The sequence below is a fragment of the Aotus nancymaae genome, unplaced genomic scaffold (genome assembly GCF_030222135.1).
Source record: "Aotus nancymaae isolate 86718 unplaced genomic scaffold, 86718_ANA_hifiasm-v0.15.2.pri h1tg000067l, whole genome shotgun sequence".
NCBI classification, from domain to species: domain Eukaryota; kingdom Metazoa; phylum Chordata; class Mammalia; order Primates; family Aotidae; genus Aotus; species Aotus nancymaae.
This window is the reverse complement of record NW_026988482.1, coordinates 16473555-16717347: the sequence shown is the minus strand read 5'-3', so window position 1 is coordinate 16717347 and position 243793 is coordinate 16473555. Positions and strand designations below refer to the sequence as shown.

The 243793-nt window shown below is 45.7% G+C and overlaps 3 protein-coding genes, 1 long non-coding RNA gene, 1 other non-coding gene and 1 pseudogene across 11 annotated transcripts; 3 read left to right on the top strand and 3 right to left on the bottom strand.

The window, feature by feature from the left end:
* Window positions 1-461: 461 nt before the first annotated feature.
* Window positions 462-65553, bottom strand: BDH1 (3-hydroxybutyrate dehydrogenase 1). Of its 4 annotated transcripts, XM_012435058.2 has the most exons (8): window positions 65464-65553; window positions 65230-65366; window positions 30965-31090; window positions 25312-25384; window positions 24242-24352; window positions 11874-12015; window positions 5007-5159; window positions 462-3029 (listed from the first exon to the last, which is right to left on the bottom strand). In XM_012435058.2, exons 3-8 carry the CDS (start codon window positions 31045-31047, stop codon window positions 2560-2562), a joined length of 1032 nt encoding a protein of 343 aa, XP_012290481.1. In that variant the 5' UTR covers window positions 31048-31090; window positions 65230-65366; window positions 65464-65553; the 3' UTR covers window positions 462-2559. The 4 variants fall into 4 exon arrangements, with proteins under 4 accessions (XP_012290481.1, XP_012290484.1, XP_012290486.1 ...); XM_012435061.3 differs by lacking the exons at window positions 65230-65366; window positions 65464-65553 and adding an exon at window positions 56085-56470; XM_012435063.3 differs by lacking the exons at window positions 65230-65366; window positions 65464-65553 and adding an exon at window positions 38112-38209.
* LOC110569354 (potassium/sodium hyperpolarization-activated cyclic nucleotide-gated channel 4-like) lies at window positions 37562-229560 on the top strand (annotated as a pseudogene).
* Window positions 65464-137888, bottom strand: LOC135270807 (uncharacterized). The gene is made up of 9 exons (XM_064366951.1): window positions 137779-137888; window positions 123078-123290; window positions 122405-122549; window positions 110031-110108; window positions 93709-93818; window positions 79045-79257; window positions 78372-78516; window positions 74347-74630; window positions 65464-68329 (listed from the first exon to the last, which is right to left on the bottom strand). Exons 2-8 carry the CDS (start codon window positions 123178-123180, stop codon window positions 74582-74584), a joined length of 843 nt encoding a protein of 280 aa, XP_064223021.1. The 5' UTR covers window positions 123181-123290; window positions 137779-137888; the 3' UTR covers window positions 65464-68329; window positions 74347-74581.
* Window positions 116540-116639, top strand: LOC135270868 (small nucleolar RNA U13). The gene has a single exon (XR_010339028.1). It is a non-coding gene; the product is annotated as a small nucleolar RNA U13 (small nucleolar RNA).
* LOC105729787 (single-pass membrane and coiled-coil domain-containing protein 1) lies at window positions 178117-185046 on the top strand. Its single transcript, XM_064366950.1, has 3 exons — window positions 178117-178293; window positions 183410-183559; window positions 184412-185046. The coding sequence occupies exons 1-3, from the start codon at window positions 178244-178246 to the stop codon at window positions 184854-184856; spliced, it is 645 nt and encodes a 214-aa protein (XP_064223020.1). The 5' UTR covers window positions 178117-178243; the 3' UTR covers window positions 184857-185046.
* On the bottom strand, window positions 180566-203520 carry LOC135270809 (uncharacterized). 4 transcript variants are annotated; one of them, XR_010338957.1, is made up of 5 exons: window positions 203333-203520; window positions 188792-188906; window positions 186356-186455; window positions 184478-184601; window positions 180566-182464 (listed from the first exon to the last, which is right to left on the bottom strand). It is a non-coding gene; the product is annotated as an uncharacterized LOC135270809 (long non-coding RNA). The 4 variants fall into 4 exon arrangements; XR_010338955.1 differs by having other exon boundaries at window positions 184478-186455; XR_010338956.1 differs by lacking the exon at window positions 203333-203520 and adding an exon at window positions 189793-190107 and having other exon boundaries at window positions 184478-186455.
* Window positions 229561-243793: the final 14233 nt, after the last annotated feature.

The following is a 243793-nucleotide window of genomic DNA, read 5'->3' as shown; positions in this document are numbered from 1 at the left end:
CCACCATGCCTGGCTAATTTTTGTATTTTTAGTACAGACGGAGTTTCATCATGTTGGCCAGGCTGGTCTTGAACCCCTGACCTCTGGTGATCCACCCGCCTCGGCCTCCCGAAGTGTTGGGATTACAGGTGTGAGCCAATGTGCCACACCACCCACTCTGGTAAGGATGAAAACTAGGTCCTACACCCACCTCTAAGCTTCCAGAAAGTGAATGGTAAACATAAGGTTTAAGTTAGCACTGTGTTTATTTGGAGAGAGAGGACCCTGGGCTTCTAAATCACTGGAAATGATTAAAACCAGGACAGCCTATAGGCCCACCCAGCAGCTCTGACTTACTCAGAAGATTCCAATAGATGAATATGCAGCTTCTCTGACCTTCGGTTCTGTTGATCGAGACCCAGAGTATGTGGCCCCACTTCCTCTAGTTCCCAGGCAGGGACGCACACGTGCAACTCCAAGGCTCCATCTTTTTTTCTTTAATAAACTTCAACATGAAAACAAATTCGCCCAACGTGTAAAAATGCAATTCCGAAAGGGTCCTGCTAGAACAAAGTCCAGGGCAAGAAAGCATCCTATTGTTATGTGAATGCAATGGCCATCAAGCATCCCTCTCGGCGCTCTGGAGAGTTTCAGCCCTGCCTGCCTCCCCTTCCTCCTCCCCCAGGACAGGGCATCCCTGTTTGAAAACAGCGGGGACAGAGGCCCAAGAGGCAAGCTGAATTTGCTCATTGTGAGACTCTTTTTCCTTGGCACTGCCTGAACCCCATAGCCTACTCCAGCTGCCCGGGTTCTTCTGCCTTCTCCTGGCACCAGACTCCAGGTTCGGGCTACGCAGCTGCTAGAAGAGCGGGAACACTGTTTCTAAAGGGGCGTTTCTTGCTTCTTTGTTCTCAGTTTCCGAGGTGAGAATCTTGAACGCCGTGAGAAACCTCGGGCTCCGGTGGCAGCTCAGAGTCTGGTGCAATGGATGCCGGCGCCGGCTGCGGAGGAGGCGAGCGCCCTCTAGCGGCAGGCCCACCCCCGCCCGCCCGGGGAGAGGCAGAAATGTTACTCAGTCTGATTTGTAAGGCTGGCACTTGGGACCCTGCCCTAGGCCTAAAGCCACGTGGAAGACTGGTGTCTGATTTTGGTCCAGACATACAGGCCCTGGGCAGTTGCAGGGATGGCAGCTTCCAAACTCAAATCCAAGAAGTGATCATGCAGACTCCGACTAAAGTGGCACCACTTCTTAATTGAAAATAAGGCCAAGGCAGGAATGAAGGCTACGCTGAAGCCTTGCAGAACAGGTGTGTGTGTGTGTGTGTCTGTGTGTGTGCGTGTGTAAGCACCATGTGAGGCAAGCAGGGACCCCAAATCCACTGCTAGGGGAGAAGATGCCACAGTGCCCCACCATGGCACTGCCCCACTGACACTGGCCCCACCCAAGGCAAAACCGAGCAGACTCAAACCAGTAACAATCTGTCTTCTTAGCCAGAGAGCACCTCCACACAAGTCTACCCTGAGTCCTAAAAGAGGATGGAAAAATCTCAAGTAAAAATCTCCAGGGCCAGGCGCAGCGGCTCACTCCAGCAATCTGGAAGGCTGAGACAGGTAGATTACTTGAGATCAGGAGTTCGAGACCAGCCTGGCCAACACGGTGAAACCCTGTCTCTACTAAAAATACAAAAATTAGCTGGGCGTGGTGATTCATGCCCGTAGTCTCCGCTACTTGGGAGGCTGAGGCAGGAGAATCACCTGAACCCGGGAGGCGGAGTTTGCAGTGAGCTGAGATGGCGCCACTACACTCCAGCCTGGGGGACTGAGCGAGACTCTGTCTCAAAAAAAAAAAAAAATCTCCAGAAGGATTCCCACCCCCTCCATACAGCCAGCTCTGAGTCACTGGCTGCTGGCTGGCCAGTCACACAGCACCACGGACATGCAGAGGCACCAGTGGGCACTTGGTACGTGTGGCTCAGATGAAGACACAGAGTTAGTCAGAAGATTCCTGGGTAGATGGATCCAAAGCAGCCCTGCAATGCAAAATGTGAAGTGTTTCCACAGCAGTGGCAGGAACACATGACTGGCACTATTTATAAGCAATAAAAGGGTTATTTCATTCATCCTCTCTAAGCTGCAAATTCTTCACGTACAAAAGAAAAAAACCTGTCCTTTTTATTCAGGAGACTGGCTTGAGGATGAAATGAGATAATTTCTTAAAACTGACAATGTAGCTTAAAGATGTAAAGGAATTTCAATTCTATTCCATAATAAATCTCTTTTTAATATAAAGATGTTTTCCCACAATCTCTGTATGAAAATCATCTCCAGAGAGACAGATGCACCATGTTTGCCCTAAGATTTAGAGGCCCCTGCCTGCCACCCCACACCCCATTTCTGAAGTCACTCACTATGCAAACAAGTCAGGCTGGGTTATTCCCTCTGGGTAATGCTAAAACCAGTTATGGGTCTTCGTGGGACGGTGGATAATCTACACGTGGATGATCAAGAGTTGACTATATGGGTTCCTCCCTCCCCTCCCCTTCCACCAGGGATCCCCAACGGAGGCCACAGTGAGACTCTTCAGCGGATGTAGATCATGTCGGAGATGGCTCCAGGCAAGTGGGTCATGATCTGCATTCGCAGCCACCAGTAGTAGTCCATGGGGTGGTAGCGGGTGTAGGGGGTGGTGGCGGTCAGGGCATGTGTGACGGCCTCGATGACAGGGGACGTGTCTGTGGAGCCAGTGCTGCAGTAGGTCTCCATCCTGGCGATCTTTTCATCAAAGTATTTCTTGCCGTAGTCCTTGCGCACGACCTCAGGCAGCTCGTCCCACATCTTCTTGGCGATGGCCTGAATGCTCTCAGGGCTGTAAAGGCTGGTGGCAACGATGAAGTTGCCAGGTTCCACCACACTGACCTTCACGCCCAGGGGGTACATCTCATAGCGCAGGCAGTCCGAGAAAGCCTCCACCCCAAACTTGGTGATGCAGTATGGGGAACGGGCCGGGTTGGCCATGCGGCCCAGCATGCTGCTGATATTGACGACGCGGCCTACAGAGGGAGACAGAGATACCTGCTCAGGTGGCACTGCCCTATGACACAGAGGGCAGAAGTCTGGCATGTCTCCAGAGGCTTGGCTGGAACCCCTTCTGAGCCACCCAGGAGCCTTCTCATTCAGTAGGCAAGGCCAGCTCAGGCCCACACCTCAGCATCAGCACCCCTGATCTTCCCTGGGAACCTGGCTGTGCCAGGCGGGACAGGGGACGACAAGTGAGTGAGAAGCAGGAGGGTACAGTGTGATGGGCAACACACGACTGACTCAAAAACCAGATCGAGCCCGATCCGGTGATAATAATTTGGGGTGAAAACACAAGGGGAGAACGGGGAGGCGAGACGGCTGTGTCTGTGTGGATCTGAGCAAGGTCTGGTGCGGGTTAGGGAGAGATATAGCCTAAAACCTTCCCCTTCCCCTTCTGGAGCTTAAAATTCAGCTCCAATAGTAAGATGTGCGGATAAGTCACACACTAAGGCCAAGTGTCTACCCACTGATATCAACACTGGCAATGGGGGTTGGAGGGCGGAGGAGGAAGTGCCTGGGCCTGCAGCTGGGAGGGAGCCCCGAGACAGCCCTGAAAGAGGACAGGGCCTGTGCTGCTAGGCTCACTTCTCCAGCTCCATTCCACCTGGGTGGAGCCCAGGACAGTCTGGCAAACAGAGCAGCAGGCAGGGGCAGGGGCAGGGGCAGGGTTTCTGAACCTGACTTCAGGGCTAGGACATGAGGCGAGAATCCTGCGCATTGGGAGTGTATCCTGACCCCTCTCCCTCCACCCTCTCCAAGGCCCTCAGCCACAGGCCCAGTCTGGGGGCATCAGGGCCCTCCCACTGCTCCTCCTGGGCCTGGGAATGGGGAGGGGGCAGCGGTTGGAAGTGGATTGCATTTGGCCCGGCCTGGGAAGCCCAGGCAGATATGGAACAAGTTTTCCCTAGGTGTGTACCCAGCAAGGAACTCACAGCCCATCCTGGGCACTGTTGGGAGGCACCTTTCAGAAACCTCTAAGTTACTGAAGGGTTAGGGTTTTCTTCTAAAATCCTACAGCTGCACTCCGTGTTCATGCCTATTGTTGCTAGAACTTCACAACAGATGTTTGGATCTTACCCTTTTTTGCCACAATTGCTTGCCGTACTAGGGAAAAAATCCAAGTCAATGACTTCTAGAGTGGTTTGCTCACGTTTGGCCACCCGCATGGTTTGATGGTTTGGGCGTTTTGTTCTCTTTCCTTTTTTTTTTTGAGACAGTCTTGCTCTGTCACCAGGCTGGAGTACCGTGGCTCGGTCTCAGCTCACTGCAGCCTCTGCCTCCCAGTTCAAGCGATTCTCCTGCCTTAGCCTCCCGAGCAGCTGGGACTGCAGGTGCACACCACCACGCCCAGCCAATTTTTTGTATTTTAGTAGAGACAGGGTTTCACCATGTTGGCCAGGATGGTCTTGATCTCCTGACCTCATAATCCACCCGCCTTGGCCTCCCAAAGCACTGGATTACAGGTGTGAGCTACTGCGCCCGGCCGGTTTTCCAAATTTCTAATCTTGATTATTACTATTGCTGCTTAATACCACAATTACCTCACTTTTTAAACTACAGTATAAATAACCCATAGAATGAATATGCCAAATTTTACTTAACCACACCCCACTGATGCAATGATGTGTACACGCAGCTTTGTGCAAAGGGTGATTCTCTAGATTAGGTTCCCAGAGTGGATGGCGTCTAAAATCTTTAAGCTGTCGCTACACAGACCACTGACCTCTTACCTGCTCTACTTGCTGAAAGCCACACACCTCTTTCCCCCTACCTGGCCACAGCCCCGCTGACCAGCATCACCCCGGGCGGAGCAGAGCCCCTGGGATTTACGAGCCCAGCCTTGCTAAGTTGTGGATGTTGGAGCTGCTGGGACAGGTATTTCCATTCTGAGCAAAGATGAACACGTAGGGCAGGCCCGGGGGCAGGAAGGCGCTACCTTTCCCACTCACCTTTGGCCCTTCGGATGAGAGGGAGAAAGGACTTCGTCATGCGCACTGTGCCCCAAAGGTTCACTTCTGCCACCTCCTTGTAGGTCTCCATGCTGGTGAACTCCACCTCCCCGAATGTCGAGATGCCGGCGTTGTTAACGAGGCCCCACATCCCTGGACAGGAAGGGATAGATGTGCAGTTACCACGCGGGCTTGGCCCCAGACACTGCAGCCTCTCCACTTCTGTCCCTTTCCCTGGGACTTCCCAGCCTCTTGCCCAATGCTCTCAGGAAACTTTCTAGAGTCACTCAGAAATGACAGGCAATAAAGAGGCCTAGAGTGCTGACTGCAGCCCTCCCTGATGTCTAGAATGTCCAGTCCTCACGTCACATCTGCTTGGCTCGATCTCTGGGCCCAGGATGGATGTCCCGGCCTGCCGCATCCCCCAGCCTGAGTCTCACTCACCTCAAATTCACACTTCCACTATACTCCATCCCATCCCACTCCCATCCCTCCCCACACCCCGAGTTTCATGCCCCGTTTCTGTTTCCTCATCTCTACCTTGAAGCTTTCACTCACATCTTCTCTTCTCTTGCTAGAAACCAGGGAAATCACAGGGGTCTTCCAGGCCAAGCCCCTTCTGCAGGACCAGAGAGGGGACCAAGCTTGTAGGTCACACATCAAGTCAGAGGCTCAGCCAAGCCATGATCATGGGTCTGGCCCCATCCTGCTCCCCTCGGAGACCTTCCTAACAATTACTCCCCTCCCTCCTGGAAGCACGGCATTCACTGTTTGCTGGTTGTCACATGTGAGTTTCCACAGAACTGAGTATAGATCGGAGGAAATGTACACCGTCACAGTATACTTGGGTTCACGGTTTCCTGCAACACTAGCTGAGTAAGGGATGCTTGGCTTTTGTAGACTCGGAGGATCTCGGTGCTGGAATGTTTCCTGGAGTTTATGTAGTTTATTAACTCATCTTACAGCTAGGGAAACTGAGGCCCTGAGGGGGAAGGACCAGGCTTAAGTTTACCCAGTAAGTCAGAGACAGGCCTGAAAGCGGCAATGAGGAGGCAGCTGTGTTTTGCAGAGACCCCTCGGAGTTCAGTTTTTTGGGGTGCAAAGGCTGGATGGGTCAGAGCCTCATGACAGAGCTGGGCCCTGCCTCTTTGTTGTGGAAACCCTCAGGGCTCAGTCTCCTGTGGCAAAAGCCCCGTGCTCCTTCCCGAGGCACCACCTCAGAGCCCAGCTCCCCTCCCCGGGCCATTCCTGCCTGTGGGAACTCAGCACTGCTTCATTTTCCAAGTTAATCATGGAAATGAGTTTGTGTAAATGACAGAGTAATTGGTCTCTAGCTGCTTTCCTTCCGTGTTACCCAAATTAAGGCTTTGTTCACTGCCCTCTGGTGCCTTCTCCTTCAATTACAGAGAATTAAGGGCATTTATTAGGGAAAGGAATTGCTGGCTAACAAAGTGCCCATGAACAGCTGCCTCCCACTCTCCACCAAAGCCTTGCTGGTATCTCCCGGCTCTAGGTCTCACCAATGACCTCCCTCAGATGCTAATGACAGGGTCAGCATCATCTACAACAACCCCACAGCTCCCGGGGTCTCCCTGCAGATGTGCCCTGAGTCTTCACCCTCTTCTCTTCCCAGGAGGAGCGGCAGGCCGCTCCCCACGTGTCATGGCTGACACTTCCCACATCATCTTCGAGACCACAGCCACTGATCCTTCTCTCTCTTTCACGCAACTTTAGCTTTCCCATTGCCCATGACTCCGGCCCTTCAGTGCTGTACACATTAGGTGCTCATCAAATGTGTGTTAGATGAATGAATGTCTACAAATGCCACACTTCCATATCCCGAAGATCCTTCTGTAACTGCGCTGCTCGCTCTCCTTCCTTGCCTCCCAGGCTTCCAAAAACACACTCTATCCACTAATACAAAAATTTGCCAGGTGTGGTGGCGGGCGCCTGTAATCCCAGCTATCCAGGAGGCTGAGGCAGGAGAATCGCCTGAACCTGGGAGATGAGGTTGCAGTGAGCCAGGATCAGGCCACTGCACTCCAGCCTGGGCAACAAGAGTGGGACTCCAACTCAAACACACACACACACACACACACACACACACACACACACTCTCTCTCTCTCTCTCTCTCTCTCTCTCCCCCCACCCCCCATCTCTCCATCTCCCTTCCATACCACACTGGGTCCCAGCCCTCCAGCTGTCTTGAACCTGTACTCTCCAGGGTATCCAGGGTGGTATGCCAAGAACATCACCCCCAGTGATTCCTAGGCGTCTCCTGCATCCGCCCTGACACATTTCTTTCACCTGCCCCCAGACACAAGGGTCCCCCAACGTCCCAGCCGAATCCTGCTCCTCTCAAATTACACTCAACTCTTAGGTCTCCTCATCTTCTTCATGTGTGTGAATTTTCCAGCTGTTTTGTGTTTGATTCATAAGGGATAATATCCCATGACCTAAAATGCATAAAGGCCTTTTTCTACCTCAAAATAAAACAATTACATTTGACACTACTATCCAAAAAAGTTTAATGAAACATGACCTGTGAAAGCATACAGCCCCTGGATTATAGCTTTGCTGACTTGGTGAGTGTTGAGAGTTTGTGGACCTAGCTGCCATCTGGCGTCCTCAGCCAATGTTCTGAATAAACTCACGGAGGCACTCCCGCTGGCTTGGGCAACAGCAATTGGGTTCCTGCAACAACCCCAAGATTGCCTCCACATCAATGGCTCCCCAGTTCTCCTCGGGAGTCACGGCTCTCCTCATCGCCCTCTCCTCCTGCTTCGCTTCCACCTGAATGTCCCATAGGTCTCCAGCTCACCCTAAACACAACCAACGCATCAAGTTGCCAAGTTGCCCCAGCCTGCTCCTCCTCTTTGTTAATGATTTCACTTTCGTCTGTGACTCCTCCAGCTCCTCCACCCCTCCCCATCTAATGAGTCACCAAGTACTGTTAATATTCCAGATCAAGATCAACATGACAGCTGGCAGGCCCCTAATTAAGCCCTTTGCATTCATTAACTTCCCTGATCCTCATAACCACCCTGTAAAATAGATCCTAAACTGTCTCATATCCGGTTGAGGCAACCGAAGCTCAGAGAGCTGAAGCACCTCGGTCAATGTTACCCAGCTAACAGGCGGGGAGGGTGGGATTTGGACCCAGATGAGTCTGAGGACAAAGTCCTCACACTCAGCCCCACACCCCAGGCTGCTGCTGGCTGCTTCTGCTGGGTGGGTTCTTCCTTCCCATTTCCTCTGGCATTCATTTGGGTCCTTGCTGCCTCTCTCCTGGGCTACTGGAGAAGCCTCCTCCTGGGTCTCTTTGTCTCACTCACTCCTCCGTCTTCCCCCACCCGTCAGGTAGAACCTCTGCCCATCAGTCACTTCCTGCTCTATGGTCTCCATCCCACAGCATGGTAGGCAAGGCGTTTCCCAGGCTTCTCCCCCACTTCCCTGCATGTGTTCTGCCCGCCCATCAGCCTGAAAGCAACTTGTGTTGAAATCCTCCCCATGCTCTTGTAGTGGTCCCATCCAGGTGTGAGCATTGGACGGCTCTCAGAGCACTCCCCCCACCTCACAGATGGGCAAGCTGAGGCCCACACAGGGTGCAAGCCCACCAGGTGCAAGCCAAGGTCACATTTCTAATAAGAAGTGGAGCCCAGGTCAGGTGTGGTGGCTCACACCTCTAATCCCATAATCCCAGTACTTTGGGAGGCTGAAGCAGGTGGATCACCTGAGGTCAGGAGTTTGAGACCAGCCTGGCCAACATGGTGAAATCTCTTCTCTACTTCAAAAAAAAAAAAAAAAAATTAGCTGGGCATGGTGGCAGGTGCCCATAATCCCAGGTACTTGGAAGGCGGAGGCAGGAGAATCACTTGAACCTGGGAAGTGGAGGTTGCAGTGAGCCGATATTGCACCATACTGCACTCCAGCCTGGGCGACAGAGCAAGTCTCCATCTCAAAAACATATATATATAAATAAATAAAATAAATATTGACTGGTAAGTGATGTGCCAAGATCAGGCCATGCCCACAGCCTGCTCTTGGGCTCCCAGGCTCGGTGTCCCCTGAGGTGGGGGCAGGGAGGGCTGGTCCCAGCCTGCAGATGTCCTCCCTGAGGGAGGGGACCCGTGCAGAGGGCTCCGGCTCACATCAGATAGTCTCCTTCATCTCACCCCCGCGTGGCTGGCTCCCCAGGTTTTGGCAGTAACTGTTCCACAGAGCCGGGGGCAGGGCACCAAACTCGCCCACCAAATGTGCCCCCATGGTAGGAGAAGAGGAAGAGAACCCCGATGAAAGGTCCTGCGTGGGGTATGGGCCGGTAGCGGCCACTGCGGGTCAGAACGCTCTGGGAGGGCGCCACCTGGAGTTCACAGCCGGCATTGCCTGAGGGGGAATTTCAGAGGCTAGGCCAGGAAAGGGGACAGTCCAGAGGGTAACCGGGGAGACGGGGAGACGGAGGAGAGGGGAGAGGGAGACGCGCAACAGAGAGAGCGCGCTAGATGGGGGACACAAAACTGCTTATCTGATGGATGTACTGTTTTTTCATACCTAAAAGTCTTCAAATCTTTTTCCAAAAACAAATGCAGTATTGGTTAAGTAAGTTCATGGTGAGTGGTTTCTCCAGCCCTCCGGAATGTGGAAAAAGCAGCAGGGGAAGGTTTGTGCATCAGGCTGGTGCTGGGATTTGAGCTCAGATCCCCTGCACAGAGCGGGTGAGTGCCTCCCCTCTGCGTGGGCCGGGCCCATCCTGCCTTGCAGGTTAGGGTTCCTGGCCAGTCCAGCACAGAGAATGGAGGTGGTTCTGCCCCAGAGAAGGAGGGGGCAGAGGACTAGCACCCCCAGCCCGGTGCATTCTCTGCTCAGGTCTCTGGTGATGATGCCTTTCCATGGGCATTTTAGATCACCACAAAACCCACACTATAATCAAGTGGCTTTATGGCGCTGATGGAGCTATTTTCCTGCCCAGTAGTTTATGAAGGCAATATCCCAGCTGCCCAGGGAAGGTGGGAGGGAGGAGAATTTACTGCAAGGGAGGGGCAAAGCAGGCTGCAGGTTCTGAGCTGGTAATCATCCCAGCGGGACCCATTCTGCCTTTTCTTAATGGAAAAGGAGCGCTGGCTCTGCCTGTTAATTATTAAACAGATGTTCAGTGAGAACAGAGAACAGAGGGGCCTGTGACTGGCCTGTTGGGAGGATGGGAACGGCAGTGGGCTGATGAGGCAGCACATCAGCGACAGGCAGAGCAGCAGCGTCACTGATAGCCACACATGCAGCCTCTGAGGCAGTTGCTCTGAGCGACCCCACTTCCACCTGCTTGATACATGCTCAGCAGAGCTCCCAGCAAGGGATGTGCTCACTCCTCCCATTTCCTCCTCCTTCCCAGCCACTGAAGTCACTGCTCCTAGGAGCTGCCCCACCCCATTCTGAGGGAAAGCAGAGGCCTGGATGCAACATACCCTTTCTGCCTGGGCTGTCAGGGAGCTCAAAGGTAAACAAGATTCGCTTCTCCAGACGCTGCTGGGGGCCCGGCTCCAGGGAGCTCTATCCCCACTGCCGTATTCCACATGAATGGCACCACTTGTTGGAGACAGAGCTCCTCCCACCAAGGTCCTCCACTGGCTGAGCTGGAAGGATATTTTAGTCCTTATGCTACTGGAACTTTCTGTAGCTTTTGACCCTGTTGACTAGTGGTACTGCCCCACTCTCCCAAACCTTCGGTTCTTTAGTTTCCAGGACACTGTATCCAATCTCTGACAGCTGTCTCTCCCCTCCTCTGACCCCCAAACACTCATATCCCTGTGCATCTCCCTGATTCCCCGTGTCACCTCCTGCCGTGGGCACCTGCTCTTCCAGCCAGGACAGTCCCTCGGGGTGTGGGGGGGGCACTTCAGTATCTCCCTATCTCCCAACCTGCTCCTGCAGTGCGGGCCGCCAGGTGTCCAGGACAGAGACTTCATGCCTCACCTCATCCCCCATCCGAGTCACCAAGTCCGGCCAGCTTCGCCTTCTCAGAACTCCTGGCACCTGACCATTCCTGTTTCCCAACACCTACCACGTTAGTTCCGGACTCTCAAACCCACGCTTAACTCCCCCTTTGAATCCACGTTGCCACTGCCATCCTCGGAGGGAGCCTCACGAGTCTCGAAATGACCAGGCCATTCCCTCAGGACGACTCCCTCAGTGGCTCGCCAGTGCCATTGGGAGAAGGGCCATGCTCCCTTGCCTAGGATCCAAGACCTCCCTCCCCAGCCTCCTTGGGTCCCATCCCCTCCGTGTGACCCGACCTGTGTGACTCATACTGAGGTGCCGGGCTAATACCACCGCTTGACGAACAGCCCCCACTACCCTACCCTGTCCTGCTCCCAGCTGTGGTTCCTGCTCTCCCCACAATCTGCCCTAACTGGCCTGTTTCCACTGCACCCCCAGCTGGACCGACACCTCTTTCCTGTGCTGCTCTGCCTCTCTCAATGCACAGCTCCCTGATTTGGAACTCAGTCCTCGGCTGAACTATGAGGTCCTGGGGACAACAGACTGGGCCTTGACCATCTTTGTGTCCCCAGCACCCAACCCAGATCCTGGCCCAGAGGGGGCATCAGTGGGTGTTGGCTGAACTGACCTGAATCAGTACGTAGCCACAAAGCACTCCATGAACTCTGAAATCACCTCCTGGCTGCATTTTTTTCATTGCCCTTCTGCACGGGTGTTTAATTGAATCCCCTTCCTCTTACTGTGCAGAAGGAAGAGTTTAAACAATAAGAAAAGGAGCGCGGTGGCAGGATGCCGGCCAGGGGAGGGTGCTGTGTGGCAAGGGCCCCTTGGAATGGCCCCATACACAGCCCCTCCTGCCCGAAGGGGCTCCCTACCTTTCTCAGGATCCTTCAGGCTCGAGCAGACGATCTCCACCACTTTCTCCACCTCTTCGCTGCTGCAGACGTTGAGCTGGACGGTTCTCAATCGGTCACTGTTTAGGCTGTCCAGCTCCTTCACCCCATCATGGCCTTTGTCCTGGGGAGGAGAGAGGAGCTGCTTCTACCTCCTTCCTTCCCACCGAGGCGGACCCTGAGGACCCCTGCCAAGGCAGGAGCTGGCCTCAAGTCCCGGCCAAAGCCTCAGGCACATTGGCAACTGCAGACGTGATTCTCTGGAGGCCTGACCAGGCCCTGTCCCACCAGCATGCGGTTCTTTTTTTTTTTTTTTTGAGACGGAGTCTCACTCTGTCACCCAGGCTGGAGTGCAGTGGCACGATCTCAGCTCACTGCAACCTCCTCTGCCTTCCAGGTTCAAGCAATTCTCTTGCCTCAGCCTCTTAAGTAGCTGGAATTACAGGCGTGTACCACCACACTTGGCTAATTTTTGTATTTTTAGTAGAGACAGGGTTCACCATGTTGGTCAGGCTGGTCTCGAACTCCTGACCTCAGGTGATCCGCCCGCCTCAGCCTCCCAAAGTGCTGGGATTACAGGCGTGAGCCACCGTGCCCGGCCGCATGAGGTTCTTTTTAATCCTGAGCACTGATGGCCTATCAAGCACCAAGCTAAGTGCCACAGACACAACCATGAATAGGACCGAGAGCTGGCCCCCAAGGCCTCACGACAGGATTCTTTCTCCAAGCAGCGGTTGCAAACTTAAGTGGGGCAGGTAGGGGGCCTGGGAGTACAGCATATGTCAGGAATTATCCACGTGGGGATGGAAGCCCAGGGTGCCAGATGCTTACATTTTTAAGCTAGTAATTGGGAAATCTCTTAATTCTTTTAAGTGTTGGCAACTTACACACATTTAAAAAAAAAAAAAAACTGTGTGGGCCAAAGCACGTCTACAGGCCACATAGGACCAGCAAGCTGCCAGTTCGCTGCCTCTGTTCTAAGCCAAGGACCCATCAGCTCCAAATTGGTAAGAGGCCAGAGCCAGCCTCGACTCCCAGCTCAGTCACTGAGCAGGCTCTGTGCACTCAGGGGTGTCCCTTAACAGGTGTCCATTTTTTCTGTCTGTAAAACAAGAACATCACCACCTGTCCTGACCTGCTCAGATTAATGGAGTAAGGAAATGGATTTGTAAGAAGCCTGTTAAATGAGTATAAAGCGCCACACCAATTCAGGTACCACTCAACACGAGTGTTGCAACATGTTAAGTTTATGAATATAGATGTTGAGAAATGCTAAGTTTATGAATATTGGTGAATGCTGAGTGTTTGATAGAATATATTGTTTGCTAGGAAGAACGATGGCAAGGAAAACCTAGCTGGCGCCCGCCAAGCAGAAAACTACTTGGGGCATTCCAAAGTGGCAGGGCAATGTATCAATATCATACACTGGTCAAAACAATTCTTTAAGATATCTGCCCCTGCCCCTGTGGCGAAGGCTTTTTAGTTTGTCTGTGATCAGTGGTGAGCAGGCAACAGCTGCCTACTTGGTATATTTTTGTGTCATGAGAAAATACAGAACACCTGTTCGTTAATAATAATCACCTGTTCAGAGAGGATAACTACGTGGATCAGAATCTGCTGGGGGCCTTCAGCCTGGAATGCTGGCAGCCCCTGAGGCTCTCAGCTCAGAAGGCTGTTGCCCCCTGGATAGACCCACTTTGCTGTTCTATCCGGGTGTCTGCCTCTCAATTCCTTCAGCACCACCTGGGTGGGGATCTCTATGGCTGAGCTGGCTCTCGGTACACCAGAAAGGTGTCACTCATTTGGCAAATGTTTATTGGACCTCTATTGTGTTCCAGCACTGAAGATAAATAATTCAGCCCCTATTCCCAGAGTCACGTTCTAGGGGAGGAGACAGGTAAGTTCACAAGCAACATAGTGACTTGTGCTGTATGGAACCCTGTAGGAGATGGGAGGGACACAGGAGGGGCCGGCAGTGACAGCTGAGGATATTAACAAGAGGGGCCGATGGGGATGGGGCACTGCGGAAGAGATGAGAGGATGCCAACATAAGCCATCGGTTGCGCGCAGTACAGACACGTAAGGAAGTGGTGGACGCGGGGCTGGAGAGGTGGGCCGGGGTCTGCTCGTGGGCACTGCCGAGCTGCTGGGGCACTTTCATCAGAGCAGAGGGCATTTCCTGAGTGTCCACTGTGCTGAGCACTGTGCTAAGTGCTGACATGCTTTGTCACATGAACCCTCGTGTCATGAGGCGGTTTGTGTTGCCACATTTCACCCTAGTCTATGAAACATGGTTTTTTTTTTTCCACAATAGGGATGAGCTACACTCGATGTGAAAATTAAACATAGTTGGTCATAAATGACTTAATTGGCAGTGACTTTCCTGAGTGGTGCATGGCACAGTGATGCCTCTTATAAGAGGACTGGAATAGCTGCCAAGAATAAAGGGTAGAGAAATGCCCACTCTCCAGCCAAGGGCTTGCCCATGGCACACACAGCTGCTACTGAAGCAAACATCCCAGGCATGGGCAGGGGTAGAGCCCAGGATGGTCAGCACATGTCAAGGGTAGAAAATTCTCCTCTGAGGCCAGGCGTGGTGGCTCATGCCTGTAGTCCCAGCACTTTGGGAAGCCGAGGTAGGTGGATCACGAGGTCAGGAGTTCAAGACCAGCCTGGTCAAGATGGTGAAACCCCGTCTCTACTAAAAATACAAAAAATTAGCCAGGTGTGGTGGCATGTGCCTGTAATCCCAGCTACTCAGGGGGCTGAGGCAGAGAACTGCTTAAACCCAGGAAGTGGAGGTTGCAGTGAGCCGAGATTGTGCCACTGCACTCCAGCCTAGGTGACAGGGCGAGACTCCATCTCAAAAAAAAAGCAAGTTCCCTACTGGTTAGACTGAGCCTTCTAAATGCTTTGAACCAGAAAAATCCTAACCCACGACTGGAGAAATCCCATCATGTAATTTCAGACCTAGGAGAAAATGGTGACAGGACTGCCCAGTGGGGCCAAAGGTCCTGGACAGAGTGACTCTGGAGAGAGAAGGCTTGAGTGGAACATGATTGACGGAGCCAATATGTTGGCTCTGTGCAGCCACAGAGAACAGAGCCAGGGCCAACAAGTCAAGTTCAGCTCAAAATGAGGTGTGATCTTCAGTCTGGAGACAGCATGGGCTGCCTGGAGGTGTTTAGGCAGTGAGTGGGGGTGGGGATGGGGCTGTTTGTAGGTACAAGGGATTGTTTGGGGGTCGGAGGGATGTTTGAGGATGGGGTGTGGGAAATGTGGTACGGAGACAATCCAGGCCTTGGACAGGAGGTCGGGCTGATTTCCCCCTAATACCCCTTCCCTTCCTAGATTGTCATCATTCCAGCATGGTTTTCCATCGAAAGGAAACCTCCCCAGTGGCCTTTGAAAAAGCGATGTGACATGACCCACTGAGTCTCTGCAAAGGCCTGGCACCAGGAATGCCTTTGCACAGCGCAGCCAGGCTGGAAGCTCGGTTAGTCTAAAGTTTGGTTCTGAAATCCCCTAGATATGCCGACCTTCCAAAACAAGATGCAGGCATAGGAGTCACGGGACAGATAGGCCTGGAGCTCACAGTGTCGTTCCCACAGAGGACTCCACCAAGAAAGAACTAATGCCATCTTCAAGTCTGGGTGGGATAATGCAGTGCCCACAGACCCCTCTCTGTCACAGACAGCAATAGGTACCAGGAAAACACGTGTCTTCCACCTGGTGGCTCTTCAAATGCCCCTTGGAGTACAGCCCATGTGGTCTGAATCTCAGAAAGAGGGATTCTAGCTGAAATGCACAAGAGGTATCTGAATGTCCTTCCTCTTGGGATCTGGACCCTGTTGCTATCATTCAGCTCTTCTCAGACCCCTATACGAGACCTCTCCTCTGCTCTAGACAGCATTACAACAATGGCCCTGTAATTCTCAGGGGAAGCTCCCCACTGCAAATCGGGGTGCCCATGTAAACTCTTTTTTTTTTTTTTTTTTTGAGATGGAGTCTCACTCTGTTACTAGGCTAGAGTGTAGTGGTGCAATCTCGATCTCGGCTCACTGCAACCCTTGCCCACGGGTTCAAGCAATTCTCCTGCCTCAGCCTCCTGAGTAGCTAGGACTACAGGCACATGCCACCACGCCTAGCTAATTTTTGTATTTTTAGTAGAGACAGGATTTCACTGTGTTGGCCAGGATGGTCTCCATCACTTGACCTTGTGCTCCACCCGCCTCGGCCTCCCAAAGTGCTGGGATTGCAGGCGTGCGCCACTGTGCCCGGTCATAAACTCTTAATCTGGCAGTTGGACAGTGAAGAGTTTTCTTTTAGAGGAAACTAGGGGGTTAATCTCACTGCCCACGGCTTCAGGCTTAGCATCCAGGCTCCCCAGGAGAGCAACGCCACCTGACAGACCACCCCAGGAGCCCTCATCTGCCCTTGAGCACCCTCCACACCCCGCTCCTGACAAACATGCCAACAGGGACAGAAACTACCAGTTTGTCCCCAGTTATTCAGGGAACCTTCCCAACCACCCTCAGCCTGCCGGCTGCAGACTCAGGTGGCCCGTTCCCTTCAGGCTCTACCTGTCCTCAGGTCAAGACTGCCCTGCAGACCACACCTCCTCCCTGGCCCCTCTGCAGGTCTCTGGAGTCTCTGTCCACCTGTCTCGCTGCTCAGGGGCAAGCTTTCGGACCTGCTGAGTTGGTGCTTGTGTAACCGGCTTATTGATCAACCTACTTCTTTCTCTTACTATCCCTTTCTACCTCACCTGTAAACTACTTTTTCCATCCCCGGATGAAATTTCAGGCAAGTCTTATAGCTTTTCCACTCATTGTCCGATAGTGGACAGAGAGCCTCTGTTTCGGCTTGAAGAGTCCTGTTCAGTCTCTAAAGGAAATAATTCTAGCCCAGTCCGGTTTGAAAACCCAAACTGCCAAGCTTGTCTCGGAGGTGAAGCTTTCCCCCGCCGGGGCTGAGGGCCATGGGAGGTAGGTGCTGGGGGAGGTTGTCTTTCTAGCTCCTCCTCCCCCCTACTCTTAACTACTGACCCCTCCAAGTTTGGATCCAGGGGCGGCAAATGAGGGCGAAACTATAGCCTTCTGAGGCTGGCTGTTGTCTGCTGCTGCTGCCCCTGAGACGGCAGAGGCACAAAAGCCAGCTCTTCCTTCTTGGGGTGCTTCTGCAGAGCCCACAAAGATTCTGCCCTGGAGACCTCTGACCGCCACCCCAGTCAGTGGCAGAGCAGCGGGCCTCCCCGAGCCCCTGGCCTCAGTGATGGACCCTTCTGGCTGGGGCCACGTGGATCTTCTAGCTGGCTTACTGGATGGTTACCCTTAAGGTGACTCCGAGCAGCTCTCCCCCTTGTCCACACAGGGCCAGGCCACTGTTTCCTGCCCGGGAAGCAGGACAGCCGCCTCCCCAGCAGCTCTCTGCTCTGCTCCCAGATGAGCTATTCCTACCTCATTCTTGGGCCTTTAGACTTCTGGTAGACATTAGCATCCCATTCTGTGGCCTCCAGACTCTAGGGCACAAATGGTAAACCAAGAAGCTCTCCAGGGAGTTCAAGAACTTGGAGAAGTCCAGAAGCTCTCCAAGGCATCCATATGAAGCCCACCTCTTTGCACTTGCCATCAGAGGGAAAATATCACAGCACACTAACAACTTTCCCAGCCTCTCAACCTCTTCTACCTCCATTTCTTATAATACTGAGGCAGCCAATGAGCTGATTCTGGCAGAAAGATTTTACAGTCTCTAGTATGTATGTGCAGGTGGTTTAGCACCTCAGGGAAGAACAGGAGGACACGTGACACATGTCATGCGTGAGCATCTTAGCACACGTGTTAGAAACACTTCAAAGAGAGAAGCGAGCTTGGGCACTAGAATGTTCACAGGATGGGAGGGAGGAGGAGCTAGCCAGCGAGTTGGGGAAGAACCCAGAGAACATGGAGTTAAGAAACTAAGTGTTACAAGCAAGGGTGGTTTATCTGGTCAAAAGCTGCTGCCGGGTCGGGCACGATGTGGTCTGAGAAGTGGCCAATGGGTCTGGCGAAACAGGGGCTGTTGGTATCCTTGATAAAAGCTGGGTCAGAGGCACTCTGAGACCTTTCTGGTCTGGTCCTGCCTTCTTTTCCCAGCTCACCGGGGCACTGGGCTTCAGCCACCTCAAACTACTGGCAGTGCCTCATATGCCACCTACCCCGTTTCACACGGAGCTCCCGTTCATCCTTCCAGATGGTGGTGACACGCCACCTCTCATTAAGCCTTCCCTGTGCTGATACAGGATCTGCTCCCATGCCCCTCACTTCGCGCTGCTCCCCTCGCATTCTGCTTCAGCCACAGGGCTTCCTGCTGTTTCTCAGGCACACCCTGCACGCTTCCTCCCAGGGCTTAGTACTGGGCTGTCCCCTCTTCCCCTGGGTTTCTGTGACACTCACTCCTGCACCTCTTTTAGATGAGGGAGCTCCTTTTACCCTCTTGGTGTGCTCTTTCCTCCTTCCTGAAAATTGAACACCCCCTCTACCACATTCATGCTTTCTCTTCTCTTCCTGCTTGACTTTTTTCTACTGCTTTTATCAGCCCTCAGAGAAGCAATTTACCTTTCTTATTCCTTGTCTATCAACCCCCCTTGGAATACAAACTCCGCCAGGGCAGGAACTTTTCACTGAGTTGTTATATGCTGTATCTCCAACAGAGAACACGGTCAGCTCATCTTAGGTGCTCAGTAAATATTTGCTGAATAAATAAACAAGTACATAAACAGGGTAATGGGGCAAAGCCTGATCCAGGTGGGTTAAACCCCCTCTCAGGGTGCTTTTCTGCAATGAGGAGCAGAGACATGGGGAGGTAATGCACACAGGATGTTGTGGTGTAGAGGTTTGTGTGTATGAGTGAGTGAGTGTGTATGTGTGTGTGTGTGTGTGTGTGCTGAAATGACCCAGCAGAGAGTGTGGAGCCAATGGCGTAGGAGGCAGCAGACATCTGCTGGAGCTAAGTCCTTGAGTTGGCCCAAGGCAATGAGATATGCGACATAGAGGAAAACTAATTCTGAACAAGAGCGGGCAGAGTGTTTAGGTACAGATGTAGCCAGAATCCATCATGGGGCTAACATTGCAGAATCAGGCTAGAAACAAATCCCCGCTTTCAGCTTCCATGGTCCTTTATCCAAAGTCTCTGGTGGCCCTGACTGCTTTCTGATTTGCCTAACTGATCTGAGATAGCAGATGGAATGAGTCAAGAGGCGGATGCCCACAGACATAACCTGGCAATGAGTCTGTCTGGTACTTTCTTCAAAATACCAGTCAACCAATTATAGAATCACTGTTGTAGGAGTGGAAGGACCTCAGATCACCAGTCCAATCCTATTAGTGTAGTAAGAGGAAACTGAGGCCCAGGGAGGGAAAGTGTTCACCCCCTCCCAAGGTTAGTGGTCAATCCGGGACTAGAACCCAGGGCCCCATGGACCTTCAAAGAGAGAAAACTCTTTTGGAGTCTTCTGCAGCATCGAGCAGCCTCTGCACTGTGCTGTGGAATCTGAGTGTGGCTCCTTGTGTCACTGGACAAGCCAGCACAATGGCAGAGAAGCCTAACAAAGGACAAGGGAATTTACAACTTTTTTTTTTTTGAGACGGAGTCTCGCTCGGTCACCCAGGCTGGAGTGCAGTGGCGTGATCTTAGTTCACTGCAACCTCTGCCTCTTGGGTTCAAGCGATTCTCCTGCCTCAGCTTCCTGAGTAGCAGAAATTACAGGCATATGCCACTATGTCAGGCTAATTTTTTTTGTATTTTCAGTACAGATGGGGTTTCATCATGTTGGTCAGGCTGGTCTTGAACTCCTGACCTCATGATCTGCCTGCTTTGGCCTCCCAAAGTGCTGGAATTACAGGCATGAGCCACCGTGCCTGGCCCTTTAAAACATTTTTATAGCATCTTGGTTCTTGCCAGGACCTGCTGAGGCAGGTCCACATTCTGCAGAAAAACCCAGCACCAAGGATACCACACCCATTCCCCAGAACACTCCCCAGACAGCCTTTCTCACATACTGCCAGGAGTGGTACAGCCTTTTAGGGGTGCAGTTTGGGGATCTGAACAAAATCTAAAACCTGAACTCTCACATCTACAAGATGTTCCTGAGAATCGCCAATGGTAGCAGGTAAAGACATATGTGCAGGATGGCTCACCAGGCTTTGCTAATAATACAGGTTGAGCACCCCTAATCCAATAATCCCAAATCTGAAATGTCTCAAAATATGAAACTTTTTGAGCGCTGACATGATGCTCAAGGGAAGTACTCATCGGAGCACTTTGGATTTTGGATTTTTGGATCAGAGATGCTGAGCAAGTATAATGCAACTTTCAGATAAGAGATTACTCAACCTGTAATAGCAAAAGTCCCAAATAATGTATACACCAACATTTAAGCTGCCTTGGAGCAAGAGATTGGGAAGGCTTTACCTTTTTTTTTTTTTTTTTTTGAGATGTAGTCTCGCTCTGTTGCCCAGTCTAGAGTGCAGTGGTGCAATCTCAGCTCACTGCAACCTCTGCCTCCTGGGTTCAAGTGATTCTTGTGCCTCAGCCTCCCAAGTAGCTGGGATTACAGGCACACGCCATCAAGTCCAGCTAATTTTTGTATTTTTAGTAGAGACGGGTTTTCACCATCTTGGCCAGGCTGGTCTCAAACTCCTGACCTCAGGTGATCTGCCCACCTCGGCCCCCCAAAGTGCTGGGATTACAGCCGTGAGCCACTGCCCCTGACAAGACTTTACTTTTTTACATAATATACTTCTATATTATTTGAATTTATTATGAATATGTAGTATTACTTTTACAATTCAAAAGAAGTAAAGATTAAAAGGACAAACAAAACCTTCTCTGATCCAGATGGAATGATGTTTAGAGTGTGGCAATGCAAATGATTTCTTGTACTTGTTTATATTATTGAAATTTTTACACTGAACAGATATGGAACATTACAAAGATATCAAACATAGTAAGAAAAAGTACTCCCCTGGGTTCCTACTGCCTTGAAAATTAAGAAAAATGTTTCGCCCACTGAGCAGAGAAAGCAAGTTGTCCTGAATGCCCATTCTTCCCTTTGTCCTTCTTCTATAGCAGTAAAATGCCTGATGTTTTAGGCAGGGTACATATTGTCTCAGAATACTCACTACATTTCCCAGCCTCCCTTGCAGCCAGGTAAGGCCACGTGACTATGTTCTGGCCAAGAGAATGAGAGCACAAGTGATATTTGGGAAGCTTTTGGGTCATGTCCTTAAAGAACAGGGGTATGCACTCAGAAGAGAAATACAGTAAAAACAGCACTGAGATACATTTCCCACCTATCAGACTGGCAAAAGCCAAAAGCTTGAAGCATACTCTGCTGGTGAAATTGTGTGGAAATAGGCACTCATACACTCCTGGTGGGAATGTAAAATTACATGACCCTGTGATGGAAAATTTGAGAATCTTTTAAAATGACAATATATTTTATTTACCCTCTGATCTAAGAGCAATCTCACTCCTAGGAATCTACTCTAAAGATAATCCCCCAATAATGCAAAAATACAAGGTTATTCATTGTGGCATTATTTGTAATTGCAAAATATTGAAAGCACCTAAATGCTCATCTATAGGAGATCAGTGAAGTAAATTATGATCTACCCACTCAGTGCGGTGCTTCAAAGCTGTTTAAAAAGTGAATAAGATCTCTGTGAGGTCATACAAATTGATTTTCAAGATATATTGTTAACTTTTAAAAAACCAAAGAGTATATGCAATGTGCAAACACTTGTGTAACATGGCGGGAAATGAAAGAATGGAGTGGAATGGATAGGAGGTGAGGGAATAACACTACTTTGAGTTTACCTATTTGTATAATTTATGACTTTTCAAACTTGTTAATGGTTTACATATTCAGAAATTAAATTATACCAACAAGAATGAGGGAAAACAGATCACAAATAAATGGCATTGTATTTCAAATAAATAATATGATGATAAAAAAACAATAATTAATCCATGTAGCTTTTAAAAATAGTGCTTTGGCCCAGGCATGGTGGCTCACACCTGTAATCCCAGCACTTTGGGAGGCTGAGGCAGGTGGATCACATGAGGTCAGGAGTTCAAGACCAGCCTGGCCAACATGGTGAAACCTGAAACCCCATCTCTACTAAAAATACAAAAATTAGCCGGGTGTGGTGGTGGGTGCCTGTAATCCCAGCTACTCAGAAGGCTGAGGGAAGAGAATTGCTTGAGTCTGGGAGGCAGAGGTTAGAGTGAGCCAAGATCACGGCACTGCACTCTAGCTCCTGCTGGGGCAACAGGGCAAGACTCTGTGTTAAAAAAAAAAAAAAAATAGTGCTTTGTATACCTTTAGCCATACCTTTAAAGTCAAAAAACACTTTAAAGAAATCCTAAATAAGCTCTACTGTGGTGACCACGGAGGTGCTTAGACCTCCCTTCAGGAAAGTCTGCTGCGGGAGCGACTGACAGCTACACCTTTGCAACCACTACAACTTCACAGCCATGGCATGAATGCCATGACCACACATGCCTGGCCTGCTCCCAGCCAATGGCTGCACATGGTAGGAATGCTGGGCCATTCCTGCCCAACACTGGTCTCTTCTAATAAACAACCTTTTCTTGGGGATTCCCCAAGGTCCCAAGACTCTTAGACTACACTGCAGTCTGAAGCGCTGCCTCCCTAATCCTCCTTCCTTGCAGTTTCTTATCACAGACTGTATTGCAATCAAAAGCTTTCCCTGCCTTTTTCTGCCCCTTCCCCCTTGAACATTATAGGCATCTCCCTAACCAATTCCTTGCACATCTACTCCTATTTTGGCATTGACTTCTTGGAGGATCCAAGCTGACACCCTACTTAGTAAAGTTTGCTATTTGTAATGATATGAATATAGCAATTCTGAAACTATGGCGTGTATATTATAGGACTAGTCAATTGAGTAAATATATTGATATAGGAATCACAGTTCTAACTGCAGGAGAAGGAACAAATATGAATGAGATAAGCAAGGAAGAATGCCGTTGTGTTGAACTGGAGTAGGAGATCAATGTAACCTCATGATTTTATGAATAAATAAAATCACGAGGTTACACTAACTTCAGATGTATGCTATAGAGAGATAAAGCGTGTGCATATGTGTGCATGTGTGTGATGATACATACATCTTTAGCTCTGTCCACTGAGAGGGGCAAGGATGAGCAATGCCCTAAGCCCCATTGGCAATGAGCCCACCTAATGCCTAGATCTCAGTTTCTAAATTTCATTAAAAGGAGTGGGTAGAACACACACATCTACAGAGAGACATGTGTGTGAATGGTCATAGCAGCATTATTCACAACAACCCAGAATCCTAACATTTTTATCCAAACATCCAGCAACTAGTGAACGGATGTTTTAAAAATATAGTACAGGCATACAAGAGAATACCATTCAGCAACACAAAGGAACGAGCTACTGATGCATTCTACAACATGGATGACTCTCAGAAACACTACACTAAGTGAAAGAAGCCTGGCCCAAAAGGCCATGTATTGTATGATTCCACGTAGATGAAAAGTCCAGAAAATACAAACCTAAAGAACTAGATATTAGTGGCTGCTCAGGGCTAGAGGTGTATGTGGGGATTAACTGTCAATGGTCAAGGGACAGAGTTCTGAGTGATGGAGAGGTTCGAGAAGTGGATTGTGGCGGTCGGCGCACACTCTCTAAATTGGGGGCTATCCACAGTTTGCTTTTGCGGTCTCATGTCCCAGTGCTTCCCTTCATGCACCTTCAATTCTACTTAATGTGTCCCAAAGGAGCCTCATGCTTTCAAGCCTCTGCCCAGGTGATTCCTCCTCTCCGGCAGGCAACTCCTCCCAGTCTCCTCCTATGGCAGCGTTATTCACTCTCCAGGGCCCAGAACAAATGTCACTTCCTCTGGCATGCCATCCTCAGTCCCTTCCTTCTGTACAGTCTCACTGAACCTTCTTGCACACCCCTGAGAATCTTCTTCACTCTAATTCTTCAGCTGTGTCTACTCATGGCTGTCTCCTCACCACTCCACAGGGAGCAACTTCAGAACAGGGACAAGGTCTCATTCTTCTACTGCACCTAGCAAAGTGTCAGGTACATCATTAGCATTTGACGAGTGATGGATGGATGAGTAGATGGATGGATGGATGCATGGATGATTGATGGACAAAGCTATGAAGAGTAAGTGAGACTGAAGCCAGTGGAAAATGTACAGGCCTGTTTAAGCAAAGATGAGCCAGTTGTTAGGAAAGGAATTTTTAAAAGACTATAAAACAATGACTATGTGTAAAAGACAATGGTGAAGGAGGTAACCGTCTCTTACCTTCATCAAGCAGCCAGCAAACACAAGGAAGCCTTTTGAATGCAGATGCTTGGCCAGCGAGAACCCAAATCCAGAGTCACAGCCTGTGACCAGGACAGCTTTGCTGCCAACCTGTTATACAAGGTCAGATCCCATGTTAGGAACCCAGGGTCCAGAGCAAAGTGACCAGGCCTCTCCACCCTCTGTGCAGTGACACTTCCTGAGTGGCCCAAGCCTGGCCCTCCCTACCTTGTTCTTGCTGTCTGGAGAAGCACCACGGTATAATGGAAAGGCCAGGTTCTAACCCAGACTCTGCTGCCAACCAGCAAAGTTGCTTGGGAAAATTACTTCTGCCTTCCGGATCTCATCTACAATCACCTATGCTACATGTGGGAAAACAGAGGTCTTTTTTTAAATGCTCAATGTAGTTAGTGATAGAGCTGGAATTGAAACCAGGGCTAAGAGATTCCAGAGCCTAAACTCTTTTTTTTTTTTTTTGAGATGGAGTTTGGCTCTTGTTGCCCAAGCTGGAGCGCAACGGCTCAATCTCGGCTCACTGCAACCTCCACCTCCAGGGTTCAAGCAATTCTCCTGCTTCAGCCTCCTGAGTAGCTGGGATTACAGGCATGCGCCACCATGCCTGGCTGATTTTGTACTTTTAGTAGAGATGGGTGTTTCTCCATGTTAGTCATGTTGGTCTTGAACTCCTGGCCTCAGGTGATCCTCCCATCTCAGCCTCCCAAAGTGCTGGGATTATAGGCATAAGCCACTGCGCCCGGCCTCCAGAGTCTAAATTCTTAACCCCTAACTTGCTGAGTGGGGCTGGGAGTTCTGGCTCCCCACTAGGCCTCCACTGATAGCTTCCTGGCTGGGAGGAGCTGGAATGCCTCATTACTGCTTCTTCCCACATGGATGGGGGTATGTGATATCATTACTGATGAGGAGCTTTGAGGGAGGGTTGAATGAGAAAGTGGCTCCGAGTGTCCTGGAAACACTAAAGCCCCACTCTGAGGGTAGCTCAGGGCCCAGGGGCTGAGAGGAAGGGGTTCTGACCATCCAACTCACCCCCAGGTAGCTGGGCTTCCACTCACCGGCTCCACTGTACTGGCATAAGTCCGACAGCCAATCGGGATAAAGGAGGCAGAACAAAACAACAGTGGGCGTCTGCAAGAGAAAAGCAAGCCATGAGTACAGGACTGACCTTGTTCCTGGGGCAGAAGCAACTAGACAGACCCTCCGCCACCACTGGCCTGAAGCAGGACTGAGTGTCTCTCCAGCCCAGGCTCCTGGAGACAGCTTGCTGGTACAACTGAGAAAGAGGCCCTCTTTCCACCAGGGTTGCGAGGCTGATAGAAAGTGAGCCAGCATTTACTATGGCTACGTTTGCCACTCTCTAGGAAGAGCCTTCCTGAGAATAAAGCCAATTTAGAAGCTACTTTTGTTGGGTAGGCTCTGCCAAACCTTGACCGTCCGGTGCCCCACTCCAATCAAGTTCCATTTTCTGCTTTCCAAGGTACATAGATAGGTAATGTTTCAGGCTAATTCAAGTGCGAACTATTCTTGCGTTAGTATAGTTTTGGTAAAGCCTTCCGCAATTTCAGTGTCTTAATCCCCAGGGGGCTAAGCTTCCTGATAGTTATTTCAATCAAACTTTTTATTTTGAAATAATTGTAGATTCACATGCAGTTAAGAAATAATATAGAGAGATGCCAGGCACCTCTTACCTAATTTCCCCTAAGGGTAGCATCTTGTGAAACTACATTACAATATCACAACCAGGACATTGACACTGATACAATAAAAATACAGAACATTTCCATCACCACAAGGATCCTTCACGTTACCCTTTTATAGCCACGCCTACTTTCTTCCCACCCCACACCATCTTTAACCACAAATCTGTTCCCTTTCTCTATAATTTTAGCATTTCAAGAATGTTATGTAAATGGAATCATATAGTGTGTATCCTTTAGGGACTGGCCTTTTTCATTCAACATAATTCTCTGAAGATTCATCCATATGGTTGCGTATTGATAGTTTGCTCCTGTTTGTTGCTAGGTAGTGCTCCATGCACAGGGGTACCACAGTTTGCTTAACTATTTACCTACTGAAGGACATCGGAGTTGTTTGCAGTTTGGGCATATTATGAATAAAGCTGCTTGAACATTCCTACATAGGTTTTTGCACAAACGTTAAGTATTCATTTCTCTTGGATAAATGTCCAGAGGTGTAATTGCTGGGTCATATGGTAGTTGCATGTTTAATTTCTTAAGAAACTGACAAACTGTTTATGAAAGTGACTACTGCAGTCTACATTCCCAGTAGCAATGTCTGAGTGACCCAGTTTCCCCATATCCTTGCTGGCATTTCGTGGTGTCACTATTTTCTAGTTTAGCCACGCTGAAAACTGTATCATGATATTTTGCTGTGGTTTTAATTGGCATTTCCCTAATGGCTAATGATGCTGATCATCTATTCATATTTATTTGCCACCTGTCTCAGTCTGTTTGGGCTGCCATAACAAAATACCACAGACTGGGTGGCTTATAAACAACAGAAATGTATGCCTTACAGTTCCAGAAGCTGCACGTTGAAGAACGAAGTGCCAGCAGACTGTGTTTGGTGAGGGCCCACTTTCTTCATAGAAGTCTTCTGACTGTAACCTCACATGGCAAAGGGGTGGGGAGTCTCTCTCAGATCTCTTTTACAAGGGCACTAATCGCATTCATGAGGGCTCCACCTTCATGAACTAATTACCTCCCAGCACCCCCACCTCCTAGTACCAATACCTTGGGGGTTAGGATTTCAACACAGGAATTTGAGGAGAACACAAATATTCAGACCATAGCACCGTATGTTTGGTAAAATGTCTCTTCGTGTCTTTCGCCCATATTCTATTGAATTGTTTGTTCTTCTAAACCATGGAATGTTGAGAGTTCTTCAGATGTCCTAGCTGCTAGTCCTTTGTTACATATGTGGTATGCAAAACTTTTCTTCTAGTCTATAACTTGCCGTTTTACCCTCTGTAACAGGGTCTACTGCAGGGGAAAAGTGTTTCACTTAGACTTCGAATCAGGTGACCAGGTTCTAACTCAGCTCCTGCCACCAACTAACAATGATGCTTGGGGAAATTACATCTGCTTTCAGGATCTCAGTGTCCTCATCTACAATCACCCATGCAACCCTTAGGACAACACAGGAATTTTTAAATGCCCAATGTAGTTAGTGATAGAGCTGGAACTGAAACCAGGGCTAACAGATTCTGGAGTCTAAACTCCTAACCACTAAATAAAGTCTAATTTTTTCCTTTTATGGGGCATGCTTTTGGTGTCAAGCCTCAGAGTTCTTTGACCCGAGAACCCAGAGATTTTCTTCTATGTTCTTTTCTAAAAGTTTTACAGTTTTGGCTGGGCTTGGTAGCTCATGCCTGTAATCCCAGCACTTTGGGAGGCCGAGGTGGGCAGATTGCTTGAGCTCAGGAATTTGAGACCAGCCTGGGCAACATGACAAAACCCCATCTCTAGAAAACATACTAAAATTAAGCGTGGTGTCTCACGCCTGTAAGTCCCAGCTACTTGGGAGGCTGAGGCAGGAGGATCACTTGAGCCTGGGAGGTGGAGGTTGTAATGAGCTGAGTTTGTGCCACTGCACTCCAGCCTGGACAACAGAGGGAGACCCTGTCTCAGAAAAAAAAAAAAAGAAAGTTTTATAGTTTTATATTTTATATCTTAAGTCTATGATCCATTCTGAGTTAATTTTTGTATAAGATGTCAGACTTAGGTCTAAGTTTTGTGTCCATTTGCTCCGCTACCATTTTTTAAAAGTGTTATCTTTCCTCTATTGATTTGCTTTTCCACTTTTGTCAAAAATTGGTTGGGCATATTTGGGTGGGCCTATTTCTGGATTTTCTATTCTATTTCACTGATATATGTGCTGCTACCTCATTTTTCTTCTTCAAAATTGTTTCAGCTATTCTATTTCCTTTGCCTTTCCATATAAATTTTAGAGTAATCTTGTCTTTATCTATGAAAAATATGACTGGGATTTTTATAGAGAGTACACTAACCCTGTTTATCAGTTTGGGGAAAGTTAGCGTCTTTACTTTGTTGACTCTTCCAATTCCTGAGTACAGTATGGGTTTCCATTTATATAGATCTTTGATTTCTTTCATCAGTGTTGTGTAGTTTTCAGCATTTAAATCCTATACATGCGACCAGGCATGGTGGCTCACAACTGTAATCCTAGCACTTTGGGAGGCCAAAGCAGGTGGATCACCTGAGATCAGGAGCTCCAGACCAGCCTGGCCAACATGGTGAAACTCTTATCTCTACTAAAAATACAAAAACCTAGCCAGGCATGGTGGATGTGGTTGGGAGTTGCCTATAATCCCAGCTCCTCAGGAGGCTGGGGCAGGAGAATTGTTTGAACCAAGGAGGCAGAAGTTGCAGTGAGCCAAGATCACGCCATTGCACTCCAGTCTAGACAACAAGAGTGAAACTCTGTGTCAAAACAAACAAACAAACACAAACAAAACAAAACACAAATCCTACACATGCTTTGTTATGTGTAACATGCTTTGTTACACCTAAGTATTTCTCTTTTTTTGAGCAACTACAAATGGTATTGTCCCTTCCATGCTGCCCTGATGATATTTACTCTACTCTGACTCAGCTCTGTGCTGCCCACCTACCACCCAGGCCCCTCAACCTAACCAAGTTACTTCTCAGCCCATCCAGAAGATTCACAATTCCCTTTGACAACTTTTCTTTCCCCTCAAGTGAGCCAGGAGCTTGACTAATGCCTCACTTTCCTAAAATTTGAGAACAAAACCTTTGTAAAAGTATTTTAACTTCCTATGGGATGATTTTCTCCTCTATAAAAAAACCTCCAGAAATCTCTAAAAGCCATATTTGAGACAGATCTTGCCATTTTTATGAATTACTCACTGAAAAAACAATTACAGCCAGTCACCTTCTTTCACAAGCCCTTCAACAAAGCCAAGCTCCATCCCCACCCAGATGGCAGTGGCCTCCTTCTGATGGGGCATTCCAAACTCTTCTCACAAGGTGTCCTCAGGTAGGTGGAGCCCCAGCTCCAAGCGACGCCTCTGTATCTCTCAGAAATGAATTCAAGCAAATGCTGCTAAAAGCCAGGCCAGGAGCTGTGAATCCCAGCACTTTGGGAGGGTGAGGCAGGCGGATCACTTGAAATCTGGAGTTTAAGACCAGCCGGCCAACATGGCGAAAACCGGTCTCTACTAAAATACAAAAACTTAGCTGGGTATGATGGCATATGCCTGTAGTCCCAGCTACTCAGGAGGCTGAGGTGGGAGAATTGATTGAACCTGGGAGGCAGAGGTTGCACTGAGCCAAGATGGTGCCACATTGCCTGGGCAATGGAGTCTCAGCCTAAATGCATGTTCTTCTAAAAACACTATTGGCATAGAAAATATCAATAATGTAGCTCCTGGGACTTTGAATTTAACTTAACCTTCAATTTCACTCCCCACAAATATAACAGAAGGAAAAAGGCATTTCTTGTTTATTCCTTGCTCAGACTGCAAAAGAGTAAAATGTGGCATCAGAGCCCACTGAATCCCCTGGGAAAAGGCAATTCCAGACGCTCCCAAAGAAGAACAGCTGCTTGTCTAATTTGTACTTACATAATGCTTCCTTGAAATCACATAAACGAGTCAGTGAAGTCTTGGGACATTTCAGTGAACTGATTTCATGCATAACATTTTAAAAGAGCAGTTATCCAGGTGACTACTGAGACACATAAAATAAAATACCTCCTGGCATGATGGGCTGAGAAGGGCACTGCTTCACTGCCGCGGGCTTCTTGCCACACAAACCCAAACTGAGAGACATTATACAACATAACCAGCCAGAGTGTCAAGGTCGTGAGCGAAAAAGATTGACAACTTGCCCCCAGTAGGAAGAAACTAAAAAGACACGATACCTCCGTGTCATGTGATTCGGCATTAGATCCTGGACCAGAAAAAGGTCCGTCAGTAGCCACTTGGCAACACTGGAATAAGGTGTGTAGACTAGTTAGTGGTATTCTCTCAGTGGTACTTTCCTGATTTCGATCATTGCAGTATGATTGTGTAAGATGTTAACATTTAGGGAAGTTAGCTGAAGGGGATCCAGAAACCCTTTGCAATGATTTTTGCAACTTTTGTGTTTAAGTCTAAAGTTACTTCAACTAACAAGGGTTTTAAGAAGCGGTATGATCAGGCAGGGTGGCTCACGCCTGTAATCCCAGCACTTTGGGAGGCTGAGGCAGGTGGATCACTTGAGGTCAGGAGTTCAAGACCAGCCTGGCCAACATGGTGAGACCCTGTCTCTACTAAAAATACAAAAATTAGCTGGATGTGCTGGCGTGTGCCTGTAGTCCCAGCTACTCAAGAGGCTGAGGTGGGAGAATCACTTGAACCCAGGAGGCGGAGGTTGCAGTGAGCCAAGATTGTGTCATTGTACCCCAGCCTGGATGACAGAGCGAGACTCGATAGAAAAAAAAGAAAAAAAGAAGCAGTTATGAAAGATATTCCTTTTTGCCCTGTGAGCCCTGGGAAGATATGTCTTCCCAGGACATCTTGGAGTTTCCTCTGCTAGGAGACATAGGTATTGAGAGACATCTTTGAGAATCAGGCCTCATTACCGCCTGTACCGACCATGTGTGAAAAGCTCTGCTTGCCCAGAAGTGTCACCCTCAAGGCCACCAGCACCTCTAGTTGCTTACCTTGCTCCATTTTCTCTATCACAGGCACGTAGGGTTTTTCCTGGGAGCCATGACAGGGGTCTGGAGAGGCGGGTGGCCAGCATGGTAGCAACAAGTGGCAGAATGGCCCACTTCCTCCCGGTGGTTCTGAAACACAAAACGCACCCTCAGCATTATGTTGTTGCCTTCGGGGCTTTAATGAGGAGTAGTCATGTTTCTTTCAGGTTGTATACTGGGTAGTCTGCTCTGGTTGCTCTCTTAATCTGCAGCCTCATGATGCAAAGAGTCAAGAGCCAGGGTGTCTGGAAGCCTGGGTTCTGGATCTAGCTGTGCCACCAACGCACTGGGCAACCTTGGGCAAGTCATCGCCCATTCATAATGTGAGCAGGTTGGCTCAGATCACCGATCCTCAAACCTGCCAACCGCTGGGAGACTCAGGGACCTAACCCCTCCGGGATCTGACTCAGCAAATCCTATTCATCTAAGTTGGTGAGACACCCACCTGTGATGCCCCAAGGCATCAGCTTCACTCCTGAGGTGCCCACCTGCCTCTATAGGCAGCTTGTCCTCATGCCACATAGCATCTGACTTAGCTCTTCACCTCTTTCCCCATCCCAACAAACAAGGGGCCTATGTCTGAGGCTGAATTCATCACTAATTCACTATAGCACGGAGTTTGGAGCTGCCAAGTAAGAGACTCTTGTAAGTAAAACACACACACAACTTCCCCCTTCCCTCCCCATTTGAGATTAAATCAACCTTATTGCAACAAGGCCGAGAATCTCTTGGTAACACCTTAAGGCTACCAGGCACCACCACTCTTCTGCATTGACTGCTTATCAGCATGTGCATGCCTTGCCCTCCTGTTGTTAACAGTGATTCCTCCACGCCTAAGGGAAGGAAGGTGGGCTGGTAAATAGGTTCTAGCCTCTCCTTTGCCTACCTGGATGTAGTCTGTCATACTGTTCCCAGTAATAAGGTACTGCCTGGGGGGCTCCTCCCTGGCCTGTTTGCTGCCACCCCAAACCAGACTGATCACCAGCTACCTGGGCCCAAAGATCAGCAGCAAGTGTTAACTAAGCAACCACTGCCTTGGGCACTGCCAGAGACAGGTGGGAGTGTTTAATCTGTTTAATCCTCAGGAAAGAAAAGCAGGCAGAGTCTCTGGCTTATAGTATCTTTCCAGAACTACAGTAAACTCTCATTTGTACTCCTGCCCCTATTTGCCACACTCACTTGCAGCACTGCAGCCTGAGAAACCTTTTGATTGATTGATTGATTGATTGATTGAGATGGAGTCTGTCTCCCAGGCTGGAGTGCAATGGCACGATCTCGGCTCACTGCAACCTCCATCTCTGGGGTTCAAGCAATTCTCCTGCCTCAGCCTCCAAGTAGCTGGGACTGCAGGCGCCCACCACCATGCCCGGCTAATTTTTTTCTATTATTTTAGTAGAGACAGGATTTCACCATGTTGGCCAGGATGGTCTCAATCTCCTGACCTCGTGATCCACCCACCTCAGCCTCCCAATGTGCTGGGATTACAGGTGTGAGCCACCGCGCCCAGCCGAGAAACCTTTTTAACACCAGTTAGGCTCTGCAACTTCCTTGTTTAAAGCCAACTTTCCATGCCTGCCGGGGCTGGCCTCTACCTCCCTGGAGACGTCTAGCTCACCGAGGTTGCTCACTGCACTGCAGCCAGCACTGACCCTGAGAGCTCCTCACCTATGCTGGGCTGTCTCCTGCCTGAGTCCTGGCTCCTCCTCTGCCCTCATCCTGGATGCTGAGTCCTCTGACTCCTTACTAAAGTAGCTCCCATGCAACACACAACTTGGTCTCTGTAAGATCACTCTCATAGCAACTACCTTAATCCAAAATTATCTTGTTTATTTACTTTATCTTCCTCTAATAGATCATAAGCTCAGTGATGCCAGGAGCCCCCTGTCCACCTGGTTCACCACCAAATCCTCAGTGCCTAGAATGAGCCGGATGCAAAGGAGGCACTCTGAGTCCCTCGGGTGTGGAGAGGAGCTGAGTGGGCTCCCTCAGGGCAGTCTGGAGGTGAAAAGTCGGCCTGTGGCCACAAAAGACGATTCCATGGTAAGCACCTTGCAGAGAGCAGCAGAATGGAGCCCAGACTGGCTTTTTATGGTTCTATGGAAGGCACAGGCCCATGTTGGCTCAGACTTTTTAATGAGGCACCCCCTCCCGCCATGTAAGTACTGACTGGCTCGCTGAGCACACACATCTCTACCTCCTCCTGCCAAGACCCGGGACCAGAGTCTGAGGTCACCATCACTGGGAGACCTCCAATTCAGTCGTCTATAATTAAAGTCTTTTCCACCCCTTAGCTCAATGCCTGTGGCAGAAAATGCTTTAATATGATCTCCAAATAGAGAGCTGCTTTCCATTTGTTTTCCTTAAAGTCAGCAATATTTAAAAGTACTAAAGTCAAAATAGTTAAAAGTGCATAAAACTTCAGTCCCTTGAACAATGCACTATTCTCAATGTAGTCTGTTACATGCATGTTTCTGAAACCTGTAGCTATTTTCACTGCAGGGCTCCCAAGGACTCCTCAGGGTTGCTGTTTGTCATCTTAATGTTTTGGCTTTATTCTCTGAAAATATTAAGTTCTCAAACTTCAAATACCACTCTCTTGCGTTTTAGTTTGGGAACAGAAATGGCTGTGGGAAGTGGGTTGCTCAGTCTCCTCAACCTTGAAAGTCAAGGAATTAGTTGCTCTCAAGGTGACCGAGCACAGGGGGCTTGACTCCCAGGGACCAAATTCTTAAGATACTGTCACAAAATCAAGATGCTCACATATCATCCGGAAATCTTGGAGACATTTTTCTAATGCCAGAAACACTTGGGCCTTCTCTCAAGGTACACCCTCCCCACTGTCAAGGTGTAACACATGGAAAGCACTCCTACTCCAGGGAAAAAGAAAACTGTATGCATCCTTGCCTCAATGCTGGGCTCACTATGTTCCATTCTGACATGACTCTTGCAGAGGTCTGTTAAATGTACATTTTTGGTGCTGCAAAAGAAGTAGCACCAACCCATATAGCACCAACCAAAACATATGGGTTGCTTCCGAATCTCAGCTATTGTAAAAAGCACTGGAACAAACATGGGAGTGCAGATACCTCTTCGACAGACTGATTTCCTTCATTTTGGGTACATACCTAGCAGGGGGATTGCTGGATCATATGCTAGCTCTAGTTTTAGTTTTTGGAGGAACCTCCAAACTGTTCTCCGTAGTGGTTGTACTAATTCACATTCCCACCAACAGTGTATGAGGCGTAGAACACGACTATTAATTCTCGGTTTTGACCTATATTCTAAGAATGGCTCAATATAGACCTTATAATGACAACAGGAACACGTGCTTCCCCCATTCCACTCCTCATCTGTCCTTCCCCAAGACTAAGTATTACCAGAGCTGTCAAAAATGCCATAATTACAACTGCCAGATCAAGCGGGCATTCTCTCACTTGAAGAACGGGGCTTGCCTACCAAATTAAAGGCAAGCCACTAAATGACGGAGTCTCAGGACTCTGTACTTGGTCTATTCTCACCACCATGACGTGTACTCATAGCTTTAAATACGATTCACATGCTGCCAACTCCCAAAGGTTGATCTCCAACCCAGCCTTCTCCCCTAAACTCAGACTTATGTAAACAACTGCCCACCCAAATCTCCACTTGAATGTTTGCTAGGCATCTCAAATGTAGCCTGTCCAAAACTGAGCCTGTGCTATTGTCCCGCAGACCTGTTCCCCTAAATCTTCCTCATTCTTGACTCCTCTTTCTTGCACATGCCACAACCCAGCGCTTGGCAAATCCCACTGATGCCACCTTCACAATGTACCTAGGATCCTCTGCTACCAGCCTAGTCTAAGCCTTCATCCCTTGTTGCCTGGATTATTGCAATAGCCTCCCAACTACACTCCCGTTCCAGTGTAGTTCCTTCAGATTCTGCTCAGCACAGCCTGCAGGGTCCTGCGGAACATAAATCAGATCATGTCATGCCTGCACCAAACTCCTGCCAGAGTAAAAGCCAAAATCTAGACTTTGCCTACAAGGCCCTCCATGTTCTGGGTCCCCATTGCCTCTCTGACCTCATTGCTACCTTGTTCACTGTACTTTGGTCACACTGGCTTTCTTGCTGTCCTTGGAACATGGCAAGCTGGCTCCGCTTTAGGGCCTTTGTTCTTACTGTTCCCTCTACCTTGAACACTCTTCCCCCCATATCCACAGGGCTCATTTACTTCAGCCCTTTACTAAAATGTTCGCTAAGACATCCTCTGGCCACCCCATCTATCCCACCCCAACCCTGACTTTATCAATAATCCTTCTCTGCTTCCATTTTTTCCTCCTCCTTGTCACTTTATTACATTATAGCATTCTACATGTTGTACGTATTTATCTTGTTTGTTGTCATTCAGTCTCAGCATGCAAGCTCTTTGAGAAGAGGAATTTTTGTCTGTTTTGTTCACTGTTGTATCTCCAACATGTACAACAGTGCTCTGCACGCAACAGACACATAATATTTATTTATTTATTTATTAAGATAGAATCTCATTCTGTCACCCAGGTTGGAGTGCAGTGGTGCAATCTCGGCTCACTGCAACCTCCACCTCCTGGGGTTCAAGCGATTCTCCTGCCTCAGCCTCCCATGCTTGTAGCTGGGGTTACAAGCATGCACCACCATGCCCAGCTAATTTTTGTATTTTTAGTAGAGACAGGGTTCCACCATGTTGGCCAGGCTGGTCTCAAACTCCTCACTTCAAGTGATCTGCCCACCTCAGCCTCCCAAAGTGCTGAGATTACAGGTGTGAGCCACAGCGCCTAGCCAGTACATAATTAAATGAATTAAGAGAGTTTTAATAAAAGGAGTGCCATTGTCAGACTTACATTTTTAAAAAGATAACTCTCATTGGGTTAATAACAAGCTGAGGATGGACTAAAGAAGAAGCAGAAAGACCAGTTAGGAGCTGTGGCAGTAATCCAGGGCTACCATGTACAGTCATGCAGGATGTATATTGCACAACTCCAGTGAAATGTGAAAACTTCTTCCTTAGAAATGAACAAAAAGGGTGCCAGCCCTGGTGAAAACCATGGAAGTGATTAGAATTGGTAAGTCTGGCTTTATATTGAAGGTACAGTCCACTACCATTTACCAACAGATTGAGTGCAGGATATGAAAGAAGGAAGAAGTAAAGACATTCCAAGATGTTTGGTCTAGGTGTAAAAAAATGACAGCAGTACAAATGATTAAGGAGCCTTTCTATTCACAAAGGCTTACTGCATTTCAAATCAGGGTACACAAGCTGAGCGCCTGAGTCCTCACCTAGCTCCTCCAAACTGTATCTACAACTATACTTTTCTACTCATCAAACCATTTGCTACATTATCCCTCAACAAGTCCTGTACTTTCCAAATGCCGAGGCTTGCTCATCCTATACCAAACTGATTGCATCTGACCAAGTCCTAACTTGTTCAAGTAACTCCCCCAAGCTGCCTTTCCTAATCCCCTAATTCAAAAATCTTTTGCCCAATCTCCTCCTTCTGTGCCTCTGTAACAGCACCTACCTGGCCAGGGTTGTATTCGAGGGATTTCTGTTTATAAACATTCGCAAGTCCCCATCCTACCACCAACCCCCACCTGGACTGTGAGCACCGTACAGCCAGGACCCACATGTTCAATCACTGTCTTCTTGCTCCTCCCAATATCAACTGTGTGGTCCCTCACAGGAAGCAGAGGCTCTGTAAATGTGTACTGAGTGAATCCAAAAGCTTCACAAATTTCGAGTCAGCTTCCTCGCCGGCCAGGGATATACACGCCCTGTGCAGAGTCTGGCTCCAACGCCTCTTGTAGCAAGGACATTCGCCAGGACATTTGCTGCGTCACAGAGGATCTTGGCAGCGCAACGCCTGTAGGCGGCCTTCCATAATGAAATACGTGCCCCGTGCCTCTGTGACCCCTCAAAGTAGGAACTGCAGGGTAACTGCATCAGTTGACTACAGGCAGATTTCCAGGCTGACTGGCTGGAAAAAAAAGGCTGAGTTCGACGCCACACGCAGTCCCAAACCCTTCCCCAGAAGGGCGCAGCCTGGAGGCGGCCTCGCGCGGGAATCACGCCCAGGGCGCGTGGACCGCTCGGGACCGGTTCGAGCACCGGAGCACACAGGGTATCTATCAAGCGCGCTCCAGCACCGAAGTAGAGCGCGAGAACGCCCGAGACCGCGGCGCAGCCAATCCCAGAGCCGCGCTCCCCAACGGCCCGCCGGAGGGCGGGGAGTGAGGGGACTCGGCCAGGACCGCGCCTCCCATTGGTTGAGGCGGCACCTCCCAGACAAAGCCCCCGGGTGCTCGCGCTGGTGCGCCGCCTGGGCTCCTGCCCAGGCCAGTCTCGGGCCCACCAGTCCTCTGGCATCACCAGCCTGCCCCCGCGGCTCCTCCTCCTTTCCCGGCCCTGCGACCTCTCTGGTCCTCTAGCAACCGTCGGCTCGGCCCTGCTCAGGCAGCTGGCCCGGCAGGCTGCCTGCGGTCCAGCCTTCTGCCCCTGGGCGCTGCGGCGCGGAGGGAGCACTCCCCAAATGCAGGTAACGGAGCCTCCGGGAGGAGGAGGAGGAGGACGCCGACAGGACCGGGAGATGCGGTCGGAAAGGGGACAGGGCCTAGAGCCCGGGGCTGGAAGGCAGGACACAAGGCTTGGGTCTGGACTGGCTTGGCCTTTGACTACGACGTGACCTTGAGACGGTTCCTTCCCTTCGTGGGGCCTCGGCCCCCTTCGGTAAACTGCGCCGGCAGGAAACAATGAGTCGTTTCACCTGGAGCTGCAGGGCCGCGTGTTTAACCCACGGCCGCCTCCTGCCTGGCACATTATTCCGAATAATAAATGCCAGATGATGCTACCGGAGACAACCACAGACAACCACAGAGAAGCCGAGAGGGAGGCGCATGAGGACCCCCTGGGGTCTGGCCAGATGGTCCATCCTACTCTTACCCCGCTGCGGCCGCGCGCTCGGCCTGTAGGGAACGAGGCCCCCTTCCCCACCCGTATCCCGGCTGCGGGCTAAGGGAATGCGCGAGGCCGAACCAAACCGAGCAGAGGGCGCCAAGGCATCCCGCCCCAGCTGCAGGGACGCGGACCTCTCCTCTTACCCAAAACCAAATGGGCAGGGGCCTCCTCTGCGGAGGGTTCGTGGATGCGTTCGCCTTCACCCGGCGCCGCGCAGGTGCCCACGCTCCTACCGGGAGAGCCGAGTGGGGGCGCTGCCGCCGGGTCCTTCTGGAAGCCCCTCCAGCCGCACTCCCGGCCTGCGGCCTCGGCCACCCGGAAGCGCCTGCTCACTTAGGACGCGCTGGGCGGGGCCCAGGGCGGTGTGGCTGTCACGGAGCCCCGAGACGCCTCCTCCACCCTGGGCGCCCGGCCTGGCCCTCCTCCCACCGAAGGTGCCCGGATCACTAGGCGCCCGGTGAGGCCGTCTCGCCACTAGGCCGGGCTCCAGATTTCCCCTCCGCCTCTCGCTCCGGGACTGCGTGGCAGGGGCGGAGGCCGGGAAGGTGAAGCCAGGTGCAGAAAGGGTTTCAGCCTCCCGGGCTGCAGCGGGTAGGTGAAGCAGCCGCTCCCCGAAGTGAGGAAAACCCTGGTAAGGAAGAGGCTCCTTCCAAGTCCTATGCGTGTTGCTGTCTTTAGAGCTCATTAGAGTTGGTTGGTTTTTAAATTTCTTTTGATCCGATAACTGTATTTAGAGGCCGGGCGCTGTGGCTCATGCTTGTAATCCCAGCACTTTGGGAGACCGAGGCGGGTGGATCACTTGAGATCAGGAGTTCGAGACCAGCCTGGCCAACATGGTGAAACCCCGTCTCTACTAAAAATACAAAAATTACCTGGCTGTGGTGGCGCGCCTGTAAACCCAACTACTCGGGAGAGTAAAGCCGGAGAATCTCTTGAACCCGAGAGGCGGAGGTTGCAGTGAGCTGAGATCGCACCACTGCACTCCAGCCTGGGCGACAGAGCAAGACAATGGCTCAAAAAAAAAAAAAATTTTTTTTTTTTTTTTTAAGATTTGCTTCTTAGGGTTTTTAAAAATAATTTAAGAATAGCAGTTTACCAGAGTTTTAATAATAAGAACAACCGAGGCAATCGGCCACAGATAAGGATTTCCTCCCAACTCCGCCCCACTGCGCCACCCACCCTACAGTCCTGCACCAGGACACCTCAGTTTCCAGAATGAGAAACAGGCTGAAGAGATAAGGTACCAGGACACATTAGTGGCGGAGCTACGTGAAAGGAAAATAAATCTTGGGGGCCCCAAATCACGAAGTTAAAGGGAAAAGTCAAGCTGGGAACTGCTTAGGGCAAACCTGCCTCCCATTCTGTTCAAAATTATCCTCTGCTTACTGACATAAATGCCTATCTGATTGCCCTCTTTGGAAACCCTAATCAGAAACTCAAAAGAATGCAACCATTTGTCTCTTATCTGCCTATGACCTGGGAGCCCCCTCCCTGCTTCAGTTGTCCCACCTTTCCAGACTGAACCAATGTTCAGCTTACATATGTTGATGTCTCCTGTCTCCCTAAAATGTATAAAACCAAGTTGTGTCTGACCACCTTGGGCGCAAGTCAGAACCTCCTGAGGCTCTCACTGGTGTGCGTTCTTAACTTTGGCAAAATAAACTTCCTAAATTGACCTGGCTCAGATTTTGGGGTTAACAACTATGTTTAAGTAAAGTACAGACAAGGAGGGAATGAATAGAATGAAGAGAATGAATGAAATTCACAAATTCAGGAAGATGAAAACTGGAGGGAAGTACTGGCTTGATGGAGATTTAAAGAAAACTGTAGGCCGGGAGTGGTGGCTCACACCTGTATTACCAGTACTGTGAGAAGCTGAGGAAGGGCGGATCACTTGAGGCCAGGAGTTCAAGACCAGCTTGGCCAATGTGGCGAAACCCTACCAGTCATGGTGGCACATCTCTGTAATCCCAGCTACTTGGGAGGCTGAGGCAGAATTGCTTGAGCCTGGGAGGCGGAGGTTGCAGTGAGCTGAGATGGTGCCACTGCACTCTAGCCTAGGCAAGAGAGGGAGACTCTGTCTCAAAATAAAGAACAAACAAAACTATTGGCCCTGTCCGTCCATTCTACGAGCTTCTGGAGGGCTAAGGCTGTCTTCTTTATCGCCAACTTTTGGCACAAACAGCCTGGAAGACTGGGACAATCATGTAGGGAGGATGCACTTGGTTTTCTGTGCCCATTTCACAGACAGACTCAAGCCTGGATTTGCTGCAGTGATGGTGTTTCAGAACATTAGGCATATAGTGCCACGGGGTTAAAAATAAATCACTATACTGAAATTACACCTTGAGGATTATGCTTTGCTAGAAAAGCAGTTAAAGGAAGAATTAATCTTTCCACCAAGGAAAAACCATAGATTCTGACTCTGAGAATTAAACAGCATTATAGTTCTATTTGCAGAAGACAGAAAAGGACATTTGACCTCTCTGAGGTTATATTACACACCTCCTGTGTCTGGCCTGACATCTTCCCAGTACAGCTGTGCTGTGGCATCCAGCTGTGAACAGGTGTAACCTGAGAGCACCTTGCCTCAGCTGTTCCTGGTATTCCCCTGCTACTCTGGCACTGCAGCCTGGGACCCTTGCAGGAATCTGCTGCCCACTCTGACACATGAGTAAACCTGGAAGTGCAAAGGAACACCTCAAGGGACAAACATTGATCAAAGGGCAGAGAGGAGCTGCTGGAAAAATACTCCATTCTTCCAGTCTTCCAGTGGGCAATTTTGAGACATGTTCTATACAGCTCCTAAAATGATAGCATTCTGTTTGCCCACAGTAGTGACCAACTTGATCAACTCACGAATACACCCTTCTCTTTCTCTCCTTCCCTATTTGGCTCTTCCAAGCCCTCCCCTCCAATTCCTTGGGATTTTTTAATGTAGCTTTAAAATGATTCCAAACACTTTCAGTTTGCTGTGAGAGTGACATTGTTTTACTGTGAATAGAACATGAAGTGAACTCTCCCTACCCAAGGAAATGTTATGTCACACTTTATCAGACCCAAAGTGAGAGCTACTGACCTCAACTACTTGACTCCAAAACACACATAAACCCAAGATTTTGTGTGTTGATAGACACTTGGAGAGCTTAGGATGTGGCCAGGCCACTCTCTGTAAGCCTTGAAGCTGTTTTTGAAGCCTTGTCTCACAACACTGGCACCTCTCTCTAGCATCAAGGGATCCCATTTATCTTTGTGGATGTCCATTGTATTGATCAAGCTGTCCTTCTGAGAAGCTCTCCTAGAAAGTTGTCCCTCAAACTCTGATTGGACTTTGCATCTGCAAAAGCCTGCTTTCCATCCTAAGTGAGCAACTGAACCACCCAGGCTGTCATGCAACAGTGCAATCTCAGCTCACTGCAACCTCTGCCTCTCGGATTCAAGTGATTCTCCTGCCTCAGCTTCCTGAGCAGTGGGGACAGGCACCTGCCACCACACCCAGCTAATTTTTGTATTTTTAGTAGAGACGGGGTTTCATGTTGGCCAGGCTGGTCTCGAACTCCTGACCTCAGATGATCCACCCATATGGGTCTCCCAAAGTGCTAGGATTACAGGCATGAGCCATGGTGCCTGGCCTCAACTGAACTTTAATAATTGGAATCTAAATGAAATTGGAACTCACTCATTATGTGATTAATGTACCAGGTCTGTTGAGTGATGTATCCCTGTGAGATTTGTTCTCATTATTCTCCCCCTTTTTAAGAACTGTGAAAAAGAAAGACCTCTTTGTATGGCAATAAACTGTGATTCATGAAATCATACTTTGATCTTCTCCTTATCTTAACCATCCAAAATAGATTCATTCCCCAAATAAACTACTTGTACACAGGTCCTTGCTCAGGCTCTGCTGTTTGGGGGAACCCAGGTTAAGCCAATGGTTAACCCAAAAGAGGCATCTCAGCTTACCTTTCCCAACCCTGCTAAGGAGGAATTGGTTTGGTTTGGTTTGCGCTTTTTCTCCTTTATTTCCCAAATGCTCTGCCCTTTTTAGGGCACCGCTAGTAAACTCTGACACAGAGTAGTAGTAAGAGACTCCCAGGACAAAGGGCCAGCTGAAGGGTTGGGACTGGGTTAAGGGGTCAGACAAAGCATTCTCAGCCCCACCTTAAACCTTTCCCCTTGTTCTACCATTCTGGTTGTTGACTTTGGAACTGGAGAAACGTTCAGCTGTGAGGCTGAATACACAGTCTGTGGAAATCAGGACACTCCCTACGCAGCACACACCAAGATTCTGCCTCCCTCCTTCTACTTTAAAGCGGCTCCTCTCTGTTCAGGTACAAGGCCTCAGGCCAGGGTCCTCAGCACTTATCACACTCTCCTCAACACAGGAGGGTACAGTTGCAAATTACCAAGCTAGTTTTGGGAGGGAAACAGTCCTTAGACCCTGCCTTCAAGGAAGGTGTGAAAGGAAAGTATCTTGGGCCCCCAAAATCACTAAGCTAAAGGAGAAAGTCAAGCTGGGAACTGCTTAGGGCAAACCTGCCTCCCATTCCATTCAGTCACCCCTCTGCTCACTGAGAGGGCCAAACCAATGTTCATTTTACATATGTTGATGGATGGCTCCTGTCTCCCTAAAATGCATGAAACCAAGCTGTGTTCTGACCACCTTGGGCACATATTGTCAGGACCTCGTGAGGCTGTGTCATGGTCGTGAGTCCTCAACCTTGGCAAAATAAACTTTCTAAATTAACTGAGATCTGTCTCAGATTTTGGGAGTTCACATTTTGGTAACCGTGGAGGGATTCTGAGTGGAGATGCCCCTGACCTTCGATAAAATCTGTCGGTGCTTGGTACCAGCATGAGCTAACCTTATGGCTCAAACCAATAGGATGATTTGCTGAGGTCTGGGAGCACCCTCCTGATCTCTGGTCAAGACCTAGAGTTTATTTTGCTGTACAACTCCTCCCCACTACCATCCTTTTTTCTGAATTTTATTTGCTTCCAACATGGAAGGCAAGATTTCCTGTTTCCATGACATAGAAGGAAGATAACTCCTTTAGGGAGTCTGAGCTCACTCCCAGCAAGGAAGATGAATTTGAGTTTTTCCTGCTTCTAGGATGGCAAAAGGCAGTCTTCAGCCTGAGACCCATCCCTAGGTAGGTAGCTGAACTGGGGTTTTGTCTTGGCTAAAGTTTAACACCAGCTGGTCTTAATTTCTCCTTACCACAAGAGCGCTCAGCGAGCATATCATTGGGCTTTTGGTTGGTTGTTCTACCTGAGTTGGTCAAATCCGAGGGAGAATTCCAAATTATGGTTAACAAAGCCTCTCTAATGTGGCCAAAATTTCTCACAGCTGCAAAAGAAAAAAAAAATGCACTTGGTTTTTGTGTTTGCTTTCTGTCTTTAAAACACACATGTTCTTTCATTTACTTTTCTTCCACACTGTTCCTTTCCCCTTTGCCATCTGCAGTACCAAAAAAATCTAGAGAAGACTTCTAATGACTTGAACCCCTTTAAAGAATTCAGAAGAGGCCGGGCACTGTGCTTCATGCCTGTAATTCCACTACTTTGGAAGGGCGAGGCAGGCAGATCACCTGAGGTCGGGAGTTCGAGACCAGCCTGACCAACATGGAGAAACCCTGTCTCTAGTAAAAATATAAAATTAGCCAGGCATGGTAGTGCAGGCCTGTAATCTCAGCTACTAAGGAGGCTGAGGCAGGAGAATCGCTTGAACCCGGGAGGCAGAGGTTATAGTGAGCCAAGATTGTGCCATTGCACTCCAGCTTGGGCAACAAGAGCGAGACTCCAGTTCAAAAAAAAAAAAAAAGAACAATTCAGAACAAAGGGGGCACTCACTCCTTTTGGAGTGTTCTGTTTTCTTTGTGAAGTATCAAGAGTCATGGGTGGATTCTTCTTAGGTCTAAAGCTCTGTTTTCCCGTATTGCATGACTTGACCTCTTTGGCTTTATGGGTACCAGAGATGACCTTGCACTGTGAGAGGATTTGACCTTGGAACATATAATGGTAGACGAGTGTTATAAAGTTAGAGGTGGCTGAGCACAGTTTTTAGGAACTAGTCTTAGCTGGGTTGTTTTCTTTTCTCTCCGAGGAAAGTGTTGTTTAAGAATCCTAATTCTAGTTCAGAGATGCATTCTTAAGGGTCTTCTCCATTGTTTTTTCTCCCAAAAGTAATCTCAATTTGGTTTGTCTGTGTGCATTTGTATGAGGAACTGAACTGTTGTTTTCATAGGTAAATGAGAGACTGAGTTTTTTCAGCTCTGAAGAGAAAGTGCATTTGTTCCTCCCAGCCAAAAGGCACCCCTGGGTGACCAGGGGCCTCGTGTGAGTGTCTAGGGCGTTGACCCCTGTGACATGCAGTGGCCCTGCAGGCAAATCCCCAGCAAAAATTAATTTTAAAAATGGCTTATCCAGGAAATGCATATAAGGGCATTTTGAGCCCTCTCAGGGGTCATAAATCTCTGGAGAGAGAAACTGAGATGCCTAAGAGGGTGAGAACGACTCAGTGATGACACACTGTGGAATGCTGCCCACAAGCAACTCATGTCAATCCACCACTCAAAAACCCTAGGCCACAGCTCACTTCTTTAAGAAAAAAAAAAAGGGGAAACAAATAATCTGAGGATGAGGAGAAAACAAAGAGAATGGCCCCCTTTTGAGCATCCTGTTGGTTTTATGGCACTTCTACTTGCCAGAGTAAAATGGAAGTAATACAGTCTTTGTGCAAATTTATATTAAGGAAAAAGAGTCCTAAAGTCAACCTGCAAACTCTAGAGTTCCTAGTCTCCTTTTCCTCTATTTTCTTTTCTGCCTGTTTTAAATCTGCTGTTATTTTTCTGCTGAGAGAAAACCTCTATTTGGATCTAACAGTTTTTTGGGTTTTTTTTGAAAGCTGGCAAATTTGTATTTATCTCATGGCAAAAGTACTGGAGTAAGAGTTACAGAATCTGTGTGTGTATATGTGTGTATGTACATGTGTATACATTTGAAGGCCTTAATAATAGACTTCAATAATTTTATGTTCAATTGTTAATTAAATTCATTTTAATTTCCTTCTAGCTCACCAGACTTTCACTTTGTACCTTACGATGTAAATTTTGCTGGCTGATTTTTACCTGAGTTGTTTCCCTTAATATGCAAATTTAGGGCTATTTTGCTGACAACTACCTAGGATAAGGTAGAAAAAAAGGGAAAAAAGGAGGTCTTTATGAACCTATAAGATGTATTTCAGGTGGGCAGAGGGGCTTATGCCTGTAATCCCAACACTTTGGGAGGCTGAAGCAGGCAGATCGCCTAAGGTCAGGAGCTGGAAACTAGCCTGGCCAACACGGTGAAACATCATCTCTTAAAATTACACAAACTAGCTGGATGTGGTGGTGCACGCCTGTAATCCAAGGTACTGAGGAGGCCAAGGTAGGAGAATTGCTTGAACCTAGGAGATGGAGTTTGCAGTGAGCCAAGATCACTCCACTGCACTCCAGACTGGGTGACAGAGCAAGATTCTGTCTCAAAAGAAAAAAAGAGTTCTTCTATAGGCATGCCTAATATGTGTATATTTATGTGTTGTGTACACAATGTTTCACTACTAAAATTGTATAAAAAATTTTGAATTAATTGGCTTAAAAAATAAAATAAAAGCACTTAAGTCAAATATAAAAAAAGACTAGTCAAATACTTTTTCAAGTTCATGTGACTTAAGTAAAATCTTTAATAAATAAGTTGGCTCAAAAATTACTGGTAAAATAATATTAGAAATGTCTTAAGAATTTACCAGCATACATTTTTGTTTGCATTTGCTAATCAAGCAATTTCATGCCTACCCCTGCCAAATACCATAAGGTGTCAAAATTTGGCATACCGGTTAAAAAACTATAAACCCAGCCCAATACAGAATAATCTTTGCTTATGCAATCTTTAATAAATAAGACATTGATATTAGTTTAATAAAAAGGGCTACATCTTAAATTTAGTAAGATTACCATAACTTCTAATCTTGTGGCTTTAGGCAGTCTAGTTCATAGGCAGTAAGGTTTGTTGCTGTCTTTGTTTCAAAGCTAAACTGTAAACTAAGTTCCTCCCAAAGTTAGTTCAGGTGTTCAGCCTATGCCCAGGAATGAACAAGGACAGTTTGGAGGTTTAGTTTGGAGGTTAAAAGCAAGATGGAGTCAGTTAGGTCAACTCTTTTGGTCTCTGTTATAATTTTGCACTGGTGGTTCCATAACTTTAAATGATAACTATCACAGTTTTCATAAATAATCTAAAACAATTAATTAGGAAAATGTAATAGGATAAATACTTGTAGACAAACTCATCATAATTTAGAATCTAAAATTATATTAAATTAGGTAATAAATATTTCATTATATGGGTATTTTCCAATAAAAATATATTCATAGGAAAACATTATTTTCTTTTATTTCTTGAGACAGAGTCTTGTACTGTCACCTGGGCTGGAGTGCAATGGTGCGATCTCAGCTTACTGCATCCTTTGCCTCCTGGGTTCGAGCGATTCTCCTGCCTCAGTCTCCTGAATATCTGGGATTACAGGAATGCACTACCACACCCAGCTAATTTTTTTTTTTTTGTATTTTTACAAAATAAACAACATGGAGGGTTTCTCCATGTTGGTCAGGCTGGTCTCGAACTCCCGACCTAAGGTGATCTGCCTGCCTCGGCCTCCCAAAGTGCTGGGATTACAGGCATGAGCCACCTCACCTGGCCAAAGTATGTCATTTTTAAAAAGATGAACAATTTTTCTCTAATTCAAAGCTTATTTAAAAGTCTTGTATAAAACAAGATAAAAAGAACTCGTAAATAAAAGAGATTTAAAGAAAGTTATGGCCAGGCACAGTGGCTCACACCTGTAATCTGCACTTTGGGAGGCTGAGGCAAGCGGATCACTTGAGGTCAGGAGTTTGAGACCAGCCTGGCCAACATAGTGAAATCCCATCTCTACTACAAATACAAAAATTAGCCAAGAGTGGTGGTGGGCACCTGTAATTACAACTACTTGGGAGGTTGAGGCAGGAAAATTGCTTGAATCTGGGAGACACAGGATGCAGTAAGCCGAGATCTTGCCACTGTACTCTAGCCTGTGTGACAGAGTGAGACTTTTTCTCATAAAATAAAAAATAAAGTAATAAAAATAAAGAGGGTTTTTGGGTAAAAAAGCTTAAAGATAAATAATTTCATGTAAGAAAGAATCTTGTATGGTAAATTTAATCCTAGAGTAAAATGACTGTTTAAGAAAAAGGGATGTTCAGGACAAACCAGAAAGTTCAAGCATGTTGTGAACAGTCTGTGTAAGACAAAATAAGAGGATTTATTTATTTATTTATTTTTTTTTTTGAGACGGAGTTTCGCTCTTGTTACCCAGGCTGGAGTGCAATGGCACGATCTCGGCTCACCGCAACCTCCGCCTCCTGGGTTCAGGCAATTCTCCTGCCTCAGCCTCCTGAGTAGCTGGGATTATAGGCACGCACCACCATGCCCAGCTAATTTTTTGTATTTTTAGTAGAGACGGGGTTTCACCATGTTGACCAGGATGGTCTTGATCTCTTGACCTTGTGATCCACCCGTCTCAGCCTCCCAAAGTGCTGGGATTACAGGCGTGAGCCACCGCGCCCGGTCTGAGGATTTATTTTTTAAAAAACCTATTATCTGATCAAGTTGTCATATTATTATTACGTTTTGGTTTGCTTAGGAAAACATCTGAGATTAAAATTTTTTAAGTTAAGGTTATTACATCCATGTATCTCTCTGTATGTGCTTTGAAAGTATTTGTGACATTGAGTTATAGGGCTTTGACTCCTGCGTCTAAAAAAGACACCAAGTCCTGCTAAAGTTTAAACACTGACCGCAATTAAAGCCCGATCTTCAGTCCCAGTAGAAGATGCCAATCAAAATAAACTGCATTCCTGAAACACAGGGCCAAAAATTAAACTTATTCAACTTCTCAAGCCCCAACGTCTATCTCAGGAGAGGTGGGCATGTGAGATTATAAGGAGCAATGTTGAGAGATAAAATAAGTTCAGTTTCTCTAAAAATTAATCATTAATGTCAAAGGCACACTGATGCAAGACCACCATATGGGGCCATGTCAAATTAACAAGGTTTTCAAGAAGCGTTAACCGACTCCTAAGTAAAAGTTATAAAGGTTATAAAAGTCTTATAGAAGTTATAGCTTATGGTCAAGATTAAAATTTTATAGATTGTTTATAAAATTTTTGAAAACAAATTTAACTGGCTTCCTGCTGTTTTTACTAGGATTTGTTTGGAATATTAACTCTCTTCTCTCAAAGAGAAGGTTTTTGCTTTTTTTTTTGAAACCCTTGAGTTATCACTTTCATCAAATGAATGACTTATTTTACAATAACCTGCGATATCAAGTGTTTTAAACCTTTGATATTTAATAAACTTTCCAAAATCAAATTGAAATTATGTCTTTTTCTAACCAAATTAATCCTTTAACATATTAGGTTTCCTAAAGTCCAAAATGACATAATTTGGCTTATTTGGCATAAAAATTATATAGGAAATGTCAAATATTAAATGGTGTTTGTTTTTCTTTCAGCTGTATTTGTATAAATATGTTATTGGTATGTGTTCCATAATCACAGGAAACTCCTATAATTTTGATATGACTTAGTGTACGTTATCAGTAATAATTATAATTGTTATGTTAAATTATTGTTGCCACAGAGATAACAAGTTTCTTTGTCAGTTGTGTCTTTGACTGTGGCTGTCCTAAAATGTTTTGTTATCCACAAACAATTGTCTTGTTTTGGTCCTCCTTAGAAAGTGGTTTTATAATCACCTGTAGAACTCTAACAGGTGTTCCTAAATGCAGGTTTCTGATAACTTTGGAGATTGTGACATTAGAATAGAGAAAACAACTTTGAGGACTCTCATGGAGAGCGAAAATATTCATGAATATCAGAACAAAAGTTAACTGCATGAACTGAACTAATAAAAGACTAAATCTTTTTAACTTTTTGCTTAAAACGTTGCTGATCCTTTGTTTTTCAGAAACAAGAAAACGACTGTTAAGCTATCTACAGCTTTTAACGATTGAGTGAAGTATACTTCTATGAACAAAATTTCGAGCATATTTGTTTTTCCTCTACCTGATTTCTCCAGGATTTGGGAACTATTTGTGAGTATTCTTAACTTATGACAATACAGTTATCTGTGTAAATGCAATAAGAATCTGTTTTCATTTGTAACAGGACACAATTGGAGAAACTGGTTATTTTAGTAAGGTTTTGACTGGAATGGTGTGCTTTCCTTTAAGGATTCATACTTTCCTAATGGAGCCAATAAAAGCCCATTAGATAAACTGGCCTCATACTTTTGTCTATACAGTCACTGTACAGAGTTCCTGACTCATGGTAAGTAAAGAATGTCACTTTCTGACAGGACCAGGAGCCCCAAGTTTATCTTGGAACCTCAAGAGGAAAGGATCACCCAACTCATAGGTACTTGATGACACAAATCCATGGTTGGGCTCGGCTTTAAAAACGTCTTATCTGAGAGTCCTTCTATGGAACAAAGTTCCATCAAAGAAAAAAATTATTATTCTTGCTGCAACTATATACAAATAATTAGGACAAGTATAATAAAGCACACCAGTTCTACCATTATTTGTCTTTAGTAAAAGTGGGAAAGTGGAGATAGAAAAATTTTGATTCAAAACTATAGTACAGCTATTGTTAGATTCTAGCCTTGCCTAACGTTTTTTGATTTTTATTATTTTCTACAGTTTGAAACAAATTCTAATTTTTCTTGGCTCCAAGTCTTCAGAGTAAGTTTTGTTACTTTGTTTTCAATTTTTTTCTTCTTTCCAATTTTTTCTAATTTGGAGTCAATGAAAACTAAGCTGTGCTTTCATAAAGCCCTGCAAACTGAAGCTAGACAAACTTCAAAAGAAAATAACAGCAATCTTATATATACACATAAGCCACTTTCATACCTGCCTACTGATGTATGAACTTCAGAGTACTACAGCTTATGTCAATTTTCTAGGATTGTTCTTTTGTTGTTTTTCTACTTTCCTCCCCCTATTTTCTCTTCACAGAACATGAGACTTCACAACCTTCTAAATATGGGCTTTCCTAATAACTTGGTACCTCCTCGTCTAGAAATAAACCATCCTTCTTCGCCATGAAATACTAGATGAAACCTGGAAACAGAGACTCATTTTCTCCTAAAATACTTTCTCCAAAATATTTTTAAAAAGAGAAGGGGGGAAATGTGAAAGAAAAATAAGTCTTGGGGCCCTCAAAAATCACTAAGCGAAGGGAAAAGTCAATCTGGAAACTGCTTAGGGCAAACCTGCCTCCCATTCTATTCAAAGTCATCCCTCTGCTCACTGAGATAAATGCATATCTAATTGCCTCCTTTGGAAAAGCTAATCAGAAACTCAAGAGAATGCAATTGTTTGTCTGACACCTACCTGTGACCTGGAAGACCCTCCCTGTCTTGCTTTTGCCTTGAGTTGTCCCACCTTTCTGGGCAAAACCATTGTTCATTTTACATATGTTGATTGATGTCTCATGTCTCCCTAAAATGGATAAAACCAAGCTGTGCTGTGACCACCTTGGGCACATGTCGTCAGGACCTCTTCAGGCTGTGTCACAGGTGCACATCCTCAACCTTGGCAAAATAAACTTTCTGAATTAACTGAGACCTGTCTTAGATTTTCAGGGTTCACAGATGGAAATGAGACATGTATGTAAGCTAAATGAATTGTTAGAACTCTTGTAAGTCTTGTAAAGAGGGACAAATAAGTGTCATCAGAGTTCTAATAAGGGTTCAGGATAGACTTTGTAGAAGAGATAGTATTCTGAAAGATTCTCAGTCAGAATGAAGCACCCCTAAAAGAGGCCCCTGTTCTGAGAGACCATGGTGTTCTCTCCTGTCTATTTCCCTCCTAGCTCACACTCTCCTCCAATGCCAGCTGAATTTAATCATTCCCAGCCCTCCCTTGCTGGATCTGGCCCTGTCCAGGGTCTGAATGCCTGTGATCTTCTCTGCCCTTAGTATTAAGTGCTCAGTGTTAAGTGTTAACTAGGGACAGTTCAGGTTAAATCCTGCCCTTAGGCAGCCACTCACAGAACCAGTGTGCAGACTGCTTTGCTGAGTTATATTGGGGGATACAGAACAAAAACATTATCTATTGCCCCAAACCCCCCACAGTTTTCTGTTTTGATGCAATTGAATTTTCTTAAAGGTTTTTTTTCCCTAGAAATCATACCTTTAATCTGCAGAATTTTAGAGGTATTGAGTACCTTTTTCTGTAAAACTGCAGTATTTTAGAGGTATTGAGTAGCTTTTTCTGTAATTGAAGGAAACAAGCCCAGTATACTATTCTGTGCTGCTTCTAAAACAAAGCTGTAGCAATCAGAATCTACTGTTTTAAAAAGAGCCTGTGACAGCTGATCTGAATGTGATTGTAATACTGAATTCAGTGGATGAATGAGAACTGAAGGAGCTGCCTTATCCTCATTCCAGTGAATGAGCTAGTAAAACAAGTGCTTGACTTTAAGGGGAAAAGAGGGGGAGTATCAGGCATCCCCACTCACTTTCTGTCTCTTAACTCTTACGTATTCATTAAGATGAGTGTTTGTATAAGCACAAATATTTTGTGCATGGGAACGGGTTGTCTGGGCATTTAAGCAATGTTCTTTTGAGGTAATTGGGATAGTGGAGAGGGAACAATATGAGGATATTCGATTTAAAAAAAAAATCTCTGCCCATCCTACCCTAAGCTGCAACAATCCATAAAATTTATTCATTCATTCAGTTTGCACTGATTAAGTCCTTGTTATATCCCAGGGATTATGCTATATTATTAGAGTGAAAAGATAAATCAATGCAGGCTCCCTGTTTGCAATAATACTACAATTTAGCAATTAATGATTGACTTCTATGTACCAGCCACTGTGCCAAGTGCCCTCTGTGCATTATCTCACTTAATCTTGCAACAATCCTAAAAGTAGGTTAAGATTATTCCCATTTGCAACTGAAAACCTTGACAGACAGCAGGGTCAAATAACTTGCCCACAACTATACAACCAGAAAGTGGCAAAGACAGATCCCATCCAAGTCCCTACTCCAAATGCTTTGCTTAAATTGCACGACCAATTGTCCTGTGGTTCTTTCTTTGAAGAAAGGGATTTTTTAAATCCCAGTTTCTATGGTTATTTGGAATACAGATTTTTTTTTCTTTTTCTAGAGTTATGGAAACTCAGTGTGGAGTACAGAATTTTTTATAATCAGTTGGGCATTATTTGTGTGGATAATCCAACATAAACTGAAATTGCTTTGTTATGCAGAAATTATATTCAATGAGTACAATACGGACACCAATTTCTGATGTCTTCAATGAGGAAAAGTTACTGGGTTTAGTGATTATATTGAAATGTTTTGGCTGTGTCCCTACCCAAATCTCATCTTGAATTGTAGCTCCCATAATTCCCATGGGTTGCAGGAGGGACCCAGTGAGAGAAAACTGAATCATGGGGGCGGTTTCCCCCATACTTTTCTCATGGTAGTGATTAAGTCTCATGAGATCTGATGGTTTTATAAGGGGAAATCCCTTTTTTCTTGGCTTTAATTCTCTCTTGTCTGATACCATGTAAAACATGCCTTTGCCTTCCACCATGATTTTGAGTCTGTTAAACCTCTTTTTCTATATAAAATACTCAGTCTTCGGTATGTCTTTATCACCAGCAAGAAAATGGACTAATACAGTAAACTGGTACCAGTAGAGTGGGGCATTATTGTAAGGGTATGTGAAAATGTGGAAGTGACTTTGGAACTGGGTAGCAGGAAAAGGTTGGAACAGTTTGGAGGCCTCAAAAGAAGACAGGAAAATGTGGGAAAGTTTGGAACTTCCTAGAGACTTGTAAAATGGCTTTGACCAAAGTGCTGATAATGATATGGACAATAAAATCCAGGCTGAGGTGGTCTCAGATAGAGATGAGGAACTTGTTGGGAGCTGGAGTAAAGGTGGCTTTTATTATGTTTTAGCAAAGAGACGAATAGCATTTTGCCCCTGCCCTAAAGATTTGTGGAATTTTGAACTTGAGGGAAATGGTTTACTGTATCTCGTGGAAGAAATTTCTAAGCAGTAAAGCATTCAAGAGCTGACTTGGGTGCTATTAAAAACATTTAGTTTTAAAAGGAAAACAGAACATAAAAGTTTGGAAAATTTGCAGCCTGATGCAATAGATAAGAAAAATGCATTTCCTGAAGAGAAATTCAAGCTAGCTGCAGAAATTTGCATAAGTAATAGGGAGCCAAACTGCCAAGATGATGGGGAAAATGTCTCTAGGGCATGTCAGAGGCCTTTGCAGCAGCTCCCTCCCATCACAGGCCCGGAGGCTTAGAAGGAAAAAAATGATTTTGTGGGCTGGGTCCAGGGTCCCCCTGCTGTGTGCACCTTAGGGACTTGGTACCCTATGTCCCAGCTGCTCTAGCCATGGGTAAAAGGGGCCATGGTACAGCTCAGGCTGTGGCTTCAGAGGGTGCAAGCCTCAAGCTTTGGCAGCTTCCATATGGTGTTGAGCCTACAGGTGCACAGAAGTCAAGAATTGAGGCTTGGGAATCTCCACCTAGATTTCAGAGGATATATGGAAATGCCTGGATGTCCAGGCAGAAGTGAAGCCTGGACTGCAGGGTTGGGGCCCTCAGAGAGAACCTCTGCTAGGGCAGTGCAGAAGGGAAATGTTGAGTTGAAGCCCCCACATGGAATCCCTACTGGGGCACTGGCTACTGCAGCTGTGAGAGGTGGGCCACTGTCCTCCAGCCCCAGAATGGTAGATCCACTGACAGCTTGCACCATGTTCCTGGAAAAGCTGCAGACACTCAATGTCAGCCCATGAGAGCAGCCAGGAGGGAGGGTGTACCCTGCAAAGCTACAGAGGTGGAGCTGCTCAAGACCATGGGAACCCACCTCTTGCATCAGCCAAATCTTAAAGCTCCTTTGATCCCATGTCTCATGAGACATGGGGTCAAAGGAGCTTTAAGATTTGGCTGCCCTGCTGGATTTTGGACTTGCATGGAACCTTTAGCCCCTTCGTTTTGGCCCATTTCTCCCATTTGAAATAGGTATATTTAATCCAGTGCCTCTACCCCCATTATATTTAAGAAGTAACTAACTTGCTTTTTGTTTTACAGGCTCATAGGTGGAAGGGACTGCCTTGTCTCAGATAAGACTTTGTACTGAGGACTTTGGAGTTAATGCTGAAGTGAGTTAAGACTTTGGGGAACTGTTGGGAAGGCATTATTGTTTTGAAATGTGAGGGCATGAGATTTGGGAGGGGCCAGGAGTGGAATAATATGGTTTAACTGTGTCCTCACCCAAATCTCATCTTGAATTGTAGCTCCCATAACTGCCACATGTTGTGGGAGTGACCCAGTGGGAGATAATTGAATCATGGAGGTGGTTCCCCAATGTGCTTTTCTCTTGCTAGTGAATAAGTCTCATGAAATCTAATGGTTTCATAAGGGGAAACCACTTTCATTTGGCTTCATTCTCTCTCTTGCCTGCCACCATGTAAGATGTGCCTTTTGCCTTCTGCCATAATTGTGAGGCCTCCCCAGCCATGTGGAACTGTGAGTCTATTAAACCTCCTTTTCTTTATAAATTACTCAGTCTTGGGTATATCTTTATCAGCAATAAGAACATGGACTAATACACATGTAAACTTTGAAAGATGGCCAAGCATGGTAGCTCACGCCTGTAATCTCAACACTTCAGGAGGACAAGATGGGAGGATCACTTGAGCCCAGGATTTCAGGACCAGCCTGGGCAAAAAAGCAAGACCTTGTTTCTACAAAAAATTTAAAAATTAGCCAGACAAGTTTGTGGCAGGCCAGGTCTTTCTAACGGCTGAACAGGTAGGCCTTCATAACAAGTGTTTCAGCACCGAGTGGTTAAGTTATATATTAAAAGCTGATAGAACCAGTGCCCTATACCAGGCTAGAATGTAACAAAAGCCCACAAACAGTAGCCTAGCCCTTTCCTAGGCCTTGAAGCATGACAAGATAACAAAGGAATTCTTAACAGGACCCATTTGGGATTAAACAAGTTTTATTGTGGGTCTTAAGGAACTCCCCAGACCTTCGCAAACAAGCTTTCTTGGGGACTAAAGGAACTCCCCAAAACTCTGCGATTTAGCAGGAGATAAGATAAGGGTAATCACCCTAGCACCTGGACCCATTTAGATTAAGTAAATTAATTGAGGCTCCAGAGGAAGGCCTTGAGGACTCAGATTTTAGATAGATTAGAAGAAGTCAATCACTTATGTCTTTAGATGAATACACACATACACATAGACATATAGCTTAGAAGATATACAAGCTCTGGAAACTTTGTGATTTTGAATTGGTCTTGTGATATTTTACAGGCCTTCTCGCTGTAGTCAGTTACAGCAATGAACTCCCTTCTTTCCCAGTTTATCTGCATCTCATTACTGGGCTGCAAGAATAAGCAACCCGACCTTCAGTTTGGTCCAGGAACAAATTGAGGTGTGCCTGTCTATAGTGACAGCTACTCAGGAGACTGAGACAGGAGGATCCCTTGAGCCCAGGAGTTTGAGGCTGCCGTGAGGTATGATTGCACCACTACACTCCAGCCTGGACAACATACCAAGGCCCCATTTCTAAATAATAAACAAACAAATAAACAATTTTGAAAGACAAAAGTATGTAATGAGATTCTCAACCCCTAAAACTGATTTGATTTTCTGAACTTCAAATTCTGTTTTTTTCAACAAATATCTAATTTATTACAATAAGCTGTTTTAAAAAACAAGATACAAAACCACGTTTATTTTGCCTAATTCTTTTTCCAGTTCTTTTCTCAATGAATATATATTATTTTTATTTCTGCCTATTGCTACCAGGGACAGAGCCTACTCTTTCAAATAGAAAATCTAATAGCAAAGCTGTTGCCTCTCTGTTTGGGTTAACAGCACCTTTACCAAAGGCCTATTCACTCCTCCCCAGCCTCCTCCCTCTCTATGAGACCTTACCCATGGCTTGAATTTTCTTCTCACTGACAGCCCTCACGTTCAAGTTCAGCTTTCTCTCACCTTAGCCAGCGGGTGCTACCGGGGTTCCCTCAGCACTGTCAGCCCTCAGGATCCTCTCCAAGCAAGTGACCAGCCAGAGCCTCTTAATTCTCAGTCGACAGGGTATCTAGACACCCTGAAAACCTTCTCCAGGCTTTCTGTTTATTCTTTCAATGCTTGCCTTTAGCTGGGAAGGGACATTCTCACATATGTGTGATAAGTAAAGCCGGGTGGCTTGGGGTGTTTTTATGTTTGCATATTTGCCCTCGCACAGGCAAAGTTCAACAGCTTTGTAACTGTTTGTTTTAAGTTTAAAATGTCTGTGAGTTTGGCCCTCTGACAAGCAGAGGGTCAAGGATAGATGCTGCTGCTTAGAAATACATTAAAAATAAATGATGCCAAAGGGCAGCTCTCACTGACTCCATCTTTAGCTCTCCCTGCCAGGTATGTGTGGGCATAAATTAGCACAGGAACCGGGCTGAACAGAGTGAGAAATCTTCAGAGACTGCCGTGAGCATAGCCCAGAATCAGGACCTAAGAAAGATTTCAAAATGGCCAAGTGGCTTTAGATAGGGTCATTTGCAAGAAGGTGGGGCCAAAGCCATACCCCTTGAATGTCGCAATGGAGGTAAGGAAGAGTATGTCTGAAATATATGAGATTTCTTAAGACAACTCTTAGTATTCCCATGCTCTGTGATTAAAGTCAATGGAAAATTACACCAATCCAATCCAGACAGGACTACTAATGGCCCAGATGCTTTAGGAATGGAGGTTCCGGTCACCTCACCAGGTAATGATCCATGACCAGCTCAGGTGCTTACTGAGGACAAAGGGAATATGGAATGAGTAGTGAAAGAAGATAGTTATCAATACCAGCTACAACTACATGACAGTTATAAAAACAAGCGGTGGAATCGTCATGAGTGTTTCTTCCTTATTTTGTTATGAGTATGTTAGTGTGTGTACAGCATCTTTGTTTTCTTCCCTTTCTTATTCCTTTAGCATATAACATAAGATGTATTACTTTATCTCACAGATTTAATATTCCTAACTTTATATTATAGTGTTTAAGTTACGGGATGTCAAGAAAAGTTAATATCACCTGTGAACCCCCAAAAAGTGACAAGTTTCAGTCAATTTAGAAAGTTTATTTTGCCAAAGTTAAGGACGCACACCTGTGACACAGCCTCAGGAAATCCTGACATGTGCCTAAGGTGGTTGGTACACAGCTTGGCACCTATGAGCCTGTAAAAATTTTATACATTTTAGGGAGACATGAGACATCAATCAATATATGTAAGATGAATATTGGGTCGGCCTGGAAAGGCGGGATAACTTGAAGCAGGGAGGGGGCTTCCAGGTCACAGGTAGATAAGAGACAAATGGTTGCATTCTTTTAGTCTCTGATTAGCCTTTCCAAAGGAGGCAATAAGATATGCATTTATCTTAGTGAGCAGAGGGACAACTTTGGATAGCATGGGAGGCAGGTTTGCCTTAAGCAGTTCCCAGCTTGACTTTTCCCTTTAGCTTAGTGATTTTGGGGCCCCAGATGTATTTTGCTTTCACACAGCTAAGGACTTTGGATCCTCTTCTGGGAAAAGGATTAGTGCAGTAGAATGCAGTTACATGAAGGATAGTTGTGTCATGTTACACAGAACTACGATCTTGTTATTGTGTTTATTTGGAAGTTAAGTATGATTTAACAGATTTGTGTGGGTCCCAAATGGACAAGGAGCGAACTGGTGATGGTTAATTTTATGTGACAACTTGGCAGGAGTGAAATTGTAAATTTTTTTTCTGTAAAGGTTTTATTATGCAGAGGAGGGGGTTCAGTCCTTGGCAGCTGCTTTCCTCATGGCAGCCAAGTACCCAGATACTTGGTCAAACAGATAGCAGTGAGGTTGACCAAATGTCACTCTCATCACCATCTTGGTTTTGGTGGGATTTAGTCGGCTTCTTTATGGCAACCTGTTTTATCAGCAAGGTCTTTATGACCTGTATCCTGTGACCTCCTATCTCATCCTGTGGCTTAGAATGCCTAACTATCTGGGAATGCAGCCCAGTAGGTCTCAGCCTTATTTTACCCAACTGCTACTCAAAATGGAGTTGCTCTGATTCAAACACCTCCGACAATGCCTCTTGAGCCAATGTCACATGAGCCAATTCCTTAAAATCTCTCTCTCTACACACACACACACACACACACACACACACACACACACACACACACACTACTGTGTATAGATTGGTTCTGCTTCTCTGGGGAACCCTGACTGATATACTCATTTAGCGTGGTCTGCTTCCTGGACTGGACTCTGATACAACATTGAAATAGATTCCTCTACTGTGGAATTGGTCTCTCCAGGACCTGGAGCATAGGTCAAGGTAGGGGGCTGTCTCAGGCCAAACTGGACATGTGAGACTTGCTTTCCACCCGCTCCACCCCCTGAGGTCTCTGCAGTCCCTGCTGTCCAGGTGCTCACAGCCCAAGGAAGAGAACAGGCACATCCAAAGCTTCCTCCCTTCCAGGACAGCTTGGGCACAGTGAGGTAAGTTAGGAATAGCCATAGAGCTTTGGAAGCGGAGGGAACTATCCCTTCAGCTTGGGGAGGTGATATAAGTTAGGCATAGCCGTGGAGCTCTCGATGGGGAGGAAGCTACTCCTTCAGGTTGGGGAAGAAAGGAGGGTGAGCAGCAGGAGATGAGGATGGCCAGGGAAGTCTGGTCCACGTTCACTAGCCTTTGTTCAGAGGGCACTGGAGGTGCATTAACTTTACATAAAAGCATCTCAAAGACCAAAAAGCCTTCGAGACCTAAAGAAGTGAGTCTCAAATGATGGTGTGCTCAGTTCCTGAGGAGATATTTTGAACAATGGGGCCTTCCCAGCATCCCCCAGACCACAGCGTATTATTAATTGGCAAAAAGAGAAAAAGGAAATCTCAAATAAAAAGGAGCATGACTACTTTTGGTGTCATCCTTCCTTCTCTCACCATTGTCCACCACCTCTGTCATTAGCCATTTTCCTCAGAGATGTTTGCTTCAGCCTCTCCCATTCTTTCCCCTCTCTTCTCCCCTTTCAGTCATGCAGACGCCCTCCCATTCACCCCTTACATGCAGCTGCCTGGTCCATCCCTCTGCATCCAGCACTGCGAGGGGCTCAGGGGAGGAGCTAGCAAGGACCAGGTCACCGGGGGGTTGCTGTCCAGACAACCCTCTCCAGCAGCTCCAGGTAGTGGCCTTGGGACCTGCCCAGGGGCAAACCACTTGGAGAAGGCCCTGTCTAGGGAGGGTGATGCAGAATGTGAACAGGGCATCAGCTGTGGCCTGAGCCGAACTGGAAGGAGGAGCGTGTAGAAATAAAGAAGCTGAAGAGAAGAGGCTGGGGAATGGCTGTGGGAGGGATGGGGAGCTTATCTCCTCCAGGTAATGTGTCTTCAGGGGCATCCCTCTGATTCACAGCAAATTCACTGAGTGATGGGTGTGCTCTTAAGGCAACGTAACCACACAGCAAGGTGTCTTTTTTAGGAGGCCCTGGCCAGCCAAGATATCTCTAGGTTGTTCTGGTTTAGCATTGCCTTCCAGCTGGAGACTTCTTGAGGCAGGCTAAAGGTTGCTGGAACCTCTCTTGCTTCCTCACCCCTCCTACGTCCCCAGGTTCTGCAGCCAGCCTCCAGTGCAGGAGGAATTCAGCTCACCTGTCTCAACACCCTGCTTCCTCTCTTCACTCACTAGGTCAGGTCTGGGGAGATGGAGGCTTTCAATTAGAGAAGAGTCAAGGTGAGCACGGGACATGAGGAATACACAGTAGGGATACCGGGAGAGCTGGAAACAAAGACCACAGATTGAGCAGCCTACTCTCCCAGTGTTGAGTGAGCTAGAAGGCAAGGCCCAACTGGCAGTGGGAAAAGAAGTAAGCTATGAGGGGCCCTCATGTTTGCTGACTTTCAGGGCATGCCAGGTTATCCTGAGAGGTTTTCCCTTAAATGGCTGCTTATCATCCTCATGATGTGAGGCTGTGGCTGCCAAAACAGAGAAGAGTGGAAGCCATGCTTGCAGGAAGAGTGTGTTCTGCAAGCTGCGGCTGGCTCAGGAGATAAGCCCCCATCCCCACACAAAAATAATAGAGCTTCATCCAGGGTTAAGGGGACTGCAACTGGAAGGCAGAGTTCAGAGTCTTATCCCAAAGGCTGCCAAAGAGAGACATCCTATCAAGACACCATATGGCAAGGACAAAAGTCAGGAAAAAGAAATGAAGTATAAATAAAAGAAGTCAAACCACCATTACTGCAGGTACTAACTATTATTATTAACCTGGAATATTTAGAAAAGCTAACATTGGGGTCGGGCACGGTGGCTCACGCCTGTAATCACAGCACTTTGGGAGGCCGAGGCGGGTGGATCACAAGGTCAAGAGATCAAGACCATCCTAGTCATCATGGTGAAATCCCGTCTCTACTAAAAATACAAAAAATTAGCTGGGCATGGTGGTACGTGCCTGTAATCCCAGCTACTCAGGAGGCCGAGGCAGGAGAATTGCCTGAACCCAGGAGGCAGAGGTTGCGGTGAGCCGAGATCGCGCCATTGCACTCCACCCTGGGTAACAAGAGCGAAACTCCGTCTCAAAAAAAAAAAAGAAAGAAAAGAAAAGCTAACGTTAAAATTATTAGAATAATAATAATAATGGAATTCAGTAAGTTGGTTGAATACAAAACAAATGTAAGGAAAAAATTAGATGCTTTCCCATTCAAAATATAGAAGAAATAGAAGAAATCATAAAAGTCACAATAGCAATAAAACCTAAAGACAAGAAAATGTAGAGTCATGATAAAGGATGTATGTCATTACTGAGAGACATGAAAGATGTATTGAAAAATCAAGAGATATACCATGTTTCCAGATAGGAAAGCAACATTATACAAGATGGATTTCCCCCACATTTATCTAGAATTCAATCAGGCTTTGGCAGCTTCCTCTGCAAGATGCATCTGTGCTTCCTGTCACTACCAAGCCACCTGGCAGCCTGTACCATTTACTAATGAGCTTTGAATACTCCTGCCTACTCATGGCATTTGTCCAGAGCCACACATCTTGACCTGTCTCCAAGTCCATTCTAATCTGTCCTGAACTTCCCAGCTCGTGCCTTATTTTACTGTCTTTGGACTAATCTAACCTACTCATGTGTGTGTTTGTCTGTGTGTGTGTGTGTGTGTGTGTGTGTGTGTGTGTGTGTGTTTTGTTTGTTTTGTTTTGTTGTGATGGAGTCTCACTCTGTCAGCCAGGCTGGAGTGCAGTAGCATGATCTCGGCTCACTATAACCTCCTCCTCCTGGGTTCATGCCTCAGCCTCCTGAGTAGCTAGGATTACACGCACACACCACCACACCTGGCTAATTTTTGTATTTTTAGCAGAGACGGGGTTTCACCATGTTGGCCGGGCTAATCTCAAACTCATGACCTCAGGTGATCCACCCGCCTCAGCCTCCCAACGTGCTGGGATTACAGGTGTGAGCCACCACAACCAGCCTAATCTAACTTACTCTTTAAACCTAATGCTTTTCACCCTTTCTCACATTTTTGCATTCATTCCACTCAATTCCTTTCAGGTGTTCCCAGGGCTTGCAAGTGTTCTGAGCATTACTGGGGAAGAGGGGCTTCTTATCATGGGAGAGATCTCTGAAGCAGAGGGACATCAGGCGCCCTGCTCAGAAAGGGAGCATCCATCTGCTGTGAGGTGCCTTAGAGACAATGCAGCAAGATCAGGCCCTCAAGTCTGCTCCTGCTTCTGGGCATCTGCCCCTTACAGAATATCCACATTCCATTGACCCTAGCACCTCCAGACCAAACACCAACCTTGAACTGTTGTCAGCAGGACTTAGGTATCAGGTCCTTGGTGAAAACAGAACCACCTGCCTCCTTTCTATTCCTCCTACCTCTGTCCTCCTCATAAAGTCATACTGTCCCTTTTGGGGGGTCTACAAATACAAATTCTTTTATTTCACTCCTTTATGCCAAAAAGAGAGCTTCATTCATTCAACACAAATTTACTGAGCACTTACTACTTGCCAAGTATTATTCTAAGCACTGGGGATAGCTGGAAAAAAATATACAAATCTGTGCCTTTGTGGAGCTTAAATTTTAATGAGGGAGACAGAAAATAAATAAGATAAATAAATGACGATTAACACTGCACATGGTAATAACAAATTCTAAAGATAAAAGCAAAGTAGAAAGGAAGATAGGAAGTTACTAGAGAAAGGGATAGTGCTGCAGTTTTGAACAGTCTCACTTCAAAGGCAGTATTTGAACAATGACTTGAAGGAGATGGAGTAGTGAGCCATGCAACTATCTGGGGGACAGGAATAGATCCAAGATTTGTGGGATCCAAAATTTACACAACTTTGAGAACCTCTTTAAGAAATAGAACATGTAATTATCAATACAAAATTAGGTATAAGGCCTTGAGAGGGCCCATGTTGGTAAAGGGCGGGACGCTTATGCTCCATTCGTTTACTGGTAATTCTGCTTCTGCTGGAGGAAGAGCATTCCACGTAGAGAGAACATAAGGGCAGGAGCTTGTGTAAGGAGCATGTACCGTGAGTTAGAACAGCACCAGGAGGCCAGGGTAGCTGGAGTGCACAATGAGAGGATATGAAGGAGGCATGATCAGAGAGGTAGCTGGGGCCAGATTACACAGGATGTCGCCCAGGCTGGAATGCAGTGGCACAGTCTCAGCTCATTGCAGCCTTGACCTACCAGATCAAGCGATCCTCCTACCTCAACCTCCTGAGTAACTGGGACTATAGACAAGCACCATTACAATCAGCTAACTTTTTATTTTTTGTAGAGATGGGTTCTCACTATGTACCTAGGCTGGTCTCAGACTTCTGGGCTCAAGCAATCCTCCTGATTCAGCCTCCCAAAGTGCTGGGATTACAGGTGTGAGCCACTACTCCCAGCCACTGGCAGTTTTTGAGCAGAGAAGTAATTTGAGCTGACTTTGATTTTAAAAGAATCCCTCTGGCTGCTCTATGGAGAATACACAGAAGCAGGTCAAGGATGGAAGCAGCAGACCAATTAGGAACTAGTTAGAATAACTTAGGAGAGAGCAGATGGTGGCTCAAGCCCGGGTGGAGGCAGCAGAAGAGTGAGAAGTAGCTTATTCTGAATATGCTCAGAAGATAAAGTCTGCAGGATTTGCTACTAGATCCTCTTTGGGTAAAGGAGAGAGAGAGAGAGATAGCAAGGATGACTCTGAAGATTTTGTCCTGAGTAACTGGAAGGATATATTTCCATTAACTGAAAAGAGGGAAATTAGTTTTTGTTTTGAAATGGAGTCCTGCTCTGTCACCTAGGCTAGAGTGCAGTGGCGCAATGTTGGCTCACTGCAACCTCCGCCTCCCAGGTTCAAGTGATTCTCCTACCTCAGCCTCCTGAGTAGCTGGAACTACAAGCATCTACTACCACAGCCAGCTAATTCTTTTCTCGTTTTTAGTAGAAACGGGGTTTCACCACTGTTGGTCAGGCTGGTCTCAAACTCGTGACCTCAGGTGATCCACCCTCCTTGGCCTCCCAAAGCGCTGATATTATAGGTGTGAGCCACCATGCCCAGCCCAGAAAAGGGAAATTTGAAATCTGAGAGCAGATTTTAAGTGGAAGATTAGAGTTCAGTTTTCAACATGTTAAGTTTGACATGTTTATACATCCAAAGGGAGGGATGGAGTCCGTAATTCAGTCTGGAAGAGATTCTGGGCAAGAAATGACAATTTCTTAAACCTGGATTAGATCACCAAGGGAGTGACTGTAGCAGAGAAAAGAAGTGGTTCCAGAGTGGATCCTTGAAGCCCTCTGATATTTAAAAGTCTAAGAGACGAGAGAGACTGGCAAAGGAGACAAAAAAGGAACAGGCAGAGAGGTTAAGAGAAGAACCAAGAAAGAGCGAGCGCTCTGAAGCCAGCTGAGCAACAGGTGTCAAAGAAGCAGAAGTGATCTAGTGCTTCAGATGCTGCTGAAAATTGACCTCTGAATTTAACAACATGCAAAAATCATTGATGATCCTGACAAGAGTGAGAAGGCATATCAGTAAGGACCCAGACTTTAGGAGAGTGACATACAAACCCCAATTAAACCTTCAGCCTGTTCTGTCTGGCTGTGCTGCCTTCAGTACCAGTCAGCAGTTCACACCTTTTTTTTTCCTTTGAGGCTGAGTTTTGCTTTTGTTGCCCAGGCTAGAGTGTAATGGGGAAATCTTGGCTCACTGCAACCTCCGCCCCCCCAGGTTTAAGTGATTCTCCTACCTCATCCTCTTGAGTAGCTGAGATAACAGGCATGTACCACCACGCCCAGCTAATTTTGTATTTTTAGTAGAAACGGGTTTCACCAGGTTGGTCAGGCTGTCTCGAACTCCTGACCTCAGGTAATCCGCCCGCCTCGGCCTTCCAAAGCGCTGGGATTATAGGCATGAGCCACCACGCCCGGCCCTAGTTCACACCTTTTGGTCTGGTCTCTGGGACCTTCCTTCCATCTTTACAACTTGTGGGCTCTTTCGCCAGGTTCTTTTCAGCACTGGAGGAAGAGAACCTGACAGATGCAAGCAGAACTCAGACAGCTGAGCAAGGATTTTACTTACCAGAAGCCACTAACCTGGAGAGTTAACAGGTAATAGAGACAGATGAGAGACAGAGAGAGAGAAATAAGTAAAGGTGGAACGAAATGAGTTACTCATTTTTACTTTTTGCTGCCAGTAAGTAAACACAGCCTTTACATTATCAGTTAGCTACTACAGGACTGTATCTGTGACTGCAAAGACAGACTGCGGTGGGGAAGACAGCTGAAACGGCATTACGTGGATCTGTTTCCAGAAGAACTTTCCTTTTTTTTTATGAGTAGGAATAGGTAATCGTTAAACTAGATGTGTCCAGTTTACCAGAAAGGAAACTGAAAGGGTTTATAGCATCTATCATTAACTTACTAGTCTACCTTCAAGTGATATACTGTACACTATAGTATAGGAACCATGCAATGATCTAACTTCTCCCCTCTTGACTTTTCTGCTGCCATTTTTACATTTACTTATGCTACAAAGCCTGCGCAGCATTGTTCTCAGTTTTATTTAAACATTTATCTTTTAAAGAGATTTATATAATAAGGAAAAGAACTTCTATACTTACCCACAGAGTTGCTCTTCATTCCTTTATATATACTCGTATTTTCATCTGGTATCACTTTCCTTCTGCCTAAAGGACTTCCTTTAACCTTTCTTGTTGTGTGGGTCCACTTGGGATAAATTCTTTCAGCTTTTTTATGTCTGAAAAAAAAGACTTCATTTCACCTCCTTCGTTTATGAAGGGTATTTCATTATGAAGGAATTCCACTTAACAGGATTTTTAAAGGGTTTTGCTTACAGATTTTCCTTTTGAGACGGAGTCTGGCTCTTTCTCCCAGGCTGGAGTGCAGCGGTGCGATCTCAGCTCACTGCAACCTCTGCCTCCAGGGTTCAAGTGATTCTCCTGCCTCAGCCTCCTGAGTAGCTGGGATTACAGGCATACTCCATCACACCCAGCTAATTTTTGTATTTTTAGTAGAGATGGGGTTTCACCATGTTGGTCAGGCTGGTCTCGATCTCCTGACCGTGTGATCCACCCGCCTCGGCCTCCCAAAGTGATGTGATTACAGGAGTGAGCCACCATGCCTGGCCAGATTTTCTTTTCTTTCTTTCTTTTTTTTTTTTTTTTGTCTTTTCTTGTCTTGTCTTTTCAACAGCCAGGGTCTCATGTATTCCCCAGGCTGGCCACAACTCTAGTGATCTTCCTGCCTCAGCCCCCTGAATAACTGGGACCACAGGTGTGTGCCATTGCACCAGGCTTTCCAATGATTTTTTGCTCACGTGTTTTTCCAATGGGAAATCTGGTATCATCTTAATCTCTGTTCATCTATACAGTTTTCCTAAATGTTCCTTTGGTTCCTTTTAAGGTTTCCTATTCATGATAGATTTTGAGCAATTAGATTGTGATGTCCCTTGGTGTCATTTTCTTCACATTTCTTATGTGTGGGGCTCATTGAGTTTCTTGTATTTGTGGGTCTGCAGTTTAATCAAATTTTGAATTTTTTTGCCCTTATTTCTTCAAATATATTTTTCTGTTCTGCCTTCCTTTTACTCTCCCTGCAACTGATTTTTTGACTGGTCCATATATAATATGTCTAAAATGTGCTGGGAAGAAAAGCCAGCCTGGGCAACACATGAGACCCTGTCTGTTGGAAAGGAAAGACAGGGCCAGGCGCTGTGGCTCACTCTTGGGGAGAAAAAGCATGTGTTTTTCTTTAAAAAAATGATCTCACGGTGAGTTAGGTTTTTTTTCTTAAAGGCAGTCACATTGGCTAAAGTTAGGTTTTTAAAATATATATAAATAGCATGTAAATAACAGCTATTTAAATAAAAAAAAGAGGCTGAGGAAAGAGGATTGCTTGAGGCCAGGAGGTTAGAGAGATCAGCCTGGCAACATGATGAGACTCTGTCTCTACAAACAATTTAAAAGTTAGCTAACCAGGCATCATGGTGGCTCATGCCTGTAATCCCAGCACTTTGGGAGGCTGAGGCTGGAGGATTGCTTGAGCCCAGGAGTTCAAGACCACCCTGGGCAACATAGCAAGATCTCATCTCTACAAATACAAAAATTAGCTGGGTGTGGTAGTGTGTGCCTTTGGTCCCAGCTACATGGGAGACTGAGGTGGGAGGATCACTTGAGTCTGGGAGGCTGCAGTGAGCTATGATCATGCCACCACACTTCAGCTTGGGGAAGAGAGCAATGCCTGTCTCTAAAACAAATAAATAAAAATTTAAAAAGAATAAGAAAGAAATAAGAGAAAAGAAAAATGAATACATTTGAACACAGAAAATATTTGAACATTTATATGGCAAAAAATAAATGTTAACATGGTTCATATTTATACTTATAAACATTTTTATGTTATAAATATATACTATATTTACGTACGTAAATATTTATATTTTATATATTTGCATATTTCAGATATATCCTCAAGGAAATCAAGAGATAAAAGAGGGAAGAATAATATTTGCAACACATATGACAAAGAGCTAATACACCAAGAACACTTAATACACAAAGACAAAACAATGTTAAAAAGAAAGAAATGAGCAAAGGATATAAACAGGTAGTGCACAGGAAAAAATGCAAAGTTTTCCTAAGTATGCTAAGAAACATATATAAAGGTGCTCAACTTTATTAATTTTTTTAAATACACAAAGTTACATACACATTTTTCACCCGCAGGTTGACAGAGATCAGAAACTTAGACATGACCGACCCCTAACATTTGCAGGGTGAAAGCAACAGTACAAATGCATACCCATGTATCATACAATTACATATGAAAATGCTAGAAATCAAGCAAACAGACCAGGTGCAGTGCACACCTGTAATTCCAGCACTTCAAGAGGCCGAGGTGGGAGGGTTGCTTGAGCCTAGGAGTTTGGGACCAGCCTGGGTAAGATAGAGAGAGCTTGACTCTACAAAAAATAAAATAGCTGGGTATGGTAGTTCTAGCTACGCGAGAGGCTGAGGTGGGAGGGTCTCTTGAGTCCAGGAGTGACAGGCCTATGTGAAAGATAAACTTTAATATACACTAAGTGAGAAAAGCTAATTAAGGATCTGATGCAAACTACAACCAACTGTATGTCCGTACATCTACATACCTATATCTATCTATAGCTGTATATATATATGCTTATGCTTACATTTGCTAAGAAATTATCTAGAAGGAATTACAAGAGAGCTATTACCTGTGGTTACTAAGAGAAGGGATAGATGGGGTAGTTTTCACCTCACACTTCCATCTGTTCGTATTTGTCAGCGCATTTAGTACTTCATAATAAAAACAACAACCAAAAAATACGCTTGTACAATTTCTCAGACACATCTGGTAACAACCTCCGATTTCTCTCAGACACATCTGGAAACCGTGCTGATTTTTCTTTGCAGCACCGAGCGTCTGTTTCCAACAAATTTGGTGACCATGAAGGGACCCATTCCCCTCCAGGGTGGTCTCTGGTCCTCTCTCTCCTGAGGAGGCACCCCCACTGCCTCGTTGCGGCAACAGCAACCGGAAGCCTCTGACAAGCAGCCGCTGTGCCAGGCACTGGGCTACCCAACCACAGGTCTGAGAATTGCCTTTCCAAGCCCGTGGAATTTTGCTCAGCCAGCTGCTGCCAGTTATTTCTCCTTCTTTGCTTCCAAGGTAGCAGGAACCCTACAGAAACCCAGGAGAAAATATGTCACACCTCAAAATGTGTTTTCTTTACGGATTTCCCTAGAAGGCTGCCAGCCTGGGCAGTGGGTGAGAAGCCACTCTGCTGGTTTACACATGGCAGGCCCAGTGCCCTGCAGGCTCAGCGGGGAGCTCTGGCCCTCACCCGGCCGAATCTTACCCATGCAGGTGGCGGATCAGAGGACTTTCTGCAACTAGGAAAACAACTCAAAGGTCAGCCCTTCCCAGCAGTGAATAAACACTGACATCCCAAGTTCTGAGAGGCCCAAGGAGGTGGCCTCTCCCCTAGTAAGAAGTCCTCCATGGCTAGGTATTGATTATTGGTCTGGAGGCTTCTGGACCTCAAAGACCAGTTGGATTAAAATTTGTATCCATGTGCTCGGCTCAGTGACTGGCACGTGGGTGGTGTTCATTAAGTTGACATCAGGGCGTGTCTCTTCTAGTGTTTTTCATCACCTCTGCAAAGAGGTTACTTCTCAGGCCGGGCGCGGTGGCTCACACCTGTAATCCCAGCTCTTTGGGAGGCTGAGGCAGGTGGATCACGAGGTCAAGAGATCGAGACCATCCTGGTCAACATGGTGAAACCCCGTCTTTACTAAAAATACAAAAAATTAGCTGGGCATGGTGGCGCGTGCCTGTAATCCCAGCTACTCAGGAGGCTGAGGCAGGAGAATTGCCTGAACCGAGGAGGCGGAGGTTGCCGTGAGCCGAGATTGCGCCATTGCACTCCAGCCTGGGTAACAAGAGTGAAACTCCGTCTCAAAAAAAAAAAAAAGAGGTAACTTCTCCTGGGCTTCATTCCTTCGGGTTTGAACCTTACCTTGGCAGGATCTGCACTGTGCATCCAGGAAAATGCACCAGATGAGGAACTCCTGATGACTGGTTCACACTAATACTGAAAGCTTATTCCAGAAAACTTAGAAAATAAAGATGACTAATAAAAGATGATAAAAATTCGATTCCCTCTCCCCTTCCTGCTCTAACAGAACTGTTACACTGCCCTGCAGCCACCTCAGGTGGTGAATGTTTTATCTCCTGGAATAAATGTCCTCTTTGCTGATGACCTCCTCTTTCAGGCCATTCTGCCACGAGTGTGTCAGACTTTAGGTGGGACTTCATTGATTGGCTGGCCTCCACAGCCCCTCAGTCTAGCAAGGAGACCACAATGATGCTTTGGGTCTCCAGGTGTCTGTTTCAACTCAGATGCTACATCGAGTAGCCCTCCGGATATGGGGGGATTCCTTTTTCTTCTGTGTATGATCACCTAAGTAAATGGCCATGGGTCCCCCAGAGAAAGACTGGGGGAATCCTTACACTCTTTTCTTGCCACAGTGTTGCCGAGTTCTTTCTTAGAGACCCAGCCACCTCTTCAGTCCATGTATTCTATATCTGAAAATTGGCTTAGGTCAAAGCAACTGAGCAAGGGCCTGTAACTTTGTATTAGGACTTGGGAGGCTCTGAGCCTCCTGCGTCTCACTTGTGCCTCTTGCTGGCTGGACGGGCTAAGCAGCGTCTCAGTAGGTTGTCCGTCTATTCTACCCCAGGGGAATGCTGTGCTCTGTGGACCACAACTCCCTGCGGGCCAGGCCCTGTTGGCTGTATGACAAACTCTGCCAGTCATTATGGTAATTGTAACCTCCTGGCATCTGGAAGCCAAAGGCCACCGCTTGGCCTCTGTGACCAAGGGGTAGAGGAGCTTCATTGCCATGGGTAGCAATGAGCCCAGCTCTGTGACCAGCTCTCCTATTTAGTAATGTTGGTGTCTCTCACCTGAGCATTCCTGATGGTCTTATTGAATCACATGTTCTCTGGGCCCACCCATCATACATTCTCTCCTGGTGGCTCTTCTGATCTCAGATGATTTAGCCATCCCAGTGTGCCCACTTTCCTCAGGCTTTTTATGTTTTCATTGCCATCTGCCAGGGCAATGCTGCCATTTCCATTGCAGCCATTGACACTAGCTGCCACTTTCTCCAGGCTTCTAAGAGCCACCCTCAAGTTTGCCTCATCACCTGAGGTCCTTGCCAGGGCATCCTGAGAAAGGGTCCTTTTGGCATCCTGAGAAAGTGCCCCAAAGGAACTCTTGCTAGGCCCAGCTTCCTTCATCAAGCCCCCACGGAGGGAGCAACCAGCGGCGGGTGCTGAGGAAGCCATGGCCCGCTTGCGAACCTCCCACCTTGTATGCGCTCTGCCTCCTTACTTCCTTCATCCTTTACTCTCACTTTCCTGGAAGAGGGAAATTGGGCTAAGGCAGGGGTCGTCATGATTTCACATGTTCTAAGAAGAGGGGAGGCTCTCTTCCTGGCCCTGGAACTGTGGAATCCTGACTGTAAGTCCATCTAGCTAGGGATGAAAACAGAAAACCCAACTTCTATGGAAAAACACAAAGATTTGGAAGCGTAAGATAAAGACTAAATCAATACAAATTCAAAATATAGGCTGAGAGCGGTGGCTCATGGCTGTAATCCCAGCACTTTAGGAGGCTGAGGCGGGCGGACCATGAGGTCAGCAGATTGAGACCATTCTGGCCAACATGGTGAACCCTGTCTCTACTAAAATACAAAAAATTATCCGGGCATGGTGGTGCATGCCTGTCGTCCCAGCTACTTGGGAGGCTGAGGCAGGAGAACTGCTTGAACCCGGGAAGTGAGGTTGCAATAAGCCGAGATCGCACCACTGTCCTCCAGCCTAGGCGACAAGAGTGAAACTGTCTCAATTAAAAAAAAGAAAAAAATAGGCCGGGCGCGGTGGCTCAAGCCTGTAATCCCAGCACTTTGGGAGGCCGAGACGGGTGGATCACGAGGTCAAGAGATCGAGACCATCCTGGTCAACATGGTGAAACCCCGTCTCTACTAATACAAAAAATTAGCTGGGCACGGTGGCGCGTGCCTGTAATCCCAGCTACTCAGGAGGCTGAGGCAGGAGAACTGCCTGAACCCAGGAGGCGGAGGTTGCGGTGAGCCGAGATCGCGCCATTGCACTCCAGCCTGGGTATCAAGAGCGAAACTCCGCCTCAAAAAAAAAAAAAAAAAAAAAAAAAAAAGAAAAAAATCACAGGTGTATGGAGGATTCACCTGACAGCAATAACTTAAGCATACCCTGAGAATGACCCTATGGTCTATGAAGAATGTGTGTTTGGAGTTCTGAGCTAAGGAATTGGGAAGTGGGGCCAACCTGGACACTCATTCCTTATCCATAAGGGGCATCTGGACCCCTCATCCATCCTGTGGAATGCGAGTCATAGAGGGGATCCAGGCCTTTTCTTTTGGGTTAAATGAAGGTTGCCAGGTGGAGGTTGCTAGTGGGAAGGTGCTAGGTGAAAATCTATATAAACGGCCTGCTTTTTATAAATGGTTGCCATTCTCCGGTCTAGCCTGCGGCCACTGGGCTGCCCTGTATGTTAAGCTCCCTCAGTAAACCCTATATCTCATTCGCTGACTCCCAGCCTCTTCTCCAGCCTCGCAAACACAGTACCATCACTACTGCAGCCAACGGGGGTCTGGCACAACAGCTGGCTTACTTTGGTTTTTTTTTAGATGGAATTTCACTCTTGTCACCCAGGCTGGAGTGCAGTGGTGCCATCTTGGCTCATTGCAACCTCCACCTCCTGGGTTCAAGTAATTCTCAGCTTCCCAAGTAGCTGGGACTATAGGCATGCACCACCACACCCGGCTTTTTTTTTTTTTTTTTTTGTATTTTTAGTAGAGATGGGGTTTCACCATGTTGGCCAGGCTAATCTTGAACTCATGACCTCAGGTGATCTACACCCCTCACCCTACCAAAGTGCTGGGATTACAGGCATGAGCCACCACGCCTGCCCCCAGGCTTGCTTTGACATACAATTCAACCCCAGACACCTTTCAAGAATGGCTTTGTAGACAGCAAGAGAGGAGGCACCCTGTAGCACACGGCTAAAGACAAGATCGCACCATATCCAAGAGAAAGGTTGATCTTATGTCATAAGTTGGTAAACTTTAAAACAGCTGTGTAGAAGGATCCTGGTATAGAATACAGTAAACTCCTCTTCAAAGGTTTAGCCTGGTAACTTCCTTTAAAATTCAAGAAGGGGAACATTGTTAAATACAATGAGTTCTGAGTTCCTCTTCAAAGAAACAGTATGTCAGTATGTTCAATTTCTCCGTTCTTTGTTCTTCATTTTAAAGTTTAACTTCCTCCTTCTTTACACCTCCTTGCCCCTAGTTTCAGTAAACAACCCCTCCTAAGTGCTATACTCACATATTTAGAGTCTTTCATCATCCCTAGTCACCTGCACCATCCTTAGTCATCCTTAGTCATTTGCTCTATAACCATTCTCCCAGCCGAAACTACTTACCCTGCCACTCTGGCTCATACCCCTGCTCTCTTTAAAATAACCAATCAGAATTAGCTCAGACTGTGCGGTCCAACCCTAGCCAACAGGGGAACAACACAGCAGTAGGGACTAACTGCGTTGGGGATAAGAATCCCTTCCTCTCCCTTTTCTGGTGTGATCTTGCCATTGCTCCATCTGTGAGATGCACCCCTCTAAAGAAGTAAATTTGCCTTGCTGACCAAATTTATGATCGAGTGCTATTTCTTTCACGGCACTGAAAATTTGCTTCTAACACTGGTGACGTATGTTTGAAAGGAGTCACTGCATTTATCCAGTAAAAATTTAAAGTCTGTTCTACTGTTGAGACTGATTTTCTTTCCTTACTATCATAAAGCATTGTCTTATGAAAAGGTTCATTTATTCATCATGTGGAAATAAATGACCAGTGAATTCAAACCGAAATGATAGGTCTATCTATGTACCTCATTATTGAATAATAAAACCAATGATTTTTTCAGGGATTCCAAATCAGTGTTTGATAAAGATACAGGACCCAAGGAGAAATAAGAGATCTGGAGCAAAAGAAGTTCAGAATAAAATTTCACTTAGCATAAGATGCCCCTGACTCTATATCATGGCTCTCAAAGGTCAAAGAATAAAGAAAACACAAACTAAGACAGATGAGAAGCGGGCCTAATGTCCAGTTATCCAGAGAGAAGCCAGGAAAACAACAGTTGTTGGAGAAGTGATGCTGGGATCATGGTTCTCAACCCGGGCTCCACATTAGAACCATCAGGGAACTTTTAAAAATGCTAATGCTGGCCAGGCGAGGTGGCTCACACCTGTAATCCCAGCACTTTGGGAGGCGGAGGTGGGTAGATCACGAGGTCAGGAGATCAAAACAATCCTGGCTGACATGGTGAAACCTCGTCTCTACTAAAAAAACAAAAATTAGCCAGGTGTGATGGCAGTGCCTGTAATCCCAGCTACTCAAGAGGCTGAGTAGAATAGCTCAGGAGAATAGCTCGAATCTGGGAGGTGGAGGTGGCAGTGAGCCGAGATCACACCTTTGCACTGCAGCCTGGGTGACAGAGCGAGACTCCATCTCAAAAAAAAAAAAAAATGCTAATGCCTGGATCCCACTCCCAGAGATCCTAATTTAATGAGTCTAGGGTCTAGCCTCATTGTCAAAAATTTTACACCTCCTAGACTGGTTGGGGTGGCTCACGCCTGTAATCCCAGCAGTTTGAGAGTCTTAGGGGTGCAGGTCATGAGGTCAAGGGATCGAGACCATCCTGGCCAACATAGTGAAATCCCGTCTGTACTAAAAATACAAAAATTAGCTGAGTGTGGTGGTTTGCGCAGCTGGGTGGTGGTAGTCACAGCTACTCCAGAGGCTGAGTTGGGAGGATCACTTAAGTTCAGGAGGTCAAGGCTGCAGTAAGCTAAGATCCTGCCACTGCACTCCAGCCCAGGCAACAGAGTGAGACCCTGTCTCAAAAATAAAAAAAATCACAAAGGTAGCATGAAAATGACTAAAGTTGCAGAATAAATCAGAGACTCTAACAGCTTTGCTAGTTATAGCTGATGAGATTAAGTGACAGCTTTTAAAATACCAATCTATGAACATCACGATGGCCGAAATGAAGACTGAAAATCACCCTGGGGACCAATGACCCAAACTTACCATGGTGATGGCCCTGGTTTCCTGGTAGGCCATCTTGATGTCGTCCGCAGCACTGGTATTGAGGAAGAAGTCACCCGAGTCTTTCCTGAGGTGGAGCTTCACCTGCAGGAGGCAGATTCAGGGAGAGCTGGGCTGTGTGTTGGAGGGGGAGGGGGTCCCCCGGTGGTCTTACCCAGGCGGCCGGCAGGGCAAGGGCTGTATCTGGAAGCCAAGATGGTCGTAGACGGTCAGTCCTCTACCAGCACGAGCTCTGTGGCGGCCGATGAAGGCACTGGACGGTCACGCTGAAGGGCAAGAACATCAGATGCATGAGGCCATGGGACACCCGCGGGCCGATACCAGGTCATCCTGCAGGCCACCCTTCAAGAAGAGCAGGCCCAGAAGCCCCAGGGCCTGGCATTGCTCCCAGCCACAAGCTCTGATAAACCCCTGGTGCTCCTGAGCCCAGTGGGATGGCCAAGGCCTCTTTGAGGCCTCCCATCAGCCCCCCAAGGTGGAGTGAGTTGCCGGCTCCTCCAATCCAGACCCAGAAGTGGGTTGGCAGCAGTCCTGCTTAGATGCCTTCCCACCCTACCAGGCCCCAGTGGTGGGTGACTCACGCACACCCTGCCCTTCAAGACCTCACAGCAAAGGGCCAGCTTCAGAGCATGTGGCAGACATGACTCCGGGCAGGGACAGGAAGGCTGCTGCTGGCCAGGCTAGGCAGTGGGAATGGGTCCCCTGGAAGAGTGGCCAAGCCTGGCTCACAAGAGAACAAGGACAGCCTTCATCCCCTAGGGCGGCACATGACCCACAGAGCTCTGCTTCCCGCCTCATGTCACACAAGGGAGCCACCCAGATCTGAGGCCCCCGGGGAGTCCCGTGTTTGAGCACCTCCTCGGGGCCACAGTTGTGCCAGGCACTCAGGGTGCAGCAGCTGCCCACAGGGAGAGGCGACTCCAATGCATGGATGGAAGAGCAGGAGCAGGCCAAGAGCGGTGGCTCCCACCTGGAATCCCAGCACTTTGGGAAGCCAAGGTGGGACGATCACTTGAGCCCAGGGGTTCAAGACCAGCCTGGCCAACGTGGAAAAACCCCGTCTCCACTAAAAATACAAAAAATAAGCTGGGCGTGGTGGTGCACACCTGTAATCCCATATACTCAGGAAGCTGAGTTAGGAGAATCACCTGAACCAAGGCAGTGGAGGTTGCAGTGAGCTAAGATGATGCCATTGTACTCCAGCCTGGGTGACGGAGTGAGACTCTGTCTCGGAAAAAAAAAAAAAAAAAAAAAAAAGGAGAAAAAAGTGCAGAATCCTGGGGGGAACATGTCAGGGTGTTCAGGTAGAAGGCCATGACGCCCTCCCATTCCCGACCAAGAGATTCCTGGTGCCAGTGAGGGCTGAGACAAGAGGGACAGGCACAGGTGTGCCCCTTCAGGGGCCATCTCCCTCCAGACCAGCCTCCCCAGTGCTGCCCTCGTGGGCCTCAGTCTCTCCCAAAGCTTGCTCCCCAGGAGGCAATAGAAGCACCTCTTCCTGGCATTTAGCAACCGTGGGAATCCAGCCCCACTTTCTCCTTCCCGCCTGTGCCTGCTGCCTCCACCTAAATGTAGAAAGACCTACATTTCCTAGTGGCCGTGCCCTCTGTGGGGTGGCTGTCATCCATGCAGGGCTATTCCTGGGGAGCCCTTCCCTTCCCCACCTCCAGTGCACCTACGGGGCCCCTACTATTAATAGCAGCACTTCTGCCTGGGGTCCCCAAGAGGCTGGGGTGGGAGAGAGGCAGTCCAGCAGGCAGAAATCCATGTCCCCAGATGGTGGCAAGTGTCTGCGAGGTGTGAGTATGTGCGTGCACGCGTGTGTGTGTGTGGGGGGGGTAGAGGTTTCTGCACCATGGCAGAAGGAAAGCAGAAGCAGTTCTGGGATCCAGGGCAGAAGAGGCTCCTCTGTGTCTGGGGCTCAGGGACGCTCCCCAGAGTGCCAGATATCTCAGCTGGGACTGAAGGGACAGGAGGGCACCCAGTGCAGGAGAGTAAGCAAGGAACTCCAGGCAGTGGGGACTGTTTGTAGGAAACATGATGGCCTGACCCACAAGGGCACAGGCACACAGGGTGGTCTGTAAGGCAGGGCCGTGGGGAGAACAGGCTGCCCAGGCGAGCCCTGGTGGACAAGGAGGAGGGCTTCTCCTTGAAGGTCTCAGGGTCAGCCAGTGGGTGGTGTAGGCCAGAGGTGGCTTTTCCTTGGATCCCTCTGGGAGCCTGAAAGGAGGGGCGTGGGTGGGGGAGGCTGGAGGCAGTGAGGCTGGCGAGGAGGCAAAGTTCAGTTGAGCCCACTCCCAGGTCAGGAGCGGAGTCAGGGTCTCAGGGCTGAGGCCCAGCGAGGGGCTCAGAACTATTCCACAGCCCCGACCCTGGAATACAAGCTCAGCCTCTGTCCTGGGACTCGAGCGCTCCCAACCTGGCCCCAGTCACTCGTTCAGACTAGCGCATCCCTCCAGAGAGCGACCCTCGGTCATCCTGGGCCTTTGCAGAGGCTACCCTCCTGCCCTTGTCTCTACTCACTTAGGCGACCCCTCCTCACACCGCAGGGCTCAGCACACTGGCCTCCAGAAAGCCCCACTTCCTCCCTCACCAGTGCTGACCTGCGGCCAAGGCCACTCTTCTCTGGACCCCGCTTCACCTGGTGCTCCTCATGCTGAAGGAGCCTTATGCCTGGGGGGCCTTCCTGATGAGGCTATGGGCTCGTGGAAGGTAGGCTATGTCTGTTTCCTCTGTGTCCATTACATAATCTCAACCACATGAGGAAGGAAAAACCCTACAAGGAGAGGAAAATATTCTCTCCCTTCTCAATGGTTGAGACCAACCGTTCAGAGATGAAAGAAAAGGAACTGAATATTTTGCATGTGGACATTAGGAGATCTTCAAAATCCAAAAGCTATTTCAGATTTTGAAATTACAAATGATTGAAAACCACCATGGCACCTGTAAACCTATGTAACAAACCTGCACAAGCTATACATGTACCCCAGAACTTAAAGAGTATAATAAAAAAATTATAGAAAAAGAAACTACAAGTGAAAATGCCGTTGAAGTGTTGTACCAGTTTAAATGGCTAGGAAACTAAATATCAATCTCTATAACCCATCTAGACAAAAGCACTTTTCTTTTTAAAAGAGGAAGATGTTTTGGGGACCAAAAGTGAGAAAATCTCTGTGAACGATCCCTAGCCATGACTGGCTCATGCTCAGAACTCTGAACGATCCCTAGCCACGACTGGCTCATGCTCAGAACTCTGAATGACCCCCAGTCGTGATTGGCCCCCGCTTTGCTCTGATGTCATGAAAAGCCTTTGTGATGGAATCACAGGGCCTATATAAGGGCCTGGCTGGGTCATGGTTTTTGGTCTGAGATATCCCTGGAAGCTTGTTTGGTGACCTGTGGATTCAGACCAGCGATTGCCGAGTGGTGTGGTGTGTGTGCGTGTGTGTGCGTGTGCGTGTGCGTGTGCGTGTTTTATCTGTGTTTCTGTGTGTGGGGGGGGTTGGGTGTGGGGGGGTTTGGGGTGGGGGAGGGTTTCTGTGGGAGGGGGGTTGGTGTTTTTCTAGTTAGCGTTGTTAGTGTAGTTAGTATAGTCACTATCGTTGCTTAGTATTTTAGCGTACTTTGGTATAGTCAGTATTGTTGCTTAATATTTTAGTATAGTTAGTATAGTTAGTATTGTTGCTTAGTAGTTAGTCGTGTAGTTAGTGTAGAGAGGCATCAGGCACCATGGGGCAGACACTGGCCCACGCCCCACCTGACCAGGGGCTACAGTGTTACCAAACGCTGGAACTCATTGGCCGTGGTGCCTTCAGCGAGGTGAAGCTGGCCCGCCACTTGCTGTCTGGGACCCAGGTGGCCGTGAAAACCACCCACAAAACTGGCGCCCGTGTCGCCATTAGCCAGACAGAGCTGACGATTTTAAAGTCTGTGCACCACGCCAATATCGTAGAACTATTTCAGATCATCGACACCACAGATGCATGCCATTTAATATTGGAGTATACCTCAGGAGGAGACCTGCACCAGTGGCTGTACCGCAACCACGTGACAGAGGAGGAGGCCCGGGCAAAGTTCCAGCAGATGCTGTCGGCCATGGAGTACTGCCACGCGAGAAGAATAGCACACAGGGACCTGAAGCCGGAAAACATCCTGTTGGATGGTGAAGGAAATATAAAAATTGCCGATTTCGGATTGGCAACAACTTACGATGAGGGGCAGTGGCTGACAACACGTTGTGGCACCTTCCTCTACATGGCCCCAGAAGTCATCCTGGGCCAGGGCTACCAATGCCCCGCCATGGATGTTTGGAGCCTAGGCGTCACTTTGTACGAGATGGTGTCGAGGGATCTACCCTTCTTCTCAAAGAGTCGTATGGTCCTCCAAGCAAAAATTCGATCTGGAAGGTACATCTGCCCCTCTTCCTTCTCAAAAGGCCTGGAAAGTCTAATGAAAAAACTGTTAATGACAGATCCCAGGGAGCGGCCCACAGTACAGCAAGTTCTCAGGGACTCGTGGGTCAACAACGGCCAGCAGTTGCCTCTGACAACTCATGAAAAGCAAATCCTGGAACACCCAAATGCTCAAACGATCCAGGTCTTGGTGGCCATGGGATTCAGGGCTAAGACAGTCACCAAGGCAATTAAAGAAAACTTGTATAATTATCCCATGGCCACCTACCTTTTTGCTGACAGAATAAGAAAGCGAGTCGATGACAGAAGAAGAAAGCGAGTCGATAACAGACTACGGTCCCTTGCTCCTGGGGATCCCACCTGTTCTCCATCCACTCAAGTTTCCAGTTCACCTGCCGGCCCGCAAGTTTCCAGTTCACCTGCCGGCCCGCAAGTTTCCAGTTCACCTGCCGGCCTGCAAGTTTCCAGTTCACCTGCCGGCCTGAAGAGGAAGACAGAGAGTTTTAATCCAGACCCCCAGCATGCCCCCATGGCCTCCCCGACCATCAAGAGATCCATCAGCAATTGTGGAGATTTAGAAACCTCGGCTCAGCAAGCCCTCCAGCGTGACCCCGTGGCCTCCTCCATTGCGAGCTCCAACGGCAGTGGTGGGGATGCAGAAACCTCGGCTCAGCAAGCCCTCCAGCGTGACCCCGTGGCCTCCTCCATTGCGAGCTCCAACGGCAGTGGTGGGGATGCAGAAACCTCGGCTCAGCAAGCCCTCCAGCGTGACCCCGTGGCCTCCTCCATTGCGAGCTCCAACGGCAGTGGTGGGGATGCAGAAACCTCGGCTCAGCAAGCCCTCCAGCGTGACCCCGTGGCCGCCTCCATTGCGAGCTCCAACGGCAGTGGTGGGGATTCAGAAACCTCGGCTCAGCAAGCCCTCCAGCGTGACCCCGTGGCCTCCTCCATTGCGAGCTCCAACGGCAGTGGTGGGGATTCAGAAACCTCGGCTCAGCAAGCCCGCCAGCGTGACCGCGTGGCCTCCTCCATCGGGAGCTCCATTGGCAGTGGTGGAGATTTACAAACCTGGGCGCAGCAAGCCCTCCAGCGTGACCTCGTGGCCGCAGCCTCCATCAAGTGCTCCAAGGGCAGTGAAGATTTAGAAACTTTGGCTCAACAATCCTTCCAGCACGACCTCATGGCCGCCTCCTCCACCCAGACCACCACCCAGAGAACCCTGGCTCAACAATCATCACACGAAGCCAGCGTCCTCCAAGCTAGGCAGCCCGAGGCTGTGTTGGCCCAGCCAACAAGAAGCCGGGGCTGCCGCAGAGCTGCCAGGCGATGCATTTCAATACTAATGAGATGCTTCTGCCTGTGCCCACCCAAGAGAAGAAGCCGCTCAACATAGTTGGGCGGCTGATAAAATCAGGTAGGTGGGGCGGTGAAGCCACACTTCTTGCATTTTACTATATTTATTCTGTCATTATTAGTATTGTTTTAATTGGCAAATCGTGCTGCTTGTACATTCATGGGGTGCAGTGTGAGGATTAGATAGCTGTGTGCACCGTGGAATGAGGAAATCCCACTACTCAGCATCTCCACCACCTCAGAGAGACCAATTCCACGTGATGCCCCAGAAGTGTTGATCTGAACCAGTTGACCCCACTGAAGTAGCCAGTAGATGGATGGTGACCCGGGGCCGGAGAGTGGCAGAGGGAGGGAATGGAGGGTGTCGGTCAAAGGACCAAAGTCTAGACAGGAGGAAGAGGTTTTGGCTCTCGTGCACAGCAGGGTAACCAGAGTCGATAAGAACGTATTGCATTTTGCAAAACAGGTCCATGTCAAATGTCTCTGCGTTTAGACTGGAGAGGACGAAGGCCCTGAGGTCCAGGAACATTGAAACCTGACAGTGGATGCCAACGGCTGTGGGGAGGAGTCAGGTGAGACGCCCATGTTGGAGCAACGTCGGAGCCTGCAGCACTTCTCCGCTGCCCTATTTTAATCTTTGTTAATAAAGACTGTTCCTCATAGATGACCATTTCTTCCTTCTTGCAAATCTTGTAGTAGCGCTGGAAAGGTGGCAGGTGGGTTGCAGACACTCTGCTGCTTTGCACCCTCCCTGCACGGGACCCGGGCTAAGAGAAGGGCACGGCGTGAGGCAAAGGAAAAGGCAGATTTACTAGCAGCTGCCTTAGTTGAAAGAAAAGCTGGGATAATGAAAGGATGTGGAGGAGGACGTGGAAGAGGGCAAGAAAAAAATATAGCTAAACCAGAGTCTAAAACCCGGCCCAGACTGGAGAGAGATCAATGTGCAGTGTGGAAAAAGAAAGGGCATTGAAAGTATGCATGCCCCAAAGGAACGGTCTATAAAGATCATGGGGTTTATCCCCATGCAATACCTAGTGGTGGGATATTATCCAAACTGGTGGATCACTGTCTTACACTATTACCATTGGGGCTATAGGAATAGCAGGTAAAAACAAACCAAAACAAACCCTTTTGCCAGTCAAAATATGTCACTGGAAGGCAAGAGGTGCAGCACAAGTTCTGATATCTTCCCAGCTGCCCTGTTCCTTTGTTGGGGAGGAGTCTGCTCCAAAAACTACAAGTACAAATTTCTTTTAAGCCTAAAGATAACATGACTTTAGGTTTTAAGTAACCAAAGGCTATGGTATTAGCCTTCACAGTACCACAAGCTGAGTGGCAATTCTTTGCTAGGGATATGAAGGGACCTATAAAGCAAACTTGGGGCCAATGAAGGAAGTTATATTCAGAATTAATTAGTAAATTCCCAGAGGTACGGGCTGAAAACAATCCACCTGAGCTAGCCATGAGACCTAACAGTGGGAGTCAGCCCAGTCCGGCTACACCAGTATCCCATACCACAGGAGGCTGTTTTAGGCACAGCAAAGCATCCAGAGTGGCTAATAAACGTGGCATTTTGGAGCCACGCCAGTCACCCTGGAACATCCCACCCTTGTCAAAGAAACGGCTGCCTAGTAATAAATTGTACCATACCTGTGATAATTACAGGCCAGGGAGGAACCTACGAGCTGTAAACCAAGCAACAGTAACTATTCACCCAGTAGTTCCAAACCCATACACTCTCCTCTCCCTAATTCCCTCCAATGCAGTATTGTTGACTGTTTTAAACGAAAAGAATGTTTTCTTCCGCCTTCGCCCCCATGCCAGTCAGCCGATCCATCTTTGCCCTTCAATGGGAAAATCTCCAGTATACTTGGACCAAGCTTCCCCAAAGGTTCAAAAACTCCCCCACAATTTTCAGTGAGGCCCTAGCATCAGACCTTAATGCTTACACCCCACCAGATAAAAACTGTGTCCTTCGGCAGTATGGAAATGACCTTCTCCTAGCAGCATCCGCTATCGAAAATTGCCATGAAGGAACCCCAAACCTCCACCTTCTGTGGAAGGCAAGGTATAAAGCATATAAAAAGAAGAAAAAAAAAAAAAGCCCAGATTTCCTGCGAAGGAGTCACACACTTGGGGTTTGTCATAAGCCACAGACAGACAGCGTGTGTTAGGCAGTGCATGCAAGGAAGCTGTCTGTAGAATTCCCACCCCAACCTCCCAGCAACAAGTCACAGGGTTCTTAGGGGCAACAGGGTTCTGCCATATTTAAATCCCAAATTTCTCACTAATGGCAAGATAATCACATAAATCCACAAAAGCGGGGGAAAAGAAAACCCTTTATCTGGGGGCCTGAGCAACAAAAAGCATTTAATACAATCAAGAAGGCTCTAGTTGAGGCACCTGCTTTAGGACTGCCAGACATAACTAAACTCGTTCTCCTGTATGTTCATGAGCAGAAGGGAATGGCCATCAGAGTTTTAACCCAATCTTGGAATCATGGCATCACCCAATAGCCTGCCCATCAAAGCAACCGGACTCGGCGGCTCAGGACGGCCATCCTGTTTCAAGGCTCTTGCTGCTACAAGTGCTCTGGGAAAGCAGTTAACTGTATGGGTACCACACTCTGTTTTAACACTAATGGAGCAAAGAAGGCACCATTGGTCGTCAAATCCTAGAATGACCCAGTATCAGGGCTTTTATGTAAAAACTCCACATAACCTCAGAAACTATAAACACTCTCAACCCTGCCTCCCTCCTCCCACTGGAAACAGAAGCTCCCCTATATAACTGTATAGAGACAGTAGATAAAGTATTCTCAAGTAGAAGGGACCTGACAGATCGGCCCCTCCAAAATCCAGATGTCAGGTACTTTACAGCTGGTAGCAGCTTTGCAACAGAAGAAGTCAGACGGGCAGGATATGCAGTTGTAACTCTAAATTCAGTGGTAGACGCCCAAAGCCTGCCAACAGGAACCCCAGCCCCCGGAGCAGAGCTAATAGCTTTAACGCAGGCATTGCTGTTAGCAAAAGGTAAAAGAGTCAACGTATATACTAATTCAAAGTATGCCTTTGCTATGCTACATGTACATGGGAGCATATACAAGAAAAAAGGACTCCTACCTGCCCAAGGAACAAGTGTAGGGTATCCAGAAAAAATCCTACAACTTTTAGATGCAGTACGGGATCCTAAGAAAAATAGCTGTTATATATTGCCAAGGCCATCAAAAAGGTGGGACCCTAGAGGCAAGAGGAAACAGGAAAGCAAATGCAGAAGCTAGGCGTGCAGCAATGAATACTCCACTTTCCAGCACGGTAGGTAGGAAGGCAGCTACTGCCATGCCTCTCCTCCCAGAACCTTTGCCTAAAGAGAAGCCAAATTACTCCCCAAATGAGAGGACCTGGTTTGCTCAGGAAAATGGAGCTTATACAAAAAAAAGGCTGGTGGAGGTTCTCAAACAGAAAATTAGTTTTTCCTGAAGTAATAGCCCTCAGGTTTGTAAAACAGTTCCACCAAGAAACTCACACGGGAAAACAGCACTAGAAACACTACTGGGGTGCCACTTCTATGTGCCACTGCTCACTGTCATCTCCCGAGCCGTCTGTAAACAATGCTTAACCTGTGCTCAGAACAACCAACGGCAAGGGCCATTTCGGCCCCTGGGAATTCAAAAAGTAGGAGTAACCCCACGTGAAAACTTGCTTGTGGATTTTACTGAAACGCGCCAAGCAGGAGGCTATCGGTTTATGCTGGCGTTTGTCTGCACCTACTCCGGGTGGGTAGAATTTTTCCCCACCTGCACTGAAAAAGCCACGGAGGCAACTCAAGCATTATTAACAGATAGTATTCCTAGGTTTGGGCTGCCTCTGACTCTCAGGTCTGACAACGAACCGGCATTTGTAGCTGAGACTGTTCAAAATCTCTCTCAACTGTTGGAAATCACGTACTGCCTACCGTCCCCAGAGTTCGGGGAAGGTAAAGCAAAGAAACTGGACACTGAAACAATTCCTAAAGAAATTCTGTCAGGAAACCCACTTACGGTGGGATCAAATCTTGCCCATGGTCCTTCTCCGAGTCAGACGCACCCAACCAAACAGACCTAATATTCACCTTACGAAGTTTTGTTTGGGAAACCACCCCCCACAACCCGGGTAAAAGACAATCTTTTTTTAAACAAATAGGAAAAATAAACATTAAGGAGATAAATGCAGGCCCTAGGTAAAGCCATGAAACAAAGCTGGGTACAAAAAAGAATACCTATAAGTTTAACAATTCTAATCCATTCATTTAAACCCAGAGACTCTGTCTAGGTTAAAAAGTGGAACCCAACCCCATTGGGCCCTTTTATTGTAACCTTATCCACCCCCACTGCTGTTAAAGTTGCTAAAGTTGTTCTCTGGATTCATCACAGCCAGTTAAGGCCAACAGCCCCAGACAAGTGAACCAGTCAGCCGGATCCGGAACATCCCACCAGGCTAACCTTGAGACATGTGATCGACAAGGACCACAACCAGCTCAGTCCGGTTCCAGATGCAGACGACCCTGAGAAATCGTCGAGCCCTGCTCTAGTCACACAACCAGAAGCTGACTAGTCAACGCACGGCCGAAGCTCGAGCAATCTCCACCGGATAAGCAAATGTAAACTAAAATCTCAAGCAAAATCTTAAACCTTGTCATTTTAATAATATTAAGTATCCTGTTACTATGTTGACATTGCTGCAAAGCTTTGCTCCCAGGAGAAAGCATTCCTTGTCCAGTCTTAGTGTAAAAATGTTACCTTTCATTTCGCTCATGTCAGCCCTTATGGCAAATCTACTGAGCGAGGAAGTCCTATGTGGGTGTCCTATGTGCACCCACACTACATAGACAGGGAATACACAAGTTAAAACTTTACTATAGCAAACACATTATGAGTGTAAAGGAGCTTCCCTAGGAACTTGCATGTGTAATCAAACTACCTATTCAAATTGTAATCCAGGTAATAATCAGTCTTATGTGTGCTACAACCCCAAACTTTTACCTGGGGTATGGTTTGAGCTCTGTGAAAGAACAGGAAAAGAAACCCTTTGCAATCTAACTCGGGTAACCCCTTCTCATTAGGGAAGTGTGTCCTTAAACTTAGATGCCTAACAGGTAGTAAAAACACTTCTTCAAAATAAAAAAAATAGTTGTAGCCCCAACTTGTTATAACACCCCTATTAGGAAAGTCCTAATCAGGTGTGCACATGACATAACTGCAAATCCTATAACCTTCAAAAAAAGCAGGCGGTGCTTACTCAAATCCCGCTTTGGATTAGTGATGCTATAAGCTGATACAACTATAATAAATGTACAAATAGGAAACTGAAAAAAACACAGACTGGCCCCCAGAAAAAAATAATTATTATGGCCCAGCCACTTGGGCACAAAAACAGGGCATGGGGATATCACACTCCCATCTACATAATTAACCGCATCATTAGGCTGCAGGCAGTTCTAAAAATCATAACCAATGAATCATCCAAAGCTTTAAGTTTGCCACCTTACAAATTTACAGGCCACATAGATGAGAAATGCCATTTACCAGAAAAAAACTAACATTACATTACCTTTTAGCCCAAAAAGGAGGAGTATGTGAAAAGTTTAACTTATCAAACTGCTGTCTAAAAATCAGTCATAATGGACAAGCAGTCATGGAAATTACTGCCAGCATGCAAAAACTAGCTCAAGTTCCAGTACAAACCTGGAAAGGGTGGTCACCAGACTCCCTCTTCAGAGAATGGTTTTTATGGTTGGGGGCGTTTAAAACCCAAATAGGGGGAGTAGTAATTATATTAGGAGGGCGTTTGATACTACCTTGTCTCCTGCCTCTCTTAATTGGGAGTATTCGGTCAACTATAGAAGCAAGTAATGGCCAAGCAAACCACCAGTCAATTAATGGCATTAGCTAAGTATCAACCTGTGCCCCAAGAGGATGGAGAACCGTCTCAGAATGACATGTATGGTAGTGGAGCTTTTCATGGGCTTGCGTAAAGTGTAATCATCTACTGGAACTTAATCACTGGCAAATGTCTGGATGAAGTAAGCTTAAACTAAGCAAGTAATATGTTAATAGCCCCAAAAAGCTGCATTAATACCATCTTTTCCAAGCAGGCAGCTTAGCAGAAGAAACAACTTAAGGTAAATAACAGCACTGTTCCTGGAACCACAACACTCTGCAGATCAGCCCCCGGGGCTGTGTTTACTCAAATTCCAACTTTCTCCAGCTGTTGCCTGGCTGGCCCTGGGTAGATGACTGGTTAGCTAAAGACAGGTTAGATTCTTCAAAGGAAAGACAACCTAAGACAGGGACAGGCACAAAGGAGCCATCAGGCCTAAAAGTTCATTTTGTGCCTCTCATGGCAGGAGAGAAACTCTCAATCTCGTGCTAAAAATTCACAACTCAGTGCTGTACGCTTACCATAGCTAACACACCAGCCTGCTGTCCACCAAAAATACAAAGGCGCTCCCAAAAGGGTTGTCTCAAAAAGCTCTGCGACACACCTAAGCCATCGCCCTGACATCCAGCTACAAAAACCAAACAGGCATAAAACTGATAAATAAGCTCATAGAAATACCAAGTGACCTAAACCAAAATTAACTTCCAAATACTAGTAAATGCTGAAAGCAATGGGGTTGTTTCCTATCAAAGAGTTAATAAAAAGCAACAAAGGGGGGAAATGAAGAGGGAAATTAAATAATAACAACGGTAGTCTACAATTCCTGCATAACACAGTTTACTGTGTTGTGTTCAATATAAAATCTAACCCCAGCTCTGCTTAAAATTAACTCCTTAAAACCTATCTTAGCTCTTCTGCCCACATTCTCAGCAAAGTTCCCAGACATCTCAACACTCCTGTTTTTCTTGCTGACCAGCTGCAAGGTCACAGGGCAAGATAACACCCAAAGAATGTGCAATGCGTTTCTCAAAATGCTATTTTTCAAATGTAACATACATCACAAGACATGTTACAAATTAACTGTTCTTTGTTGTGGCTTCTGCAAACCTGTGTTACATCATTCTGGATGTATAAAAAGTATCCCATTTTCTTTCTCCTTTGCTCAATCTTGGGATGCTAATCTGCTGAGCCAGTGGCCACCTTAATAAACTCCTCCTGTTTCGCCCACTGGTCTCTCTGGTCTCCTGAATATTCTGAAACACCCCAGGTGTGAGTACTGAATCTCCCTCTAAATGCCAGTTTGGAACCCCAGAAAGAAGGTCTCTGTGGGCCCCGCTTGAGCTCCCCAAGAGCCCCTCTGAATCTGTCCTCCTGCTAAGCCGCTGTGCACCCCCTGGAAGTGCCACCACCAATACCGTCGCCTGAAGTGGAAAAGTCTGGCTTCCTCTTACTAGGTGTTGGCCAACCAAGGAGCAGAGTCTGATTTGAGGTTGCCATGGAAACCCATTGGGCAGCTGCGAGCTGTAGGCTCTTGGGCCATTTGGATTATACTCCAAGTCTGATTCCCAGTCCAGTGCTCCCACACCCAGCAGCTCCCATTCATCTGTCCACGTGCCAAAGAAGGGCCCAGGGCAGTGTGTGGGGCTCGGGGAGGGAGAATGAGGATCAGGTACATAACTGGGATTGATAACTCATATTTATGCTCAATGTTAGGAGCTGACTTCAATGAAAGCGCATTAGAAAACATATCCTGGCTTTCAAAGAAATATAGATCCAAATGTTAAAATCTGTATGCACTGGCATACGAAATAACCATACTTTATTATTTATTAATAATTTTTGGAAAAAAAAAGATATATGGAGGGCCAATGACACCAGTTATTTAATTTATGCTCATACTTTTCTTTTTGTGACAGAGTCTCACTCTGTCACCAGGCTGGAGTACAATGGCATGATCTCGGCTCACTGCAACTTCCGACTGCCTGGTTCAAGCAATTCTCCTGCCTCAGCCTACCGAGTAGCTAGGATTACAGGCTCGAGCCACCCACCACGCCCAGCTAATTTTTGTATTTTTAGTGGAGACGGGGTTTCACCATGTTGCCCAGGATGGTCTCAATCTCCTGACCTCATGATCCGCCCACCTCGGTCTTTCAAAGTGCTGGGATTACAGGCGTGAGCCACCGCACCTGGACTATGCCCATATTTCTTTAATTCACTGTGAGGTGTGAACTTTCTCAATGCACTGCCATGTATCAACAACTTTCAGAGTCAATCATGGGTAGCTGTATGGGCCTCACCTAGCAGTAGAGGAAAGCAAAATCCAAGACACAGCTTTTAGGAAGGTCTAGAAAGTGCCTAGTCTGGCCGGGCAAAGTAGTGGCTCACGCCTGTAATCCCAGCACTTTGGGAGGTCGAGGCTGGTGGATAGCTTGAGCTCCGAAGATTGAGACCAGCCTGAGCAACATGGTGAAACCCTGTCTCTACAAAAAAAAATGTAAAAATTAACTGGCTGTGGTGGCGCACACCTGTAATCCCAGCACTTTGGGAGGCCAAGGTGAGCGGATCACGAAGTCAAGAGATCGAGACCATCCTGGCCAACATGGTGAAACCCTGTCTCAAAAAAAAAAAAAACCCACATTTACAAACAAACTTTTTTTTTAATTGGCCGAACATAGTGTCAGGTGCCTGTAATCCAGCTACCAAGAAGGCTGAGGTGAGAGGATTGCTTAAGTCCAGGAGTTCAAAGCTGCAATGAGCTCTGATAGTACCACTGTACTCCTGGGCAACAGAACAGAACCCTACATCTCTAAAAAATGAAAATTTTAAATTTTTAAAATAATAAAAAAAGGCCAGGCATAGTGACTCACACCTGGAATCCTATTGCTTTGGGAGGCCAAGGTAGGTAGACTGCTTGAGTTTAAGACTAGCCTGGGCAATGTGGCAAAACCCTGTCTCTACCAAAAAAAAAAAAAAAAAAAAAATACAAAAATTAGCCAGGTGTGGTAGTGGGCACCTATAGTCCCAGCTACTGTGGAGAACTGAGTTGGGAGGATTGCTTCAGCACAGGAGATCGAGGCTGCAGTGAGCCATGACTGCACCATTACACTCCAGCCTGGGTGACAGAGGGAGACCTTGTCTCCAATAAGATAAAATAAGAAAAAAAAAAAAAAGAAAAGAAAGGGAAAGGAAGGAAAGAACAGAAAGAAAAAGAGAAAAGAAAGGAAGGAAAAGAAGGAAAGAAAGAGAGAGGGGGAGGGAAGGAAGGAGAATAAAAATTTCAGAGAAATGAATACCTCTTCCAGAGTTATCTTCTATAAGGGCATTTTAGTGACTTATTTGGCTAAATAAGAATAGACAACAAACATCACATTAGTATATTTGAGAAAATAAAATGCTAATTCCAGCACACCGAATGCCAATAGTCTGAGAGAGCTAGGACTCACAACTGGGCAACCACTGAAAGGGATTAACATTTTAACACAATACTTCTTACTCCTCTCCCCAAGTCCAGTGCAATGGCACACACAGCAGAAGGAGAGATAATATGCACCCTCAATCTGCCAGAGACTTGACAACAAAGAAAGCCAAGGGCATATGACACTGACAGAAATACACTTCGCAGGAAGGGTGGGATGAAAGGTTCTGCCTGACAGTGCACCATGGCTGACCCCTTCTCCTAGACAGAAATGATGAAGGCATAGGCTAACAGATTCATACCTTCATACCTGTTGGAAATTATTTCTCCAGATAGATAGCTGCTGCCTAAGTGATATCCTGATGAGTCACCACAGCCACAAAGTCAGTACTGCTGCAGAGCATCCTACTGTTTGACAGCTTGATATAGGCACTGGGAAAAGGCTAGAGCGACCTTGGTTATCATCTTGAGCAACCCCACTGAGGCACAAATACTCACACTATTTGACAAATAAAGCTAGCAGAAAGTTCCTTTACTTCCATCCCCTAGGCCAATAATAAATAAAGGACATTTCACATCAAGAGTCATGATAGCAGAGTTACAAAAAACTCAACCCAAAGTACTTCAGAGAAACCTTCTCAGAGGCGCGTGCGCACGCACGCACGCGCGCACACACACACACACACACACACACACACTCTTGGACTCTACTAAGAGTTGTGCTTCCGAGAGGCGCAAGCGCACAGACACACACACACACACACACTCAGGCTCTACTAAGAGTTGCCAAGCAGATCCTGGTGACTCAGAATCTGTACCAACTTTGCCTGTACGTAAATCTGGGGGAAAGAATAGACAGAGACTTTTTAAAAAAAAATTTAGACAGGGATCTCACTATGTTGCCCATGTTATCTTAAAACTCCTGGGCTCAAGTGCTCTTCCTGCCTCGGCCTCCAAAAGTGGTAGGATTACAAGCTTGAGTCACTGTGCCTGGCCTACAAGGACATTTTATGTTCCACAAATTCTTACTTTACTCACCTTGAGGACTCAGGACTTCTTCCCTCACATTCTTATGTCTCTCATAAGATGGTTCACTTTGTCACAAGGACCATAATCCACATCCATTTCCTTAAAGAATTCGTTTTAATAAACTTCAGATATAAAAATAAATTTTCTTAGAATTATAATTGAAGGCCAGGCACAGTGGCTCACGCCTGTCATCCCAGCACTTTGGGAGGCCAAGGTAGGCAGATAACCTAAGATCTGGAGTTCAAGACCAGCCTGGCCAACATGGTGAAACCCTGTCTCTGCTAAAAATACAAAAATTGACAGGGTGTGGTGGCTCACGCCTGTAATCCTAGCACTTTGGGAGGTCGGGGTGGATGGATCAGGAGTTCGACACCAGCCTGGTCAACCACAGTGAAACCCTGTCTCTACTAAAAATACAAAAATTAGCTGGGTGTGGTGGCGGGCACCTGTACTCCCAGCTACTTGGGAGGCTGAGGCAGGAGAATCACTTGAACCTGGGAGGTGGAGGTTGCAGTGAGCTGAGACTGTGCCACCGCCCTCCAGCCTGGGCAACAGAGCAAGACACCAAAAAAAAAAAAAAAAAAAAAAAAAATTAGCCGGGCTCGGTGGCGCACACCTGGAGTCCCAGCTACTTGGGAAGCTGAGACAGAAGGATCGCTGGAACCCAGGAGGCAGAGGTTGCAGTGAGCCAAGATTGCACTACTGCACTCCAGCCTGGCTAGACTCTCTCTCTCTCTCTCTCTCACACACTCTCTCTCTCTCTCTCTCACACACACACACACACACACACACACACACACACACACACACACACAATGTAGAATTGGAAATTATTTGACATGCGGAGAACGGTGAGAGAGAGAAAAAACATCGAATTTCAAATTATTTCAAATGCTACCAAGTGCTAGGTACTACAGTTAAATGTTCTGCATACATTATAAACCAAGAGTCACAACTCAAATGTATGCCACTCCTCAAGTTTCTCTGACCACCCCTTTAAAATTGCCCCCATCTTCATTCTCCCAATATCCTGCTTCATTTTCTTTACAGCACTCAGCTATCAGCTATTACACTGTTTTTGTCTATTTGCTTATGGTCTGTTTTCTCCCATTACAATAAAGTTATTCCGTATGTCTTGTTCACTGCAGCAACCTCAACATTCAGAAAGGTGACTGGTACACAGCACGTACTCAGGAATGAATGATTCCATTTATCCTACATAAGGGCTCCAAAAGATATGGGTAAGAGGGAATTGAGGATGTGGGAGGTTAAAAAATGTGCCAGTGGTAACCCACCTAGGAAGTAACATCTGACTCCAAAACCTGTACTCCTCTTTGTTATGCTGTACTACCTAAGTGCAAAAATTTCCCTGAAGATCTGATTCTCAAAACTTTTTCCATCAAAATGATTTTCACACACCCTGAATTGTGGTAAAGTTTATTAAAAAGAATACTGATGTGGGCCGGGCGCGGTGGCTCAAGCCTGTAATTCCAGCACTTTGGGAGGCCAAGGCGGGCAGATCACCAGGTCAAGAGATCGAGACCATCCTGGCCAATGGTCAAACCCCGTCTCTACTAAAGATATAAAAATTAGCTGGGTGTGGTGGCATGCACCTGTAGTCCCAGCTACTCGGGAGGCTGAGGCAGGAGAATCACTTGAACCCAAGAGGCGGAGGATACAGTGAGCTGAGATCACACCCCTGCACTCCAGCCTAGGTGACAGAGTGAGGCTCCATCTCAAAAAACGAAAAAAAAAAAAAAAAAAAAGAAAATGTACTAGTAATAGAAGTTTCAACTGGAGCATCAATACCTTTGAATGCATACATTTAAAGGTCAGATTTCTTTGCTATGTACCAAGTAAAACCAAAAAAGTCACATTTGTATAACATTTCATTAATTGTAAACACAATGCAAAAAATGTTTAAATACGAGTTAAAATACAGTGTATTACATTAGCTACAAAAAAATTAACTCCCTACAAATTTAAAATACAATCCATTTACAACTAAATGCTACCAATGCTACCACCATCTTCACACTTCTTGGTACCCAATAACCCCTAAAATTGAGAGGTGGTTTAGCAAACTGCATCAACATGCCACAGGCAAAGCATAGCTCTGAATTCTAGACATAAATAGTGCACTCAATGCAACTTTTATAAACATTTATGGACATTTCACTAGCTTTCCTTACTAGCCGAGTATGTATTCCTTTGCTAAGAAAACAAAAATAAGGCTGGGCGCGGTGGCTCACGCCTGTAATCCCAGCACTTTGGGAGGCCAAGGCGGGCGGATCACGAGGTCAAGAGATAGAGACCATCCTGGCCAACATGGTGAAACCTTGTCTCTACTAAAAATACAAAAATTAGCTGGGCGTGGTGGCGTGCGCCTGTGGTCCCAGCTACTCGGGAGGCTGAGGCAGAAGAATCGCTTCAACCCAGGAGGAGGAGGCTGCCGTGAGCTGAGACTGCGCCACTGCACTCCACCATGGCGACAGAGCAAGACTCTGTCCCAAAAAAAGAAAAAGAAAAGAAACAAAAATAAATATTTGGGGATTTCTTAATATTTAAAAAAATGAAATTAGCTGGGCATGGTGGCACACACCTGTACTACCAGCTACTCGGGAGGCTGAGGCAGGAGAATTGCTTGAATCCAGGAGACAGAGGTCGCAGTGAGTCAAGACTGTGCCACTGCACTCCAGCCTGGAAGACAGAGCGAGACTCTGTCTCAAAAAATGAATAAATAAATTTCAAAATGTTGGGAAGCCAAGGCGGGTGGATCACGCGGTCAGGAGTTGAAGGAAAGCCTGGCCAAGATGGTGAAACCCAGTCTCTACTAAAATTACAAAAATTAGCCAGGTGTGGCGGCGGGCACCTCTAATTCTAGGTACTTGGGAGGCTGAGGCAGAGAACTGCTTGAACCCAGGAGGCGGAGGGTGCAGTGAGCCAAGATCACACCACTGCATTCCAGCCTGGGCGACAGAGCAAGACCCCATCTCAAAAGAAAAAAAAAAAAAGGTTATATGACAAGACATTTGGCATGCTGGGTATTCAGTCTCACAATCATTTTTGAAATTATTTTCCAAATTGAGTTTCTATTTTTAAAAAAATCAGAAACTACTTCTCAGCAGAGAAATTATCTTCCTTTACAGTAGGCCAAAATGTTACATATTTAGAATTAAAACACTGGCAATTTCAATATGCAAATTTCAGAGCTTACCGAAAAGGTCCAGTTCTGTTAGCAGGTCGAGAATCCCCCCACATCTCTTTTTATCAAGAGGCTGCCAACAAGTAGATCCTTCTTCTACCAAATTCTGGTAATAGCAGTACCTGTATAAAATAAACCACAAAAATTAGTACTTTAGAACATGAATTAAAAGTTAAACTAGTTTCCCACTTCTTAGTTTATCAAGGACCACCACATCAGCAGCAATAATTCTGGAGCTCACTTTTAAACATTTACATATTATATTTATAATAAGAAAAATACATTTTTAATTAAAATGTGTACTCTGGGGTGGGGCGCGATGGCTCACATCTGTAACCTCAACACTTTGGGAGGCCAAGGCAGGAACATCACTTGAGCCAAGGAGTTTGAGACCAGCCTGGGCAACATGGCGAAACCTCATCTCTACTAAAAATACAAAAATTAGCCAGACATGGTGCCAGGTGCCTGTAATCCCAGCTCAGGAGGCTGAGGCAGGAGAATTGCTTGAACCCGGGCGGCAGAGGCTGCAGTGAGCCAAAATCATGCCACTGCACACCAGCCTGGGCAACAGAGCAAGAATCCATCTCAAAAAAAGAAAAAATACAAAACTTAGCCAGGCATGGTGACATATGCCTGTAGTCCCAACTTCTTTATTGGAAGGCTAAGGTGGATCGCTTGAGCTCGGGAGGTTGAGGCTGTAGTAAGCCAAGACTGCACCACTGCATTCCAGCTCAGGAAAGAGTGAGAATGTCTTAAAACAAAGAAAGAAAAAAAGTGGCCAGGCGTGGTGGCTCACGCCTGTAATCCCAGCACTTTGGGAGGCCGAGGCGGGTGGATCACGAGGTCAAGAGATCGAGACCATACTGGTCAACATGGTGAAACCTCATCTCTACTAAAATACAAAAAAATTAGCTGGGCGTGATGGTGAGCGCCTGTAGTCCCAGCTACTTGGGAGGCTGAGGCAGGAGAATTGCTTGAACCCAGGAGGCGGAGGTTGCGGTGAGCCGAGATCGTGCCATTGCACTCCAGCCTGGGTAAAAAGAGCGAAACTCAAGTCTCAAAAAAAAAGAAAAAGTGTACTCTGGGTACCATAAACTTTTTAATGTGCTATGAATGCTTCACATTTACTAAATAAAATAAGTATTTACTGATTTTTCTAGTGCTCACTAGCCCTTTCGTTTTGGAAACAGCATTGTAGTATCAACCCCACTGTCTCGGACCTATTCTAACACCATCCGGCACGACCAATCAGAATAATCTATTACTCTCACTACAGTCATTGCTTTGAAGACAGACATGGAACTCAAGTCAAGATGAAAAGTTATCTCCTGGACCTTTGTTATAGCTACTGAAAAAGTGGCAAATCTTCATGACCTTGGATTTGGCAATGATTTCTTAAATATGACCCCTAAAGCACAAGGAACTTTAAAATAAAAATTAAAGTGAACTTCTTCAAAATTTAAAACTTGTGTATCAAACGACACTATCAAGAGAGTAAAAAGACGGCCCATAGTCATCAAAATGGCAGACCAGAAGTTTCAAGGTCTCATTCCTTCATAGAACCATCAGAAAACAAGCAATAACTGTGTGAAACAACTTTGTCAGAGTTTTAGAAAACAGCCAAGGTCTACAAGCAAATATCCAATCAAGAAAAAGCCATCTTAAAAACACTAGCAAAGTTCTGTAGTGTTTTTACTCACCCTTGCCCCACCCCTTCTCCAGCATGGCAGTGGTTTTGGTCTTAAAGCAGTATAAGCCCAATTCCCAGCTCCCTCCCTCAAAGAGCAAAACAGACCTTACTTGTAAATTATCATAGGTATCTGTTCTACCCTGTCTAGGGGTATTTGAAGGACAGGCATAAGGTGCTCGTTTCTATTTCAACCTAACACAAAACTTAGGCAGAAAAAGCAGCAGGTATTACTAATGAAAGCTGTGAAGCAGACTACAGACTAACAGACACTAACAGACATATGGGGCAAGAGATTACAGATAGATGCCCAAGAACCAGGCACGGTGGCTCACACCTGTAATCCCAGCACTTTGGGAGGCCAAGGCAGGTGGATCATGTGAGGTCAGGAGTTCAAGACCAGCCTTAACAAAACGGTGAAATCCTGTCTCTTTAAAAAAAAAAAAGCCCGGGCGCCATGACTCACGCCTGTAATCCCAGCACTTTGGGAGGCCGAGGCAATTGGATCACGAGGTCAAGAGATCGAGACCATCTTGGTCAACATGGTGAAACCCCGTCTCCACTAAAAATACAAAAAAAAAGTTAGCTGGGCATGGTGGCGCGTGCCTGTAATCCCAGCTACTCAGGAGGCTGAGGCAGGAGAATTGCCTGAACCCAGGAGGCGGAGGTTGCGGTGAGCCAAGATCGCGCCATTGCACTCCAGCCTGAGTAACAAGAGCGAAACTCCGTCTCAAAAAAAAAGAAAAAAGGCAGAGAAGTTGAGGTGAAACTCTGGCAAATTAGGACATTCCAAAGCAACACGTATGTTGAGAAATTTAGAAAGCCATAAATGCCAAGGCAAAATGTATGATCATACAAGACCTAGGCTGGGCACAGTGGCTCACGCCTGTAATCCTTGCACTTTGGTAGGCCAAGGTGGGTGGATCACTTGAGGTCAGGTGCTCAAAACCAGCCTAGTCATACTAAAAATACAAAAAATTAGCTGGGCATGGTGGCAGGCACCTATAGGCCCAGCTAACTTAGGAGGCTGAGGCAGGAGAACCACTAGAACCCAGGAGGTGAAGGTTGGGGTGAGCCGAGATCATGCCACTGCACTGCAGACTGGACAATAGAGCGAGACTTCATCTCAAAAAAAAAAAAAAAAAAAAAACGACCTAAACATAAACTGACAACCAAGAATTCTGTATCTGAGAAAACCGTCCTTTAAAAATTAAGGAAAAAAATAAAGACATTCTCAGATAAACAAAAGCTGATAGAGGCTCTTATACCGCTATACATTACCAACTACAGTCCCAGCTACTTGGAAGCCTGAGGCAGGAGCATCACTTGAACCTAGGAGGCGGAGGCTGCAATGAGCTGAGATCGAGCCACTGTACTCTAGCCTGGCAACAAAGACTCCTTCTCCCCCACCTCCCCCCTCCAAAAATAAGGAAAGAAAGAAAAGAAAGAAATCAATCAATCAATCAATCAATCTCTGGTAAAGGCAAACACAGGAGCAATTAGCATTATTGTAAAAATTAGCATTATTGTAATTTTGCTTTGTAACTCTGCTTTTCATTTTCAATGTGATCTAAAAACAAATGCATAAAAAATTATTAATCTAGGCTAACGAGATAACGATTTACAAAGACGTAATCTATGACATAACAGAAAAGGGACGAGAAAGGAGCTGCACCGGAGCAGAGATCTGTATACTATGGAACTTAAGTTATTATAAATTCAAATTAGATTATAACTGTGAGATGTTAACTCCCATGGTAACTGCAAAGAAAACATCTTTAGAATACACACATTAGAAAATGAGGTTGCCTCCTTATGCACTAAGAAGAAAAAAAAAAAAAAGAAAATGAGAAGTGGCTAGGCACAGTGGCTCAGGCTTGTAGTCCTAACACTTTGGGAGGCCGAGGTGGGAGGATCACTTAAGCTGAGGAGCTTGAAACCACCATGGGCCACATAGTGAGACCCTATCTCTACTACAGGCCAGTGGCTAAAATCTGTAATCCTAGCACTTTGGAAAGCCAGGTGCTTGAGGCCAGGAGTTTGAGACCAGCCTAGGCAACATAGCAAGACGCCATCTCCATGAAAAATTAAAAAAATTAAAAAGCCAGGTGGCGCATGCCTGTAGTTCCAGGTACTTGGGAACAACAAAGCAGGAGTATTGCTTGAGCCCAGGAGACCGAGGCTGCAGTGAGCTATGATCTCACCACTGTACTCCAACCTGGGCAACATACACAAGCACAGCAAGACCCTGTCTCTTAAAAAAAAAAAAAAAATTGGGCCAGCACAGTAGCTCATGCCTGTAATCCCAACACTTTAGGAGGCCAAGGCAGGCAGATTACCTGAGGCTAGGAGTTTAAGACCAGCCTGACCAACATGGAGAAACCCGATCTCTACTAAGAACACAAAATTAGCCAGGTGTGGTAGGCCATGTCTGTAATCCCAGCTACTTGGGAGGCTGAGGCAAGAGAATTGCTTGAACTCGGGAGGTGAAGGTTGCAGTGAGCTGAGATTCTACCATTGCAGTCCAGCCTGAGTGACAGAATGAGACTCCAACTCAAAAAAAAAAAAGAACACCAACATGATCCGACTATATGCTATCTTCAGGAAATTCACTTTAGATCCAAAGACACAAATAGGTTTGAAAGTAAAAGGATGCAAAAAGATATTTCATGCAGATAATAATCAAAAGAGTTGGGGTGATTCTATTAATACCACACAAAACAGACTTTAAATACAAAAAGGTTACAAGAGACAAAGAAATATATATATATATGCTTGTGGTTTTTTTGTTTTTATTTTGTAGACAGAGGATCTCACTTTGTTGACCAGACTGGGTCTCATACTCCTGGGCTCAAGTGATCCTCCCACTTCAGCCTCTCAAAGCGCTGGCTCATTATAGACATGAGCCACTGTGTGCCTGGTCTATATATTAATTTAAAAGCCTAATACAGTAAGACAATATAACAATTATGCACCTAATAATAGGACCTTAAAATGTAGAAAGCAAAAATTAAAAGATTTGAAGGAAGACATAGTTCTTCAGTAACAGCTGAAAACCTCAAACCCCACTTTCAACAAGGAGACTGATCAGACAGAACATAAGGAGGGAACTTGAATAACACAATAAACCAACTAGACCTAACAGACATACACAGAATGCTCCATCCAACAATGGCAGAATTACATTCTTCTCAAATGCACATGAAACATTCTTGGCCAGGCACAGTGGCTCATACCTGTAATCCCAACACTTTTGAGAGGCTGAGGTGGAAGGACTGCTTGAGGCCAGGAGTCCAAGACCCACCTGAGCAATACAGCCAGACACCATCTGCTCAAATAAAAGCAAAAATCTGGTGGCATGCCCTTGTAATCCCAGCTACCTGGGAGGCTGAGGCAGGAGAATAGCTTTAACCAGGAGGTGGAGGCTGCAGTGAGTCAAGATTGTGCCACTGTACCCCAGCCTGGGTGACAGAGCGACACTCCATCTCAAAAAAAAATAAAATAAAATTAAAATTGGCTGGACATGATTGTGTGTGCCTGTATTCCCAGCTACTCAGGAGGCTGAGGTGGGAGGATTATTTGAGCCCAGGAGGTCAAGTCTGCAATGAGCTATGATCATGCTACTGCACGCCAGTGTGGGTGACAGAGTGAGACCCTGTCTCCCAAAAAAAAAAAAAAAAGTATGCTCTCCAACCAAAACAGTCAGAAATCAGTAACATAAGAAAAGCTGGACATTTAATCAATAAATTTTAAATGTGTATAATCTCTGACTTTCCAGTTCCATTTCCAGGAACTCATTCTCTAGACAAATTTATAGTGTAAGGTGACAAGTTTACAAAGGTACACATTAGAGCATGGATTATAATAGCAAAAGATCATAGGCTGGGCACGGTAGCTCACACCTGTAATCCCAGCACTTTGGGAGGCCGAGGTGGGTGAATTACCTGAGGTCAGGTGTTCGAGACAAACCTGGACAACTTGGTGAAATCCCGTCTCTACTAAAAATACAAAAAAAAAAAAAAAAAAAAAAAAAATCAGCCAGGTTTGGTGGCTCAGGCCTGTAACCCAGCTACTCGGGAGGCTGACACAGGACAATCACTTGAACCTGGGAAGCAGAGTTTGCAGTGAGCCGAGGTCATGGCACTGTACTCCAGCTTAGGCAACTAGAGCAAAACTTGGACTCAAAAAAAGAACACTATGCAACTCAGGCCTGGCGCAGCAGCTCAAGCATATAATCCCAGCACTTTCGGAGGCCAAGGCAAGCAGATCGCTTGAGCCTTGAAATTCAAGACCAGCCTGGGCAACACATGGTGAGACCCTGTCTCTACAAAAATTAGCTGGGTGTGGCAGCAGGTATCTGTAGTCCCAAATACTCTGGAGGCTGAGATAGGAGGATCCCGAGGCCTGATCCCAGGAGGCAGAGGTTGCTTAAGCCAATCACACCACTGCACTCCAGCCTAAGTAAGAGCAAGACTCAGTCTCAAAAAAAAAAAAAAAGCTACTATGTAACTCTAAAAAAAAATCAAGTAGCTATGGTAATTGATACAGAATAAGCTATTATGTATTAAGCTTTTAAAATGTGTGCAAAATATTTGTAACCTGGTAATATCTACAAAATAGAAAAAAATATATATATACAACAAAGTTACTGGACTGACACTTCCCAATTCCAAAACCCACCACAAAGCTACAGTAATCAAGACAGTGTGGGCCGGGCATGGTGGCTCACCCTGTAATACCAGCACTTTGGGAGGCCAAGGCGGGCAGATCATGAGGTCAGGAGTTCGAGACCAGCCTGAACAACACGGTAAAACCCCGTCTCTACTAAAATACAAAAATTAGCAGGGCATGGTGGCGCACGCCTGTAATCCCAGCTACTCAGGAGGCTGAGGCAGGAGAATGGATTGAACCGAGGAGGCGGAAGTTGCAGTGCGCCAAGATCATGCCCCTGGCACTCAAGCCTGGGCAACAGAGTGAGACTCCATCTCAAAAAAAAAAAAAGAAAGAAAGACAGTGTAGGCCAGGCGCAGCGGCTCACATCTGTAATCCGAACACTTTGGGAGGCCGAGGCAGATGGATCACGAGGTCAGGAGATGGAGACCATTCTGGCCAACATGGTGAAAACCCACCTCTACTGAAAAAAAAAAAAAATACAAAAAAATTAGCTGGGCGCACACCTGTAGCCCCAGCTACTGGGGAGCCTGAGGCAGGAGAACTGCTTGAACCCGGGAGGCGGAGATTAAAGTGAGCCAAGATCGTGCTCCTGGCACGACAGTGCGAGACTCCGTATCAAAAACAAAACAAAACAAGACAGGGTGGCACTGACATAAGATTGGCATACAGACCAAGGAAACACAATTAAGAGCCTATAAACAGGACAGGCACAGTGGCTCACATCTATAATCCCAACACTTTGGGAGGCTGAGGCAGGAGGATCACTTGAGCCCAGAAGTTGACACCATACTGGGCAAAATAGTGAGAACTTGTCTCTACAAAAAAAAAAAAAAAAAAAATTTCTGAGACCGTATCTCACTCTGTCACCCAAGCTGGAGTGCGGTGGTGCATTCTCAGCTCACAGCTCACTATAACCACCACCTCCCAAGCTCAAGCAATCCTCTCACCTCAGCCTCTTGAGTAGCTGGGACCACAAGCATGCACTACCATGCCCCACTAAGTTTTCTGTGTATTTCTGATATACGCAGGCTTTTGTCATGTTGCCCAGGCTGGTCTCAAACTCCTGATTCAGGTAATCAGCCTGCCTCAGCCTCTCAGAGTACTGGGATTGCAAGTGTGAGCACCCCACCCAGCCTACAAAAAAATTTTTTTATTTAGCCATGTCCAGCTGGGCATGGTGGCTCATGCCTGTAACCCCAGTAACCCCAGTACTTTGGGAGGCTGAGGCGGCTGGATAATATGAGGTCAGGAGTTCAAGACCAGGTGGACCAACATGGTGAAACCCCATCTCTACTAAAAATACAAAAGTAAACCAAGCTAATTATAAAGACGCAGTGGCGCATGCCTGTAATCCCAGCTACTCAGGAGACTGTGGCAGGAGGATCACTTGAACCCAGAAGGCAGAGGTTGCAGTGAGCTAAGATTGTGTCACTGCACTCCAGCCTGGGTGACAGAATGAGACTGTCTCAAAAAAAAAAAAATTAGCAGTAAGGTGTGATGGTACACCTCTATGGTTCCAGTTACTCAGAAGGCTAAAGTGGGAGGACGACTTAAGCATGGGAGTTTCAGCCTGCAGTGAGCCATGACTGCACCACTCCACTCCAGCCTGGGCAACAGAGGAGACCCTGTTATAAAAAAAAAAAAAGAAAGAAAGAAAGAAAGAAAGAAAGAGAGAGGGTTGGGCGCAGTGGCTCACGCCTGTAATCCCAACACTTTGGGAGGCCAAGGAGAGCGGATCGCAAGGTCAGGAGTTCTAGACCGGACTGGCCAATATGGTGAAACCTTGTCTCTACTAAAAATACAAAAATTAGCCAGGTGTAGTGGTGAGCACCTGCAGTCTCAGCTACTCAGGAGGCTGAACAGGAGAACTGCTTGGACCCGGGAAGCATAGGTTGCAGTGAGCTGAGATCGGGCCACTGCACTCCAGCCTGGGCAATACAGAGACACTCAGTCTCAAATTAATTAATTAATTAATTTTAAATAAATAAATTAGCCAGGCATGGTGGTACAAACCTATAGTCCCAACTACTCAAGAGACTGAGGTGGGAGGTTCACTTAAGCCTAGGAATCTGGGGTCTAGCCTGAGCAACATGGCAAGACCCTGTTTCAAAAAAGAAATCCGAATTGAGTAAATATTTATGATATATATCACTATAATTAGTCATAATGTTCACTATGATAAGGAAAACACAAACATAAGATACTAGTACACACTCACTAGAATGGCTAAAATTAAAAACATACCAAATCAAATATACAGAAGGATTTCCAGCAATGAGAACACCTGCCTGTAATCCCAGAACTTTGGAAGGGCTGAGACAGACAGATTGCCTGAGATCAAGAGTTCAAGGCCAGCCTGTGAAACATGGTAAAACCATGTCTCTACAAAAAAATACAAAAATTGGGCCAGGCGCCGTGGCTCATGCCTATAATCCCAGCACTTTGGGAGGCCGAGGTGGGAGAATCACATGAGGTCAAGAGTTTGAGACCAGCCTGGCCAACATGGCAAAACTCTGTCTCTACTAAAAAAAAAAAATTAGGCTGGGTGCAGTGGCTTGAGCCTTTAATCCCAACACTTTGGGAGGCCGAGGCAGGCAGATCATGAGGTCAAGTTCGAAATCATACTGACCAACATGATGAAACCCCATCTCTCTTAAAAATACAAAAATTAGGCCAGGTGCAGTGGCTCACTCCTGTAATCCCAGCACTTTGGGAGGCTGAGGCGGGCAGATCACAAGATCAGAAGTTCAAGACCAGCCTGACCAACATGGTGAAACCCCATATCTACTAAAAATACAAAAATTAGCCTGGCGTCGTGGTGTGTGCCTGTAATCCCAGCTACTCAGGAGGCTGAGGCAGGAGAATCACTTGAACCAGGGAGTCAGAGGTTGCAGTGAGCCAAGATCTCACCACTGAACTCCAGCCTGGGGACAGAGCAAGACTCTGTCTCAAAGAGAAAAAAAAAATACAAAAATTAACCAGGTGTGGTGGCACATGCCTGTAATCTCACCTACTTGGAAGGTTAAGGCAGGAGAATCACTTGAACCTCAGAGGCAGAGGTTGTGGTGAACAGAGATTATGCCATTGCACTCCAGCCTGGGGGACACAATGAGACTCTGTCGCAAAAAAAAAAAAAATTATCCAGGCATGGTAGCTCATGTCTATAGTCCCAGATACTCAGGAGAGACTGAAGTGGGAGGATCACTTGAGCCCAGGAGGTCAAAGCTGCAGTGAGTTACAATCGTGCCACTGCCCTCCAGCCTAGGTCATAAAGCGAGACCCTGTCTTTTTTTTTTTTTTTTTTTTTTTTAAAAAAAAAAAGACCTCTTCTCATACATTGCTGATGAGAATACAAAACAGTACATCCATTTTGGAAACTGGTCTAATAAGTACTAACCTATGATCAGCAACTCCACTCCTTCATTTTCTGTTTTCTTTATATTTTCTGTGTCCAATCACACATTAAGCAACGCCACTTCTTGGGATTTATCCAAAATTAATAAAAACAAAAGACTTGTATAAAAAAATTCACAACACCTTTATTTATAATACTTTTTTTTTTTGAGACGGAGTCTCGCTCTGTCACCCAGTTGGCAGTGCAGTGGCGTGATTTTGCCTTACTGCAACCTCCCTCTCCCAGGTTCAAGCGATTCTCCTGCCTCAGACTCCCAAGTAGCTGGGACTACAGGTGCTTGCCACCACACCCGGCTAATTTTTGAATTTTTAGTAGAGATGGGGTTTCACCATATTGGCCAAGCTGGTCTCGAACTCCTGACCTTGTCATCCGCCTGCCTCAGCCTCCCAATAATACTTTTTAAAAATGAAAACATAAACTGTCATGAGATTAAAGTCAAAAAAAAAAAAAAGAAGAGGCCGGACACGGTGGCTCACGCCTGTAATCCTAGCACTTTGGGAGGCCGAGGTGGGTGGATCACCTGAGGTCAGGAGTTCAAGACCAGCCTGGCCACCATGGTGAAACCCCATCTTAAAAAAAAAAAAAGAAAGAAAGAAAGAAGCAACCCAAATATACTTAAACAGGAGATGAGATAAAACATTGGTGTCCTGAACGGTTTTCCTCTCTGGGACAATTTACTTCAGTTAGGTTTCAAATGAAGAAGTGCTTTCTTTCATAAAGTGAGAGGGGGTGAACAGGGGAAAGCAGAAAGAAAATCAACAAGACCTCAGTTTCACTCTTGTTGCCCAGGCTGGAGTGCAGTGGTGCGATCTTGGCTCTCTGTAACCTCCGCCTCCTGGTTTAAGTGATTCTCCTGCCTCCTGCCTCAGCCTCCTGAGTAGCTGGGATTACAGGCAAGCACCACCACACTCGGCTACTTCTGTATTTTTAGCAGAGACGGGGTTTCACCATGTTGGTCAGGCTGGTCTCAAACTCCCGACCTCAGGTGATCCGCCTGCCTCAGCCTCCCAAAATGCTGGGATTACAGGTGTGAGCCACTGCAGCTGGCCCAACAAGACCTATTCTTTTTATTTATTTATTTATTTTAATTCAGCAGAGAGCATTAACAAAAGAGGAAAGAATGAACAACTTAAAAATGAAAATAAAAATTATTTTATAATTATGGTAAAACATTTGGGTATGTAAAGAGTCTCACTCTGTTGCCCAGGCTAGAGTGCAGTGGCACAGTCTCGGCTCACTGCAACCTCTGTATCCAGGTTCAAGCAATTCTTGTGCCTCAGCCTCCCAAATAGCTAGAATTACAGGCACGCACCACCACACCTAGCTAATTTTTGTATTTTGGTAGAGTCGGGGTTTCACCATGTTGCCTAGGCTGGTCTTGAACTCCTGAGCACAGGAAATCTGCTCACCTCAACCTCCCAAAGTGCTAAGACTATAATATAAGCATAAGCCACCATGCCCAGCCTATTTTAACCATCTTTAAGTGTACCATTTAGCTACAGCAATCACAACAGTACAGTGATGGCATAAAGATAGACATAAAGACCAGTCAACTGAATGGAGAGATGAGAAATAACTCCTCACATATATGGTCAATTTTTTTCTTTTGAGATGGATTCTCGCGTCTTGCCCTGTCACCCAGGCTGGAGTGCAATGGCGCCATCTCGGCTCACTGAAGCCTCCGCCTCCCGGGTTCAAGTGATTGTCTTGCCTCAGCCTCCCAAGTAGCTGGGATTACAGGCAGGCACCACTATGCCCAGCTAATTTTTGTACTTTTAGTACAGATAGGGTTTCACCGTGTTGGCCAGGCTGGTCTTGAACTGCAGTCAACTGATTTTCAAGAAAGGTGTTAAAAATATTCAATGGGAAAAGTACAATCTTTTTCCCAGATGGAAAATGGTACTGGGAAAACTGAATAACCACATGCAAAACAATAAAGTGGGACTCTTACCCAACATAATATATTTAAAAAACCCAAACTGGATCAAAGACCCAAACCTAAGAGCTAAAACTATAAAACTCTTAGGGGAAAAGTTTCAACTGGCAATAATTTGCAAATGAGGCACAGATTTAAAAAAAAAGATAAATTGGACTTCATCAAAACGAAAACCTCTGTGCATCAAAAGACACTATCAACAGAGTATAAAGACAACCCACAGGAAAAAAAAAGAGAATAAGAAAAAAAAAGATAACCCACACAGAGAAAAAAATATTTGTAAATCACATTATCTGACAAGGAATATCTAGAGTATATAAAGGACTCCTAAAACTCAACAACAAAGACGAAAACCTAATTTTATTTTATTTTTAGAGACTGTCACCCAGGGTGGAGTGCAGTGGTGCAATCACAGCTCACTGCACCCTCAAACACCTGGGCTTAAGAGATCCACCTACCTCAACCTCCCGGGAAGCTGGGACTACAGGTGTGCACCTCCACGCCCAGCTCAAAAACCTAATTTTAAAATGGTCAACCAAAGACATGAATAGATACTTCTTCAAGGATGATATACAAATAACCAATAAACACATGAAAAGATGCTCAACATCACTTATCATTAGGGAAATGCAAATCAAAACCACAATGAGATACCACTTCACATCCATTAGGATAGCTATTAACGAAAGAAAGAAAGAAAGAAAGAAAGAAAAGAGAAAAAGGCCCGCACCTGTACTACCAGCACTTTGGAAGGCCAAGGTGCACAGATCACTTGAGGTCAGGAGTTCAAGACCAGCCTGGCCAACAAGGTGAAACCCCATCTATGCTAAAATACAAAGATCAGCCAGGCATGGTGGCACATGCCTGTAATCCCAGCTACTTGGAAGGCTGAGGCACAAGGATCTCTTCAACCTGGGAGGCAGAGGTTGCAGTGAGCTGAGATCACGCCACTTCACTCTGCGGTAGGCAACAGAGTGAGACTCTGTCTCAAAACTAATAAAATAAAATGCCAGCCGGGCATGGTGGCTCACACCTGTAATCCCAGCACTTTGGGAGGCCGAGGCAGGCGGATCACAAGGTCAAGAGATCGATACCATCCTGGCCAACACAGTGGAACCCTGTCTCTACTAAAATACAAAAATTAGCTGGGTGTGGTGGCACGCGCCTGTGATCCCAGCTACTCGGGAGGCTGAGGCAGGAGAACTGCTTGAACCGGAGGTGGACGCTGCAGTGAACCGAGATCTCGCCACTGCACTCCAGCCTGGCACCTGGTGAAAGAGCGAGACTCTGTTTCTATAAAACAGAAAGAAAAAAAAAGAAAACGCCAGGCGCAGTGGCTCATGCCTGTAATTTCAGCACTTTGGGAGGCCAAAGTGGGAGGATTGCTTGAGTTCAGGAGATGGAGACCAGCATGAGCACATGGCGAGACCCCAACTCTACAAAAAATAAAATAGCCAGGGCTGGGCATGGAGATTCACACTTGTAATCCCTTCTATTCTCATGTAGCCTTTTCTCTCTGTACATGGACTCCTGGTATCTAGTCCTTTTCTTATAAGGACACCAGTCCTACTGGATTAAGGCCTCATCCTTATGATATATTCTAATTTGTTAATTATCTCTGTAAAGATTCACACTGCAGCTTAGGGCTTCAACATATGAATTTTCAGGAGGACACAATTCAGTCTATAACGAAACCTTTGTGCATTGTTGGTAGAATGTAAAATGGTGCAACCACTGTGCCAAACAGTAGGGCAGTTCCTTAAAAAAAAGACACGTAAAACTTAGGCAACATAGCGAAATCCCACAGCTACAAAAAAAATTAAAAAATAAGCTAGGCGTGGTGGTGTGCACCTGAATTCTCAGCTACTCAAGAGGCTGAGGTGAGAGGATAGCTTGAACCAAGAAGATCAGGGATAAAGAGAGCTGTCACTGCACAACTGCACTCACCTGGACAACAGAGCAAGACCCTGTCAAAAAAAAAAAAACTGCCAGGTGTGGTGCTTTACACCTGTAATCCCAGCACTTTGGGAGGCTGAGGCAGGTGATTACGAGGTCAGGAGATCAAGACCATCCTAGTCAACACGGTGAAACCCCGCCTCTACTAAAAATACAAAAAATTAGCCAGGTGTGGTGGAACATGCTTGTAGTTCCAGCTTCTCTGGAGGCTGAGGCAGGAGAATCACTTGAACTCAGGAGGCAGAGGTTGCAGTGAGCTGAAATCATGCCACGGCACTCCAGCCTGGGCAACAGAGCAAGATTCCATCTCAAAAAAAAAAAAAAAGGAATGAAAGTAAAAAGTCTTGGTATTTGTGGCTGGGCATGGTGGCTCACACTATAATCCCAGCACTTTGGGAGGCCAAGGCAGGTGGATCACCTGAGGTCAGAAGTTCAAGATCAGCCTGGCCAATAGTTAACGGTGGAACTCCTTCTCTACCAAAAATACAAAAAGCAAAAAGTAGCTGGGCATGGTAGTGCACACCTGTAATCCCAGCTACTCAGGAAGCTAAGGCAGGAGAATGCTTGAACACACAAGGCAGAGGTTGCAGTGAGCCGTGATCACGTCAGTACTTTGGGAGGCCAAGGCGGGCGGATCACGAGGTCAAGAGATCAAGACCATCCTGGCCAATATGGTGAACCTCGTCTCTACTAAAAATACAAAAATTAGTCAGGTGTGGTGGCCTGTAGTCTCAGCTACTCAGGAGTATGAGGCCGGAGAATCCCTTGAACCCGGGACGCACAGGTTGCAGTGAGCTGAGATTGTGCCACTGCACTTCAGCCTGGCCACAGAGCAAGACTTCATCTCAAAAAAAAAAAAAAAAAAAAGATATTTGTAAACCGATATTCATAGCATCATTATTCACAATAGCAAAAAGGTGGAAATAACCCAAATGTCCATCAACATATGAATGGATAAACAAAACGTGATATGTACACATAATGGAATATTACTCAGCCTTAAAAAGGAATAAAATTCTGGGCCAGGCATGGTGGCTCACACCTATAATCCCAACACTTTGGAAGGCCGAAGCAGGCAGATCACCGTGTCAGGAGACCAAGACCATCCTAGCTAACACAGTAAAACCCCGTCTCTACTAAAAACACAAAAAATTAGCCAGGCATGGTGGCACTCGCCTGTAGTCCCAGCTACTAGAGAGTCTGAGGCAGGAGAATCACTTGAACCTGAGAGGCAGAGGTTGCAGTGAGCCGAGATCACAACACTGCACTCCAGCCTGGGCAACAGAGTGAGACTCCGTTTCAAAAAATAAAATTCTGATGCACACCACAAGATGGATGAATCCTGAAGACATTATGCTAAGTAAAATAAGCCATACAAAAAAGAACAAATATTATATGATTCCACTTACATGAGACACCTAGAGTAGCCAAATTCATAGACAGAAAGCAGAATGGTGGTTGTCAGAGGGTAGGGGAGGAGAGAATGGGGAGTTACTGTTCAATGGGTACAGAGACTCAGTTTGGAAAGATGGAAAAAATTCTAGGCCAGGCGCGGTGGCTCACACCTGTAATCCCAGCACTTTGGAAGGCCAAGACGGGTGGATCACAAGGTCAGGAGTTCGAGACCAGCCTGACCAACATGGTGAAACCTCGTCTCTTAAAAAAAAAAAAAAGTTCTGAAGCTGGATTTTTATGATGGTTGCACACCAACAAGAATGTACTTAATACCAATGAATGGTACACTTAAAAATGGTTAAAAAGGGCCGGGCGCGGTGGCTCAAGCCTGTAATCCCAGCACTTTGGGAGGCCGAGGCGGGTGGATCACGAGGTCAAGAGATCGAGACCATCCTGGTCAACATGGTGAAACCCCGTCTCTACTAATACAAAAAATTAGCTGGGCACGGTGGCGCGTGCCTGTAATCCCAGCTACTCAGGAGGCTGAGGCAGGAGAATTGCCTGAACCCAGGAGGCGGAGATTGCGGTGAGCCGAGAGATCGCGCCATTGCGCTCCAGCCTGGGTATCAAGAGCGAAACTCCGTCTCAAAAAAAAAAAAAAAAAAAAAAAAAAAAAAATGGTTAAAAAGGGCCAGGTGCGGTGGCTCAGGCCTGTAATCCCAGCACTTTGGGAGGCCGAGGCGGGTGGATCACGAGGTCAGGACTCCAAGACCAGCCTGGTCAAGATGGTGAAACCCTGTCTCTACTAAAAATACAAAAAGTAGTAGCCTGTAATCTCAGCTACTCGAAAGGCTGAGGCAGAGAACTGCTTGAACCTGGGAGGCAGAGATTGCAGTGAGCCGAGATGGCACTACTATACTCTAATCTGGGCAATAGAGCGAGACTCCATCTCAAAAGAAAAAATAGTTAAAAAAGATACAAATGAGCAAAAACCAAGAAAACACAATGAGATACCACTTCACACTCATTAGGATGGCTACTATCAAAACAAATAAAAAAACACATATACAAACAAAAATTTACCAAAAAAGGATAAACAGAAAATAAGTGTTGGGGAGGACGTGGGAAAATTGGAACCCTTGTGTACTACTGGTGGGAATGTGAAATGATGCAGCCACTAAGGAAAACAGTATGGTGATTCCTCAAAGAGCTAAACATTTAATAGCCAACTATCAGCTAGGTGCAGTGGCTCATGCCTATAATCCCAGTACCTTGAGAGGCCAAGGAGGGAAGATGGCTTGAGGCCAGGAGATCGAGACCAGCACGGGCAGCATAGGGAGACCCCGTCTCTATAAAAAAACAAAAGTAAAAAAATTATGGGCCAGATGTGGTGGCTCATGCCTGTAATCTCAGCCCTCTGGGAGGCCAAGGCAAGAGAATCACTTTACCCCAGGAGTTCGAGACCAGCCTATACAACAAGGGAAGAGTTCATCATAATAAAAAATAAAAATTAAACAAAAAAAAATATTAGCTGGTTGTGGCAGCCCATACCTGTAGTCCCAGCTACTAAGGAGGCTGAGGCAGGACGACTGCTTGAGCCTACAGGTTCAAGGATGCAGTGAGCCATGACTATGCCACTCAACTCCAGCCTGGGCAACAGAGCAAGACTCTGTCTCTAAAAGAAAATTAATAATAATAATTACCATATAGCAATTTCACTTCTGGGTATATACCCAAAAGAATGCAAAGCAGGAACTCAAAGAGATATTTGTACACCAATGTTCACAGAAGCATTATTTACAATAGTCAAAAGGTAGAAACAACCCAAGTGTCTACTACAAATTAATTAATAAAACAAAATGTGGTGTACACACACAATGGATTAAGCCATAAAAAGGAATGAAGTTCTGATACACGCTACAACATGGGTTAACCTTGAAACCATTACACTAAGTGACATAAACCAGACACAAAAAGGACAAATATTATATGATTCCATTTAGTATTTGCAGTACCTAGAACAGGCACATTCATACAGATGCAAAGTAGATCAAAGATTACAAGGGGCTAGAAGGAGGAGGAAATGGCAAGTTATTTGTTTAATGGTTACAGTTTTTTGTTTTTTTTTTGAAACTGAGTCTCCCTCTGACGCCAGGCTGGAGTGCAGCGGCGCGATCTCAGCTCACTGCAACCTCGGCCTCCCAGGTTCAAGAAATTCTCCTGCCTCAGCCTCCCAAGTAGCTGGGACTACAGGCGAACACCACCACGCCAGGCTAATTTTTGTATTTTTAGTAGAGACGGGATTTCACCGTGTTAGATCTCCCGACCTTGTGATCCACCCGCCTCAGACTCCCAAAGTGCTGAAATTACAGGCATGAGCCACCATGCCTGGCCTTCTTTTTTTTCAGATGGAGTCTGGCTCTGTAGCCCAGGCTGGCATGCAGTGGCATGATCTCAGCTCACTGCAACCTCCACCTCCCGAGTAGCTGGGGTTACAGGTGCACGCCACATGCCTGGTTAATTTTTGTATTTTTAGTAGAGACAGGGGTTTTGCTATTTTGGCCAGGCTGTACTCGAACTCCTGACCTCAAGTGATCTGCCCGCCTCGGCCTCCCAAAGTGCTGGGATTACAGGCATGAGCCACCACCCCTGTCCGGTTACAGAGTTTCTGTTTGAGACAATAAAGTTTCGGAAACAGTGGTGTTGCTTGTTATTACATTGTGAATGTAATTAATACCACTAAATTGTATACTTAAAAATGGTTTAAAGGACAAATTTTGTCAAAATATACATAAACACACATAAAAATATATATTTAAAGCAATATGTTTTATTTATTTATTTATTTATTTAATTTTTAGACAAGAGTCTTGTTCTGTCGCCCACATTGGAGTACAGTGGCATGATTTCCCCTCACTTCAATCTCTACCTCCCCGGCTCAAGTGATTTTCCCATCTCAACCTCCCGAGTAGCTAGGACTAACAGGAGCATGACACCATGCCTGGCTAGTTCTTTGTTTGTTTGTTGTATTTTTTGTAGAGATACGGTTTCGCCATGCTGTCCAAGCTCACAATTTGTTTTAAAAATACTCCGCCACCGACCCAGAGCAGCAGAGACCGGAATTTATTCCGTGCCGCGCCGCAGCCCTCAGCACTCAGTCCGCCGGGAGATGAAGCTCACAATTTGTTTTAAAAATACTGTAATAGGGCCGGGCGTGGTGACTCACACCTATAATCCCAGCACTTTGGGAGGCCGAGGCAGGTGGATCACCTGAGGTCAGTAGCTCAAGATCAGCCTGACAACATGGCCGGAAGCGGTGGCTCACGCCTGTAATCCCAGCACTTTGGGAGGTCGAGGAGGGTGGATCTCGAGGTCAGGAGATCAAGACCATCCTGACTAACACGGTGAAACCCCATCTCTACTAAAAATACAAAATTAGCCAGGCGTGGTGGTACACACGTGTAGTCCCAGCTACTTAGAAGGCTGAGGCAGGAGAATCACTTGAACCCGGGAGGCGGAGGTTGCAGTGAGCTGAGATCACACCACTGCACTCCAGTCTGGGCAACAGAGCCAGATTCCGTCTTAAAAAAAAAAAAGAGCAATCTAGCCCTCAGATTTAAATATTTACTATAATCAGTGACAAAGTACTATACTTTGTTTTGTAGTAAAAATTTATATAACATAAACTTACCATTTTAACCACTTTTAAGTGTATAGTTCAGTGACATTAGGTACATTCATATTGTGCAGCCATCACCACCATCCATCTTTTTCATCTTCCCAAACTGTATCTTTTGTCTTAGCTAGAAGATTAACTTTTTGTTTTAACTAGTCTACTACATAACTTGTCAAAGGTTTTTCTGTAACATACCTTCATCTGACAATCTCCGTCCCATCAGCTATCTGCGTAGTTAAAGGCATTTGGTAAAGCCTCCATTATTTCAATCTAAGGACCTGCCTGCTTGAAGACAGACTGTAAAACGCCTTCATGGATGAGTTATGACTCTTACGATCAAACACCATCAGGGCAGCCACTGAAAGGACTGACCATGAAGACACTGTGCTGAAATGAAAAATGCCTACAACCATCCTGGCTAACACGGTGAAACTCCTTCTCAACTAAAAATACAAAAAATTAGTCAGGTATCATGGCACATGCCTGTAATCCCAGCTACTCAGGAGGCTGAGGCAGGAGAATCACCTGAACCCGGAAGGTGGAGGCTGCAGTGAGCTGAGATCGAACCATTGCGCTCCAGCCTGGGCAACAAGAGCAAAACTCCATCTCAGGAAAAAAAGAAAAATGCCTACAATACACTATTTCCTAGTTGAGTGACATCATGTCCCTACTGGTGTCCTACCTTCTGGTTGTGCTTCTCAGCCTCCTTTCTTGTTTCCCTACAGGCTTTGTTCCTGGCCAGCTTTCCTCATCTACCCTTTCTCCCCAGGGCTTCTCATCTAGACTCCTGGCTCCAAGTCTCATCTGTTCGCTTATGTCTCCCACACATGCACCTCCCAAGCATCTCCCCTAAGCTCCTTATTCACACTATTTCCACTTGGTATCTCCACTCAGATGCCTTATACGCACTTCAAATCTAACAAGACCAAAACAGAACTCTTAATTTCCCCACAGTATCTGTTCTTCTCCAGCCATCTCAGTTAATTATACTACTAGCTATCCTGCTTATTGCTTGGGCCAAAAGTTTAGGAAACATCCTAAAACAAGCCCACATCTGAAACAGCTGGTTGCAACAGATTTATCACCAAGTCAGATCCCCAACCTGACCAACCATCATCATCTCCCTGGCTGCTCTCCCATCACTGATCACGAGAACAGCAAGAATAATCGCCTCTATTCATTTCTACTTCATTACATCCTTGATACATCTTTCTAAAGCACAAATCACTCATGTCACTACCCTGCTCAAAACACTCAAATGGGCCAGGCGCAGTGGTTCACGACTGTAATCCCAGCACTTTGGGAGGCAGAGGCGGGTGGATCACTTCAAGTCAGTAGTTCAAGACCAGCCTGGCCCAAGATCAGCCTGGCCAACATGGTAAAACCCTGTCTCTACTAAAAATACAAACATTATCTGGGCATGGTAGTGCTCGTAATCCCAGCTACATGGGAAGCTGAGGCAAAAGCATCACTTGAACCCAGGAGGCAGAGGTTGCGGTGAGCTGAGAATGCATCACTGCACTTGAGCCTGGCAGCCTGGGTGACAGAGCAAGACTCTTCCCAAAAACAGAAAAAGAAAAGAAAAGAAAAGAAAGAAAGCAGGGGCTTAGCCTTCTTTACTTCTTCACTGCTGAATCCCCAGAACTTCAACAGTGTCTGACACCTAGGAAGAATTCAGTAAGTATCTGTTGACTTGTAAGTCTTCTGGGGTTTTTGTTTTTGTTTTTGTTTTTTGAGATAGGGTCTGGCTCTGTCACCCAGGTTGGATGCAGTGGTGCAATCATGGTTCACTGCAGCCTCGACCTCCCGGGTGATCCTCCCATCTCAGCCTCTCACATTGCTGGAACTACAGGCATGAGCCACCACATCTGGCTAAATTTTTCTTTTTTTTGTAGAGATGGGGGTCTCACTATGTTGCTCAGGCTGGGACTTGGGTTTTTTTTTTTTTTTTAAAGTAGATATTAAAAATACATCTCAGATGACCAAGTGGGGATTTCTTCTCAAAGTACAAGGATGGTTTGACAAAAATCAATTAAAGTAATATGCCACATTACTAGAATGAAGGAGAAAAACACAATCATGATCCCAATTGATGCAGAAAAAGCATTTAACAAAATTCAAGATTTTTTTTTTTTGTTAAAAAACACTCAATGAAACAGGAATAGAAGGCAATATCCTCAACATAATAAAGGGTAGATATGAAAATCTCACAGCTTACATCATACTCGATGGTGAAAGACTAAAAGCTTTTCCCCTAAAATCAGGAACAAGACAAAGATGCCCATTTTTGCCACTTCTATTTAATCCAGTATTGAAAAGTTCTAGCCAGAGAAATTAAGCAAGAACCTTCTCACTGCCTCATTTACCCTTTTTCTCCACAGGCATCTAAACTGGACAGAAAATAGTAAAATTATTTCTGTTCCTAGACACATAATCTTAAATGTAGAAAACCCTAAAGATCACACACACACACACACACACACACACACACAGAGAGAGAGCACTAATAAATGAATTCGACAAAGCTGTAGGATATAAAATGAACATGCAAAAATTAGTTGCACTGGCTGGGCGTGGTGGCTCACGCCTGTAATCCCAGCACTTTGGGAGGCCAAGGCAGGTGGATTACAAGGTCAGGAGTTTGAGACCAGCCTGACCAATATGGTGAAACCCCACCTCTACTAAAAATACAAAAATTAGCTGGGTGTGGTGGTGCACGCCTGTAATCCCAGCTACGCAGGAGGCTGAGGCAGGAGAATCACTTGAACCTAGGAGGCAGAGGCTGCAGTGAGCTGAGATTGTGCCACTGCATTCCAGCCTGGGCAATAGAGGGAAAAAAAAAGGAAAAAACATTAGCTGCATTTCTGTTGTTCACTAACAATGAACAATCTAAAAAGAAAATACTCCATTTATAATAGCATCAAAAAGAATAAAATACTCAGGAATAAATTTAACCAAGGGACACAAAAGACATAAACTGAAACTACAAAACACTGCTCAAAGAAATTAAAGACATAAATAAATGGAAATAAATATCACGTTCATGGATTAGAAGACAATTTTTTTTTTTTTTTTTTTTTTTTTTGAGACAGAGTCTCGCTCTGTCACCCAGGCTGGAGCGCAGTGGAGCAACCTCGGCTCACTGCAAACTCTGCCTCCCAGGTTCAAGTGATTCTCCCGTCTCAGCCTCCCGAGTAGCTGGGATTACAGGTGTGCACCACCACACCTGGTTAATTTTGTATTGTTAGGAGAGACGAGGTTTCACCATGTTGGCCAGGCTGGGAAGACAATATTCTTTAAATGATAACATTATCCAAAGCTATCTACAAATGCAATCCCTATCAAAATGCAATGCAATCCCTATTAAAATTCTAACAGTTGGCGAGGCACGGTGGCTCATGCCTGTAAACCCAGCACTTTGGGAGGCCAAGCAGGAGGACTGCTGGGAGTCCTGGAGTCCTCAAGACTAGCCTGGTGAGACTCCATCTCTACCAAAAAAAATTTCATTATTTATTTATAATTTTTTTTTTTTTTAAAGACGGGGTTTCACCATGTTTGTCAGACTGGTCTTGAACTCCTGAACTCAGGGGACCCACCTGCCTTGGCCTCCAAAGTGCTCGGATTACAGGCGTGAGCCACCACGCCCGGCCTACAAAAAAATTTTTAATTAGTCAGGCACAGTAGTATGCTCCTGTAGTTTCACCTACTTAGCAGGCTGAGGGGGGAGATCACTCGAGTCTGGGAACTCAAGGCTGTAGTGAGCAGTGATTGTGCCAATGCACTCCAGCCTGGGTGATAGAGCGAGACGCCATCTCAAAAAAAAGAATATTGTCTTCCAATTCATGTAGGTGGGATTTCTTTATTTGTCCAAAAAAAAAAAAAAAAAAAAAAAAAAAACGGAGAGAAAAAAATTCTTTCCATTAATTTGTCCAAAAAAGGGAGGGAGGGGGACCCTCAATAGCCTAAACAATCTTGAAAAACAAGAACTAAGTTGGAGGACTCACACTTCCTGATTTCAAAACTTACTACAAAGCTACAGTAAGCAAAACAATGTGGTACTGGCATAAGGACAGACATAAACCAATGGAATAGAATAGAGTACAGATCTTCTGTAGTTCACCAGAATGATAATTGGGTGTTTTAGAAACATGTGAGATGTGTCATTCTCAAACCTTGTTATGACATCAGCACTACCCATCTAACCTGAAGAAAAGAAAAAGAAAAAAAAAAAAAACAGATATAAACTCTCACAAATATGATGTACTGATTTTTGACAAAAGGTACCAGTCATTGGGGAAAGGACAGTCAACAAATGCTACTGGGAAAACTAGATAGCTACACGCAAAAGTGAAGTTGGACTTTTCTTTTATATTATACACAAAAATTAACTCAAAATAGATTAAAGAAGAGGAGCTAAAAACAGTAATGCCCTTAGAAGAAAACATAAGAAAAAGATCTTCATGATGCTGAATTTAGCAAGGACTGAAAAGTAGAGGCAACAAAAGAAGAAAATTGATAAACTGGAATTCATAAAAATTAAAAACTTTTGGCCAGGCGTGGTGGCTCACGCCTTAATCCCAGCACTTTGGGAAGCCAAGGCAGGCAGACTGCTTGAGCTCAGGAGTTTGAGACCAGCCTGGGCAACGTGGCGAGATCAATACAAAAAAAATTAGCTGAGCATGGTTGTGTGTGTCTGTAGTCTCAGCTACTTGGAAGGCTGAGGCAGGAGGATTGCTCGAGTCTGGGAGTCGTGGAGGCTGCAGAAGTGAGCCAAGACTGCAGCACCGTACTCCAACCCTGGGTGACTGAGGGAGACTCTGTCTTAAAAAAGAAAAAAAAAGTTAAAATTGTTGTGCACAGCACACAATAAAGAGAGTGAAATGATAACCAACAGAACTGGAGAAACTATTTGCAAATCATATATCTAATAAGGGATTAATATCCAGAATAGGTAAAGAATTCCTACAACTCAACAGTAACAACAAAGTAACAATAAACAATTCAAAATTAGAAAAGGACTTGAATAAACATTTCTCTAAAGAGGAAATGCAGGCTTGGTGGAGTGGCTCATGCCTGTAATCCCACCACTTTGTGAAGCTGAAGTGGATGGATCACTTGAGCTCAGGAGTTCAAGACCAGCCTAGGTAACATGGCGAAACCCCATCTCTACAAAAAATATGAATATTAGCCAGGCATGGAGGCATGTGCCTGCAGTCGCAGCTACTAGGAAGACTGAGGTGGGAGGATCACTTGGGACCAGAGGAATGAGGCTGCAGTGAGCTGGGATCGTGCCACTGCCCTCCAGTCTCGGCAACAGAGCAAGACCCTGTCTCAAAAAAAAAAAAAAAAAAAATTCAAACAATGACAAAAAAGAAGATATACAAATGGCCAATCAGCGTATGAAAAACTGCTCAACATCAATATTCCTTAGAAAATGCAACTCAAAATCACAATGAGATACCAATTCCTACCCATTAAAATGAATTTTATTAAAAAACAAAGAAAAGGAAAATAGCAAGTGTGGGTGAGCAAATGGAGAAATTGGCACTCTTGAGCATTACTGATGAAAATGTAAAATGGAGCAGCCACTTTGGAAAATCGTTGGGTGGTTCCTCAAAAAGTTGAGCATAGATTTACTGTATGTCCCAGCAATTCCTCTTCTAGGTATATATCCAAAGAATTAAAGTGGGATTCCAACAGATATCTGTATAGCCATGTTCATAACAGCATTATTTACAATAGTTAAAAGGTGAGAACAGCCCAAATGTTCATTGACGGATGAATAAACAAAATGTGGATATCCATAAAATACAGTATTATTCAGCTTGAAAAAAGAATAAAATTCTGATACATGCTATGACATGGATGAACCTTAAAAACATTACACTTCATTAAATACAAAAAGACACATATAGTAAGATTTCACTTATATGAAGCAGTTAGGACAGGCAAACTCATAGAAAGAAAGTAGAAGAGAGGTTGCCAGGGGCAGAGGGAAGGGGAAAATGGGAGTTATTTAATGGATAGAGAGTTTCTATGTAGAATGATGAAAAAGTTCTGGAAATGGATAGTGATGGTTGCACAACACTGTGAATGCATTTAATGTCACTCAACAGTACACTTAAAAATGGTTAAAATGGGCCGGGTATTTTGGCTCACCCCTGTAATCCCAGCACTTTGGGAGGCCAAGGCGGGTGGATCACTTGAGGTCAGGAGTTTGAGATCAGCCTGGCCAACATGGTGAAACCCTGTCTCTACTAAAAATACAAAAATTAGCCGGTGTGGTGGCGCATGCCTGTAGTCCCAGCTACTCAGGAAGCTGAGGCAGGAAAATTGCTTAAACCCGGGAAGCAGAGGTTGCAGTGAGCAGAGATTGTGCCATTGCACTCCAGTCTGAGTCACAGAGACTCCGTCTCAAAAAAAAAAAAAAAAAAAAAAAAAAAAATCACCAAATAACTTTTGTTTGTTTTGAGACAGAGTCTTGCTCTGTTGCCCAGGCTGCAGTGCAGTAACACAATCCTGGCCCATTGCAACCTCTGCCTCCCGGGTTCAAACAATTGTTCCTCAGCTTCCCGAGTAGCTGGCATTACCGGTGTGCACCACCACGCCCCGCTAATTTTTGTATTTTTAGTAGAGATGAAGTTTCACCACGTTGGCAAGGCTGGTCTCGAACTCCTGACCTCAAGTGATCTGCCTGTCTTGGCCTCCCAAAGTGCTGGGATTACAGGCATGAGCCACCGCACCCAGTCACCAAATAATTTTAAAAGTATGAGAACAGGCTTGCCTGCCACGATGTAAGACATGCCTTTGCTCCTCCTTGACCTTCTGCCATGATTATGAGGCCTCCCCAGCCATGTGGAACTTATATTCATTGGAAGAGACCTGCAAGGCTACCCTTGGCAGCTGGCAAGACTCCATTTTGATCATAGTGCAAAGAGAGCTCAGACTGAACCAGAAATTAGCCACAGTTTCACTGAGTCCTCAACCACTTAATTTACTGCCAGAGCTCTACTGTTGTGAAGAGAGAAGCAGCTTTGAGAGAAATGCTTTTAAACTGAAATAACCATGGCGTTCGAACAAAATAACATTGGTATTCTTATGTGACTCTTTTAGACTAAGTTAATGGTAGCAGAACTACTTTTTTTTGAGACAGAGTCTTGCTTTGTCACCCAGGCTGGAGTTCAGTGGCACGATCTCGGCTCACTGCAACCTCTGCCTCCCAGGTTCAAGTGATTCTCCTGCCTCGGTGTCCCAAGTAGCTGGGATTACAGGCATGCGCCACCACGCCTAGCTAATTTTTTTTAGTAAAGATGGGGCATTACCATGTTGGCCAGGCTGGTCTTGAACTCCTGGCCTCATGATCCACCTGCCTTGGCTTCCCAAAGTGCTGGGATAACAGGTGTGAACCACCGTGCCATGCTGAACTACTTTTAAGTGTGTATACAGATGGCTGTAATCCTAATATACTTACACGTTGCAAATTCTTTTCAGATTAAGTTGGTCATCCTAGAACAGGAGGTCAAGATTTAGCCTTAAGAGAACTTGTTTTTTAGCCCCACTACTAGTCTTATTGCTGATGCTGGCAAACCATCTTACATTTAGGCCAACGGTTATACGTAGGATCAGGTAAGAAGATCACTGCATCTGCTCAGTAAGTGCATCACCATTGGGAAAAAATTTTTTTAAAAAAAGGACCTGGGGGACACAGCCAATGAGGAAAAAGACTGGCACTAGAGACCCTAAATGGGCTCTGAATGGAGAAACCCAGGTATAGCATAGGGCTGTGGTGAGATGTGGGACTGGTTAAAAGGATTAAGTGAACGTCTGTATACAGGAGTTAACACCCCTATCTTGGCAAGAAGAAAGCCTGACAACTAGGCATCAGCTTCTCAGGTAGAAAGCTAAAGGGTCTTCTCTAAGGAGAGGAAAGGATCCCAAAGAAAAGAACCTTACATTTTGGCTTCTAGGAACCCCTGCCCACCCGCAGTTCCCCAGCACACTAGTTGGCTACCTTCTTATTCACCCCAAAGTAACACCTATCAATTAATAAACTTCTCCCAAGAAAAAGTATAATGAGAAGAAGGTTAAAGGATATAGATGATACAAGAGTGTCCCCAAGTTAATGACTAAGTGACAGACGTAACTGAGTGACAGGTACACAACGGCTTATTGCTCTCTACTTGCACATACATTTGAATCTTACTGTAATAAATATTAAAAAAAAAAAAAAACAGGCCGGGCGCGGTGGCTCAAGCCTGTAATCCCAGCACTTTGGGAGGCCGAGGCGGGTGGATCACGAGGTCAAGAGATCGAGACGATCCTGGTCAACATGGTGAAACCCCGTCTCTACTAATACAAAAAATTAGCTGGGCACGGTGGCGCGTGCCTGTAATCCCAGCTACTCAGGAGGCTGAGGCAGGAGAATTGCCTGAACCCAGGAGGCGGAGATTGCGGTGAGCCGAGATCGCGCCATTGCGCTCCAGCCTGGGTAACAAGAGCGAAACTCCGTCTCAAAAAAAAAAAAAAAAACCAACCCTTCACAATGTGCAAAGCTTTTAAAGAATTTATCCACTTACAGATTTTAGCAAAAATGAGTACAGAGGAGGAGGCAGGGAAAGGCAGGGCTCAGAGGGATTCAACAGCATAAAAAATTAAAAAAAAAAAAATGAGAACAAAGATTTGGCTACAAGAATATGATCACAACAATGTTTAGAACAGGAAAGAAATGCAGTATATATTCTATAGTAAAATATGAGACAAAGAGCAGAAACCATTAAAAACAAACGAGGCCGGGAGATGAAAGAAAAGGAATTGAGTATTTTGCATGTGGACATTACGAGATCTTCAAAATCCAAAAGCTATTTCAGATTTTGAAATTACAAATGATTGAAAACCACCATGGCACCTGTAAACCTATGTAACAAACCTGCACAAGCTATACATGTACCCCAGAACTTAAAGAGTATAATAAAAAAATTATAGAAAAAGAAACTACAAGTGAAAATGCCGTTGAAGTGTTGTACCAGTTTAAATGGCTAGGAAACTAAATATCAATCTCTATAACCCATCTAGACAAAAGCACTTTTCTTTTTAAAAGAGGAAGATGTTTTGGGGACCAAAAGTGAGAAAATCTCTGTGAACGATCCCTAGCCATGACTGGCTCATGCTCAGAACTCTGAACGATCCCTAGCCACGACTGGCTCATGCTCAGAACTCTGAATGACCCCCAGCCGTGATTGGCCCCCGCTTTGCTCTGATGTCACGAAAAGCCTTTGTGATGGAATCACAGGGCCTATATAAGGGCCTGGCTGGGTCATGGTTTTTGGTCTGAGATATCCCTGGAAGCTTGTTTGGTGACCTGTGGATTCAGACCAGCGATTGCCGAGTGGTGTGGTGTGTGTGCGTGTGTGTGTGTGTGCGTGTGCGTGTGCGTGTTTTATCTGTGTTTCTGTGTGTGGGGGGGGTTGGGTGTGGGGGGGTTTGGGGTGGGGGAGGGTTTCTGTGGGAGGGGGGTTGGTGTTTTTCTAGTTAGCGTTGTTAGTGTAGTTAGTATAGTCACTATCGTTGCTTAGTATTTTAGCGTACTTTGGTATAGTCAGTATTGTTGCTTAATATTTTAGCATAGTTAGTATAGTTAGTATTGTTGCTTAGTAGTTAGTCGTGTAGTTAGTGTAGAGAGGCATCAGGCACCATGGGGCAGACACTGGCCCACGCCCCACCTGACCAGGGGCTACAGTGTTACCAAACGCTGGAACTCATTGGCCGTGGTGCCTTCAGCGAGGTGAAGCTGGCCCGCCACTTGCTGTCTGGGACCCAGGTGGCCGTGAAAACCACCCACAAAACTGGCGCCCGTGTCGCCATTAGCCAGACAGAGCTGACGATTTTAAAGTCTGTGCACCACGTCAATATCGTAGAACTATTTCAGATCATCGACACCACAGATGCATGCCATTTAATATTGGAGTATACCTCAGGAGGAGACCTGCACCAGTGGCTGTACCGCAACCACGTGACAGAGGAGGAGGCCCGGGCAAAGTTCCAGCAGATGCTGTCGGCCATGGAGTACTGCCACGCGAGAAGAATAGCACACAGGGACCTGAAGCCGGAAAACATCCTGTTGGATGGTGAAGGAAATATAAAAATTGCCGATTTCGGATTGGCAACAACTTACGATGAGGGGCAGTGGCTGACAACACGTTGTGGCACCTTCCTCTACATGGCCCCAGAAGTCATCCTGGGCCAGGGCTACCAATGCCCCGCCATGGATGTTTGGAGCCTAGGCGTCACTTTGTACGAGATGGTGTCGAGGGATCTACCCTTCTTCTCAAAGAGTCGTATGGTCCTCCAAGCAAAAATTCGATCTGGAAGGTACATCTGCCCCTCTTCCTTCTCAAAAGGCCTGGAAAGTCTAATGAAAAAACTGTTAATGACAGATCCCAGGGAGCGGCCCACAGTACAGCAAGTTCTCAGGGACTCGTGGGTCAACAACGGCCAGCAGTTGCCTCTGACAACTCATGAAAAGCAAATCCTGGAACACCCAAATGCTCAAACGATCCAGGTCTTGGTGGCCATGGGATTCAGGGCTAAGACAGTCACCAAGGCAATTAAAGAAAACTTGTATAATTATCCCATGGCCACCTACCTTTTTGCTGACAGAATAAGAAAGCGAGTCGATGACAGAAGAAGAAAGCGAGTCGATAACAGACTACGGTCCCTTGCTCCTGGGGATCCCACCTGTTCTCCATCCACTCAAGTTTCCAGTTCACCTGCCGGCCCGCAAGTTTCCAGTTCACCTGCCGGCCCGCAAGTTTCCAGTTCACCTGCCGGCCTGCAAGTTTCCAGTTCACCTGCCGGCCTGAAGAGGAAGACAGAGAGTTTTAATCCAGACCCCCAGCATGCCCCCATGGCCTCCCCGACCATCAAGAGATCCATCAGCAATTGTGGAGATTTAGAAACCTCGGCTCAGCAAGCCCTCCAGCGTGACCCCGTGGCCTCCTCCATTGCGAGCTCCAACGGCAGTGGTGGGGATGCAGAAACCTCGGCTCAGCAAGCCCTCCAGCGTGACCCCGTGGCCTCCTCCATTGCGAGCTCCAACGGCAGTGGTGGGGATGCAGAAACCTCGGCTCAGCAAGCCCTCCAGCGTGACCCCGTGGCCTCCTCCATTGCGAGCTCCAACGGCAGTGGTGGGGATGCAGAAACCTCGGCTCAGCAAGCCCTCCAGCGTGACCCCGTGGCCGCCTCCATTGCGAGCTCCAACGGCAGTGGTGGGGATTCAGAAACCTCGGCTCAGCAAGCCCTCCAGCGTGACCCCGTGGCCTCCTCCATTGCGAGCTCCAACGGCAGTGGTGGGGATTCAGAAACCTCGGCTCAGCAAGCCCGCCAGCGTGACCGCGTGGCCTCCTCCATCGGGAGCTCCATTGGCAGTGGTGGAGATTTACAAACCTGGGCGCAGCAAGCCCTCCAGCGTGACCTCGTGGCCGCAGCCTCCATCAAGTGCTCCAAGGGCAGTGAAGATTTAGAAACTTTGGCTCAACAATCCTTCCAGCACGACCTCATGGCCGCCTCCTCCACCCAGACCACCACCCAGAGAACCCTGGCTCAACAATCATCACACGAAGCCAGCGTCCTCCAAGCTAGGCAGCCCGAGGCTGTGTTGGCCCAGCCAACAAGAAGCCGGGGCTGCCGCAGAGCTGCCAGGCGATGCATTTCAATACTAATGAGATGCTTCTGCCTGTGCCCACCCAAGAGAAGAAGCCGCTCAACATAGTTGGGCGGCTGATAAAATCAGGTAGGTGGGGCGGTGAAGCCACACTTCTTGCATTTTACTATATTTATTCTGTCATTATTAGTATTGTTTTAATTGGCAAATCGTGCTGCTTGTACATTCATGGGGTGCAGTGTGAGGATTAGATAGCTGTGTGCACCGTGGAATGAGGAAATCCCACTACTCAGCATCTCCACCACCTCAGAGAGACCAATTCCACGTGATGCCCCAGAAGTGTTGATCTGAACCAGTTGACCCCACTGAAGTAGCCAGTAGATGGATGGTGACCCGGGGCCGGAGAGTGGCAGAGGGAGGGAATGGAGGGTGTCGGTCAAAGGACCAAAGTCTAGACAGGAGGAAGAGGTTTTGGCTCTCGTGCACAGCAGGGTAACCAGAGTCGATAAGAACGTATTGCATTTTGCAAAACAGGTCCATGTCAAATGTCTCTGCGTTTAGACTGGAGAGGACGAAGGCCCTGAGGTCCAGGAACATTGAAACCTGACAGTGGATGCCAACGGCTGTGGGGAGGAGTCAGGTGAGACGCCCATGTTGGAGCAACGTCGGAGCCTGCAGCACTTCTCCGCTGCCCTATTTTAATCTTTGTTAATAAAGACTGTTCCTCATAGATGACCATTTCTTCCTTCTTGCAAATCTTGTAGTAGCGCTGGAAAGGTGGCAGGTGGGTTGCAGACACTCTGCTGCTTTGCACCCTCCCTGCACGGGACCCGGGCTAAGAGAAGGGCACGGCGTGAGGCAAAGGAAAAGGCAGATTTACTAGCAGCTGCCTTAGTTGAAAGAAAAGCTGGGATAATGAAAGGATGTGGAGGAGGACGTGGAAGAGGGCAAGAAAAAAATATAGCTAAACCAGAGTCTAAAACCCGGCCCAGACTGGAGAGAGATCAATGTGCAGTGTGGAAAAAGAAAGGGCATTGAAAGTATGCATGCCCCAAAGGAACGGTCTATAAAGATCATGGGGTTTATCCCCATGCAATACCTAGTGGTGGGATATTATCCAAACTGGTGGATCACTGTCTTACACTATTACCATTGGGGCTATAGGAATAGCAGGTAAAAACAAACCAAAACAAACCCTTTTGCCAGTCAAAATATGTCACTGGAAGGCAAGAGGTGCAGCACAAGTTCTGATATCTTCCCAGCTGCCCTGTTCCTTTGTTGGGGAGGAGTCTGCTCCAAAAACTACAAGTACAAATTTCTTTTAAGCCTAAAGATAACATGACTTTAGGTTTTAAGTAACCAAAGGCTATGGTATTAGCCTTCACAGTACCACAAGCTGAGTGGCAATTCTTTGCTAGGGATATGAAGGGACCTATAAAGCAAACTTGGGGCCAATGAAGGAAGTTATATTCAGAATTAATTAGTAAATTCCCAGAGGTACGGGCTGAAAACAATCCACCTGAGCTAGCCATGAGACCTAACAGTGGGAGTCAGCCCAGTCCGGCTACACCAGTATCCCATACCACAGGAGGCTGTTTTAGGCACAGCAAAGCATCCAGAGTGGCTAATAAACGTGGCATTTTGGAGCCACGCCAGTCACCCTGGAACATCCCACCCTTGTCAAAGAAACGGCTGCCTAGTAATAAATTGTACCATACCTGTGATAATTACAGGCCAGGGAGGAACCTACGAGCTGTAAACCAAGCAACAGTAACTATTCACCCAGTAGTTCCAAACCCATACACTCTCCTCTCCCTAATTCCCTCCAATGCAGTATTGTTGACTGTTTTAAACGAAAAGAATGTTTTCTTCCGCCTTCGCCCCCATGCCAGTCAGCCGATCCATCTTTGCCCTTCAATGGGAAAATCTCCAGTATACTTGGACCAAGCTTCCCCAAAGGTTCAAAAACTCCCCCACAATTTTCAGTGAGGCCCTAGCATCAGACCTTAATGCTTACACCCCACCAGATAAAAACTGTGTCCTTCGGCAGTATGGAAATGACCTTCTCCTAGCAGCATCCGCTATCGAAAATTGCCATGAAGGAACCCCAAACCTCCACCTTCTGTGGAAGGCAAGGTATAAAGCATATAAAAAGAAGAAAAAAAAAAAAAGCCCAGATTTCCTGCGAAGGAGTCACACACTTGGGGTTTGTCATAAGCCACAGACAGACAGCGTGTGTTAGGCAGTGCATGCAAGGAAGCTGTCTGTAGAATTCCCACCCCAACCTCCCAGCAACAAGTCACAGGGTTCTTAGGGGCAACAGGGTTCTGCCATATTTAAATCCCAAATTTCTCACTAATGGCAAGATAATCACATAAATCCACAAAAGCGGGGGAAAAGAAAACCCTTTATCTGGGGGCCTGAGCAACAAAAAGCATTTAATACAATCAAGAAGGCTCTAGTTGAGGCACCTGCTTTAGGACTGCCAGACATAACTAAACTCGTTCTCCTGTATGTTCATGAGCAGAAGGGAATGGCCATCAGAGTTTTAACCCAATCTTGGAATCATGGCATCACCCAATAGCCTGCCCATCAAAGCAACCGGACTCGGCGGCTCAGGACGGCCATCCTGTTTCAAGGCTCTTGCTGCTACAAGTGCTCTGGGAAAGCAGTTAACTGTATGGGTACCACACTCTGTTTTAACACTAATGGAGCAAAGAAGGCACCATTGGTCGTCAAATCCTAGAATGACCCAGTATCAGGGCTTTTATGTAAAAACTCCACATAACCTCAGAAACTATAAACACTCTCAACCCTGCCTCCCTCCTCCCACTGGAAACAGAAGCTCCCCTATATAACTGTATAGAGACAGTAGATAAAGTATTCTCAAGTAGAAGGGACCTGACAGATCGGCCCCTCCAAAATCCAGATGTCAGGTACTTTACAGCTGGTAGCAGCTTTGCAACAGAAGAAGTCAGACGGGCAGGATATGCAGTTGTAACTCTAAATTCAGTGGTAGACGCCCAAAGCCTGCCAACAGGAACCCCAGCCCCCGGAGCAGAGCTAATAGCTTTAACGCAGGCATTGCTGTTAGCAAAAGGTAAAAGAGTCAACGTATATACTAATTCAAAGTATGCCTTTGCTATGCTACATGTACATGGGAGCATATACAAGAAAAAAGGACTCCTACCTGCCCAAGGAACAAGTGTAGGGTATCCAGAAAAAATCCTACAACTTTTAGATGCAGTACGGGATCCTAAGAAAAATAGCTGTTATATATTGCCAAGGCCATCAAAAAGGTGGGACCCTAGAGGCAAGAGGAAACAGGAAAGCAAATGCAGAAGCTAGGCGTGCAGCAATGAATACTCCACTTTCCAGCACGGTAGGTAGGAAGGCAGCTACTGCCATGCCTCTCCTCCCAGAACCTTTGCCTAAAGAGAAGCCAAATTACTCCCCAAATGAGAGGACCTGGTTTGCTCAGGAAAATGGAGCTTATACAAAAAAAAGGCTGGTGGAGGTTCTCAAACAGAAAATTAGTTTTTCCTGAAGTAATAGCCCTCAGGTTTGTAAAACAGTTCCACCAAGAAACTCACACGGGAAAACAGCACTAGAAACACTACTGGGGTGCCACTTCTATGTGCCACTGCTCACTGTCATCTCCCGAGCCGTCTGTAAACAATGCTTAACCTGTGCTCAGAACAACCAACGGCAAGGGCCATTTCGGCCCCTGGGAATTCAAAAAGTAGGAGTAACCCCACGTGAAAACTTGCTTGTGGATTTTACTGAAACGCGCCAAGCAGGAGGCTATCGGTTTATGCTGGCGTTTGTCTGCACCTACTCCGGGTGGGTAGAATTTTTCCCCACCTGCACTGAAAAAGCCACGGAGGCAACTCAAGCATTATTAACAGATAGTATTCCTAGGTTTGGGCTGCCTCTGACTCTCAGGTCTGACAACGAACCGGCATTTGTAGCTGAGACTGTTCAAAATCTCTCTCAACTGTTGGAAATCACGTACTGCCTACCGTCCCCAGAGTTCGGGGAAGGTAAAGCAAAGAAACTGGACACTGAAACAATTCCTAAAGAAATTCTGTCAGGAAACCCACTTACGGTGGGATCAAATCTTGCCCATGGTCCTTCTCCGAGTCAGACGCACCCAACCAAACAGACCTAATATTCACCTTACGAAGTTTTGTTTGGGAAACCACCCCCCACAACCCGGGTAAAAGACAATCTTTTTTTAAACAAATAGGAAAAATAAACATTAAGGAGATAAATGCAGGCCCTAGGTAAAGCCATGAAACAAAGCTGGGTACAAAAAAGAATACCTATAAGTTTAACAATTCTAATCCATTCATTTAAACCCAGAGACTCTGTCTAGGTTAAAAAGTGGAACCCAACCCCATTGGGCCCTTTTATTGTAACCTTATCCACCCCCACTGCTGTTAAAGTTGCTAAAGTTGTTCTCTGGATTCATCACAGCCAGTTAAGGCCAACAGCCCCAGACAAGTGAACCAGTCAGCCGGATCCGGAACATCCCACCAGGCTAACCTTGAGACATGTGATCGACAAGGACCACAACCAGCTCAGTCCGGTTCCAGATGCAGACGACCCTGAGAAATCGTCGAGCCCTGCTCTAGTCACACAACCAGAAGCTGACTAGTCAACGCACGGCCGAAGCTCGAGCAATCTCCACCGGATAAGCAAATGTAAACTAAAATCTCAAGCAAAATCTTAAACCTTGTCATTTTAATAATATTAAGTATCCTGTTACTATGTTGACATTGCTGCAAAGCTTTGCTCCCAGGAGAAAGCATTCCTTGTCCAGTCTTAGTGTAAAAATGTTACCTTTCATTTCGCTCATGTCAGCCCTTATGGCAAATCTACTGAGCGAGGAAGTCCTATGTGGGTGTCCTATGTGCACCCACACTACATAGACAGGGAATACACAAGTTAAAACTTTACTATAGCAAACACATTATGAGTGTAAAGGAGCTTCCCTAGGAACTTGCATGTGTAATCAAACTACCTATTCAAATTGTAATCCAGGTAATAATCAGTCTTATGTGTGCTACAACCCCAAACTTTTACCTGGGGTATGGTTTGAGCTCTGTGAAAGAACAGGAAAAGAAACCCTTTGCAATCTAACTCGGGTAACCCCTTCTCATTAGGGAAGTGTGTCCTTAAACTTAGATGCCTAACAGGTAGTAAAAACACTTCTTCAAAATAAAAAAAATAGTTGTAGCCCCAACTTGTTATAACACCCCTATTAGGAAAGTCCTAATCAGGTGTGCACATGACATAACTGCAAATCCTATAACCTTCAAAAAAAGCAGGCGGTGCTTACTCAAATCCCGCTTTGGATTAGTGATGCTATAAGCTGATACAACTATAATAAATGTACAAATAGGAAACTGAAAAAAACACAGACTGGCCCCCAGAAAAAAATAATTATTATGGCCCAGCCACTTGGGCACAAAAACAGGGCATGGGGATATCACACTCCCATCTACATAATTAACCGCATCATTAGGCTGCAGGCAGTTCTAAAAATCATAACCAATGAATCATCCAAAGCTTTAAGTTTGCCACCTTACAAATTTACAGGCCACATAGATGAGAAATGCCATTTACCAGAAAAAAACTAACATTACATTACCTTTTAGCCCAAAAAGGAGGAGTATGTGAAAAGTTTAACTTATCAAACTGCTGTCTAAAAATCAGTCATAATGGACAAGCAGTCATGGAAATTACTGCCAGCATGCAAAAACTAGCTCAAGTTCCAGTACAAACCTGGAAAGGGTGGTCACCAGACTCCCTCTTCAGAGAATGGTTTTTATGGTTGGGGGCGTTTAAAACCCAAATAGGGGGAGTAGTAATTATATTAGGAGGGCGTTTGATACTACCTTGTCTCCTGCCTCTCTTAATTGGGAGTATTCGGTCAACTATAGAAGCAAGTAATGGCCAAGCAAACCACCAGTCAATTAATGGCATTAGCTAAGTATCAACCTGTGCCCCAAGAGGATGGAGAACCGTCTCAGAATGACATGTATGGTAGTGGAGCTTTTCATGGGCTTGCGTAAAGTGTAATCATCTACTGGAACTTAATCACTGGCAAATGTCTGGATGAAGTAAGCTTAAACTAAGCAAGTAATATGTTAATAGCCCCAAAAAGCTGCATTAATACCATCTTTTCCAAGCAGGCAGCTTAGCAGAAGAAACAACTTAAGGTAAATAACAGCACTGTTCCTGGAACCACAACACTCTGCAGATCAGCCCCCGGGGCTGTGTTTACTCAAATTCCAACTTTCTCCAGCTGTTGCCTGGCTGGCCCTGGGTAGATGACTGGTTAGCTAAAGACAGGTAAGATTCTTCAAAGGAAAGACAACCTAAGACAGGGACAGGCACAAAGGAGCCATCAGGCCTAAAAGTTCATTTTGTGCCTCTCATGGCAGGAGAGAAACTCTCAATCTCGTGCTAAAAATTCACAACTCAGTGCTGTACGCTTACCATAGCTAACACACCAGCCTGCTGTCCACCAAAAATACAAAGGCGCTCCCAAAAGGGTTGTCTCAAAAAGCTCTGCGACACACCTAAGCCATCGCCCTGACATCCAGCTACAAAAACCAAACAGGCATAAAACTGATAAATAAGCTCATAGAAATACCAAGTGACCTAAACCAAAATTAACTTCCAAATACTAGTAAATGCTGAAAGCAATGGGGTTGTTTCCTATCAAAGAGTTAATAAAAAGCAACAAAGGGGGGAAATGAAGAGGGAAATTAAATAATAACAACGGTAGTCTACAATTCCTGCATAACACAGTTTACTGTGTTGTGTTCAATATAAAATCTAACCCCAGCTCTGCTTAAAATTAACTCCTTAAAACCTATCTTAGCTCTTCTGCCCACATTCTCAGCAAAGTTCCCAGACATCTCAACACTCCTGTTTTTCTTGCTGACCAGCTGCAAGGTCACAGGGCAAGATAACACCCAAAGAATGTGCAATGCGTTTCTCAAAATGCTATTTTTCAAATGTAACATACATCACAAGACATGTTACAAATTAACTGTTCTTTGTTGTGGCTTCTGCAAACCTGTGTTACATCATTCTGGATGTATAAAAAGTATCCCATTTTCTTTCTCCTTTGCTCAATCTTGGGATGCTAATCTGCTGAGCCAGTGGCCACCTTAATAAACTCCTCCTGTTTCGCCCACTGGTCTCTCTGGTCTCCTGAATATTCTGAAACACCCCAGGTGTGAGTACTGAATCTCCCTCTAAATGCCAGTTTGGAACCCCAGAAAGAAGGTCTCTGTGGGCCCCGCTTGAGCTCCCCAAGAGCCCCTCTGAATCTGTCCTCCTGCTAAGCCGCTGTGCACCCCCTGGAAGTGCCACCACCAATACCGTCGCCTGAAGTGGAAAAGTCTGGCTTCCTCTTACTAGGTGTTGGCCAACCAAGGAGCAGAGTCTGATTTGAGGTTGCCATGGAAACCCATTGGGCAGCTGCGAGCTGTAGGCTCTTGGGCCATTTGGATTATACTCCAAGTCTGATTCCCAGTCCAGTGCTCCCACACCCAGCAGCTCCCATTCATCTGTCCACGTGCCAAAGAAGGGCCCAGGGCAGTGTGTGGGGCTCGGGGAGGGAGAATGAGGATCAGGTACATAACTGGGATTGATAACTCATATTTATGCTCAATGTTAGGAGCTGGCTTCAATGAAAGCGCATTAGAAAACATATCCTAGCTTTCAAAGAAATATAGATCCAAATGTTAAAATCTGTATGCACTGGCATACGAAATAACCATACTTTATTATTTATTAATAATTTTTGGAAAAAAAAAGATATATGGAGGGCCAATGACACCAGTTATTTAATTTATGCTCATACTTTTCTTTTTGTGACAGAGTCTCACTCTGTCACCAGGCTGGAGTACAATGGCATGATCTCGGCTCACTGCAACTTCCGACTGCCTGGTTCAAGCAATTCTCCTGCCTCAGCCTACGGAGTAGCTAGGATTACAGGCTCGAGCCACCCACCACGCCCAGCTAATTTTTGTATTTTTAGTGGAGACGGGGTTTCACCATGTTGCCCAGGATGGTCTCAATCTCCTGACCTCATGATCCGCCCACCTCGGTCTTTCAAAGTGCTGGGATTACAGGCGTGAGCCACCGCACCTGGACTATGCCCATATTTCTTTAATTCACTGTGAGGTGTGAACTTTCTCAATGCACTGCCATGTATCAACAACTTTCAGAGTCAATCATGGGTAGCTGTATGGGCCTCACCTAGCAGTAGAGGAAAGCAAAATCCAAGACACAGCTTTTAGGAAGGTCTAGAAAGTGCCTAGTCTGGCCGGGCAAAGTAGTGGCTCACGCCTGTAATCCCAGCACTTTGGGAGGTCGAGGCTGGTGGATAGCTTGAGCTCCGAAGATTGAGACCAGCCTGAGCAACATGGTGAAACCCTGTCTCTACAAAAAAAAATGTAAAAATTAACTGGCTGTGGTGGCGCACACCTGTAATCCCAGCACTTTGGGAGGCCAAGGTGAGCGGATCACGAAGTCAAGAGATCGAGACCATCCTGGCCAACATGGTGAAACCCTGTCTCAAAAAAAAAAAAAAAAAAAAAAAAAAACCCACATTTACAAACAAACTTTTTTTTTAATTGGCCGAACATAGTGTCAGGTGCCTGTAATCCAGCTACCAAGAAGGCTGAGGTGAGAGGATTGCTTAAGTCCAGGAGTTCAAAGCTGCAATGAGCTCTGATAGTACCACTGTACTCCTGGGCAACAGAACAGAACCCTACATCTCTAAAAAATGAAAATTTTAAATTTTTAAAATAATAAAAAAAGGCCAGGCATAGTGACTCACACCTGGAATCCTATTGCTTTGGGAGGCCAAGGTAGGTAGACTGCTTGAGTTTAAGACTAGCCTGGGCAATGTGGCAAAACCCTGTCTCTACCAAAAAAAAAAAAAAAAAAAAAAAAAAAAATACAAAAATTAGCCAGGTGTGGTAGTGGGCACCTATAGTCCCAGCTACTGTGGAGAACTGAGTTGGGAGGATTGCTTCAGCACAGGAGATCAAGGCTGCAGTGAGCCATGACTGCACCATTACACTCCAGCCTGGGTGACAGAGGGAGACCTTGTCTCCAATAAGATAAAATAAGAAAAAAAAAAAAAAGAAAAGAAAGGGAAAGGAAGGAAAGAACAGAAAGAAAAAGAGAAAAGAAAGGAAGGAAAAGAAGGAAAGAAAGAGAGAGGGGGAGGGAAGGAAGGAGAATAAAAATTTCAGAGAAATGAATACCTCTTCCAGAGTTATCTTCTATAAGGGCATTTTAGTGACTAATTTGGCTAAATAAGAATAGACAACAAACATCACATTAGTATATTTGAGAAAATAAAATGCTAATTCCAGCACACCGAATGCCAATAGTCTGAGAGAGCTAGGACTCACAACTGGGCAACCACTGAAAGGGATTAACATTTTAACACAATACTTCTTACTCCTCTCCCCAAGTCCAGTGCAATGGCACACACAGCAGAAGGAGAGATAATATGCACCCTCAATCTGCCAGAGACTTGACAACAAAGAAAGCCAAGGGCATATGACACTGACAGAAATACACTTCGCAGGAAGGGTGGGATGAAAGGTTCTGCCTGACAGTGCACCATGGCTGACCCCTTCTCCTAGACAGAAATGATGAAGGCATAGGCTAACAGATTCATACCTTCATACCTGTTGGAAATTATTTCTCCAGATAGATAGCTGCTGCCTAAGTGATACCCTGATGAGTCACCACAGCCACAAAGTCAGTACTGCTGCAGAGCATCCTACTGTTTGACAGCTTGATATAGGCACTGGGAAAAGGCTAGAGCGACCTTGGTTATCATCTTGAGCAACCCCACTGAGGCACAAATACTCACACTATTTGACAAATAAAGCTAGCAGAAAGTTCCTTTACTTCCATCCCCTAGGCCAATAAGTACCAGCCAATAATAAATAAAGGACATTTCACATCAAGAGTCATGATAGCAGAGTTACAAAAAACTCAACCCAAAGTACTTCAGAGAAACCTTCTCAGAGGCGCGTGCGCGCGCACGCACGCACACACACACACACACACACACACACACTCTTGGACTCTACTAAGAGTTGTGCTTCCGAGAGGCGCAAGCGCACAGACACACACACACACACACTCAGGCTCTACTAAGAGTTGCCAAGCAGATCCTGGTGACTCAGAATCTGTACCAACTTTGCCTGTACGTAAATCTGGGGGAAAGAATAGACAGAGACTTTTTAAAAAAAAATTTAGACAGGGATCTCACTATGTTGCCCATGTTATCTTAAAACTCCTGGGCTCAAGTGCTCTTCCTGCCTCGGCCTCCAAAAGTGGTAGGATTACAAGCTTGAGTCACTGTGCCTGGCCTACAAGGACATTTTATGTTCCACAAATTCTTACTTTACTCACCTTGAGGACTCAGGACTTCTTCCCTCACATTCTTATGTCTCTCATAAGATGGTTCACTTTGTCACAAGGACCATAATCCACATCCATTTCCTTAAAGAATTCGTTTTAATAAACTTCAGATATAAAAATAAATTTTCTTAGAATTATAATTGAAGGCCAGGCACAGTGGCTCACGCCTGTCATCCCAGCACTTTGGGAGGCCAAGGTAGGCAGATAACCTAAGATCTGGAGTTCAAGACCAGCCTGGCCAACATGGTGAAACCCTGTCTCTGCTAAAAATACAAAAATTGACAGGGTGTGGTGGCTCACGCCTGTAATCCTAGCACTTTGGGAGGTCGGGGTGGATGGATCAGGAGTTCGACACCAGCCTGGTCAACCACAGTGAAACCCTGTCTCTACTAAAAATACAAAAATTAGCTGGGTGTGGTGGCGGGCACCTGTACTCCCAGCTACTTGGGAGGCTGAGGTAGGAGAATCACTTGAACCTGGGAGGTGGAGGTTGCAGTGAGCTGAGACTGTGCCACCGCACTCCAGCCTGGGCAACAGAGCAAGACACCAAAAAAAAAAAAAAAAAAAAAAAAATTAGCCGGGCTCGATGGCGCACACCTGGAGTCCCAGCTACTTGGGAGGCTGAGACAGAAGGATCGCTGGAACCCAGGAGGCAGAGGTTGCAGTGAGCCAAGATTGCACTACTGCACTCCAGCCTGGCTAGACTCTCTCTCTCTCACACACACACACACACACACACACACACTCTCTCTCTCTCTCTCTCTCTCTCTCGCTCACACACACACACACACACACACACACACACAATGTAGAATTGGAAATTATTTGACATGCGGAGAACGGTAAGAGACAGAAAAAACATCGAATTTCAAATTATTTCAAATGCTACCAAGTGCTAGGTACTACAGTTAAATGTTCTGCATACATTATAAACCAAGAGTCACAACTCAAATGTATGCCACTCCTCAAGTTCCTCTGACCACCCCTTTAAAATTGCCCCCATCTTCATTCTCCCAATATCCTGCTTCATTTTCTTTACAGCACTCAGCTATCAGCTGTTACACTGTTTTTGTCTATTTGCTTATGGTCTGTTTTCTCCCATTACAATAAAGTTATTCCGTATGTCTTGTTCACTGCAGCAACCTCAACATTCAGAAAGGTGACTGGTACACAGCAGGTACTCAGGAATGAATGATTCCATTTATCCTACATAAGGGCTCCAAAAGATATGGGTAAGAGGGAATTGGGGATGTGGGAGGTTAAAAAATGTGCCAGTGGTAACCCACCTAGGAAGTAACATCTGACTCCAAAACCTGTACTCCTCTTTGTTATGCTGTACTACCTAAGTGCAAAAATTTCCCTGAAGATCTGATTCTCAAAACTTTTTCCATCAAAATGATTTTCACACACCCTGAATTGTGGTAAAGTTTATTAAAAAGAATACTGATGTGGGCCGGGCGCGGTGGCTCAAGCCTGTAATTCCAGCACTTTGGGAGGCTAAGGCGGGCAGATCACCAGGTCAAGAGATCGAGACCATCCTGGCCAATGGTCAAACCCCGTCTCTACTAAAGATATAAAAATTAGCTGGGTGTGGTGGCATGCACCTGTAGTCCCAGCTACTCGGGAGGCTGAGGCAGGAGAATCACTTGAACCCAAGAGGCGGAGGATACAGTGAGCTGAGATCACACCCCTGCACTCCAGCCTAGGTGACAGAGTGAGGCTCCATCTCAAAAAACGAAAAAAAAAAAAAAAAAAAAGAAAATGTACTAGTAATAGAAGTTTCAACTGGAGCATCAATACCTTTGAATGCATACATTTAAAGGTCAGATTTCTTTGCTATGTACCAAGTAAAACCAAAAAAGTCACATTTGTATAACATTTCATTAATTGTAAACACAATGCAAAAAATGTTTAAATACGAGTTAAAATACAGTGTATTACATTAGCTACAAAAAAATTAACTCCCTACAAATTTAAAATACAATCCATTTACAACTAAATGCTACCAATGCTACCACCATCTTCACACTTCTTGGTACCCAATAACCCCTAAAATTGAGAGGTGGTTTAGCAAACTGCATCAACACGCCACAGGCAAAGCATAGCTCTGAATTCTAGACATAAATAGTGCACTCAATGCAACTTTTATAAACATTTACGGACATTTCACTAGCTTTCCTTACTAGCCGAGTACGTATTCCTTTGCTAAGAAAACAGAAATAAGGCTGGGCGCGGTGGCTCACGCCTGTAATCCCAGCACTTTGGGAGGCCGAGGCGGGCGGATCACGAGGTCAAGAGATAGAGACCATCCTGGCCAACATGGTGAAACCTTGTCTCTACTAAAAATACAAAAATTAGCTGGGCGTGGTGGCGTGCGCCTGTGGTCCCAGCTACTCGGGAGGCTGAGGCAGAAGAATCGCTTCAACCCAGGAGGAGGAGGCTGCCGTGAGCTGAGACTGCGCCACTGCACTCCACCATGGCGACAGAGCAAGACTCTGTCCCAAAAAAAGAAAAAGAAAAGAAACAAAAATAAATATTTGGGGATTTCTTAATATTTAAAAAAATGAAATTAGCTGGGCATGGTGGCACACACCTGTACTACCAGCTACTCGGGAGGCTGAGGCAGGAGAATTGCTTGAATCCAGGAGACAGAGGTCGCAGTGAGTCAAGACTGTGCCACTGCACTCCAGCCTGGAAGACAGAGCGAGACTCTGTCTCAAAAAATGAATAAATAAATTTCAAAATGTTGGGAAGCCAAGGCGGGTGGATCACGCGGTCAGGAGTTGAAGGAAAGCCTGGCCAAGATGGTGAAACCCAGTCTCTACTAAAATTACAAAAATTAGCCAGGTGTGGCGGCGGGCACCTCTAATTCTAGGTACTTGGGAGGCTGAGGCAGAGAACTGCTTGAACCCAGGAGGCGGAGGGTGCAGTGAGCCAAGATCACACCACTGCATTCCAGCCTGGGCGACAGAGCAAGACCCCATCTCAAAAGAAAAAAAAAAAAAGGTTATATGACAAGACATTTGGCATGCTGGGTATTCAGTCTCACAATCATTTTTGAAATTATTTTCCAAATTGAGTTTCTATTTTTAAAAAAATCAGAAACTACTTCTCAGCAGAGAAATTATCTTCCTTTACAGTAGGCCAAAATGTTACATATTTAGAATTAAAACACTGGCAATTTCAATATGCAAATTTCAGAGCTTACCGAAAAGGTCCAGTTCTGTTAGCAGGTCGAGAATCCCCCCACATCTCTTTTTATCAAGAGGCTGCCAACAAGTAGATCCTTCTTCTACCAAATTCTGGTAATAGCAGTACCTGTATAAAATAAACCACAAAAATTAGTACTTTAGAACATGAATTAAAAGTTAAACTAGTTTCCCACTTCTTAGTTTATCAAGGACCACCACATCAGCAGCAATAATTCTGGAGCTCACTTTTAAACATTTACATATTATATTTATAATAAGAAAAATACATTTTTAATTAAAATGTGTACTCTGGGGTGGGGCGCGATGGCTCACATCTGTAACCTCAACACTTTGGGAGGCCAAGGCAGGAACATCACTTGAGCCAAGGAGTTTGAGACCAGCCTGGGCAACATGGCGAAACCTCATCTCTACTAAAAATACAAAAATTAGCCAGACATGGTGCCAGGTGCCTGTAATCCCAGCTCAGGAGGCTGAGGCAGGAGAATTGCTTGAACCCGGGCGGCAGAGGCTGCAGTGAGCCAAAATCATGCCACTGCACACCAGCCTGGGCAACAGAGCAAGAATCCATCTCAAAAAAAGAAAAAATACAAAACTTAGCCAGGCATGGTGACATATGCCTGTAGTCCCAACTTCTTTATTGGAAGGCTAAGGTGGATCGCTTGAGCTCGGGAGGTTGAGGCTGTAGTAAGCCAAGACTGCACCACTGCATTCCAGCTCAGGAAAGAGTGAGAATGTCTTAAAACAAAGAAAGAAAAAAAGTGGCCAGGCGTGGTGGCTCACGCCTGTAATCCCAGCACTTTGGGAGGCCGAGGCGGGTGGATCACGAGGTCAAGAGATCGAGACCATACTGGTCAACATGGTGAAACCTCATCTCTACTAAAATACAAAAAAATTAGCTGGGCGTGATGGTGAGCGCCTGTAGTCCCAGCTACTTGGGAGGCTGAGGCAGGAGAATTGCTTGAACCCAGGAGGCGGAGGTTGCGGTGAGCCGAGATCGTGCCATTGCACTCCAGCCTGGGTAAAAAGAGCGAAACTCAAGTCTCAAAAAAAAAGAAAAAGTGTACTCTGGGTACCATAAACTTTTTAATGTGCTATGAATGCTTCACATTTACTAAATAAAATAAGTATTTACTGATTTTTCTAGTGCTCACTAGCCCTTTCGTTTTGGAAACAGCATTGTAGTATCAACCCCACTGTCTCGGACCTATTCTAACACCATCCGGCACGACCAATCAGAATAATCTATTACTCTCACTACAGTCATTGCTTTGAAGACAGACATGGAACTCAAGTCAAGATGAAAAGTTATCTCCTGGACCTTTGTTATAGCTACTGAAAAAGTGGCAAATCTTCATGACCTTGGATTTGGCAATGATTTCTTAAATATGACCCCTAAAGCACAAGGAACTTTAAAATAAAAATTAAAGTGAACTTCTTCAAAATTTAAAACTTGTGTATCAAACGACACTATCAAGAGAGTAAAAAGACAGCCCATAGTCATCAAAATGGCAGACCAGAAGTTTCAAGGTCTCATTCCTTCATAGAAACATCAGAAAACAAGCAATAACTGTGTGAAACAACTTTGTCAGAGTTTTAGAAAACAGCCAAGGTCTACAAGCCAATATCCAATCAAGAAAAAGCCATCTTAAAAACACTAGCAAAGTTCTGTAGTGTTTTTACTCACCCTTGCCCCACTCCTTCTCCAGCATGGCAGTGGTTTTGGTCTTAAAGCAGTATAAGCCCAATTCCCAGCTCCCTCCCTCAAAGAGCAAAACAGACCTTACTTGTAAATTATCATAGGTATCTGTTCTACCCTGTCTAGGGTATTTGAAGGACAGGCATAAGGTGTTGGTTTCTATTTCAACCTAACACAAAACTTAGGTAGAAAAAGCAGCAGGTATTGCTAATGAAAGCTGTGAAGCAGACTACAGACTAACAGACACTAACAGACATATGGGGCAAGAGATTACAGATAGATGCCCAAGAACCAGGCACGGTGGCTCACACCTGTAATCCCAGCACTTTGGGAGGCCTAGGCAGGTGGATCATGTGAGGTCAGGAGTTCGAGACCAGACTTAACAAAACGGTGAAATCCTGTCTCTTTAAAAAAAAAAAAGCCCGGGCGCCATGACTCACGCCTGTAATCCCAGCACTTTGGGAGGCCGAGGCAATTGGATCACGAGGTCAAGAGATCGAGACCATCCTGGTCAACATGGTGAAACCCCGTCTCCATTAAAAATACAAAAAAAAAGTTAGCTGGGCATGGTGGCGCGTGCCTGTAATCCCAGCTACTCAGGAGGCTGAGGCAGGAGAATTGCCTGAACCCAGGAGGCGGAGGTTGCGGTGAGCCAAGATCGCGCCATTGCACTCCAGCCTGAGTAACAAGAGCGAAACTCCGTCTCAAAAAAAAAAAAAAAAGGCAGAGAAGTTGAGGTGAAACTCTGGCAAATTAGGACATTCCAAAGCAACACGTATGTTGAGAAATTTAGAAAGCCATAAATGCCAAGGCAAAATGTATGATCATACAAGACCTAGGCTGGGCACAGTGGCTCACGCCTGTAATCCTTGCACTTTGGTAGGCCAAGGTGGGTGGATCACTTGAGGTCAGGAGCTCAAAACCAGCCTAGTCATACTAAAAATACAAAAAATTAGCTGGGCATGGTGGCAGGCACCTATAGGCCCAGCTAACTTAGGAGGCTGAGGCAGGAGAACCACTAGAACCCAGGAGGTGAAGGTTGGGGTGAGCCGAGATCATGCCACTGCACTGCAGACTGGACAACAGAGCGAGACTTCATCTCAAAAAAAAAAAACAAAAACGACCTAAACATAAACTGACAACCAAGAATTCTGTATCTGAGAAAACCGTCCTTTAAAAATTAAGGAAAAAAATAAAGACATTCTCAGATAAACAAAAGCTGATAGAGGCTCTTATACCGCTATACATTACCAACTACAGTCCCAGCTACTTGGAAGCCTGAGGCAGGAGCATCACTTGAACCTAGGAGGCGGAGGCTGCAATGAGCTGAGATCGAGCCACTGTACTCTAGCCTGGCAACAAAGACTCCTTCTCCCCCACCTCCCCCCTCCAAAAATAAGGAAAGAAAGAAAAGAAAGAAATCAATCAATCAATCAATCAATCTCTGGTAAAGGCAAACACAGGAGCAATTAGCATTATTGTAAAAATTAGCATTATTGTAATTTTGCTTTGTAACTCTGCTTTTCATTTTCAATGTGATCTAAAAACAAATGCATAAAAAATTATTAATCTAGGCTAACGAGATAACGATTTACAAAGACGTAATCTATGACATAACAGAAAAGGGACGAGAAAGGAGCTGCACCGGAGCAGAGATCTGTATACTATGGAACTTAAGTTATTATAAATTCAAATTAGATTATAACTGTGAGATGTTAACTCCCATGGTAACTGCAAAGAAAACATCTTTAGAATACACACATTAGAAAATGAGGTTGCCTCCTTATGCACTAAGAAGAAAAAAAAAAAAAAGAAAATGAGAAGTGGCTAGGCACAGTGGCTCAGGCTTGTAGTCCTAACACTTTGGGAGGCCGAGGTGGGAGGATCACTTAAGCTGAGGAGCTTGAAACCACCATGGGCCACATAGTGAGACCCTATCTCTACTACAGGCCAGTGGCTAAAATCTGTAATCCTAGCACTTTGGAAAGCCAGGTGCTTGAGGCCAGGAGTTTGAGACCAGCCTAGGCAACATAGCAAGACGCCATCTCCATGAAAAATTAAAAAAATTAAAAAGCCAGGTGGCGCATGCCTGTAGTTCCAGGTACTTGGGAACAACAAAGCAGGAGTATTGCTTGAGCCCAGGAGACCGAGGCTGCAGTGAGCTATGATCTCACCACTGTACTCCAACCTGGGCAACATACACAAGCACAGCAAGACCCTGTCTCTTAAAAAAAAAAAAAAAATTGGGCCAGCACAGTAGCTCATGCCTGTAATCCCAACACTTTAGGAGGCCAAGGCAGGCAGATTACCTGAGGCTAGGAGTTTAAGACCAGTCTGACCAACATGGAGAAACCCGATCTCTACTAAGAACACAAAATTAGCCAGGTGTGGTAGGCCATGTCTGTAATCCCAGCTACTTGGGAGGCTGAGGCAAGAGAATTGCTTGAACTCGGGAGGTGAAGGTTGCAGTGAGCTGAGATTCTACCATTGCAGTCCAGCCTGAGTGACAGAATGAGACTCCAACTCAAAAAAAAAAAAGAACACCAACATGATCCGACTATATGCTATCTTCAGGAAATTCACTTTAGATCCAAAGACACAAATAGGTTTGAAAGTAAAAGGATGCAAAAAGATATTTCATGCAGATAATAATCAAAAGAGTTGGGGTGATTCTATTAATATCACACAAGCCGGGCGCGGTGGCTCAAGCCTATAATCCCAGCACTTTGGGAGGCCGAGGCGGGTGGATCATGAGGTCAAGAGATCGAGACCATCCTGGTCAACATGGTGAAACCCTGTCTCTACTAAAATTACAAAAAATTAGCTGGGCGTGGTGGCGCATGCCTGTAATCTCAGCTACTCAGGAGGCTGAGGCAGGAGAATTGCCTGAACCCAGGAGGCGGAGGTTGCAGTGAGCCGAGATCGCGCCATTGCACCCCAGGCTGGGTAACAAGAGCGAAACTGTGTCTCAAAAAAAAAAAAACAAAAAAAAAAATCACACAAAACACACTTTAAATACAAAAAGGTTACAACAAAGAAATATATATATATATGCTTGTGGTTTTTTTGTTTTTATTTTGTAGACAGAGGATCTCACTATGTTGACCAGACTGGTCTCATACTCCTGGGCTCAAGTGATCCTCCCACTTCAGCCTCTCAAAGCGCTGGCTCATTATAGACATGAGCCACTGTGTGCCTGGTCTATATATTAATTTAAAAGCCTAATACAGCAAGACAATATAACAATTATGCACCTAATAACAGGACCTTAAAATGTAGAAAGCAAAAATTAAAAGATTTGAAGGAAGACATAGTTCTTCAGTAACAGCTGAAAACCTCAAACCCCACTTTCAACAAGGAGACTGATCAGACAGAACATAGGGAGGGAACTTGAATAACACAATAAACCAACTAGACCTAACAGACATACACAGAATGCTCCATCCAACCATGGCAGAATTACATTCTTCTCAAATGCACATGAAACATTCTTGGCCAGGCACAGTGGCTCATACCTGTAATCCCAACACTTTTGAGAGGCTGAGGTGGAAGGACTGCTTGAGGCCAGGAGTCCAAGACCCACCTGGGCAATATAGCCAGACACCATCTGCTCAAATAAAAGCAAAAATCTGGTGGCATGCCCTTGTAATCCCAGCTACCTGGGAGGCTGAGGCAGGAGAATAGCTTTAACCAGGAGGTGGAGGCTGCAGTGAGTCAAGATTGTGCCACTGTACCCCAGCCTGGGCGACAGAGCGAGACTCCATCTCAAAAAAATAAAAATTAAATTAAAATTGGCTGGACATGATTGTGTGTGCCTGTATTCCCAGCTACTCAGGAGGCTGAAGTGGGAGGATTATTTGAGCCCAGGAGGTCAAGTCTGCAATGAGCTATGATCATGCTACTGCACGCCAGCGTGGGTGACAGAGTGAGACCCTGTCTCCCAAAAAAAAAAAAAAAGTATGCTCTCCAACCAAAACAGTCAGAAATCAGTAACATAAGAAAAGCTGGGGCCGGGCGCGGTGGCTCACGCCTGTAATCCCAGCACTTTAGGAGGCCGAGGTGGGTGGATCATGAGGTCAAGAGATCGAGGCCATCCTGGTCAACATGGTGAAACCCCGTGTCTACTAAAAATACAAAAAATTAGCTGGGCATGGTGGCGCGTGCCTGTAACCCCAGATACTCAGGAGGCTGAGGCAGGAGAATTGCCTGAACCCAGGAGGCGGAGGTTGCGGTGAGCCGAGATCGCGCCATTGCACTCCAGCCTGGGTAACAAGAGCAAAACTCCGTCTCAAAAAAAAGAAAAAAAAAAGACAAGCTGGAAATTTAATCAATAAATTTTAAATGTGCATAATCTCTGACTTTCCAGTTCCATTTCCAGGAACTCATTCTCTAGACATTTATAGTGTAAGGTGACAAGTTTACAAAGGTACACAATAGAGCATGGATTATAATAGCAAAAGATCATAGGCTGGGCACGGTAGCTCACACCTGTAATCCCAGCACTTTGGGAGGCCAAGGTGGGTGAATTACCTGAGGTCAGGCGTTCAAGACAAACCTGGACAACTTGGTGAAATCCCGTCTCTACTAAAAATACAAAAAAAAAAAAAAAAAAATCAGCCAGGTTTGGTGGCTCAGGCCTGTAACCCAGCTACTCAGGAGGCTGACACAGGACAATCACTTGAACCTGGGAGGCAGAGGTTGCAGTGAGCCGAGATCATGGCACTGTACTCCAGCTTAGGCAACAAGAGCAAAACTTGGTCTCAAAAAAGAACACTATGTAACTCAGGCCTGGCGCAGCAGCTCAAGCATATAATCCCAGCACTTTCAGAGGCCAAGGCAAGCAGATCGCTTGAGCCTTGAAATCCAAGACCAGCCTGGGCAACACACATGGTGAGACCCTGTCTCTACAAAAATTAGCTGGGTGTGGCAGCAGGTATCTATAGCCCCAAATACTCTGGAGGATGAGATAGGAGGATCCCGAGGCCTGATCCCAGGAGGCAGAGGTTGCTTAAGCCAATCACATCACTGCACTCCAGCCTAAGTAAGAGCAAGACTCAGTCTCAAAAAAAAAAAAAAAAAAAAAAAAAACTATGTAACTCTAAAAAAAAAATCAAGTAGCTATGGTAATTGATACAGAATAAGCTATTATGTATTAAGCTTTTAAAACGTGTGCAAAATATTATTTGTAACCTGGTAATATCTGTGCAAAATAGAAAAATATATATATATACAACAAAGTTAGTGGACTGACACTTCCCAATTCCAAAACCCACCACAAAGCTACAGTAATCAAGACAGTGTGGGCCGGGCATGGTGGCTCACCCTGTAATACCAGCACTTTGGGAGGCCAAGGCGGGCAGATCATGAGGTCAGGAGTTCGAGACCAGCCTGAACAACACGGTAAAACCCCGTCTCTACTAAAATACAAAAATTAGCAGGGCATGGTGGCGCACGCCTGTAATCCCAGCTACTCAGGAGGCTGAGGCAGGAGAATGGATTGAACCGAGGAGGCGGAAGTTGCAGTGCGCCAAGATCATGCCCCTGGCACTCAAGCCTGGGCAACAGAGTGAGACTCCATCTCTAAAAAAAAAAAAAAAAAGAAAGACAGTGTAGGCCAGGCACAGCGGATCACATCTGTAATCCGAACACTTTGGGAGGCCGAGGCAGATGGATCACGAGGTCAGGAGATGGAGACCATTCTGGCCAACATGGTGAAAACCCATCTCTACTGAAAAAAAAAAAAAAAAATACAAAAAAATTAGCTGGGCGCACACCTGTAGTCCCAGCTACTGGGGAGGCTGAGGCAGGAGAATTGCTTGAACCCGGGAGGCGGAGATTACAGTGAGCCAAGATCGTGCTCCTGTCACTACAGTACGAGACTCCGTCTCAAAAAAAAAAAAAAAAAAACAAAAAAACAAGACAGGGTGGCACTGACATAAGATTGACATACAGACCAAGGAAACAATTAAGAGCCTATAAACAGGACAGGCACAGTGGCTCACATCTGTAATCCCAACACTTTGGGAGGCTGAGGCAGGAGGATCATTTGAGCTCAGAAGTTGACACCATACTGGGCAAAATAGTGAGAACTTGTCTCTACAAAAAAAAAAAATTTTTTCTGAGACCGTATCTCACTCTGTCACCCAAGCTGGAGTGCGGTGGTGCATTCTCAGCTCACAGCTCACTATAACCACCACCTCCCGGGCTCAAGCAATCCTCTCACCTCAGCCTCCTGAGTAGCTGGGACCACAAGCATGCACTACCATGCCCCACTAAGTTTTCTGTGTATTTCTGGTATACGCGGGCTTTTGTCATGTTGCCCAGGCTGGTCTCAAACTCCTGATTCAGGTAATCAGCCTGCCTCAGCCTCTCAGAGTACTGGGATTGCAAGTGTGAGCACCCCACCCAGCCTACAAAAAAATTTTTTTATTTAGCCATGTCCAGCTGGGCATGGTGGCTCATGCCTGTAACCCCAGTAACCCCAGTACTTTGGGAGGCTGAGGCGGCTGGATAATATGAGGTCAGGAGTTCAAGACCAGGTGGACCAACATGGTGAAACCCCATCTCTACTAAAAATACAAAAGTAAACCAAGCTAATTATAAAGACGCAGTGGCGCATGCCTGTAATCCCAGCTACTCAGGAGACTGTGGCAGGAGGATCACTTGAACCCAGAAGGCAGAGGTTGCAGTGAGCTAAGATTGTGTCACTGCACTCCAGCCTGGGTGACAGAATGAGACTGTCTCAAAAAAAAAAAAAATTAGCAGTAAGGTGTGATGGTACACCTCTATGGTCCCAGTTACTCAGAAGGCTAAAGTGGGAGGACGACTTAAGCATGGGAGTTTCAGCCTGCAGTGAGCCATGACTGCACCACTCCACTCCAGCCTGGGCAACAGAGGAGACCCTGTTATTAAAAAAAAAAAAAAGAAAGAAAGAAAGAAAGAAAGAGAGAGGGTTGGGCGCAGTGGCTCATGCCTGTAATCCCAACACTTTGGGAGGCCAAGGAGAGCGGATCGCAAGGTCAGGAGTTCTAGACCAGACTGGCCAATATGGTGAAACCTTGTCTCTACTAAACATACGAAAATTAGCCAGGTGTAGTGGTGAGCACCTGCAGTCTCAGCTACTCAGGAGGCTGAAACAGGAGAACTGCTTGGACCCGGGAAGCATAGGTTGCAGTGAGCTGAGATCGGGCCACTGCACTCCAGCCTGGGCAATACAGAGACACTCAGTCTCAGTCTCAAATTAATTAATTAATTAATTTTAAATAAATAAATTAGCCAGGCATGGTGGTACAAACCTATAGTCCCAACTACTCAAGAGACTGAGGTGGGAGGTTCACTTAAGCCTAGGAATCTGGGGTCTAGCCTGAGCAACATGGCAAGACCCTGTTTCAAAAAAGAAATCCGAATTGAGTAAATATTTATGATATATATCACTATAATTAGTCATAATGTTCACTATGATAAGGAAAACACAAACATAAGATACTAGTACACACTCACTAGAATGGCTAAAATTAAAAACATACCAAATCAAATATACAGAAGGATTTCCAGCAATGAGAACACCTGCCTGTAATCCCAGAACTTTGGAAGGGCTGAGACAGACAGATTGCCTGAGATCAAGAGTTCAAGGCCAGCCTGTGAAACATGGTAAAACCATGTCTCTACAAAAAAATACAAAAATTGGGCCAGGCGCCGTGGCTCATGCCTATAATCCCAGCACTTTGGGAGGCCGAGGTGGGAGAATCACATGAGGTCAAGAGTTTGAGACCAGCCTGGCCAACATGGCAAAACTCTGTCTCTACTAAAAAAAAAAAATTAGGCTGGGTGCAGTGGCTTGAGCCTTTAATCCCAACACTTTGGGAGGCCGAGGCAGGCAGATCATGAGGTCAAGTTCGAAATCATACTGACCAACATGATGAAACCCCATCTCTCTTAAAAATACAAAAATTAGGCCAGGTGCAGTGGCTCACTCCTGTAATCCCAGCACTTTGGGAGGCTGAGGCGGGCAGATCACAAGATCAGAAGTTCAAGACCAGCCTGACCAACATGGTGAAACCCCATATCTACTAAAAATACAAAAATTAGCCTGGCGTCGTGGTGTGTGCCTGTAATCCCAGCTACTCAGGAGGCTGAGGCAGGAGAATCACTTGAACCAGGGAGTCAGAGGTTGCAGTGAGCCAAGATCTCACCACTGAACTCCAGCCTGGGGACAGAGCAAGACTCTGTCTCAAAGAGAAAAAAAAATACAAAAATTAGCCAGGTGTGGTGGCACATGCCTGTAATCTCAGCTACTTGGAAGGTTAAGGCAGGAGAATCACTTGAACCTCAGAGGCAGAGGTTGTGGTGAACAGAGATTATGCCATTGCACTCCAGCCTGGGGGACACAATGAGACTCTGTTGCAAAAAAAAAAAAATTATCCAGGCATGGTAGCTCATGTCTATAGTCCCAGATACTCAGGAGAGACTGAAGTGGGAGGATCACTTGAGCCCAGGAGGTCAAAGCTGCAGTGAGTTACAATCGTGCCACTGCACTCCAGCCTAGGTCATAAAGCGAGACCCTGTCTTTTTTTTTTTTTTTTTTTTTTTAAAAAAAAAGACCTCTTCTCATACATTGCTGACGAGAATACAAAACAGTACATCCATTTTGGAAACTGGTCTAATAAGTACTAACCTATGATCAGCAACTCCACTTCTTCATTTTCTGTTTTCTTTATATTTTCTGTGTCCAATCATACATTAAGCAACGCCACTTCTTGGGATTTATCCAAAATTAATAAAAACAAAAGACTTGTATAAAAAAATTCACAACACCTTTATTTATAATACTTTTTTTTTTGAGACGGAGTCTCGCTCTGTCACCCAGGTGGCAGTGCAGTGGCATGATTTTGCGTTACTGCAACCTCCCTCTCCCAGGTTCAAGCGATTCTCCTGCCTCAGACTCCCAAGTAGCTGGGACTACAGGTGCTTGCCACCACACCCGGCTAATTTTTGAATTTTTAGTAGAGATGGGGTTTCACCATATTGGCCAAGCTGGTCTCGAACTCCTGACCTTGTCATCCGCCTGCCTCAGCCTCCCAATAATACTTTTTAAAAATGAAAACATAAACTGTCATGAGATTAAAGTCAAAAAAAAAAAAAAGAAGAGGCCGGACACGGTGGCTCACGCCTGTAATCCTAGCACTTTGGGAGGCCGAGGTGGGTGGATCACCTGAGGTCAGGAGTTCAAGACCAGCCTGGCCACCATGGTGAAACCCCATCTTAAAAAAAAAAAAAGAAAGAAAGAAAGAAGCAACCCAAATATACTTAAACAGGAGATGAGATAAAACATTGGTGTCCTGAACGGTTTTCCTCTCTGGGACAATTTACTTCAGTTAGGTTTCAAATGAAGAAGTGCTTTCTTTCATAAAGTGAGAGGGGGTGAACAGGGGAAAGCAGAAAGAAAATCAACAAGACCTCAGTTTCACTCTTGTTGCCCAGGCTGGAGTGCAGTGGTGCGATCTTGGCTCTCTGTAACCTCCGCCTCCTGGTTTAAGTGATTCTCCTGCCTCCTGCCTCAGCCTCCTGAGTAGCTGGGATTACAGGCAAGCACCACCACACTCGGCTACTTCTGTATTTTTAGCAGAGACGGGGTTTCACCATGTTGGTCAGGCTGGTCTCAAACTCCCGACCTCAGGTGATCCGCCTGCCTCAGCCTCCCAAAATGCTGGGATTACAGGTGTGAGCCACTGCAGCTGGCCCAACAAGACCTATTCTTTTTATTTATTTATTTATTTTAATTCAGCAGAGAGCATTAACAAAAGAGGAAAGAATGAACAACTTAAAAATGAAAATAAAAATTATTTTATAATTATGGTAAAACATTTGGGTATGTAAAGAGTCTCACTCTGTTGCCCAGGCTAGAGTGCAGTGGCACAGTCTCGGCTCACTGCAACCTCTGTATCCAGGTTCAAGCAATTCTTGTGCCTCAGCCTCCCAAATAGCTAGAATTACAGGCACGCACCACCACACCTAGCTAATTTTTGTATTTTGGTAGAGTCGGGGTTTCACCATGTTGCCTAGGCTGGTCTTGAACTCCTGAGCACAGGAAATCTGCTCACCTCAACCTCCCAAAGTGCTAAGACTATAATATAAGCATAAGCCACCATGCCCAGCCTATTTTAACCATCTTTAAGTGTACCATTTAGCTACAGCAATCACAACAGTACAGTGATGGCATAAAGATAGACATAAAGACCAGTCAACTGAATGGAGAGATGAGAAATAACTCCTCACATATATGGTCAATTTTTTTCTTTTGAGATGGATTCTCGCGTCTTGCCCTGTCACCCAGGCTGGAGTGCAATGGCGCCATCTCGGCTCACTGAAGCCTCCGCCTCCCGGGTTCAAGTGATTGTCTTGCCTCAGCCTCCCAAGTAGCTGGGATTACAGGCAGGCACCACTATGCCCAGCTAATTTTTGTACTTTTAGTACAGATAGGGTTTCACCGTGTTGGCCAGGCTGGTCTTGAACTGCAGTCAACTGATTTTCAAGAAAGGTGTTAAAAATATTCAATGGGAAAAGTACAATCTTTTTCCCAGATGGAAAATGGTACTGGGAAAACTGAATAACCACATGCAAAACAATAAAGTGGGACTCTTACCCAACATAATATATTTAAAAAACCCAAACTGGATCAAAGACCCAAACCTAAGAGCTAAAACTATAAAACTCTTAGGGGAAAAGTTTCAACTGGCAATAATTTGCAAATGAGGCACAGATTTAAAAAAAAAGATAAATTGGACTTCATCAAAACGAAAACCTCTGTGCATCAAAAGACACTATCAACAGAGTATAAAGACAACCCACAGGAAAAAAAAAGAGAATAAGAAAAAAAAAGATAACCCACACAGAGAAAAAAATATTTGTAAATCACATTATCTGACAAGGAATATCTAGAGTATATAAAGGACTCCTAAAACTCAACAACAAAGACGAAAACCTAATTTTATTTTATTTTTAGAGACTGTCACCCAGGGTGGAGTGCAGTGGTGCAATCACAGCTCACTGCACCCTCAAACACCTGGGCTTAAGAGATCCACCTACCTCAACCTCCCGGGAAGCTGGGACTACAGGTGTGCACCTCCACGCCCAGCTCAAAAACCTAATTTTAAAATGGTCAACCAAAGACATGAATAGATACTTCTTCAAGGATGATATACAAATAACCAATAAACACATGAAAAGATGCTCAACATCACTTATCATTAGGGAAATGCAAATCAAAACCACAATGAGATACCACTTCACATCCATTAGGATAGCTATTAACGAAAGAAAGAAAGAAAGAAAGAAAGAAAGAAAAGAGAAAAAGGCCCGCACCTGTACTACCAGCACTTTGGAAGGCCAAGGTGCACAGATCACTTGAGGTCAGGAGTTCAAGACCAGCCTGGCCAACAAGGTGAAACCCCATCTATGCTAAAATACAAAGATCAGCCAGGCATGGTGGCACATGCCTGTAATCCCAGCTACTTGGAAGGCTGAGGCACAAGGATCTCTTCAACCTGGGAGGCAGAGGTTGCAGTGAGCTGAGATCACGCCACTTCACTCTGCGGTAGGCAACAGAGTGAGACTCTGTCTCAAAACTAATAAAATAAAATGCCAGCCGGGCATGGTGGCTCACACCTGTAATCCCAGCACTTTGGGAGGCCGAGGCAGGCGGATCACAAGGTCAAGAGATCGATACCATCCTGGCCAACACAGTGGAACCCTGTCTCTACTAAAATACAAAAATTAGCTGGGTGTGGTGGCACGCGCCTGTGATCCCAGCTACTCGGGAGGCTGAGGCAGGAGAACTGCTTGAACCTGGGAGGCGGACGCTGCAGTGAACCGAGATCTCGCCACTGCACTCCAGCCTGGCACCTGGTGAAAGAGCGAGACTCTGTTTCTATAAAACAGAAAGAAAAAAAAAGAAAACGCCAGGCGCAGTGGCTCATGCCTGTAATTTCAGCACTTTGGGAGGCCAAAGTGGGAGGATTGCTTGAGTTCAGGAGTTGGAGACCAGCATGAGCACATGGCGAGACCCCAACTCTACAAAAAATAAAATAGCCAGGGCTGGGCATGGAGATTCACACTTGTAATCCCTTCTATTCTCATGTAGCCTTTTCTCTCTGTACATGGACTCCTGGTATCTAGTCCTTTTCTTATAAGGACACCAGTCCTACTGGATTAAGGCCTCATCCTTATGATATATTCTAATTTGTTAATTATCTCTGTAAAGATTCACACTGCAGCTTAGGGCTTCAACATATGAATTTTCAGGAGGACACAATTCAGTCTATAACGAAACCTTTGTGCATTGTTGGTAGAATGTAAAATGGTGCAACCACTGTGCCAAACAGTAGGGCAGTTCCTTAAAAAAAAGACACGTAAAACTTAGGCAACATAGCGAAATCCCACAGCTACAAAAAAATTAAAAAATAAGCTAGGCGTGGTGGTGTGCACCTGAATTCTCAGCTACTCAAGAGGCTGAGGTGAGAGGATAGCTTGAACCAAGAAGATCAGGGATAAAGAGAGCTGTCACTGCACAACTGCACTCACCTGGACAACAGAGCAAGACCCTGTCAAAAAAAAAAAAACTGCCAGGTGTGGTGCTTTACACCTGTAATCCCAGCACTTTGGGAGGCTGAGGCAGGTGATTACGAGGTCAGGAGATCAAGACCATCCTAGTCAACACGGTGAAACCCCGCCTCTACTAAAAATACAAAAAATTAGCCAGGTGTGGTGGAACATGCTTGTAGTTCCAGCTTCTCTGGAGGCTGAGGCAGGAGAATCACTTGAACTCAGGAGGCAGAGGTTGCAGTGAGCTGAAATCATGCCACGGCACTCCAGCCTGGGCAACAGAGCAAGATTCTATCTTAAAAAAAAAAAAAAGGAATGAAAGTAAAAAGTCTTGGTATTTGTGGCTGGGCATGGTGGCTCACACTATAATCCCAGCACTTTGGGAGGCCAAGGCAGGTGGATCACCTGAGGTCAGAAGTTCAAGATCAGCCTGGCCAATAGTTAACGGTGGAACTCCTTCTCTACCAAAAATACAAAAAGCAAAAAGTAGCTGGGCATGGTAGTGCACACCTGTAATCCCAGCTACTCAGGAAGCTAAGGCAGGAGAATGCTTGAACACACAAGGCAGAGGTTGCAGTGAGCCGTGATCACGTCAGTACTTTGGGAGGCCAAGGCGGGCGGATCACGAGGTCAAGAGATCAAGACCATCCTGGCCAATATGGTGAACCTCGTCTCTACTAAAAATACAAAAATTAGTCAGGTGTGGTGGCCTGTAGTCTCAGCTACTCAGGAGTATGAGGCAGGAGAATCCCTTGAACCCGGGACGCACAGGTTGCAGTGAGCTGAGATTGTGCCACTGCACTTCAGCCTGGCCACAGAGCAAGACTTCATCTCAAAAAAAAAAAAAAAAAAGATATTTGTAAACCGATATTCATAGCATCATTATTCACAATAGCAAAAAGGTGGAAATAACCCAAATGTCCATCAACATATGAATGGATAAACAAAACGTGATATGTACACATAATGGAATATTACTCAGCCTTAAAAAGGAATAAAATTCTGGGCCAGGCATGGTGGCTCACACCTATAATCCCAACACTTTGGAAGGCCGAAGCAGGCAGATCACCGTGTCAGGAGACCAAGACCATCCTAGCTAACACAGTAAAACCCCGTCTCTACTAAAAACACAAAAAATTAGCCGGGCTTGGTGGCACATGACTGTAATCCCAGCTACTCGGGAGGCTGAGGCAGGAGAATTGCTTGAACCCGGGAGGCGGAGGTTGCAGTGAGCTGAAATCGTGCTACTGCACTCCAGCCTGGGCGACGGAGCAAGACTCTGTCTCAAAAAGGAAAACAAAAAGAAAAAAGAAAAAAAATACAAAAAAATTAGACGGGCATGGTAGCGGGCGCCTATAATCCCAGCCGCTCCAGAGGCTGAGGCAGGAGAATCCCTTGAACTCGGGAGTCGGAGGTTACAGTGAGCCGAGATAGCATCACTGCACTCCAGCCTGGGCAAAAGAGAGACTCCATCTCAAACAAAAAAAAATAGCATAATGCACCAAAAACCTCTGAATTATACAGCTTAAATGGGTGAACTGTATGGTGTATAAATTGTAACCCAATAAAGCTGTTGGCTTTTGTTGGATTTGGTGTTTGTTTTTGAGATGGAGTTTCACTCTTGTTGCCCAGGCTAGAGTCCAATGGCGTGATCTCAGCTCACGGCAACCTCTGCCTCCCGGGTTCAAGCAATTCTCCTGCCTCAGCCTCCCGAGTAGCTGGGATTACAGTCATGTGCCACCAAGTCCGGCTAATTTTGTATTTTTAGTAGAGATGGGGTTTCTCCACGTTGGTTAGGCTGGTCTTGAACTCCTGACCTCATGTGATCCGCCCGCCTCAGCGTCCCAAAGTGCTGGGATTACAAGCGCGAGCCACCGCGCCTGGCCCTGGCTATTTTATTGTTTGTAGAACAGGGGTCTCACCATGTGCCCACGCAGGTCTCTAACTCCTGGAATCAAGCAATCCTCCCACCTTGGCCTCCCGAAGTGCTGGGATTACAGGCGTGAGCAACCAGGCTTGGCCTGGTAATAGAATTCTTGTAGGTTAAGCATCTAGTTAGGTGCTAGTTTGAGACAAGGTTCAAATTAAAGTTTTGTGTTGCACCAAAATGGTACCATATTATTCTGTTACTTTCCACGCTGCGCGTCCTACCATCACGCACCACTTCTTGACACCTGTCCTTACAGACCTCACAAATTTAGTAAGGGTGACATATTTAAATCATTCACACTGGTGGCATTTCTCAACAAGGAGGAGGAAACTAGCAAGCCGAGGGCAGAATCCAGGGTTCAGTAAATGAACCAGGTGATCAATTGCATCCCCTCTCCGAACTCCTTCACTTAGATCCAGCTACTCAGACCTTCACAAGCAAACCTGGAATATGCAAAATACGCAATTATCCTCATGGTTTATATACCCTACAAAACTGGGCCCTTCCTTTAAAAAAAAAAAAAAAATGCATTTCCAAAGTTGAACCCATTCCCCTAACGTCAATTCTAAAGTAAAGAGAAAAACACGTATTTACACCGCCAAGGAATCTAAAGCGTGAATACGAGAAAACATCCCTCTCCTACAGTGCCTAACGGGCGCAGACCCCACCAGACCACTCCCCCGCCTCCAGGTTCTACCGCCCAGCCTTCCGGTCCGGCAGAGCCTCCCTAGTGTCTGTCCACTCTGAGGCCGAGGCTACGTGCTAGGCACAAGAGCTCCCTTCCTAGTGATCACAATTGGATTAGAAACAGGAAAACTGCAAGAAAAAAGGGCCCGCTCACAGCTCCGAAGATTAGGAGCACAGTGCCGCAACCACGCGCCAGCTCCTACCTCTCAGCTGGCCGCTCCGCGGCAGGACTGGTAATTCTACCGCCGCGCAGGGCCCCGCCCCGGGCCCGCGACGGTTCCGGGGCGTTCCTGCCGCGGGCGGCGCCTACCTCACCTCATCGCCGCTTGGCTCTCTTCTTCCCGAGCGAGGCCGCGGCCGCCCCGCGACACCGAAGCCATAGCTTTCAGGCCGCGCGGCCCTGTCTGCTGGCTCTACCCCCGCAGGCTCTGGGACGCCCTCTCTCCAGTCCCGGGCCCTTACCTAGGCGGCGAAGCCTCCACGGCCCACTACTCCTTCTCCTCAGCCTCCGCCACCGACCCAGCGCCGCGAAGACCGGAACTTCCTCCGCGCTGGGCCACCGCTTCCACAAAGGCGCGGCGTGCCGCGCCGCAGCCTTCAGCGCTGAGCCCGCCGGGAGATGAAGTACAGCTGCTGGTCCCGCCGACTCTACTCCCGCAGTGCTCCGCGCGCAGGAGGCTTGCCTTCTGGGGAGGGGCCTGGGAGCACGCTGCTCATCGCCACCCAATAAGAAGGTGCGCTTACCCGCCCCGCTTCGCGAGACCCGCTGGGGATTGTGGTTTGGCCTCTGCCGTGTAGCACCTGGTCCTCTTGTTCCTAACTCACAGTTGATCGAGGCTTACAGTTTTTTGGTGGCTTGGCCTTCCTGAGATTTGCTCCCTGCCAGCAGCTCGAGTACGGCCCTGGCCTGCCTAGCTCGAGGCCTCCTTATTGTCCGTTAGTGTGGGGGAAATGGCAAGGGAGCTTCTTCGGGACTAAGTTTAAGCCATCTCGAAAAGGGGCTGATGGCCATGCGCCCACAGAAGACCCTGGCTCCTGGCCATCCCAGCCCTTCTACCTGAAACCTGACGAAAGGTGCAAGAGAAAAACTTAGAGAATCAGTATGTCACGGAGGCTCGTCCCCTTTTCCTTTATCTCCATGCATTTGCCCATAATCTATTTTTTTTTCTTTGTTTTTAGAGATGAGGTCTCACTATGTTGCCCAAGATGGTCTCGAACTCCTGAACTCAAGTGATTTCCTCCCCCCCCCCCCCCGCCACCAGCTCTTTTTCCTTCTGATGAGTTTCCAAATTACGTATTTCCAGCTCAAGAATAGCCAACATGATGTTGCGGTGGCTCACGCCTGTAAACCCAGCACTTTGGGAGGCCAAGGCGGGTGGACCACCTGAGGTCAGGAGTTCAAGACCAACCTGGCTAACGTGGTAAAACCCCATCTCTACTAAAAATACAAAAATTGGGCCGGGCGCGGTAGCTCACGCCTGTAATCCCAGCACTTTGGGAGGCCAAGGCGGGCGGATCACGAGGTCAAGAGATCGAGACCATCCTGGTCAACATGGTGAAACCCCGTCTCTACTAAAAATACAAAAAATTAGCTGGTCACGGTGGTGCGTGCCTGTAATCCCAGCTACTCAGGAGGCTGAGGCAGGAGAATTGCCTGAACCCAGGAGGCGGAGGTTGCGGTGAGCCGAGATCGCGCCATTGCACTCCAGCCTGGGTAATAAGAGTGAAACTCCGTCTCAAAAAAAAAAAAAATTCAAAAATTAGCCGGGCATGGTGGCAGGTGCCTGTAATCCCAGCTGCTCGGATGGCTGAGGTGGAGAATCCCTTGAACCTGGGAGGTAGAGGTTGCAGTGCAGCTGAGATTGAGTCACTGCACTCCAGCCTGGGGGACAGAGCAAGACTCCATCTCAAAAATAAACAAACAAAAAACCTCATATGTGTTCAAAGTTCCACCCATAAAGGAAAAGCCACCTGGCTTCCACAGGTCTTGCTAGCTCTTGGGCAAAATATCTGGCCAAGAGTGACTTGTGCAAGGTTACAGAGGAGCTGGAAGGAAACTACAAGTCAGCAATCTAGCAAAAAATTAGGCAACACAGCTTTCAGTATGCAGCTTGTTTCCAGCATCTTCAAGCTAATGTTCCAACTGCCAGCTTCAAATTCTGAGATGTATTGTCTTTTTTTTTTTTTTCTTTCTTTTTTTTTTTTTTTTAAATAAGACGGGGTTTCACCATGTTGGTCAGGCTGGTCTTGAACTCCCGGTGATCCGCCCGCCTTGGTCTCTAAAGTGCTTGGATTACAGGCATGAGCCACCACGCCCGGCCAAGTGTCAGGCACCTCAGGTGTATTGTCTACATTGTTGAAAGACTTGCTGGTCTTGGCCACCTAGTGTTCCTTCCTGTCAGTGGGCCCTTAGGGAAGGTAACCTGATTTTATAGCCTAAATTCAACATCATGGGATCAAAAAAGTCTGCTGCAAGAAAAGCCAATTAAGCATTCAAAAATAAGGCAGGCTTAGGCTGAGCGCAGTGGCTCACTCCTGTAATTCCAGCACTTCGGGAGGCTGAGGCAGGTGAATCATGAAGTCACGAGTTCAAGACTGGCCTGGCCAACATGGTGAAACCCCGTCTCTACTAAAAATACAAAAATTAGTAGAATGTGGTGACACATGCCTATAATCCCAGCTACTCAGGAGGCTGAGTCAGGAGAATTGCTTGAACCCAGGAGGCGAAGGTTGCAGTGAGCCAAGATCGCACCACTGCGCTCCAGCCTGGGCAACTGAGCGAAACTCTGTCTCGAAATAAATAAATAAATAATAAATAAATAAAGCAGGCTTTATCTGTAGAGAAAGGAAGTTGTTGAGTTGCATAGTCTTTAAAGTTACCTTCCCACTTTTTAGGCATTTTCTTGGGAAGTTATTCCTTCATTCAAGAACTATACGAAGGGCCAGGTGCAGTGGCTCACAACTGTAAGCCCAGCACTTTGGGAGGCTGAGGCCCAAGGATTGCTTGAGCCCAGGAGTTTAAGACCAGCCTAGGCAATATGACAAAACCCCATCTCTACAAAAAAATACAAAAATTAGCTGGGTGTGGTGGCATGCCCCTGTAGTCTCAGCTACTTGGGAGACTGAAGTGAGAAGATTGCTTGAGCTCAGAAGGTTGAGGCTGCAGTGACCCATGATTGCACCACTGCACTCCAGCCTGGGTGACAGAACAAGACGCTGTCACCAACAACCAAAAAGGACTATATGAAGGTCTGCTGTATGACACATGCTGTATCAGATGCTGGAGATACAAGAATTAACAAAGTTGATAAGCTGCTGCCCTACTGGTGATGGAGGTGAGGGCTGTTTTTGAAGACAGACAATAAACTAAACAAGATATACAATCTCTTGGCTGGGTATGGTGGCTCATGCCTGTAATCCCAGCACTTTGGAGGCCAAGGCAGGCAGATCACAAGGTCAGGATTTCGAGACCAGACTGGCCAACATGGTGAAACCCCATCTCTACTAAATATACAAAAATTAGCTGCACGTGGTGGCATGCACCTCTAATCCCAGTTACTCAGGAGGCTGAGGCAGAATTGCTGGAACCCAGGAAGCAGAGGTTGCAGTCAGCCGAGATCGCCCCACTGCACTCCAGCTATGGGTAACAGAGCAAGATTCCATCTAGGAAAGAAAAAAAAAAAAAAGGCCAGGCACGGTGGCCTCACACCTGTAATCCCAGCACTTCAGGAGGCTGAGCTGGGCAGATCACAAGATCAAGAGATTGAGACCATCCTGGCCAACATGGTGAAACCCTGCCTCTACTAAAAATACAAAAATTAGTTGGGCATAGTAGCGCACACCTGTGATCTCAGCTATTCCGGAGGCTGAAGCAGGATAAATCACTTGAACCCAGAAGAAAGTTGCAGTGAACTGAGATGGCACCACTGCACTCCAGCCTGGCAACAGAGTGAGACACTGTCTCAAAATAAATAAATAAGTAAATAAATAAATACAGTCTCTCTGGTGGTTGTAATGCTATGGAGAAAAATAAGGGAGTGAAGGAGAGTAGGGAGTTCTGGGGGGAAGTTGTAACTTTCAAGCAGTGAGGGAAGGCTTCACTGAGATCTTGGAATAAAGACCCAAAGAAGATTAGGAACCAAGCCATTAGGATACATGGCGAAAGAATGTTCTGGACAGAAAGAACAACAAGGATAGCCGGGTGCGGTGGCTCACACCTATATACCTGTAATCCTAGCACTTTGGGAGGCTGAGATGGGTGGATCACGAGGTCAGGAGTTGAAGACCAGCCTGGCCAAGATAGTGAAACCCCGTCTCTACTAAAAATACAGAAAAAATTAACATGGCATGGTAGCGAGTGCCTGTAATCCCAGCTACTCAGGAGGGTGAGGCAGAGAATTGCTTGAACCCAGGAGGCGGAGGTTGCAGTGAGCCAAGATCGCACCACTGCACTCCAGCCTGGGTGACACAGCGAGAATACATCTCAAAATAATAATAATAATGATAAAATAACAGCAAGGGCAAAGGCCCTGAGGTGTGGGCCTGACCAGAATTTTTAAAGATCAGTAAGGAGTCTGGAACAGAATTGTTTTGGGAGAAGTGGGATGAGTTCAGAAAGGTATGAAGGTTGCAGTGCAGTGGCACAATCATAGCTCACTACAGCCTCAAACTCCTGGATTCAAACAATGTGGCTGGATTATTGCAGCAACCTCCCAACCAGCTGTCCTGCTTCTCCCCTTTCCCACTTTCAGTCTGTTTTCCACACAGTAACCAGAGGAATCCTGTTAACATGGAATTCAGGTTATGATGTCTCTGTTCAGAGCCCACTAACAACTTTCTGTCTCCCTCCTTACAGAAACCAAATTCATTTCAGCAGCCTACAAGGTGCAGGAGGAGCCACAATCATGCCACTGTACTCCAGCCTAAGCAAGAGAGCAAGACCCCATCTGAAGAAAAAAAAAGAAATCCAACCACAGGATGGTGCTTGCAGCAGTGTGGCCACAGTAGAAACAGGAGACAGACATATTGGACTGGAATAAAGGAAGAAAGGGAAGAATATGGGAGGAACAGTTTTGGTAGGAAGAGCAGGAACTCAGTTTTGGGTAGGTTAAGTTTTCTGATACCTAGTAGACAGGTGAGATGTGGAGCTGGAAGTTGGTTACATCAGTCTGGAGTTCAGAATAAAGATTAGGACTAGAGATACAAATCTGGGAGGTATCAGCATGTTGCTAATATCTAAAGCCATAGGCCTGGATGAGATAACCAAGGGAGTAAGGGAAGATAGAAAAGCAAAGTTTAAGCCTTGAGCACCGAGGCTATACCAGTGCTAACAGTTTTCAGGAAAGAGGAGGAACAGAACTATGGATATTTTAGCTGGGTGTAGTGGCTCATGTCTGTAATCCCAGCACTTTAGGAGGCCAAGCTGGGTGATCACCTGAGTTCAGGAGTTCAAGACCAGCCTGGCCAACATGGTGAAACCTAGTCTCTACTAAAAATGCAAAAATTAGCCAGGTGTGGTGGTGAGTGCCTGTAATCTCAGCTACTCAGGAGGCTGAGGCAGGAGAATTGCTTGAACCTGGAAGGTGGAGTTTTCAGTGAGCCGAGATCACGCCACTGCACTCCAGTCTGGGCAACAGAGTGAGACTCTGTTTCCAAAAAAAAAACTATGGGTATTTTGACTTTGCTTCTCAAACTAGGCCTTTATTGGTAGGTCTTTCACTTATTAGATAATACTTTATCCTCTAAGGAGGTGTACGATATTAAGGAACTAATTATTACTGGTTAAGGCCCAATCTCCTTGGGTAATAATCATTGTTATGCTTTATCACACTATGTGCCTGGCATGGTCCTGGCACTTCATCTATGATTTCATTTTATCCTTATAACTATATATTATCCCCTTTTTTATTTTTCATTATTTTTATTTTTTAAAGATGGAGTCTCACTCTTTCTCCAGGCTGGAGTGCAGTGATGCAATCTTGGCTCACTGCAACCTCCGCCTCCCAGATTCAAGTGATTCTTCTGCCTCAGCTTCCCTAGTAGTTGAGACTACAGGCATGCGCCCCATGCACAGCTAATTTTTGTATTTTTAGTAGAGATGGGGTTTCACCATGTTGGCCAGGATGGTCTTGATCTCTTGACCTTGTGATCCACCCGCCTCAGCCTTCCAAAGTGCTGGTATTACAGGCATGAGCTGCCGCGCCCAGCCAATATTATCCCCTTTTATAGTTAAGGAAACCGGAGCCCAGAAAGGTTAAATAACTTGCCACAGTTGAAAAGTGGAAGCTGAAGGCATTCCAACTGAGGTCAGTCCTACCAACAAGGCTCATGCTCCTGACTCCTTTTCATTAAGGTGATTATTGAGGATTTTTCTTAATGTGTTTATTGAAGATTTTCAGAGGAAGCATCTGGATTTGTTTTTTTTTTCCACTTGTGTACATGGGCTTATAGCACTTGTAAAGTTCTTTTTCACTGGCTAAGACTGAGAAGAGCTGTGTAGAAGTGCTGGCCCAGAACAGCACCTTCACCTGGAATGGTAGTAGAGTCCAATGAGGTAGATGTGTTCACTTTCAGCAGCTGAATCTTCACAGGAGAAAATGAGGTTAAGAGAAAACTAGGCTGGGCGTGGTGGCTCACACCTGTAGAAGCACTTTGGGAGGCTGAGGTGGCGGTCACCTGAGGTCAGGAGTTTGAGACCAGCTTGGGCAACATGGTGAAACCCCATTTCTACTAAAAATACAAAAAATTAGTCAGGTGTGGTTATCAGCTACTAAGGAGCTGTAATCTCAGCTACTAGGGAGGCTGAGGCAGGAGAACTGCATGAACCCAGGAGGCAGAGGTTACAGTGAGCCAGGATTGTGCCATTGCACTCCAGTCTGGGCAACAAGAGCGAAACTCCATCTCAAGAAAAAAAAAGGCCGGGCACAGTGGCTCATGCCTGTAATCCCAGCACTTTGGGAGGCCAAGGTGGGTGGGTCACCTGAGGTTGGAAGTTTGAGACCAGCCTGACCAACATGGAGAAATCCCATCTCTACTAAAAATACAAAATTAACCGAGCATGGTGGCACATGACTGTAATCCCAGCTACTATGGAGGCTGAAGCAGGAGAATCGCTTGAACCCAGGAAGTGGAGGTTGCGGTGAGCCAAGATTTCACCATTGCACTCCAGCCTGGGCAACAAGAACAAAACTCAGTCTCAAAAAAAAAAAAGAGAGAGAGAGATTGTCCTGTCTATTGTTTCCTGTTGCTTTGGTCTCATGTGGGGCTATGGGTCTTCAGCATCCAATGTAGGGACTTGGGTATGGTGACTTGTGCCTGTAGTCCCAACTACTCATGAGGCCAAGATGGAAGGACTGCTTGAGTCCAGGAGTTTGAGTCCAGCCTGTGCAACACAGCGAAACCCCATCTCTAAAATAAAATAAAATAAAATAAAATATTAAAAGCAGGGACTTGATCAAATGTAAGAATTTACATTCTTACATACTTGATCAAATGTAAGAATTTACAAGAGGCCGTGCGTGGTGGCTCATGCCTGTTATCCTAGTACTTTGGGAGGCTGAGGCAGGTGAATCACCTGAGGTCAGGAGTTCAAGACCAGCCTAACCTACATGGTGAAACACCGTCTCTACTAAAAATTAGCTGAGCGTGGTGATGCATGCCTATAATCCCAGCTACTTGGGAGACTGAGGCAGGAGAATGGCTTGAACCCAGGAGGCAGAGGTTGCAGTGAGCTGAGATTGTACTCCAGCCCCTGGGCAACCAGAGCAAAACTCCATCTCAAAAAAAAAACAAAAACAAGGAACCAGGAGAGAAGAGACAGAAAACCAGGAAAGATTCAGTTGATACAAGACCATAGGTGAAATTTTCTAGTAGAGCAGGAGAACTGGCTGCCTTACCAAGTGATAAAGACAGGAAGAAAAACCTCTTCAAACATTCCAAGAAAGAACTGGCTATTCTTATTAGCTCAGAATACTTCACATTAGATATTTTGTATTTGTATAAGGGGGAAACTGTTGAAGATGGTGAAAGAGTCATTAAAAGATTTGCCTGGAGTCCCACAAGCAAGATAGCAAGAAGGCTGAGAACAGGTCCTAGCCTCAGAATATACTTTATTTTTTGTGTGTTGGGTTTGTTTGTTTGTTTGTTTGTTTGTTCATTGAGTCAGGGTCTTAACGCTCATCCAGGCTGTATCGCAGTGGCTCACTGCAGCCTCGACCTCCTGGGCCTAAGTGATCCTCCCTGTTCAGCCTCCTGAGTAGCTGGGCCCACAGGTGTGTGCCACCACACTGGACCAATTTTTAAATTTTTTGTAGAAATGGCATCTCCTTATGTTGCCCAGGCTGGTCTGGAACTTCTGGGCTCAAGCAATCCTCCTGCCTTGGCCTCCCAAAGTGTTGGGATTACAGGTGTGAGCCATTGTGCCTAGATTTTTTTTTTTTTTTTTTTTTTAGAAGGAGTCTTGCTCTATTGCCCAAGCTGGAGTGCATTGGTGCAGTCTCGGCTCATTGTAACCTCCGCCTCCCGGGTTCAAGTGATTCTCCTGCCTCAGCCTCCCAAATAGCCAGGACTACATGCAGGTGCCACCATGCTCAGCTAATTTTTGTATTTTTAGTAGAGACAGGGTTTCATCGTGTTGGCCAGGATGATCTCGATCTCTTGACCTCATTATCCACCCGGCTAGGCCTCCCAACTGTTGGGATTATAGGCGTGAGCCACTGCACCCAGACTTTTTAATAAAAAATTATTATTTAAATTTATTTTTAAAGTTTTTAAAAATTTATTATTATTGAGACATAGTCTCAATATGTTGCCCAAGCTGGCCAGAAACTACTAGCTCAAGCCATCCTCCCACATCAGTCTCCTGAGTAACTGAGACTACACACCCAGCAAGGATTTACTTTGGCTACAACCTTGCACCACCTCAGGTTCTGAAATCTTCACTAAAGCTAGAAAAGAGAAGAAATATGGGGAAGAACAAGAAGTTTAATTGTTAAATTTGTGCCAGTTCCAGTTAGTCTTCATTACTGCTGTTGTGAAGATAACATGCTAGGTCTGTGAAAATCACAAGCCCAGACAAAACAAAAAGCTGAGGCTTTGAGAAGCTCCTAACCTGGAGAGGAAAGGGAGGTGCATGTTGTTTGTGGCAAAGTCCAAGGTTCAAAGCAGCATTAGAGCCATTGTAGGATTGACATTTGTTATTAGTTCAAAACATCAAGATTTATTTCTTTGCAATTCCAATCAGCAAAAAGTGTCCTATAGGAAAATGTTGTCCCAATATTCAAATATGAATCAATAGGTGGCTGGGCATGGTGGCTCCCACCTGTAATCCCAGAACTTTGGGAGGCCGAGGTAGGTAGATCACGAGGTCAGGAGTTCGAGACCAGCCTGATCAACATGGTGAAACCCCATCTATACTAAAAATACAAAAATTAGGCCAGGTGTGGTGGCTCACGCCTGTAATCCAAGCACTTTGGAGGCCAAGGTGGGAGGATCACCTGAGGTTGGAGTTCAAGACCAGCCTAACATGGTGAAACCCCATCTTTAAAAAAAAAAAAAAAATTAGCCAGGTGTGGTGGTGCCCACCTGTAATCCCAGCTACTCAGAAGGCTGATGCAGGAGAATCGCTTGAACCCAGGAGGCAAAGTTTGCAGTGAGCCAAGATCGCGGCACTGAACTCCAGCTTGGGTGACAAAGCAAGACTCAGTCTCAAAAAAAAAAAAAAAAAATTTGGCTGAGCATGGTGGCTCATGCCTCTAATCTAGCACTTTTTGAGGCTGAGGCAGATGGATCACCTGAGGTCAGGAGTTCAAGACCAGCCTGGCCACCATGATGAAACCCTATCTCTACTACGAATACAAAAATTAGCTGGGCGTGGTGGGGCACACCTGTAATCCCAGCTACTCAGCAGGCTAAGGCATGAGTATCGCTTGAACCTGGGAGGCAGAAGTTATAGTGTACTGAGATCATGCCACTGCACTCTAGCTTGGATGACAGAGCGAGACTCTGTCTCAACAAAAACAACAAAAGTTAAGAAATGGCAGGGTGCTGTGGCTCACGCCTGTAATCCCAGCACTTTGGGAGAACGAGGCAGGTGGATCACCTGAGGCCGGGAGTTTGAGACCAGCCTGACCAACATGGAGAAACCCTGTCTCTACTTGAATACAAAATTAGATGGGCATGGTGGTGCATGTCTGTAATCCTAGCTACTCAGGAGGCTGAGGCAGGAGAAACGCTTGAACCCAGGAGACGGAGGTTGTGGTGAGCCGAGATTTATTTATTTATTTTGCTCTTGTTGCCCTGCCTGGGCAACAAGAGCAAAACTCTGTCTCAAAAGAAAAAATTAATATGGGGTTGTGGGTAACATCCCCCCGGGGCACCGAGGAAGGAGAACTGTGCAGAACCTAGGCACAATTAGTGCCTCTCAAAGTTCTAAGATTACAGGCATGAAACCACTGCACACAGCCAATGGTTTTTTTTTCATGAACTGCAAACATGATGGTTTTAAGCATACTCACAATAATTTCTATTCTAAGTGCCAATAAGAAATTCTCTACTTCAGTGATATTTATCAGGCTCTGATTATGACAATAGATTAAGTTACAATAGATTGATTCTGGCCGGGTGCAGTGGATCATGCTTGTAATCCCAGCACTTTGGGAGACGGAGGCAGGAGGATCACTTGAGGCCAGGAGTTTGAAACTAGCCTAGGCAACATAGCGAGGCCTCGAGTCTACTAAAAAAACATTAGCTGGGTCTAGTGACATGCACCTGTAGTCCCAGCTACCTGGGAGGCTGAGGTGGGAGGATCACCTGAGCCCAGGAAGTTGAGGCTGCAGTGAGCCATGATCGTCCCAGTGCACTCAAGCCTGGGTGACAGAGTGAGCCCCTGTCATGAAAATAAATAAATAGGCCAAATGTGGTGGCTCACACCTGTAATCCCAGCCCTTTGAGAAACTGAGGCAGGTGGATCACTTGAGGCCAGGAGTTCAAGACCAGCCTTGCCAACATGGCAAAACCCCGTTGACTAAAAATTGAAAAAAAATTCTAATAAAAAAATTAGCCAGGCAGTGTGGCCCAGCCTTTAGTCCCAGCTACTCGGGAGACAAGATCCCTAAGGAATTCATCTCTGCCTTCTCTCTCTCTGCCTCTCAGCTCCAACTTCTGCTGCAAATTCCCTCCTTCTCTCCCTCATCTCTGCTTCAGGATTGCTGTGGGGTGCTGGGGGCATAAGAGGATTGACCTCCTCTTTTGGTCAGGGGTTTCCCCAAGACTCCGTGAGCTCGGCAGGCATGGAGGTGGTGGGGAGGGCATGTGATTCTCCTGCAGCTAGGCCTCCAGAGGGACTGTAGGGGGTGGCAGACCAGTGGGCTTGTGCTGTGAAAGATGTGTTCCTTCCTCAACCACAGTTCCAGAACTACAACTGAGACAGGCTGCCTGTCACTCCTGTGCTCCCCTCAGATATGATAAGTTGCCTGGAAGCTCTAGTTTGAATGCCAAAATGTTGGGATTTTCAGGATATTGATATACAAGGTGGGCAGAGAAGTACTGGGAAGAGGGTGGTCCCTGGCTAGGGCTCCAGGCCCAGGCCTGTGCCCACGGATCTAGGTGAGGACAGGCACTCCTGCCTTCATGCCCAAATGTTGCATTTAAGACCACCCTGGTCTGCCATGCCTCCATCCTGTGCCTATGAAAACCCCTGAGACCCTAGTGGGCAGACACACATGTGGAGAGGTCATCCAGGGGAACACGCCGGCGGAAGAGCACACTGACAGACACTGGCACGCTGCAGGCCATTGACCTGTAGAACTAGGCAGAGTTTGTCTGGGGCAGTCAGAGTAGAGCCTGGGCTGCCAAGCAGCCTGACTCCAGGGGAAAACCGTCTCCCCTCTGGCTCCCCCATCTGCTGAAAGCTGTTTCCACTCAATGAAACCTCGCACTCATTCTCGAAGCCCAAGTATGATCCAATTTTTCCTGTACACCAAGGAAAGAACCCTGGGATACAGAACACTTTCTGTCCTTGTGATAAGGCAGGGGATCTAATTGAGCTGACTAACGCGAGCCGCCTACAGACGCTAAATTAAAAGAGCACCCTCTAACAACACGCCCACAGGGGCTTCAGCTGTAAACATTCACCCTTAGACACTGCTGTGGGGTTGGAGCGCCACAGCCTGCCCATCTGTGTGCAACTCCTTGAGGTTTGAGCTGCAGGGCACTGAAGAAGCCACAGCCCCATCGCATGCCCTGCGAGGGGGACAAGGGAACTTTCCTCATATCAGTATATTAAAGGTCTATGTGTATTTGCATTTTTAACATAACTAACGTTTCCTCAGTACCTTTCGGAGAAGGGTATTTGAAAAAGGTATAATAATAATTTCCAGAAATGTGGGGCCAAAGGTTTTGTCTCTCTCTTCAGGAACATTTATTTCACTTTCTTCATTTTATTTATTTTTTAAATGTTAATTTTTTTTCTTGAGACAGAGTCCCACTCTGTTGCCCAGGCTGGAGTGCAGTGGCATGATCTCAGCTCACTGCAACCTCTGTCTCCCGGGTTCAAGCGATTCTCGTGACTCAGCCTCCCAAGTACCTGAGATTACAGGTACACGCCACTATGCCTGGCTAATTTTTGTATTTTTAGTAGAGACAGGGTTTCACCATCTTGGCCGGGCTGGTCTCAAACTCCCAACCTCAGGTGATCCACCCAACTCAACTTCCCAAAGTGTTGGGATTATAGACATGAGCCACTGCACCTGGCTATTTTCCTCATTTTAAAATTTTGAATAATTTCACATTTATAGAAAAGTTAAAAGAAAGTACAGTTTACCAACTGGTAATATTTTTGCTTTAACTCTCTCTTTTGAGCCATTTAAAGGTAGGTTACATAAACTATAAATATTATGAAAGTTGAACCCTAAGTACTTGAGCATACATTTTTCTAAAAACAAGAGCAGTTCTGGCACAGTGGCTCATGCTTGTAATCCCAACAGATTGGAAAGCTAGGAGGGAGGATCGACTGAGCCCAGAAGTTTGAGACCAGCATGGGTGACATACTGAGACCCCTGGGATCAAGCAATTGTCCCACCTCAGCTTCTTGAGTAGCTAGAACCACAGGCATGTGCCACCTTGACAGCTAATTTTTTGATCTTTTGTATAGACAAGGTCTCTACAGAAACATTTTTTAAAGAGGGTAATTTCTCATAAAACCACAGCCTCACTATCATACCTAAAAAATAATCTGATAATATCATCTGCACATCTGAAAACACATCACTTAGTATGCATAAAAAATTTTTAATGGTCCATTTTCAAGGCATGATAAATCTAAGCACTGGCAGCCAGCCTGTGGCTGTAACAAACTGCACGACTTATGCACCTTGAAGGTCACGAGAAGTGAACAGAATGTAGAGGAGGGGTCAGTTCATAAAAGGGAAGAAAGTTTCGTTACTGGGAAATCAAAACTTGAGTGGGAAAGAGACCAGGATATAACCTTATAAGGGGGAAAATGAAAGTTAGACAAGTCCGGGAAGATTGTAACCCCATAGTACTTGACCAATGAGGAACTGCGGGAGGGACTGGTATGCTAGGAGATAAATTACCCGCTGTAGCTACCCCAGGTGTGCCTGCCTACCAGACACCCAATCTTGCAAGACTATCATTAAAAGTCTTGCTTCTGCTGTTCTTCGTGTCTCTGAGTCCATTCTTTGGGTTTAGACGGGTAAATGCGTGTTTCTTACAAACCTGGGGGCTCATCTAGGATCTCTGTGCCTGTGTGGAGTGGGACTCTGGCCGAGAGGGGAGATACATCCCACCTGATTTAAGTGGCCACTCTGTCTGGGCGTCCTGGCTCCCCACAGAGGCCATAGACAAACCCAAGACTGTTATTCAGGAGGCAGCAGAGGTGACACAGGGAGAAAAGCAGGCACTGTGGCAACGAGGCAACCCTGTACGTGAGCCAAGGCAGGGAAATCAAACTATAAGTACTGCCTTGGTGGCTGGGCATTTTCAGAGATTGAGTGTGTGTGACTGAGATGTATCCTAGATACAAGGCGCGTGTGGAGTCTCAATCCATGGTTCCATTATCCCACAATGGAAATGGCCAGAGATGGATGAAGCAGTTCTCGGAGTATGCAAGAAACCTCCAGTAGGACAGGAACATGACCCAGATATGCACTCAAAGGAGAAATGGTGGGAGGGGTGAGGCGGAGGTTAAGATGGAGTCTGTCTGACTCTCAGCAAAATGGAGTCTGTCTGGCTAACACAGGGTAGGTTAACACAGGAATACAAAATGATACAGTGAGTTTGGAAGACAGTTGGGCAGTGTCTTGCCAAACTACACATACATTTACCATATGATCCAGCAATCATGCTCCTTGGTATTTACCCAAAGGAGATGAAAGTCTATATGCACACACAAAAACACTGCATAAAGGTGTTTATGGCAACTTTATTCATTATTGCCAAAAACTTGGAAGCAAACAAGATTCCTTCAGTGGGTGAATGAATAAACTGTAGTATTAAATAAAATGAATAAACTGTAGAATAAACAATGGAATATTTTTGAGTGCTAAAAAGAGCTATCAAGCCACAAAAAGACATGGAGAAAACTTTTGTGGGTTTTTTGTTTGTTTGTTTGAGATGGAGTCTCGCTCTTGTCACCCAGGCTGGAGTGCAATGGCATGACCTTGGCTCACTGCAACCTCTGCCTTCTGTGTTCAAGTGATTCTCCTGCCTCAGCCTCCCAAGTAGCTGGGATTATAGGTACCCGCCACTATGCCTGGCTAAGTTTTGTATTTTTTAGTAGAGATGGGGTTTCACCATGTTGGCCAGGCTGGTCTTGAACTCCTGACCTAAGATGATCCCGCCTCAGCCTCCCAAAGTACTAGGATTACAGGCGTGAGCCACTGCAACTGACCAACATGGAGGAAACTTTAATGCCTATTTCTTAGTAAAAGAAGCTAATCTGAAAAGGCTGCATACTATATGATGCCAACTATATGACATTCTGGAAAAGGTAAAACTATGGAGATAGTAAAAAGACCCGTGGCTGCCAAGAGTTTAGAGAGAGGGAGGGCTGCATAGGCACAGTACAGAGGACTTTTAGTGCAGTGAAACAATCCTGTATGATAGTTCAATGGTGGATACATGTCACTATACATTTGTCAAAATCCATAGTACATAACAACACCAAGAGTCAATCTCAACATAAACTATAGAGTTTGGATGATAATGTGTCAATGTCGCTTCATGGATTCTAACAAATGTACCACTGTGGTGGGAGATGTTGATAATAGGGAAGCTGTGTCTCTGAGGGGCAGGGGATATATGGGAACTCTCTGTATTTTCCACCCACTTAGCTGTGAACCTAAAACTGTTCTAAACAATAAAATTTGGCCAGGCATGGTGGCTGACGTCTGTAATCCAGCACTTTGGGAGGCCGAGGCGGGTGGATCACCTGAGATCAGGAGTTCAAGACCAGCCTAGACAACATGGTTTTTGGCCCATCATGGACAGTTTTGAATAATTAAGAGGTTTGGCCTGGTTTTTTGAAGGCTAATATGCACATTAAAAAGTGCTTCCTTTTCCATTCATCTACTGAGTTATTGGGGTTCCAATGACAGTTGTCTACGAGAACTGCTTCTCTGCCTAGTGGGAACAGAGTTTCCATTTTTTCTTCACCTTCCCTATCTCCTTTTTTTTCTCTTTGGTCTGCTATAGCAGACATGTTGCTCATCTCCGTATTTTTTTGCTGCCTGAAGAACTGCCTGCTTTTCAGCTGCAGTGAGAGTCTGACTTAGGAGCAACATAACATCTTTCCATGTGAGGTCAAACATCTGAGTTAAACTTTGGAAACCTTCTATATACCTATCAGAGTCATCAGAAGATTGGCCTGTCTCCCTTTATTTGCTTAAGATCCTGTAATGAGAAGGGACCATGAACCTTCATAGCACCATTTCCATCAGGCATCTCCTGCAGAGGTAAGAGTGAAGCAGATAAAGTGGGTAATATTGAAGATGGTGGAGTTGGAGAAGCTGATGGTACAATTGGAAGGTGTAGGGTCCAGCCCTACAGGGTCCAGTGAGTCCCTCCCTGCTGGTGTGGAGACGAGAAACTGGAAATAAAAGACACAAGACACAAAGATAGAGAAAAGAGAGTTTGGGGCCCACACGTCCACTGCTTCCCAAAGCGCAGAGACCCGCAGTGCCCCGAGTGCCTGGACACTCTGACTTTTACTCAGTACAAAGCAGTGGGAAGGGCAGGTAGGATGAGGTAATGGTGCTCAGTGATAGGGTCAGGTAAATCATGGGTCTTGGAGACAGGGGGCTCAGGATTTCCAAGAAGCCAAGGCAAAGAGAAAACCTAAGGCGTCAGCACTTTTTTCATACTCGTCGAGAAATAGCAAGGTCATGAAGATTTATGTTATTATTGCTAATTCTCATAAGAAAAAGAGGAACCAGGTGCAGAAGCAGAACTTGAAATTAGCCATGGAACGTGACTGCTGAAGCACAGCACCACATAGAGACAATTAAGTCCCCGGATGTCTGCGGGCCTCCCTGACAGCCATCAGGCCCACCACAAGAGCTTGGAGAAGCAGAGTTTTCTCCTAACTCCTCCAGGGAAGGAGATGTCTCGGCCATCTTGGACATCTCCTTCCCTAGCTGGCTAAACATAGGGCGCTTTCACAGCACTGACACTGTTGCACAGCCAAGGTATCCTCCAGCAGCCCTTATGTAGGCATAACAGAAGGCTCAGAGCATCGTGCCTTAGGGTCACCTCTTTTCCAATGCCACTTCAGCCCCGTGCTTCTTCACCTGAGACTTATTAGTAAGATTAAAGATTATGCATATATTTGTGATTACATATGAATAGCTATGTGATTATATGTGATTATACATATAGGAATAACTATGTAACTATATCTCTAATTTGTTTCTAATTCTATATTTATATGAGAACAGGCTGAGGCTTCTGGTCCTTGCCTTGGCTCTTGTGGGGTTTCCCCCCAACAGGAAGGGGTTCTGGATGAGGGGGATTGTAAGGGTTGGGAAATTCAATAGCTGTCTGAGATTGTTTCTCTGGAGTCTGCTTTAGCTCTGGGGAATTATTCCCTGCAGGCTTGCCTGCCATGGCTGCTAAAATAACTGGGTCCATTGTACAAAGCTTGTAAAGGTCTGGGTTGTCTTTGTCTCGAAGGGCAAAGAAAGCCTGTACATATGGGACCTCGTAGACCATTTGCCCTTCCATCTGTAGAAAAGATCTAATTGTTGGATAATATTAAGATCAAGGTTCCTTTCAGCAGGTTTGTCAGTCCCTAAGATGGTAAGAAGGCCATGTCCTTGTGCAATAGAATATGAGGCCCTTTTTCTTCAAAGTCTCAAGGCTGAAGGAGTCCCAGTGCTACAGAATGCACTTGAGAGGACTGCAGGTCAAACATGGTCTGTTACCCACCTAGAAAGAGAAGTGAGAAAAAGGCATCCTTTTGGTCTCCTTCCTTTCAGTGTGTGACCCAGGGTGGAGAAGAAGACAGTGGGAGTGTCCCCCACTACTGTTATACCGCCTTGGTTCCTGGATCCCAGCACCTTGTTAAATGCGGCACCCATGGTTGTAGGTGTGACCCTCCAAGCCATGGAACCAGAGAAACTAGAGGATGGGATTAGTCATGCATACCCGCACTGTCCTAGTTCTCTGTTTGTGATTCCCCTTTTATTTCCTAGACTTGTGTGATCTATATGCCTCCCTGAAAAAATGGATCTTGGGTAAGACTATGTAAAAGGAAAGGCTCCTTTAATGTATGGAATGTGCTAGATTGCCTGCTATTATGGCCCGTGCTAAAGGATTTATCCTTAGAAAATGGTTCTGGTTAACTTCTGGACTTAAAATCCTCTTACTAATTAAGTACTGTTTTTTTTTTTTTTTTTTGAGACGGAGTTTCGCTCGTTACCCAGGCTGGAGTGCAATGGCGCGATCTCGGCTCACCGCAACCTCCGCCTCCTGGGTTCAGGCAATTCTCCTGCCTCAGCCTCCCGAGTAGCTGGGATTACAGGCACACACCACCGTGCCCAGCTAATTTTTTGTATTTTTAGTAGAGACGGGGTTTCACCATGTTGACCAGGATGGTCTCGATCTCTTGACCTCGTGATCCACCCGCCTCGGCCTCCCAAAGTGCTGGGATTACAGGCTTGAGCCACCACGCCCTGCCTAAGCACTGTTTTAATTGGAGACAGAATATGTGCCTTAAAAGGACCTAAGTGCCTAATGAGAATTTTCCTGCAGATGAGACAGTATCAAGACTAAAATTGGACTGCAGAGGACATTTTACTCATAATTATTGGAGGTAGAATTTTCCCATTCACAGAAGCATCATAAAGAAAGGTGCAAAAGGCCAGGCACGGTGGCTCATGCCTGTAATCCCAGCACTTTGGGAGGCCAACGCGGGTGGATCACGAGGTCAGGAGATCAAGACCATCCTGGCCAACATGGCGAAACCCCATCTCTACTAAAAATATAAAAATTGGCCGGGCGTGGTGGTGGGTGCCTGTAATCCCAGCTACTTGGGAGGCTGAGGCAGGAGAATTATTTGAACCCTGGAGGTGGAGGCTGCAGTGAGCTGAGATCGTGCCACTGCACTCTAGCCTGGGTGACAGAGTGAGACTCTGTCTCAAAAAAAAAAAAGTGCAAGAAGGAAAACTTAGGAAGCTACAGTGGACCAACAATGAACAATGTGTCTATGGAGAGGATTTCTTTTTCCACGAGATGGCGCTGTTGGCTTAGAAATACCATGTGCTTGCTCGTGGAATAGTAGTGAGTGACCTCATTGTGGGGGAAAGGGGAGACCCTCTGTTCCTAGAAGATCCCAAGGGCAGTTTCCTGAGCTATATGCACGGTTACTACAGCACTTCCTGATCTTGCCTAACCCGATTACTTCTCTGGGCTGTAAAAATTCCCTCACATTTGACACACAGAGAGAATAAGAGACCTAGTGACTGCAGATAGAGACAGAAGGGAAATTTTGTGACAGGCTAGCTGGGAATCCTTTACCAACACCTGGGCGAGCTGTTGGAGGCTGAGTCCAGTCTAGAAGCCTTTGAATAACACAAGGGGGTGCACTGGCCAGAAATTCTCAATTGCTTCAGAACTTTTCCTGGCCTCACGGATGGTTAGATTTCCTCATGAAAGGAAGCTGGTTTGAAGGATGACCAACGTGCCCAATTACCCATAGATATTGGGGGATTCTCCATAGTCTCCCCAGTAAGCCTGACATCCAAGTCTTTAAGAATGAAAGCCACACTGTGTCTTTAACTGGCTGATGGATGCTTGTTATTGACTTGATTTGATTTTTAAATGGAGGGCAAGAGCCTTGGAATGAAAGGATAGATTTTGAGTCCGCTGCTCTACTCACTGCTCCATTGAATGTCGTACCTTGGGATTCCGGAGGAGCCCCCCAAAATGATATGGCTCCATTGTCTAGGAAAACCCCCAGTGTCCTTTGTCTCGTGCCAGGGTCCTTTGCCTCCAGCACTTTGGGAGGCTAAGGCAGGTGGATCACTTGAGCTCAGGAGTTTGAGACCAACCAGGCTAACATAGTGAAACCCCATTTCTACTAAAAATACAAAAACTAGCTGAGCATGGTGATATGGCTTCATTGTCTGGGAAACATCCAGGGTCCTTTGTCTTGTGTCGAGAAAATTAGCAACACAGACACAGGTGGAATGGATTAAGGAGCGGAAACTTTAATTGGCAAGAAGGAAGAGAACAGCTTCCTTGTACAGAAGGAGGAGGGCGCCTAACGGAAAAAACTCCTTTAGCAGAAAGCAGTCAGTTATATTGGCAGGCTTGAGGAGGCAGTGTCTTATTTGCATAGGGGCGAGGGGATTGGTTTGACCAGGCGTGTCATTCTTGTAGCCCACAAAAAAACTGGCCCTCCATGGCTGGGCATGGTGGTTCACACCTGTAATCCCAGCACTTTGGGAGGCCAAGGTGGGCAGATCATGAGGTCAGGAGTTCAAGACCAGTCTGACCAACATGGTGAAACCCTGTCTCTACTAAAAATACAAAAGCCGGGCATGGTGGTGCACACCTGTAATCCCAGCTACTCAAGAGGTTGAGGCAGGAGAATTGCTTGAACCCGGGAGGCAGAGGTTGCAGTGGGCTGAGATCATGCCACTGCATTCCAGCCTGGGTGACAGAGCAAGACTCTGACACACACACACACACACACACACACACACACAAACTGGCCCTCCCACTCTAACCTTTAATACCCATATGTGGCTACTTGGCTGGTCGTCATGATACCTGTACACGTGGCTTCTACCTGGCTGCCATGATATCTGCATACATGGCAACAAAGAAAAAGTAGCAGGAACTGCCATATTGGGTGAACCTGGCTCTTAGCCATCAGCATTTTCATATGCAAGCCTGTGGCTTCCATCAATACTTGCAGGTCTGGTTTTTCAGGCCACTTTCTGTTAGAAAAGAAATGTTTGGGGCAACTTCTTTTTATAAAAAGAAAAAGCATTACTAAGGACTCTTTTACCCTTTCTAGCTGCCTAAAATAAGTTTTTAATAACTCCTGTAATAGTGGTGGTATGCACCTGTAATCCCAGCTACTGGGGAGAGGGGGCGCACTGAGGCAGAAGAACTGCTTGAAACCCGGAGGCAGCGGTTTCAGTGAGCCCAGATTGCCCCACTGCACTCCAGCCTGGGCAACAGAGTGAGAGTCCATCTCAAAAAAAAAAAAAAAAAACGAATACAGATGAACAGCCAGTTTTAGAGATGCATAGGGGAAGGTATGCCGGGGTGGGGGCTGGGGGAGGTGGGGTGCTGTGGAGCTTCCACATCCTGTCTGTGGCATCACCCCACCAGCACTTCCTTGTATTCAGCAACCCAGAAGCTCATCAAACCTCATTGTCCAAGAGTTTTTTGGTTTTTTGTTTTGTTCTGTTTTGAGACAAAGTGTCACTCTGTTGCCCAGGCTGGAGTGCAGGGGTGTGATTTCAGCTCACTGCAACCTACACCTCCTGGGTTCAAGCAATTCTCCTGCCGAAGCCTCTCAAGTAGCTGGAACTACAGGCACCCACAACCACGCCTGGCTAATTTTTTGTATTTTTAGTAGAGACAAGGTTTCATCATGTTAGCCAAGATGGTCTCGATCTCCTGACCTTGTGATCCTCCCATCTTGGCCTCCCAAAGTGCTGGGATTACAGGTGTTAGCTACTGTGCCCTGCCTGACATTTTATGGAACTTAATCTCCAGCTCACTCATTCCATTTCCTAGAAGTTGGTGGGTGGAGCTGACAGTTCCAACCTGTGGTGACCAGCCTATCTGGAAGCTATTCTAGTTGCACCACCCTAAATCACCTCATTAGCATAAACTCATGTGTGATCAAAAGAGGCTCATTATGAATATCAAAAGACCCTCCTATCACTCAGGAAATTCCAAGGGTTTTAGGAGCTTTTTGACTGAAATGGGGAAAAGATCGAATATATTTCACATTATACTACAATATCACTGCTAGATTAATCTTTTTTTTTTTTTTTTGAGGTGGAGTCTCGCTGTGTCACCCAGGCTGAAGTGCAGTGTGGTGCAGTCACAATCTAAACTCACTGCAACCTCGGTCTCCTGAGTTCAAGCCATTCTCCTACCTCAGCCTCCCAAGTAGCTGGGACTATAGGTATGTGCCACCATGCCTGGCTAATTTTTATATTTTTAGTAGAGATGGGGTTTCGCCATGTTGGCCAGGCTGGTCTCGAATTCCTGACCTCAAGTGATCTGCCCGACTTGGCCTCCCAAAGTGCTGGAATTACAGGTGTGAGCCACTGCACCTGGCCCTAGATTAATCTTGTAGAACCAACAGTTCACATCTGTCAAAACACCTACCAGGCTAGCTAGATGCATCTCCTCTCTTGTAATTCTTGTGTGCTGTGTCCCTGCTAGTAGGCTCCTTGAGGACAAGGATTTCACCTTACTTATTGCCAGTGCCTGGAATAGTGCTGCTCATTCATTCGTAGATTTTATCCATTCGGTTAATATTTGTGACGTTCGGTAAGTATTGAATAAGTGAATAAATTATTCAGTGAATGAATAAATACATGACATGGCTCTTACCAGTTTAAATGTTGTGGTTGTTTTCTTTTTCTTTATATGAATCTTTTGCTCAAAACATACCCACGCATTATTTCCAGAACACATCATTTACTTTGCCACCTCTGTGATTTTGCTCACACAATTTCTCCAGTTTGTAATACCTTTCACACTCTTCTCTGATAAACAAAGACCTTGACCTTGAGGCCAAGCCAAGTATCATCTTCAGTATGAGTATTTCCCCAATGACCCAAGAGTTCAGTGACTTAGTCTCTCATCTTCTATCATTTTTATGGTCTCTATCTACTTAGCACACATCCCATATATATTTTCTATTTAAGGATATAGTCTATCTTCCCAATTAGATTTTAAATCTTATGAAAACACAAGTCCTAGGCCAGGTGCAGTGGCTCACACCTGTAATCCCAGCACTTTGGGAGGCTGAGGTGGGCGCATCATGAGGTCAGGAGTTCTAGACCAGCCTGGCCAACATGGTGAAACCCCATCTCTACTAAAAATAGAGTGAGCAGAGATCATGCCATTGCACTCCAGCCTGGGTGATAGAGCAAGACTCTGTCTCAAAAAAAATTTTAAAAAGAAAACAGAAGTCCTATTTTATTTCCATATTTATATTCAATTCCTAAACTAATACTAGAAGCTTACTCTCCCCACCCCCCTCTATACATACATATATATATATATATTCCTTTGCTGAGGCTGGAGTGCAGTGGCATGATCATAGCTCACTGCAGCTTCAGACTCCTGGGCTCAAGCAATCCTCCCACTTCCACCTCTTGAGTAGATGGGACTACAGGTATACACTACCACCCTTGGCTAATTTTTGTGGAGACAGAGTCTCTCTCTGTTGCCCAGGCTGGTCTTCAACTCCTAGGCTCAAGCAATCCTCTCACCTTGGCTTCCCAAAGTGCTGGGATTACAGGAGTGAGCCACCATGCCCAGCCATAACAAGTAATTAGTAGTTTCTAATGATGGTTAGGTTTTTTGCTTTGATATCGTCACCATGATCATAAAAGATCTGGGGTACTCTTTAAACCTAATTTAGGTTGCAATTAAATAATGAAGCTGTTAAAATATGAGAGAACACTTCCATCAAATTTAATCCTAGTATATGTTACATTAATGTATCTGTGTATACATTTACCAGCATATACACAGAATCATAATTATACATGGTTGTTGCTCTATGTTGATGTACTATGGTTCAGTTTTCAAAGGCAAATGTTATAGTGCATTCCAGGACACCCGTGTTCACAGGAGCAGTTCCTTGAAACTATATTTGGATGTGCAAGCTATTAAAAGCTTCTTGTACTGAGTGACCTTTCAGGCAGAATGTAGATTGAATGCTCATACTACTGCTGCCTGTTGCTGAGTGGAAGACAGCAGAAAATTTGGATTCAAACATTTATTGGTTTTTGTTTTGCTTTGTTTTATTTCCTTTTGCCTTAAGAAGATGAACAGTGAAACCACAACCCTGATATCCTTGAAGGAGGCAATGAAAAGGTTGCTGAAGGGTATAGTAAGGGAGCAAGCATGGGTCTGCTATTCTGGGAAGATGGGCAAGAGAAGAATGAAAAATAGAAATGAACAAAGAACTACAGAAATTCTCATTAGAATTCTGTCTCTATGGCTGGGCACGGTGGCTCACGCCTGTAATCCTAGCACTTTGGGAGGCTGAGGTGGGCAGACCACAAGGTCAAGAGATCAAGACCATCCTGGCCAACATGGTAAAATCCTGTCTCTACCAAAAATACAAAAATTAGCTGGGCATGGTGGTGGGTGCCTGTAGTTCCAGCTACTTGGGAGGCTGAGGCAGGAGAATTGCTTGAACCCGGGAGGTGGAGGTTGCAGTGAGCCAAGATCGTGCCACTGCACTCTAGCCTGGTGACAGAGCAAGACTCCGTCTAAAAAAAAAAAAATGCCAGCCTCAATGGCTCACACCTGTAATCCCAGCACTTTGGGAGGCTGAGGCAGGCAGATCACCTGAGGTCAGGAGTTTGAGACCAGCCTGACCAACATGGAGAAACCCCATCTCTACTGAAAATACAAAATTAGCCAGGCTTGGTGGTGCATGCCTGTAATCCCAGCTACGCGGGAAGCTGAGGCAGGAGAATCACTTGAACCCGAGAGGCGGAGGTTACAGTGAGCCAAAATTGCACCATTGCACTCCAGCCTGGCAGCAAGACTGAAACTTGTCTCAAAAAGAAGAATTATGTCTCTATCACAGTGGTTTAAGTTTTCCGGGCCCAAATCTATGTAAATTAATAATAAAGAAAAGTCTGCTCCCAGGTGCTGTAACTCCATTCAACGTATGCATGTGCTAAATCTTAGATTTACAAACATAAGTAAAACGTGGTTTCTGCCCTCAAGGAGCTCACAACCTGTAGGAAAGAGAAAAGTTTCAAAGATATTTACAATTGAATGTGATTGACCTTACAATGGTGATGCTCCTAAAGGACTATAGAACATGAAGGGAGGATCAATTTTGCCTTTGACACTAGAAAAAGGAACTCTTCATATAGTGTCATTTAAGCTGGATCTTTTTCTTTTTGAGATGGAGTCTCGCTCTTGTTGCCCAGGCTGGAGTGCAATAGCGTGATCTCAGCTCACTGCAACCTCCGCCTCCCAGGTTCAATCGATTCTCCCGAGTAGCTGGAATTACAGGCATGCACCACCTGGCCAATTTTTGTATTTTTAGTAGAGATGGGGTTTCTTCATGTTAGTCAGGTTGGTCTCAAACCCTCAGGTTATCTGCCTGCCTCGACCTCCCAAAGCTGGGATTACAGGCGTGAGCCACCGCACTCAGCTTAAGCTGGATCTTAAAGTACAAGTAGGAGCTTATGAGGCAGAAAAATATGGGAAGGAATTCTAGGCTGAGGAAACAGAGCATATAAGCCATATGTAAGCTTGGAATTGCATAATGTACTCAGGTAGTAACTAGATGTCTCATGTAATTGATGACTAGGATGGGTGAGGGACCGGCAGAAGACAGGAGCAAAGGGTAAGGGCCCTTGTGTTTCCTGCTGAGGAGATCCAGTTTGGCTCTAAGTATATCACTGGGCAAGTCAGGATGGCATAAACCATTTATAATCAGTTGAGTTACAGGATCAGAATTGTGATTTAGAAGAATGTGTCTGGAGGATGGATTGGAAATTGAAAACATGGGTCCAGTTAGGCTACTGTAATCTTAGGTCCTAGTGAAAGATGATGAGAAACTCATTTAGTGGAGATGGAGAGGCAGGAATGGGTTAGAGAGACATAAAAGGGGAAGAAAAAACAGTTGAGAATTATTCTGAGATTTCTAGTTCAAGCAGCTGGATAGATGGTGAGGTCATTAATGGAACTAAGGAACTAGCAGTAAAACAAATAAACAACAACAAAAAAAAAACAGGCTGCGTTCAGATTTGCATGTTGGTTTAGATTTATTTGGACTGGCCAGGGACTGTCCTTTGGTGAGAGGATTCCAAAGAACTGCTGCAATTGTAAAATTTTATACTGATTGACAAGCTAGAGTTCATCTCTGAGGTTCAAGCCACAGATGACTTATAAGCAATATACTCTTAAAGGTCTGAAAGTTAATACAAATGGTATACCAAATGACTTTTTTTTTTTTTTTTTGAGACGGAGTCTTGCTGGCTGGAGTGCAGTGGCACGATCTCGGCTCACTGCAACCTCTGCCTCCCAGGTTCAAGCAATTCTCCTGCCTGAGTAGCTGGGACTACAGGCACGCGCCACCACGCCTAGCTAATTTTTGTATTTTTAGTAGAGACAGGGTTTCACCATGTTGGCCGGGATGGTCTCGATCTCTTGACCTTGTGATTCACCCACCTCAGCCTCCCAAAGTGCTGGGATTACAGGCATGAGCCACTGCACCTGGCTGACTTTTTTTTTTTGACACAGGGTCTCACTGTGTTGCCCAAGCTGAATGCAGTGGCATGATCACAGCTCACTGCAGCCTTGACCTCCTGGGCTCAAGTAATTCTCTTACCTCAGCCTCCCCAGTAGCTGGGACCACAAGTGCACATACCACCACACTAGGCTAATTTTTAAATTTTTTGTAGAGATGATGTCTCACTGTGTTGCCCAAGCTGGTCTCAAACTCCTGGACTGAAGTGATTCACCCACCTGAGAGTCCCAAAATGCTAGGATTATAGGTGTAAGCCACGGCACCCAGCTCAAATAACATGGGTTTGACTTGTAGACAGAAGTAGCTGGCATATGAGGTCACACAGGCTTATATTCCTACGAAGTGAACATTTTATAGTGAGTCTTGTCTATGTGTAAAGCAGTGACAACATTCCTTCATAGTAATTTCTGAAGATGGGGGTGGTATTAGTAGGTTAAGCTTAGGAGAGTTGAGGTTTGGTAGCTCCATCTTGATGGAGATGCACAAAACACAGTTGAAAATACAGGTCTAGGCCAGGTGCTGTGACTCACGCCTGTAATCCCAGCACTTTGGGAGGCCAAGGCAGGCGGATCACCTGAGATCGGGAGTTTGAGACAAGCCTGGCCAACATGGAGAAATCCCATCTCTATTAAAAATACAAAAATCAGCCATGTGTGGTGGTGGGCACCTGTAATCCCAGCTACTCAGGAGACTGAGGCAAGAGAATTTCTTGAACCCAGGAGATAGAGGTTGCAGTGAGCCGAGATCACACCACTGCACCCCAGCCTGGGAGATACAGTGAAACTCTGTCTTAAAAGAAAAAAAAGGAAAAGAAAAGAAAAAAGAAAATACAGGTCTAAAGCTTAGAAGAAACCTAATACCTGAAGGTGAATTAGCCTTGGGAGAAATTCAGGACCAAGAATAAAAGATGATCAAGAATAGAATGCTGGGCAACCGCAAAGGTATTCAGGTCACTGGGGACATGGAAACTCAGAGAACTAGCATGTGTGTTTACACATCACTGCCTTCATAAAGACAACGTAGGTGGCTTAGGCAAGTGAGTTGTGTTGCTACAGTCTTTGTGGTTAATTAGACATAATTCTGGTGCCACAGCACCCTCTGATGATCACAGCTGTTCAGAGCTACTCGAATCCCCATTTTGGGTTACAGAATTCAGCATCTCATTCACATCAAAGATGTCAATCATACAAGAAATCTTTTATTACAGTGTAAGACCTTTGCTGGGTATTGGGGGACAGGCATAAAGGTATCTAAGAAATAGTCTCTACTGGGCATGGCAGCTCATGCCTGTAACCCCAGCACTTTGGGAGGCCGAGGCAGGCAGATCGCCTGAGGTTGGGAGTTCAAGACCAGCCTGACCAACATGGTGAAACCTGGTCTCTACCAAAAATACAAAAATTAGCTGAGCGTGGAGGTGGGCGCCTGTAATCCCAGCTACTTGGGAGGCTGAGGCAGGAGAATCGCTTGAACCTGGGAGATGGAGGTTGCAGTAAGCTGAGATTGTGCTACTGCACTCCAGCCTGGGCAACAAGAGCGAAACTCCATCTCAGATGAGCGAGACTCATCTTTATTAAATAAATAAATAAATAGTCTCTGATTCCTTCCCTCCAAGAACTTACAGTTTAGTTCATGAAAGGCTAACCCTAATAGTAAAGCAGGAGGTGGGGAGATGGGTTCACAGAGGCGGTCCTTGTGAGCGAGAAGTAGGAAGGCAAGGAGATCTCAAGGTAAATGGGGATTCAAAAAGGCAGTGGATTTGAGCTGATCCTGGAAGAAAGGATAAGAGTTGGACAATTAGAATGGGGTAGAAAAAGTCACCTTATTATATACTGGTCTCAGCACTAGCTAACTTTATGACATTAGGTCTCAGTCTTCTTGAGACTCAATTTCTTTAATAGTAAAATGGTAAAAAGGACTGCTTTACTTTTTATGACTGTTGTGAAATGCTTACATAAAATATTCTTAAAAGTATAAAGAATAGTCAGGAGGCTGAGGCAGGAGAATTGCTTGAACCCAGGAGGCGGAGGTTGCGGTGAGCCGAGATTGCGCCATTGCACTCCAGCCTGGGTATCAAGAGCGAAACTCCGTCTCAAAAAAAAAAAGTATAAAGAATAGTCCAGGGATGGTGCCTCATGCCTGTAATCCCAGTACTTTGGGGAGGCCAAGTCAGGTGGATCGCTGGAGCCCAGGTGTTTGAGACCAGCCAAACATAGTAATATCCGATCTCTACAAAAAATATTTTTAAAAAATTAGCCAGGTGTGGTGGCACATAACTGTAGTCCCAGCTACTCAGGAGGCTGAGGTGGGAGGATCACTTGAGCCTGGGAGGTAGTGATTTTGCCACTGCACTCCAGTTTGGGTGACAGAGTGAGACTCTGTGTTAGAAAATAAATACATACATACATACATACATACATAAAGTATAAGGTATAATACAAGACATAGCAGGCAATTCAGGTAATTAGACAATTCAAAAGTTTGCAATATATGGAATGAAAGGACAAGGATGATGGCTAGAGTGAACAGCAAATGGGACCATTTGTTGAAACTTTCAAATTCAAATAGCTACCCATTTTCCTTTCATAGTTTAAAGTAAAAGTCAAAAAAAAGCTATCCAAATTTGGTAGTGGTTGTAAATAACGTATTAGAGCCTTAGCTTAAAGCAAAACCTTAGTTTTGTCCTGTAACCTATTTGATTCTGTTATCCTACAGAGTAGACCACAAACTCCAAGCGTTAGAAGCACAGTTCAAAGAACTAGACTTCACCAAGGATAACCTGATGCAGAAATTTCAACATCATAGGAAGACTCTGGCAAGCCAAGCAGCTCAAGATGAGATGTGGACAGCAGTTCTGGCACTCAAGTGAGTATCTGTTGAGAAATCAATGGAATTCTGTGACTTTGTGAGAGCTTCCAGTGGTCATTCCAAAACTGAATTTTTTAGTATGTTTCCAACAGCAGACTATAAAGCAACTACATTTTCATAGGTTCATTTATTTTTCAAAAAAGATTAGTTTGAGCACCTCTTCATATGCCAGGCACTGTAGCAGATATCTCATCACAGAGTCTCTTGCTTGCCAAAGCCTTATTTGCATTATTTCTTTTCTTTTTTTTTTTTTTGAGACAGAGTCTTGCTTTGTTCCCCAGGCTGGAATGCAGTGGCGCAATCTTGGCTCACTGCAACTTCCACCTCCTGGGTTCAAGTGATTCTCCTACCTCAGCCTCCCAAGTAGCTGCAATTACAAGCATGCATCACCATACACAGCTAATTTTTGTATTTTTAGTGGACATGGGGTTTTACTATGTTGGCCAGGCTGATCTCAAACTCCTGACCTAAGGTGATCCACCAACCTTGACCTCCCAAAGTGCTGGGATTTACAGGAGTGAGCCACTGTGCCCAGCCTATTTGCATTAATTCTAAAGTAAGTATTGGCTGGGCATGATGGCTCATGCCTTTAATCCTGGCACTCTGGGAAACTGAGGTGACAGGATTACTTGAGCTCAGAAGTTTGAGCACAGCCTGGGCAACAAAGTGAGACCCCTATCTCTTAAAAAAAATGGTAAGTATTTGAATTTGAATTCTAAGGTAAATATTTTCTAAATTACAACAGATGGTTCTCCTACTGGGTTAATATTGAATTATTCTAAAAGAATTTATTTTTTCTTTCTACATAAAATATTTGACTGCTTAAGAAGCTCTCCATATTTTTTGTAGGTTCACTTCAATGGAATTGAATATTGTATACAGCTATGTCATTGAAGTACTTATCCGCTTGCATACTCGTGTGCTTGAGAAGCTGCCAGATCTGGTGAGAGGTCTTCCAACCTTAGCCTCTGTCCTCAGACGAAAAGTTAAGAACAAGCGCATTAGAGTTGTATGGGAGTCCATTCTGGAGGAGTGTGGACTGCAAGAAGGAGACATCGCAGCACTTTGTACCTTCTTTATTGCACATGGTAACAAGGCAGAACACTATGCTGCTAAAGTGAGACAGATGTACATCAGGGACATCACGTTTCTCATTACTAACATGGTAAAGAATCAGTCTCTGCTGGACAGTTTGCTGAGGGCTGTGCAGGTAATTGAGAAGGGGAAAGCAGTTAAGACCCCTGAAGAGCAAAAGTCATCCCTCAAAGAGTTGATACCATCCGTCAAAAACTAATCTATCATCCTATGACCCAGTAATTCCACCTCTAGTAATTTATCTTGCAAATGGCAAAAATATACACAATTTATTATAGTCTTATTTTTATAGCAAAGAGAGGATGTTAAATAAATTATGACAAATTAACACAATAGATAATTTCTTTGTAGCCCTATAAAAGAATGAAGAAGCTCTTTGTGTAATGATATGAAGTTATCACCAAATGTAGTGTTCTTTTCAAATATTTATTTCCAATATATATTGCTAAGTGGTGCAAAACCAAATATATACATGTGTGTGTGTGCATGTGTGTGTGTGTGCGTGTGTGTGTGTGTGTGTGTGTGTGTATATATATATAAAGCATATGAGTTTATATATCCATAAACTTCTTCTGCAGAGATAGACAAGAAAGTGATAATATTAATTGTCAGGAAAGAAAACTAAGAGGCTAGGGGTTCAAAGATAAGAGGAAGTCTTTTCACTGCTAATCCATTTTGCACATTTTAATTTTGAACCATGTGAATATATTACATATTTAAAAAATAAACAAGGCTGGGCATGGTGGCTCAAGCCTGTAATCCAAGCACTTTGGGAGGCCAAGGTAGGAGGATCACTTGAGCTCAGGAGTTTGAGACCAGCCTGGGCAACATAGTGATAGCAATAGGAGGCAGGTAAATTCCTAGGTAGACAGGGATGGGTCCCTAGTGAAATTCAACCTTCAAGCAAGGACAGTCTAAAGCCTGAAAACCAAGCTATGAGTTCCAGATAAATCCATGAACCCGACTGAGAGCTCCCATTCTTGTTTGGCACTCTCTCCTGATTGGTCCTTCTCCTTCACCTATTTTACACATAACTTCCCTTCCCCGATTGGTCCTCTACACTATTGTGCCTATTACTGAATGGTGCTTTTTCAAGTATACCCACAGACCAATCAGCATTCACTTCCCCATTTCTAGCCCATAACAACCTATAGACTCAGGCTCGTGGCCAGCAACCCACCTTCAGACCCTCTCTCACCGTCAAGAGCCTTCCTATCGCTCAATAAAATCTACTCTGCCTTACTCACTCTCCAGTGTCCACGTACCTCATTTTTGTCAGTCGTGGGACAAGAACTCAGAACTCATTGAACTATAAGAGTAAAAGAGCTGTAACAATAGTGAGACCTTGTCTCTATTTTCATAAATTAAAACAAAAACACCTAAAATATACATCATGAGGTACTATAAAATATATATTGATGTGTATTTGTTCTCTAATGAAGTACCATAGTTATTTATACTGGAAAGGAAATTCTTACATCTTGACCATTTATTTATAATATTTACTGAATACCAAATGCCATGTACTAGGTGCTGTGGCTAACAGAAACATTAAAAATGTGTGAATCCTGCCCTCAAGGTAAGGATTAAGTGCCAATGCTTTATGTGGGAGGTACAAATTCAGGACAGCCAGAGTGAAGAAAGTTGGAAGGAAGTTAGGTAGAGAAGGATTTGAAGTAATACATGGTGATGTGTTACCTTGCTGGCCCCTCCTTGAAAATGAGCCACAAGAGACACATCAGTTGTTCAGCAGGTACCCTCACTCAGTCTTGTCTGTTTCCACACTGGAGAAACCATCCTTGGAAGGAAGAAGAAAAGGGAATTTAAGTATCGTGCTCACTCAGTCCACTGGTTTCAATTGGCACAAGTTACTCCATGGGGAGTGACCCTTCCCATAATTCCAGCATGTATCATCCAGACCCTCCCAGCAGGCACTGAGAAGCCAGCTCCTGCATTGTTCCTAAGTGGCAGGAGAAGCCAGAGACTCCAGAAATGCAACTGGTAAGCCCCACACAGAGCAGGTGATTTTGGGTACAGAAAGCAAACAAGGCCAAGGAAATCCGAGGAAGTACATGAAATATATCCCTTATACAAGACATAAGCACCTGAAGATTGAAATCAAAATATAGAAGTTAAATAGTAAAACTGCAATAAAAATCATTATCACTAGGCAATATATGATTAGGGGAATTTAGAAAAGGGGCATCACTGGGTGGTGGGGCAAATACTCTCTGGAGGAAGTGCATTAAATTGATGTTTGAAGTAGGCACAGCCACAAAGCAACCCATTTAGGATGAACTGGGAAAGCAATGTAATGAAAGCAAGCATTTGGATGACAGAAAACAAAGCATAGCTGCATGTTTAAAAGAATAATGGGAGATTCTGGCTGGACGCAGTGGCTCATGCCTATAATCCCAGCACTTTGGGAGGCTGAGGCAGGCGGATCACCTGAGGTCGGGAGTTCAAGACCAGCCTGACCAACATGGAGAAACCTTGTCTCTACTAAAAATACAAAATTAGCCAGGCGTGGTGGTGCATACCTGTAATCCTAGCTACTCAGGAGGCTGAGGCAGGAGAATTGCTTGAACCCAGGAGGCGGAGGTTGTGGTAAGCTGAGATCGTGCCATTGCACTCCGGCCTGGGCAACAAGAGCGAAACTCCATCTCAAAAAAAAAAAAAAGAAAGAAAAATGGAAGACTCCATGGGAAAAGCAGGTTGTGGGCATATTAGGAACCCTGAAGTCTGGGTGCAGTGGCTTACACCTGTACTCCCAGCACTTTGGGAGGCCAAGGTGGGTGGATCATCTGAGGTAAGGAATTTAAGACCAGCATGGCAAACATAGTGAAACCCCATCTCTACTAAAAATACAAAAATTTGCCAGGTGTGGTATTACAAAGCATGTGGTATTACAGGGCATGCGCCTGTAATTGCAGCAGTAGGAGGCTGAGGCATGAAAATTGCTCGAACCCAGAAGGTGGAGGATGCAGTGAGCTGAGATCACACCACTGCACTCCAGCCTGGATGACAAAAATGAGACTCGGTCTCAAACAAACAAACAAACAAACAAACAAACAAAATAAGCCTGAAATTCCAAGCTAAGGGATTGATACTTAAGACAACTGGATGACAGTCCCAGGTTTCCTTTTTTTTTGAGACAGGGTCTTGCTCTGTTGCCCAGGCTGGAGTGCAGTGGCACCACCACCGCTCACTGCAGCCTTGACCTCCTAGGCTCAAGTGATCCTCCTACCTCAGACACCAGAGTAGCTGAGAGTACAAGTGTGAGCCACCACACCCAGTTAATTATTTTATTTTTTGTAGAGACAAGGTCTCATTATGTTGCTCAGGCTGGACTCAAACTCCTGGGCTCAAGTCATCTTCCCACCTTGGCCTCCTAAAGTGCTGGGATTATAGGTGTGAGCTATCACAGATAACAGGCTTCTGAATCCACATCGAAATAAAAGCTCCCAAAGATTTCTACCAAGGACCCATGTCTCCTTGTTTTTCTCAACCTGGAAACCACTCCTCTAACCCAACCTGAATGCTCTCAGCAATCTCAGAAGAACTTAAAGGCGGTTTTCATGCCCAGTGATTTTCTTTTCTCTTTCTTCATACTAATTTAATATTCTCTCAAAAAAATGCAGTTCTGGAGCTGGGTGCAGTGTTACAAGCCTCTAGATCCAGCTACTCCAGAGGCTGAGGTGAAAGACTCCCTCAGCCTGGACAAAATAGTAAGATCCTACTTCTTTTATTTATTTATTTTTTGAGACGAAAGTTTTGCTCTGTCCCCTAGGCTGGAGTGCAATGGCATAATCTCGGCTCACTGCAGCCTCTGCCTCCCAGGTTTAAGCCATTCTCCTGCCTCAGCCTCCTGAGTAGCTGGGATTGCAGGCGCTTGCCACCACGCCTGGCTAATTTTTATATTTTTAGTAGGGATGGGGAGTGAGGTTTCACCATGTTGGCTAGGCTGGTCTCGAACTCCTGACTTCAAGCTATCACCTGCCTCAGCCTCCCAAAGTGCTGGGATTACAGTAGGCGTGAACCACCGTGCCTGGCCTTTTTTTTTTTTTACACTTGATCTTAGGCAAAAGGCTGAGAAGCGATGGCCTTTTTTTTTTTTTTTGAAATAAGTCTCACCTTTTTTTTTTTTTGAGACGAGTCTCACTTTATCCCCCAGGCAGGAGTGCAGCAGGGCGATCTTGGCTCACTCCTACCTCCGCCTCCTGGGTTTAAATGATGTGAGACCCCAATTCTAAAACAAAAGGAAAAAAAAACCTCAGGCCCCAGCAGCCCAACTCTAAAACAAAACATGAAAACCTTAGGCGAGGGTCTTAAGTATAGGGATCACATTCCTTATGTATTTCCCCTCATTTTCATGGCCAAATTCCGCTTTTTTCTTAGAACTCAATCCGTAGAATCAGTTACCAATTCAAAAGGTTAATGCCAAGACATAAAAACGTACTTCGACATGTATAAAATGTGAAATTCTATTCTTGTTAACCTCCCTTGTACCTTTGTAGAATTTTGATTGTTGAAACTTAATAAACTATATATTACATAAATGATGCCCGTGAATAACATCTAAGCTCTAGGACTGAGACAGCTTTGATGTTTGTTGCTCAAGCCAAACGGCCTGAGGCCCTTAGAAGGGAAGGCAATTCTTTTTTTTTTTGAGTCTCGCTCTGTCGCCCAGGCTACAGTGCAATGGCGCGATCTCAGGTCACTGCAACCTCCATACAAGCGATTCTCCTGCGTTAGCCTCTTGAGTAGCTGGGACTACTGGCGCAAGCCACCACGCCCAGTTAATCTTTGTATTTTTAGTAGAGACGGTGTTTCACCATGTTGGCCAGGATGGTCTCGATCTCTTGACCTCCTAATCCGCCTGCCTTGGCCTCCCAAAGTGCTGAGACTACAAGCGTGCACCACCGCACCCAGCCGGGAAGGCAATTCTGAAATAACCTACTCTGGGCTGCAGACTTTAAGTGGCTGGGCCATACGGAAGGAAGTATAAGTGTCTCTTAAATTGTCCCAGGTTTGTGAATTCTCTGACAATATTTCTTGGAGATGCTGCTTTAAGAATTTTGGAAAGAGACCTAAGGTGCTTCGTTACAAATCAATAGAATTAAAAAGGTACTCACAAGGGTACTGAGGGAAGAATTAGAAAAACAGTTTGGCTATTTTTTTTTTTAAGACGGAGTCTCGCTCTTGTCGCTCAGGCTGGATGGAGTACAGTGGCGTGATCTCGGCTGGCTGCAACCTTCGCCTCCAGGGGTTCAAGCGATTTTCGTGCCTCAGCCTCCCAAGTAGCTGGAACTACAGGTGCACACCACCACACCCGGCTAATTTTTGTATTTTTAGTAGAGACTGGGTTTCGTCATGTTGGTCAGGCTGGTCTCGAACTCCTGACCTCAGGTGATGCACCTTGTTTGGCTGTTGAATTTGGCTTGAGGTTTCCCATTTTCTACCCAGAAACCAAGAAACCAGGGGTGTCTGAAGCCTCCGGGAGCAGAAATCTCAGGGAAAGGTCGGGCCCCACCCCGGCTGCACTAGGAGGAGCTGCGACGCTAAGGCGGGAGCGTCTCCGGGCTGGGAGGACGGGCGGGGCGGGCGGCCGGCAGACACCGGAGGTCCCGCCCAGGGAGCGTCGCCCTCGGGCATTTCTCTGAGTGTGAAGTATTATTTTGGCGGGCGGTTGTGACGTCACGAGCCCATGTCCGGTGGCTGCTGCTCTACTGCAGCTAATTGGGTCTTTGGCTGAGTAACAGGGTCAGGGGCGCGGAGCTCTGGGAAAGTGCGCAAGGCGCCCGAAAGCTGAACGCTGGAGTCACTCGTCGCCCCCGCAGCTGCAGTAAAGTGGAAGTCCTGCTGCAGCCGGAGCCCGGGGTTTCTCCTGGAGCCGCGTCCTGGGGCCGGGCTGCCCCGAGCTGAGCGGAGCATCCTCACCAGGTGAGGGGAGGAGGGGACTTGGCGCGTTCCACTCGCTGCACCCGGAGCTGCAGCCAGCGGTGTTCAGGCCTCGGAGCAGCCAGGCTCCTCTGACGAAAACCTGCATTTATTTGCTCGCCGGACGTTTGCCCTAAAAATGGACAAAGACACAGCCCTCCAGGGTATTCTTGTTTGCCGGACCCACAGAGCGCCTTTTTGCTTCAAGACGTATTTGATGTTCCTGTTCTCCGCATTCTGATACGCTGTTGGGCATAATATTGGAACACAAAACTGTGCATTTGCTCTCTGTGGTTGGCCGAAAATAGGATTCTTTTTCTTGCAGGTGTCGTTAATAGACTTTATTAACATATAAAAATGGCTGTACCCAAAGCCGCCGTCCCTTCGCTGTCTGAGTGCCAATGCGGGATCTGCATGGAAATCCTCTTCGAGCCCGTCACCCTCCCGTGTAACCACACGCTCTGTAAACCGTGCTTCCAGTCGACTGTCGAAAAGGCAAGCTTATGCTGTCCCTTCTGTCGTCGCCGCGTATCTTCGTGGACTCGGTACCACACCCGAAGAAATTCCCTTGTCAACATGGAACTGTGGACGGTAATTCAAAAACACTATGCAAGGGAGTGCAAGCTTAGAGCCGCTGGGCAAGAATCAGAGGAAGTCGGTGAGTAAACCCCGGCGTGTTTATTGGCTAAAAACCGCAAATCTTTAAAAAAGTGAATCGTCACTTCTCCATTTAAAAAGTAAAAACACAAAAAAACCCGACTAGTATTTGTCTAAATAGTTCTCAGAGGTTTGGGGGTTTATGGGCCCCCAAATGTCGATGGATTAAAGTCAAGGGCAAGATTTTGACCATTGTCACAACCCCTACGTTGTCTTCGATTGGTGTTTGTTGTGTTAAAAATTAAAGAATTGCCCGTTTAGATCCTTTTTTTTTTGAGTCAGGGCCTCGCTCTGTCGCCCACGTTGGAGTGCAGTGAAGTGATCTCGGGTCCCTGCAACCTCTGCCTGCAGAGTAGCTGGGATTAACAGGCGCGCACCATCGTGCCCCGGTAATTTTTGTATTTTAGTAGAGACAGTTTCACCATGTTAGGCAAGCTGGTCTCGAACTCCTGACCTCAAAGTGATCCGCCCGCACTGACCTCCCAAAGTGCTAGAATTACAGGACTGAGCCACTGCACCCGGCCTCTGATTTACTTATGTATATACATCTCCATTCATTTAATTTTTTATTCTCCTAATCATGCAACTAGCCTAAAATCGCCTTTTATCACTACACCCAGTGGACTCGGGAGCCTCGAACTGGAACCCTTGACTCTAGCAGCTTGCCTCCACCAATGTGAGTAATAAGCCTTGCAGTGGTTCCTGCCTGGGCTTAGAATATGGTGTCTGTGCTCTCTCGTGTACAAGCCTTTTTTATTTTATTTTTATTTTTGTCACCGTTATATGTGTACATGCCTTTTAAACATTTATTGTGGTAAGAAAAAAAAACGCAGAAATTGCCATTTTAAACATTTTTAAATAATAGTTTAAAAAAAAAAAACAGCTTTATTGAGATACGTACCATACAGTTCACCTACTAAAAGTGTGCGATTTGGCCAGGTACAGTGGTTTACAGCTGTAATCCCAGAGCTTTGGGAGGTGGGAGGGTCGCTTGAACCCAGGAATCGAGACCAGTCTGGGTAACATAAATTCAATAAAATGTTTAAAAGTGTGAATTTAATGGTTTTTGGTATATTGCATTATTAATTTTTAAAATATTGTCCAAAGTATATATAACAGACTTTGACATTTTAACCATTTTTAAGTACCATTCAATAGCATTAAATACATTCACAATGTAACCATCACCACTGTTTCCAAAACTTTTTCATTACCCCAGATAAACTGTAACCACAAAGCACTGACTCCCCATCCCACCTCTCCGCCTAGCCCCCGGCGCCTTCTATTCCACTTTCTATATCTAAGAATTTGGCAATTCTAGATATTTCATATAAGTGGACTCATACAATATGGGATCTTGTGTGTCTAGCTTATTTCACTTAGCATGTTTCTGAGGTTCATGCACAGTGTGGCATGGATCAGGACTTCATTTTTTCGGGCTGAATAATGATTTGTTTTATGAATATACTTGTTACATTTTGTTTATCCATTGGGTGGACATTGTTTTTTTTTTCACCTTTTCGTTATTTGACTACTGCTAATACAAAAGATTTATGTACAAATATTTGTTTGAATACCTGTTTTTAGTTCTTTTGTCTATATATCTAAGAGTGGAATTGCTGGATCATATGGTAATTGTATGTTTAGCTTTCTGAGGAACTGCCAAATTTGTTTTCTGCAGTGGCTGTACCATTTTACATTTCAATTAGGAGGGTGTGAAGTTTCCAATTTCTTCACTTCCTCACCAACTCTTGTCATTTTCCATGCCATCCTACTACATATGAACTGGTATCTTACTCCGTATTTTACAAAATTGTGGTAAAATATAACAAGACTACCATTTTAACCATTTTAAAATGTTTTTATTTTTGGCTAGAAGGAAGGAAAATGTTAACTGTTTGTAATTGTATGGTTCATCGGCATTACCTGCCGATGGATACACTGTTGTGTATCCATCACCACTGTCCATCTCCTGAACATTTCAGTCCTCCCAAACTGAATTTCCATACCCAATAAACTCCCCATTTCTCCCCCATCTCCTGGCAACCACCATTCTCCTTTCCATTTCCGTGAACTCCACTGCTCTAGGTACATACCCTCATATAAGTGGAATTTTCGTAGGTGTTTGTCCTTTTGTGTCTGGCCTGTTTTACCTGGCATAATGTTTTCAGGGTTCATCCCTATCACACATGACAGGATTCCCTTCTTTTTTGAGGCTGAATACTATTCCAGTGCATGTATATGCTACATTAAAAGAAATCTGTTCATCTGCCAGTGGACACTTGGGGTGCTTCCACCTCTTGGCTATTAGAAATACTGCTGGTGTGAACATGGGTGTACAAATATCTGTTAAGGGGCCTGTTTTTTATTCTTTTGGGTATATACCTGGAAGTGGAATTTCTAGATCATATGGTAATTGTGTGTGTAATTGTTTTTGGAAACCACCATATGGTTTTCCACAGCAACTATACTGTTTTACATTCCCACCAACAGTGCACAGATATCCAATTTCTCTGCACCCTCGCCAACACTTGCTATTTTCTGGGTTTTGACAGTAGCCATCCTAATGGGTGTGAGGTGGTATCCCATTGTACTTTTTGTTTGCATGTCCCCAGTGACTAAAGATGGCAAGCATCTTTGCACGTGTTTATTGACCATTTGTATATCATCTTTGGAGAAATATGAAATATCTATTCAGATTCTTTGCTCATTCATTTTTTTGTTTGTTTCTATTTTTTTCCCCCAAACCTAGAAAAAGCCACAACTTTGCCTGTCATTTAATCAGGTTGTTTTTTTGAGTTGTGGGCATTCTTTGTACATTCTGGATATCAACCCCTTATCGGATATGATTTGCAAATAATTGTCTTTCATTCCGTGGGTTGTCTTTTCACTCTGCTGATTGTGTCCTTTGATTCATGGATGTTTGTAAGTTTGATGTAGTCCCATTTGTCTATTTTTGCTTTTGTTGCCTTTGTTTTTGCTGTTATATCAAAGAAATCATTGCCAATCCAGTGTCATGAAGCTTTCCCCCTGTGTTTTCTTCTAGGAGTTTTATAGTTTTAGGTCTTAAAATTTAGGTCTTTAATTTGTTATAGGTTAAGTTTTGTATATGGTGTAAGGTAAGGGTCTGACCTCATTGTTTTGCATGTGGATATCCAGTTTTCCCAACACAGTTTGTTGATAAGACAGTTGTAAAGTCTTTGTCTAGAGAGTCTGATGCCTGAACTTCCTCAGGGGTAGTTTCTGTTAATTTATTCTGTTTCTTTGTATGCCAGGAAGTATATGTGCATTTTTGTAGACAACCAGAAATTTGAATATTATAATGTGGTAATTCTAGAAATCAGAATTACCTGATTTGCAGTTACAGTTGAAATAATTCCCAAACTGTTTCTGTAAAGACTGTATTCCTTGTTGTGTATGGTCACAGAAGTCTCTTTGCTTTAACTTGTGTTCAGCTAGTGTTTTGTCAGAAATTTCCTTGAATGTCATTTGCTGAAAAACAAACAAGCAGTTCCCTCAGTCTTGATAGATTGACTGTGCCAAGGTTGTCCTTCAACACTTAGCCTAGGGATCCCTGTAATATAAGGGGTGCATTTGAATGACCTTTCCCAAGAAATTCCTCAGTTTTTGCTCCTGGGCCTTAGGTAGTCTATTACATGTGCAGACCATAATATTTTCCATGGGCTTCTGAGTGTCGTTAGTTTGGCTTACAGTGTTTTCTTCAAGCAGTGCCTCTGCATTTGTGGCCTGAGTTCTGAGTTTGGTGAAACAGATGAGTGCCTTCTGTCAGTCCTTCAGATAGCTCAGACAGGTTAGAAGAGACATACACGATAATTTATAAATAAGGTCTGCTCTGCTCCCTCCAAAACCAGGGACCAGTGTCCCAGTCCAGGAATGTGAGTTTCCCTCTACAAGACTGCTACCTTGCCAAGGAGGAGAGGTTGGTAGAGTGAGTATAAAATCCACAGAGCTTTCCTACTATTTCGAAGTTGCCCCTTTTTTTGGTTTACCATTTTCTTGGTTGCTGTAAACCTTGAGCTGTTTTCCAGAGTCCTGACAGTGTTGGTTCTGATGGTTACTGCTTGTTTTTCAATGTTTCTGTGGCGGCATAAGAACTTGGAGCTGCCTACTCAACCATTTTGCTAACATCATTCCACCAACCACCTCTTGAGTACTTACAACTAAAATTGCCATTGTTTTCAAGAGTGCCCTTATGTTTGAACTTCTCCACACTATTCTGCATAACATCATTTCCTTTGGGGAGGAGATCTGCTGAAGCTCTCAATTATTAGGGCCTACCTCTCCCGCTGGAAAAAATCTCAGAACCATTTCTCTGGAGCTGGAGGTGGATACAATGGATTATTTCTTCTCTCTTTAAGAATAGGGCACTGAGCAGGCACAGTAAGCTCTGGTCTTCTTGTCTCTTCTAGAACCGTCACTCTCTGAGTAAGCTGGGAGGAAGGTGATGGGTCCCCAGTATTCTCTATCTGCAACAAGTTGGATAAAGCCTCCACCTTGTAAGTGGAAACCGAATAGGGGAAGGGAACCCTCAGTATCTCGGCTCCACTTACCTGGAATTTAGCCTCTGCAAACCGGGCTAGAGGGTGTGAGAAGTCCCAGCAGTCTGCACCTGGGGCTGGGGGTGGAGATGGAAACTATAATCCGAGACTGGGAGCTGGGAGATAGGGAGTCCTGTCTTCTTAACCATACCTACTTGGAGTGTAGCTTCAGGCATACTGAGCTGAGTGAGAAGGGAGGAAGCAAATTGTGGCTCACATGCCACAGACTCACTTTTCTCACTGAGATTTAGTAGATTTTTGGAAATATTTCTTCATTTGCTTTATGCTCTTAGTACAGTTTCCAAAGACTCTATGGCTGATTTTTTTCTTTTTGAGACAGAGTCTTGCTCTGTCACCCAAGCTGGAGTGCAGTGGTGTGATCTTGGCTCACTGCAACCTCCACCTTCTGGGTTCAAGCCATCTCCTGCCTCAGCCTCCTGAGTATCTGGGATTACAGGCACGCGCCACCATACCCAGCTAATTTTTTGTATTTTTAGTAGAGACGGGGTTTCACCATGTTGACCATCAGGATGGTCTCGATCTCTTGACCTCGTGATCCACCCGCCTCGGCCTCCCAAAGCACTGGGATTACAGGCTTGAGCCACCGCGCCTGGCCCTTTTTTTTTTGAGACTGAGTCTCGCTCTGTCGCCAGGCTGGAATGCAGTGATGTGGGTCAAGAATTTGGGGGCAGCTTAGCTGGATGAGTCAAGCTCAGGATCTCTTATTAGGTTGCAATCATCTGAAAGTTTGACTGGGCCTAGATGATTTGCTTCCAAGATGACTCACTCATGACTAGCAACTTGGTACTGGCTGTTCATAGGAGGTCTCAGTTCCTTGCCCTGAAGTTCTCTCCGTAGAGCCGCTTACATGTCCTCACAACATGGCTGATAGCTTTCCCTAGAGGGAGTGATCCAAGAGAATAAGGCAAAAGCCACAGGATCTCTCATGACCTAGCCTCAGGAGTCACATGTTGTTTTTTTGGGTTTTTTCATTTGTTTGTTTCTGTTTTTGAGACAGGGTCTTGCTCTGGCACCCAAGCTGGAGTGCAGTGGTGTGATCTCTGCTCACTGCAACCTCCGCCTCCATGGTTCAAGTGATTCTTATCCCTCAGCCTCCTGAACAGCTAGGATTACAGGCACCCACCCCAACACCTGGCTAATTTTTGTATTTTTAGTAGAGACGAGGTTTTACCATGTTGTCCAAGGCTGGTCTCAAACTCTGGACCTCAAGTGATCTGTCCACCTCGGCTTCCCAAAGTGCTGGGATTACAGGCATGAACCACTGTGCCCAGCCACACATTGTTATTTACACAGTATCCTATTGGTTGCATAGGTCAGCCCTGCTCAGTGTGGGAAGGGAGTATGCAAAGGCATGCACAGTGGGTGGGGAGTTGGGGAGGGATAATATGGGGAGAAATGCCAGATATACGTGATGGGGAGGAAGGCAGCAAACCACATTGCCATGTATGTACCTATGCAACAATCTTGCATGTTCTTCACATGTACCCCAAAACCTAAAACGCAATAAAATATATATATATATATATATATATATATATATATATATATATATATATATATAAAAAAGGCACACATAGCAGGAGTTGAGGATCGCTAGAGACCATCTTGAAGGCTGACTACCACAGCTGGAGTGCAGTGGCTACCACAGCTGGAGTGCAGTGGCATGATCTCTGCTCACTGCAACCTCCGCCTCACGGATTCAAGCTATTCTTTTGCCTCAGCCTTCTGAGTAGCTGGGATTACAGGCATGCACCACCATACCTGGCTAATTTTGCATTTTTAGTAGAGACAGGGTTTCACCATGTTGGCCAGGCTGGTCTTGATCCTCTGACCTCAGGTGATCCACCTACCTCGGCCTCCCAAAGTGCTGGGATTACAGGCATGAGCCTCTGTGCCTGGCCATGAAATTATCTTTCACTGAGTTGGTGAAAACTCTGAGAGAAGCAACTTTTTTTTTTTTTTAGAGATGGGGTCTTGTTCTGTCACCCAGTCTGGAGTGTAGTGGCTACTTCTTTCTTTCTTTTTTTGAGATGGAGTCTTGCTCTATTGCCCAGGCTGGAGTGCAGTGGTTCGATGTCAGTTCGCAACCTCTCCTTCCTGGGTTCAAGCAATTCTCCTGCCTCAGCCTCCTGAGTAGCTGGGATTACAAGAATGTGCCACCATACCCAGAAAATTTTTTTGTATTTTTAGTAGAGACACAGTTTCACCATATTGGCCAGGTTGGTCTTGAACTTCTTACCTTATGATCCGCCTGCCCCAGCCTCCCAAAGTGCTCAGAATACAGGTGTGAGCCACTGTGCATGGCCCTTTCTTTTTCTTCTTTTTAAAGACAGGGTCTCACTCTATTGCCCAGGCTGGAGTGCAGTGGCATAATCTTGGCTCATTGCAACCTCTGTCTCCCGGGTTCCAGTGATCCTCTCACCTTAGCTTCCTGAGTAACTGGGACCACAGACGTGGGCCACTCGCCTGGCTAATTTTTGTAGAGACAGGGTTTGCCATATTGCCCAGGCTGGTCTTGAACTCCTGGGCTCAAGAAATCTGCCTGCTTTGGCCTCCCAAAGTGCTGAGATTACAGGTGTGAGACACCATATCCAGCCAAGAGCAAATTTTTAAGGAGATCTTTTTTTTTTTTTTTTGAGACAGGGTCTCGATCTGTCGCCCAGGCTAGAGTGCAGTGACACGATCTCAGCTCACTGCAACCTCCACCTCCTGGGTTCAAGTGATTCTCCTGCCTCAACCTCCTGTAGCTGGGATTATGGCGCCTGCCACTGCACCTGGCTAATTTTTGTATTTTTAGTAGAGACAGGCTAGGCAGGTATCAAACTCCTGACCTGGTGATCCACCCGCCCCGGCCTCCCAAAGTGCTTGGATTACAGGCATGAGCTACCATGCCTGGCCAGGAGATGACCTTTTTAAGGAGTTCAGTTTTGGGCATATAACCTTGAGATAACATGAAGTAGATAGTTAAATGTGTGTCCCTCTGTAAATTAGAAGAGAGATTGGGGCTGGAAATTTAAAAAAATGAATTATTAATGTGTAGAAGGAATTTAAAACTATGACACAAAATGAAATCACCAAGGGATTGAGGGAAGACAGATAAGACATCCAAGGACTGAATTCTGTGCCCCTTTACAGTAAGAACTGCAAAAAGGACTCAGAAGGAGTAGTCCATGAGGTCAGAAGAGAACCAAGAAAGGAGTGGTGTGACATAAAAGAGGAGAAAATGCTTCAAGAGAAGGGAAATAACAAAATCATCTATCATTTATGGGTGAAGTGAGATGATCCTGGAGGTCATTAGTGACCTTGATGGGAGTAGTGTTGGTGGTGTAATGGAGGTAAGATTCTGTTTGGAACTGGTTTAGAGAAAATGGGAGAAATGGAGAGGCTGTGGCAGAGACAATTACTGCTTTCCAGATATCCATGAGCTCCATGCATTTCCCAGTCCCTCTGACCACATCACTGGTTCTGGCCAATCTGAGCTACGAAGTATTTTTTATTTTAAAGTATTTAAGAGCTAGTACATGATCCTCCAGCCCTGTCTTCCCCTGTGAGGTGATGTGGAAGGCATATGTTCCGAATAGCTACTATAGGATGCTAGTGGCTTGGATTCCTGAATCACTGCTTGAAAGGGAGCTAGTCTGAATTGCTACCAGTCCCACAGTAGATTTTGTGTGATCAAAACATAGGTCTTTGGGGCTGGGCACGGTGGCTCATGGCTGTAATCCCAGCATTTTGGGAGGCCAGGGCTGAGGATCACCTGAGGTCAGGAGTTCGAGACCAGCCCGGCCAACATAGTGAAACCCCGTCTCTACTAAAAATACAAAAATTAGCGGGGTGTGGTGGCATGCCTTGGGAGGCTGAGGCAGAAGAATTGCTTGAACCCTGGAGGCTGAGGTTGCAGTAAGCCAAGATAGTGCTACTGCACTCCAGCCTGGGTGACAGAGTAAGAGTCCCATCTCAAAAAAAAAAAAAAGATCTTTGAGTATAAACCCTCTAGCATTTGGCATCCATTTGTTACACAGGATAGTCTAGCCTACCTAGTGCAAACTCCAAATATTATTTGCCATTTTGAGGGGGTTTGTTTGTTTTTTTATAAAGGGCAGTAGTAGCTAGTGAGGAATGTAAAGTTAAGGGGAAATTTGTTTTAACTTTGAAGAAAAAGAAACATACAGAAGAGTTCACAAATCATAAGTTTAGCTCAATGAATTATTACAAAGTAAACACCCCCAAGGGAGGGTGTTTTTTTTTGTTTTGTTTTGTTTTTTTGAAACCGGATCTCACTCCCTTCACTCAGGCTGGAGTACAGTGGTGTGATCACCACTCACTGCAGCCTGGATATCCTGGGCTCAGGAGATTCTCCCACCCCAGCCTCCTAAGTAGCTGAGACTATAGGTGCATGCCACCACGCCTGGCTAATCTTTTGTACTTTTTGTAGAGATGGGTTTCTGTCATGTTGCCTAAGCTAGTCTTAAACTGCTAGGCTCGAGCAGTTTGCCCACCTAGGCCTCCCAAAGTGCTAGGATGACAGGCATGAGCCACCAAGCCCTGCTGGGAAAGTGTTTTGAAGACAGAAGAAACATCAGCATATTGGTAATGGATAAGGGAGAAGGGGAAACTGATGAGGAGGAACAGCTGCTGAAGCCATGTGCCTGAGTAGGTGAAAGGGGCTGGGATCTGGTGTACACATGGAGGAGTTAGCCTCTGTGGAGCATGAACAGCTCATCTTTAGTAAGAAGAAGGGGCCAGGCACAGTGGTTCATGCCTGTAATTCCAGCACTTTGGGGTGCTGAGGCAGATGGATCACTTGAGGTCAGGAGTTTGAGACCAGCCTAACCAACATGGTGAAATCCTGTCTCTACTGAAAATATAAACATTATCTGGGCAAGGTGGCGGGTTAGTGTAATCCCAGCCTGGACTTCAGAGGGTGCAAGCCTCAAGCTTTGGCAGCTTCCATGTGGTGTTGAGCCTACGGGTGCACAGAAGTCAAGAATTGAGGCTTGGGAATCTCCACCTAGATTTCAGAGGATATATGGAAATGCCTGGATGTCCAGGCAGAAGTGGAGCCTGGACTGCAGGGTTGGGGCCCTCAGAGAGAACCTTTGCTAGGGCAGTGCAGAAGGGAAATGTTGAGTTGAAGCCCCCACATGGAATCCCTACTGGGGCACTGGCTACTGCATCTGTGAGAGGTGGGCCACTGTCCTCCAGCCCCAGAATGGTAGATCCACTGACAGCTTGCACCATGTTCCTGGAAAAGCTGCAGACACTCAATGTCAGCCCATGAAAGCAGCCAGGAGGGAGGGTGTACCCTGCAAAGCTACAGAGGTGGAGCTGCTCAAGACCATGAGAACCACCTCTTGCATCAGCCAAATCTTAAAGCTCCTTTGACCCCATGTCTCAGATCTGAGACATGGGGTCAAAGGAGCTTTAAGATTTGGCTGCCCTGCTGGATTTTGGACTTGCATGGAACCTTTAGCCCCTTCGTTTTGGCCCATTTCTCCCATTTGAAATGGGTATATTTAATCCAGTGCCTGTACCCCCATTGTATTTAAGAAGTAACTAACTTGCTTTTTGTTTTACAGGCTCATAGGTGGAAGGGACTGCCTTGTCTCAGATAAGACTTTGTACTGTGGACTTTGGAGTTAATGCTGAAGTGAGTTAAGACTTTGGGGAACTGTTGGGAAGGCATTATTGTTTTGAAATGTGAGGGCATGAGATTTGGGAGGGGCCAGGAGTGGAATGATATGGTTTAACTGTGTCCTCACCCAAATCTCATCTTGAATTGTAGCTCCCATAACTGCCACATGTTGTGGGAGTGACCCAGTGGGAGATAATTGAATCATGGAGGTGGTTCCCCAATGTGCTTTTCTCTTGCTAGTGAATAAGTCTCATGAAATCTAATGGTTTTATAAGGGGAAACCACTTTCATTTGGCTTCATTCTCTCTCTTGCCTGCCACCATGTAAGATGTGCCTTTTGCCTTCTGCCATAATTGTGAGGCCTCCCCAGCCATGTGGAACTGTGAGTCTATTAAACTTCCTTTTCTTTATAAATTACTCAGTCTTGGGTATGTCTTTATCAGCAATAAGAACATGCACTAATACACATGTAAACTTTGAAAGATGGCCAAGCATGGTAACTCATGCCTGTAATCTCAACACTTCGGGAGGACAAGATGGGAGGATCACTTGAGCCCAGGATTTCAAGACCAGCCTGGGCAAAAAAGCAAGACCTTGTTTCTACAAAAAATTTAAAAATTAGCCAGGCAAGTTTGTGGCAGGCCAGGTCTTTCTAACGGCTGAACAGGTAGGCCTTCATAACAAGTTTCAGCACTGAGTGGTTAAGTTAAATATTAAAAGCTGATAGAACCAGTGCCCTATACCAGGCTAGAATGTAACAAAAGCCCACAAACAGTAGCCTAGCCCTTTCCTAGGCCTTGAAGCATGACAAGATAACAAAGGAATTCTTAACAGGACCCATTTGGGATTAAACAAGTTTTATTGTGGGTCTTAAGGAACTCCCCAGACCTTCGCAAACAAGCTTTCTTGGGGACTAAAGGAACTCCCCAAAACTCTGCGATTTAGCAGGAGATAAGATAAGGGTAATCACCCTAGCACCTGGACCCATTTAGATTAAGTAAATTAATTGAGGCTCCAGAGGAAGGCCTTGAGGACTCAGATTTTAGATAGATTAGAAGAAGTCAATCACTTATGTCTTTAGATGAATACACACATACACATAGACATATAGCTTAGAAGATATACAAGCTCTGGAAACTTTGTGATTTTGAATTGGTCTTGTGATATTTTACAGGCCTTCTCGCTGTAGTCAGTTACAGCAATGAACTCCCTTCTTTCCCAGTTTATCTGCATCTCATTACTGGGCTGCAAGAATAAGCAACCCGACCTTCAGTTTGGTCCAGGAACAAATTGAGGTGTGCCTGCCTATAGTGACAGCTACTCAGGAGACTGAGACAGGAGGATCCCTTGAGCCCAGGAGTTTGAGGCTGCCGTGAGGTATGATTGCACCACTACACTCCAGCCTGGACAACATACCAAGGCCCCATTTCTAAATAATAAATAAACAAATAAACAATTTTGAAAGACAAAAGTATATAATGAGATTCTCAACCCCTAAAACTGATTTGATTTTCTAAACTTCAAATTCTGTTTTTTTCAACAAATATCTAATTTATTACAATAAGCTGTTTTATAAAACAAGATACAAAACCACATGCTTATTTTGCCTAATTCTTTTTCCAGTTCTTTTCTCAATGAATATATATTATTTTTATTTCTGCCTATTGCTACCAGGGACAGAGCCTGCTCTTTCAAATAGAAAATCTAATAGCAAAGCTGTTGCCTCTCTGTTTGGGTTAACAGCACCTTTTCCAAAGGCCTATTCACTCCTCCCCAGCCTCCTCCCTCTCTATGAGACCTTACCCATGGCTTGAATTTTCTTCTCACTGACAGCCCTCACATTCAAGTTCAGCTTTCTCTCACCTTAGCCAGCAGGTGCTACCGGGGTTCCCTCAGCACTGTCAGCCCTCAGGATCCTCTCCAAGCAAGTGACCAGCCAGAGCCTCTTAATTCTCAGTCGACAGGGTATCTAAACACCCTGAAAACCTTCTCCAGGCTTTCTGTTTATTCTTTCAATGCTTGCCTTTAGCTGGGAAGGGACATTCTCACATATGTGTGATAAGTAAAGCCGGGTGTCTTGGGGTGTTTTTATGTTTGCATATTTGCCCTTGCACAGGCAAAGTTCAACAGCTTTGTAACTGTTTGTTTTAAGTTTAAAATGTCTGTGAGTTTGGCCCTCTGACAAGCAGAGGGTCAAGGATAGATGCTGCTGCTTAGAAATACATTAAAAATAAATGAAGCCAAAGGGCAGCTCCCACTGACTCCATCTTTAGCTCTCCCTGCCAGGTATGTGTGGGCATAAATTAGCACAGGAACTGGCCTGAACAGAGTGAGAAATCTTCAGAGACTGCCCTGAGCATAGCCCAGAATCAGGACCTAAGAAAGATTTCAAAATGGCCAAGTAGCTTTAGATAGGGTCATTTGCAAGAAGGTGGGGCCAAAGCCATACACCTTGAATGTCGCAATGGAGGTAAGGAAGAGTATGTCTGAAATATATGAGATTTCTTAAGACAACTCTTAGTATTCCCATGCCCTGTGATTAAAGTCAATGGAAAATTACAGCAATCCAATCCAGGCAGGACTACTAATGGCCCAGATGCTTTAGGAATGGAGGTTCCGGTCACCTCACCAGGTAATGATCCATGACCAGCTCAGGTGCTTGCTGAGGGCAAAGGGAATATAGAATGAGTAGTGAAAGAAGATCATTTTCAATACCAGCTACAACTACATGACAGTTATAAAAACAAGCGGTGGAATCGTCATGAGTGTTTCTTCCTTATTTTGTTATGAGTATGTTAGTGTGTGTACAGCATCTTTGTTTTCTTCCCTTTCTTATTCCTTTAGCATATAACATAAGATGTATTACTTTATCTCACAGATTTAATATTCCTAACTTTATATTATAGTGTTTAAGTTACAGGATGTCAAGAAGAGTAAATATCACCTGTGAACCCCCAAAATGAGACAAGTTTCAGTCAATTTAGAAAGTTTATGGCCGGGCGCGGTGGCTCAAGCCTGTAATCCCAGCACTTTGGGAGGCCGAGGCGGGTGGATCACGAGGTCAAGAGATCGAGACCATCCTGGTCAACATGGTGAAACCCCGTCTCTACTAATACAAAAAATTAGCTGGGCACGGTGGCACGTGCCTGTAATCCCAGCTACTCAGGAGGCTGAGGCAGGAGAATTGCCTGAACCCAGGAGGCGGAGATTGCGGTGAGCCGAGATCGCGCCATTGTGCTCCAGCCTGGGTATCAAGAGCGAAACTCCGTCTCAAAAAAAAAAAAAAAAAAAGAAAGTTTATTTTGCCAAAGTTAAGGACGCACACCTGTGACACAGCCTCAGGAAATCCTGACATGTGCCTAAGGTGGTTGGTACACAGCTTGGTTTTATACATTTTAGGGAGACATGAGACATCAATCAATATATGTAAGGTGAATATTGGGTCGGCCTGGAAAGGCGGGATAACTTGAAGCAGGGAGGGGGCTTCTAGGTCACAGGTAGATAAGAGACAAATGGTTGCATTCTTTTAGTCTCTGATTAGCCTTTCCAAAGGAGGCAATAAGATATGCATTTATCTTAGTGAGCAGAGGGACAACTTTGGATAGCATGGGAGGCAGGTTTGCCTTAAGCAGTTCCCAGCTTGACTTTTCCCTTTAGCTTAGTGATTTTGGGGCCCCAAGATGTATTTTGCTTTCACACAGCTAAGGACTTTGGATCCTCTTCTAGGAAAAGGATTAGTGCAGTAGAATGCAGTTACATGAAGGATAGTTATGTCATGTTACACAGAACTACGATCTTGTTATTGTGTTTATTTGGAAGTTAAGTATGATTTAAGGAGATATGTGTGGGTCCCAAATGGACAAGGAACGAACTGGTGATGGTTAATTTTATGTGTCAACTTGACAGGAGTGAAATTGTAAATTTTTTTTCTGTAAAGGTTTTATTATGCAGAGGAGGGGGTTCAGTCCTTGGCAGCTGCTTTCCTCATGGCAGCCAAGTACCCAGATACTTGGTCAAACAGATAGCAGTGAGGTTGACCAAATGTCACTCTCATCACCATCTTGGTTTTGGTGGGATTTAGTCGGCTTCTTTATGGCAACCTGTTTTATCAGCAAGGTCTTTATGACCTGTATCCTGTGACCTCCTATCTCATCCTGTGGCTTAGAATGCCTAACTATCTGGGAATGCAGCCCAGTAGGTCTCAGCCTTATTTTACCCAACTGCTACTCAAAATGGAGTTGCTCTGATTCAAACACCTCCGACAATGCCTCTTGAGCCAATGTCACATGAGCCAATTCCTTAAAATCTCTCTCTCTACACACACACACACTACTGTGTATAGATTGGTTCTGCTTCTCTGGGGAACCCTGACTGATATACTCATTTAGCGTGGTCTGCTTCCTGGACTGGACTCTGATACAACATTGAAATAGATTCCTCTACTGTGGAATTGGTCTCTCCAGGACCTGGAGCATAGGTCAAGGTAGGGGGCTGTCTCAGGCCAAACTGGACATGTGAGACTTGCTTTCCACCCGCTCCACCCCCTGAGGTCTCTGCAGTCCCTGCTGTCCAGGTGCTCACAGCCCAAGGAAGAGAACAGGCACATCCAAAGCTTCCTCCCTTCCAGGACAGCTTGGGCACAGTGAGGTAAGTTAGGAATAGCCATAGAGCTTTGGAAGCGGAGGGAACTATCCCTTCAGCTTGGGGAGGTGATATAAGTTAGGCATAGCTGTGGAGCTCTCGATGGGGAGGAAGCTACTCCTTCAGGTTGGGGAAGAAAGGAAGGGTGAGCAGCAGGAGATGAGGATGGCCAGGGAAGTCTGGTCCACGTTCACTAGCCTTTGTTCAGAGGGCACTGGAGGTGCATTAACTTTACATAAAAGCATCTCAAAGACCAAAAAGCCTTCGAGACCTAAAGAAGTGAGTCTCAAATGATAGTGTGCTCAGTTCCTGAGGAGATATTTTGAACAATGGGGCCTTCCCAGCATCCCCCAGACCACAGCGTATTAATTGGCAAAAAGAGAAAAAGGAAATCTCAAATAAAAAGGAGCATGACTACTTTTGGTGTCATCCTTCCTTCTCTCACCATTGTCCACCACCTCTGTCATTAGCCATTTTCCTCAGAGATATTTGCTTCAGCCTCTCCCATTCTTTCCCCTCTCTTCTCTTTCAGTCACGCAGACACCCTCCCATTCACCCCTTACATGCAGCTGCCTGGTCCATCCCTCTGCATCCAGCACTGCGAGGGGCTCAGGGGAGGAGCTAGCAAGGACCAGGTCACCGGGGGGTTGCTGTCCAGACAGCCCTCTCCAGCAGCTCCAGGTAGTGGCCTTGGGACCTGCCCAGGGGCAAACCACTTGGAGAAGGCCCTGTCTAGGGAGGGTGATGCAGAATGTGAACAGGGCATCAGCTGTGGCCTGAGCCGAACTGGAAGGAGGAGCGTGTAGAAATAAAGAAGCTGAAGAGAAGAGGCTGGGGAATGGCTGTGGGAGGGATGGGGAGCTTATCTCCTCCAGGTAATGTGTCTTCAGGGGCATCCCTCTGATTCACAGCAAATTCACTGAGTGATGGGTGTGCTCTTAAGGCAACGTAACCACACAGCAAGGTGTCTTTTTTAGGAGGCCCTGGCCAGCCAAGATATCTCTAGGTTGTTCTGGTTTAGCATTGCCTTCCAGCTGGAGACTTCTTGAGGCAGGCTAAAGGTTGCTGGAACCTCTCTTGCTTCCTCACCCCTCCTACTTCCCCAGGTTCTGCAGCCAGCCTCCAGTGCAGGAGGAATTCAGCTCACCTGTCTCAACACCCTGCTTCCTCTCTTCACTCACTAGGTCAGGTCTGGGGAGATGGAGGCTTTCAATTAGAGAAGAGTCAAGGTGAGCACGGGACATGAGGAATACACAGTAGGGATACCGGGAGAGCTGGAAACAAAGACCACAGATTGAGCAGCCTAGTCTCCCAGTGTTGACTAAGCTAGAAGGCAAGGCCCAACTGGCAGTGGGAAAAGAAGTGAGCTATGAGGGGCCCTCATGTTTGCTGACTTTCAGGGCATGCTAGGTTATCCTGAGAGGTTTTCCCTTAAATGGCTGCTTATCATCCTCATGATGTGAGGCTGTGGCTGCCACAACAGAGAAGAGTGGAAGCCATGCTTGCAGGAAGAGTGTGTTCTGCAAGCCGCGGCTGGCTCAGGAGATAAGCCCCCATCCCCACACAAAAATAATAGAGCTTCATCCAGGGTTAAGGGGACTGCAACTGGAAGGCAGAGTTCAGTCTTATCCCAAAGGCTGCCAAAGAGAGACATCCTATCAAGACACCATATGGCAAGGACAAAAGTCAGGAAAAAGAAATGAAGTATAAATAAAAGAAGTCAAACCACCATTACTGCAGGTACTAACTATTATTATTAACCTGGAATATTTAGAAAAGCTAACGTTGGGGCCGGGCACGGTGGCTTACGCCTGTAATCCCAGCACTTTGGGAGGCCGAGGCGGGTGGATCACGACGTCAAGAGATCGAGACCATCCTGGTCAACATGGTGAAATCCCGTCTCTACTAAAAATAGAAAAAATTAGCTGGGCATGGTGGTACATGCCTGTAGTCCCAGCTACTCAGGAGGCCGAGGCAGGAGAATTGCCTGAACCCAGGAGGCGGAGGTTGCGGTGAGCCGAGATCGCGCCATTGCACTCCAGCCTGGGTAACAAGAGCGAAACTCTGTCTCAAAAAAAAAAGAAAAGCTAACATTAAAATTATTAGAATGATAATAATGGAATTCAGTAAGTTGGTTGAATACAAAACAAATGTAAGGAAAAAATTAGATGCTTTCCCATTCAAAATATATAATAGAAGAAATCATAAAAGTCACAATAGCAATAAAACCTAAAGACAAGAAAATGTAGAGTCATGATAAAGGATGTATGTCATTACTGAGAGACATGAAAGATGTATTGAAAAATCAAGAGATATACCATGCTTCCAGATAGGAAAGCAACATTATACAAGATGGATTTCCCCCACATTTATCTAGAATTCAATCAGGCTTTGGCAGCTTCCTCTGCAAGATGCATCTGTGCTTCCTGTCACTACCAAGCCACCTGGCAGCCTGTACCATTTACTAATGAGCTTTGAATACTCCTGCCTACTCATGGCATTTGTCCAGAGCCACACATCTTGACCTGTCTCCAAGTCCATTCTAATCTGTCCTGAACTTCCCAGCTCGTGCCTTATTTTACTGTCTTTGGACTAATCTAACGTACTCGTGTGTGTGTTTGTCTGTGTGTGTGTGTGTGTGTGTGTGTGTGTTTTGTTTGTTTTGTTTTGTTGTGATGGAGTCTCACTCTGTCAGCCAGGCTGGAGTGCAGTAGCATGATCTCGGCTCACTATAACCTCCTCCTCCTGGGTTCATGCCTCAGCCTCCTGAGTAGCTAGGATTACACGCACACACCACCACACCTGGCTAATTTTTGTATTTTTAGCAGAGACGGGGTTTCACCATGTTGGCCGGGCTAATCTCAAACTCATGACCTCAGGTGATCCACCCGCCTCAGCCTCCCAACGTGCTGGGATTACAGGTGTGAGCCACCACAACCAGCCTAATCTAACTTACTCTTTAAACCTAATGCTTTTCACCCTTTCTCACATTTTTGCATTCATTCCACTCAATTCCTTTCAGGTGTTCCCAGGGCTTGCAAGTGTTCTGAGTATTACTGGGGAAGAGGGGCTTCTTATCATGGGAGAGATCTCTGAAGCAGAGGGACATCAGGCGCCCTGCTCAGAAAGGGAGCATCCATCTGCTGTGAGGTGCCTTAGAGACAATGAAGCAAGATCAAGCCCTCAAGTCTGCTCCTGCTTCTGGGCATCTGCCCCTTACAGAATATCCACATTCCATTGACCCTAGCACCTCCAGACCAAACACCAACCTTGAACTGTTGTCAGCAGGACTTAGGTATCAGGTCCTTGGTGAAAACAGAGAAACCTTGCCTTCTTTCTATTCCTCCTACCTCTGTCCTCCTCATAAAGTCATACTGTCCCTTTTGGGGGGTCTACAAATACAAATTCTTTTATTTCACTCCTTTATGCCAAAAAGAGAGCTTCATTTGACACAAATTTACTGAGCACTTACTACTTGCCAAGTATTACTCTAAGCACTGGGGATAGCTGGAAAAAAATATACAAATCTGTGCCTTTGTGGAGCTTAAATTTTAATGAGGGAGACAGAAAATAAATAAGATAAATAAATGACGATTAACACTGCACATGGTAATAACAAATTCTAAAGATAAAAGCAAAGTAGAAAGGAAGATAGGAAGTTACTAGAGAAAGGGATAGTGCTGCAGTTTTGAACAGTCTCACTTCAAAGGCAGTATTTGAACAATGACTTGAAGGAGATGGAGTAGTGAGCCATGCAACTATCTGGGGGACAGGAATAGATCCAAGATTTGTGGGATCCAAAATTTACACAACTTTGAGAACCTCTTTAAGAAATAGAACATGTAATTATCAATACAAAATTAGGTATAAGGCCTTGAGAGGGCCCATGTTGGTAAAGGGCGGGACGCTTATGCTCCATTCGTTTACTGGTAATTCTGCTTCTGCTGGAGGAAGAGCATTCCACGTAGAGAGAACATAAGGGCAGGAGCTTGTGTAAGGAGCATGTACCGTGAGTTAGAACAGCACCAGGAGGCCAGGGTAGCTGGAGTGCACAATGAGAGGATATGAAGGAGGAGGCATGATCAGAGAGGTAGCGTGGGCCAGATTACACAGGATGTTGCCCAGGCTGGAATGCAGTGGCACAGTCTCAGCTCATTGCAGCCTTGACCTACCAGATCAAGCGATCCTCCTACCTCAACCTCCTGAGTAACTGGGACTACAGGCAAGCACCATTACAATCAGCTAACTTTTTATTTTTTGTAGAGATGGGTTCTCACTATGTACCTAGGCCGGTCTCAGACTTCTGGGCTCAAGCAATCCTCCTGATTCAGCCTCCCAAAGTGCTGGGATTACAGGTGTGAGCCACTACTCCCAGCCACTGGCAGTTTTTGAGCAGAGAAGTAATTTGAGCTGATTTTGATTTTAAAAGAATCTCTCTGGCTGCTGTTTGGAGAATACACAGAAGCAGGTCAAGGATGGAAGCAGCAGACCAATTAGGAACTAGTTAGAATAACTTAGGAGAGAGCAGATGGTGGCTCAAGCCCGGGTGGAGGCAGCAGAGGAGTGAGAAGTAGCTTATTCTGAATATGCTCAGAAGATAAAGTCTGCAGGATTTGCTACTGGATCCTTTTCGGGTAAAGGAGAGAGAGAGAGAGAGATAGCAAGGATGACTCTGAAGATTTTGTCCTGAGTAACTGGAAGGATATATTTCCATTAACTGAAAAGAGGGAAATTTGTTTTTGTTTTGAAATGGAGTCCTGCTCTGTCACCCAGGCAAGAGTGCAGTGGCGCAATGTTGGCTCACTGCAACCTCTGCCTCCCAGGTTCAAGTGATTCTCCTGCCTCAGGCTCCTGAGTAGCTGGAACTACAGGCGTCTACTACCACAGCCAGCTAATTTTTTTGTCATTTTTAGTAGAAATGGGGTTTCACCATTGTTGGTCAGGCTGGTCTCAAACTCGTGACCTCAGGTGATCCACCCTCCTTGGCCTCTCAAAGCGCTGATATTATAGGTGTGAGCCACCATGCCCAGCCCAGAAAAGGGAAATTTGAAATCTGAGAGCAGATTTTAAGTGGAAGATTAGAGTTCAGTTTTCAACATGTTAAGTTTGACATGTTTATACATCCAAAGGGAGGGATGGAGTCCGTAATTCAGTCTGGAAGAGATTCTGGGCAAGAAATGTCAATTTCTTAAATTTGGATTAGATCACCAAGGGAGTGACTGTAGCAGAGAAAAGAAGTGGTTTCAGAGTGGATCCTTGAAGCCCTCTGATATTTAAAAGTCTAAGAGACGAGATAGAACTGGCAAAGGAGACAAAAAAGGAACAGGCAGAGAGGTTAAGAGAAGAACCAAGAAAGAGCGAGCGCTCTGAAGCCAGCTGAGCAACAGGTGTCAAAGAAGCAGAAGTGATCTAGTGCTTCAGATGCTGCTGAAAATTGACCTCTGAATTTAACAACATGCAAAAATCATTGATGATCCTGACAAGGGTGAGAAGGCATATCAGTAAGGACCCAGACTTTAGGAGAGTGACATACAAACCCCAATTAAACCTTCAGCCTGTTCTGTCTGGCTGTGCTGCCTTCAGTACCAGTCAGCAGTTCACATCTTTTTTTTTCCTTTGAGGCTGAGTTTTGCTTTTGTTGCCCAGGCTAGAGTGTAATGGGGAAATCTTGGCTCACTGCAACCTCCGCCCCCTCAGGTTTAAGTGATTCTCCTACCTCACCCTCTTGAGTAGCTGAGATAAAAGGCATGCACCACCACGCTCAGCTAATTTTGTATTTTTAGTAGAAACGGGTTTCACCAGGTTGGTCAGGCTGTCTCGAACTCCTGAGCTCAGGTAATCCACCCGCCTCAGCCTTCCAAAGCGCTGGGATTATAGGCATGAGCCACCACGCCCGGCCCTAGTTCACACCTTTTGGTCTGGTCTCTGGGACCTTCCTTCCATCTTTGCAACTTGTGGGCTGTTTCTCCAGGTTCTTTTCAGCACTGGAGGAACAGAACCTGATAGATGCAAGCAGAACTCAGACAACTGAGCAAGGATTTTACTTACCGGAAGCCACTAACCTGGAGAGTTAATAGGTAATAGAGACAGATGAGAGACAGAGAGAGAGAAATAAGTAAAGGTGGAACGAAATGAGTTACTCATTTTTACTTTTTGCTGCCAGTAAGTAAACACAGCCTTTACATTATCAGTTAGCTACTACAGGACTGTATCTGTGGCTGCAAAGACAGACTGCGGTGGGGAAGACAGCTGAAACAGCATTACGTGGATCTGTTTCCAGAAGAACTTTCCTTTTTTTTATGAGTAGGAATAGGTAATCGTTAAACTAGATGTGTCCGGTTTACCAGAAAGGAAACTGAAAGGGTTTATAGCATCTATCATTAACTTACTAGTCTACCTTCAAGTGATATACTGTACACTATAGTATAGGAACCATGCAATGATCTAACTTCTCCCCTCTTGACTTTTCTGCTGCCATTTTTACATTTACTTAGGCTACAAAGCCTGCGCAGCATTGTTCTCAATTTTATTTAAACATTTATCTTTTAAAGAGATTTATATAATAAGGAAAAGAACTTCTATACTTACCCACAGAGTTGCTCTTCATTCCTTTATATATACTCGTATTTTCATCTGGTATCACTTTCCTTCTGCCTAAAGGACTTCCTTTAACCTTTCTTGTTGTGTGGGTCCACTTGGGATAAATTCTTTCAGCTTTTTTATGTCTGAAAAAAAAGACTTCATTTCACCTCCTTCGTTTATGAAGGATATTTCATTATGAAGGAATTCCACTTAACAGGATTTTTAAAGGATTTTGCTTACAGATTTTCCTTTTGAGACGGAGTCTGGCTCTTTCTCCCAGGCTGGAGTGCAGCGGTGCGATCTCAGCTCACTGCAACCTCTGCCTCCAGGGTTCAAGTGATTCTCCTGCCTCAGCCTCCTGAGTAGCTGGGATTACAGGCATACTCCATCACACCCAGCTAATTTTTGTATTTTTAGTAGAGATGGGGTTTCATCATGTTGGTCAGGCTGGTCTCGATCTCCTGACCATGTGATCCACCCGCCTCGGCCTCCCAAAGTGCTGGGATTACAGGAGTGAGCCACCATGCCTGGCCAGATTTTCTTTTCTTTCTTTCTTTTTTTTCTTTTTTTTTTTTTTTTTGCCTATTCTTGTCTTGTCTTTTCAACAGCCAGGGTCTCATGTATTCCCCAGGCTGGCCACAACTCTAGTGATCTTCCCACCTCAGCCCCCTGAATAACTGGGACCACAGGTGTCTGCCATTGCACCAGGCTTTCCAATGATTTTTTGCTCACGTGTTTTTCCAATGGGAAATCTGGTATCATCTTAATCTCTGTTCATCTATACAGTTTTCCTAAATGTTCCTTTGGTTCCTTTTAAGGTTTCCTATTGATGATGGATTTTGAGCAATTAGATTGTGATGTCCCTTGGTGTTATTTTCTTCACATTTCTTATGTGTGGGGCTCATTGAGTTTCTTGTATTTGTGGGTCTGCAGTTTAATCAAATTTTGAATTTTTTTGCCCTTATTTCTTCAAATATATTTTTCTGTTCTGCATTCCTTTTACTCTCCCTGCAACTGATTTTTGACTGGTGCATATATAATGATATGTCTAAAATGTGCTGGGAAGAAAAGCCAGCCTGGGCAACACATGAGACCCTGTCTGTTGGAAAGGAAAGACAGGGCCAGGCGCGGTGGCTCACTCTTGGGGAGAAAAAGCATGTGTTTTTCTTTAAAAAAATAATCTCACAGTGAGTTAGGTTTTTTTTTTTAAAAGGCAGTCACATTGGCTAAAGTTAGGTTTTTAAAATATATATAAATAGCATGTAAATAACAGCTATTTAAATAAAAAAAAAAAAAAAGAGGCTGAGGAAAGAGGATTGCTTGAGGCCAGGAGGTTAGAGAGATCAGCCTGGCAACATAATGAGACTCTGTCTCTACAAACAATTTAAAAGTTAGCTAACCAGGCATCATGGTGGCTCATGCCTGTAATCCCAGCACTTTGGGAGGCTGAGGCTGGAGGATTGCTTGAGCCCAGGAGTTTAAGACCACCCTGGGCAACATAGCAAGATCTCATCTCTACAAATACAAAAATTAGCTGGGTGTGGTAGTGTGTGCCTTTGGTCCCAGCTACATGGGAGACTGAGGTGGGAGGATCACTTGAGTCTGGGAGGCTGCAGTGAGCTATGATTATGCCACCACACTTCAGCTTGGGGAAGAGAGCAATGCCTGTCTCTAAAACAAATAAATAAAAATTTAAAAAGAATAAGAAAGAAATAAGAGAAAAGAAAAATGAATACATTTGAACACAGAAAATATTTGAACATTTATATGGCAAAAAATAAATGTTAACATGGTTCATATTTATACTTATAAACATTTTTATGTTATAAATATATACTATATTTATGTACATAAATATTTATATTTTATATATTTGCATATTTCAGATATATCCTCAAGGAAATCAAGAGATAACAAAAAGAGGGAAGAATAATATTTGCAACACATATGACAAAGAGCTAATACACCAAGAATACTTAATATACAAAGACAAAACAATGTTAAAAAGAAAGAAATGAGTAAAGGATATAAACAGGTAGTGCACAGGAAAAAATGCAAAGTTTTCCTAAGTATGCTAAGAAACATATATAAAGGTGCTCAACTTTATTAATTTTTTAAAATACACAAAGTTACATACACATTTTTCACCAGCAGGTTGACAGAGATCAGAAACTTAGACATGACCGACCCCTAACATTTGCAGGGTGAAAGCAACAGTACAAATGCATACCCATGTATCATACAATTACATATGAAAATGCTAGAAATCAAGCAAACAGACCAGGTGCAGTGCACACCTGTAATTCCAGCACTTCAAGAGGCCGAGGTGGGAGGGTTGCTTGAGCCTAGGAGTTTGGGACCAGCCTGGGTAAGATAGAGAGAGCTTGACTCTACAAAAAATAAAATAGCTGGGTATGGTAGTTCTAGCTACGCGAGAGGCTGAGGTGGGAGGGTCTCTTGAGTCCAGGAGTGACAGGCCTGTGTGAAAGATAAACTTTAATATACACTGTTAAGTGAGAAAAGCTAATTAAGGATCTGATGCAAACTACAACCAACTGTATGTCCGTACATCTACATACCTATATCTATCTATAGCTGTATATATATATGCTTATGCTTACATTTGCTAAGAAATTATCTAGAAGGAATTACAAGAGAGCTATTACCTGTGGTTACTAAGAGAAGGGATAGATGGGGTAGTTTTCACCTCACACTTCCATCTGTTCGAATTTTTTTTTTTTTTTTTTTTTTTTTTTTTTTTGAGACAGAGTTTCGCTCTTGTTACCCAGGTTAGAGTGCAATGGCGTGATCTCAGCTCACTGCAACCTCCGCCTCCTGGGTTCAGGCAATTCTCCTGCCTCAGCCTCCTGAGTAGCTGGGATTACAGGCACGCGCCACCATGCCCAGCTAATTTTTTGTATTTTTAGTAGAGACGGGGTTTCACCATGTTGACCAGGATGGTCTCGATCTCTTGACCTCATGATCCGCCCGCCTCAGCCTCCCAAAGTGCTGGGATTACAGGCGTGAGCCACCGCGCCCGGCCTCATCTGTTCGAATTTGTCAGCACATTTAGTACTTCATAATAAAAACAACAACCAAAAAATACGCTTGTACAATTTCTCAGACACATCTGGTAACAACCTCCGATTTCTCTCAGACACATCTGGTAACCGTGCTGATTTTTCTTTGCAGCACCGAGCGTCTGTTTCCAACAAATTTGGTGACCACGAAGGGACCCATTCCCCTCCAGGGTGGTCTCTGGTCCTCTCTTTCGTGAGGAGGCACCCCTACTGCCTCATTGCGGCAACAGCAACCAGAAGCCTCTGACAAGCACCCGCTGTGCCAGGCACTGGGCTACCCAACCACAGGTCTGAGAATTGCCTTTCCAAGCCCGTGGAATTTTGCTCAGCCAGCTGCTGCCAGTTATTTCTCCTTTGCTTCCAAGGTAGCAGGAACCCTACAGAAACCCAGGAGAAAATATGTCACACCTCAAAATGTGTTTTCTTTATGGATTTCCCTAGAAGGCTGCCAGCCTGGGCAGTGGGTGAGAAGCCACTCTGCTGGTTTACACATGGCAGGCCCAGTGCCCTGCAGGCTCAGTGGGGAGCTCTGGCCCTGATCCGGCCGAATCTTACCCACGCAGGTGGCGAATCAGAGGACTTTCTGCACTAGGAAAACAACTCAAAGGTCAGCCCTTCCCAGCAGTGAATAAACACTGACATCCCAAGTTCTGAGGGAGGCCCACCGAGGTGGCCTCTCCCCTAGTAAGAAGTCCTCCATGGCTAGGTATTGATTATTGGTCTGGGGGCTTCTGGACTTCAAAGACCAATTGGATTAATCTCTGTATCCTGGTGCTCGGCTCAGTGACTGGCATGTGGGTGATGTTCGTTAAGTTGACATCAGGGCCTGTCTCTTCTGCTGTTTTTCATCACGTCTGCAAAGAGGTAACTTCTCGGGCCGGGCGCGGTGACTCACGCTTGTAATCCCAGCACTTTGGGAGGCTGAGGTGGGTGGATCATGAGGTCAAGAGATTGAGACTATCCTGGTCAACATGATGAAACCCCATCTCTACTAAAAATACAAAAAATTAGCTGGGCATGGTGGCGTGTGCCTGTAATCCCAGCTACTCAGGAGGCTGAGGCAGGAGAATTGCCTGAACCCAGGAGACGGAGGTTGCGGTGAGCCAAGATCTCGCCATTGCACTCCAGCCTGGGTAACGAGCGAAACTCCGTCTCAAAAAAAAAAAAAAAAAAAAAAAGAGGTAACTTCTCCTGGGCTTCATTCCTTCGGGTTTGAACCTTACCTTGGCAGGATCTGCACTGTGCATCCAGGAAAATGCACCAGATGAGGAACTCCTGATGACTGGTTCACACTAATACTGAAAGCTTATTCCAGAAAATTTAGAAAATAAAGATGACTAATAAAAGGTGATAAAAATTCTATTCCCTCTCCCCTTCCTGCTCTAACAGAACTGTTACACTGCCCTGCAGCCACCTCAGGTGGTGAATGTTTTATCTCCTGGAATAAATGTCCTCTTTGCTGATGACCTCCTCTTTCAGGCCATTCTGCCACGAGTGTGTCAGACTTTAGGTGGGACTTCATTGATTGGCTGGCCTCCACAGCCCCTCAGTCTAGCAAGGAGACCACAATGATGCTTTGGGTCTCCAGGTGTCTGTTTCAACTCAGACGCTACATCGAGTAGCCTTCCAGATATGGGGGGATTCCTTTTTCTTCTGTGTATGATCACGTAAGTAAATGGCCATGGTCCCCAGAGAAAGACTGGGGGAATCCTTACACTCTTTTCTTGCCATAGTGTTGCCAAGTTCTTTCTTAGAGACCCAGCCACCTCTTCAGTCCATGTATTCTATATCTGAAAATTGGCTTAGGTCAAAGCAACTGAGCAAGGGCCTGTAAGTTTGTATTAGGACTCGGGAGGCTCTGAGCCTCCTGCGTCTCACTTGTGCCTCTTGCTGGCTGGACAGGATAAGCAGCGTCTCAGTAGGTTGTCCGTCTATTCTACCCCAGGGGAATGCTGTGCTCTGTGGACCACAACTCCCTGCGGGCCAGGCCCTGTTGGCTGTATGACAAACTCTGCCGGCCATTATGGTAATTGTGACCTCCGGGCATCTGGAAGCCAAAGGCCACCGCCTGGCCTCTGTGACCTGGGGGTAGAGGAGCTTCATTGCCATGGGTAGCAATGAGCCCAGCTCTGTGACCAGCTCTCCTATTTAGTAATGTTGGTGTCTCTCACCTGAGCATTCCTGATGGTCTTGTTGAATCACATGTTCTCTGGGCCCACCCATCATACATTCTCTCCTGGTGGCTCTTCTGATCTCAGATGATTTAGCCATCCCAGTGTGCCCATTTTCCTCAGGCTTTTTATGTTTTCATTGCCATCTGCCAGGGCAATGCTGCCATTTCCATTGCAGCCATTGACACTAGCTGCCACTTTCTCCAGGCTTCTAAGAGCCACCCTCAAGTTTGCCTCATCACCTGAGGTCCTTGCCAGGGCATCCTGAGAAAGGGTCCTTTTGGCATCCTGAGAAAGTGCCCCAAAGGAACTCTTGCTAGGCCCAGCTTCCTTCATCAAGCCCCCACGGAGGGAGCAACCAGCGGCGGGTGCTGAGGAAGCCATGGCCCGCTTGCGAACCTCCCACCTTGTATGCGCTCTGCCTCCTTACTTCCTTCGTCCTTTACTCTCACTTTCCTGGAAGAGGGAAATTGGGCTAAGGCAGGGGTCTTCATGATTTCACATGTTCTAAGAAGAGGGGAGGCTCTCTTCCTGGCCCTGGAACTGTGGAATCCTGACTGTAAGTCCATCTAGCTAGGGATGAAAACAGAAAACCCAACTTCTATGGAAAAACACAAAGATTTGGAAGTGTAACATAAAGACTAAATCAGTACAAATTCAAAATATAGGCTGAGAGCGGTGGTGGCTCATGGCTGTAATCCCAGCACTTTAGGAGGCTGAGGCGGGCGGACCATGAGGTCAGCAGATCGAGACCATTCTGGCCAACATGGTGAACCCTGTCTCTACTAAAATACAAAAAATTATCCGGGCATGGTGGCGCATGCCTGTAGTCCCAGCTACTTGGGAGGCTGAGGCAGGAGAATTGCTTGAACCCGGGAAGTAAGGTTGCAGTGAGCTGAGATCGTGCCACTGTCCTCCAGCCTAGGCGACAAGAGTGAAACTGTCTCAAAAAAGAAAAAAATCACAGGTAGTATGGAGGATTCACCTGACAGCAATAACTTAAGCATACCCTGAGAATGACCCTATGGTCTACAAAGAATGTGTGTTTGGAGTTCTGAGCTAAGGAATTGGGAAGTGGGGCCAACCTGGACACTCATTCCTTATCCATAAGGGGCATCTGAACCCCTCATCCATCCCGTGGAATGTGAGTCATAGAGGGGATCCAGGCCTTTTCTTTTGGGTTAAATGCAGGTTGCCAGGTGGAAGTTGCTAGGGGGAAGGTGCTAGGTGAAAATCTATATAAACGGCCTGCTTTTTACAAATGGTTGCCATTCTCCGGTCTAGCCTGCGGCCACTGGGCTACCCTGTATGTTAAGTCCCCTCAGTAAACCCTATATCTCATTCGCTGACTCCCAGCCTCTTCTCCAGCCTCGCAAACACAGTACCATCACTACTGCAGCCAACGGGGGTCTGGCACAACAGCTGGCTTACTTTGGTTTTTTTTAGATGGAATTTCACTCTTGTCACCCAGGCTGGAGTGCAGTGGTGCCATCTTGGCTCACTGCAATCTCCACCTCCTGGGTTCAAGTGATTCTCCTGCCTCAGCTTCCCAAGTAGCTGGGACTATAGGCATGCACCACCACACCCGGCTTTTTTTTTTTTTTTTTTTTTTGTATTTTTAGTAGAGATGGGGTTTCACCATGTTGGCCAGGCTGATCTTGAACTCATGACCTCAGGTGATCTACACCCCTCAGCCTCCCAAAGTGCTGGGATTACAGGCATGAGCCACCACGCCTGCCCCCAGGCTTGCTTTGACATACAATTCAACCCCAGACACCTTTCAAGAATGGCTTTGTAGTCAGCAAGAGAGGAGGCACCCTGTAGCACTCGGCTAAAAACAAGATCACACCATATCCAAGAGAAAGGTTGATCTTATATCATAAGTTGGTAAACTTTAAAACAGCTGTGTAGAAGGATCCTGGTATAGAATACAGTAAACTCCTCTTCAAAGGTTCAGCCTGTTAACTTCCTTTAAAATTCAAGAAGGGGAACATTGTTAAGTACAATGAGTTCTGAGTTCCTCTTCAAAGAAACAGTATGTCAGTATGTTCAATTTCTCCGTTCTTTGTTCTTCATTTTACAGTTTAACTTCCTCCTTTACACATCCTTGCCCCTAGTTTCAGTAAACAACCCCTCCTAAGTGCTATACTCACATATTTAGAGTCTTTCATCATCCCTAGTCACCTGCTCCATCCTTAGTCATCCTTAGTCATTTGCTCTGTAACCATCCTCCCAGCCGAAACTACTTACCCCGCCACTCTGGCTCATACCCCTGCTCTCTTTAAAATAACCAATCAGAATTAGCTTAGACTGTGTGGTCCAACCCTAGCCAACAGGGGAACAACACAGCAGTAGGGACTAACTGCGTTGGGGATAAGAATCCTTTCCTCTCCCTTTTCTGGTGTGATCTTGCCATTGCTCCATCTGTGAGACGCACCCCTCTATAGAAGTAAATTTGCAGCCGGGCGTGGTGGCTCATGCCTGTAATCCCAGCACTTTGGGAGGCCGAGGCGGGTGGATCACGAGGTCAAGAGATTGAGACCATCCTGGTCAACATGGTGAAACCCCGTCTCTACTAAAAATACAAAAAATTAGCTGGGCATGGTGGTGCGTGCCTGTAATCCCAGCTACTCAGGAGGCTGAGGCAGGAGAATTGCCTGAACCCAGGAGGCAGAGGTTGCGGTGAGCCGAGATTGCGCCATTGCACTCCAGCCTGGTTAACAAGAGTGAAACTCTGTCTCAAAAAAAAAAAAAGAAGTAAATTTGCCTTGCTGACAAAATTTATGTTCGAGTGCTATTTCTTTCACGGCACTGAAAATTTGCTTCTAACACTGGTGACGTATGTTTGAAAGGGGTCACTGCATTTATCCAGTAAAAATTTAAAGTCTGTTCTACTGTTGAGACTGATTTTCTTTCCTTACTATCATGAAGCATTGTCTTATGAAAAGGTTCATTTATTCATCATGTGGAAATAAATGACCAGGGAATTCAAACCGAAATGATAGGTCTATCTATGTACCTCATTATTGAATAATAAAACCAATGATTTTTTCAGGGATTCCAAATCAGTGTTTGATAAAGATACAGGACCCAAGGAGAAATAAGAGATCTGGAGCAAAACAAGTTCAGAATAAAATTTCACTTAGCATAAGATGCCCGTGACTCTATATCATGGCCGTTAGACTTTTCGCCGAGTTCAATGAGGAAACAGAGACCGGAGTGAGGAAATTAAAAGCCAATTTATTCGGCTCCCGGGCGAGGTTCTATGGTCCGGGAAGGGGCCAGAGAAGTCGCGCTTCTCTTCTTGGGGCGTGGGGTTTTATAGGGAGTAGAAGTGGCTGATTGACTATGGGGGAAACAAAGACAAGGTAGTTCTATTGGGTATTAAAAGACTGGGGATGGGCGAGGTGAACAAAGCGGGGCATTTCCATTGGGTATGAAGGGAGTGAGCACCGACGAGGGGCTGGCCGAGGATGTACGGAGGAGCTACCATAGGGCAGGTTCTTGGCAGGCCTTTTCAAAATTTATGGCGGGTGCAGGGCTGAGATTGGAATGCAGAAATGGACAAGGGGAGCCTGCGTGGAGAGGGCAAATGCTGAGCAATGTGCTCAGTATGATGACATAGTTTTTAGGCACGGAGAGAGAAGGGCATGTCCATTCGGCTCCCAAGGAGGCACCGGCCTTACAATGGCTCTCAAAGGTCAAAGAATAAAGAAAACACAAACTAAGACAGATGAGAAGCGGGCCTAACGTCCAGTTATCCAGAGAGAAGCCAGGAAAACAACAGTTGTTGGAGAAGTGATGCTGGGATCATGGTTCTCAACCCGGGCTGCACGTTAGAACCACCAGGGCGCTTTTAAAAATACTAATGCTGGCCAGGCGAGGTGGCTCACACCTGTAATCCCAGCACTTTAGGAGGCGGAGGTGGGTAGATCACGAGGTCAGAAGATCAAAACAATCCTGGCTGACATGGTGAAACCTCGTCTCTACTTAAAAAACAAAAATTAGCCAGGTGTGGTGGCAGTGCCTGTAATCCCAGCTACTCAAGAGGCTGAGGCAGGAGAATAGCTCAAATCTGGGAGGTGGAAGTGGCAGTGAGCTGAGATCACACCTTTGCACTGCAGCCTGGGTGACAGAGCGAGACTCCATCTCAAAAAAAAAAAAAAAAATGCTAATGCCTGGATCCCACTCCCAGAGATCCTAATTTAATGAGTCTAGGGTCTAGCCTCATTGTCAGAAATTTTACACCTCCTAGGCTGGTTGCGGTGGCTCACGCCTGTAATCCCAGCACTTTGAGAGTCTGAGGGGTGCGGGTCATGAGGTCAAGAGATCGAGACTATCCTGGCCAACATAGTGAAATCCCGTCTGTACTAAAAATACAAAAATTAGCTGAGCATGGTGGCATGCGCTGAATAGTAGTCCCAGCTACTTGGGAAGCTGTGGCAGGAGAATTGCTTGAACCCAGGAGGTGGAGTTTGCAGTGAGCTGAGATCGTGCCACTGCACTCCAGCCTGGCAACAGAGTGAGACCCTGTCTCAAAAAAACAAAACAAAAACCAAAAACAGAAAGTTTACACCTCCCCAGGTGACTCTAAAATGCAGCTCAAGCACTGTTTGGGAGGGAGGCCGCTTCCATTCTCGATGCTCTCCTGTCTCCATCTGTCACTCTCTCTTCTCTCCCATCCTCTCTCCTGTCTTTTTGCCCTCCCAATGGGCCACAACAGCTTGCTCCAGGGCTCGGATGCACACGCTGACCCATTTGGGAAATGAAGTCAGCTCCTCCTGCTGTGCCCTCCTGTCTGCCAGTGCAGGAGGAACTCGGGCTTCCACTTCCTCTCTGTGATGTGAGTAGAATGAATTCCAACTCTCCTGGCAGCAAGTCACATAAAAAATAAAGCTTGACGGAGAGCACTTTGAATAGTCACGCAAGCTCCCTCAGGGAAGAAAGACAGCAGCAGAAGAGGGCAGTGTGAGGGCACACGGCCAGAATTCCATTCACTTCCTTTAGAGTTTATATCTAGCCAAAGAAAAGCCTTCACAGGGAAGGATCAAGGGTTCTTTTACCCATTGATGAGTCTGTGCCCGTAACACTGGTCTGTTGCAACGTAGGGTGAGTAAGTAAAACCGGTAAACGTTTTTCAAAATTCTTTGAAAAGTGATCAATATTCTATCAGGCTCAGACAAACTGTTCTGCTGAGACCCATCTGGAAATGTAAAAAGCTCTTTGTAGAAGGAAATAGCAGTTGATCTGAGTACTTTCTACAGAATTCTACATTCTGGACTTCCTGAAAACCTAATTGTCCTTAAAAAAGAAATGGGATGCTTTTTAGTTTATTCTAATGGGAAATCAGCCACAGACATCAGAGGCAGAAGAGATAGCTGCTTTTTCTTTAAAACAAAACTAAATTGGGCCATCAGATTGCAGTGGTAAAGTGCTTCTGAACCTGCCACATATGAAGTCCTTGGTCAAGGCAGTTTTTGTTTTCCAGAAGTGGTCTTGGTTAGGCAAACCATTCGACAAAAGTCCTGCCACTTCGTTTTTTAAGCAAGTCCAGGTGCAAATGGCCACAACTGAAAAAGCAGTGGTGGCCAGTTGCAGTGGCTCACACCTGCAATCCCAGCACTTTGGGAGGCCAAGGCAGGCAGATCACGAGGTCAAGAGATCGAGATCATCCTCACCAATATGGTGAAACCCTGTCTCTACTAAAAATACAAAAATTAGCTGAGCATGGGGGCGTGTGCCTGTAATCCCAGCTACTCAGGAGGCTGAAGCCGGAGAATAGCTTGAACCTGGGAGGCAGAGGTTGCAGTGAGCCAAGATGGCACCACTGCACTCCCGCCTGGGTGACAGAGCGAGACTCCATTTCAACAACAACAACAACAAAAGCAGTGGTATTAGGAGTTTAGAAAGGACAGCTTGGTAGGGTCAGGGGCTGGGCAGCGACAGGGAGAACAGCCATGAGCTTGCTTTTCTTCTCTCTTTGAAGCCAGGCAGGACCCTAAGAACAGCCTGGAACAGGGGTTCTCAAACCTTCATGTGCAACAGAATCACTCCCAGTTTCTGATTCAGTGGGTCTGGGGTGGAACCTGAGAATCTGCACATCTAAAAAGTTTCTGGGTGGTGCTGATGCTGCTGGTCTGGGAACCACACTTTGAGACCCGCTGGCCTCCAGAAGGAGAAGCTGAAAAGAAGGTTGTGTGATAATGCTGGAAAATCCAGTGCTGGAACTAGGCCCACAGGCTGTGTGAAACCAGAACGGGAACAGCCCCTCTTTTCTTTTCTTTTTTTCTTTTCTCTTCATCTTTCTTTCATTGCCTTTTCTTAACTTGCAAATATATATATATATATATATATATATATATATATATATACACACAAGAATAAGGTATATATATTTGGGAGGCCGAGGTGGGCGGATCACGAGGTCAAGCCAAGCAAACACCACAAAAATATTTTATTTTGCTAATATGTTAATAACTTTTTTTTTGAGATGGAGACTCACTGTGTCACCCAGGCTGAAGTCCAATGGCATGATCTCTGCTCACTGCAACCTCTACCTCCCGGGTTCAAGCAATTCTCCTGCCTCAGTCTCCCAAGTAGCTGGGGCTACAGGTGCACACTACCACGCCTGGCTCAGTTTTGTATTTTTTTAGTAGAGACGGGGTTTCACTATGTTGGCCAGGCTGGTCTCAAAATCCTGACCTCAGGTGATCTGCCTCAGCCTTTCAAAATGCTGGGATTACAGGTTTGAGACATCACGCCTGGCCACATTTTTTGTTGTTGTTGTTGAGATGGAGTTTTTGCTCTGTTGCCCAGGCTGGAGTGCAGTGGCGCTATCTCAGCTCACTGCAACCTCTGCCTCCCGGTTTCAAGCGATTTTCTTGCCTCAGACTCCCAAGTAGCTGGGATAACAGACTCCCAAGTAGCTGGGATAATAATTTTTTGAATTTTTAGTAAAGATGGGCTTCAGCATGTTGACCAGGCTGGTCTCGAACTCTTGACCTCAGGTGATTGGCCTGCCTCGGCCTCCCAAAGTGTTGGGATTACAGGCATGAGCCACCATGCCTGACATTAATAACATGCTTCTAATGACAATGACTGGAAACTCCATTTCTAGCCTCTGGATCTGGGCCACCACGCCCACTATGGCCCAAAACTCAGGCCTCTAAATTTTTTTTCTGTATCATCTTCCCACCCCACACTGGTGGCCTGGTAGAATCTCAATAATGTCTTGGTGAACAGTGATTTGAAGTTTTAATAGCATTTGGAATTTAACAGGAGTCTTAAGGCCCGTCAGCTTTGCCAGTAATTAACCACTCCTCTCTCTCTGAACCTTTCTTATCACTGAAAGAAGGGGTATGGACAAGATGGGGTGCATGAAAATGACAATGTTTTGATGTTTATAGTTTATTTGGCACCTGAACACATATTATCTCAGTTAATCCCTGTGAACTAATTTTTATTCCCTCCCTGTTTTTCACAGAGAAAGAGAATTGGAAAAATACAGTCATTTTTGAGCACCAAGATAAAAAGAATGGCCACATAGAAACTGCTGCAAAAACCCCACGGAGGACCTAGTTCCTTGTGTTACTTAATGTTCCTTATATAACAATTTACATGAAAAATTCCTCCTAAAAGTTAGTGCCTGATAAATATGTCCCTCCAGAATTTTATAAGGCAGAATCAACTTTCTAACACTTTATATTTTTCTTTTGTTCTAACTCCAGGGAGCTTGGAGCTAATTATGCCAAGATTATAATAACCACTTAAATCTCAAATTCCTGGCATTATCTCATACACACACACACACACACACACACACACACACACACACACATATATATATTTTTTCTTTTGAGACAGAGTCTTGCTCTGTCACCAGGCTGGAGTACAGTGGCACGATCTCGGCTCACGGTAACCTCTGCCTCCCAGGTTCAAGCGATTCTCCTGCCTCAGCCTCCCAAGTAGCTGGGACTACAGGCGTCTGTCACAACACCCAGCTAATTTTTGTATTTTTAGTAGAGACGGGGTTTCACCGTGTTGGCCAGGATAGTCTCGATCTCTTGACCTCGTGATCCACCCGCCTTGGCCTCCCAAAGTGCTGGGATTACAGGTATAAGGTACCGTGCCCAGCCTCTCATCTCTTCTAAATCCTAATGCCTAAGTGTTTTCTTATGGAAACAATCTGTGAATAGAGAGACTGTGTAATTTATCATTGAAATGAGACTCTTTTCAGAGAGGGAACACTATTAATAAATATGCCAGGTGACAGATATAAGCCCCAGGCAAACTGAGATGGGTGGGCACCTTACCTGTAATTGGAAACAGGCTTGCCAAAAATTATATGCAAATAGCAAGGCCAGGCACGGTGGCTCACACCTGTAATACCAGCACTTTGGGAGGCCGAGGCAGGCGAATCACAAGGTCAGGAGTTCAAGACCAGCGTGGCCAATATGGTGAACCCCCAGTCTCTACTAAAAATACAAAAATTAGCTGGCCATGGTGGTGGGTGCCTGTAGTCCCAGATACTCGGGAGGCTGAAGCAGGAGAATCACTTGAACCCGGGAGGCAGAGGCTGCAGTGAGCCAAGATCAGGCCACTGCACTCCAGCCCGGGTGACAAAAGTGAGACTCCATCTGAAAAAAAAAAACAAAAAAAAAAAACAAATAGCAGTCAATTTGACCTTGCTGGTGCAGAAGTTCACGGCCTCATTAAACTCAGCAGAGTAACACCGGGTAGAAATAGATTATAAGTCGCAGGAAACAATAACAACAAAGGTTCTGAAGGTATTTGTGGTCTGGGAAGGGAACAGCTGAGCCCTCTCCCGTCATGCAATCCTATCTCACTTTATTTCCCAAGGCCTGTGCCTTCTCAGCAATGTGGACATCCTATCCTGTGGCCAGTCACAGCTCTCTGCAACTCTTTATGGAGGGGCTTAGGCTGGGCAATGTCTTTGGAAAGGGCAGGGGGACTTTAATCCAGAATTGTAAGGCATTTTACTAAAGACTGGAAAAAATGTGATTGTCCATCTCAAAAAAATGTGGTAGTGTTGATGAAGATGACGAGGCCCTGAAAAGTCACAGTCACCACGCAGTCGGCTCCCTCACAGAGCATGCCATCCAGCGTTTACCTGCTCACATCCTGCTAAGCTCTTCCCCAGGCAGAAGACAGTATCGCCCTCCTCACCTTTCCCCTGACACAGCGGGTTTAGCTGCGAGACCCTCTCCTCTGCAGGCGGAGCTCAGAGGCAGGAAGAAGCCGCTATGCCGCTTCTAAGAACCAACACTAGAGGTCGCCCTTCTCCAGCATCAAACAAGACCACCAAAGAGCGCAGGCTTCTGCTTAAAATGCCCTGTGCAGGCCAGGCCCACGGCCCACGACCCACGGCCGGACCTCGCCCCAGGTGGAAAGGCTCTGCGCTAAGGCAGAGGAAGAAGCTGAGCCCACCCAGCCCCAACGGAGGCCCAGGGTTGCTGAGGGGAAGCAGAGCTGGGCTGGAGGCAGGGACGGGCCCATCTTCAGAGTCCTTTCTCCGTCCTGCCCAGCGTCCCCGGTGGAGACGATGCTGTGCTCCGTGGGAAGCTAAGTGTCTTGGCTCTTGGGACGGAGGAGCTGCCTGGTGGCTGGGCTGGGGAAGACCTAATCGTTTCCACGAGGGATGAACTTCTGGGAGCCATAGAAGTCTGTGCAGCCTGCAGGGTGCATGACTTATCTGTGTGTAAATTGTGAGGCGCTATGCACGCAGGGACTCGCTCATTCATAACCGACTCTCATTCTCTGCAAATAGAGACCCTGTCTAAGGAAGATTCGCGTGCGCCATAAGAGCCATCGTAGCCGGGGCTGTCTGGCTTGTCTGTGATTCTCCTTCCTTGTGTTCTTCCTGGGCAAGCTTTTCTCACCAAGTCCTGGTTGTCTGTGTAAAAGGGAGGATGCTTCCAGAAAGCAATTCTACACTCTTTAGTTTTCTGGTCATAACCTCTTTGCAACTGGAAACCAGAAAGGCCGGTTCTATGTGCAGATGGCAACGCTGAGGTTTAGAGGTAAAATACCCACCTGAACTTAATAGAGGCTGGATTGAACCCAGGATGGCTCGCCCAGAGGCAGCACCCCCACACAGCACCCGGCAGCCTCACAGGAGCCATACTTACCTTCCGCAGCAAAAAATGCAGGGTTGAAAAGAAAACTGCCTGAGCTGAAGAGTTTTGTTGTTGTTTTGAGGCAAGGTTACCCTCTGTCGCCCAGGCTGGAGTACAGTGGTGTGATCTTGGCTCACTGCAGCCTCCACCTCCCAGGAGTAGCTGGGACCACAGGTGTCTGCCACAATGCCCAGCTAATTTTTGTATTTTTGTACAGGTGGAGTTTTGCCATGTTTCCCCAGGCTGGTCTTGAACTCCTGAGCTCAAGTAATCCACCCACCTTGGCTTCCCAAAGTGCTGGGGTTACAGGCATGAGCCACCGTGCCTGACCTGAAAAGTTTTAAAGGAGGCAAGTGTGTCAGAACAAAAAGAAAAGCAACCAGGAGAAGTGAGCATTGCCTCTGAGCCCCGTGAGCAATCCCTTGGTAGCCGAGGCAGGCTGCACTGTCAACTGCATGAGCCCTCCGACCGTGGCCTGTGGAGTGGAGAAAAGACGTCAGCTGCTCCCCGCGCTTTTTTTCATCCTCAGCCAGCTGGTTACACGTGAGTGTGAGACGTCCAGTGAAGAGCAGCCCTTTGTGTCATCAGCAGGGAAACAGATGTTGTTGCTCCCACATGGAGCCCAGGGTACCTGGCAGGTTACAGCCCCTCCTCTTCCCACTGGGAGGAAATAGGGTAACCCATTTCCCAGATGAAGTGATCTAGCAGTCCTCCCTCAACAGATCCTCCAAAACGGCCATCATCAGGAGCTATGGGTCCTCCAGACGCTATGCTGGGTCTGTGCCATCACAAAACCAGTCACTCTCTACAGCTACAGCTACAGGACAGCCTCTCATGGACAGGAACCATGATTCACCCTAGTATTGCCACAAACCTGGGCTCACGGGGTATGATGGGTGCTTAGTAAGTACTTGTCCAACAAATGGTCCAAATTAACCTCACTGCTGAACTGAATTAAGCAAAGGCCACCTCTCTTGGGAGAAATGTGTTTTTCTCGAACACAGGGAGGATCATTAGATATAACAAGTTGACATTTTGAAACATAATAACCCTTTAAAGCATCTGTTTAAGTGTTTTTTTTAAAAAAAACAATTAACTCCTGAAAAAAGGATCTTTCATACCAGTACTGAGTATCTACCAAAAGCACATGTGATCATATTTCTTCTTTCTCTCTCAGGAAGGAATGGCTTTTCTCAAGCAAATGCCTTCCTGCGTATTTCACCGCCCTTGAGAAGCTGGATGCTGCCAGAAGGGAGGGAAGCCATGAGAACAGGCTGCTATTCACATTCAACTCTTCTTGACCTTGGAGATCTTTTTTAATGTGTGAGAAAATAATACAAAATATTCCTGACAGTTTTGTGTATTTTCCTTGCTGGTGGATGTAAGCAAGATGTTTTCTATTATTAAATGTCCCCAAGCCCCAGCCTGTGGCTATCAAGAAGGTTATGTCAACATAAAAGTCACATTTTAATTTTCTGTCACCCCGTACCCACCTGCTGATTCAGGATCTTAGCCCGGCCACCTAGTATCTCCCACGGCCCCCACTGTTTCTGGGACTGCCTGGAGCAGTTGGATGCTCTGTGGCTCAGCTCCATCACGGTCTTCGGTCCAGCTGCTGTCACACTCCTTGTGGGGAAGCCCTTCACTGCTGTCCCTTCACCCGGCGGTCTCCGGGGGGCTGCTGAGACTGTCTCCAGAGCCCCCAAAGAGGCAAGTCTGTTGAAGGTACCAGAGTGTTCTGTGTTCCCAGCTGGCCAACACCTCATCAGAGGTTCACACTGCCCCAGGCCAGCTGGGCCTGATCACACTGCCCTTGATCTTTTCCTGTCTTTCTCTCTACCCCACTTGATGCACCTCGATTTGCATCCATCTGCCCCTGGGGGAAAAAAAACTCCTTCTTCAGGACCCTTTCTGAGCCACCCAGTCACCAGCACCAACCAGAATGTGCTCAAAAGGCATCTCCACTCTGTTAAATCCATTCCACACCAAAATGAGTATAACAAAAAAGTGACCCTTTCCCGGGACTGCACCTGGAAAAGGGGAGTTTAAAAGTTTACCTTAGGCCAGGCATGGTGGCTCACGCCTGTAATCCCAACACTTTGGGAGGCCAAGGCGGGCAGATCACAAGGTCAGGAGATCGAGACCATCCTGGCCAACACGGTGAAACCCCATCTCTACTAAAATACAAAAAAATTAGCCAAGTGTGGTGGCATGTGCCTGTAGTCCCAGCTGCTCAGGAGGCTGAGGCAGGGGAATCACCTGAACCCAGGAGGCAGAGGTTGCAGTGAGCTGAGACTGCATCACTGCACTCCAGCCTGGCAACAGAGCAAGACTCCATCACAAAAAAAAAAAAAAAATTTACCTTTGCGACCCAGCTTCTTATGGGCAGCATTGTGCAAGAGCCTCAGCACTCCAGGGTAATGCCACCGGAACATTGCACTCTCAGTGCCCGGCTTGCAGAAACTAGCCCTGGCCGGCCATCTCAGAGCCCTTCTCTTGCTGTGTGAAACCTCTCCTTCTACCATCCCAGGCCCTCATCTCTTTCAAAATCTGCTCCTGGGAAAGGCACCACGAAAGCCACACGTACCATGGCTAAGTACCTGTGTGCCCTCTCAACAGGCAGTGACCGCATCACCCAGACCACAGAACAGTGAGGTTCGATGTAAAAATTCCACACCTACTGGCTGGTGGACTTTGGGAAAGTTAAAGTCTGAGGCTTTGCTTTCTCATCAGTTAAATGAGAGGTGAAAACTACCTTCTTCACATGGTGGTTGTAGCAATGAGATGAGATACGTGGTTGGAAAGCATTCAATAAAAAATGGTTTCTCATTTAAGAAGGAGGTAGGTGGGGCCGGGCGTGGTGGCTCACGCCTGTAATCTCAGCACTTTGGGAGGCCGAGGTGGGTAGATCACCTGAGGTTAGGAGTTCAAGACCAGCCTGGCCGACATGGTGAAACCCTGTCTTAAAAAAAAAAAAAAAAAAAGAAGGAGGTAGGTGGGAGATATTTTCAGGAAAGGGGTGGGAGTGAGGATGGGCATGACAGGCATGAAAGGTCTTTGAAAGAAATTGCTGTATGTACTTGTTTTTTGAGATATTTTGTTTGTTTTTGAGACAGAGTTTCCCTCTGTCACCCCAGCTGGAGTGCAGTGGTGCAATCTCAGCTCACTGCAACCTCTGCCTCCCATGTTCAAGTGATTCTTCTGCCTCAGCCTCCCAAGTAGCTGGGATTACAGGCAGGTGCCACCATGCCCGGCTAATTTTTGTATTTTTAGTAGAGACGGGGTTTCGTCATGTTGGCCAGCCTAGTCTTGAATCCTTGACCTCATGATTCACCACCTCGGCCTCCCAAAGTTCTGGGATTACTGGCGTGAGCCACCGCACCCAGCAATATTATTATTTTTAAAACACGTTTACCAGTTTGAAGGTTATGTGTCAGTTAAGCCTGCAGAGGATGCTTAGATCTGGTGCAGTTGCTGGGGGGAAGCTTCCATCTCTCTCCTGTTATTTCCACCACTTCCCTGCTTAAAATAGGACTGGCTGTCTCTCTGTGAGTGGGTTGTGGTTGGTGTGAACTTCCTCATATTTGTCTCTTCTTCAGAAATATTTATCTTTTGTCATGGACGTTTTCAAAGAGAAGGTTGTCACTGCCAATGCTTCCCTTCCCCACAGGAGAGAAGGGCGTGACTGTCACCCCCAACCTGTGTCTGAGACACCCTATTTCAGACAGAAGAGGCTTCCTGAGTGTATCTACTCTTTCTTAGTTCTCCAACTGATCAGGCTGCTATCTCAAGGGAGCTGATGAGACTTGGGGGTTGGTGATAGACTGTAGGGTTGGTGATAATACCTTTGATTAGATCTAAAGAAAGCAGAAAGATTCCTCTCCTATTAAAGAATGTACTCTCTTCAACCCTTCCTTACAAAAACAGAGTGGGCTGAGTCCAGTGGCTCATGCCTGTAACCTCAGCACTCTGGGAGGCCAAGACAGGAGGATCAATTGTGCCCATGAGCTCGAGACCAGCCTGGGCAACATAGGGAAACCCTGTCTCTACAAAAAAAATGTAAAAATTAGCCATGCATGGTGGTGCATACCTGTGGTCCCATCTACTTGGGAGGCTAAGGCGGGAGTATCGCTTGAGTCCAGGAGGTTGAGGCTTCAGTGAGTCATGATCACGCCACTGCATTCCAGCCTGAAGTATAGAACAAGACCCTGTCTCAACAAAGAAAAAGAAGAAAAAAAAAATCTGGAAGAGTCATTTCCAGCCATTTCTTATTGAGAATAACATAAAAGTCCTGGACATGCAATACACACCAAAACCTAGTCTTGTTCCCTGATAATAGAAATACTAATCACTAATGTTTATTGAGCATTTGCTATGTGGCAGGTGATATACTAAATGCTGTACATATATTATCTCATTTAATGCTCTCAACAAACAGGCCTTGGCAAGGTGATGCAAGGTGGTCCCAGCTACTGAGCAGGCTGAGGCAGGAAAATTACTTAAGCCCAGGAGTTTGAAGCAGTAAGCTATGATGGCACCACTGCACTCCAGCCTGGATAACGAAGTGAGACTCTCTCTCTGAAATAATAAATAAATGAAATAAAAAAACAATTCTCTCAATAATCCCATGAGGTGGATACTAACATTATGCCCACTTGAAAATGAAAGGCATACCAAAAGAGTCATCAAAAATGAAACTTTTCTGCTTCACAATTCTGACCCAAAGATTTGTCCCAAGTGGGCCATCGTAAGTCTGCGTGGAGGCGGTAGTCACCTTGGCCATGTGAGAGATGTGCGTATGTAGAATTTTTCACAACAGCATGAAGTGATGGGGAGGCAGAGAAGGCTATTTCTTGTTCCTTCTTAGACCTAAAATCAGTTCCATTTATGTGCAGACTGGCTTTGATTGATATCAGCAAACTTCCAAGCTTCACATATTCCTCCCCAGGATCACTAACCCTTAATTTTCAGGAACAGTTGGAGAGCCAAGCAACAATTGATGAATACCTTGACCCTCCCAAGCCCTAGATATGAGAGAAGGGAAAGAGAAAAACACCAGGCAGCTGCTATGCTCTGCGTGTTTCGTGTCATCGACCTCCGCTGATAGCCCTGGGAAATAGGCACTAGATTTTCATTTCTCTCTCACTGAGGCTCAGAGGGTCCTGTCAGGTGGAAGATGGTCGTGTACCTGGGAGTGGCAGAGCTCTGAGTCCTGAGGATGGGAATCATTCACATTTCTATGACATGCTGTTCTTCTAGGATAGCCTGGCATCCATTACATCATCTTATTTGAGCCTCACAGAACAGGAACCACATCACAGCAAGTCACATAGTTGGGGGAGGGATGGTGGTGGAGGATGGACTTCTAAGCCAGGAATCCTCTTTGAACAATCTCCTTCTTTTTTAAAAAAAATTGTCTATTTTTTTAATTTTTAATTTTTGTGAGTACACAGTAGTTGTGCATATTGATGGGGTATATAAGATGTTTTGAAACAGGTGTACAATGAGTGATAATCACATCAGGGCAAATGAGGAATCTATCCCCTCATGTACTTTGGTTTTTAATCCAAATTGTTAATTCTGCCTTTAAGATTTTTTCACTTTTTTAGTATCCATCTTTTTTTTTGGAGATGGAGTCTCGTTCTGTCACCCAGGCTGGAGGGCAGTGGTGTGATCTGAGATCACTGCAACCTCCGCCTCCCAGGTTCAAGCAATTCTCCTGCCTTAACCTTCCGAGTAACTAGGACTACAGGCGCCCGCCACCATGCCTGGCTAATTGTTTGTATTTTAGTAGATACGAGGTTTCACCGTGTTGCCCAGGCTGGTCTCGAACTCCTGAGCTCAGGCAATCTGCCCGCCTCGGCCTCACAAAGTGCTAAGATTATAGGCGTGAGCCATCGCACCCAGGCTACAATCTCCTTCTACACCACTTCCTTTTCCTTCTCTCGCTCTTCATCCAACCGTCTTCTCATTCCTCATTTATCTCTCTCTTTCTGTTTTAATGCAAAGAATTTTGAGTGTGGAAAACTTAGCTCTCTTCCTGGTCTGCCACTTTGTAGCTGTGTAGCCTTGGGAAACTTAGTCCTCATTCTCCAGGCCTGCCTGGATTCCACTGCGGTCACCTTGTGCCCTGAGACTAGGGGACAGGTGATGCCCAGCAACCCGGCAGCCCCTTCCAGGAGGTATTTGCTGGCCCTGCTCCTCTGCATCCTGAAGGGGAGCCCACCCACCTGCAAGGTATGCAAATGTTAAGGTGTGTTTCTGCTGTCACGATACTCAGGGATATATAGTAAAAGAATCCTGAGTCTGCAGGGGCCCTGTATTCTGCAAGGCTGAATGTAACAGGTGCTATACAAAAGGTCCTTTATGTTCCAGATGGCTTTCATTCATTGTCTCATTTAATCCTCACAAAACCCCCTAGATGTTTTATCCTCACTTTTCAGATAAAAAGCAAAGATTTAGAGCGTTCCAACACCTTCCCTTCCTGCTCTAAGCAGTTTCCTGTAATATTAACATCTCACATTCATGTGGCGCTTTTGTTACAGTTGATGACCACTGTTAATACATTATTGTTAACTGATGTCCATAGTTTACATTAAAGTTCACTCTTTTTTTTTTTTTGAGATGGAATCTCGCTCTGTCACCCAGGCTAGAGTGCAGTGGCTCCATCTTGGCTCACTGCAACCTCCGCCTCCCGTGTTCGAGCAATTCTTCTGACTCAGCTTCCTGAGTAGCTGGGATTACAGGCATGTGCCACCATGCTCAACTAATTTTTGTATTTTTAGTAGTCACAGGATTTCACCTGTTGGTCAGGCTGGTCTCGAGCTCCCGACCTCATGATCCACCCACCTCGGCCTCCCAAAGTGTTGGGATTACAGGCATGAGCCACCACTCACAGGCTAGAGTTCACTCTCTATGTTGTGCAGTTCTATGGGTACTCACAAATGCAAAATGCCATGTATCCACCATACAGTATCATACCAAATATTTTCATTGCCCTAAAAATCTCGTATACTTGGAAAAAAAAAAAACTCCTGTACTCCAATACACATTCCTTTCCTCAGCACATGAATCATTCTGAAGGATAGACCATATGTTCAGTCACAAAACAAGTCCTAAAACTAGAAATCAATAATAAGGAATTTTGGAAAAAATAAAAACACATGGAAATTCATGTGCCCAGGCAGGAGTGCAGTGCTGTGATCTTGGCTCACTGCACCTTCAGCCTCCTGGGCTCAAGCGATCCTCCCACCTCTGCCTCCTGAGCTGAGTAGCTGGGACTACAGGAACCTGCCACCACACCAGGCTAATTTTTTTGTATTTTTGGTAAAGACGGCATTTTGTCATGTTGCCCAGGCTGATCTTGAACTCCTGAGCTCAAGCAATCCACCTACCTCAGCCTCCCAAAGTGCTGGAATTACAGGCATGAGCCACCACTCTTGGCCTTCTCATTTCTTTAATAGAGTTGTTTGTCTTCCTATTACTGAATTGTAAGAGTTCTTTATATACTTAGAATACAAGTTTCATTAGATACGTTTGCAAATATTTTCCTCCCAGTCTGTGGCTTGTCTTTTTACTTTTTTTTTTTTTTTTTTTTTTTGAGACGGAGTTTTTGCTCTTGTTACCCAGGCTGGAGTGCAATGGCACGATCTCGGCTCACCACAACCTCTGCCTCCTGGGTTCAAGCAATTCTCCTGCCTCAGCCTCCCGAGTAGCTGGGACTACAGGCGTGCGCCACTATGCCCAGCTAATTTTTGTATTTTTTAGTAGAGACGGGGTTTCACCTTGTCGACCAGGATGGTCTCGATCTCTTGACCTTGTGATCCACCCGCCTCGGCCTCCCAAAGTGCTGGGATTATAGGTGTGAGCCACCGTGCCTGGCCCTTTTTACTTTCTTAATAATGTTTTTTGAGCAAATGTTTTAAAATTTGATGAAGTTCAAATGATAATTTGTGTTTTATGATTCATGCTTTTTGTTGTATCTTAAGAAAATTTTGGGCCGGGCGTGGTGGCTCACGCCTGTAATCCCAGCACTTTGGGAGGCCGAGGCAGGTGGATCACGAGGTCAAGAGATCGAGACCATCCTGGTCAACATGGTGAAACCCCGTCTCTACTAAAAATACAAAAAATTGGCTGGGCATGGTGGTGCGTGCCTGTAGTCCCAGCTACTCAGGAGGCTGAGGCAGGAGAATTGCCTGAACCCAGGAGGCGGAGGTTGCGTGCCATTGCACTCCAGCCTGGGTAACAAGAGCGAAACTCCGTCTCAAAAAAAAAAGAAAATTTTACCTAACCCAAGTTCACAAAAATTCTTGTCCTAGGTTTTCTTCTACAACTTTTAGAGTTTTAGCTTTTATATTTAGGCCTATGATGAATTCAAGTTAATTTTTATGTATAGCGTGAGGTAAGGATGGCATTTCATTTTATCCTAAACGGATTCTGATTCTACTAGCTCTATTTTTTTTTAAAGATTGTTGACTATCCTTTCCCCCATTATATTACCTTAGTGCCTTAGTCAAAACTCAATCAACCAGCTGGGCATGTTGGCTCACAACTGTAATCCCAGCACTTTCAGGGGCTGAGGCGAGTGGATCACTTGAGGTCAGAAGTTCGAGACTAGTCTGGCCAACATGGTGAAACCCTGTCCCTACTAAAAATACAAAAATTAGCCCAGTGTGGTCGTGTGTGCCTGTAATCCCACCTATTCAGGAGGCTGAGGCTGGAGAATTGCTTGAACCTGGGAGGTACAGGTTGCAGTGAGCTGAGAACATGCCACTGCACTTCAGCCTAGGTGACAGAGCAAGACTCCATCTCAAAAAACAAACAAACAAACAAAAAACCCCTCAATCAATCATATATGCATGGGTCTATTTTACTTTTTCTTTGACCTCTATGTCTATTCTTTATGCTACTACCATAGTGTTTTGATTACTATAGCTTTATAATAAATCTTGAAGTCAGATGGTATAACTTCTCCCCAATTATGTTTTTCTTTTTTCTTTTTGTTTTTCTTTCTTGAAACAGGGTCTTGCTCTGTCACTGAGGCTGGAGTATAGTGTCACAATCATGGCTCACGGCAACCTCAACCTCCTGGGCTCAAACTGTCTTCCCACCTCAGCCTCCTGAGTAGCTGGAACTACAGGTGCATACCACCACACTTAGCTAATTTTTTGTAGAGATGGGGTCTTGCTGTGTTGCCCTGGCTGCTCTCAAACTCTTGGCCTCAAGCCATCCTCCTTCTTTGGCCTTCCAAAGTGTTGGGATTACAGATGTGAGCCACCATACCTGGCCCCTATTTTTCTTTGTGTCAATTTTTCTTCCAGTTTTCTCAGCTTGTTAACTTTCTGGATCAGTCTTTTGTTTGTTTGTTTTTATCTTTCATTAACTGGAAAATTCTCAGCTATTATCTCTTCAAATATTCTTCTTCCCATATTCTCTTGCTTACCTTCTTTTTTTTTTTTTTTTTTGAGGCAGAGTTTTGCTCTTGTTGCCCAGGCTGGTGTGCAATGGCGCAATCTCAGCTTACCACAATCTCCACCTCCTGGGTTCAAGCTATTGTTCTGCCTCAGCCTCCCAAGTAGCTGGGATCACAAGTGTGCACCACCACACCCTGCTAATGTTCTATATTTAGTAGAGACAGGGCTTCTCCATGTTGGTCGGGCTGGTACCAAACTCCTGACCTCAGTGATCCGCCCACCTTGGTCTCCCAAAGTGCTGGGATTACAGGCATGAGTCACCACACCCAGCATCTTACCAGTTTTTGAGGCTGTGATGACATGGATACTAAACCATCTGATACTATTGCAGAGCTCTGGGATGTATGTTTTGCATTTTTACCCTTTTTTCTCGTTGTGTTTGAGTTTGCATAATTTCTCTTGACCTATCTTTAAGCTCCCTGATTTTGTCTTCTGCATCTATTCAATCTTTAATAAGGCTGTCAAAGTAATTCTTAATTTCTGATAACTGTCTTTTTCATATGTGACACTTCTGTTTGATTATTTTGAAATATCTTCATCTCTTTGCTGAAATTCCCTATCTGCTTATGTGTGTTGTACACCTTTTTCACTAGTTCCTTTAATATCTTAATTATAATTGTTGTATGATTTTTCCATTGCTGTTGCAATGAATGACAAATGAATGTCTTCAAGCAACATAAATTTATTATCTTAGGGTTACAGAGGCTAGTAGTCTGAAATGGGTCTTGCAGGTCTAAAATCAAGGTGTCCATAGGGCTGGTTTCTTTCTGGAACTTTTAGAGGACACTCTGTTCCTTCTCTTTTCCAATTCATGGAATATTGTCACCACTGGTCCATGCAAGTACCCCTCTTATTTATTTATTCTCTTTTATCTCAATTCCAACTCTCATCCCTTTCTCTGTCCCTGTATAAACATTCTAATATGTTTAATGTGGATCTTTTTGTGGTCTCACTTTTTTTTTTTTTAAAGAGACAAGGTCTTATATCACCCAGGCTGGTCTTGAACTCCTGGGCTCAAGCTATTCTCCTGTCTCAGCCTTCCAAAGTGCTAGGATTACAGGCATGAGCCATCACACCTGGCCATGTTGTTTGAGATATATATATATACACACATACACACGTGGATTAATTACATAAATCATAGTACAGTTTATATCTTATATCTTACTTTTTAAACTCAGCACTTTATTTCTATGATCCATCCATTAATCTTTTGCTTCTAACTACTATGTAGCATTTCAAGGTGTGCATATACCATGACTTATTTTTTCATTATTCCGGTGATAAAAATCCAGGTTTCCTCCAACTCCACCAACAACACAGCGATGAATATCCTCTTACATGACCCCTTGGACATTTATGGAATTTTATTTGAGACATACCCAGAGAGGAATTGCTGGATCGCAGCATACATATAATTTGACTAAATCATGATTCTCTCCAGAATGGCTGCACTAGTGCCTCAGCCCACCAGCAATTCTAGAGATTTTCTATAACCCATAGCCCCACAACACTTGGCATTATTCCACCTTCGAACATCTGCCAATCCAATAGATACAACATGATATCTTTTTGTTATTTTAATTTGCACTGCTCTGATGACTGAGTTAAGTCCATTTGTCTCTTATCTAAGTAACTCAGTTTTTCTCTGTGTGTCCTCAATTGAAAATGTTTCCCAGGCCCTCTCAGAGCTGCCCACAAGTATCAGTTGGTCTTTTTGCCTTATGTCATCATGGTGACAATCAGATGTAATCAGAGGCAAACTAATTCTTTCCGCCAGTGATTGGCTTACATGGGGAGTGGTACTATGAGCATGCTGATGCCGGAATTTCAGACTGAAGCTGCCATCAGCACAATTTGCTATCACGGTGTTTGTTTTCTTTTTAATTGCCATAAATAATTACATAATAATATTTTCAACTGCCATATTTGGAGCTCTGTACTCAAGAGGGAAAACCATTTCTCTCTTAAGGTGTTTGCTGCTAATAAGAGCCTTTGAAACTCACCATTATTCATCTTTCCCACAGAAGGAAGACAGATGTGGGTGCATGAATTATCTGTGTTCGTGTCCAAGGCTGTGGTTATGAATGTGTGTGTAATTGTGTGAGGAGAGTCAGACCTATGCTGTGGAAAAAGTTGGCTCAAAAGTAGAGTTTGGAGGCCACGCATGGTAGCTCACACCTATAATCTCAGCACTTTGGGAGGCCGAGGTGAGAAATTTGCTTGGACCCAGGGGCTGGAGACCAGCCTGGGCAACATAGTGAGACTTTGTCTCTACAAATTAAAAAAAAAAAAAAAGGTTACCCAGGTGCAGTGAAACACACCTGTGGTTCCAGCTACTTGGGAGGCTGAGGCAGGAAGACCAGTTGAGCCTGGGAGGTTGAGGATGCAGTGAGCTGTAATCGCACCACTACACTCCATCCTGGTGGACAGAGTGAGACCCTGCCTCAAAAGAAAAGTATAATTTGGAAAACAGATAAATAATGCTGTCCAAATGCTCTGTCAGTAATAAACCAAATAAAAATGATACAAGCTTTCTCTAATTCCTTTAACATGTATGTACAATACTTTCAGTGTTATACTTAAATGTCCATGCTTACACCACCTGCACAAGTTAAGTGTGGTCATGATCGATCATACTGCTTAAACCCTCTAGGGGTGAATTCTTCTAAGGCCAGATGTATGGCTAGATATCCCTTTAAGAATTCCTAGTGCTCTTTTTACACAAAGTTCTAGAAACAGTTTTTGCAAGTGTGCATTTTCGTCCTGAATGTTTTCTGAATTCCACCTAGATTTTCACGACAATATCGTCTCCTTTCCTTCTAATCTAGTTTGATCTTTGCACAGGCATCCAGGTTTGCTACAAAATGAACTACATTTGGCAAGGTCAGTCTGATGCATTAAGAAGGGGGCCTCCCCATCTCTTACCCCCAGTGATGCATATACTCAGCTATGGACATGTAGAGAAGAACAGGGCTGTTATGATTGTTGAAGAACAACTCATTGGTAGTAGCTCTACCGTTTATTGGCAGAAGGAAGGATTGTGTCCAGGGCCATGGTATGCAGTGATACAGTTCATGCAGTGCACAAAAAGGTCCAGCAAAGCCACCAAATGGGTCTGAAATGCAAGCTCTGTGTCCTGACCTGGAGATGGGTCTTTCCAGAAGAAGGGACAGCAGGAGGTGCCTTGTGAGCTCCCAGAGTTCCCACAGGGCCATGGTTGGCTCTAAAAGGGCCAGACCCAGGGTGTAGGTGAGGATGGGGATGGGCTGTTGCTGGTCTGTCCTCAACCCAGACCCTCTATTCTCTGATGTGCCCTGTAGAAATTTTATGCTTTGAAAGCTGCTAAAAATTGCAGATGAGTGTCTTCAGATCCTGGGAGAAACAGGCTACATTAGTGTTGCAGGGAAGGGAGGATTCTGCCCCCCAAGGGACATTTGGCAATGTCTGGAGGCATTTTTTATGTTGAGATTGGGGACTGCTATAGACATCCCTGGCCTCTTGCTGCTCAGCGTCTTACAATGCATAGGACATTCGCCCACAATGCAATGATCTAATCTGAAATATCAGCAGTGCCCCTGTTGAGAAATCTTGAGCCACATAAAGGTAAGAAGAATGAGTTTTTTTCATTGGTGGATGTGTGGATAATACTGTGGTTGTTATGTTCATCTTGCATTTATAAGAAAACAGCTGGCTGGGCGTGGTGGCTCATGCCTATAATCCCAGCACTTTGGGAGGCCGAGGTGGGTGGATCACAAGGTCAAGAGATCGAGACCATCCTGGTCAACATGGTGAAACCCCGTCTCTACTAAAAATACAAAAAATTAGCTGGGCATGGTGGTGCGTGCCTGTAGTCCCAGCTACTCAGGAGGCTGAGGCAGCAGAATTGCTTGAACCCAGGAGGCGGAGGTTGCAGTGAGCTGAGATCACGCCATTGCACTCCAGCCTAGGTAACAAGAGTAAAACTCAACTCAAAAAAAAAAAAAAAAAAGAAAGAAAACAGCTACATATTTTTTTATACTTTAGTAAAAGACTTGCCCTCATAGCTCATAATCTTTGCTCCAGCTGTATATTTCAGATTTTCCCTTGAAGTAAAACCTCCCCCTCCACCCTCATCCCCTTCCCAACTTCTCCCCTCCACCACCATTGCTCTGGGAGGACAAGATGCTCAGAACAAATGTTTACATATGTCTGTGTGACTTTCCATGTATGTGTCTGTGTGTGTGTGAGAAAGAGAGAGAAATAGAAATAGAGACAGAAACAGAAAAAAATGCTCAAACATGCAGAAAGAGGTATTCAGAAAAGGGCGGGGGCAGAGTGGACAAACAGAAAGAAAGAAATAAAACCCACAAAGAACTGACATCCAATTAAAACTTTTTGTTTAATGCCACCTTTGATATGATGGATTCTGGAAATTCAGCCATAAACAAGCCACGACCCTGCCCCCAGTGAGCCCACAATCTCTCCACTAGAGAGACAAAGACAACCAGCATGTCTGGAAAGTGGAGAGCTCGCAGGAAACTCACAATCAAAGCTGAAGGGAACATGGAGGAGGAGGACTAGTGGGGAGGCTTCAGGGGAGGTGTCCATTGAGACAAATGGGGAGGAGGAGCATCATGTCAGGTGATCAAAATGAGGAAGGCTATTGAGAGGAGTGAGGATGCCTGGTAGGTGGTTTTGGAAAACGGTCTCTTGTTGGGAGGTGGGGATGCAGGGAAGATGTGGGCTGTGGAGGGGTCACAATGAATGATAAAGTTGAAAAGGACAATTAACCCTTGCCTCCCCCTTCCCCTACTCCTTGAAGCTGTGCTTGAAACTGTATATGTGGACAACGACTGGAGATTCTTGTGTAAAACTTTCTCACCTTCTTCAAGTCTTGCTCAGATGTCTTTCTCAGTGATGCCTGCTGCTATGTTTTGTGTCTCTCCTCCAAAATTCTTTTTTTTTTTTTTTTTTTTGAGACAAGTTCTCTCTCTGTTGTGCAGGCTGGAGCGCACTGGTCCGATCTCTGCTCACTGCGACCTCTACCTCTTGGGTTCAAGTGATCCTCCCACCTTGGTCTCCCAAGTACTGGGATTATAGGCACGAGCCACCACACCTGACCCTCCTCCAAAATTCATGTTGAAACTTAATCTCCAGTGCAAGAGTATTAAGAGGTGGGGCTTTTGGGAGGTGATTAGGCTGTAAGAGTTCTGCCCTCGAGGATGTGATTTGTGCCTTATGAAATGACTGAAGGGGTTTAATGTATCCCAAGTGCCTAGAAAGTGCATAACAAATGCTCATAAATATTTGTTGCACAAGTAAATGAATGAATATGGGGGTCAGAGGCATTTCCCCATCTGTGGGCCCCTTTTCAGAACTTCACATTTCTGAGGGCTGCTCCTAGGAGAGTATATTCATTTACTATTGCTACGTAACAAATTACTTAGAGGTTTAAAACAACATACACGGCTGGGAGCAGTGGCTCACGCCTATAACCCTAGCACTTTTGGGGCTGAGGTGGGCAGATCACTTGAGCCCAGGAGTTCGAGACCAGCCTGGACAACATGGCGAAAACCCATCTCTACAAAAATACAAAAATTAGCCAGGCGTGGTGGCATGCACCTGTAGTTTCAGTTACTCGGGAGCCTGAGGTGGGAGGATCGCTTGAACCTGGGAAGTTGAGTCTGCAGTGAGCTGTGATTGCATGACTGCAGTCTAGCTTGGGCAACAGAGTGAGACCATGTCTCAAAACAAACAAACGAAAATGAAATAAAGCAACAGCATCTATTTGTTATCTCACAGTTTCTGTGGGTCAGGAGTGCGGACGCAGCTTAGTTGGGTCTCGCAAAACTGCAGTCGAGGTGTTGGCTAGAGCTCAGTCTCATCTGAGTCTCTCCTGGGGAGGAATTCACTTCCAAGCTCACAGAGTTGGCAGGTCCATTTCCTTGTGGCTGCGCGGCTGAGGGCCTCCATGTCTTGCCAGCTGCCGGCTGTGGGCTGCAGTCTGCCCTCAGCTCCTAGAGCCTATCTAGTTCCTTGCCAAGCGGGGCTTCCCAACATGACCCCTGGCTTCCTAAAAGCCACCGAAGGAGACAGAGAGACTCCAGCAAGATGGGCACTGCCATTTTATGTAAATGTAATCGTGCACATCCTGAGAGTGGAAAAGTCCTGAGGGAGATCTAAATAAATGTTCAGTGTATGAAGACACCAATGAGATCCTGCAGCCCTTGTTTCTTGGGCAGATCTGGAGGTAATTTCC

What these genes read in the sequence shown, in the direction of transcription:
- BDH1 (XM_012435058.2), bottom strand. Translation starts at nt 31,047, where the DNA reads ATGCTGGCCACCCGCCTCTCCAGACCCCTGTCATGGCTCCCAGGAAAA. An exon ending in ATGCCAGTACAGTGGAGCCG is followed by an intron (nt 24,353 to 25,311) that starts GTGAGTGGAAGC and finishes CTTGTATAACAG; the next exon opens with GTTGGCAGCAAAGCTGTCCT. An exon ending in TCTCATCCGAAGGGCCAAAG is followed by an intron (nt 3,030 to 5,006) that starts GTGAGTGGGAAA and finishes CTCCCTCTGTAG; the next exon opens with GCCGCGTCGTCAATATCAGC.
- LOC135270807 (XM_064366951.1), bottom strand. Translation starts at nt 123,180, where the DNA reads ATGGAGAACAGGTGGGATCCCCAGGAGCAAGGGACCGTAGTCTGTTAT. An exon ending in CTTATTCTGTCAGCAAAAAG is followed by an intron (nt 78,517 to 79,044) that starts GTAGGTGGCCAT and finishes ACCATCCAACAG; the next exon opens with GATGTTTTCCGGCTTCAGGT. An exon ending in GGTGCAGGTCTCCTCCTGAG is followed by an intron (nt 74,631 to 78,371) that starts GTATACTCCAAT and finishes CTTGCCCTTCAG; the next exon opens with CGTGACCGTCCAGTGCCTTC.
- LOC105729787 (XM_064366950.1), top strand. Translation starts at nt 178,244, where the DNA reads ATGAACAGTGAAACCACAACCCTGATATCCTTGAAGGAGGCAATGAAA. An exon ending in TTGAAGGAGGCAATGAAAAG is followed by an intron (nt 178,294 to 183,409) that starts GTTGCTGAAGGG and finishes GTTATCCTACAG; the next exon opens with AGTAGACCACAAACTCCAAG. An exon ending in ACAGCAGTTCTGGCACTCAA is followed by an intron (nt 183,560 to 184,411) that starts GTGAGTATCTGT and finishes TATTTTTTGTAG; the next exon opens with GTTCACTTCAATGGAATTGA.